The sequence below is a fragment of the Loxodonta africana genome, chromosome 8, assembly GCF_030014295.1.
Source record: "Loxodonta africana isolate mLoxAfr1 chromosome 8, mLoxAfr1.hap2, whole genome shotgun sequence".
In the NCBI taxonomy this organism is placed as follows: domain Eukaryota; kingdom Metazoa; phylum Chordata; class Mammalia; order Proboscidea; family Elephantidae; genus Loxodonta; species Loxodonta africana.
Window position 1 is genome coordinate 68,485,852 of NC_087349.1, and position 288,358 is coordinate 68,774,209.

At 40.0% G+C, this 288,358-nt stretch overlaps 1 protein-coding gene across 7 annotated transcripts; it reads right to left on the reverse strand.

Moving 5' to 3' along the window:
* Positions 1-1,393: 1,393 nt before the first annotated feature.
* ICA1 (islet cell autoantigen 1) lies at positions 1,394-145,901 on the reverse strand. 7 transcript variants are annotated; one of them, XM_064290012.1, is made up of 14 exons: positions 145,836-145,901; positions 127,294-127,395; positions 120,895-121,057; positions 116,131-116,203; positions 105,417-105,540; positions 101,438-101,636; positions 42,811-42,936; positions 42,382-42,480; positions 30,504-30,601; positions 27,292-27,344; positions 24,688-24,750; positions 24,547-24,588; positions 14,044-14,313; positions 1,394-2,220 (listed from the first exon to the last, which is right to left on the reverse strand). In XM_064290012.1, the coding sequence occupies exons 2-14, from the start codon at positions 127,308-127,310 to the stop codon at positions 2,099-2,101; spliced, it is 1,449 nt and encodes a 482-aa protein (XP_064146082.1). In that variant the 5' UTR covers positions 127,311-127,395; positions 145,836-145,901; the 3' UTR covers positions 1,394-2,098. The 7 variants fall into 7 exon arrangements, 6 of the variants coding, with proteins under 6 accessions (XP_064146082.1, XP_064146080.1, XP_064146081.1 ...); XM_064290010.1 differs by having other exon boundaries at positions 120,895-121,060; XM_064290011.1 differs by having other exon boundaries at positions 120,895-121,060; positions 127,294-127,336; positions 145,836-145,893.
* Positions 145,902-288,358: the final 142,457 nt, after the last annotated feature.

The window sequence follows — 288,358 nt, forward strand, 5'->3', positions numbered from 1 at the left end:
GCAACAGTGTAGAACTGCCTCATAGGCTTTTCTAGCTCTAACCTTTATGGGAACAGATCATCAGGTGGTGGATTCGAATCGCCAACTTTCAGTTAGCAGCTGAATGCTTAACTGTTGCACCACCAGGGCTCTTTCCTAGTGGTGGGGCAGATGCATAAAGCACTGACCTTACCACGCAGGGCAGGGCCGGCCACCATACATGCTGTTTCATTGAGTTGCTGGATGAGGGGCAAGGCGGGAGGGCAGGGACCAATGAATTCTTAGGGAGAAATGGGGTAGTTTGTCAATGGAAACTGGGGATGCACTTACAGAAGTTCTTGTGGAGGAGATGGGATCTAGTGAGGCTCCTGAGGGATGGGTGAGGTGTTAATGGTAGCTGGGGGTAAGGACGGGGGAGCACTCCCTGTGGAGCGCACAGCAAATGCACAAAGCCAGGGAGTGAGGGTGCATTAGTGGGTAGCACGCCACCCTGTGCACGGGCATGCGTGTGCGTGGAGTGAGCGAGGTGGAGTTGTATCTTGACATCCTCAAAGGCCATGAATGCCAGGCTGAGGAATCTGCTAGATAACTGAGATCATAACAAAGGAGGCTTCCTATGAAGCCTATGCTGAGCCCAGAGGTGAGCTATATGAAAGCTTCAGTACAGAAGGAGTCACCAGCCCATTTCACCTGCAGAATTCTTTCCTTGGCAGAGAATGAGGGGAACACCACCAACAGTGCCGGCCTCTAGTCCTCCAGGGTGTCTCGTAGAGGATGGTGCTTACTGTTGTGGCCAGGCCTTCCTTCAGGGCAGCACCGGAGAGGAGCTGCAGCAGCTCAGCAATCCTGTGGGTGTTTCTGACGTGGCTCTGGAAGCTGAGGCTGCAGGAGCCCACGAGGGACCTCCATTGCCCAGGTGTGCATTCAGAACCATCTTCAGGTGGACCCTCAATCACACCCCCACTCAGGGCTGCTTGCTCACCTAAAGAGGTGTGTGTATGGGCTCCAGTGGATGCACGTGGTCCTTCACTTAGTGCATCACCAGTGGACATGGGAGAGGGGAGAGAGATGCCAGCCTTGGGACCTCTAACTCAGACCTACTGCTGTGTCTGAGCCGCTTAAGTGCCAAATGCAAAACCTTTGCTCCTATTCCTGCCTGATCAAACCAAAGTCCCGTTTCCTCCCTCCCCCAGCCCCACTTCCTTTTATCTGAGGGATGCCTGTGGGGGAGGGGTGAAGGGAGGTGGCTCCTGAGGGGTAGGTAGGGTTGGGAGGGATACACAGGATCACCTCAGCAGCTTCAAGGCTACAGGTGGGACCCACCCTCCTCTTCTGTCCCACCCCAGAGCACCTCCCTCGCACAACAGTGAGTCCCCACAACAGACTCCATTAACTTGACTTTTCATGTCAAATATCTTATGTTTAATTAAAAAAAAAAAATCAGTTAATGTCACAAGGGGCTCCAGGAATGCATGCTTTTGAATTCCAGCCTTGGAGAGGACAAAAGGAGACACTGGTATTTGCAAATATGGCTGCTTTCCATAAAAGGCTTGTGCAGTGGAGAGAAGCCCAGCTCCTCCGCCCAAGTGAGAACACATGGCCCACTGGCCACTGGCTATGGGGACAGTGTCTTTGGTTGGCCAGAGCTTCATCCAGAGCTCTCTGGAAGATGACGTGGCAGGAGGAGGGGGCCGCCCTGCAGCCCCTCTAAGAGGGGCAGAGGCAGGGGGAGGCATTTAAGGTTAGCCTCCTGCTGCCTGAGACTGTATGGTTAGTCAGTTAAACCTGTAACAATGTAGGTTTATGATTTGAATTGGGCTCTCCCAGTAGCCCAGGGACACATTGGCAGCCATGATGGGAGCACTGGCCAGAGTGGCCTGCCTGGAAACCATTCTTAGACAATACTGTATTGTTTAGATCCACAAAGAGAATACATTAAAACCATTTATACCAAATAAGAGTAAATAATTATACCAATATAAAGAGGGCCTTTGACCCTTTCATTTTATTAAAATGGCACATAAATGTTAAAACAGTATACTGATCACATTATACTTGTGCTAAGCCCTGTGGTGTGGCTGAAGAGCGGCACGTGTATCTCCTCCCGAAGGCTGCAGACTCATGCATTGAGCAGTTCGTGTTCTTTATCAGTTTTCCCAACAGCGTCAGGATTTGATAAAGGGTCGAGGTCAGCAAAGAGGCTGAACCAAGCAGTCAGGTCTGAGGCAGCCCTGGCAGGCTCTGGGGAAAGAAGAGGAAACTTCAGCAAACTCACCTTCCAAATACCTACCTCTGCCATGCTGGATGTAGGCAGGTCAGGGGTCATCTTGAAAAGGAAAATTTCAATCAGAAAAATCTCGCCACTCTTTGTCTCCAAAAGCAGGGAATTTCATGTCCCTCTGTTGGTTGGATGGGTAATATCTCTAAACCATGAAGTGAAGCTCAGTGAAAAATCAGCTATTCTGCTAACTAACCCAGCCAACCTATACAAGTTCTTCTCTCCTGCCCTTCTGCGGCTCTCAGCCTCCAGCCCCACCCCAGCTGATGGCCACATTCCACAGAGTTGCTCAAAACCTCAGATTTTGCCACTTCACCACAACCAGGAAATATCACAGTTATTTCATAAAGCGGACTGAATGGCTGAAGAACAAGGTACCTTCCAGTGTCAACTACAGGAATCTTTTTCAAATCTGCTGGGTCTTTAGAAATACTGTGGCCATTCTTCTCACTGTCCAAACCAACAAGCTCAGAGGCGGGTGGCACGAGGCCTGGGCTTCTCTTCTATCAACTTCACTGACCCCATCCTCTCCCACCAAGGAAAGGAGGGCCTTGACACACCTCCTCGCAGTAGGCTCAAAATTGCCCCCACACCCCAATCACTCTTTAGGCACATTGGAATACTTCTTCCAGTTGCTTCTGCCCTGAGCCACCTGCCCTAACTTCCTGAATACCACGGTTATAGAGCCAAATCATTCTCCAGATGAAGAGAATATCTTCAAAAGAGCACCTGATGCAAGTGATTGCTTAATAAGTAGCGGGCTCTTTTTGTGTATAAATCATTCCACATGAGAATCACTGGCTTGCGTGACCCATTATTATTATTCTATTTCTTCAACAGGTGGGAGTGTTGGAAGTGTGAAGCAAATGGCTCTCTGACAGGTTATCTTTCTAGCTGAGAGCTGCTAGGAATGTGCCTCCCATCTGGCCAAAAAGTCTCAAAAAACACTGGTAAGACAAGTTGCTAAAAATGGTTATACTAGAGTGACTGGATTATGGTGGTATGATTTAGATCAATATAAACAAGGCCTTTGATGCTTTTATTTTATTAAAACAGCACTTAAATGTTAAAACAATATACCGATTACTTTACACTTCTTATACCTCTCCCTTTGTCTTTTTTTAATCTTTTGTAGATGTATTACTTTTATGATGAGATAATCAGTGTATCTTATTTAGAGAGAGAAAACTACTCCTAACAAGACTAGTTGGTAGTATGTGAGTTACTACTACTTAAAATCGATTGAATTCTATGTGCAGTTATCCCTCAAAACTCCTGGTTTATTTTGATATAACCTGAGACTTGAGACAGCTAAACATATCTTGGTTGAGGGAAGGGGAAAAAAAAAACTACTGAAAAAAGAGGGAGTAGCTTGTCTTTCTTTAGTCCTGTAAGAGTCACATAAGGAAACTGTATGGGGCAAGGCTGATTAGGTGGATACTCTATCTCTATACTTGACAGGGGATTTCAAGATATCTTAAAGATATTTCCAGTTAAAAAAAAATGCGACATGCTCACTTCCCCTTCCTTGTAGCCACCACAAAGGTCTTAGAAGGCCCTGAGACACAGAAGTAGTCTTGCTCAGAGGAGCCAGGTGATTGAGCCAGGTGACTGTACTTTGGGGCAACCCCCTCTTTCCCCAGAGCTCCACAGAGGGAGCAAAAAACCAGGTGCAACTCATTTGCAGAACCCTCAAAAGAGCAGCTATGAAAGCTTTTTGATGATAATGACAGAGACACTTCCTCTAACTTCCTGTGGTCAACAAAGGGAAAGTGGGTGCTGACCAGAGGAACAAAGACAGAGCTGCAGATATAGATGAGATCTCCTGTGGAGCAGATGTTGTCTTTGGGGGCCTGCCCAGATGAGAACAGATCTCATCATGAGCTTGAAAAGACCTCTTCTGACAACCAAGGAACCTGGCATTTTCTGAGGAGCACTAATTAAATGCCTTATTTAGTGGTGGGGAAGGCATTTTCAGCTAAAGATAGAAAACCTAAGTCGTCTTCCCACCTTGTTGTTTTTGCTTAATATCTTGGGAAGCAAGCACCTAATCGCAGGGAGACAGATATTTGATTTATGCTCATTAGATACAATTCGATAAAGGGGGTTACGAGTTAGAACATTAAGCCAAGAAAAAAAGTCAGAATGTAATTTCTATCATTCTTAAGTGCTCTCAATTTTTGACTCATAGTGACTCCATGTGACAGAGGGGAACTGCCCCGTAGGGGTTTTCTGGGTTAATCTTTACAGGGGAGCATATCTCCAGGTCTTTCTCCCACTGAGAGGCTGGGTAGATATGAACTGCCAACCTTTCAGTTAACAGCCGAGTGCTTAACTGTTGCGCCACCAGGGCTCCTTATGTAATATCTAGGAGAGTGAAAAGCTTTCCACACCACATGATTAATGTAATTGGTGTCCCTAAATTGTACACGTGAAAAATGGTGAATTGGCAAATGTGGTGTTATATATTTTTTACCACAATAAAACAAAAAGAAAAAACTCTCTACCCTGTAGCCCCTACTTTGAGCCTGAGGTGCTCAAATGGAAGTTAGTAAAGACATACAGAAAAGAGAATCAAGAAGGGAAGGCAGCTGACACGTCAGGGGGATGATGCACCGCGTTGCCTTTCATGGCACGGCTGCTGCCATTTGGACTGCTTGCCTTTGGTGCTGGCCATGGAGGAAGAGGAGGATTGGCATTGCTTTCTGACCGGCCTGATGTTCAAAGCCACAGGGCGTTAGATCTGGGATGAGCACTCATCTGGGCCCATCCGTTGCTAGGCACATGGTTCTCAACCATGGTTTGGAACAAACAACTCCCCAAAGGGAAGGGGATGGCATGCCAAGTCCCTTTCTCCATGTTCCCCATACCTGGAATACATTTTAGGAGATATCTGTTGTTGTTAGGTGCTGTAGAGTCGATTTTGACTCACAGTAACCCCATATGACAAGAGTAGAACTGTCCCATAGGGTTTTCTAGGCTGTACTTTTTATGGAAGCAGATTACCAGGTTGTGGGTTCAAACCGTTGACCTTTCAGTTAGCAGCCAAGAGCTTAACTGCTGAGCCACCAGGGAGTAGATATGTATAATTATGCCCAATTCAAAAATATGAAAAACTAAGAAAAAGATTCGATTTTGAAAAACAAGGAAAAAAATGGCTTAAACGTAAAGCATTTTTGCTTTTTCGGCTCTCTGCCCATTTTTCTTTCCATCTATTGTCATTTCACGATCACAGCAAAGATTAACAATAGTGTTTCAAGGAAATTAAGTGCCTGGCTGTTCTGTCACAAATGGGGAAAACTTTAAAAAGCACGCCCTGTTAAATGTAGTAATAGAACTAGTAAACTGCACATCCTTTCTGCTTCCCATATGATTTAGTCCATTTATTTTCTACTCAGCTAATTTACACTGAGAGGTTTAATTAATACAGATAAATACATGCTATTCCAATCCAAACATATGAGGAGGGAAGAAAGCCTCCCTATATTTCTGCTGTACCTGATAACGGTTTCTAGTTTGTAGAGCCCAAACATTTCCTTAAACTCCCTTGTGCCCTGCTCCTGAGTGACTCAGAGGCACTCACCACTGCTCCTCTGAGGAAAGCAGCCTGGCTTCCCACGGCATTCACTGTGCTGGATGCTTTGGCACAACTCATTGAATTTGGAGCTTTACCATATACTTTTTGCAACTCTTCTTTAATTCCTCAAGTATAACCCTGTCTTCCCAGTGAGACAGGACGTTTTCTCAGTGTGCTCCAAAATACCTAAAACAGTACTGGTAAATGTTTGTGGATTAAGTCTACTGCTGATTTGGACTGTGAAATGTAGACCATCAGATGATGCAGCACTGCTGGGTCCATCACATACCAGACTGCATCCTTTTACTGGGATGCTTGGGTCACAGTGTTTTCTGAAGAAAAGGTTTTGTCTCTGATGAGACCCTCAAGTGAGATCACGTTTAGATGGTGGAGTTCAGCTGGGGCAGGGGAGCCAATTTATAGTGCAAGAATGCCACTCAGTATACGCCACAAAGGAGTAAGACTTGATGCTGTTTGTTCACCCTGCCCTTCTCAGATTTATTTTCGAGTGGACTTAATTATAGAATCACACTATACTTATTAGTTTGCATTTCTGTCTCATCTTCTAGAGTCAAGGGCCCCTGGAAGCCAGGGGTCTTTAGAGCACTGGATACACACTAGATGCTATAATACCTCCTGGCTGAAGTATTTCATTTTAGGCAAGTGGCATTCACACTTATTTATGAAGACTAACCAATGACTAATAAAAAAGGTGGCCTGTGAGCTATTTATTAGCTCTCAAATAATGAAAAAATATAGAGGGTTTTAAAAGGTATTATTATTCATTGAAAAAGCATTATTATTCATTGGATCACAAAGTCTTCCTTCTAAGGTGCCTCTGGGTGAACCTGAACTTCTAACCTTTCAGTTAGTAGCCGAGTTCCTGAACCATCTGCACATCCCAGGTTAGCTGCATTTGAACATACAGTTAACAAAAGCACCAGGTTTCAAGGAACTTTCTGGGGTGATGGAGAGGCAGATTCAAAGCATTGTATTTTTCCGAGTATAAAATGGAACACATTCCCAAAGGAGGCAGAAATAAGTTCACATGTCAAAATGGAGCTCACCTCCCTTTATATCATGGGCATGTTCCCAAAAAGTTATAAAATTCCTCACAAAAGGACAAGTATTATGTGATTCCACTTATATGAAATATCTAGAATAGGCAAATACATAGAGACCAGAATTTATCAGTGGTTATCAGGGATGGGAGGGGGGAAGCGGAGTCACTGCTTAGGGATCACTGGGTTTCTGTCAATGGCGGTGGAATAAGTTGGAAACAGATACTGGTGATGGCTGCACAACATGATGAAAACAATCAATGTCAGTGAATTTACATGTAAAAAATGTTAAGTTGGCAAATGTTTTGTTATTTATATTTTTACCACAATAAAACAATAAATTTTTTAAATAAAAATATTCCTGTATATCAAGACATATTTTTAAAGTACCAGAAATAAAAATCATATTTTCAAGCAGTATTTAAAAGTTTATCATGGCAGATTCTTTTATAAAGGGAACAAATGTTTTCTAATTGAATTCTTTTATAATTACAGATTTTTGAAGAGTGCTCACGTAAACACTCATGACACTCAGGAGCCAATGACATCTAGACTCCCTGGGCTTCTCTTTAGCAGAGGTATGAAGGGGGATGATGCCTGAAGATATCCCCTCTTTGGGGCTAAGATTACGGGGACAGCAAACCTCAGAATTTCCACTAAGACATAGGGTATCATTATTTCCTCTCCCATGGTGTGAAGCTGAACCAGTGTGCCAAGTCACACTCTGTCCTCTGAACAGTTATTAAAGTTTGTCCCAGCACTTCGGCTCTATGCACAAGAAGGGATAAAATGGTGCGGCTGTTGACACCAGGAGTCCTAGTGGTACAGTGGTTAAGCACTCAGCTCTAACTGAAAGGTCAGCCATTCGAACCCACCCGCTGCTCCGAGGGAGAAAGGTGTGGCAGTCTGCTTCTATAAAGATTTACAGCCTTGGAAACACTATGGCCAGTTCTACTCTGTCCTATAGGGTCATTCTGAGCTGGAATCAACTCGACGGAAATAGGTTTAGTTTTGTTTTTTGGTTGACACCAGCTATAAAGAAATAAAAAATAAAAGACTATGCTCAGCTACATGACTCTGGGAATTGTTTAGGGAAGGGTACAATGAGGGAAATTACCAACGGAATGCCATGTCAAATTTCAAATGTCTTAGTTTCTGCCAAAAAAAAAGTTTTTTTAATAGACCTTATTACATATTAATATTCCTGTAATTGCCATCAACTCTTATCTAGTTTGTATTAGTTTGCTAAGGTGTTTTAAACATGAAGGTGTGGCTAGAAAGACGTCTACCCGTCTCAGAGTAATTCCATCAGGAGAGGGGCAGTGAAGGGTGGGGGCACAAAAGCACTGACAGATCTGTGAGCAAAGTGACTCCCCTAGCTCTCAGTACCCGTCGTATGGCAAATGTGCTACCAGTTTGCAGGAACACACAGTATACAATTTTATTAGGGCGACCCTACCCCTTTTACTTACATAAGGGAAAACATAAATCAGCCAGAAATAACACTGGCCAGCCAGAACAGCAAGAGAAGCCAAAATAACACCAACCAGAGCAGCACTGTACCATGAATGTAATTTCACTTTCTGGGAGAGCCCAGGCTGCCCTGATGATCAGGGCCTGGAGAGTTTTGGGGTGGGGTTGGCAGAGGAGGTGTAAGGGGACACCACAGCAATGGGGGCCAAGTACCATCGTGCTTTTCTTTTCACACTTCCTCTCTGCTGGTCCTCTGTGAGCCCCTGTCTCCATACTTGCGAAGGATGGACAAAAATTTCTACCTCATTTTAGGTTGTTGTATGGGATCTCGTATGTGAAACTAGCTAGTACAGTAGCTGGAGAGCAGGCCCTTAAAAAAGCTAAGCCGAATAGCTATGTTTGTATAGCTCGTCAGACATCAGGACTAACCTCAGGTTCACATCTTAGGGTTGTTCTCTTTTAACCTAGTAATTTGTCAGTTGCTTCCTCCTTCTTTCCCTTTCTCTACCCATCACCCACCCGCCCACGCACCCATCCAACAAGTATTTACTGAAAGTCTACTATATTCCAGGCACTAAGCTATGTTCTGGAAATACAGTAGTGAGCAACACAAACAGGCCCTGCCCATGACAATCCAGTGGGAGAGACAGAAAATTGAATCAATTTTACAGTAAGGTGAGATAAATGGAATGATGAAGTACAGGGTGTAGTGGGAGTGGAGAGCAGAAAGTCCTAACCCTGGGTGCTGGGGGGCATAGGGAGAGATGGGGAAGGCTTCCTATATAAAATGACATTAAAGCTGAGAATCTGAAGGATGAGAAGACGTTAACCAGATAAAAGCAAGCATCTGGGGTAGGAAGGCAGGTGTCATGCTCTAAGGGGAGGGGTGAGCATGTGCCAAGGCCCAGAGGTAGGGGGAGCAGGGCTCACTGAAGTCCTATATGGCTAGAGTCCAGTGTACTGACATAATATATGGTTCTCCAGCAGAACAACGGCAATGGCGTTAAGTCATGCTAACTAAAATTGTGGGCTTCAACGGGGCTGGAGTCAGGTCCTACAGGACCCTGTAAACCAAGCTGAGGAGTTTAGACCTGATATGAATTGGGGAGAAACTGCAACGACCTGGCAAGTCACAAAACCTTTCTGGGATTCCTTGATTTCTTCTGTAAAATGAGGGTGGAGTAGATGGTCATCAGGGTTCCTTCTATGGACTAAGGTAGGCACTTGAAACCTGTAGCTATCCAAGAGGTGCCTGCGGATGTTCCTCAGCAGGCTTACGGAGTGTTACTTCTTTGATGGAACAAACAATTCCATTGGGTCGTCTTGACAGTGCCTGCTCTGCCTTCAAACTATCTTTAAATATGCCCCATAGCCTTTTCCTTTGCATTATTCCTCTAAGTACAGGAAATTTCAGTAATGCAGAGCCAGGACAAACCAGGAATAGCAAAGTGAAAAGGTGAATTTAAGACAACCCAAAGTCTGGAGCGATGTTAGAATTAAATAGAAACCTGTACCCAGATGGCAATAAACCAAAAAACCAAACCCACTGCCACTGAGTCAATTTCTACTCATAGCAGCTCTACAGGACTGAGTAGAACTGCCCCATGGGGTTTCCAAGGAGTGACTCGTGGATTTGAGCAGCTGAGCTCTTAACCACTGAACCACCAGGGCTTCCAGAAAACCAAAAATCAGTCTTGTTCCATTCTTAGAGTCTTGTTCCATTCTATTCCATTCTAGGATGGCAACAGCATTGGGCAGAATAAAAGCATGCCCGAAGGAACACAGTTAGGGCTGTATATGGGAATGTGGAACAAGACTTCTGATTTTGGTTTGTAGAATCCTAAATTAAAGGTTGTCCTGGTACGTTTATTTTGTGAGCAGCTGGTATTCTTTTCAATATTGGAGTCTATTTCTAAATTAAATTTTGGATACTGGTAGAGAGTAGAGAAGAACGTTGAGTATGAGGCCTATCTCATGTTGAATATTATGGCAATGGCATCTCAGAATTGAGTAGAATAAAAGAAAGTCCTGAAAGAGCACAGTTAGGGCTGTATGTGGAATGTAGAAAAGCCTCCTGATTTTGGATTGTAGAATCCTAAATTAAAAGATGTCCTGGTACATTTATTTTGAGCAGCTGGTATTCTTTTCAGTACCTGAGTCTATCTCTAAATTAAATTTTGGTTATTGGTAAAGAATAGAGAAGAATGTTGAATATGAGGCCTATCTGCCTTGCCTAGTCTCTAACTCAGGCAGCCTTGCTGGCTGGCTCCCTCCCACTCACTTTACGAGGCCTCAGGAAGGTACAATTTTCTCATCATTGCATGACACAGGAAACCCCAGCCCCTATCACACTGATAACTTCAGGAACTCTTCAAAATCCCAGCTAAAATTAGCTCCTTCAAATTTTCAGCACAACTTGAACCTACATGTAAGTTCCTTTGTTTTGCTCTCTTTGAGCCTGAGGTAGCGAGGAAGGAAGATGTGACTGTTATCTTACTAAATCTCTCTCCGTTTCATTCCCCCAGAGCATCGAGGCACAGAGTGAGGAGAGGGGCCAAAGAAGAGAGGAAGGCAGGCAGAGCAGAATGGAAGAGAGGAGGACGGGAGAAGACCAGAGAAATGAGGGAGCAAGAGAGAGAAGAGGGGTGGAGAGGGGAAGGCAGGACGTGGGAGGCAGCTGAGGGAGTTATGGAGGTGGGCTGGAGCATTTGACTCTAAGTGTGTTTGCTCTGACACCAGGGAGGGTGCGCTCCACCTGCCCCTCATGGAGGTAGGACGATGGTGAGACTGAGCATGATTGTGCTAGAGTGCACACAAGCAATGAAGATTTCATAAAGCAATCTCAATTTCAAATATTCTATTTTGGAACACAGTTCAACTTCTGTCATGGCGAGGCACACCCGAGTGCCCCTGTCTCTGTCTATGACTAGGATGCCCAGGGCCAGGCTCATCATTACTGTTCCTCTTCTCAAAGGAGAAACCTTAAGGAATCTGTTGGAGAATCACTTTTGCTACCAGACACATCTCACTGAGAAGCAAGAGAACACAGTAAGGTTAAAGGCACAGGTTCCTGAGTGAGAGTATGCAGGTTCAGAATCCAGCCTGATCCTTACAGATGTGTAACCTTGGGCAAATTACTAAGCCTCTCTGTGCCTCAGTTTCCTGGGCTATAAAATGGAGATAATAATAGTATCTGCCTGGTAAGGTCATGGTGAGGATTAAGTACGTTGACACATGTAAAAAGTATATAGAACAGTGCCTTGCACATGATATGTGCCATATTGAGTGTGGGCTATTGTTTTACAACCTACAAATGGCAGATTCACAGAGTCACGCAATATTAGACCTCAACTTCTCTGAAGTGGGGTATAGCTCAGGGATAAGAAGATGGTACTCACTTGCAGAAGAGTGGAAGAAGCTGCTTTGGTTGATTTGGGGTTTGCCTGGTAGATTAGTGTGCCTTCTGCCTGATTTTGCAGATGAGAAAGTAAAGGCCCAGGGAGTTTAAGTGAGAAACACCTCTTTCATTAGACTCAAGTGTAGTTTTGTGCTTTCCCCTGGGACTTGGGGGAAGGCTGAAGTGCCAAGCCCCACGGCCACTGCTCTTATCTGTAGCTCTCTGGTATTGTTTCGGGGCCTCACTGTGGGCCCTGAGCTGAGGTCTTCACACGTGGCCTGCCCAGGAAGAGGGTGTGGGGCTCTGACTTCTCAGTTGTCAGTGTGGGGCACTCATACCAAGTGACACTCAGCCACCCGGTCAAGTGGGAACACTAGACCACACTCCCTGGTCTGCAGCAGCAACCCTGTGTCTCTAAACCTGGGGGGCCAGCCCAAGTGGGATTCATTCTGCAGCACAGCTGGAGGGTCTCCGGCAGGCCCGAGGTACCAGCTGTAGACACCAAACTCCCACCTTCCGACTCCTCACAATTTGTTAGCACCTCCAACACGGGGTAGGCGAGAGGGTGAAACTCAAGTCAGTTGGCAGCATTGCTCATCTGCTGCTCAAGTGAACGATATGGTGAAACTCAGGGTGGAGAAATATTTTTGGATTTCATTTACCCCTGCTATCTCTAAAATGAACAAATCTATCTTGGAAGAAGTACAGCTAGAATGCCCCTTAGAAAGGAGGATGGAGAAACTTATCTGACATACTTTGGAACTGTTATCAGGAGGGATCAGTCTCTGGAGAAGGACATCATAGTTGGTAAAATATTCAATGAGACGGATTGACACAGTGGCTACAACAGTAGGCTCAAACACAAAAATGACTGTGAGGTGGTGCAGGACCTGGCAGTGTTTCGTTCTGTTGTACACAGGGTCACTACCACCACCACAACAATCTCTAAACTCCATTACTACATAAATGAGTTGGCTACAAAACAGGCACAAAACAGGACTCACGAAGGCAGATAAAAGCAGTCATGTATTTCATAAAAAAAGAGGAAAGCCTTTTTTTTTTTGTCTTTCCCACCAACTTCTTGCTGAGTCCATGATCTCATCCCCGAAGACCTGGGTTTTTAACAGTCCATAATTACTTACTCAGGAACCCTGGTGGTGTAGTGGTTAAGTGCTACGGCTGCTAACCAAACGGTCGGCAGTTCGAATCCATGAGGCACTCCTTGGAAACTCTATGGGGCAGTTCTTCTCTGTCCTATAGGGTCGGTATGAGTTGGAATCGACTCGATGGCACTGGGTTTGGTTCTGGGTTTAATTACTTAATTATTCCAGCTCTGCCATTTGTTCTTGGCTTTGTGCCAGATAAACACATTGCGTATTAAGGAGATAGCCTAAATTTGCAGTAAAACCAAAATGACTTTAGAATTTAATAGTGATACCTGTCTTACCATTAAAGTGATAAGAAATGAGGAAAAAAAGAGTTGAAAAGAAATGCTAAAAAATGATTTCCTTCCTGAGGCCTGTTTGTTTAGAAAGGCAAACTTGAACATTTGAATTTAAATCCGGGTTTTGGTTTTTGCACTTTAAACCAATGTGCTCCCCGTGCCAACAATTCTCAACCAGTGCGCTAGCCTGCTGGGGAACCTCACGTACCCAGAACCCTTACCAATGCCGCCTACCCATTTTGGCTGAGGATGCCATCTGAATCGGGCAGAACAGCTGAGTGAGGGGATTCTCAGGGTAGGAGTGGGATGGGATGGTGGGAGAGCAGGAGTGAGTGTGAGATAAAACTTAGTGTGAGTAAGAGTTAAGAGGCCCAGCAGAAATAGAGTTTCCACCGTGTAATGTCAATCAGCAGCCACAAAGAAGGTGTGTTTATGATATGTCTCCTCCTGAGTAGATGGAGATCTCAGGGCAGTGGCCAGGCAGGAAGAGCCAAGCAAATAGGGCCATAACTGCAAAGGCAACTTAATCTTCTCAAGTAGGCCATGAAAGACACCTAAAATCCAAGACACACAGCAAGATTGATAACCACGCCTCCAGCCTCTGACTAACGGGAAGTGTTGACATAGGGAGAAAACGATGAGAATAGATTTTAAACCCTGCAACATATTTTAAAGTCAGAATGGGATACTGAGGCTTCCCCTAAAGGGTCACTGGATGTAAATTAAAAATACAGAAAGCAGAAAAGAGAAAAACAAGGAAGAAATACCGTTTGGGATGGAAAAAACAAAAGACAAAGAAAAAAACCCCATTTCAATCTCAAGGGCAGCACATACCTTGAAGCGAGGCCTGGAAGTCTTTCATATTTTGGTCTAAAAGCTGTGAAGGGAGGAATCCTGAGCCTGCCTGGGGTTTGGGGTCTGGCTCTCCTGGAGCCCCGGGCGGAGCTGGCTCTTTTAGTCGACTGTCTCCAAACACAGCAGCCCACTCTTTGCTGAACTCGCCCTCTTCTAGGGAGGAAGCATTGAAGATCTCATTCAGCAGCAGCAGGTCATCTTTGTCGGTACCTTCAGGTTCTGCGGCCCCTGCCATTGGGCCCAGGCAGGCTGATTAAAGTAACGGCACAAAACACACCATCACAGAGGCACCATGCCACCTGGGAACAAATGCTAAGGAGGGCTGGGAGGGGATGGGCTACATGATGGCTAGATTTAAGAAAAGGTGAATCAAAACATAAACTAATCCCTTTAGGGCCCTCTTTGAACAGATTACAGGATTAAATTTCTAGCCCCATTCTCACTCATCCCAAGCCCAGTTTCTGGGGGTCTTTAGAGTTACGTTTAAATATTTTCCACAAACACTCTATGGTTTTCGCTTTTTCTTAATACAAAGGAAAATTTACCAAAACATTTTTTCAGATATGAAACAGAACCAGGATTGAAAGCATGTTGGAGATCTTAGTTTCTTGTTCGTACAGCTTCCTGAATCTTCCCACACAACGTGCCCTCGATCCACACTGCCTGGGCGACAACCACCAACATACCGTGTGGCAGCCTGCCCTGCTGCCCAGGGGGAGCGGGAATGCTCACCACACCCTGACTGGCCCAAGGGAGCAAGGGAAGCAAAGGATGTTTGGAAACTGGCTTGACCAAGCAAGGCATCCTTGTTTCTTTCGCCTTTGCTGAAACACAGCTGCAGGAAGTGAAGGAAAGCTGGCCTGGTTTTCCTGAAGGCAGAAGGTGAGAGAGTAACAGGGGTACTGGGCAAATGAAGGAATGACCCAGAAGGCGAGTTTCATAGGCCAGAGACACAACTCTGGAGAATTGGAGCGAGCACCAGGTTGAGGGGAGAGTCATAGCGGCATCCCTTACTTGATCTATGACTTAAGCAGATCTTCACCCCTCTAAGCCAGGATAAAATACTGATAATGCCCACCTCAGAGAATTGTCAGGAACACACACACACACAAACACATCTAATACACCTTAAACCTCATTACCTATCTTAGAAAGACAATTTTAAAGAAGAGAACCATCCTTATAGTATCCACATTGATAAAACACTAAATATTGAATACAAGTAGAACGGAGCATTACCATCAGAAATCACACAAGAGCTTTCATTGAGTTTTCAACATATTTTGAGAATCAAGGACAGATTTAACTGTAGGTTGTTAAATCATCACTTGAGCACTACAAACTTTTTGTTGTAAGTGATGAAGAGAAGAGAAGGAAAATCACGATGTACACATTTTTTCTGAACAATATTGTAATTCTGACACTGTCATATTAAGTGAGATCCAAAGGTTTTCCTCAAATATACGATAATTGGTAAGTGAAGGCTTTTTTTTTTTTTTTTTAAACATAAAGCTTATCTCTGTCAGCTTTACTGGATCTATTTTCAACCACACTGTACATAAAGATCTAGAGATAAAGGGGGGTTTTGATGTGCTAAGCAGACTGGTTATAAATCAGGGAGCACTGGAGTCTAGTCACACCCATATCACTGTGGTTTAAAAATAGTGGCAAAACATTGCTTTAATTGGACAACTGTCTAATTTAAGTGCTCTCTTTGTTTTTGTTATCACAGAAATTTTTACTGAGACTTAGCCTGGAGGTGTAGGAGGTGAGAAGATGAGGAAATCGGCATTTGAAACAAGTTTCAGAGGCAGTTCTATGGAACCAGGGTGCACGGGAACCACCCAGAGCTGTGCATGGTGGTAAGACAGCTCCAAGTGGTGGGCAGGTGAGGCAAGACAGCCCACCTCTGTGAATGAAGGAGCTGAAGGACAGCCACCCTGTCTGTGTCAGGGTGTATCCATCAACACCTACATCTCAGCACCCTCTTCACTAGGTATCATCCTTTTTACACGAATTAACCTCACTAATCTCTGCACTTCCTACTTTTAGTTGGGACTTGAATGCCTAAAGTCCTTCTCACTGTTTCTGGTCTTCTGAAACCAGATGACTACTGAGCCAAACCTGTTTACTGAAAACAACTCAAGTCAATGAGTAGACCCTAGAAGAATAAACCAAAGAAAAAAAAAGAAAACCCAAACCTGTTGCTGTCAAGTTCATTCTGACTCATGGCAACCCTATAGGACAGAGTAGAACTGCCCCACAGGGTTTCCAAGGAGCGGCTGGTGGATTCGAATTGCTGACCTTTTGGTTAGTGGCATAGCTCCTAACCACTATGCCACCAGGAATAGATGACTTTAAATGAGTGCTGGAAATTATGTGTATTCTCCCAGCAGTCACTTTGTTCAACCCTCTGCTAAATCAAACGTTGGGGGAAGATGCACAGCTTTAATCTAGAAGTCAATCTAGGGAAGATCATAACTAACATGTGCACAACAACAAATAAATGTTGAACCTTTCAAAATAAAAAAACAGTCCAAAACAGCTTTGTCTTAGTTCTTACTGTTTAGGTTTTGTGCTATGGTATCTGTAGGGACTTCTGTTGTTTTTATCCAGTTCTTCAGTTTTCTTACTGGGGAGAAATCTCCTCCACGTGATCCTGGTGAGACTTAAGATGCCTTATCACACCCACCCAGGTGGATGTGTGACCCAGGCTGGCCAGAGTCTTCCATCTCTCAGACCATAGTGACTGGCTCAGGGATGGGCGCATGCCAGAAGCTTCCCTGAGTTTGGTATACGGAAATTAGAAGATGGTCGCTCTATCTTTGGGATCCCAAATTCTAAACATGCTGGTTTCAGGCTGCAGTGACAATGAAGCCAACACACTGAGGGAAACAGCATGAAGAGTTAGAGGGAGAAGTCTTGACAACACTGTCTAAACAAACCCCTGGATCCAGCCTTGCTTGAAGCCAGCTCACCATTGTGTGTTCCTAGTTATCTGGACCAATAAATTCTTTTTTTTTTGTTTGTTTATTCTTTTTAAACCTAAACTATTTGTTTGCAACAACAAACAAATTATTAATTAATACTGTCTCCTATCACACACAAACAGTGACAGAGATGAGAAAAGGACCTGCAGTGAGGATGATATCATCTAGAGTCAGTTCTGAATAGAGATTTTGCCTGTACTGAAGTCCACCATTGAATCTGGCCTATTGCTTACTGTCCTGATTATTTAACAGTTAAAGCATATTGCACACTGAATATTTCCTCTTTTCAGAGAAGTTAGTACTTAGTTAAAGCAATGAAACTGCCACTGACTTGAACCAGAAAACAGGGAAGCCTCCCAATTATTGCACTGATAATTAACATGCTTGAAATTACTACACAGACCTTGTAAGAAAAACGTAATTACAGGTAGAAAAGGACAGGCTTAGATCTGAAATCAGACAAGTCGAGACTTGAGAAATAACACTAGTCAGTTGGCTCTTACAAATCATGCTATCATTTTCTTTGAAAATAATTGAGCTCGACTGAGAGAACATGGGGACACACACAGAGATGTGTTAATCTCTTTGAAAGAAGCCCTGTTAGCAGATACATAACTAGAGGCATAGCTTCCACCCATATCTATAAATATCTATAAACAAGTATTATTACTGGGATTAGGGTGCCCCCCATCCTGCTTTTCTATTAAGGATGAACAGAGGCTGTGGAGCTCTCATCTCAAATCCACAGATGCTGCTCCAATCCCCCTTCACCCTCTTGCAGGCTCCCATGCCTTCATGTTTATTTTTATATCAGATAACCCAAGGTTTGATGCTACTTAAAATATAAAGGCCAACAGACATGACATTCTTAAATTCTTACCTCTCTGCCTCGAACTCTGACCCTTCATGCATCCCCTCTCCCTTCCTAATATTAGCTCCCTCTCTACCCTGCCCCTCCTTTCCTGCTATTATTTAGCCCTGACATCTTTAGTGTTTGACTCTTCAATGCTTCCTCCCCTGGCCTCAGAAGATGTGTGCACATCCCAGCAATAATCAAACCCTCATTTGATAGTGCTGCCTTCTTTTCAGGTTACTGTTCTAGTTGCTTTTTCCTTCCATAGCCACATACTATACTTCGTCACCATTCTTTTTCAGCTGTCTGTAATCAAGTTCTTGCCCCTACCCTATCCTGAAAGGGCTTTTTGGAAGGTTACTTGTGGGATCTTCACAGCCCAATCCAACTCTCTTTTCTCAGGCCTCCACCTCTATAGCATTTTGTGCTGCTGCCTTGTTTTGATATATTATCATCTCCTAGGAGTTCCCATGAGGTAGCTCACTTGGATGTTCCCCTATCTCCCCTCCCTATGTTCTTGATGGAAGATCTTATCTATTCTTATGGTTCCAATCTCAACATGGAAGAGTCTCAAACCTCTATCTCCAAGTTCCTTCTTGAACTCTGGTAACAAATTCCTGACTCAGGGGCCCTTTCGGGTTTGCCCATGGGTGAGGCTGCTGGCACCCTCCCACTGTGTACCTTTACCTCAGCCCAGCGATGAGATTATTACCGTCTTACTCAAAACCTTCAATGGGTTCCCCTGACTAGCGACTAAAGTAATACTCTTTCAGTAGCCTTCAGGACCTCTCTGGCCAAGCTCTAATGCACTCCTTTCAGCAACCCATCACCACTGCCTTCTGGGCAGCCTACAATTCAGCAAAACTCTTCTACTTGCTATTTTTCAAACACACTTATCTGTGTATGTCTGGGAACCTCCTATTTTTCTCTTGTGAGATGCCCTGGGGTAATGAAGCATAAGGATCCTAAGGTTAGGTGACTTGCCCAAGGTTGTATCATTTATCAGCGATAGATAATCTGGTTGGGGACCCCTGGCTCATAGGTCAAGGTGTTTTCTCATTGCAGCATACTGTTTTCACTTTAGAACCTCTTATGGGTTGACTTGTGCTCCCCGCCCCCCCCCCCAAAAAGATAGGATGAAGTCTTAACCATTATATCTGTGAATATGACCCTATTTGGAAACTGGGTCTTTGAGATGTTATCATATTAACATGAAGCCATACCAGAGTAGGGTATGTCCTAATCTCATTGAGTGGTGTCTTATAAAAAAGAACAGAACAGAGGGAAGAGGCCATGTGAAAATGCATTTACAAGCCAAAAAATGTCAAGGATTGCTGGGAGCCACCAGAAATTAGTAGACAGGGATGGAACTAATCTTCCCTCAGAGCCCTCAGAAAGAATCAACATGGCTGACACTCTGATGTGGAATTCTACCCTCTAGAACTGTGAGACATCAAATTTGTTCTTTAATGCCTCCCACACTTTGTGGTATTTTCTTTCAGCAGCCCTAGAAAACTAATAGAGAACCTTTTAAGAATCTCATGTATAAACTAATATTTAAGCTTTTGTAAAGTTCTGATGGTTGATTAAGGCCAGATGGCTCCACAGGCAGCCAGGCAAAGGTCTTGGTTGCAGGTACCGAGAAGGAGTGGCTGAGATGGTGGAACTACTTACGCTGCGAAGTGTTTAACAATTATTAAAAAGTTCTCATGTCCCTGAGAAAACATTCCCTAAGAGAACTGATCCTGAACCAATGAGCTCTAGCTTTGTGAAAATTGACATACAGCGGACGCTTCCTTAGGTTGAGACAGAGTGGGGGTAACAGGAAGCCAAAGTGTGAAACTGGTGACAGCCAGCTCAGGTAATATTTTTGAAATCATACTGAGTTTCATGACCTCAGCATAAATTAGAACACAGAAAATGGAAACAACTTCATAGACCAAAAATGAGAGCACAGAAAAACAAAAAGATAAATGTCATTTAGTTTACCTTCATCTGTATGTGAAACAGGAAGACTCCGTTTCTCTGGTTTTCTCCCTGGTACCCACTCTTGACATTATGACTAATCGCAAAGGTTGCGCACACTTGCAATACAGATGAAAAACCCCAAACACCAACACTATCCTCACATCACCCAAAAGAGGGTATGGGGAAAAGAATGGCAGGAAACCACCTTGCAGAAACATCTAACAAAAAAATACAGTCTTCATTACAAAAGACTCTGCTAAAAAAAAAAAAGTTGTGCTTATTTAGAATTCAAGAATACTGCTTTTAAAAACTCCCATCTGGTAAAAAAACGACATAGACTATAATAAGAAGAGATGGGGAGAAAAACCACCCTTACCCACTCTCCAAAAAAAAAAAGCCCAAAACAAAACAAACCAACAGTGCTTGACAATGAGTAGTCACTCCCAAAATACTTGCTGATGATCCCCAAGCCTGCTCCTCCATTTTAGTATTAGATCTTAACAACTAAGCAATCTTATCAAAAAATCATAAGACCTGGAGTTGAGGTAAATTCTTTTCTATACAGAACACTACTGACTACATGGTGATCATGTAACAAAAGTATGTGATTTGAAAAGGGTGGTAACGTTTTACGAGAGGACCAAGGCCAGCAGTCCATCCCAGGATAATGAAGAAGACAGGGAGAGGGAAAGTTGATGACAAAAGATAAGGAGCATTGTATTTATCATATTGCATTTGAGGAAGCATAACAGCCCTAAAAACCAGTTGTCAGACAGTCCATTTTGACTCATAGTGACCCCATGTATCTCAGAGTAGAATGGTGCAACATGGCTTTTTAGTGGCTGATTATTCGGTAGTTGGTCGACAGGCTTTTCTCCCAAGGTGCATCTGGGTGGACTTGAACCTTCAACCTTTCAGTTAGTAGCCAAGTGCATTAACCATTTGCACCATCCAGGGACTCCACAAGATCCCTAGTCAATACACAGATAACCACATGAGACAAGTTTGGACAAAGAGAAATAAACAGGTATTATCACCATGGGCTACAGCCCTGGTGGCGCCATGGTTAAGCATTTGGCTGCTAACCAAAAGGCTGGCAGTTTGAATCCACCAGCCGCTCCTTGGAAACCCTATAGGGCAGTTCTACTACATCATATAGGGTCACTATGAGTGGAAATCGACTTGAGGGCAACAAATTTTTTTTTTAAATAACCATGGGCTACATGCCCTCACCCAGACCTACTGTAGCTACTGATTGAGCTTTGAATCGTTCTGACGCGTAGCTGCAATTTGCAACTACAAGTCCAGAAGTAGGAACCAAGAGCGTAAAAGACAAAAAAATATAATTGCAGTACAGGTAATTACTTTCTTTTTCAATTGGCTCAATTAGTCTTGTCCTGGATAGGAGACTTTTGGGTAAGGCTAAGTCGTAAGATTTAGGTGAGCTGAAATTCGTCTAACTCTTCTCTGTTTTATTCCCCCACTTTTTGTTCAGTTATCTGTTGGTTGTTTTCTGTGGCCCAATTTTGAGGAACACAAAGACTTCTACGTATTATAATTCATGAATTGAGGTTGGGATCATCACGTGTGGTCAGCAGGTGATTTCGGAGCCACTTTCAAACACCTCAAAATGTTACTATGTTTCTTTTTTACTTACAACATTTTATAAACTGTCGTCAAATATTGCTTTTATATTTCATTATCTTCTTAGTTGGGGGAAATACATTTCATTATGATACTGAATTAGAGATTTTCTGGACAACGGCTCCTTGAGGATTGTTGCTGTTGTCATAACTGGTGGGCTTTTTGATAGCATTATACCACAGCTTAGCTATTACTCACCAAATAGAATTACTACTGGGAGTGAAAGGCCCCAAGCAGCAGGGTGCTAGAGCTTTATAGCCCCCAAGTCCTATAAAGTCAGCCATCCCTGGATTAAGATCTTTCTATTTCTTGGCTGTTTAACGTCTTGCATATTATAATCAGCATTTTAATTCAGGATTGGGCCTTCAGGCAGTTTTCCAAAGGGCTCATATTTTGAAGTCAACAACAAATTAACGAGTGTTCTTTTCTTCAGTCACCTCAAGTTCTCTGTCCACTGGGAAAGCAGTTTTATACTAGGGGCCATGTTAATACTTTTAAGCTGGCCTATGGACTGCAACACAGAAGAGGCAGCAGATAGTGGGGAAGGATTGCTTAGGCCTAAAGAAGAGCTTTGGGGCTTGGCAGTGATAAAAAGAAAGGAGAAATTATATGACATTGCATTTAACTAAGCAAGTCTGTAAATCAATTTTTCTGCCTGAGAACAAGTACCCATTTTAGGGGAAAGTGCATTCACATCTCTAAAGAGAGTGCTCAAAAAAAAAGGGGTATGAGCAGCTAGTCCATGAAACTAATGAAGACTGTAACTATAAACCAATGAGGTATAAATGTTGTTTTAAATAAGCTGAAAGATACCAATCTTCTTCTAAGTATCATGGCATATGCTTTCAAGGAAGCTTCTAAAAGTGAGCATGTATCTCAGGCAGTGGCATTTCTGATGTACTTCTGTGAAGACATGCATGGCTGTGGCTTAGTGTTACACCATTTCTACCAAGTTAAAAGAATCACAATCCAAAACCAAGAATCTTTTTTGGAAGAAGAAGGAGAACATGAGAACATAGATTCATATTTGGTGAGTCTATATAAAGAAATAAGGAAGGATACAATGGGGTTTGGGAGACCTGGAATAGGGAGGGGGCTGGCAACAGTGAGGGAAGTGAGAGTTGTGTTACTGTACACCTTTTTATTATCATTTTGCTTTTTGTACCAATAGAGACAAATCACCTATTCCAAAAATTAAGTTTCTTAAAAATGATAAAATAAATAGGGTGATAATGAAAGCAAAGAGAAAACTTATATAAATGAAATGTTGGGCATAGGAGGAAAAAAAAACTTCCTATCAAAACAAAGTCAAGAATATGTATGATAATGAATACATCTGTCAAATGCCAAGTCAGGCAAAAACTGGGTGGTGGGTACCTAAAACAAACAAAAAACTAAACTTGCCACCATGGAGTCAATTCCAACTCATGGCGACCCCATGTGTTACAGAGTAGAACTGAGCTCCATTGGGTTTTCTTGGGTGTAATCTTTACAGAAGCAGATCACCAGGCCTTACTTCTGTAGTACTGCTGGGTGGGTTCGAACCACCAATCTTTTGGTTAGCAGCCTAGTGCAAATCGTTTGTGCCACCAAGGGACCATTGGGTACCGAGTACTTGTTATATTGTTATCTTTATGTCACTTTTGTGAGATTGAAATACTCCCCCTCTAAAAATTATTCCATCAAAACATTTTATACTTAAGCCAAAGGGGAAAATTTTTATGAAAATTGAAGCCATGCATGGCAATCGGCATTAATTGCTTGCTTATTATTTTTTTGATATGGTTTCAATATTTACAAATGAGTATTCACTCTGATAAAATACACATAGGCGTTGATGAAATATTGCAAAGTGTGCTGTTTAGAGTAAGAAATGAATAAGGAAGGCAAGTTTCTGCCCTCAAGTTTATATTCCTAAGCCCTGTAAACTTAATGCCATAGTTGTGGTGCCTTTCCATTTTTGAAAAAAACTTTAAACAGTGTCCTCTGTTTTCCAGAGACTTTCTTCTTCTCACATTCTGGAAATTAAATCCAAATCAAGCTCACAGTGGGTTGAGACAGTCCTTGGTCCTCTTTCACTGGGGCCCACAGGATGTCCTCAGCTGACTTCTAGTCCCATAGTAACCTGTAAGACCAGGGCCAACTGTGCCCCGGCCACCAGGGCAAGGGATGCTCTAGAGTTTGATTTGGAACCTGAAGGGTATTTTGGACTCAGGGTAAATCAGTGGAAGGAAATCCTTTGTCGGAGGGAGGGTGCAGCCTATGATCAGATTGAACAGACTCAATTCCTTGGGATTGTTTAGGACTATACAGTCTTATCCAAATCCACGGTTCTGGATTCTCTTTTGGGGAGTCATTTAGTAAGTGAGTTTAGGTCCAATGAATTTAGCTGAGGGATCTAGCCAGGCAAACTTTCCCCTGCATTTTAACAAAGGTTCAATGGTGGTGGAGCATAGTATACCACCAGCACAATACTCCTAGTTCTATAATCTCAAATGGTTACCACTTAAAAGAGTTTCTCCGTGTTAGACCATGAAAAGCCCTTTACATACACAATCTTCAGTTCCGACAGTAACCCACCGAGACTTGTTACTGGCTCCATTTTATAAATGAGAACAACTGAGGGTTAGACGATTTAAATGCAAAGTAAATTACTTAAAGCCACACAGGTTGTTGATGGCAGAACTAGGATTCAAACCCAGGTTTGTGTGACTCAGGAGGCCATGATTTTTAGACTACAGCATGTGGCCTTTAACATAATGACCTTTTAGCCTTAGTCTGGCTCTGGTTTAGCTTTTAGTTTTAGCATTATAAAACTAATTATACTAAAGATGACAGATCCACATATACTAATTTATACCTGGGCTTATTTTAGATTATTTATAAAGACAGATGGTAGTAACCTAAAAGCAATTTGGTTGGAAACGCAAAACTCTTCAAAAGATTACCAATATATTTTCCTACACGTAAAAAATGAACTAAAAAATGTAACCAAATTATAACCCCAAAGAAATGCATAAATCTTACCACCTTCCTCAGGTTTCATGTCTAACAGTTCATCTATAGATCCTTTTGTGGGGTAGGAGAGAAAACAAAATTGAGTCAGTTCTTTATAAGGAATTTGATTCAAATGATTAAAATTGAGTAGTTTTCCTTTATCTAGATTACCTGAGCATGCATTATGTGTAGCGCTTTTGTCTAAGGCAGATAAAATACTTTCTCCATCTTCAGCTGTAAATACAACATGTGCAACTGGTTATGCCAATTCGGAATGGTGTGCGTGTTCATACACTACTGCAGTGTAAGGTAAGTGCCCAGCTTCAGGGGGCGATGGCACCCACAAATTCACTCATGCAGAAGCAGGGGTCCTCAGGTCACATTTTACTCCAGCTCTTGGCTCTCAGTGAATTTTTGCTGAACTGAACAGCCCTGAATCTTTGATTTGTTTTGTAGATAACCCCGAAAACGGTATGACACCGATCTAACAATCCTTGTGTGGCCAAATGTACGACTTAGGTAAATGAATATTCCTTGGTGGTGCTAATGAACTTTAGCCATATGGGCCTGGCTAGAATAAACAGGCAAAAAACAGCCTTAAAACTTGGTTCATTCATATGTACATTAGACTTTCTGCAGGCGACAGAATAAAAGACAGATGATACTTCATTACATTCTGTGTATATATAAAACAAGGTGATCGACACTTACAATCTCAAAATAGCATGCAGACCCACAAGCGACTATATTGCATAAGGAAAAAGAAAATTCGATCCCCCTGTTCTGTTACAAATTGTATAAATACATAATTTATATAGATATGTAACTTGAATACGAATGTAACAAACTGGAGTTTACATTTTCCCACAGAATTAAGATTTTTCTGTTCCATTACACTGATTCCTATCACATCAGTGATTCATACTATCGGTATTACAGCTCTGACAGGGACACCAAGGCCTGGAGGGCTTGGATCAACATAGAGAACTCACACGTGGCCAATGAGATCTGGCCCTGCCTGCCTCTCTGCCTTCTTTTCCTGCTACTTGCTTCCTCCCTCACATTCTCAAACACTGTTTTTCTGACCTTCTCCTGGCCTTCTTGGTTCATAGGCCTTGCCTACCACCACCACCACTACCATCAGTTGTGGTCAATTCAATTCTGACTCACGGTGACTACATATGTGTCAGAGTAGAACTGTGTTCCACAGAGTTTTCAATGTCTGATTTTTCAGAAGTAGATCACCAGGCCTTTCTCCTGAGGCATCTCTGGGTGGATTCGAAACGCCAACCTGTCAGTTAGCAGGTGAGTGTGTTAACTGTTTGTACCACCCAGGGACTCCAAACAGTTGCCGTTGAGACTGTTTCTTTTTGTTTTGACAGGTCTTACACTAGTACTTCACTTAGCTAGTTCCCTGATAAGCTCAAGCAGATGAGGTCTCCCTGTCATTCCTGTTCCTAGCCCTGTACTTCTCCCTTGTAGTTCTTGGCCAAGTTGGAGTTGTCTAATTACTTGTTAATTATTAGATTAACACCTGCTTCCTCTTCAGACTATAACCCCAACATGGAAGGGTCTGAGTATTTCTGCTGTACCAATGTATAAGAACCCTGTGCTGGGCCTGGCACAGGAGTGGCTCACAATGAACATCTGCTGAACAAATGAACAAATATAGGAATCAATGAAAGCATATATGCATAAACAGACGACACGAAGTCAAGGCATAGAGGCAAAAAAGTTTGGGTTTTTCTGTCAAAAGGCGAAAGAAAAGCAAATGAAGGAGAAAAGAAGAAAGTAGGTGAAGCGAGTGGTCTGAAAAGCGGCAAGGAAGACCAGGAAGAGACGGCGAAGGAGAAGGATGGAGCAGAAGGGAAGTTCCAGGATCTGTGTTGCCACCCTGTCTCCCTAAAAGGTTGCCATAGCAAAGGTTGAAGCAGGACAGAGGCAGAAACGTTCTCGGGAGGACCAGGGTGGGCAGAGAGTTGACGTAATTTTAGTTCTCTTCGTAACACCTTGAAATTTTTTTCTTGAGTCCCCAAGAATTTTGAGTCCCAGTGTGAGGCTCAGCATTACATCACAGTTTAACCACACTTTTCCGCATACCTTTCCGTCCCTTTATAAGAAGAGGGACCAATGAGAAAACTAGCAGGAGACAGAAATCATTGATAAGGCCTTCACAGCACACTGTGTTATCCACCAGTGCTCTAATCCCATTCCCTAATACAACAGGTTCAATCAACCTGAGGAATCTGGTACCATTCATTACCACTGCAGGCCAAGGTGTCACCTGGCAGAGCAGTGTCTGAGCTTAGCTCTCCCCATTTATTCCCAGGAAGAGGCCAATACTCAACCAACCCCACAAATCACCTAAAATCACACCTACCCTATGTAATAATGCATCTTTACTAAATCTATCTCTACTGCCCAAAATGGTTAGAGCTAAAATGGTAATAGCAGAATTTTTATCATTTCTTGTGAAATGAACCAGCTTTCTGCCAGGTCTCAACTGTAGTGCTCCTTTGAAGGAATGCTGCTGAAGTGACTAATCATGGTGACTTCTGGTTCAAAACATACACCCTTTCTGAATAACACTAAAGGGTCGGCACTGATCACATTTGAAAATTAAAAATTGCAATTATAGGAAGCAAAGGCATATAGCCCTTTCTCGACTAGAAAAGAAGACAAGACCTAGAAGGAGCACCCCAAAAAAGAAAATGAGTTGGTTGTTGAGTATTAAGTAGTATTTCAGAAACAATTCTAAATAAAATCAAAACTTACTCTTAAAACTAGAGGATTCCTTGCTCTGGCTTTCATCGGCTAATGAAATTAACCTTAAAATAAAATTAAGAAATAGTTTAGTAATCGAGTTCTGCAAATGGTATATTTATGATACACCAGACTTTCAGTATAATATCTACTTCACATATAACAACATCACCACCCACCCACCCACACACACCCACAGACGAAAGGGCAATAAATAGTTATTTACATGCTATACACTTTCTGAAAAAGAAATAAGGTAGCTGTCTTTCTCCTGTCCCAAGGCTGGTTAGTGGCATTTTAATATACGAATTTGGTTTTATCATAAGGTAAATATTCTTTAAATATCTTGGTAGGCAGTTAGGTATTAACTAAGATCGATAGTTATCTCTTTTAAAAACATGGTAACTACTTGATCAGGTGGTTACCCCGGTTCCTGGTATTAACAGGAGAAGACACCCAGGAGGTCAGTTAAACTACCCAAGGCTGAAGGCAGGTTCACTCTCAAACCTAGACGGACTGTTGCCTACTTGACTCTTACCATACAGTCATGGACTGAATTATGTGCCCCCAAAATGTCTGTCAGCTTGGCTAGGTCATGATTCCCTTGTATGATTATCTACTATTTTGTCTTCTGATGTGATTTTCCTAGGTGTTGTAAATCCTTGTATGATTATCTACTATTTTGTCTTCTGATGTGATTTTCCTAGGTGTTGTAAATCCTATCACTATGATGTAATAAGATGGATTAGTGGCAGTTACGTTGATGAGGTCTACGGGAATAGGTAGTATCTTGGGCCAATCTCTTTGAGATGTAGAAGAGAGAGGTGATTGGAGAGACATGGGGACCTCATACGACCAAGAAAGCAGGGCCAGGGGCACAGCATGTCCTTTGGACCTGGGGTTCCTACGCTGAGATGCTCCCAGACCAAGGGAAAACTGATGACCAGGATCTTCCTCCAGAGCCAAAAGAGAGACAAAGGCTTCCCCTGGAGCTGGCACCCTGAATTCGGACTTCTGGTCTACTGGACAGTGAGAGAATAAACTTCTTTTTGTTAAAGCCGTACACTTGTGGTATTTCTGTTACAGCAGCACTAGATAACTAAGACATATACCTTTACAGACAGAGACATACTCTGAGGCTCATTAGTGCCGCCTCACCCTTACCTATTGCTTCTGGACAGTATTCTTATTAAATTTTCATGGTCATTTTAGTTACTTGATTACACTTTTTGAGCTTTTAAAAATGAAGTACTAAAATATTTGAGAAATCTGAAATTAATTAAGATTAGTCAAAAGATATCCTCGGTAGCTCTCTTCTGAGTAAAGGCTAATGCTTTATTTTGACTGTATTATATGGTGAAAAGGTTTCAGGACTCACTCTGGGCTCTCTTACTAGACAAGGGATTGTGGGCAGTTCTTTCACCTCTCTGAGCCTCACTTCCATCATTTACAAACATATATACAATAATACCTATATTGACTACATTGAATTGAGGGTTATCATGAGAATAAGTTGAGATAAATAAAGCACTTAGCATTGTTCCTAGCACATGGTAGGTGCTCAAAAAATGGTAGCTAGCATTGTTGCCATTGCCAGGAATAGGTTACACTGGTTCTCCCTAAACTAGTCAATTGTCCTGGATTCAGATCACACTCTATAGTTTTTCCTGCTGTGAAAACTTGTCTTTGTTCTGCACTAAAGAAATTTTCTAGTAACTGCTTTAAAATTAAAAATGGGCCAATACTGGCAACAAATATTTTTGTGGAACAAAAAGTACATTTGAAACTTTATTTAGAAACATGGAAAACAATAAGCCTGGTTTACCATAAGATTATCATTTAAGCTTTTTTGTGTGTGGAAAAGGACTCAACGAATGTAAAATAATCTAGCTGCTTTCCTAGGTCAGCCAGTTCAAAGATTGACTCCTGCAGGCTCAACAGAAAATGACATAGATTCACATTTAGGCCTTCTTGCTGTATGAGATTAGGAACTGTTACAGATTAAACTGTGTCCCCCCAGAATACGTGTGGTTATATATGCCTCTATGCCTGCAGTTATAATCTCATTTGGGAATGGGTTGTCTTTATTATGTTAATGAGGCAGGATTAGGGTAGGGCTATCTTAAGTCAATCTCTTTTGAGATATAAAAGAGATTAAACTCATGCTAGCGGAGATGGGGGAAGATCAACGCCAAGCCACACGGAGATCTCCAAGGAACGGGGAAACAAGCTGAAGGGACAAGGATCTCTCTCCAGAGTTGAGAGAGACAAAAAGCCTTCCCTTAGAGCCAGCGCCCTGGATTTAGACTTCTAGCCTCCTAAACTGTGAGAAAATAAAATTCTGTTTGTTAAAACCGTCCACTTGTGGTAATTATGTTATATCAGCACTAGATAACTAACACAGGAGCCATGTGCTATATATGTTAAAAAGCTCATCTCAGTATTTAGAACTGGGGGTACCTTCTTTGTAAAGAGGCATGATACAAAGATGGTGCAGTCACTTCCTGCACTCAAACCTGCTCTCTATCTCACAGAGGAGAAAACAGAAATAGTCTGAATGGTAGAAAACAAAATGTCAAAATCCACCCCCCCAAATGTGGTCCATGTCACTGAATTATACATACAAAAAATGTTGACATGGCAAAAGTTGTGTTACATATATACTTGCCACAATAATAATAAACCCAGCTCCCACCATTTTTGTGTAATAATGCCTTAGTACTTTATGTTACAAGGTGATTTTACAGGTTATCGCCTTCTATGAGAGAAAAGCCAGGGGATTTCCTGTCTAGGACATCACCATGTAGGTGACAGCAAAAAAAGAGCCAGATAGAATCCAGAAGTCTGAGAGAGTAGGAAGCTGGGACTGAGGCCATAAGGCAGAGAGCCAGGGAGGGCTAGGCACATTTGCCCTTTCTTCCCCCAGTCAACTCCCCACAAATGTGCCCTTCATACATGCCCCAGAAATGGGTCTTTTATTGGGATGAGTAAGTCACAGTTCAACAGGAATATGTGCTGAGGAGCTTAGGACTCAATTTGAATATATCTACCCTGAGAGGTGAGGGGGTAAGCCAACTGCCCTGTGTCTGAGGCTCTCGCTAGACTTGGTTGGTGAGCACTGTGTTATCCTTACCTATGGGAAGAAGGGTAGACTTGGTTAGTGAGCACTGTGTTCTCCTTACCTATGGGAATAAAGACTTTGCCAGAAGTAGCATCCAACTTACTGATTTGGCTCCTCTGCTCCTTCTTCTGTACTTTCCTGCTGGGTGATCTTTTTCCTTTCTTCTTTCTCAACTAGTTTTTTCATAGGGTCTTGCAAACTCTTAATCACAAACCATAGATAAAGGAAAAATAAAGAAAAGAAAGATAAGTGAATAAAAAATTCAACTGCTGCTGATTCCAGAAACCAAATCTTGAATTAAGTGGCATTCGGAGGGTACCTTGAACCAATCATGTGGACACAAATGAGATTTTATATAGTGAAGCAACAATGTTTTCATATTCACCCAAGAAATATTAGACTATAAAAAAGAGTGGCTTTGCCACTAGATTTACGTTTTCCCTTTTCTAAGAAGTTACTCACAAGAAGGCCTCTGGCTATTACTAACTTTATTTTCCATCCCCAACACACAGCTAAGATAAACATTCTGTTCAGCTTGCAGCCCACGCGCTGACAATGTAGAAGCTTCCCCCCTCCCACGAAGATGAGACAATTTCATTTTATTTTTAATTTTCTTTGCTATTTTTCAATCTAAAAACAGCTCCTAGAAAACAAACCTTTTTTTAAAAAAAAAAACCAAAAATAGTGGTTTTAACATATTCCAACAACTTAACTCCCACGAGTGGACAGAGCAGGTGTATCCAAAGCTGGTGGGAATCTTTTGGTTTTTTTTTTTTTTTGGCACTTGATTTCTTGGAGTTACTGTTTTCAAAACTTATTAAATATTTAAGAAAGGATCTTTTTCCAGTACCTAGAAAATGCATACCAGTGACAAAGACTCAGTAAGAAAATGCTAAATATTTCCATAACAACTTAATAATGAATTATATAAAAAAAAGATCTTTATTTCTGAACCTAATTAAAACCAAAAAAAAAAACCCACAACAAACCTGTTGCCATCGAGTCGATTCCAACTCCCAGTGACCCTACAGGACAGAGTAGAACTGCCCCATAGAGTATCCAAGGAGCGCCTGGAGGTTTTAAACTGCTGAACCTTTGGTTAGCAGCCGCAGCACTTAACCACTATGCCACCAGGGTTTCCCCTAATTAAAACATAGACTTACAAATCAAAAAGCAACATCTCAAGATACTTATCCTTTTTATGTTCCAAGAACTATTTAAAATCCTGGTCCTTCTTTTTGGTCCTTCACCTTTCTGGTCCTCTTTCCCATCTCTCACTTCTCTAATATGGCACACATACAGAAGAAGGCAATTAAATTTCATCCTCCAAACCGGATTGACCAGAAATGCCTGACTGGAAGGCTGGATGAAGATGGTGCTAAGGCTATCTTCGCAGAACAGAGCCATGATTGATTTTGGTGTCTGCCATGGACACCAGATGGACAGTGATATCTACCTTTTAACTGCCAGCTCTGTTTCACACCCTGCACAGAATGGTTTTCCTAAAACACTCATGCCATCATGTTTCCCCTATTCTCAAGAAATGCTTTCTTACTTTTTCCTCTTCTAGCCTAAATCTCTTTATAAAGGTCTTCTAAATTTTGATTCCATCTTATTCTCCCACCTTGATTCCCACTGTTCCCCAGGCAGGAGCATTCCATTCAATTAGGCCTGTCTCCTCAATAGCCTCTGTGCTAGCTGTTGCTTCCCTATCTTTGTCCATCTCCTTCTTCAATCTAAAAAAGCCCTCTACCTACCTATCTGTCCACGCTTAAAAGCCCTATCAGTCTTTTCAAAGCCCAGACCAATTACCACTATTCCCCTAAAACTTCAGTAAAAAAAAACTTCAGTAGGCATGCCAAATTCAAGAAACTTCATCTCCAAACTATATTCACAATTTTATTAATACTTTGTTATAGCTATCCTGTATTATGTTTTTTCAATTAAAAGTTTTTAAACTAGAAAAATTATAGAACCGCATGTAGAAAATCTGAAAGATAAAAAAAGGAAAGATTACTCCTAATTCCATTTCTCTAAAAGAATGAGTTGTTATTTTTGTATATTTCTTTTGTTTTATTTTCCTCCTCATACTACTTATACAATTTAAATCATTGTATCTATGTGTTTTTATTGACATTAGCTATTCTCTTAGCCAATATAATCTGTGTAGGGTATTTCACAGTTAATCAAAAAAGTTTATTAGGAGGGAGAACATAACAAAGGTTTGATATAACCTTGAACACTGAATACTGACTTTAAATAAATAAATGTGCATTCATCTACCAATATTCTGATATAGGGCCAAGGTATTCTCTTTGAGTATATGCCCCGTTTGACGTTTTGCCTCATTTTCTTGTACAAACCACATCCATAGACACTGTTATCATTTTTAATGCCTCCCTATTTCTGGACATTTGGATCAGTTTATCCATTCAACAAATGGTTGTGAGCACTTACCAAGTGCCAGGTGTTATTTTGGGTGCTGGGAATAAGACAAACAAAACAAATTAACAGCTAGTGATGGGTCTAGGCAAAGAATTAAAACAGGAAGATAGAAAGTGATTGGGTCATTACTTCAGTTCGCAAGGATGTTCTCTCTTTGGAAGTGACATTTCAGCTGAGAACTAAAGGACAAGAAGGATCCAGTCATATGCAGCTCAAGAGCAAAGGTGCAAAGGTGGGAATAACTTGGCTTGTTTGAGGAACAAGACAAAAGTCCCCCTGGCTACAGTGTAGTACTCAAGAGTACGCGTCTTATGAGGATAACGAAGTCACCAGGGGTCACACAAGTAGAACACAGTATGATGATGTGAAGTTATTAGAGGGGTTTTAAAAGTTCTTATTTTCAAGTAATTTGAAGCATATAGAAAAATGGCAAGAATACCACAAACAACTCCCCTACACCCTTTACCCAGATTCACCAATATTTCACATTCTGCACCAATTGTTTCATCATATTTTTCCTCTCTTTGTCTTTCTAATGCATGGCAACTAAATGAAATACATGATCCTTGACTAGATTGTGCACTGAAGGGAAAATGGTACAAAGGACATTATTGGGACAAATGAGACAACTGGAATATGAGCTGTAGTCTAGATTTTCCTTGATGGCTATATACATTATGATTTTTTATATACCCCAAAGCATCTGGTAAAGGCTGGGCACGTGTGTGTGTGTGTGTGCGCGTGTGCGCGTATTTTAGAAATGTGCAACCATGAAGAGTTCATCAGATGTCACAGACTTATTCTTTTCAATAGACCTGCCTATCACAGAATTTTCTTTCCCTCCCCTCCCCTCTGTTTCTCTCTTTCTCTCACTCTCTGCCCCCTGCCTCCCCACCTCCCTGCCACACACACACACACACACACACACACACACACACACACACACACACACACACCTTCCAGCAGTTATATTCCCCACAGAGTAGCCCAACTCTGGTTAGAGTGAAGCAGGGCTATTTTCAGCCAAATGACTCCAAGGCTCAGTTTTAGAGTCTGTGACACCTGCCCAGGCCTCCGGGTTTACTCAATTATCTTCTCATTGCATTCCCTTTTTATCAACTGGTGTGAGGCAGGGCCTGGACAAGTCTGCTCTCTGCAGTGTCTTGTTGCCACAACGCTTGCCTAAGCCCCCAAGATGCCCCTGACAGCTCCATGGTTATCATCCCTCTGTCTCCAGGCTGACCTCCCCTCAGAACCACAGAGCAGCTCTCAGAGAATCCCTTTGTAATGTAAACCACTCATTCCTTCTTTTCAACTCCTTTCCCCTGTTGGGCCATTAGCAGGGACTGAATTGTAGGCTCCCTGTCACCACAATCACAGTAAACAGTCTCTATTGTGTTTCAGCAACAGAACGGCTGCAATTTCAATTGCTACTTTATTATTAATAATTCCTTTGACAACTGATCTTCTTTACCTACTATTACCATTGCCCCATAACAGTCCGGCTGTTGTGGCTTATGAGAGGTGCTAAATATATACTTGTTGGTTGATTAATGAATGTACGTAAGGTTAAACTAAAATTCTACACCTCTTTAGACAGGAAATTCAAAGGCTCAGGAGAATACATAACAAAAGGTTTATGAAACCGCAAGCAAGATTAATACTGAGCATGGGCTTCTTTAATATGTATTAGGATTTTGAACCAAGGGCCAACAGCCATATCCATTTATCATCTATCTTTATCGAGATATAATTCACGTATCATAGACTTCACTCATTTAAAGCATGCAAGTCAATGGTTTTTAGTATATTCACAGGTTTGTGCAACCATTACCCCAACCAATTTTAGAACATTTTCAAGGGGCATCTCTTGAAGGAAGAAGGAAGGTGTTTTAGACAAAATTTAACTAAAAACTCCTCTATACAGAAGGGGGAGGGGAACACATATGGAACCCGTTTCCTACAAAAGATGGTAACATTTGAAAATCAGGACTAGAGAAACATTGAAACTTACATTATGGAGGACAAATCATGTCCCTTCTCATCCCCCAAACTAATTCCTGGGTGCGACTGTCCGAGGCATCGTATTCTTCGTGGCAGACCACTGCTCTCCCCAAGCTTTGATGACAAAGGCTCAACTGGGGGCAGGGGGTAGAGGTGAATTCTTTAGATTATTTTAAAGTCAGCTTTTTTTTTAAATAAACTCAGGTGCAAATCCTTAACCCTACAGCATCCCTCCACGTCAGCGGTGGCAGCATTTTCGGTGTGACGTGCTCAAGCACCGTGAGTCTACAAGACCTGCCTGCTTTTGTACAGTCAGGTGGAACTATTTCCAATCACAGGCTGATGGAAGCCACATTCAAATCCAGGGCCCAGAAGTGAACTCTGAAGTATTTTGTTTCTAAATCCTCAGCCCACTGGGCCCTTCATTAGGGTTTCTTGTGAAAATCCGCAGTACAGTACCACATAAGACTGCAAGGTTCTTTCTCTCTCTGTTAGAAGCTGCACTGACATACTAATAGTTTCCACCAACACTTAAATGGTTTCAGGAAGCACATACACAATATATACGATCAGCATGGCAAAGGAAACGTGCAGACCATGCTCACGAAAGTGTCTTAGAAAGGAAACAGAATAATATCATAATGGGAGTTACTACTTCCTGTATTAGGAAAATAAAAGGAACAGCAACATCTATCTGAATGAAAGAAAACTACTCAGCAAAACAAATGGCACAGACAAAAGGCGAGCAGCCAGCCTTAATACAACATCCCAAGGTTAATGTTTAACTCTGACAACTGGGTAACATTTTCTTCAATCCTTTAATTATGACATTTAATTTCCTTATGCTTCTTTCCATTAATTATACTCTATGTATATGAAAGTGCTAAATAAATAATTGTGTATAAAAGGAGATAAAAGTGCTCACAGTAATGGGGCATGCTTAGAAGATGCTGAACTCAGTTTGGTGTGTGCATATGTGTGTGTTTGTATAGTTAGTGGCACATGAATAATAAAAAGCAGAGGGCGTGATGATCAGCCACACAATTATGGGCGTTTAGCACACATCCCTTTCCACCATGCACTTATACATTTTTAAGGACACTATAGAAAGAACACTATTAATCTAGCATCAGAGGTACTCTTTAATGGTCCTGCAGAACAAAAAGTAAAATAGTGAGCTTAAAGAAAAATAAACACAATCATAAACAAGATACACAACCTAGTTCTTTAAAATAAGGTGGAAAATTAGTAATGAGGAAGCATAGTAGTGTCCTGGAAAGAGGCGTCCTTTGGAAATAGACCAAGTAGTGCAGTGACAGGGACAAGCATCTTCACCTCTTGGGGGCCTCTGTGGGATAATGGAGGTGATGACAGGTATTACTTTCTTGGAATGCTGTGAGAATTAACTAAGATAACGTTTCTGCACAGACCAGGCTGGTAGTAAGCACTCAGAATGTGCTTTCTTCTCAGTGACTTTTAAAGATCTAAAGAGAATTAAATATCCTAAGTGCTCACCCTGTGCTAGGCACTGCACATCTCATTGTTTAATCCTCACAAAACACTTCCTGGTAAACACTGTATTCCTGATCCCCTGATATAGAAATTGTAGCTCGGAGGGTGAAATAACTTGCTTAAGGTAGTTCAACTACTAACTGGTGGAATCAATACTGAATCTAGCTCTTTAAAATTCTACAACCAGTTAAGAAATATTATTGAATAGCCAATTTAAGAACATTTACAGAACACCTCCTTCACGTGAAATGCCATGGAGATGGAAAGAACGTTTTTCCAAATTCTAAAGGAAGGGTTCTATGTTTCCAAGTATCTGAGGGGCGACATATAAATTGTGCTTTTTGCATACAAGCAAACGCCTCCCAGGTGTTACTTTTAATCGAACTTTAACAGCTGTGCTTTTCAAAGGTTGACAGTTGTGCTTTCTCCTGCCTTCCTGCCTTATGGCCAGAGGGCAGCAGTCAAAGACAAGGGTCCCGTGGGAGGCAGTGCAAACAGCAATGGGCTTCCCCAGTTCCAGGTCTACCACATAGTAGGCACGTGGCCTTGGGAAAATTACCACACCATTCTCAGCTTCAGTTTCTTCACCTGAGTCATGGGAGCAAGTATACTCTACTTCCCAAAGTTATTGTGAGGATTAACTAGACCATACCTACTTTCTACATGGTGATATTGAACTTAACAGTATTATTAATTAGAGTCACGTATGTTGTATGACAATCTCCCCTAGACATTTCACCTACCTCATAGCAGAGTGCCTAGCACATAGTAACTACCCACAGAATGATATGTTTTCTTTGTCCTCCAAGAAGGAGTAGAGAATGAAAATAGATGTGGAATAGAGAAGGACCTCACTACTGTGAGGAGAGCCTGAGCTCCAGCTCCCTGGGCAAACAGATAGCAGTTACCCTACAGGATGGATGGGCTGACGAAAATGCCACACTCTGGCTTGTGCACCTCAGATTCAGTGGTGACTGTGGCCAGCCCTTCTATTCCCTCCTTGCCCAGTGACCTGCATGCATCCCAACTTGCTCTTCCAATGATCTGTCCTGGAGCTGCTTGGGAAAAAAAACAGCTTCGTTAAATCCCTTGTAAAGTAATGACACTGAGAGAAAACTTGAAAGTCTAAGAGGGTATTCTGGATGCTCGCCATTGAGTAATTGCCATGTTGGGACTGTGAACGAGGATAGCGTTGCAGGGATATTTACCCAATTTTCATAAAAACTATTATGGCTTTATTTTCAAAGCAAGTAACTACAGAGCCATGTGGCCTGTCAGTAAATGTTCAAGTGATTAACTGAGAAATGTGGAGGTGGGTGGAATAAGGGTGCTAGGCGTATGGATTTGAGAAAAACACAATTTAGAAAAGGATGTTTTTTGAGTTTTGAAAGCTAAAAATATTTTGGTCTCCAGAATGATGCTCCATATAATCGTGCTAAGTCCTAGACCCTAGGAGGAAAGGGGGGAACATTGGCACATCTGTTTCGACAGTTATTTTTGAACATAGTTATGTTTTCAAATTCAGGTTTCCTCAGAGTTAAAATCTTGGCACAGATCAAAAGCCAGTTACAAAGCCACGCTGCCATGTTTTTGAATTAGTCCTATTGCAGGGCTGGGAAGACTTTCACCTTTCTCACCTGCATGCCTGCCCAGCCCTCTCCTATTCCTGGTGGGAATTACATGAATTCAGACAAGGGCCTGCAGGGCTGAAGGACAGGTTTGGGAATGGAGCTGCCAGAGTGACTGTGGAAGCCAGGGAGGGTGTGGACGTCTGGTGAGGCTTCCTATTCCACTGTCATTCCCAGCCTTGCCTATGAAACTCACTGCAAAACTAACCATCTAGAATGAAAACGGAGAATAAGAAAGTAACTCAAGCTTGCAACCTCAACAAACCCTCTTGTCCCCATGTTCTCAATGGCTCTCTTCAGGATCCATACCAGAGTTCTTGATAAAGCCACCCCCATTGCCATAGCCATGGTGCTACTGGTGCCACCATTACTACTACCATCACTGCAACTACTACCACCAGCACACCACCACCGCTGCCACAATTACCATCTCAACCGTCATCGCAAGTGCTGTCACACCACCCTCATCACCACTGGCATCGTCACCACCCCACTACCACTACCCTTCACCTCCATCACACAGCTGGAAAGCGGTAGAACCAGACTTAAAGCCAGATCTCGCTGATTCCAGAGCTTATGTTCTTATACACTTTGCTTTCTCATATAACTGGAGAACACGAAGAGCAAAGCAAAAAACCTGGCTTTCCTTCCAAAAGCACTGGGGTGGGGCATGTCACAGGAATACACTTTGCTACTGGACAGGTACTCTGATCCCCTTAAAAATGCAAATGCAGGAGGACATGCCTTCCCCTCAACCAGCCCCAGGACAAGCTAGTCCACTGCTGCCAGGGGCTCACACTCACTTCTCTTGAAATACATCCAAGCTCTACCCACATGCCACATGGACAAGGGGAAGCCATCAATACAGAATCCTAGGCTTTCCAGGGAAGAGCCACTTGACTCCCAAGGGCTTACATTTTTTTGTTTTGTTTTTGTTTGTTTTCCTAGATCTGTATGGTACTTTGTAAGTGAATGATGTTTGGGAAGAATGAAGGGAACGTGACCACATCAGAGGCTTGATCATTTAAGACAGGGTACTGCTTTCCTAACAAGCAGAATCTCATTTAGTGACAGTGCTTTCAAGACATGGCTAGTAACATTCCATTCCTGTCTCTATTGCATGGACATTTCTACCATGTGAAAGATATTCCCGGATGATATGGAGTGAGTATAAACTTAACACATTAATGATAGTTCATGCAAAAGATATGTTTAGTAACATTTTAATAAATCTACAAATGCTTAGCATTTGAAAATACAAAGGAATTGTTTCTTTTATTAGAAATCACTTAGTAGGTAATAGTCACTCTGCTTTAGATTTGAGTTCCTTTATAATGATTAGATTAAGACTGTTTTTGTAATATTAAATTTTGAGGGTGAGTTTCCCATAATGTTATAATGCTATAATCTATTTTTTATAAAATTAAAATGATAAAGAAATACGTCAATAAAAGTAGAATCAATATAATCATATCAGGCCTGGGTAAAAAAGCAATAGCTGTTGCCACATATAACATTATTACATAGTACAATATATTTATAAATGTCAAAAGAGTCATTCAGATATTTTTCAAGTCATATGAGATACTCAATTCATTTTTATAATAAAATTATTTTGGGAAAGAACTCCTACACATTTTCTAAGGAAAGGTTCATAAAATTAAACTTTGAACTTCTGGGGCATCAGTTATACCCCTGTAATTCTGTAGCAAAAGACTCTGCCCTTCAAACAGGATGAACCAAGTGTTTAACACATTAATTATCATCCTTCATCAAGCATAAAACTAACAGTCAGGAAATACAGCTGCAATGGCACAATTACTAACACACTTAGAATACACCCTGAAGCAAAGAAAACAAATGGGTTGCTTTTCATTAACAGAGCTTGGCAAACCTCTCCAAAAACAATGTTTTCTTTCCAGTCAGAGTCCCAAAAGGCATTTAAGGGGCTATTTGCTTAGGTAAACCCAGAAAACAAATAAATAGTGATAATATTTATTTAAAATTTAAAGTATCCATTGTTAATATACGGTGCCTCTTCAGAAGAAAATCATACATACTGGAAAATGACTTGATCAAATCAAAATCTTATAAATACAAAGTATGGGTTTTTAAAAAATGTTGGTTGGTGTAAGAAGGTTGGAGATCAAGCAGCAACCTCACGCTTGATCATGATACATAAGGTGTTAATGATTTTCCTTGTCATGTTTCACGGATACAACCTGATACGCAATGTCCTTATATCTATGTAATGATGAGCTATGTCATAACAGGATTCTATTACATAAGATTCGAGTCCACAGAAAGAAACAAACTAGCTATTAGCATGAAATTCTAATATAACAAGTCATAGCTGAAAGCCTACTGGAATAGCATTCTACAGAGGCAATAAAACATAGTTTCTTTGGTTGGTATGTGGACACTTAACATTCTTAATATTACTATAAGCTATTAGATCTTAACAGATGTATTACTCCTACTAAGTTTATATTACGATTAAACCATAGTTTAAAGAAGACTAAAAAAAAAAAAAAATTTTTTTTTTTCTAGGGATGTAAAAGCCAATGGATAGTCATCTGCCTAAAATATTTATAATTATGTCCTGAATGATTGTCATCAAACCATCACTAAAGTCTCTGCCCAGAAATCCCGAACATAATCAGCTTGATCCTCTCTGCATGACACATATCATGGCAAACATTAAGGAGCCATATTTCCCTCAGCACAGGAGGCCAGAGATACATGCGAGGATTCTTCCATGCTTGTGGCACAATTTCAACTTCAAGATTTTACATTTATTTTTAATACGCAGTTAACTTGAACCTGAAGTTCTTTTAAATTGTATTTGGTGCAGGCATCGTTTCGTCTTCCTCCTACCTGATTTATGTTATATATATAGTTGTCTTCCAAAAGACAGCAGGTAACCCTTAAAACTGTATTTATTGTAAAATAAAATCGGATGCACATTCATGCCCTAAAGCCTAGAGCTCTCTGCCTTATCAAAGTGTAATCCACGGGATTCTGCTCAGGCCCACGTAAGAATTTTGAGTAGTGTGAGCTGTAGTCATTTTAGCCAGTCTGCCTTGCTCAGGATGGCTGCTTCTGAAGGTGCTGAAAGCAGCAGTAAATCACAGGGAGGAATGTGGTCTCTAGCAACAACAACACAGCCAGGGTGAAGAGGAAGGCTGAGAACTCACTGTGTGCCGAACATTTGGCTGGACAAGGAGGGTATATAAGAAGAAAGAGAATTCCTCACCTCGAGGGCTTATAGTCAAGTTGCTGGAGCAAAAAAGTGCACAGTTTGCATGTGTTCACCACGCGGAATGTTAGGGAACACCAACAAACGGGCTGGTGACCAGCTGAGAGAGGGATTATGAGGAGGGAGCCCCATGGCCAGGTGTCCTGCCTGGAGTCAAGTCAGATATATCACAAAGTGAGTGGGCTGTTTGGGGTTTTTCTTGGGATCTTCACTTAAAGGACAAGGTCTAAAAGGGTTTCTATCTTAGTACTTTTGTAGAGGCAGTGGTATTCAAAACATCTCAAAATCAGAGAAGCATTTGAGGCAAAAAAAAAAAAAAAGTTTAAAGACTCATAAAAAAAACAAGGGGGTGAGACACTTGCAAATTATCTGAAAAATCAGAAGCAAGGTGATTTCAGGATGAACTCTAACTAGTTCTCGCCTGGTCCCTTTCTTTCAAAGATATGTCCTGGCAACTAAAACCCACTATTCTCTCAATTCTCAAAATCCTTTTGGAACCCAAATCACTTCCTTATCTTGATATGCATTCACCTGCAGGAGCCATTAGAGAGGAAAACAATCCCACCTTCAGTTGCAATACTGAGAATCAGGCATCGTACATCCAACACTTTTGAATTAAGAAATCACTGAATTTAAAGTTGCTTTTCAAATCGAAAATATTACTAGAGTCCTATGGAAAAATCCAACCCTATGTTGGATGGTACTCTCACAGTAGAACAATACTTGTCAGAAGTAACTAAGGGAGGAAAGAAAATAGCTTTTCAAGCGAGAATATTTGGATTTAATAACTAAAAAGTAACCGAATATGCTGGACTTATGCGATCTTCTCTTTCGCAATGCCAAACGAGTATTTTAAAGGGGCAGGACCAATCATTAAGCTTGCATCCACGACAACAATACATCTCTCAGTAAAACCTATCCCAAGGTTTGACTTGTTATTTTTTTTGGATCATAGTGAGTTATCATTGTATTGAATACTGATGCAGTAAAAAAGGCTCTACCAGGGGCATACTCTCTCTCTGATATTTGGAGTCTGTTGGAATGATGACGCTTGCTGCCATGGACGCTGCTTGTGATATAAACAAAACTTCACTTCTCAGAAGATTTTCTAACGGCCTCTATAGGTTTCATACCTTTAACGTAGTGAATTCATATGGTTGATAACCTTTGAAGCTCTCGTGGATGGCTGCCATGGTGTGAGATGTTTTCTCCCAAAAATGAAGCAGAGTGGTCTGTAAAGAAAGACAGTACAGCTATGACGTTGTGAATGCCCAGTTCTAGTCATGAGCCCCAGAGAATGTACCCACTGGTGGCTTTCAAGGTCCTCCAAAATAGGACCCAACTCATCTCTGTGGCCTTATTTCCAGTATGCCCCTATTTCAGCCAAACTAAATGCTCTCTGTTCCCCATAACACTGCCTCCCATCGCTTATGCTGCTCCCACGACCTGGGACGCTCTCCCTCCTCTGTCTACCTGTCCTGTCTGATCCTTCAGATGCTATTTTTATGTTATCTAAGGCTCGGGACACTCTAGGTGCATTGTAACCAACATCATTTTGTTACCTGATATGTTGCTAACATATGAGACAAGAGATTGCATCTACTTGCTCCGAGAAGATCCACTTTTTGACACACATCCATCTTCAATTTGTCAAAGTTTTTTTTTGCAAGGCGTACTTGTGTTTGTACCTATAAATTAAAAGAGAATCTCTAAATCAAACTCTTAAGTAGTTGAAAGTTGCAGGTGACAAGGGATTAATAATGGACTTTTCTCTTTCGTGTAAGAAAAACACCCTTGAATATTTGAGGCAAGTGAGAAGATTCTTTGATATCTACTCTTTAACTCCAGAGGACCAAAACGAGAGCATTGCGTATCATGATTCTGCAGCACACTTCACCATTGGAATTTAATTTTTTTAGTCTAGTGCTAAAATTGAAGTTCTTGGGTGATGCAAACAGTTAAAGGGCTTGGCTGCTAATTGTAAATTTGGAGGTTTGAGTTTACCCAGAGGCAACTCAAAAGAAAGGTCTGGTGACCTATTTTGAAAAAATCACTCTTTTAAAACTCTATGGAGCACAGTTCTATCCTGACACATATGGGCTTGCCATGTGTCGGAACTGACTCAGTGGCAACTGTTTTTTTTTTTTTTTAATGTTAAAGTTATTCTTTTCTCAAGGCATTGGCAAACTGAACGTAATGGGGAAAAGTCTGGAAACACACAGGATGTCAAGGAAATAATATCTTTGCCCCATTGTTTTCCTAGTTTTTTGAAGGTGAGTTTCTATATACTCTTTACTCAGCTTTCCCTAATGTGAACATCTTACATAATCATAGCACATTTATCAAAGCTAAGAAATTACCATTACCACAATCCTATTAACTATACTCTAGGATTTATCTGAATTTCATCAGTTTTTCCCCTAATCCTTTTTTTTTGTTTTGTTCCAGGATCCAATCCACGATACCACATGAAGATATTCTGACATAGTTTAAGAAACACTCATAAACTTTCAACTTTTTATGACTAACATACATTAGCAACCCTCAATCCATGCTGAACCATATACTCATCTAGGGATGGAGTGTAAGTCAGGGAAAGATTCCGAAATGTCTATTCTACACATTATTTGATAATAAAATAGAAGGTTTTAAATTTAATATAGCTTCATTAAAAAGGGTGAAGTCATTATTTTGCCCTCGTCCAATTCAAAGCATGACCACATCTTATTTTGGTCAGGAAGAACCAGGCAAGTATTAATTTATCATGCCATTAAACTATGCTGGAGGTAGCGTGAGACATGCTTGGGCTAGCCTGAGAACATGTCTGGGCTGGCCAGCTAGAGGGGTGTGAGACACATGTTGTGCATGCAAGAGACATGTGGAGGCAAGCCCAGTTGTCCCAACAGATCATCCCAGATAGCCTTTGGTCAGCTGACCCCTAGACATGTGAGGGAGCCTGCCATGATCAGCAGAGCCCCTCCCTGACCCACAACTGACTACAGACGCACAAGTGAGTGCAGCAGAGACTAGAATTGCCCTGTCAACCCACAGACTTGGGAGCACTAAGAATTGCTTATTGTTTTAAGCCACTGAGTGTTATGATTGCTTATTTTACAGCATTATTATAGCGATTATTGATCCAAGTGGTAAGGATGTAGGCAGTGAAGGCTTCTGGGATGAGGTGATACCTGAGGTGGGTTTTAAAACATGACTAGGAATACACAGTAAATATATGGTGTTTGCAAGACTGTCTTGTTTACAGGGAAATTCTAGATTTTCAAATTAAAATTTTTTGTGGGGGTGTGAATTTCGCTTTTTTCCTTTACATTAAATATAATCAGTTACTCATAGATATGCTTCTATTCAAGGAGATAAGTTATTTCATTTGTTACGACACAAAGCTCATGAGTTAACATAGTCTGAAATGTGCCCTAATTTAATTTTGTTTGAATGTTGTGAAGTTAATTTTAGAAACCCAGAAGAAGCTTCACACTTGATCGGTAAGTTCTGAAAGGCCATATGCCTTGTGTGTCAACAATGATTATTAAAATACTTAATGCACTGCTGAGTTTCCAAATGCTGACACTTTCCCTGCCAAACAAGGAGGATGCCTCACTATCGGGCATTATGAATACAGTGAAATTCAGTTAGTATTTTGTGCAAATGTCTGCTCCGTAAAACACGTTTCCAACCTCAGTCCAAATACAAAACACCAAGGACACAGTCAAGCATAGGATGCCATAAAGAGTCTAATTTCATACGGCTCATGATATACTTATGTGAAAAATGCTTTGATTATCATTACTTTCAACTCCAGATAAATTATATTCAATTACATAAACATCTTGAGGAGCTCCTGTGGTTTTTGAGGCTCTTTTAAAAAAAACTTCACTCAAATAAATGTATTCTTTATTTATTAACGTGATTTCTGTCGCTCCACCCTTCTCCTCTTATTCTCCAAGCTCTAGGAATGACTATGCATATTCAACCCTCTTTAGTGGAGGTCCCGCCTTCCTAGGCCACAGAAATTCAATTTACTAGAGAAACGATCAATGTCATAACTGCTAAAACTACAGGGCACTTCTCTGTATTTACTCCTCTTCACCTGAAATTCTACCTCTCAGCCCCAACCTAAACTACAGATGGTGAAGCCAAAGCTATTCATCCTCTCAATTCAATCTGGGAAAATTCTTTATATTATTCCACACAAATCTGAGAATAATTTTGTATTTTTTTGTTAAGTATTTTCTTTAACAACAAGCAAAACAATTCTACATATATGTATATATTTATACATAAATACACACACACACATCTGTAATTGATTTCTAGTTTAACTCTGCTATAGTCAGACACTTTATATAATGTCAATTTTTAAAAAGTTTATTCAGAACTGCTTTATGACCCCAAATACGGCTATGGTGGTGATTGTTCCATGTGCACTTGAAAAGAATATGTATTCTGATGTTGTTGGATGGAGTGGTGTATAAATATTAGCTAACAGTAGTTGATAGTGTTATTTAAGTTTTCTATAGCCTTTTTTTTATAGCCTTACTTTTTCTATCAATTACTGAATGAACACTGTTGAAATCTCCCAACTATATTTGTAGTTTTGTCTGTTTCTCCTATAAGTTTTGTAAGTTTTTGCTTCACGTACTTTGATGCTCTATTATCAGGGGCATACACAATTCAGCAAATAATTTTGATGAAGCCAACCTTTTATCATTAGTATCTCTCTTTATCCCTGGTATTAATCCTTGTTCTGAAATCTATTTTGTCTGATATTAATAGAGCACTTCAGATTTCTTTTGATTAGGGTTTGTAATGTATACATTAATCCATCCTTTTAACTTGTGTCTTTATATTTAAAGTGGGTTCTTATATAGACCACTATAGAATTGGATCTTATTTTTTAACCTAGTCTCTAACTCACTTTCTTCATTTCATCTAACAGAATACTATGAGCCTTACAAAATATTATCAACGAGAGAAAATGGGGTTAGTTTGGTGTTTCAGATTTAAAGTAAACCCAATCTGTTTCAGAATAACCACATTTATTTCTAAGTTCTTTACAAACCAACTATACAGTAATCAGTCTAGAATTTGGTTATGACTCAAAGTCTAATTTACTATATTGAATTTTTCAGTTTTATCTTTTTATTCTCTTTTAAAAATAGGACAATATTTGCCTGTTATTTTATTTCTGGCATCTCTTTGATTTCTCAGACTCACTGGGAGTATTTTTGTGCTTGCAGACATGTGTTCTTTCTGGGACATAATTCATCTAAGTCTGGTGACTAACTGTATTTAAATACAACTAGTACACACTACCTCCTTTCATAGACAAGCTTTAACTTTTTCTTAAGAGTTCACTTTCTAACCTTTACAGTTTTAATACCACTTTCCTTGATAGAGATGAAGGTAAAATAGCTTAGTAGCTCTGCTTTCTTCAATTTCATGACTAAGATTAAATCATTTTAAAATGAGTTTTCTAGTTCTGTCCACTGTAAGGGTCTAGAAATAATGGCTAACTCAAAAGTGGTGAGCTCCCCTTAGCACCAGATCACAGCCTCTAAATAGCATGTCCTTCTTAAAGGAAGCAGTGTTCCTTGGTAAAACAGGGAATCCCTAGGCAGTAAAAATAGGTGACACACTTGCCTGCTAACCAAGAGACTGGAGGTTCAAATCCACCTAGAGGTACCTTGGAAGAAAGGCCTGGTGATCTACTTCTAAAAAATCAGCCATTGAAAACTCTACGGAGCACAGTTCTACTTTGAAACATGGGGGGCCACCATGAGTCAGAATCAACTTGAAGGCAGCCAGTACCAAGGGTGTAATAAGTGTCCCAGTCCCAGGGCTGGGACAGAAATGTGTATGATGAGTCTGAAATATTTTGTTGTACTTGAAAACAAGGACATGACTACTGGGGCCATGTCAAAAGGACTCGAGAGTCACTTTAAAGAGCTTCTACTAACAAAAGAAGGGGCAACTTGAGCATCAATAAAGTTAGTATCAATAGTTAAAACATATCGAATACATTAAAATCTATGAGTTCATAATGATACATAAAACAAACAAATGAATAAACAGAAAACAAAAAAAGTCTCATTGGGCACCTGTAGAGACTGCCAGTGCACCAACTCAATATTTTAACAAAGAACCAAATATTTCTCCTGCCTTTCCTACCAAACTGTACTGTACTTCAGAGTAACTTGATAGTTGATAAGAAAAACTCACTCATTACTGAAGCATTCAGACTAATAGATGAAGACCGTATACAAAAGATATTAAGCCGTCTGTTCCCAATGGAGGGCTTGTCCTTTCAAGTAGTTACTTTACGGTCACAACAGTTTAGTTGTTATTAGAATTCTTCACAAACTTCAGAGGTCATTCCCAGTGCTAGCTTTTCTGACACCATTTTTACTTCCAAAGTTCCCCTTTCCCTCTCTGTCCTCATTCCAAGAAATATTATTGAGCACCTACAGTTCCAAGTGCCGGGCTATAAAATTATAGCAGAGAATAAAGCAAAGTCTCTGATTTCAGGTTACAATCTAGTAGGTAAAACTGAACAAGAAAAAACGAAAGTAAATATGTTTGTTAGATGGTGAAAATAAAAGCAGTGTAAGAAAGATATGAGTACAGGGTTGGGAAGGGGTGGTAGAGGACGCTGTTTTATATGAAATAGTCAGGGAAAGGCTTCCTGAGAAGGTGACATCAGAGTAGAGACCTGGAGGAAGTGAGGAAGCAAACCATGCAGGTATCAGGAGGAAAGAGCACTCTGAGCATACAAAACAGGGAATGCAAAGGCCCTGAGGCAGGAGCGTGTTTGGCTTGTTCAAGACCCTGTGGTAGTTCTCTTTAGTTTGTGCCTTTAGTTACATGCCTTATTAAAAAGTGAGCTCGATAACAAATGGATAACGTCATCCTCGTAATCTAACTTGTGATTTTAAAAACTTTTGTATTTTGAAGATCAGCATGACAATAATTTTAATAACATATTTCCACAGGAAACTAATTTGTATTTCCATTTTTTCTTTATTCCTGTGTAATGAATCTAGTCCATGGGAACTAAATGATGATTATGCATACAAAGTTCTCCCACCTATCTTAGTTTCTTATTGCTGCTGTAACAGAAATATCACAAGTGGGTGGCTTTAATGAACAGACACTTATTTTCTCACAGTTTAGGAGGCTAGAAGTCTGAATTCAGGGTGTTGGCTCTAGGGGATGGCACTCTCTGTCAGTTCTGGAGGAAAGTCCCTGTTTCTTCAGCTTCTGTTCCTAGGTTCCTTGGTGATCTTCATGTGGCCTGGCATCTGTCTCCCCCACCCCCCATCTGTACTTCCTTTCTTCTGTGCCTGATCTGTTCTTTTATATCTCAAAAGGGATGGGTTTAAGACACACTTTACACTGACATGGCCTCATTAACATAACAAAGAAAACTCTATTCCCAAATGGGACTGCATCCATGTGTATAGGGGTTAGGATTCCAATGCATTTTTTTTTTGGGGGGGGTGACAATTCAACCCATAACACCACCCATATTGTAAGTTTGGGACTTTCCCCCAATTTGGAAAGAAAAATGAGACAACTCATACTCCATGTACAGAAAAAAAGTAAAAACATCAACTCTTAGCAGCATGATTCTAGAATTCCAGTTAAGAGAATAATACCTTAATACTGGGAGAGAGATACCAAAGAATAAGAATGAGAGGGGTTTTAGAACAAGGCCAGAGAGTGCTCCATGTTCCACTGATACAAGAAAGTAGAGAAATGGCATGATGAACATGACATTGGAGAAAATATTTCCACCGTTTGGAAGACAAAAGGGAGACGGGACCAAATCATGGACCAGATTTGGCACCTCAGCTAATGAAAACGAGTTAGGCAGGGTCAAAGACTGAGAGTGTGGGTCATGGTGGGCAGACTGGAGAGGGGGACAGAATAGAGAGGCAGGTGGATTTGAGGGAGAGGGAAGTTGAAATCAAACAGGGAAAAAAAGAAGCAAAACATAGAGGAAAAAGGGAAAGAATTTGTACATGCTTAGTGCTGTGGTTATGATGGTTAATAACCAGTATTTTTCTCAAAACAAGGAAGATGTGGTTGTCATTTTGCTTCATTTCCTCCTAAGCATGCATTTTGAACCTTAGCAGTTCAGCAATAATAAATAAGCGGTGATAATTTTAGTTTTTTTTTTTTTTTTTAGCTATACTGTTGCTGAATTTTTAGGAGATTAAATTGATTCTTTCAGCTAGCATCCACTACACACGAAAGAAGAACTGTTTATTCAAGACAAGGGTTTTGTAACCACCTGTGTAATCCGGACAAGGAACACATGAAGCCTACTTCATCCCAACTCATTTATAAGAACATGACATGTAACCTTCTTTCAGATGCTTGTTTTCAAATACAAACGAAAAAAAAAAACTAAACTGTGAAATTTCTTCCTTACTCAGCTCTTCGTAAGTTTTTACAACACATTCTGATCACAAAACAAAAACTGAAACGGCATCACATGGGTACAAAAGCCAGCTGAGAGTGGAGTACACCAATGCTTCCGGGTAATTTTCTAGGAATACATAAAATATTGTACTGGACCAACACCCTAACCAAACAATCATCTCAATGATAACCGAGGAGAAGTGGGGCCCAGACCACAATCTATCCACTTGTACAAGTTTCCAGGGAAGAGAGTTGTATCTCTCCTTTGTTTATTCCATCAAATCATTTGTTCCAAGATGGGCCAAGGAGAGGGGAATGAGTGAACACTTATGGAGGGTCTACTGCTGTACGATTTTTTCATACCAAAATTCTTCAAGGTAGGTATAATTATCCTCATTCTTTAGAGGAGAAAAGCCAGGTACAAAATAATTTGCCTAGAAACAACCAATAAGTAGAAGAACCAAGATAGCCCAGGTTGGATTATGTCTCCTCTTGTATGAAATACAAACTCCACAACCATACCTCCCTGTCTGTCTTTGGCCCAAAGGCCTCCTCTCCCACATCGTGCCCCGCCACCCCCCCCGCCCCCGCCCGCAAGCCCTGCAAACTCTGGGCATCCTGAGCTGCCATGTGCCAACCACACTATGCCAAACCTACCTACCTCCAGGCTTTTGCATAGTTCCTCTGCCTTCTTGTCCACGTGGTAACTCTTACTCACCTTTCAAGTTTCTGTTGAAAGAACGCTGAGAACCCTTTTCCTGTAAGGCTCCCCAGCAAAGTTAGCAGCTTCTTCCTCTCCGCTGTCAGAGCCCTTTGCAAACACTCTTATGACACAAAACTATGGTAAGTGTAACTGTTTCCATCTATACTCAGTTACCTTCTGGATTATAAATTTTATAAGGGTGGAAAGCTAGGGCTAAATGCCTCGCAGGTAGCTGGTGCCCAAAACGTAGAATGAATGAATAAAGGATACCAGAATGAATGAGCAGGCCTTGCTTTTCTCACTACCTAACGTTGTTCTTTCAGAGTATTCACATGCTGTTTGCTGAGTTACTGTTAGGCTTACCCAGACACCATTCCTCTTCTTCATTACTATCACCATTCACTGATTAGGTATACACATACCTGCCTATATTCTCACCACACTCCTACAGAATACTTTTGTTATTATTTCTATTTCACAGAGCGGGAAACCGGGTTTTAGAACAACTAGGTAACTTGCTCAAGCTTACCGTATTCAGCTAGTCAGTTAAAAAAAAACAAAAACAAAAACAAACCCATTGCCCTCAAGTTAATTCTGATTCATAGAGATCCTACAGGAGAGAGTAGAACTGCCCCATAGAGTTTCCAAGGAGCGCCTGGTGGATCTGAACTGCCAACCTTTTGGTTAGTAGCCATACCACTTAACCACTACACCACCAGGTACTAGTCAGTACCTACTAGTCAATAAAAAAAGTCCAGTCTCATTTCACTGAATCACTTTGCCTCCCCAATTGTACAGAACAGAACCTTGGACCAGTGAGATGAACTGCATATTACCCAGAACGAGATTTTCAGCACTTCACCTAGCATTCTTTTCCTTGCCACTTTGCCAACATAAAATATTCTAGTAAAAATATATTATTAATTATATTTTTATATATTATATTATTAAAATATAAAAATATTCTAATATTTTAAGAGTATGTGATTCTGGCTTCTTGTTTTAAAATACAAACTATTACAATGCAATTAAATCCACAGACGTGGGAACAAAGAGCAAAAGGTCTTTTATTTTCAAGCCTTGGCAAGTTGAAATAAATACAGTTAAAATCGTTCACAACCATGTAGTTCTGAATAGAATATGCAGATATATTTCAGATAAATTTTGCCAGCTATCACACTGTCCCCAAGATTCTTGGTGTTGTTCAGCTGGTGAATTTTTTTTCCTGGTTTCTGTTTTTAACTTAAGAAACCAATTCTGTCATCAGAAAATTCAACGAACTGGGTTCACTTCCTCTTTCATGTCGTTAGTAAAAGTATTAACTTGGGTCACAAGACTGAGCCCTGGGCACCCGATTTATTACCACCCTCTAATCTGACATTAGGAGCTTGGCTGCTAACTAAAAGGTCGCAGTTCGAATCCACCAGCTGCTCCTTGGAAATCCGATGGGTCAGTTCTACTCTGTCTTACAGGGTCGCTATGAGTTGCAATTGACTTGATAGCGGCAGGGTTGGTTTTTTAAAATCTGACATTAGAATGGGCTCAGACAATGGGCTCAAACATAGCAATGATTGTGAGGATGGTGCAGGACTGGGCAGTGTTTTGTTCTGTTGTACACAGGGTGGCTATGAGCACTTCACAACAACAACAGATCCAAGATGTGCACATTTCAGGAGACAGTAAAAAAGGCTACGATAGTGTTTACTTATTTAATTTTTTTATCCTACTGTTATTTCTTGTACTTTATATGATTTTTCAAAATAGGTCACTGTTTCTTTTATTTGTATTACTTTGTTTTGATCATTTATTTGTGTCTAAGTGTCATATGAAAGACTGGAGACTTTCAACTTGCTGTATCCCTTGGCTGCCCAAGCTAAGCTTGCTTGTACTTGACATTTTATAAATATATAATTTATATTTATATATACACAGACACACATATGTATTTATTATGCTGTAAATAACCATAACTCTCACAAACAAATCATCAACCAATAAATAAATAGGTGAACTGATCTGCGAAAAATTATCCTCTTTTGGAAATAGTGTTTATTTACTCTATTCTAGTTATTGTCAGGTTGATTCTGACTCATGGCGACCCCATGTGTGTCAGAATAGAACTGTGCTCCATAGGGTTTACAATGGCTATTATACCGGATGTAGGTCACCAGGCCTTTGTCCTGTGGTGCTTTGGAAAGTGAATGGGGAAACAGATTAGGCTGTGCCCTTTTTTGCTCCATTTTGAGGTCCTAGCGTTCCAAAATGTGGTTGATCTGGGTGCTCAGGAGCATCTGAAAAGACTGATTCACAGACAATGCCATTATTGGTTAGCTAGAACACTGAGGAGAAATCCAGACTCTGCAGTCTGCACACAAGCCCTTCATGATATGGCCCTGGTCCACCTTCCTACCTTCACCTTTGGTTGTTCCTTCTTATATTTTTTCCTCCAGCAAAACTAAACTACATACAATCTCCCATCTCATAAAGGGGTTGTTCCCCCATTGTTGTCATATTTTTTCTCCTTCATTGGCCCTTCAAAATTCAGCCTGTACTATTTCTTCTAGGAAGCCCACCTCAATCTCTAAGTTTGACTTCAGGTGCTCCACTTTTGAGATCCTACAGAACCTGGTTATATACCTCTACTACCTAATGTGACACTACATTATCTGATTACTGTTACTTTTATTATTTGTCTTCTTCTATATGGAGCCCTGGTGGCACAGCGGTTAAGAGCTTGGTGGCTAACCAAAAGGTCAGCATTTCAAATCCACCAGCCATGCTTTGGGAACCCTATGGGGCAGCTCTACTGTGTTCTGTAGGGTTGTTGTGAGTCGGAATCGACTTGATGGCAACAGGTATATGCTCTAGGGAGTCTGAGGTAGGTCCATATTTGATTTTGTTACACCAGTATTGATTGTTGTTGTTGTTGCTCTTAGGTGCCCTCGAGTTGGTTCCAACTCATAGCAACTCTACGTACCACAGAGCGAGGGGAGAATGCAACATTGTCCACTTCTGTGCCATCCTCATAATCGTTATTATTGATAGTAGGTGCTAAAAATGCTTTTCAAAAGAATGGTTTTTAAGCTGGTGCACATCATCTATCTTGGGGCTGTACCTTCTGTTTTTAGTCTGATGACTAGCATTCTGTCACCTATTGTGGTCTTTTTTTTTTTTTTTTAAAGAAGACACTGTTGCAGCAACTGTATGCCAAGAAGGAAGCTGTTGCAGCTCCTTCAACTTCCCGGTAGTCTAAATCTTCAAAATATTTTCTATGTCGATGTTCAATACACTTCTGCAGCATTTCTTTGTTTCTTCTTGTTGGAGATCCCCTCACTCCAATTTGCTCTACTATCACCTGTTCTGGAAACATGGGCTGTGTTCTTTGTATCCACCTGATCCATTAAAATTCTGCCAGTGATGACTCCTTTTGTCATCCTAGGCCTGATAACATTCTAGACGTTCAGTATTGATGAGCAAGTGTCTTTATGTCTGAGGCTGCTAGCCATCCATCAAAATCCATTCACCCTTCTATATTTTCCAGACTCCCCCGAAAATACATGTGGCCATGGGACAAAGTATTTTCCAAGGTAATGTAAACAAGAGCAACAAGCACCATTTCCAAGCTTGCCCATAAAACCTTCCCACACATGCTCCTGGCTGCTCTTTTCCTTTTCTGGTTGACTGGGATGGCCACACCCAGGGAACATTGGAAGACATGTGTTGAGGGGGTTGAAGCTGCTGTCAGCCTGGGTCTTTAAATGAATTCTTAGAGAAGAGCTACCTCATCAGTCTGGACACCTGCCCAGGACTATTTGATGAGCAAAAAGAAAAGCTTCTGTTGGGTTAAATCATGCTGTTTTGGGTGTCTCTTTGTACTGTAGCTTAGCTTGCCCTACTTACAACAGGGAAGGCTTCAAGAAGGGCTAATTAAATGACCTAAGATACTAGACATAATGTTGCAGGTAGGTTAAAGTCTAACAATCCTACTGACAGCTGACAGTCAAAGATTTGTCATTTGCATTATTGACTTGATCATCAATAAGAATGTCATCAAAAGTATCGGGTGATTACTGAAGAGTTCAAAAACTCTCAAAGTTCATTATAGTGCCACTACATTCTTAAAGAATGCTGAATAGCAAGTATTTTGGTAGGGAGAGGCACTGAGTGAAAGGGGGGTGAAGCTGAAGATAGTGAGACTATTAGAAAATTCTTCAGTGTTTGCTCTTGGCTACTAATCGAAAGGTTGGTGATTCTAACCCACCTAGCCAGCACCTCAGAAGAAAAGGTCTGTAGATCTGCTTCCATAAAGATTACAAACAAGAAAACCTTATGCAGCTCAGTTCTACTCTTTAACTCAGGAGTTGCCATAAGTGGAATTGACTTGACAGAAAAAGGTTTGGTTTGGTTTTCTTAAGATGTTTACTTCGCTGATAAAATAAAAGGAGCTAGTTATTTTGCTGGCTTTCTCTGCATTCAGAATCAAAGGGCTTTTAACTTCTATTAGCAAGGTCACAGTCGTGCATTCCAAACTGGTAAATGTGGTCCAGTCTCAAAGAGCAAAGTGCTCAGGTGCACTCTGAAGAGCTTTCATTTCCTATGGACCATATGTGTCTCTGTCAGTTTCTGGTGAAGTAACATGGAGCCTTAACTTACATACATCAAAGCCTGGGGCATTCCAGGCTCTAAGAGAACTAGAGAGAGGGCAAGCACACTGCTTTCTGCTCCAGCTGTACTTTTTATCAATAGGATGCAACACGCTCAGCCATGAAAGGGCTCTGCTCTTTACTTTGAAGTAATAGCTGAATTCATATCATGGATCATTTTGTTGAGAAGTGGAACAGTGCAAAAAAAAAAAAAAAAAGGAAATTCCTTGGGGAATATATCACAAAATAAAAAATCACAAGATCGCTTTCTCTCTTCCTACGTCACTTAAAAAATAATTCCTTTAAATACATTTAGGTTTGGAGAAGTAATTCATACTTTAAATAACACCTAATGACCTATTGTTTATTAAAAACCTATTGTGTGTTCCTGAGGAATACAGAGAAGACAAAGTTGGTTAACTTCTCAGTGACCTTGCAGGGAGATGGGCAAGATTTGCAAATCATCCTTAACACTGTTTTGGAAAAACCGTTTTTAAATATGAAAGTTAAAAAAAAAAGGGGGGGGGGGAAGAGAATAGGAAAAGAGATAAATGAAAAGAGTTCTATACTTCCTTTGGTTATAAAGCCGAATAAGTCAGTTCAAATAGTTATTCAAATCTAAATAACACTAAGAGTTAAAACTGATTCAAAATAAAACTGAAATTTAGCCCTGATCTTTTAAGAATTATAATCGAACTTATGAATGTGCCTAATGTATAAAGTGCAGAGCAGACATATGGAGTTTTAAATACAATGATAAGTTTAACTATATTCATGTATCTGTCCATTGACTGATTGATGAATGCTTATTATGAACCTCTTCCAGGCTTGGTGCGATGGTTCTCAAGGTGTGGTCTCCAGGCCAGCAACATCACCTGAGAACTTGTTAGAAATGCAATTCTCAGGCCCCACCCCAGACCTGTTGAACCAGAAATGGGGAGGGGGCCCAGCAAACTGTTAAAGCAAGCCCTCGGGTGATTCTGTTGTATGCTAAAGTTTAAGAACCACTGGCCTAGAGGGAAAAGGCTAAGAAATGGTCTTTGAAGTCTGGGAAACTGGGGTTCAAAGGATTAAATTTATATTTATTGCCTCTGTGACCTGGAATAAGTCATTTAATCCAAGCCTTAACTTCCAAATAAGTAAACACAGTACCTTTCAGGGCTGTTAGGATAAAATGAGGAAATGTATACAGACGGTATCTATAATATATATACATCATATACAGAGGCTGGCAGAACAGTTACACGAACACAAAAAAAAACCAGGGAACAAAGTAGAAAGTGTTAGGTGGCATATAAAATCTTAGGTGATAACATGAAATACTCTGGGAGATTGGAAAAGTGGAGAAAGTAACATTTGAATGGGTCTTTAAAAAGGTGGGGGAAGATTTTGGGCAAGGGCAGATGAAGGGAAACCAGCAGGAGGAGGCAGGGAATCATGGGATAAATAGTTTAGTTAATGAGACAACAGTAGGGTAACCACATAATTTATTGTCCAAATAGGGACACATTTGTGAGTGAAAGAAGGCATCATTAATAGTTAAACTGTGACAACACCGTCCCAGGCACACCAATCATACTTGTGAGTGAAAGAAGGCATCATTAATAGTTAAACTGTGACAACACTGTCCCAGGAACACCAATCATATGGTCTCCCTGGAGAACAGGCTGCTGGGAATATGTGTACTGAAAACAGGGTCAAAGAGTGGGCTGTATTCATATAGTGAGGGGCCCCTATTGACAGGCTAAGGCTTCATTTTTTAAGCAACAGGGAGCTACAGGAAACCCCGGTGGTGCAGTAGTTAAGAGCTACAGCTGCTTACCAAAAGGCTGGCAGTCCGAATTCACCAGGTGCTCCTTGGAAACCCTATGGGACCGTTCTACTCTGTCTTATAGGGTCACTAGGAGTCAAAATCAACTTGATGGCAAAGAGTTTGGTTTTGGGGAGCTACTGAAGGTTCTGAGCAGGGAAACTACCACAGTAGTTTTTTTGGAAGATTACTTTGGCAGCTCTTACTAGAATGCCATGAGAATGGAAAGGAGGAAATAGATGAGAGAGAGTGAGTTCAGCGTAGAAATGATGAGACTGAGAAAGTAGATAAATGAGTCGCAAAGTAAATGGAAAAAAATGAACCTGAAGCAAAGATTTCAAACCCAAGTCAACAAAAACAAGGAGGTCAAGAGAAGAGGCAGGTCAGGGAGGAAGTATCAAGAATTCACAATCAGATATAACATATTCAGTGTGATGGGATCTACCACATACAACTTGTGACTAGCTCCCAAGATGCCACTGAGATGGGGGAGTACAATGACTAGTTGGAGACACATTTTTATTTCAGTGTTTATTTCAGTTCTCTCCATCTCTCAAAAGACAGGCCACTAAATAACTTGATATGTTACACAGGTTATTGCTATAGATTAAATTGTGTCTCCCCAAAATATGTTTTGGAATCCTAACCCCTATACCATGATGTAATCCCATTTGCAACAGAGTTTTCTTTGTTATGTCAATGAGACCATATCAGCATATGTTAAAAAAAAAAAAAAACGTTGCAGTGGATTCCAACTCATAGCAACCCTATAGGACAGAGCAGAATTGCCCCACAGGGTTTCCAAGGAGCAGCTGGTGGATTCAAACTGCCAACGTTTTGGTTAGCGGCCGAGCTCCTAACTAACTACTGTGCCACCAGGGCTCTAGTATACAGTGTGTCCTAAACTTAATCACTTCTGAGTTCTAAAAAGAGGAAATCAGACACAGACGGGACCACACACAGGGGAAGACAGATGTCATGAGAAGATCACCAAAGAACTGAGGAACGCCAGGGTTACAGACGGTGATTGAGACAAGTATCTTCCCCCATAGTGGGCAAAGAGAGAGAGCCTTCCCTCAGACCTGGTGCCCTGAATTAGATCTTCCAGCTTCCAGAACTGTGAAAAAATACATTTCTGTTCTTTAAACCACCCACTTGTATTACTGTTTCAGCAGTACTAGGTAACGAAGATGCTTATTTATTTTTTATATTTATTTTATTTAATGGCGGTACGGTGGTTAAGCATTCGGCTGCTGGCCAAAAGTTTGGCAGGTGGAACCTACCAGTCACTCTGCAGGAGAAAGATGTGGCAGTCTGCTTTGGTAAGATTTACAGTCTTGGAAACCCTATGGGGCAGTTCTACTCTGTCCTATAGGGTCGCTATGAGTCAGCATCAACTCTATGGCAACAGGTTTTAACAAACACTTAAACTAAGCAATAATGAGTGCTTATTTTGGGCTTAATAGAAGCCAGACTCTGTTCTGAGTGCTTTACAAATATGAACAGATTTAATCCTCTTAGAAACCTTATGAGGTAGATATGATGAATACTGTTATTCCCATTTTTCAGTGACGTGACAGAGGCACAGAGAAGAGACCTGCCCAAGGCTACACTGCTCTCCAGGGGTGGCGCACAATTTGAACCTAGGAGAGTCTGTTGTGAAGTATGTTCTCACCACAAAGCTAGACTGCTTCTCATAACAAAGACATTCGATGGAACTGGGATTGGAAACTGTCTCGAGGTGTTTACCATGGTCACTTCCTTGCTCAGGAACCTTCATAATGACATAATTTCATAATGTCAGCTACCAAGTGACGGAGTCAGGATTCAGACCTTAACCACTATGTTGTATCACTTTCCATATAAAAGATGATCTTTTCAAAGCAGTTTTAGTGTTGCTCTTTTTAATAGTGCATGTGAGGTACGGGTGGGAACCTGGCAGGAACTTTTGGTAGGAGAAATTCAGGGACTGTAAATTTAGGAGCAGGAAGCAGCTGAGCCTCTAGAAACATACTTGGAGTAAAGAATTTTTTTTAACCCTGGGAGTGTCACTGCTGCTGGTGATCCAGGAGGGGTCAGGGCAGGGAAGGCCCAAGGAAAGGCAGAGCGAGCCTTTAGGCTGTGGCTCACCAGGGCGGGGAAGGAGGCACGTCAGGGCAGCACTCTGCAGGGAGCATCCCCTGCATGGAGAGGAAGCCACACTGGCAGAAGGGCAGATGCAGATGCTTCCCAGTGAACTAGCCTGAACAACCGGGGAGAAGAGATCTCTAAGACAGGAACCAGGGCAAAAGTGAGCCAGGGAAGCAGCCCCTCTTTGAGGATGTTTTCATGTGATTTAGATACCGCTTTTTTTAAGGAGCCCTGGGGAGCCCTGGTGGTTCAGTGGTTAAGAGCTCGGCTGCTAATCAAAAGATCTGAAGTTCGGATCCACCTTGGAAACCCGATAGGGCAGTTCTACTCCATCCTATAGGGTCACTATGAGTAGGAATCCACTCAATGGCCACAGTTTTTTTTTTTTTTTTGTAAGGAGCCCTGGAGGAGCCTTGCTGGCACAGTGGTTAAAGCGCTTGGCTGCTAACTGAAAAGTCAGTGGTTCAAACCCACCAGCTATTCCGCGGGAAAAAGACGCAGCAGTCTGCTTTCTTAAAGATCTATTGTCTTGGAAACAATGTGAGGTAGTTCTACTCTGTTTACAGGGTTGGTATGAGTCAGAATCGACTTGACAACAATAGGTTTGGTTTGGTTTGGTGAAGGAGCCCTGGTGGCACAATGGTTAAGTGCTCGGCTGCTAACTGAAAGGTCAGGGATTCAAACCCATAGAGCATCTCCACGGGGGAAAATACCTGGCGATCTGCTCCTGTGTAAGTCAGAATCAACTGGATGGCACACAACGACAATACTGTGCTTTTACAAATCTACATTTTTTAAGTTAAATTAAAAATTTTGTCTTTCCCCACTAAACACTGAGTTCCTTGAGAGCTGGGACCTGAATTATTTGGCTGTATTCCTGACACTTAACCCAGAGCCTGGTACAAAACATGTCTAAAATGCCTGTGAGTAAACGAATGGATAGATGAATAAATGAATGAAATGAGGGTAGAGCTTTGAGAAACTGCAGCCATTATACTAGGAGGAAGCTTGTAACTCATTTAGTCTAATCCTGTGGTATTACAGATGTCGTGAGGCCCGGAGGGGTTAAAGGGCTTGCTGAGGTGTGGTGGTGAGTCTAGCACTAGAGCTGGAACTGAACCCAGAACATGCAGGCCAATCCTTTCTCCTCCTTGCCTCCTACCAGCATGAAGACAGCTCCCACAGCCATTACAGGGTTCCTCAGCTGGCTATTGGGAATGCAGAACACATTTTCCCATGGAGACAGGTTTTTTTCTTCTTCTTCTTTTTTTTTTAAATAGTGGTTCGGTTCCCAGGCTAGGCCACAAAAGCCTATTTACCCCATAGCTGAGCTCAACTATAAAACCAGCGGTAGTTCTGAGGCCTCGCTGAACCCCCAGCTCCTAGCCCGCAGTCCAGGGGGCAGGTGGGCAGCTGGCTCTGCAGGAGGGGGAGGGCAGAGCTCCCAGGAGCAGCCCAGGAGCGAGGGGTGGAGGCTGAGTAGGGGGGCTGGGCAGGGGGCCCGGGGCGGCAGCTGCAGGAGGCTACTGCAGCCTCTGAATGCCCTGGTGGTTCTTAAGTGGATTGTTTGTAAGTTGGGAACTGTCTGTGCTTAGAAAGGCAGATTTCAAGAGGTAGGGGATCCTATTTCACTTGAAGGCCCACAGTAATGAGGGCTCTTTATTTGTAATGAAGTAGCCACTGATTGGAGGGACTGGCTCCGGAGGCCTGTTGGAATTTTGCACTCCTGGACCAGAACTGAGTAATATTATGCAGTAGCCTGGCAACCCCTTACTTCTGCATAAAATTCATGTAAAAATCTACCATGAAGTGCCTGTCTGACATTCACTGTGTTTATTATTAATAATGATAATAACAGGGTGGCTTATACACAGCATTAAGCTGGGAGAGTGAATTGAATTCTCAGTATCCTCAAGTTTTTTTCTTTTTTTCCAGCCATATTAGGAACATTTGGAAAATCCTTGCTCTTGGAGTGGGCTGAAAGCTTTCACATTTAACCAGAGGAGACATGGCTCCAGTTTCTAAGGGCTCATCCAAGAGATGATCTCTTTCCTTCCTCCGCCTCCTCGGAGAAGCAGAAACATTCCATAAACTCACAAATGTTGTAAAAGCAAATGTACAAAAAAAAAAAAAAAACCCATAATGATGTTAATGGAAATGAAAAAGTTACAGTAGAGAAATCAATCATAATAAGGTAATACAGTTAGCCTTTCTGGATTTAATGAAATGTGGTCAACTACTCTGGAATGTTCTGGTGCCCCCTGGAGGATTCTAAAACCTAACAGAACCAGTTATTTAGTACCTTTCTTTGGACATCTTAGAAAATCCTACAGAGGCAATGTGTTTCTTCTCCCAGGCTCAAATCAACTTAACCTGGCTCAGTTGCAAGCAGAGGGGCTGAGCAGGAGCTCAATCTAACATTTAAGATGTTTTACCCACCATAAGTTGGTCGTTAGAATGTAGCTTCTTAGATCAACCAGAGACTCTATTTTTGGTTTGTGTTTATAAAAGGTTGGTTTATAAATCCAACAGTGCAAAGTTCACAGTTACATGTGCAATCGCTCCATTTTTCTGGGCTGTGTGTGTTTAGTGAACAAGGAAATTTGCTTCTGTCAGCCTTGCATTGTCTTACGCAGACACTCTGGAAAGTTAAACATTTAGTTTCTAAAATTTTACTGCCCCGGGGTTCCTCAGGGACAGGACTCCAGTATGATGATGACTAAATGGCTATCAGAGTTGTTTATTCCACAGACACAGAACAGTCAGCAGATGTGAGAAGACACTGTCTGACTCCAGTAAGACTTTAGGATTACGGCTACCTCCCTCCCGCCCCGGCCCCCATGACTGAAATCAGGAGCTTGGTGCATAATGTGACTGAAATTATCCAGTCCTAAATCATTATTCTACATCTGAAAGACACAGACCAGGTTTCACTAGATTTGGAAAGACTAATGCTGATGTATTATTATAATCATATTGCAACATAACTATAATACTTACAACATGAATACAATATTATAAGTAGAATTAATATAAAGCTCTACTACTGTCACTTTTTTTTGGTGCCGTTAACGTCACTTCTATTCTTTCATATTGTTGTTATTGGCTGCCATTGAGTCTGCCCCCCAACTCATGGCCACCCCGTGTGCAATGGGATCAGACACTTGGGATCCATAAGGTTTTCACTGACTGATTTTTGGAAGTAGATCATGAGACCTTTCTTCCTAGACTGTCTTAGTCTGGAAGCTCTGCTGAAACCTGTTCAGCATCATAGCAACATGTAAGCCTCCACCGATAGGATGGGTGATGACCGTGCTTGACGTGCATTAGGCAGGAACTAAACCTGAGTCTCCTGCATAGAAGGTGAGAATTCTACCACTGAACCAGGACTGCCCATTCCTTCACATGCTGAATGCTGAGTTTGTTAACTTGATGTTACTGTAAAGGACTGTATTAAAGTTCCATCCCTAAAGTCACTAAACACAATTTCAGATTTCCAGAAAAGTTTCAAGAATACTTGTAAGAATTATCTGTATTCCTGAACACCCTTCACTTGGATATCCCAAACGTTACCATTTCACTACATTTGTTTCCTTTCCTTTCTCTTTTTCTAAATACATACCGGCACAACACACACACACACACACACACACACACACACACTTTTTTTTGAGCCATTTAAGAGTCAGCTGCAGATACGATGTCCTCTTATCCTTACTTAATTCAACATGTATTTCCTAAAGGTAAGAAGTTCTCTTACATAAACACAGCACAATGATTAAAATCAGGAAATTAACAGTGAAATATTATTATCTAACCTACAGACCTTATTGAGAGTTTATCAGTTCTCTCAAGCAATAATGTCCTGGCTGGTGCAATTGGCTAAGCGCTCGACTACTAGCCGAACACACCCAGGAGTGCCTCGGGAGACAGGCCTGATCTGCTTCCAAAAGAACACAGCCTTAAAAATCCTATGGAGCAGTTCTATTCTACACACATGGAGTTACTATGAGTCGGAACTGACTAGATAGCAACTAACTAACACATGGCAAAAGAAAATCCAAGACCATGCATTGCACTCAGTTGTTTCTTTAGTCTCTTAATCTGGGACAGTTCCTGGGTCTGTCTTTGTACAGGCCAGATATTTTGTAGACTGTTACATATTTTGGGTTGTCTGATGTCTCCTCGTGATTGGATTCAGGATATGCACCTCTGGCAGCAAACCACAAAAGTGATGCTGGCTTTTTCTCAGTGTACCATATCAGGAGGTATGTTAAGTAAGTCTCATTACCGGCAATGTTAATTTGGTTCATTTGATTAAGGTGGTGTCTGCCAGTCTGTCCACTGTAGAGTTACTATTTTACCCTTTGTAATTAAAAAGTATATTACAGAGATGTATTTTGAGATGCTATAAATATTCTATTATCAAACTTTCATCCATTAGTTTCAGCATTCACTACTGATTCTTGCCTGAATCAATTATGATGATGATGGCTGGCAAAAGGTGATTTTCTAATTCCATCATTACTTCTACATTATTGGTGGACTTTCTACTGTAGCTTTCCCTTCCCCCTCATTTATTAAATATATCAGTGTAGCTCATGCACTTTATTTTATTCAATAGTATTCTATTTATTATTAACACTTATTCACATTAGCTAACCCTGGTGTAGTGGTTAAGAGGTCGGCTGCTAACCCAAAGGTCGGCAGTTCGAATCTGCCCGGCGCTCCTTGGAAACCCTATGGAGCAGTTCTACTCTGTCACCGTGAGTTGGAATCGACTCGACGGCAACAGGTTTGGGTTTTTTTGGTATTCACACTAGCATTTTATTTTAATGCTTAAAATGTCACAAATTTGGCCAGTGGGAGCCCCTGTGAGCTGCTCATGTGTCACTTTGACATGTCCTCAACATTCGTTAATCACTTCCTTACATTGTGGCACAAGACGTTCCAGGCTCATCTTGTTCTTTCTGTTTCCACTTTGAGTTCAGCTATCTCTCCAGGGAGCCCTGGTTCCTTTTAGTGGTGAATGGTACATAAAAAACAGCATCTGGGTCCTAACTGTGCTCACTGCTACGGGGGTAAAATTGCTTCAAGGCCCTCTCAGAGGACACGGCTGGGGAATGTTTATAAATACACATGCACAAATACGTGCATATACACATGCATACGTGTACACAGTCACATATCATATCCATGCACATCTACTTCCATATAACCATACAGTCATCTATATACCTGTTAGAACCCATGAGCTCACACACACCAATATCTCTAACGTCAATTCAATACTGCAGGGCTTATTCTGCCTTCCTCTTTTATCATAATTCTGACTTCCTTCTATCAAAGTGCAAAACCTGACCCCCATTATCCTCAACTTATTTGCTTAGTCCTAGAATAAGCAAAAGTTGGTTTCAGAATTGCTATGTCTCCACAAAATAAGAGATCTACCAGTTAGAGTTCAATATTTGTTTAGAGTTATTGTTTTTAGCCTGAGAGCGTAAGAGCATACAGTCCTAATACTGTGATCAAAAATTACACAGGTTAGTACTCTCACTTCCTTTTCAGTGTGGTTATATTATTTATTTGAAATGCTGTTTGTTGCATTTGTTTCTATGTGTATCTAATTTTATGGTTCCCCCACCTTCTTTGTGAGTTTTTAAAATATATGTATCCATCTGTCCAATTTTCTGAGTATGTGAAACATTAACACGATTCCACAAGGCAGGTCTGTACGAAAAGGTAGATTCAGAAAAGTGCTATCTCTTCCTCATGTCCCCTCTCCTTCCCACCCAATTGCTACCCATACCTTACAGGTAACCGATTTCATTAGTTTTTGATTTTTCATTCCTGTGTTTCTTTTTCTTCAAAGTAGGAAGTAAAGATTTATTTTCTTATTTCTCCTTCTTTCTTACACAAAAGATAACATACCATAGATGCTGTTTTGTACTTAGTTTTTTTCATCTTATATATCCTGGAAATCACTCCACATCAGTTCACAGGCATCTTCTATTCATTTTAACAGGTGTACAGTACTCCAGTGGGTGTACGTTCCATGGTTTATTTGACTACTCTTCTCTGTATGGATATCCAGGTTGCTTCCAATATTTTGATATTACAAACAATGCTGCAATACATAATCTTGTGTGTGCATAAGTATTTGTATATCTAGGGGGTTATGTCTTCAAGGTGGAAACCCTGCTGGCACAGTAGTTAAGGGTTCAGCTGCTAACCAAAAGGCTGGTGGTTCAAATGCACCAGGTGCTCCTTGGAAACCCTATGGGGCACTTCTACTCTGTCCTATGAAGGTCACTATGATCCTCAAGGTAAATTCCTAGAAGTGGGATTGCTGGATCAATAGGTAAACATGTATGTAATTTTATTAGTGCTGTACTAATATGTATTCCTACTAGCTATGTATGAGAGTTCCAGTTTCCTTAGAGCCTTGCCTACAGAATATGTGTTGTATTTTTTTAATTTGCTAGTTGTATAGGTGTACAGCCCCTCATTTAAGGTACAAACACGCATATCTTGGTGGTGATGTCTCTATAACCCCTCACTCTGGCACCACTGGTTTGGTGAGTAAGGAAAGAATCTTACACACTGTGCTGGGTCATTTTGGAGACATTCAGTCATCATGTTTAGATCTAAAACTCCCTCAGCCAAGCAAATAAAGCTCAGTTGTTTAGTCTCCATACCTCCAAAGTAAGGGATATCAAGATCAAAAGGTTGCAGGGGACTAGGCAAGGCACCAAATTAAAGGTGTCAATATATTCATCTCTTAAATTAGTCCTCTCACCACAACCAGTGAGAAAATTGTGTTCGAAAAGGCACTCTATCCTTTAAATCCTTCCCGATGTGGTTTCCACTAATGGATGATGTCCTACTGAAGACAGAGTTTTAGACAAGCATGAGAAGAATGAACTGATTTTTATTCATCCATTTATGTATTCATTAAATGATACCTTACCTGCTTTTCAAAACAAATTTGAAGATACTTTATAATAATAACATATATAAACAGGAGAGTTAAAGAGAGAAATTAAAAACGATATAGAAAAAAGGGGAAATGATTTTATGTGGAATAAGTGATGGCCTAAGAAGGTCACAGGAAGGGAGGGAGTGAAGAGTATATGATCGGTGGAGCTTCTGTGTTTATCCAAGAGGTAGGAAGAATTCAAAACAGTGACCAAAAAGGAACCACAGAATTTAAGGATATAAACAGGGCTAAATTCATATAAAACTAAGGAAGCTTGGGCTTCAAAGCTCAAGTGGAAATTACAGTGAAGATCCTGCACCTAATTTTGTATTCTTTTTCCAGAGAGGTGTCCAAGGTCCCTGGGTTTGCACTTGGCTGGTAACCAAAAGGCTGGTGGTTTGAGCCCACCCAGTGGCACTATGGAAAAAAACAGGCCTGCCGATTTGCATCTGTAAAGATTACAGCCAAGAAGACCTTATGGAGCAGATCTACTCTATCTATAACACATGCGGTCTCCTAAGTCATAAATCAACAACAAAAACAAAATCAATAACAAGAGGGGTACTAATACCACATAAGCTCAGACCTGAAAACCTGGATCTTCCCCTGAATGAAAGACTCCTAGAAATTATGAAAATTATGTCTGATTTTACAGATGAAGAAACGGAGGCCTAGAAAGGACAACTTGCTGAGGTCAAAATGTGGATGTCAGTCATTCATTAAAAGTCAACCTTCCCTTGTGCTCCCTGTGGGAAAGACTGCATTGTACTACACCCACCCCTCACTTACTGACATTAAGTTCCATTAAGCTAATTAAGTAACATTAAGTTCCAAAATGGGGGATGACCACAACAGATCACAAAATGGAAGAAGACTACATCATTACACAACTGCCAAATTACATCATTATATAATGGCCAAATTACCTCACTACATAAATTGTCAAATTACATCATTACTACAAAACTGCCAAACCTCTGAGAACCATGGCCTAGTCAAGTTGACACACAACTTCAACCATTACAGCCAGTATTACTCTTGCCTTGTACCTCGACATTCGCTACTGCTAGATGCAACGTCATTAATGTGCAAAACAGCTGGATAGTAGATTTTTTTCTATTGTTGCAAATGCAAAATATCGTATAAGGTCATAGTCCATAAGTGAGGAGTAGATGCACTTGACCACACGGCAATAATTTTCCTGACCATGTTCACAGGCTCCTTCTAAGGCAAACTTTCCCACCCAAAGCCTCAGCTTAGGGAGCAGCCCTATTTGATCCTTTGAGGAGAGGCTTTGTGGTTTACCATGTGACCTTGTCCCTCACCCCCACCTCCATTCTGTCAACACAGCAGATTAGACCAGGGGTTGTCATCTGACCCAAGGGGTTCATTCCTGCTGGGTCAGTGACCTGTGAGGTCAGCTGGTATAAAAAGCTTTGCTAAAACGCAGTGATGAGCTAGCCCAATCAAATTCTCTCTCCAGGGGGATATGGAAAAAATCAGGCAATTAGTAGTGGAAAACTAAACGGACAGATCCAGAGAGAAACAGACCTGGTGAGGGGCTGACAACTCAAATAGGAATCCATGAGTTGTATGTGCTGAGGGAGAGGTAGGTGCAGTAAGTCAGTTTTCTGACATAAGGGATCCTCTAGTTCTAGTCCTTGAGGTCTAGTTGCACTGTTCTTCCTGAAGAGCCTGGCATGGTGGCTCTAAGTGCTGTTTTATTTCCGAGCGTCTCCATATAAGCACTGGGTTCTTGTATAACATGCTATTCCAGCAAAAATGCAACTCCTTGTTTTTGAAAACCATGACAGCAAAAAGCAGGGATAAACTACCTTCAAGGTAAGGTTTGAGTTCATCTTTGAGGAGAAATTGCAACTATTGCTTTTGGAAAAAAAATTTTTTTAATAGTTCTTTGATTATAAAAAAAAAAAGAAAAATTTTTTTTTTTTTTGATTATAGAGAGTTTAAGTGAAGAATATGTTTGTGGAATAGAGGTGGAAATTAGAGAGCTAAAGAGCTCTGCATTACAAAGCCAGTGCTAATCTTCCTAGTGGGCACACCGCATCTCACATTCTGGAAAACTGTTTCCCTTTAGTACACTTAAGACATTACTCTCCTTTGAGGAGGCAAGACAGGGTCAATGGCATGCCAGGTGGGAGAGTGAGGTGACTCCTGAGACATGGGGACAGGCTAGATGTGGAGGAGAAAAGCATCCTCCAGAAGTGGGCTCTGTGGAGCACTTGGTGGATGACTTCTAGCAAGAATGAAGTCTGCATTTTGATTCCCTTCCATTACAGGATGGCAAGGGGGTGACCTACAGCAGAGTAGAGTGGAGGGCTAGAATGTGACAGCTGACCGAGGAGACAAGTGACAGGGCAAGAGAAATGAGGAACACATAGCATTCCGTTGGGGTTCCTGAGATTGCCTGGGCAGGGACCCCTGGAAACATAGGAAGAGAGCCTGGAGCATCATTACTTGGCTGTTAAGGGAAATGAATGGGACATCTGGGTTTCACTTGCTTTCAAAAGAACCTCACTAACACATAACACAGTCAGAGATTGTAATCACCATCTTTACAAACAACTTTTAGGTGTAAATAAATGCAAGCATATATAAAGAATATGTATCAATTTTTATTATTTTTAAACAAGTAGCAGAGAACTGACTCAAACAGCATTAAATAACAAGGAAACACAATAATTCACATTAACATTCCAGAGTTGGCTAATTCCATGGCTCTGTGAAATTCTAAAGGACTCGAGTTCTTCCCATCGTCCTGCTTTGCCATTCTGAGCATGCTAGCTTTGCCCTGACTTGACACCCTTCTTGGTCCCCTTATGGCTGAAGCAGTTCCAGGTATCACAGGTATCACATCCAGATAAACTCAGAAGTGATCTTTTTCTGAGTATCCTTCTTAGAAGCAAGGATGCTTTTCCCAAGATTTCCCAGTCCCCTAACCAACTTCCTCTCACCTATCACTAGTCAGAATTGAGGCAGTGGGTAAGTGCTTGGCTGCTAACTGAAAGGCTGGCAGTTTGAGTTCACACAGCAGCTCTGGAGGAGAAAGGCCTGGCAATCTGCTCCCATAAAGATTACAGCTTAGAAAACGCACATAGGATCACAAGGAGTTGAAAATCGACTCAACAGCACCTAACAACACAACAACAATATGTATTCTTAAACCAGCCAGTGGCAAAGAAGATGGTATTATCAAGATTGTCTTAGACCAGTGGCTCTTGAGTGTGTGTGCGTCAGAATCATTTGGAGGGTCTCTTTAAAACACAAATTGCTGGGCCCCACTCCCAAAGTTTCTGATTCAATAGAAATGAGGACCCAAGACTATGTAATTCTGACAAGTTCCCAGGTGATGGTGGTGGTCTGGAAGCCTCACTTTGAGAACTACTATCTTAGATGAACCATTTGATGTAGAATGGATGTTGGACAATCAACCAAAAATGTCTGCAGTAGGAGAAACTTTATAGAGAATGGTATTGTATATATTCTGGAATAACTTCTTTTTCTCAATTTTGTTTTTGAAAATTAAAGTTTCTGTAAGTTATGCATGTGACAAACAATACTGATTCTAGTACACCACACACCAAAATATGGGAGTAGAATATAAGCTAATGGCCTATGGCAGAAAATGTGGCTTGAGTAAATGTCACCCATTGTCACACACACCCACCCATCCTGTTCTGCACACTAAGCTACCCCACATCCCTCCCCTTACACAATTCTATTCTCTTTCTCAAGGATGCGGCAGTATCAACCTTATAGCTGCTGAGGTAATGTCAACCTCAACCTGTCTCCTGGCAGAAGACACAATACGAGCAAAGAAGCAAGAGTAAGAAGCAGCTTGTTGTATGCAGGAAACTAAGCAGCTTGATGGTTTTGCAGCATGAAGTATGAGGCTGGAAGTGGTGAAAGGTAAGACCCTAGATAGGACAAGTGCAAAGCCACAGAGAACCTTGTGGGATGTTGAGGCACTTAACCTTGATCCTGTGACCCAGCAGCCACTGAAGAGGGACGTGATGTGGTTGGATTTGGTTTTCATTTAGATCACACTGGGTTATGTGGAAGGTAGATTTGAAGCAGTGAGGCAAGGTTGAAGCTGGTAGTCCAGGCAAGAGCCCCAAGGGCCTGAACTAGATCCAAGATGGTATGCTTATGAAAGACACAGATTTGGAAAATATTTAGAAGGTAAACAAGCTTTAGTATCTCCCATCAGGATAAATCACTCTCAGGCTCCTGCTCTCCCTCTACATGCTACTTAACCACCCAAGCTTCTCGAAAGAGTTATCCACATACCTGTATCTCCTTTTCCTCATGTCTCCTCATTCTTCCTTCCACATATACACAATTACTCAATACTTCTACAAAATGTCACTTGTCTGATGCTAAATCCAGCAGTGCTGCTCATTTTTTTATCATACTTGACATAACACCTGCGTAATTCAGAGTTTACAAGTTCTTCTTTTGAAAGCAAGAGGTAATTTGGTTTGTTTTGGTTGCCATGGCACCAAATAATCTCGCTTTGTCCTTACCACTTTGGCTACTCTTCCACTTGACCCATAAATCCTGGAATTCCACGACCCTTTTCTTTTTGTGATGCATATCCCTCCTAAGGGATCTCATCATTTCTCACGAGTATTTCTTAATCCCAGATACCAATAACTCCTAAATGTGGATACCCCACCCAGATCTCTTTTTAGAGATCCAAACCTAGATATCCAGCTGCCTACTCGACAATTCCACTTGGCCATATTCATAGGCATCGCCAACATAACACATTCATCACCTGAATTATTGCTCTGATGCCCCAAACCTGCCTCTCCTCCTGTTTTCCATAGGTTAGTAGGTTAGCTCTATCCACTGTATCAGATACTCAGGGCCCATCTTTGACCCTCTTTCTCCATAGTCAACCTGTCACCAAATTCTGTTTGCACTACCCCCCAAAAAAAGCAGTCTGCAAATGCCTCAGTTTTCCTGGGTACTGAATACTGCTATACTTGTCCAAGCCACTATCGCTGTCAACTTTACATTACTGCTCTCCTTCAACCTATTCTTGCTCTCTACTCCCTCCCTCAGCCATTTCTCAATATACTTTCAAATACGCAGCAATGTGACTATTTAAAAACACAAACCTGATCATTTCCTTCTCTTGTTTATAGCCCTCCAATGGCTTCTTAGCGTACTTACATTCCAAACCCTTATTCATTCTACAAAGCCCTGCATGACCTGGCTCCTGCCCTCACTGACTACATTCCAGCAACCCTTTTCCCAGCCCTTTCCCCAACGCTGCATTCACACATGCAGTTATCTCCATATGGAACTCACCCTTGCAACTCTCCTCCTGGCTGTTGCCAACACATCCTCGAGCTTTTACCTAAAATTAGTGACCCCACTCAGAGAAGCCTGCTCTCACCATCCTGTCTAAATAAAGGTCCCCGTCACACACTCACATAGCATATTACAGTTTTCTTTCACAGCATATGTCACGATTTTTAATGAGGTATTTTCTTGATGAAATATTTGTTGAGTGCCTCTCTCCCTATTAGCTCCACAATTGCCAGCACTGTATCCCCAGTGCTGTGCACAGTTATTCATTACCCATTGCCACTGAGTTGATTCCAACTCATGACAATTCCATGTGTTTCAGAGTAGAATTGCTTCAAAGGATTTTCTTGGCTATAATCTTTATGGGAGCAGATCACCAGGCCTTTTTTCTGCAGCACCTCTGGGTGGGTTGAAACTGATAACCTTTAGATTAGCGGTTGAGCACAAAACCATCTGTGTCACCCAGGGGCTTTGTTCACATAGTAAGGGCTCAAACTATTTGTTCCATCAATGAGTAAATGCTGAGGTGCAATGGATCACTTTTGTGTGGTCTGTCTAGCCATGGTCTTGTAACTCTCACCCAAGTGACTGGGCAGGACTGTGGGATAGGGTAACCAGCCCACCAAACGTATTGGTCAGTTTTGCCATCCTGCTGGGTTTGAAATGAGCCACCCCACAGGTGGGAAAGAGAGGATCTGACCACCACCAATGAAGAAAAGCCAGGAGCGGAGAGCACATCCTTTGGACCCAGGATCCCTGTGCTGAGAAGCTCTTGGAGCGAGGAGACCGAGGCAGAGTGAACTGTAACCCTGAAGATGGCCAGAAGTGGTGGCAGGAGAGATTGGCAGAAGACCACACAGTGGTGTTCCCAGCCCATGGAGAGAGAAAGCTGAGCGCCTTTGGGCAGAGGCCGAGGGCCAAGGAGGCATGCCTGCAAGCACTGTTGGGAAGAGGCTGCCTGATGCAAGAACTCTATCCTGAGTGTTCCTGAGCCTGAATTGTAACTATTACTTCCCTAATAAACTGCATAATCATGAGTATGGTCTGTGAGTTCTGTGTGGCCACTGCAGTGAATTACTGAACCCAGCAGAGAGTGCTGTGGGAGAGACAGCTGGTGTCAGAATTGGTAAAGATGGTGGAGAGAAGAGGCATGTCCGACCTCCGCTTCATAGGAATTAGCCTTGGGCTGCCGATCTTGATTCTCCTTCCCCCTTGTAAAGTTAGAGGAGGTCAGTTACTGGCCCCACGCCATTTTTACAAATCCTAACACCAAATGCTGTTGTTTTTGTTAGGTGTCCTCAAGTCAGTTCTGACTCATAGTGACCCTATGTGCGACAGAATGAAACACTGCCTGGTTCTGTGCCATCCTCATAATCATTGCTATGGTTGAGTCCATCGTTGCAGCCACTGTGTCAATCCATCTCATTGAGGGTCTCCTCTCTTTGGCTGACCCTCTACTTTACCAAGCATGATGTCCTTCTCTAGGGACTGGTCCCTCCTGATAACATGTACCAGGTATGTGAGATGAAGTCTCGCCATCTTTGCTTCTAAGGAGTGTTCTGGCTGTACTTCTTCCAAGACAGGCTTGTTCATTCTTCGGGAAGTCCATGGTATATTCGATATCCTTTGGCAACAACATAACTCAAAGCAATCAATTCTTCTTCAGTCTTTGCCCAGCTTTCACCTGCATATGAGGCAATTGAAAACACCATGACTTGGGTCAGGTGCACCTTAGTCCTTAAAGTGACATCTTCACTTTTAATACTTGAAAAGGTCTTTTGTAGTAGATTTGCCCAATGCAATACATTTTTTGATTTCCTTACTGCTGCTTCCATGGGCGATGGTTGTGGATCCAAGTAAAATGAAATCCTTGACAACTTCAATCTTTTTTCCACTTATCATGATGTTGGTTATTGGTCCAGTTGTGCAGATTTTTCTTTTCTTTATGTTGAAGTGTAATTCATACTGAAGGCTGTGGTCTTTGATCTTCATCAGTAAATGCTTCAAGTCTTCTTCATTTTCAGCAAGCAAGGTTGTGTTATCTGTTAATGAGTTTTCCTTCAATCCTGATGCAGTGTTCTTCTTCCTATAGTCCAGCTTCTCAGATTATTTGCTCAGCATACAGACTGAATAAGTACGGTGAAAGGATACAACCCTACTACACATCTTTCCTGATTTTAAACCAGGCAGTACCCCCTTGCTCTGCTGGAACGACTGCCTCTTGGTCTATGTACAGGTTCCTCATGAGTACAATAAAGTGTTCTGAAATCCTCATTCTTTGCAATGTTATCCATAATTTGTTATGATCAACACAGCCGAATGCCTTTGCATAGTCAATAAAACACAGGTAAGCATTCTTCTGGTAGTCTCTGCTTTCAGCCAAGATCTATTTGACATCAGCAATGATATCCATTGTTCCATGTCTTCTTCCAAAACTGGTTCCCTGTCGATGTACTACTGCAGCCGCTTTTGAATTACCTTCAGCAAAATTTTACTTATGTGTGATATTAATGACATTGTTTGAAAATTTCCACATTCTGGGTCACCTATCTTTTTATCTCTCCTAGTCAGTTGGCTACCGTTAGCCAGGTAGCTGTCTTCCAAATTTCTTGGCATCCTCTAGTGGCTTGCATGTTGCTGTGATGCTGGAAGCTATGCCACCAGTATTTCAAGTGTCAGCAGGGTCACCCCTGGTAGATGGGTTTCAGCAGAGCACCCAGACTAAGACAGGCTAGGAAGAAGGACCTGGTGGTTTACTCATGAAAATATTGGCTGGTGAAAACCTTATGAATAGCAGCAGACCACTGTTTGACATGGTGCCGGAAGACAAGGCCCTCAGGTTGGAAGGCACTTAAAATATGACTTAGGAAGAGCTGCCTCTTCAAACTAGAGTAGGCCTTAATGAGTTGGAGTGGAGTTTTTGGGACTTTCATTTGCTGATGTGACACAACTCAAAATGAAAAGAAACAGCTGTCAACCTTCATTAATAACCAGAACATGGAATCAGAACATGGAGTGTGCAAAAGTACAAATCAAGGAAAATTGGAAGTTGTCAAAAATCAAATGGAACACTTGAAGACAGATATCCTAGGCATTAGTCAGCTGAAATGGACTGGTATTGGCTATGTTGAATTGGACAATCATATGGTCTACTATGCCAGCAATGACAAATTGAAGAGGAATGACGTTGCATTCATTGTCAAAAAATAACAACAAATAGCACCTGTGAATTGAAGTGCCTCTTTTCTCCTTACAATATTACAATATGGAGTTACAATTTTAATGTGGGCTTGTTAAGAATAAGTTAAGCAGACTGCCCAATTTCTATAAAATAATATTAGGTAATGAGATGGTCAGATATCCAGGAAACACCTTGAGGGAACCATATCTACTTATGTCACTTACATTAATCTATGATTTTTTTTTTCTTTATATTGCTGTCTCCTCTTAAGCCTTGTGCCTCTCAGGGTTAGTCAACTGAACTTTGCCTAACACCATGTGCAATAAATGAGAGGAACCTGATAGATGTTTGGAGAATGAGTTATACCAAGTCAAGAATGGAAACTTCCTAAGCACCAGAGCAGAGCACAAAGCAACCCCAGGATTATTTTAGAACAATGAAGGAGATGTAGGAAGCAGGCCAAAGGCCATGGAATGTAGAGGCACTGATTTGTGAGAGCTGCCAGATTAAAGTATCCTGCAGAAGCACAGAGCTAACGTAGCTCCTTGTTTCCAACTGAGGTTTAATCACATAAAGACCGGCAAGAAAAATACTTGAAACAGCCACACTGGCCCCTCTGAGCATACGTGTGTGCACGTGCACACACTTGTGTACTCATCTTTTCAAAACCTGGCTGTAGTGCTAGGTTTACCATGTAAGGGTAGTTACCATGATACTTGTTTTTCATTGTTATCCTCCCTAAAAATAAGCATAACCTTAGTATCCAGCACTTAACTCCTTCAAGCCTATTTCCTGCTATTTCCCAGGCAGAAAGCTTGGCTGGTATGGCCAGTTTTGCAACCATCCCTCCACCAAGTCATGCTCAGACTGAAAGGGGCACTAGATCTGGACTTGGCCAGGAAAGTGGGTCTATTCTCAGTTCCCTCAGGCTCACTAATATGGCCACATGTAAATCATTAAACTCTGGGAATCATCCTTACGATGTCTCTCTCTTGGAGCTACTATATTAAAAAATGGAAGATGAAAGTGCTTTGAGTTTGAGTAGTTATTGCTAGAGATTGCTCTTCATCTGGCTCATGAATTTTAATTTTAATAAAAATATGTATAGTTCAGAGTAACGCAGTAAGTTGTCCCAATTTAAACTGGACTTCCTGTTGCCCTGTGAAGTTCTACCAAACCCAACCAAACCCACTGCTATCAAGTCAATTCTGACTCATAAAAGTTCTAGAGGGATAGAAATCCTGGGAAATGCCACACATCTGAATATCAAGCATGTATTCTCTCTGTCTCATGAGCATATGTCTTATATCTTCAACTAAACTGTAAAACTGAAAAGGGGACTGTCTTACATATCTGCTGTATCTCCCCCAGTATCTTAAATACAACAGGAACACTCAATCTTGGCTACTAAAATGACTGAAGGAAAATCAAAGAATGGAAAGTAAGCCTAGAGTTGCTGCTGGCATATGGTCAACTGCTTTGTCTTTGATGTGTGTGCTCTCTTTGCAAATGTAACTTTTTGCTTCAGAATCAAAGCAAAATGGCAAAAAACACAAATATTGCCACAGAGAAGGGAAACATCTAGACACTCATGCTGTGACGAATCTTAAAACATTTCCTTGGAAAAACCCAATTCTTTCCTAGCTCAACATTCCCAGTACCATACCATTACTTTTCTAGTTACTGTTCTTAATTGGAGCATGATTAGCCTGTCCCCTGGGAACTTCTTTCCATGGGGCTGGGGGAGGCGCCACTGCCTCAAATAAAAACTCTGCCTTTAGAAGGGGGTACAAAATAAGATGTGGAAAGGACGAGGCAGGTCTTGCTGGCCTCATTCACAGGAAGATGATAAGGAACAGCCAATGGAAAGGCTGTAATGTGCTTTTAAAAACAAGCAATAGTCTTGAAATGACAAGGAATTCTCAAACAGGTATATAAAAACGCTTCACTGAATAAATAAAAAGGAACAAGACTTTTGACTGAAGCAGAAGAACAAAAAAAGAAGATAATAGAGCACCAACTGGAGCCACAAAGCATAGTCTCTTTTAATTCAAGTTCCTTGTAGAGCATAATTTATTATAAAAGATGAGAAAGGACATTATATGTTGATAAAAGAGACAATCCATTAAGAAAATGTTGTGTGCCACTGAGTCAATTCTGACTGACAGCAACTGTATATGATAGAGTAGAACTGCTCCATAGTTTCCTAGGTTGTAATCTTTACAGTAATCTTTCTCTTGCAGAACTGCTGGTGGGTTCGAACCACCAACCTTTCAGCTAGCAGCCAAGCGCTTAACCATTGTACCAGCACTGCTCCTTTAAGAAAATATGACAATCATAAATATATATGCACCCAGCATCAATGCACCAAAATATATAAAGCAAATGCTGACAGAACTGAACAGAGCGAGAGACACCTCTACAATAATAGTAGAAGACTTCATTCAATACACCATAGTCTACTAATAAACAGAACTTCCAGAAAGATCAGTAAGAAAATAGAGGACTTGAACTTACTATAAACAAATTAGATCTAATAGATATAGATGGACTATTTCATTAGTAAGACAGCCAGGGAAGGTTGACAGAGTAAGTACTTCTTTGATTTGTGGTCCAATAAATGCGAAAGGCTTTCCAGGCCTCTTTACTTAAAAAAAAAAAAAAAAAAACCAACCACTATGTGGAGAAATACACACTTAGATCTAAAGGGGACACAAAAAGATAACCCATTGGTTCTTACATCTAAAACAAATCCACCACTCACCGCTTTAAAATCTACAGAAAATGGAGAACGTTTTTCAACTCCCTTAGGGTTATCCCAACATTATCAATTAATTTCTTTTGGATTCTCTAACACTAAGTAGTACTGAAACACTTACTGATGAAGGTAAAAGACCACTGCATAGCCTTCAGTATGGATTACACCTAAATGTGAAGGAAACAAAAATCCTCACAACTGGGCCCATAAACAACATAATAAATGGTGAAGAAATTAAAGTTGTCAAGGATTTCATTATACTTAGATCAGAAGTCAATGGCCATGGAAGCAGCAGTCAAGAAATCAAATAACATGTTGCATGGGGCAAATCTGTGGCAAAAAATCTCTTTAAAATCTTAAAAAGCAAAGATGTCACTATGATGACTAAGGTGAGCCTGAGCCAAGCCATGGTATTTTTAACTGCCTCATATGCATGTGAAAGCTGGACAAGGAAAAAAGATCAAAGTAGAACTGATGTAGTCAACTTATGGTATTGGTGAAGAATACTGAATATCCTATGGCCTTCCAGAAGAATAAACAAATCAGTTTTGGAGGAATTACAGACAGAATGTTCCTTAGAAGTAAGGATGGTGAGGCTTCATCTCACTTACTGTGGACACATCATCAGGAGGGACCAATTAAAGGAGAAGGACATCATGCTTGGTGAAGCAGAAGGTCAGTGAAAAAGAGACCTTCAATGAAATGGATCGACACAGTGGCTGCAATAATGGGCTCAAGCATAGAAACAATTGTGAGGATGGCACAGTACCAGGCAATGTTTTGTTCTGTTGTGCATAAGGTTGCTATGAGTCAGCTATCTTGATGGGACCCAACAACAGCAAAAACAGAGATGTAACCTCGTCTGACTCTAGAATGAGAGGAGCCTCCATTTCACTACAAGGAGGTGCGTGCCACCACTGGATGGATAAGGTGGGCAAAGTGATGAGAAATGTTGAAAGCTGGGGATTAACAGATAAGCACCCAGATCTTTCAGCAGAGATAGAGTGTGATAAAACCACCAGTGGGAGAAGGTATAATTCAGGATCAGGGTATGTGTGAGAGAAAGAGAGGAGGGAGGAAAGGTGTACGGAAGTGGAAGGTGAGAGAAAGGGACTCAGCCCTGTCAGGAGGACTTTCATTTAGCCCCCAGGTGATGTAATACAAGGCTGTGGTAGCTGCAGTGAGAAGCAGGAAAAAAGGCCCAATGCAAGAGGGCATTTTCATGGAAATCCCAGCAGGACATGACGCTGTCTGGATCAAGAAGACAAACAGGAAGAACGAGTCAGGTTTTGAATTTGGGTGATTAGGAGAATGATGGGGCCATCAACCAAGAGGTAAGTTGAGAAGAAGCCTTGTCTGGGAGGAGATTGGAAATGGAGAAGGGAAAAGTTGGGTTCAGTTTGAACACTGGACTGTGAACTGTGAAGAGACTTTAATACTTCCTAGAAATTCTCGATTGTCTTAAGTGAAAACACAGACTTAAACGGAGCGATTCGGTGGTGAAATACGGAGAATGTGGTGTTGAAGTTGTGATTAGGTTGCTTTCAGAGAATGTGAGGAGAACGAAGAATGAGGATTTGGTAAAATAATCTGTTATGGAGATTTCAAGGAAGGCTGTTAGCTGGAGACATAAAGAGCACCAGTTAGTGAAAATAGAGGAGAGAAGGAAATGTTGTGGAAGAAGCAGACTGATGAAATGCTGAGGAATTAATCATTTCTTCTCTATTTCTGGACTTTGTGTGTAGCTCTCTGTACTACGGTAATTCATTCACGTGTCTGCCTCTCTTCCAGGCTGTCTGCAAGCCTATTGTGATTAGGGACCCTGCACTCCTGGCGTATACTTTCAGTGTGTATCTGATACACCTTCCTGATGAAAACCCAGCTGTCAGACAAGCCAAGTGTCCAGGGGCACAGGTAGAAGCGTGGCTGCCTACATAACACTGTGCATCTTCCATGTGCTCAGTTACCTGGCGACAAGAAAGCAAACAGTGGTGGAGCTGTCACTTCAGATTTAAAAGCCCAGCTCAGGGCTTCCTCTCACCTGACCTAATCTCCTCCCACCTTACTCCTTTACCAACCTTTCCGCCCTGCCCTCTGCTATCCTGGTCAAAGGAAAAGGAGCTCCCATATCTCCTTAGTTCTTTACTTAATGACTTAATAGGAGGTACACAAGAACATCCCACTACAGATTTAGGCTGTATCCCACCCAAAAAGGTAAATGTGGATTTTAGTACTAGCTGGCTAATAGAATTGTTTGCAGCCTAATAAAGTAATTCAGGCATATTCCTTGGCTCCACGCCTGGCCCAAAGGAAGCACTCAGTGTTAGCCATCACTTCTGTGGACACCAACGCCACTGCACATATTGCATGCCTAGTGCCTAGCACGTTTCCTGGCACATAGCTGTTGCTCAAAAATGTATGGATGATTTAAGCCCAATTACATACAGAATTTTCTGGCCTCTTCAATAGAAGCCTTCATCCCCCACACAAGCCTCTCAATTGTATGTCTAAGTGATTATGAAATATGTATACACATTCAACAAAGCACCTTCTAACTATAGATTTCTCTTTTATAAAGAAAATGTATACTTTTATTTGTAGTCTGAAACAGATATTTTGGTGTTCTGACAAAGTGAAACATTAGGAAACTGGAATGGGGTAGAAGTAATGATAGAAATTTTAAAATGTAACCTGACCCTCTACATACACACACACACACACATACACATGTGTGCACAGACAATAAATTAAGAAAGCAGGTCAAATTAAAAGCATTTACTAAATCCTTATTGAGATAAGACAGGGTCATGTGTTTGGAGGGTGAAGTAGAAGTAACTAAGGCCTCAAAGTCTTTAAGAACCCTCAGTACAGCTGATGGAAACAAAAATATATTAGAACAATTACAAAACAGTACATTAGAACAACTACAAAGCAGTATATAAAAAATGAATTCCGAGAAGTTCTAGGTTTAAGCCAGGCTTTTAGTGGTTCAAGTCCACCTATAGGACCCTCAGAAGAAAGGCTTGGCAATCTACTTTTGAAAGATCACAGCTATTGAAAACACAGTTCTACCCTGAAACACATGGGGTCATCATGATTTGGAATTAACTTGATGGCAACTGGTTTGGTTTTTTGGGGAAGTAGTGGTCATAAATTGACAAGAAGGATATAAAGGAAGAAACTCTCGCGGGGGGGGGGGGGGGGATGTTGTGACTAGGAAAGGTCCGGAAGTAGAAGTCTCCATGAGCCATGTGAAGGTGTGGACACATATGGAAGGGGTTTTGTTGGGAAACAACGAGATGAAACTGATGGGATATAGGAGAAAACGAGCTGGAAGAACATTTGACTCTAACAAATTAGACTCAATACAGTTGACTGTTTAAAAAAAAAAAGCCACTTTAAATTCTTGAATATAATGAAACAGTTTCATGAAGATTTAAGCCACTGTTATCCGTATCAGTTGAGTTTTAAGCTGGTGAGTCTGACCCTCTCTACTCAACGTCCAGCCACCCACTACACTTTCACGGTTTGTCATTCTTTTCTTTCTCACTGTCAATTGTTAATTCTCAGAACATCTGCTTTCGGCTTTGGCTTCCACTTTTGTAACCGAAGCAACGAAGCTATATTCTGGACTGAAATAATGTTTCTGTATATTATGTTTGTTCTATTTTTATTATTGCTTCTTTCCATCAATGCAAAAAAGAAAAAACAAATTTGATTCAGTCTACACGGTCAGGGGAGTATGGCGAATGAAAGCACAGGCTCTGGAGTCACAGTGCTTGTGTCGCAGTCATGGGGAATTGGGGTAATATTTTTCAGAAATATTATGTGCTTTTCTGTTTGCAGGTCCATGCAAATTACCTTCTCCATTGTCAGTGTGGGATGTGTAGGAGGCTGTGGATTTGATTGTTGTGGGAAATAATACTAAGAGAAAGAAAGTGGTACTCTCCAGCTTCTGACAACCCAAAATGGGGTTTTCAAGTCTGCAGTAAGACAAGAGGCCTGAGGATAAAGGATGACACAAAACCTTTATTTTTCTAGTAGGCGGACTTAATTATAGGCCTTTTTATGGTGGTGGTGGTGGCACTGGTGGGATTACTGACCAGAGAGGGCAAGGGAAAAAGGCCCCTTCTCTTCCAGTAAGGGAAAGCATGAGAGAACAGCCAAAAGCAGGAAGGTCTCTGTTCTACTACCTGTTTGGAAGTTTATATGAGGGTTGCTTCTTTGACCTGTCTCTGTTTACAAGAGACAACAAGGTCTCGGCTACAAGGCGGGAGAAGAAGAAATCCAGAGGATCTCACATACTTTATAGAGGGAAGATGAAAGTGGCTGAGGGTGCTGCCACATAAGCTTGCCATGGAGGGGTACTGCTGTGGGAGCAAAATGGCCCAGAGTCAAGGTTTCTAGAGGCACCTCTGAGCTGGGGGTCAAATTGGAATCGCAAGTAGTCTGAGTTGCCGTAGGGGGAGGAGCAGGGTTTCCTCAAAGGAAGGTGGCTGAGACTGGAGCATTGTTAGAGCTGAGAAAAGAGATAAGCATTACCACAGCCACAGCATCAATCGCACACCAGGACACCCAAGAGCCTGACCAAATGATCACCTGTCCAAGGAGCCTACGTAAGCCCAGACTGGCCATGCTGCACCAAAAACTAGCAAGGAACTGGGCAACAGAGAGTAGTTTCGAGGACATCTCCCCTGCCCAACTCCAGGATACAGTAAGCCCTATGCCCTCCAAAACCCACTGCCATCGAGTTGATTCCAACTGATAGCAAACCTATAGGACACAGTAGAACTGCCCTGCCCCGGAGGTATTCCAAGGAGCAGCTGGTATAATCGAACCGCCAACTTTTTGGTTAGTAGCCGTAGCTCTTAACCATTGTGCCACCAGGGCTCCAGGGAGGAGAAGGTGGGTGAAATTCTGAAAAGGGCATCCAAAAAGGGTTTATCTAAGCCAGAGCTAATAGTAGCTGAATTTTGAATAGATTCAACATTTAAACTGCAATGAGGGACTGTAGATGAATAAAATAAGGGCCTGTGGTACACAAGCCTCTAGGCCCTCAGGCTTAAAGTAAACATGCACGACGAGTACCAGAAAGCATAGTAATGCTTTATATAGTAGGATCCCTGAGGAATCAAGTGGTTTAATTTCACTAGTTTTTCCATGTAACTTAAGTTTATTTAAAAACATTTAAAAAACAGGAAAACTGCATATATTAGTCACTTGTCTTCTTGAACACCTGTGTCCTAAATAGAGAAAAATTACCTTTTTTGAAGGACCAGTTGTCATTGTGAGCATCAGAGTCTCCACGGTGGTGCTCTGTGACCATGTGTCTCAGGTGTGGTCCATGGACATCAGTAATGGAATCACCTGGGAGCTTGTTAAAAATCAGATCCCTGGGCCCTACCCTAAGCCTCCTGAATCAGAATCCCTAGATGGGACCTAGTATTCTAGAAGCCCAACTCACTTCTTAGAGGATTCTTATACTAACTCAGGCCAGAGAGGCCCTAATGCAGGGTTAGCTAAGTGTTTAGGAAGATGTCCTTTACCAGAAATGTTCTCAGGTGGCCGGTTACCTTTTTGTGTCTATTTGCTCTAGGGCCTCTGTACCTTACTTATTCTTACAAGTAAAAACCTCTCAAAAGCATACTGGTTTTAAACCTGTGGGTCAATTTTGCAAGGGATCCTTCACTGAAATGGTGGACTTCGTAATGCCTATTTTCCAACCACAAGCCTTCTATCTTCCATCCATGAGCCTTCTAGCATCTTTTCAGGTTTGGGGTTCTGAGAGTGAACGGCTCTGCTGTGGGATTCAGGCACCTGACCCCAAGAACCCATGCTCTAGACCGTCATTCCACCTCAAAGGGCACACATGGGACAAGGTGGAACAGGAAAAGTGCAACATGCTGAACATAGAGAAGTGCCTAGATGTCCACAGGATGGAGAGACTGATAAACTGGCGTAGTGAAAAAGAAAAAAAAAAGTCCCAAATATTTCTTAAGTCTTTGTGGTCACTGAAAATGAGTACAGAGGATGTGGAGTATGTTGGAAGATGTAGGCAGTTCTTTAACATGTAGCTGTGTGTCTTCTACCACAAAAGTATTTTCTCTCACAGGGACTGAGTACCACACATGAATCCACTTATTGAATGATGAGGAACCTGAGGCAAAAGCGGTGAAAAGACGAATGACTTCAGAGTCAAAGGCCTTGGATTTGAATCCTGGTTCATATGTGCCGCAGTGGACAAGCCAGTCAAGACTCACGGAGCCTCAGTGGCCTTAGCTGTAAGATGGTATGAAGAATTCATACTCTCACTGAACTGTTGTGAGGCTTTAAGGAGTGATGAATATTTAACAGCTTTGTAAACTGAAGAGCATTTTACAAATATTTAATCAGAAAGATTCTGCACTATGTACATATTTAAATATGGCTACATCTATCTATAAGGCAGAATGCTATGAAAAACCCTAGGCTGGGAAAAAATTCAAGTATGTTAATTATCTTGCATAAATAAACTATATCATATTGTTCATTGTAGAGTTTAAATATCTGCTGCGCTTTTCTACTATAAAAAAGATCTTTAAACAAAAAATGAGCAGTATTTTGACTTTTACACAACTCATGTTTAACATTCTCTTAAGTATGTTGCTCTCATTTTCTAGACAGAATTATAAATAAAAAAGTTGATCAAATCATCATTTTATTTTCAAAACACTCCCTCCTTACAACAATTTCTTAATGTCAACTTCACTTGCATGATTTATTAGCTGGAATTGGAGACTGGTGGAGGAGAATGGAGATGTGTCAGGGACAGAAGAGGGACAAGCAGGTCCATAAGGAATCCAAGGGGTTTTGCCCCAAATCTAAAATAGTAATACTAAGGATAGGAAACAGTCTAATTTTTGAAACCTAACCATTGTCTGGCTTCACAAGACCACGTTTAGCTATCACTTTTTATTTTAAAATGGAAGACATGTTATTTAAAAAAAAAAAGTTGAAGCTAATTTATTCAACAAAGAATTAAAATTAAAAGCAGACAGAGCTCTGGATAATAAGTAGCAATAAAAGCTTTAGCTGACATAGCTTCAATTTTCAAATCCCTGGCTTCTCCTGGCAGGGCCTGGGGAAGGAAGGTGAACAAGCATTGCATGCACAGCCTGGATAGGGAAGATATGGAAACCTCTCAAATTCAACATGGTTTCAACATTTTATTTTAAAACACTTGATTTGTAGTGACCATGATAAAATACAGGGAAACCTGAGTCCATTATGTATTCTCTGGAAACTTGAGAAGGAACTACGTCCCTCTGCCTCCCAGTTGTATCTTATTTTAACATGTACACTTTGTACATGTTAAAATAAGATAAGCAGAAGCCCAATCCAAAGTGTGTGCACAAAAAGAGACGTGGTTTAGAATCTTCATGTATTTTAATTTCTTTTTAAATCTGAGCATTAAGATACCCTATGCAAATACTAGAGAGTAAACTAGCAATAAACAAACACCATAAAGCCAAACGGATGTTGTCTGATTTACAGCAATTGATATTACTTCTTAGGAAATTTTAGTGACAAAATTAGGACTCATCGGCACGCATCTACTCTTGGTATGGTTCGTAAAACCTGGAAGACTACCAAGAAAAAGGACTGATGAAATGGCTAGATTTAGAAAAGAGAGTTGACAGAGACTGGGGGGAAAGATTTTGTCCGAGCATATTAAACAGCATATGGGAGAATCAGGAAGTAGACAATGAACACAGAACAACTTATTAATATTGGCCAGCAGAAAGCCTCCAGGTTAAGAGACCAAATGTCAGCTTAGAGGTCAAACTCATCACAAAGGCTGTAAAGCTGGATGGAAAACGTGGAAGCTAAAACCAAACCAAACTCATTGCCGTTGAGTGGATTCTGACTCATAGCAACACTATAGGACAGAGTTGAACTGCCTCATAAGGTTTCCAAGGAGCAGCTGGTAGATTAGAACTGCCAATTTTTTGGTTAGCAGCCGAGCTCTTAAGTCAAGCTCTTAACCACTGCGCCACCAGGGGCCCAATCCCTCTGAAATAGCTGCCCTCCTCCTCTTTGATTGTTTTGGGAATAGAATTTCTCTACATCGTCACTGGTGCAAAACACAAAACATGTTCTTTCTAGGACATAATTAAGGATGCATGGGAAAAGTTCTCTTTTCCCTTTCTCACCTTTTCCCCCCTTCAGGATAAGCATAACTCCGCTCGGTCCAGTTCTCCTAGAACAGTGAAGGCTTTTAAAAGAAAACATTCTCATCTTCTTTCCTAATTTTGGTGGGTTTCCCTCAGGCGTTGTTTTTGATCCTTTTAACCCTCAGTGATTTAACCTCCTCACGTGGCTCTCCCTGTGACGGCTTTTGACCATGACTTCATCCTCTTACCTCCTCCATCAGCTCCCCATATGATACCACTTTTGGAACTCAGCTTCTCCTATTTGTCCCTAAAGACTTCATTCTCTCTTCTCCTTGTTATTATTACTACGAATCTCTAATTTTGGACAATTTAAAAGTTTTGTCATTTTCCCCTTTCTATCAAATCTTATCTTACTTAAATCTCATTGTTTTTAATACGAATTATTTAAAACACGTACACAGCACAAAATGTAAGAGATACAAAAGGCATATGTTGAAACCTAAACCTCATTCTCATCTTATGTCATCCCCCAAAACAGTTCCCTGCCCTGGAGGCAACTGCTGGAGGCAGGGTCCCCTGTAACTTTTACCCTCTAATTTCTAAGATGAAAACCTGAAAGGGAAAAAGATCCTAAATATAACGTGTCTTACTCTAGTAGGTTCTTTTTAGCTTTCTTGTCTATTTGAGAAATTGCTTCATTTATTTCATACTCAATCTGTAAACTTCTCATTTACAGATTATCAATCCCTCATATGTGGATAACTTTTTCAAGTCTCTTTGTCTGGACCTCTCTCAGAACACTAATATCCATGAACTCTTTTTGCTTCTAAGAACTGCAGAGTCCACCTTTAGAGGCCTAGGAAAGAAACTATTAAAAAGAACAAGCCAGAAAAAAAAACTCCATCTCTCAACCTGCTTATATAATTAATCTATCTTGAGAAGTATTCCTTATTTCAATGTCTGCAGTCTCCAGAAGAACCACAGTAAGGAACTGGCATCTAAATGACAATGGCTGTCTCAGAATCACAGCTGGGTAGTGAATTTAAATAGATGGATGGACGGATAGATGGGTGGTTGGATAGAAAGAGCCAATCAACTGTGAAGTGTTACCAAGCCCTAAAATCATATTTCATTTGATGGTAACAACGGAAGCCTGATTAATGCATGTGAGAATTTCATTTCAATGAGCTCTTAGGGCCTGCTTCTTTTTAGGGCTCCTCGAGTCCGTGTAAAATTGGCTAGTTTAACATTTTAGGGTTCGGATATACGTGTTTCATTTATCTTATTTAATGATTAAGTGGGATAACTGCTGAGTAAGAAACATTTTTTTCCCCTGGGATGATTGTATTATATCCAGAAACATCCTAAAAATTTTATGCTGGAAGGGTAGCAGACACATTTTAAATCTACTTTCTATTTGGGGTTTTATTTTTACCAAGAACTCATTAAGATGGCAAAGTGAAGGCACTCTTTGAGGGAAGAGTTGAAAGTGGCCAAGAATGGTGCACGTTTTTAGTAAACAAAGTCACTACTGATGAGGGCATAAACTGGATAACATGTGGGCCTCCACTTCCTAATTTCCCTGTTAAAGTAGGATTTTACTGGTTCTCTGGAGACTAAGAAATCATCCAAACATTTTTTTTTTCAATAACAGAACTGTAAATGGAAAATACGAGTTGTCTATTAATTCATTCTTCTGATAGTTCAAACATTAAAGTATGGATGGATTTACGACTTGGTATGTAAGGGGATTCTGAGATTCACTGAGAGACAGAGAAACCTGTGAAGCCCCTGACAGTCTATGGCTCTATTACAGGGTCAACACTGCCTGGATAAACCTTGTTAGAAAAGTTTTGTTGAGGGTTAACAAAAATAATTCAATCATCTAAAAAAGTGCTATTCAAAACTTTTCGATATTCCGTGATGATAAACACAGGCTTTTCCTAAAGCAATTGTAATTTATAGCTTTCTTTCTAGGGTCAGCAGTGTGAACCCACCAGCTGCTCTATGAGAGAAAAAGTGGCAGTCTGCTTCCCTAAGGATTACAGACTTGAAAACCCCATGGGGCAGTTCTACTCTGTCCTATAGGGTCGCTATGAGTCAGAATTGACTCAACGCAATGGGTTCGGTTTGGTTTATAGCCAATTTAGAAATTCAATTTGATATAAAAACGACAATATAGACAAGCATCAAACCACTGTTTTTACTGTCACTAAAAAGTCTGGTTGCAAAGAACACTAAATTAAAAAAAAAATTCTTTTGGACTCTAGTAAAAACAACATATAGTACTACAAAGCTATTGGTATCTGGGGAATGTAGACATATTGCTTCTGTTTGAAATTAAATAAAATCCACATTCTTTTGCATATCTAAGTAAATCACTTTTTTTTTTTTTAAATAACAGCATAGTGGGATAGATCCCTAAAGCATAAAAATGTAAAATCAATAGTGCTGGGCTAACCCACCAGCATGCAATTATCTGCCTTTAAACTGCAATCTAGAAGATGATAAAAACTGCAACTAATTTAGCATAAAAGAATAAGAGAACTATCTGGGAAAGATGACATTTGAGCTGTTAACCAAAACGAAGAGGGCAATCTAGAGGGATATGTAGATATGACAGACTTGGAGCCTGAAACTAGAGAGCTCAGGGACAGTAACTAGTAAATCATACTACTTGAACACAGTAATTTTCCATTTAACCATAATCGAAGGCGACACCTTCTTAAGGAGCTACAAAAAGGAGACAGAGACAGATGCAATAGTCTGTGGTTGGGGCTGGGTGTCATGTGTACCAGCCACACCTCTGACCCTGGAGCCACAAAGCACATGTGATGAACTTAGATATACTGAATCCATCCAAGAGCTTCTAGTTGCTGTGGCACTGAGATGCTTGTGTTATGACATGGGTCACTCTATGGCAGCAGTATGACATGGAACATGATGGCCTCAAGTGTTCAGTAGCCATTCAGTGAAATCCGTATGTTTCACATGTGTGGAAAGATGCAATGCAGAAATTATCTAACAACATCATTAATATCACATGCAAGTAAAATTTTCCTGAAAACGAATTCAAAAGTGGTTGCAGCAGTATATCAACAGAGAATTGTCAGAAATTCAAGCTGGATTCAGAAGAGGACATGGAACAAGCGATATCATTGCTGATGTCAGATGGATCCTGGCTGAAAGCAGAGAATGCCAGAAAGATGTTTACCTGTGTTTTATTGACTATGCAAAAACATTCAACTATGTGGATCATAACAAATTACGGATAACATTGAAAAGAATGGAAATTCCAGAACATTTAATTGTGCTCACAAGTAGGTCATTTGAACAGAATAAGGAGATACTGCGTGTCAAGAAAGCTGTGCATCAGGGTTGTATCCTTTTACCATACTTATTCAATCTGTATGCTGAGCAAATAATCCCAGAAGCTGGACTATATGAAGAAGAACACAGCATCAGGATTGGAGGAAGACTCATTAACAACCTGTGATATGCAGATGACACAACCTTCCTTGCTAAAAAATGAAGAAGACTTGAAGCACTTACTGATGAAAATCAAAGACGACAGCCTTCAGTGTGGATTACACCTCAACATAAAGAAAACAAAAATCCTCACAACTGGACCAATAAGCAACAATATGATAAATGGACAAAAGATTGACGTTGTTAAGGATTTCATTTTACTTGGACCCACAATCAACAACCTGTGATATGCAGATGACACAACATGCAAGTAGCAGTCCAGAAATCTAATGACACACTGCACTGGGCAAATCTGCTGGTAAAAACTTCTTTCAAGTGTTAAAAGTGAAGATGTCACTTTAAGGACTAAGGTGCGCCTGACCCAAGCCATGGTGTTTTCAATCGCCTCACACGCATGCAAAAGCTGGACAGTGAATAAAGAGGACTGAAGAATTGGTGTCTTTGAATTATACGCTGGTGAAGAATATCGAATATATCATGGACTGCTAGAAGAAGGAACAAATCTCTTTTGGAAGAAGTACAGCCAGAATACTCATTCGAAGCAAGGAGAAGAGGCTTCATCTCACATACTTTGGACATGTTATAAGGAGGGACGAGTCTCTGGAAAAGAACATCATGCCTGGTAAAGTAGAGGGTCAATGAAAAAGAGGAAGACCCTCAACAAGATGGATTGATGCAGTAGTTTGCACAGTGGGCTCAAGAATAACAACGATTTTGAGGATGACACAGGACTGGACAGTGTTTTGTTCTGTTGTACATAGGGTCGCTTTGAGTCAGAACTGACTCGATGGCACCTAACCACAACCTAAAAATAACAACCTTTACGAAAGCAGATCACCAGGTATTTCTCCCGTGGGGCTGCTGGGTGGGTTCAAACCGCCAGCCTTTCAGTTAGCAGCTAAGAGTTTAACTGTTTCAGCCAGCAGAGCTCCTTTATACAAATCAGGTAGTGGAAATTATGAATTAGGATGTGTATGTGATCGCTCCTAGGATGTTAAGGCAAAATGACTGTACGGTCTGAGTCTCATTTTATTCATGGCGGGATTAAATTTTATTCACGGATACAAATCTATAAAATGATTATTACGTGTGTTTATTAAGGGGTTCAGAGCGTAAACATTTTCACACAATAAAGTTTTTTTCAAGGAAACTACAAGCTTGTTTATTTACTTATTCACTCATTTGATGAATACATTTTAATCAAATACCTACTATGCACAGGTGAAGATGTATGTAAAAGTGCCATGGGAGCACTAAAAAGGGGTAATGGCCAGCAAAGGCTCCAAGGGTGAGTAGCACAGAAGAAGGGAGAGGGGAATTTCAGGTGGGATAGGCAGGGGTTGTGAAGGGCAGGGTACGCGACACTGAGGTACAGCAAGTATATCTTTCAAAGTGTCTGGCATACACAGAAAATAACGCATGTTGGCAAGGCTGTGGGGAGACTGGAACTTTTATGCACTGCTAGTGGGAATACAAAATGGTACAACCATTTTGGAAACTGATATGGTGCTTCCTCAGAAAGCTAGAAATAGAATACCATATGATCTAGCAATCCCACTCCTAGGAATATATCCTTGAGAAATAAGAGCAGTCACAGGAATAGACATATGCACACCTATGTTCATTGCAGCACTGTTCACAATAGCAAAAAGATGTAAACAACACAGGTACCCATCAACAGATGAATGGATAAACAAACTATGGTACAAACATACAATGGAGTATTACACAACAATAAAGAACAATGATGAATCTGTGAAGCATCTCACAACATAGATGAATCTGGAGGGCATTATGCTGAGTGAAATAGATCAATCACAAAAGGGCAAATACCGTATGAGACCACTACTATAAAAACTCATGAGAAGGTTTACACACAAAAATAAACAATCTTTGATGGTTACTAGGGAGGGGAGGGGTGGGGATGGAAAAACACTAAATAGACAATAGATAATGGGTAATTCTGGTGAAGGGTAAGACAGTACACAATACTGGGAAGCCAGCATAACAAAGTCGTGGAAGCTCCACAGACACATCCAAACTCCCTGAGGGACTAAATTACTGGGCTGAGGGCTGTGCGGACCATGGTTTTGGGGGAACATCTAGCTCAACTGGCATAACACAGCTTATAAAGAAAATGTTCTACATTCTACTTTGGTGAGTAGCGTCTGGGGTCTTAAAAGCTTGTGAGCAGCCATTTAAGATACTCCACTGGTCTCACCCCTTCGGGAGCAAGGGAGAATGAAGAAAACCAAAGACATGAGGGAAAGATTAGCTCAAAGGACTAATGGACCACAACTGCCAAAGCCTCTACCAGACTGAGTCCGGTACATCTAGGTGGTGCCCGGCTACCACCACTGTCTGCTCTGACAGGGATCACAATAGAGGGTCCCAGACAGAGCTGGAGAAAAATGTAGAACAAAATTCTAACTCACGAAAAAAGACCAAACTCACTGACCTGACAGAGACTGGAGAAAACCCCAAGGGTATGACCCCCAGACACACTTTTAGCTCAGTAATGAAGTCACTCCTGAGTCTCACCCTTCAGCCAAAGATAAGACAGGCCCATAAAACAAAATGAGACTAAAGGCACATATCAGCCCAGAGGCAAGGACTAGAAGGCAGGAGGGAACAGGAAAGCCGGTGACTGGGAACCCAGGGTCAAGAAGGGAGAGTGTCAACATGTCCTGGAGTTGGTAGTCAATGTCACAAAACAATATGTGTACTAACTGTTTAATGAGAAGCTAGTTTGTTTTGTAAACCTTCAACTAAATACAAAAAAAAAAAGTTAGATTAAAAAAAAAGTGCCCAGCATACAGAGTGTGGCTGTGTGTATGGTGGCAAGGGAAGACAGAGGAGGGAAGGGGGTTTTTTGAGAGGGAAGGTTGGGGAAGTATGTTAGAGCCAGCTTGTGAGGACCTGGAAGGCCATGTTAAGTTTGGATTTGTCAGTTGGCCAAATGGGGCCACAGAAAATTATCGGCCAAGAGAATGACAAGATCGCTTTATGTTACAGAATTAGGACTAGCATTAGCATGGTGGATGGCAGAAAGACCAGCTGGGAGCCAAGTGCAATCTTCTAAATTGAGGAAGATTCCAGTTTGGTTAGTAGGAGTGGGGATGAGAGGAGGGAACTGATTCCAGAGATCCTTCAGAAGTATAATCATTGGAAACTAGAGGCCTCCTGAGTGTGGAAAAGGAATAATGACAGTAGCCAAGGATAAACCTCTAGTTTAGGAAGCAGAATAGGACATGACAGAAATGTGCTTAAATTCCCTTATTATTTTGAGGGACCTATGGAAACACACTTGTTTATTTTGCACAGAATATCCTAAAATCTTTCAGGATATAAATATGCTAAGACCATTCTATGTGCTTAAATTTAAATACTTCTTATCAAAAAAGCCCAACTAAACATCAGAAATAATACAAAAGATATGATGGTGTATCAAATAGGAAAGGTACAAATTAAGAGACTACTATATAGTACCCTGGCCCATTCATTTATAAATACAAAATTAAGCTAAGTAATTTTTTTTCCCTAAAGACTTCATCCACTGAAAGCAAATTACAGAAAAGCAACAACAACAAAAAAGTCCTACGAAAGGGTGGGTTATCTAACCACATTATAACCCAGGGCAATTTCAAAGTGAAATGGACAAGGTACCCCTGCAGCTCCCAGCAGAGACAGGGACAGGCAGTGAGGGTATCTTAGACTAGAGGGTTGGAGGGAGCTGGACTTCTGGAGTCATGTGGACTGTGGCACTTGGGTTGGAGGGAAGCAGCTATAGGTTGTGATGACTCTTACAGGAAGAAGCCAGTGGTGGCCTGTCATGCCTAGAGAGTCTGTCCAATTCTGTCTGATGACCCAGTATAACTAACACCTTTTCTCTGGCCCACTTTGTGGGGGCAATCCAAGGCTGAGGCCACCCTCCCAAAGAGACTCCCCCCAAGGATTAACACATATGTTTTGTTGCATCTTCATTTTTCCCCCTAAGAGGTTAAGGAATAAATGGTAGTTATAAATACTCACCATTATCTGAGAGCTTGCCATGTGCCATGCCCTGTGTCAGGCACCTCCCATACATCACGCCATTTAACCCTTGCTGCCACCCTGTGAAGGGAGCAGCTTCTTCCTCTCCATTCTGCAGAGAAGGCTTAGCATGTTTAATGGGTTAGGTAGCTTGCTCAGCATTATGCCCTGAGAAAATGGATCTTCTGGTTTGTGATTTAGGAACTATTCTACTCTGATGATCATGGGTGCAGCGTTCCTTAAGAGGAGGTTTGGAGATTGGGCTCTGGAATTGAACTGTCTAGGACTACAGTCAAGTTCTTAACCCCCTGAGCCTTGATGTTTCTTCATCTGTAAAAATGGGGATGGACTCTGTTTTGCCTACAAAGTGAAGACGTGAACCGTGGCAATGCATGGCAGCATAAGAGGTAGTGCAGTGTGGTGATTAAGAGCAGGTATGCTGGGGCCCATGTGCTGGGTTCTGATGCAAGCTGTGGGTCTTGGGCAAGTTCCTTACCCTCCATGCCTGTTTCCTTATCTGCAAAGCAGGGAAAAAATCTCTACCCACTTGACAGGGTTGTTAGGAGGATTAAATGAACTCATACTAGTAAAGAGCTTGGAACAACGCAAGGCACAGAGACTGCACCATGTAAATGTTTGTTTAAAAAAAAAACAAACCTATGGTTGGTATTGTGCCATAATAAAGGCTATGAAGTTTTCAGTCAGATAGCTAAGCAGTGTGAATGAACACCACTTTCCAATCTCTATTTCAGCACAAATCTAGCTCTCTGCAAGTCTGTCCCATGGAAGATGACCTTTGTCTTCCTGTGAAGCCTTCCACAGTGCCTTCTATTAAGTCATGACCCACAACAGGCAATTCCACGAAGGTTCAGCAAAATCAAAGAGTAAGATTTGGAATCTCCTTCCTGCCTCCAATATCTACTGCAGTGTTTCTTAACCAAGAAAGTTTTAAAAGATACACATGCCTGAACCTCATGCTGACTTTGGAAAAAGCTTCCCATGATTCGAGTGAATCTGACATGCTTTTTCTAACTACTGATCTACAGTAAAAAAAAAAAAAAAAAAAAACCACTGCTGTCAAATGGTTCCGACTCATAGCAACTCTATAACAAACTGTAGAGCAAGTGCCCAATAAATATGTACATACTGAATTAACATCTAATTTATTTATTTGTCCTTTTTTTGGAGGTAGAGTGAGGGAACAATAAGCAGAGTTGTTTTTATTCCCCATTTGGTGCTAGTTTTCTCCACATTCCCCAGTATCCTTAAGGACCTGGACATAGAGGTGGTCTCTCTGTTTTCTCTGGATTTTGGTTGTGTGGAGGGTACGAAAGATGTACTACAGTATGATTAAGGGAGAAGTATTCTAATTACTTTTTTCCTGACAGCCCCATATATCCCCATTTTCTTCTTCTTTCTTTTTTTTTTAAGCATGAAACACCGTCAATTTAAGGAGAACTTAAAGGGGTAAACGCTCCATTCTGTTCTACATTTCAGATTTAAGAATCACATACATCTCTGTATTTGTATGAATGTACTTGTTTTGGGGACTTGGGTATAATGCATAGGGGCGATCTGGAAGGATGCCAACTTCTTAATACAAAGCTTTTTCACCTCAAAGTGCACTAGAGGTGCCTATAAAGCAGGGGTCAGCAAACTTGCTCTGTAATGAGGCAGAAAGTAAATATTTTTGCCCTCTCAGGCCATACGGTTTCTGCTGTAACTATTCAACTCTGCCAAGCAGCCACAGACAGTAAGTAAACGAATGGGTGCAGTTGTATTCTAACAAAACTTTATTTACAAAAATAGTGGCTGGCATGTGGGCCACCGTTTGATGACCCCTGAAAAAGTATTAATATCTAAACAAGAATCAGTTTGTAAACACCAAAGACCTCTTTATCCAAAAATTACGAGTAAAATGCTGTTCTTTTCCAGAGTCTAGGATTAGAGCAACTTGACTCAGTAAAACTAACGCTCACTTGAAGGAAGAAGAAACTCTATGCTGGTCAAAGTACATGTCGGCCCTACTTCAGTGTCTATACTTATCCACAGATGAGCTTAATGATTTTAGACAAATGTTATGGCTAGAAGAGAGCTTGGAGATCACCTACTACCTCTTGCTCCTTTAGTGAATGAGAAAATTGTGATAGATTTACTAGGCCTATCCAAGCTGTGCAGGCAGAGCTGGGAACAGAGAGGACGGCCATACCAACTCTGAGGTTCTGCTCTTTCCCCCTCTCTTATTCCCAAGCAGGAGCAGCAGCCAGCCAGCCACCAGCTCTGGGAGGGTTATCTGTGTCAGGCATGTTCCTCTAAATGGTCTTGGCTCAACTTTGAAATTAATTTTTGTCATTTACCAAGGTGACTGGGGGAAATCAATAAAGACAAACAAAGCCCAAAGGCCTCATTTCATCAAATTCAGAATTGAAAGCATGGGTGTAATTATTTGTTCCTTTCTGAGTTGTGCCATGTGAAAATGACACGCTTTCCTATGGCATTTAGGTACTTTAAAGAAAAAGCAGACCAAGGGTGAGGTTGGCAGCTAGTTTCAGTCTACTTGGGGACCACAAAAAGCAGGTGCCCTAGTTAAAAAACCAAACCAAAACAAACAACAAGCACACACCAAAAACCAGTGAATGAAAACAAAGAGTTATGTACAAGACAGATGCATTCAAGAGAGTGTTAGCTTTACACAGGAATTTTCATCTCATAAAAGAAAATCCAGTGCATAGAACTATAGACCCAGAAGAGGCAGAGGAGATAAAGTATGTGTCTTTTATGTATGAATTAGGCAAATCTCTGGAGGTTTAGGTGCAAGTTTCATACAACTTACCTGGAAGTCAGGCACTGACTAAACAGACTTAATTTTGGTCCATTGTACAGACCCAGACTAGTAATACTTTACACTTACTCAGCCTAACGAAATGGGATCCCAGTCCTACCCCTGGTACTAAACTGAAGCAGAATGCAGGTTTAGGCCAGAGAGCTATATGACCCTGGCAAAAACGAAAGGCCTTCGTCACAGAGCAGAGCAGAGATGGTTGATGTTCCTCCATTACTTGGCCTCTCAGGCTCCCACGGGACCTGCCCTCAATTGCTAAAAGAGCCTGACCCCTGACAAAGACCAATGATTTGGGGGGTAATTAATGATATTGTCAAATTAATTAACCCAAGTCTTTGTTCCCAGCAAAAAAAAAAAAAAAAAATCTAACGTCAATACTGCTGCTTACCAGCCTTGCCTAAGCTCTGTAGACCCAAACCCTCACTGTAGGGACACAGGGACACTACTACTGACTGATTGCCCCAATACAGCTCTACGTACTAAGCCACCAACAGGAGTTTATAAACTGACTCACAGCAACATATCCTTTGATAATATGACTTGAGTGAATTAACAGCTCTCCAAAACCCAGCACCAGATCATCCTAAGTATTTTAAATAGATAACAGATACAGGCCTGAGAAAACCAGTGTGTACCATTGACATTCCTACAATACCTTCTAGATATCCTTTTGAATTATGGTGATGAAACACTAGACAAATGCTGTAGGATTTCATTAAGCCATTAAATAAATGGACCTCATTAAAACGTTGGTTCCCTTGTCCTTGTCTATAGGGACTCTGACTCGTACAAATACCCACACATACATTTCCAGTTTCTCTTTAGATGATTCACAACTATTTTCTTACACCAAACACAGCTTTTATTCCATTTAGAATTGCTATCCTCCAGCCCATTTCTGACTTTAAAGAAAAACAAGATACTTAATTGACCACAGGAGGACTCTCTCAAGGGCATTGGGCTGTGAAAGCTCTGCTGTGAGCTCACAACTTAAGCTGATGTAATCTGCTACAAGAAGCCGACTTCTATTTTTAAACTGCACCCTTTTACTCTGCCTTCAAAGGGCACATATATCACAGGTGGTAGCTTTGCTCGTAAAATACCTTGTGGCGTGGGCTCCCGTCCACTTCCCTCCCAGGATGAATCATGCTGTCAGGAGGGGCTTCCAACTGCACAGAACCACCCAGCCCTGCCCATGTAAATTCATTCACTATTGCCTATTATTTGGTCTTCAGGAGAAGAGCTACAGATGGCCACCCTCTCCAGGTGTCTGGTTCATCGCAGTAATTTTGACAAGGAGCAGATGACTAGCAGGGCCCTTCTTGAGGGCTGGGATCAAGCTTTTCACCTCTTTGTATGTCCAGCCCCTGATACAGGCACTTAATAAGTGCTTATTAATGCTGTGCTGAGAGCTCTGTCATCAGGCCTCTATGCTTTAAACAGGCCAGAAGGAAACAGATGATTTGCTTTGTTTAATTTTAAGTTTACCATTTGTCATTTTGGTCATACTTGCTCTATGCTATTTAGCAGGTTTAGCATTTTGCAAACACTATGAAAAAAACCTTAGTTGGTGGTGAAAGTACACTTGATCTTGCTATTTATTTATTTATACTTATTCTACATGCAGTCCTGGTGGCACAGTGGTTAAAAGCTCAGCTGCTAACCAAAAAGGTTGGCAGTCGAATCCACTAGCTGCTCCTCGGAAACCCTATGGGGCTGTTCTACTCTGTCCTATAGGGCTGCTATGAGTCGGAATCGACTCAATGAGATGGGTTTGGTTTTTGGTTTATTCTGCTTATTTCTAAAAAGAATGAAGAGCTCTGTAATTAAAGTGGTGCTACTATGAAGTCTGGGAGAAGGCAGAACACTACATTTCCCCGTGGTCTACTTCCCTCTTCCTTCCAGTTGCCCCATCTCTCCCTCTAGGTCTGCACAGAAGCCTCCTAGTGGCTCTCCCTGACTCAAGGCCTGGCCTTTTCAAATCCCTTCTCTTATTAAAACCCGAGAGAGCTATGGAGAATCCAAATTTGATCATGTCCCTTCTCAACATCTATTCCCCCTTGTCCTCAGGGAGATGGCCCATCTGGTCTGGACCGCTACCTTTCCAGCCTGCTGGCACCCCTGTCCCCACACCCACCTTGCTTCCCATGACCTGGTCATATGGATCTCTCAGGTCCTTAAAAGTGCCCTGTTTGCTTTCAACTAAAGGCCTTTGTCTAAGTTGTTTATTCAGTCTGGACTCTGCTCTGCTGTCTCCACCACCTCCACCCAGCTCATTCCTTCTCAGCATTCAAATCTTCCTCCAGGAAGCCTCTCTAAAGTGTTCCTGTGGCACCATGTGCTACCTTGAACAGCCATTTATCATGCTGCATCATGTTCACTTGCTCTATTCCCAAATTGGAGTCCCTGGGTCGTAGAAATGGTTAAGCACTAGCTGAAAGGTTGGCAGTCTGAACTCACCCAGAGGCTCCTGGGGACACAGCCCTGGAGATCTGCTTCCAAAAGGCTATAGCCTTGAAAACCCTATGGAGCACCATTCTACTCTGCACATACGGGGTCAACATGAGTCAGAATCGACCCAACAGCAACTAAAAACAAACTAAACCAAAACCAAATTCACTGCATCAAGTCGATTCGAACTCATAGAGACCCTACAGGACAGAGGATAACTGCCCCGTAGGGTTTCCAAGGCTGTAATCTTCATGAAAGCAGACTGCCACATCTTTCTACCACAGAACAGCTGGTGAGTTCTAACTGCCTATCTTTCAGTTAGCAGCTGAATGCTTAACCACTGCGCCATGAGGACTCTTTAACTAACAAGAACAATCTCCAAATTTACAGCAAGAATTAGGAGGGCAGCCATTATATCTACAGGTTCACTTACTATATCCCTCTGCAGGTTACTTGACATGTGGCTGTGGTTCAATGTTATTTACTGAAGGAATGAATAAATGAATGAATATGTACTGAAGATTCCAACCAAGGGGATCATACTAGTGAGGCAGAATTTATCATTTTGTCTCCTCCAAAAAGTGTGAATTCAAAGAACAGAATTTATAGCAAAATACTACTTCAGTTCAGGATTCATCTTGCAACGTGAAGGCGGCAGCTAGCTCTGAGGAGACTGAGATCCCCTCCTCCCACAGTGACTCCTGAGAAGTCGCCCACAGCTGGACCCATCTTTCTCATGACTCAGAAACACGTTTCAGCAACATGTTCTTGAAAGATAAATGGAGTCTCTGTTTAAAATGGAATTCCACTGGGACAAAACCCTAAAGCTCTCTCAAAGCCGAATTTCATGCTATAAACCCCAAGTGAACAGCCAACTACACAATTTAAATTAATTCCAAAAAAGGGCTGCCAGCCACAAATTATGCTACTTCTTACCTGCAAAACCACACTGTCAATTTCCTGAACAGAATGAGATCAGCCCCGTATCTTGGAAATGCCCTAGAGGTTTGAGAAAACATGGGTCTGGCAAACCCATTGGCTGGCATGTGTCCACTGGCTATGCGAGTAGTAACTTGGAATCAAGCACTGGCCCAGCCCTGGAGTTACAGCAGTGAAGAGAACACAGTAACTCCACCCTGCCCTCATGGAGATTCCAGTCTGATCAAACAACCACTAGAAGATGGACTTCTTTAAAAAATATCCTTTTGCTAAATTCTAAGTACAACATGTCCAGGTATTAAATTAAATCCAGCACACATGGGATTGGGGAATAAGGCATCATTTCAGCTGCTTCTGCACGTCAAAGGAATTGCTTTTTAAACTATATTTTCCAAAATCAACAGTCTGATGACACTAAAGAGTGGGTAATGTTTCAGCATTCAACCCAAATGACGAAGGGCTTGGTTTTTATTACATCCTTATATGGCTAGTAACCACTCCCCAAAACGAAACCAAATAAGGACAGTCTTGCACGAAATTCTTCTGCCTTCAAGAATACTTGTGTGCTTACTTTTATAACCTGGCTCATATTTTTTTTTTTTTCATAAGAGGTGTTCGATAAGTGTTTGTTGAATAAAAAAAACCCACAGGAAAGGAAATACTATAAAAATGCTTTTGTCAATTTTAAGTATGTTCAACTTCCTTTTTTCCTCTCTTAGGGAAAAATATGCCTATTTTCTAGGATTCTGATTTTCATCTTCTTGTCTGAGCTTGGGTGGGCAAGTAGCTTAACTTGGGGATCATTTTCCTCATGTATAAAATAAAACCTGTGTCTTGGTCACTGTGAGGCTTAAAGGAGGCAGTAGATCTTAAGCGACCAGACTGCCCTGCTGACGATTTTTATCCTTTTCCTTTTTTTACTCTGTCTATCCCATCCTCCTCCACCCCGCAAATAAAGACAGTGCCAAAGACAAATCAAATCCTGAATAGAAAATCAGGAATCTTCTGATGTAGCCTAGGTTCACCACCATCTAGCTATCGATCCTTGAAAATTTTTATTTACTCTTTTGGGACCTTGGTTTTCTCACTTACAGGACAGTGAGTTTCACCAGACCATCCCTAAGGAACTTTTCCATTCTGATTTTCCACGCGTTCAGAAGCTCACTTACGTGCTTCTAACGCGACTTCTATGATCAGAAATAAAATGGACCTGATTTCCTTCCCAAGGGAGGGATTCTAAATTACAACCTGAGGGAAAAACTTGACTTTTAAAAGAATTTGTATCAATCCACTATCTAGGCCAAGCATGGTGACCACCCTCTTAAGCAACAGAAGGTCCCCCTCTCACTGGCCCCCACATCTAACCCCTAGGGCACCAGGGAGACTATCCATTCAGAGCTTCACAACGATGCACTTGAAATCTAGGGATTTTAAGCAGTATCATGAAATACAAATTGATCATCTGAAATAAGACAGTTGACACAATATTACATCAAGTCTATCATCTGGCCGATTTTTTTTTTTTCTTTTACACACTGAAATACACCCAGTCAACCAAACAAAGAACTACCAAGACTGTACACAACAAAAATTTCTACATTTTCATAAATACCCAATGTACGGCTACCACCTAGTGGTGGAATGTATGATAAAACATGCAAAAAGCTAAACTTAAAGCAAGATAATTAGCTTAAAACAAACAAAAAAACAACTGAAGATGGTTCCTCTGCCGCTCACCATTTACTTCAGGGACGTTTAAGAACATGCCCATCTCCTCATCTATTTTCCTTAGAGAAATTTCTGAAGAGGTTTATTGCAGATAGGGTCAATACCACATTATTCAATCCTACAACGAAACCTTGCTGCTACTGAATACTTCACAAAAACAAAGCAGTGTTATTATTTCTATTAATTTTAGTATGTATTAGCAATTAAGAAAGATTTCCCCAAAAGTCTCTTCTCATTTTCATTTCATTTGACCTAATCCTGATGTTTAGTTATGCATGAAAAGGCATTTGAAAGTGACAACCTTACAAAAAGTGCACATTACATGAAGAATCTGACTTCAATTAGAAGCAGTTACTAAATCCCAGCAATTTCCAGCTGTCTCGTCTATCTTATCCTTGGAGAATTATGTATCACATTAATTGCTATTCTGTCACATAAAAAGATACCAGTGATGATTAATTGCATCCTCGGTGCTTTTGAGTTATGTCTTCTTCACCAGAGGGATTCGAATCACACTTCATTACCTTCCAGCAGGTACCCCTTTTGGTAACGCTCATAAAGCCTCCTACCTTCCTGAACTTCTCCATTTGCTTGTAGAGGTCTGGATCAAGCTCCTGTGACACATCCTTCATCCATAATAACGCTCCTCTGTATTCAGTCCGGCATTGCTCCATGCGGTTCACCGTCAGCCAAGTGTCTGAGATGGCCCGATGCCGAAAAGTCTCCACTTCTTGGTGAAATCGACATAAAGGGTTTCTCAAGGTCAATCTAGACAAGAGGATAAAGCCACAATCTTGAAACTAAGCTGGCCAGCAATTTAAATCCTTGAGAGTTTACCAATCTTAAAGTTACGAGCCTTGAACAGTGCCAGGGACACAGAAGATGCTCAATTATAATCGAAGTGAGTGTGAACTGATAAGTCAGCCAGATACAATTACCCATCTACTGATCCCTTGGCTTACTGCGACATAGTGGGACCATTAAGAAGGACCTCCGTCACTGTTGCTGGGGTGGTCTCTTGCCAAAGTGGTCATTTGAAACTAGAACCAATCCTGTGTTAATGGAGGAAGATCATGGCATGAACATTTCCTATTTCTGCTGTTGGTCACTCCCTGCCTCCTACTCTTCTGAAGTCTGGTCCTTTGTGGAGAGATGAAAGTATGTTTGACTACTGTCTCCTTGAAGAGGCCATTCTGGATTATTCTCTACAGGCCAGGGTATCTGCTGCCTGCTCCAGTAGCCAAAGCAGAAGGAACCATGAACAGAAGCATTCCGAAAAGGTCTAGGAAGGGGAAAAGCACATCTACTGAGATTCTACTGTGCGGTGGCACTTTCAGATATGATTTAATTCTCATTAAAAAAATTAAAGAATATTACACCTGAAAGGGCTATACATGGCACAATGAAGTAGGTATAAAATAATTACAATACTGGCTACATGCAACACACGCTCGTATTCAGCAAATTGTTTTAGGCATATCAAACTTTGCATAAAATATTTATTTCTTGGTGAGAGGTGGTTGCTATTTTTTTTTTCAATCCTCCTACCCAAAATGAGCAGTGTCAGATTAAAATATACTGTTCTCTACTAAGTTTCAAGGCATAGGTTCAAAACATAAAATTAAGATGAATATTTGAATTTCAATTTAAATGCAAACTTATTTAGCTGAAGGGAGCGTGAGTGCTAGTGAGCTGAAGTCAGCTTTTGGCAGTTCCATCAATGTCTGAGATGCCTTACATGGGTGTAGCACTGTAGGATTATAGATAGTACAGTAAACTTAAAGAAAAAAATACCGTTTACCATTTTCCCTAGTTTTCCTCGTCTGTAAAGCTTTGTTTTCTTTTGTTTTTGATATTCAGCACTTCCATAAAAATAGCTTGCTAACACTGTTCTACCTAGATGTTGCAAGTTATTTTCATAGACCTTATGCAGGCATATGTTTACCCCGGTTGGCTTAAATTTAATACAGTTCACCAAATTGAATAAGCAGTTTTAGCAATGACTACTAAAAAAAAAAAAAAGTCAGTAAAACAAACGCTACTGTGAAAGTTTATATAATCGGAGACTTCTATTTAAAGAGAAAAAGACTTTTCAACTGTCTCCCTAAGGATCCAATTCATTTCTGGACTTCTTAAACTTCCCCCCGGATTTTGCCAATTTTCCTAAACTGACTGAAAAGAGAGTCTCGTGAAAAAAGAATTCCTGATTTCTTCGTTTTAAAGCTGAAGATGGGATAACATGATGGTAGATGTTAAGATCTTGAAGGAAACAAAAGGCATAAAATCACTTCATCTTTGCTGTAATTTGCTTCATATAAAACCAGAAAGGTAAAAACCCATTCATTTGTAGCATCAGAGGCTGAATCTAGACCAGAAAAACTCAGTAATTATAAATATCAAGCTTCAGTGAAAGTTGACTCACATCTTCAATCATGAGACTCTACCCAATGGGAATAATTAATAAAGTGTGTAAAGGTCTACTCCAAGGACATTTATCCTTTAGAAGAAAAAAGTGGAGGACCCAGGCAGTAAACAGAGGGGCTCAAGTTAAATGAATCATGGCATGTCCAGCTAATGGAATACTATGCTGTAGATTTTCTAAAACGTATATTAAAATAAAAAAGGTGTTTGGGATACTTGCTAGGGCACGATACAATGCTATTTATATTAAAAACACATTCAGGCATATCCCAAATCATGTCCAGTTAGGTTTGGGAATTCAACTCTGAGAGTTTTACGTAATTCACCTACTTTCTTACATTTAGGAGGACTGGTCGGGATTTCATGTGCCTCAGGAGCACCTGTGTGCCATTAAACCAGAGCCATCATGCATGTGGCTACCTTCCAAACTGCAAAGCTGGCCACACACTGCATTAAATTAGTATGCTGGTTTATATTAGTGATGATTTCATGTATCATTTGCACTGTTTTGATTTCTTTTACTATTTTTGTTTGTATCGAAGGCTGAATTCCATAAACTTTAGGTACCATATGTGTGCTCTGTAAGACAGCCTGACCCATAACTATGGAAGGGTGTAACTGGATAGCCATATTATAATTAATACCATGATCAGTAATGGTAACTCTCACAGTGATTGTGTCTAGGGATTTGTCTTTGTTTCTCATAAGTGAATGGTAATTTTGGTACACAGGCATGCATAAAAATTTTTCCTGTTGAAATTCATAATTACATGGTTAATATATGAGAATCTGCTCTCTGAAGGATTTTTCAGGAATCAATTATCCATGTAAGGCTGGGGAAGTCTATATATGCATAGAAAGTATTATCAACAGCTGAAAAGTGGGTCATCCCTATTAGTAAAATTTGAGTTGTTTTTTCTTTTCTCCTGCTGATTTTCTCCAGATGAAAAACAATAGTAAATCACTGAGATAAGAAGATGCAATTCAAGGCTACACAAACACGCTTCTTGGAAGAACTGAGGTAGAGAACAATTTAAAATGGTTTCATTCAACTATGAAGATGACATTGGCCACAAAGACAGGGCTAAAAAGGTCATTAAAAAGAACCCAAATGCCCTGGAGTGGGACTATGGAAAAACGGACACAGTCTGTTTCATTTTTTCGACTCCACCTTTCTTGAATTTTCATAGGAACACCTGTATAACTCCTGGGTATGGATCACAGGCAGATGTCTTGCTCTTGGACCACCAGAAGGCAAAGCAGTAGAAGTTAACACGAAGAAAAAAAATGTTGGATAATTTGAATAAGTCAAATTTCTATAGCCTGTATATTTTTAGAAACTACTTATAAGCCTTATTTAGGTATAAACCTGCCTAACATTTTTTTTTTTTTAACATTAGTGGGTGACATTTTGGGGGACTTGTTAGTTACTGGAAGAGGGCAAGAGGAGAAGAGTGTCACCTTTCTCAGGCACAGAGAACACCTGTATGGTTATTCAACACCAATCAAGAAAATGAGTCATGCTTGAGTTAAAAAATTTTTGACAGAGCTTATCAAACTTGAATGTGCGTAGGAATCATCTGTAGAGCTTATTAAAATACAGGTTCAAATAAGCAGGTCAGGGTAGGGCCTAGATTCTGTATTTTTAACAAGCTCCTAGGTGATGATGCTGATACTCCAGGGACCACTCTGAGCACTGTGGTTCAGGGCATCTTGAACTTCTTCTCTCTGAAGTTAATTGGCCCCTGGAGAGCAGAGAAGGAACCCTTCAATGGGGTCTCATTAGGCTCCTGCTTTAATCAGCTGCTGGAAGGGGACCAGACTGATTGCTATGAGCAACGCTGAGGGTCGAATATGAGCCTAGGACAGCACTCACATTGACTGGCATATGTCATCTCTTCTATAGATGAGAAGAAATACGAAAAAAATAAATTAGCAGGAGAAAATGATATACATTACCTTAATCAGAGCATTAAGTGGGAAGAGAATAACAACTGAGTACAGGATAGCTTCTTAGTCTCTGGCATGAGCTTTCTAAAGAACCTTGTGGAATTCCCCTTCCTGTGTGGGTGGGTCCCAGAGTCTCTCCAGACCCCCCAAAATAAAGCTCCAAAGAAGTTCACACACCTTTGCTGGGAAGAAAAGCAGAGGGCCTTTCCTGTCGCTTGCATCATTTTTCCTGCTCTGGTTTTATCTTGGAAGCCTTGAGATCGAAGAAATTTTCCCAGTTCATTTTCTTCTTGAGACAAGACTGATGAAGAAAAGACCAAATGGAACCATGAGCAATGAGTATTTTTGTGACAGAGAGGAGAAAAATCACAAAGTCCATTCTCTTCCAGAGGCAAAGATGACATGAAATTAAATCCAAATGGCAGGCTACAAGGTAAGCTCTCCCTGCCATTTAACTCCCATGCCATCCTTCCATTTACAAAACAAGAGATCAAATTCACTTGAATACATCTGTCCGTGAGTTTGAGGCACTGTAATCAGAGCCAGAAAATGACCTCTGCACTGAAAAGCAAGCCAATAATGTGCTGCTTCAAGCTGAAACAAAGGAATTGGGTTTGCTGAGTACGACTGCGGGAATCTCGTGGCTGCCTATAATGTAGTGCCAGCTTCCTCCTCCTCTTATTCTCTCCGGCCGACTTTCTGGTCTCTGTGTTCTGAGCTACATCCTACTTGATTGTAAAGCAATTCAAACACCTTATCCATGACACAGGTTTCTGATTTGAGGGGTGGGGCTGGGGATTGAAGGTGGGTGGGTCATCAGGTTGATGACTTGTTTGATTTTTAAAATACAGAGCTGGAACTGAATCTGAATTGGCTATATCTAATCTTGGCTTGATTTTTAAAGACAAACTCAGACGGCACTAGTGGTGAAAGATTTCTATGGGCTGATGTGGCAATGAATATAAAAAGTCACAGAATTGTGTCTGTCTTTTGATATTGCACTTCCAGTGCCAGAACCACATCTTAAGAAGTAGAAAAATGGACACAAAGATATAGATGCACACACACACATACATACATACGTGTGTATACACACACACATATATGTATACACAAAGATAATCATGGTATCATTATTTGTAATTGCAGCAACTTTCTTTCCCTACACTGAGGACTGATTTAAAAAAATGCAGCACACCTATACAATGGGATGGTGGAATGTCATGCAGCCACTAACGGTCATATTACAGAAGGACTTTCAGTAACAAAGAAAGGGGACCATGCCCATCGCATGAAAAAGCAAGTTATAAATAGTAGCTACAGAAATCTATTTTTGCTCAAAAATCTCATCAATGTATATTTTTATATTTATGCTAATAGAAAAATGCAAAAAAATTCTAGCAGTGGCAATCTCTTGAGCAATTATCTTTTTCTTATTTGTAAATGTAATTTTCTACGATAAATGTGTAAGAATTTTGAAAAACAGCACTTCTATTATTATACTCAGATTTACAAGACTATAATTTCACATTTAGATTTAAAGGATCTTCAAAGACACTAACTGAAAATGAGCCACTACTACATGAACCTACCATAAAAAACGCAAGGGTAGTACAGGTACGGTACATTTTTATAGTGTTAAAGTAGCTGAATATGAACTATTAACTTAATAAATATTAACAAAGTTATGCTACTGACATTTTTATGTCCTCTGATAGCAGTTATAAAACTTCGAATTCTTAAATTCACAGTGTTCAAGAATCACAAGATATATTTGTAAATTTTCTGTTACAAGACACTATCTTCCCAGATAACTCTGTGTGGATCAGAAAAACAGATTAATTCCCCACGACATCCCCTAACAGACACAGTAACTCACTAGAACAGTATGCTCCTATGTGGACAGTAATTAAGGGCCTGTTTCAAAAGTGGTTCTTACAGACTTTAAGGCTTATGGTAAAAAAATGTTCTAGTCATATTTTAGGAGATGAATCAACAAGTGGTAAGAAAAGAACCTAAAACTTGTACTTGAGAAGAAAAAGGGAAAATATCATTTTGAAAAAGTGAATTTAAATAAAATAAGGCTTAAAAGTGGTATTAAAGGTTAGTTGAGAAAAAGGTAGTTTCTGAAGAGGCTGTCACATTGCTCATGTAGATTGGATCCCAAGAGAGAGAAATAAAATTCCAAGTAATTTTGTTTAAGGAAAAATCCCCAAATACTATGTATCTGTACACTTACTCAAATGAACGTGTTCTATGGTAGCATAACTTGAAGAAAAATTTTCCCTGGCTTTATGAAGATTCAAACCACGCAAACAAGAAAAACAGTAAAACATCAGCATTGTAAGAAAATCCAGACAGGCAGCTCCACATTTCCAAACACTTCACATTGAGAGCTGGGAATGGTCCAGTTCCCAAACGCTGCCTTCCTAGACTAATGGGCTCCACTGGTCCCCAACACACACCCACCAACAGCTGAATCGCTCCCTGACAGGAGACTGAACTTTCTAGAATTTTTTTCACCCCTAAACATCACACTTACTATCCACATGCTCTGAGCGCTACTCTTATCCCACATTTCTGTACTTACACATTTACACAGTTTGTACCTCCCATGTGTCTCTAAAACCGCTTTCCAGATGCTGCTAGAATTCTTGTCCATTTTCATGAACAATCCAGGTATCTTTCAAAATGCACCCCTTTCCTGACACAACCTCTCCAACAACAGCTGTAGAACTTGGCCAGGAACTTCAGGTTCAAAGGTGAAGGGTAAGCTTGCTACTCTTCCATGTTAATTTATAAATGCAGTACACGCTAAACGTTCCATTGGGAGGGTCCAGAAGAGACTTTTAGAATCCATTTTTTTCTGTGAGATCGATGATTATCCTCCTTCCTCTTCTGTCTCTCAAAAATCAAGTTCATCTGTCAAAGCCCAGCTCAAACACCACTTACTCTGTGAAGTAACTAGGAACCATTTGCTGTCGAGTCAACTCTAACTCATGGTGACCCCATGTGTCAGAGTATAATGAGCTCCACAGGGTTTTCCAATGGCTCATTTTTTTGGAAGTAGATAGCCAGGCCTTTCTTCTGAGGCATCTCTGGGTGGACTTGAACATCCAATCTTTCAGTCAGTAGCCAGGCCTGTTAATTGTTTGTACTATCCAGGGACTCACCTCTGTGAAACAGCTGATTCTATTTGTCTACAATAGCAGCGTCCTCTTGGAATCTACTTTACCACTTAACCACAGTAGGGGTGGTATCAGAGGTAAGCGTATGCATGTGTGTGTGCACGGGTATGTGTCCAATTCCCATTAGACCCAAGCTTTCTAAGACAGGGACTTCATCCAAACTTGTGTTCTCCAGGATAAGCAAAAAGCCTTATTTGTGGCACTAATTAAATGCTTGTGTAAGTGAATTAACTATCATTTTTGCCTTGTCATCCCCTTTTTTATCCCCAAATACTTTATTTCACTTTAAATACTTATTTGATATTTATGCCATGGTTGTATATAGCTTAAAAAATAGTATCTATTGTTATAAGGTTCTTTGCTTTTTAATTCTTTCCATTCCTTCTCCTCTCTACTTACTAGTACAGTGAAACCTGTTGAGAGCTGGAACTTGACAGGACAGCCTTGTTTTTCTGGGTCTCGAAAATTTTCCGGATTTGACAGGGTATAGTCTTACCACTTTTTTTTCTCTATTAGTAGGAAATATCTGAGTTTTCCTTCTCTGACAAGTTTTTAGCTTTACACAGGTTCCAGCTTTTGCAGGTTTTACTGTATATAATTCACTCAATTCCATAACAAATCTCTCCCTATAGAGAGGAATTTCAAATTTTACTCATAATAGCATGAGGCTACCGTCACCTTTTTTACGTCAAAGCCCCAAGTCACATACAAATGAATACATTTAGCTTAAGGCTAGGGAAGAAACCAATTCCAGATACCTGGAGGATTATTTCGTGGTGAAATGTATTTCTACCTAAATACACCAAAGTAGGCTGAAGTGGTTACAAAATCATTTTTGGTCATTTTATGCACTGGAGGATTAAACCAGGGATGGCAAACACATGTCATCTTAAGCACCAACTCTGATTAACTGGCAGTGCTGCCCAGAGGGCTGTGGAAAGAACTGTGAGCTCCATCAGGCTGGAGGCTGAATCACTTAGTGATGGCCAACGCTTTCTGATTGGTCATTCCTTATTTTAAAGTATTTAAATACTGAAATTAATTTATAGAGGTTTAAAATTCAGGTACAATATATGTATCAGATAACACAAAGTTTGTACTTAAAAGGTTTCATTTAACTAGGACTTAGGATTTCAGAGACAAAAACCTCTTCATACTTAGTTGCTGATGAGATTTTAGATGTGCCCCTAAAAAAGCAACTAGAGAACTATGAAAGCAATTAGGTTGGAGCAATCATTCATTTAGCACATATTTATGGATGATCTAATATATACCAGACACTCTTCATGCCACTGGGAATTTAGAGATGAACAAGGCACATAAAATCCCTGCTCTTATAGAACTTAGGTTCAAGTAGCAGGATACAGAAAACAAAAAACACAATCACAAACACAAAGCACAACAATATCAGATAGAACAATGGCGGGGTGGGGGGGGGATAAGAGAGAGTGGCTGGTAGCTGCCTGGGATTGGCGGTCAGGAAAGGTGCCTCTGAGCAGGTGACCATTAAGCTAAGCTCTAAATGACAAGAAGGGGCCACCTGTGAGACTATTAGGACATGGACATACCAACAGAGGGAACAGTGCAAAAGGCCTCAGGCAGCCTTTTGCAAGTGGTGGGCAAGAAAAAAAGAGCATAAAAGGCTGGAAAACTGAGCTGGGCCAGATCTTATAGGAATCTATAAGCCACGGTATGGGAATCTGAATTTTACTTACAGATGTTTTTAAGGAGCCCTTGGTGGCACAGTGGTTAAGTGCTTGGCTGCTAACCAAGAGGTTGGTGGTTCGAACCCACCAGCTATTCTGAGGGAGAAAGATATAGCAATCTGTTTCCATAAAAAATTTACAGCTTTGGAAACTCTTGGGGCAGTTCTACTCTACTGGCTTGCTGTGAGTTGTAATAAACTCTATGGCAATGGGTTTTAGAGGCTTTTAAGCAGGGAGAAATATGATCCAAACTACATTTTAGAAACCTTTTTATTTTAACATAATTTTAGACTTATAGTAAAATTGAAAACAGAGTACACAGTTCCCATACCTCCTTCCCTAAACACCTCTAAAAAAACCACTGAGTTGATTCCAACTCATAGTGTGGCCCTATAGGACAGAGTAGAACTGCCTGTAGGGTTTCTAAGGAGTGGCTGGTGGATTCAAATTGCCAATTTTTGGTTAGCAGCCAAGGTCTTAACCACTGCACCACCAGGGCTAGGTTCCTTTAATGTTAACATCTTACATAATCACTGTACAATTATCAAAACTAGGAAATTAACATTGGTATAATACTATTAATTAAACTACAGACCTTACTGGAATTTTAACAAATTTTCCATTAATCTCCTGTTTCTGTTCCAGGATCCCATCCAGGATCCCACACTGCACCGAGTTGTCATGGCTCCTTAGCCTCCTTCAATCTGTGATAATCCCTCAGTTTTTCTTGTTTTTCATGACTTCCATACATTTTAAGAGTATTGGTCTAGTATTTTACAGAATGTCTCTCAATTTGGGTTTCTCTGATGTTGTGATGATTAGAGATTTTGGGAAGGGTACCACAGGGTGAAGTGGCCTTCTCAGCACATGGTATCAGGGTCTATATGTATCAACATGCATTATCACTGGTGATGTTAACCTTGATCACCTGGTTAACAGATTGGGTTGTGTCCCAAAAAAATATCTGTCTCCACTTGGCTAGGTCATGATTCCCAGTAGTGTATAACTGTCTACCGTTTTGTCATCTGATGTGATTTCTGTGTTGTAAATTCTATCACTATGATGTAATGAGATGATGTAATGAGATGGATTAGCAGCAGTTAAATCAATGAAATCTACAAGATTAGACAGTGTATTAGGTCAATCTCTTTTGAGATAGAAAAGAGAAAAGTGAGCACAGAGACCTGGGAACCTTGTACCACCAAGAGAGCAGTGCCAGGAGCAGAGTGTGTACTTTGGACCTAGGGTCTCTGCACTGAGAAGCTCCTGGACCAGGGGAAGATTGATGACAAGGACCTTCGTCTAGAGCTGACTGAGAGGGACAGCTTTCTCCTGGAGCTGATGCCCTGCATCTGGACTTGTTGCCTACTCGTCTGTGAGAGAATAAATTTCTCTTTGATAAAGCCAACCACTTATGGTATTTCTGTTACAGCAGCACGAGATGACTAATACAGGTGGTGTCTACTGGGTTGCTCTGCTGTAAACTTACATTTTTTTTTCCTTTTTTAATCATTAAAAATACTGAGGGGAAATACGTGACTATGGAAATACCCTTCTCCTCAAACTTTTGCTTACTAATTGTAGCATCCTTCAGTGAATCTTGCCTGGCAGAATTCTCACTGTGGTATTTTCCTAAATGTGATTTTGTGGTTCCTTCATTCTTCCTATATTTATTAATTAGAATTATTTCATAAAGAAGGGCTACCCCTTCTTATCCATCCATTCATCCATCCTTCCATCAATTTATCTCCACATAGACTTAACAGATATTTACTTTATTCTATGGATTATAATTCAAAACTCTCATTGGTTATTTTGTTGCTCAAATTGTTTGACCATTAGGATCTTCTTTAGGTGTGCTGTTGTGTCCTTTCAACACACACCCATCCTTTTCAAGCACTTCCTTATATTCTGGTACTACAAGGTATTCCAGGCTTATCTCGAATTTTCCTTGCCCCAGCTTTGAAATCAACCATTTCTCCAAGGACTAGTCCTTTCATGTGTAATGTTAAAGGTATTTAGAAACAAAGATCTGGGCACTAGGCGTGCTTATTGATATGGAATGTTAGTATTTTCAGGCCCTCTCAGCTGACAGACCTAGGCAATATATGAATGTATGACTCAAGAAGACAAAGCATTATAATGACATGTGCAAAGAGCTGAAGATAGAAAAACAAAGGGAAAGAACATGCTCGGCATTTCTCAGGCTGCGAGAACTGAGGAAAAAATTCAAGCCTCAAGTTGCGGCAGTGAAAGATTCTATGTGGAAAATATTAAATGACACAGGAAGCACCAAAAGAAGATGGAAGGAATACACAGAGTCATTATACCAAAAAGAATTAGTTGACGTTCAGCCATTTCAAGAGGTACCATATGATCAGGAACTGATGGTACTAAAGGAAGAAGTCCAAGCTGCTCTGAAGGCGTTGGTGAAAAACAAGGCTCCAGGAATTGACAGAATATCAATTGAGATGTTTCAACAAATGGGTGCAGCACTGGAGGTGATCACTCGTCTATGCCAAGAAATATGGAAGACAGCTTCCTGGCCAACTGACTGGAAGACATCCATATATATGCCTATTCCCAAGAAAGGTGATCCAACTGAATGCAGAAATTATAGAACAATATCATTAATACCACACGCAAGCAAAATTTTGCTGAAGATCATTCAGAATGGCTGCAGCAGTATATCGACAGGGAACTACCAGAAATTCAGGCTGGTTTCAGAAGAGGACGTGGAACCAGGGATATCATTGCTGATGTCGGATAGATCTTGGCTGAAAGCAGAGAATACCAAAAGGATGTTTACCTGTGTTTTACTGACTACACAAAAACATTCGACTGTGTGGACCGTAACAAATTATGGATAACGTTGCAAAAAATGGGAATTCCAGAACACTTGATTGTGCTCATGAGGAACCTTTACACAGATCAAGAGGCAGTTGTTCGGACAGAACAAGGGGATGCTGATTAGTTTAAAGTCAGGAAAGGTATATGTCAGGGTTGTATCCTTTCACCACACCTATTCAATCTGTACGCTGAGCAAATAATCTGAGAAGCTGGACTACATGAAGAAGAACAGGGCATCAGGATTGGAGGAAGACTCATTAACAACCTGCGTTATGCAGATGACACAACCTGGCTTGCTGAAAGTGAAGAGGACTTGAAGCACTTACTAATGAAGATCAAAGACCACAGCCTTCAGTATGGATTGTACCTCAACATAAAGAAAACAAAAGTCCTCACAATGGGACCAATGAGCAACATCATGATAAATGGAGATAAGATTGAAGTTGTCAAGGATTTCATTTTATTTGGATCCACAATCAACAGCCATGGAAGCAGCAGTCGAGAAATCAAAAGCTGCTTTGCACTGGGTAAATCTGCAACAAAGGGCCTCTTTAAAGTGTTGAAAAGCAAAGACGTCACCTTGAAGACTAAGGTGCGCCTGACCCAAGTCATGGTATTCTCAATCACATCATATGCATGTGGAAGCTGGACAATGAATAAGGAAGACCAAAGAAGAATTAATGCCTTTGAATTGTGGTGTTGGGGAAGAATACTGAGTATACCATGGACTGCCAAAAGAGCGAACAAATCTGTCTTGGAAGAAGTGCAACAAGAATGGTCCTTAGAAGCAAGGATGGCGAGACTGCGTCTTACATACTTTGGCTATGTTGTCAGGAGGGATCAGTTCCTGGAGAAGGACATCATGCTTGGGAGAGTACAGGGTCAGCGGAAAAGAGGAAGGCCCTCAATGAAGTGTGCTGACACAGTGGCTGCAACAATGAGCTCAAGCATAACAATGACAGTAAGGATGGCACAGGACCGGGCAGTGCTTCGTTCTGTTGTGCATAGGGTCGCTATGAGTCAGAACTGACTCGACGGCACCTAAAAACAACAACATACTAATCGATGCATACCCAATCATCTAAATTTATTTCTTTCTCTGTGTATACACTAAAAACCACAAGTTCCTACTGATGCCTCTGATTCTAATGCAGCAGCGTTCATTCTAGTATTCCCAGTTCCCTCATTTGTAATTTGTTTCTATTACTGGCAGTGAGAAATTTGGCGCTCATTATTTACAATACATTTTCTTATTTTCCAACCCGAGTATACACATGGAAACCCTAGTGATGTAGTGGTTAAGAGCTACAGCTGTTAACCAAAAGGTTGGCAGTTCAAACCCAAAGGCGTTTCTTGGAAACGCTGTGGGATGGTTCTACTCTGTCCTACAGTGTCGATATGAGGTGGAATCCACTCAACGGCAACAGGTTATGGGTAGTATACACATAAAGTAGGTTCAGAATTGCTAACTCATACCCCTGCAAGGAAAAAAATAAATTACTAAAAACTGTACTCTAAAAAAAAATTTTTTTTTTTAGAGTACAGTTTTTGTGTACAGTTCTTTTTGCCTTTAGCCTTAGTGTCCTAAGTATTGTTTTTCAAAATCACTTAAGTTAATTCTTTTCTTCCCCACTTTAATCAGTGCAGTTATGTTATTCATTTATACATTATGTTCATTTGTTACTCTTTGCATTCCATTTTTGACTCTTCCACATCCTGGTTGGTTTTAAGTATCCATTTTTTGAGCATGTGAAATATAACTCTGGTTCCAAGAGTCAAAACTATACAAAGGTATCCCTACAGCACATCTCTGTCCTTATTCCTTCTACCCCAGTCCCATTTCCCCCTTCTTTCCAACCATTTCCTACCCACTTCCAGCTGGTAACCTCTTTAGTTTCTGGTTTATCTCTCCTAATTTTTTTTTTTTTTTTGGCATAATGAGCAGAATACACATATATTTGCTTATACATATATCCTATTCTTTCTTAACATATATATTTCCTTATTATACCCCTTTCTTTCTTACATGACGGGTTGCATACTTTTGTACTTTTCCTGTTCCACTTAATACATACTCAAAATAACTCCATATCAGTTCATAGAGATTTTCATCTTTTTTAACAGCTCTAAGAAGTGATCCTCTGAACAGAAATGATGTGCACATCCACATTAATCTTTCTAATAGAAAATACAGGAAACCTGGAAAGAATGCATGTGGATACCCATGACTTTCCAGGATCTTGAACTTCCAGTGGAGAATATCGTGCACCACGTGTCTTGGCTTCCTCATAGCTTAAGACCCTAGAGTTATAGCCCAGTAGAAGTCTTAGCTCAAACACTTAGTAAATGTTAATACAGATAGTTTTTAAAATTCTACCTCTAAGTCCTATGATTTTGGACTTCCCAAAACAGTCTTTTTAATAGAAGTTTACTACTGAAGGAAAATAAACAATTGCTAATTCATGCACATCAGAAAGAGGTTCACCCACAGTCAGAAATAGAGAGACTTCTCATATTCTGGTCTCAGGAATATAGAAATCACATTATTAAAATGATCTATAAATGGAAACTTAAAAACAGTAACATATGACTTGGCATTTAGCATTTCAGAGATAACTTTGTTGGTAATGATTTTCAGACAAGATGGCGCTGAAAAATTGCATTCCCCAATTACACAGCATCCAGCATAAGAAATGTTCACCAGGATGCACTGTCAGCAAAATGTTTCAGCGAATTGACTATAAGCACCTTCTGTATTTGATGAATTTAAAAGGAACAGAATTGGGCATGAGAGAATCAGGGCAGTAAAATAAAATTCTAAAATTAAAAAGCACAAGATATAAACTGAGAAAACTTTTTATAATTGAGGAAAAAAATGGCATGTTTATATCCATGGGTGATCCAATACAAAATTCTTCGATTATGGTACTTTCATTGAAACAATCTATTTAAAAGTTTTCTGATAAAATTATTAGAGACCCTCCTCCCTACCCCTTAAAGAGTAAAGACAAACACCAGTAAGTAACAGTTTCCTTGTCTTGCTTCCTAAACATACTGACTGGTATATTAAGGCAAATTACCATGCTAACTATTTCTTGCTGTCTATTTATTTGATTAATTTTCCCAATGGCCCGATGGCATACTTACAACATATCCTCTTTTGATAAAGTACAATTGCTTTAGACAAGTCCAAACAGGTTCTCTGGATCGAGTGAAACAGCTGTAATAAATGCACAAACACAATGCTAAATAATACAGATAGCAGTGAAATAAAAATTATAACCAACATAATCCTAGTGTTTGCCTTGTCCGTTAAAAACAAAACCACATGCCTAAGTTGCTCTTGGTGTTACATGATGTTCTGTACAGAGATCATGACCCAAGCCTTTAATATGTTTCTATTATTCTATATTTATCAGAATTCATCATGTCTGTGATAGATCTAAATTAAGATCTGCCAAACAATGATTTCCTCCAGACTACTGAAATAACTGAAAAACAGAAATACTAAGTGAAGGGCCCAATTACACTCATAATCCAATTTTGTTTCTTTTACCACTTGCTGCCTTTTCTAAAAAATGGAGGCTCTGTCCATTAAACGTCATATTTAGAAGGTGATATTAACATATTTTATGATCATAATGTATTTTATGGCTTGCTTATATAACTCAATAAAAAGCAAACAAAAATCAATCAGCTGAATGCTCTGTTTAGAAGACATCTCGTGAAATGGAGTTTAGCTAGCAGCCCCCATCACTCATTATTTCCCCAATGATTTCATAAAAGACAAAGACAGACAACCTAATACACAATACTTGGCAAGAATAGAGGAAATTGAGAGCCAGGTGCAGCTGTACTGAGAAGACTCTAACTAGGCTTTAACTTACGACGGTCTCAGTTTTTGCTTCAGAACTAAGAAAGCTCAAGAAAAAGTAAAACGGTTACTTCACACCTTCTCCTCCCTCTGGCCACCAACTCAGAGGCTACAGCTGGTATTGATTAGAAAACCTGCCTACAAATGTTCTGCCTCTGAGGAGCCACTAAATGAGGCAGGGTAGGTCTCCCCTCTTCCTGTCTTCCCGTGTCCTAGCTTATGAGCCACAGTGATGTAGCAATTGTGTCCTAGATCCATAAAGCCCTTCAATATTTGGGTAAAAACAGATGATCTGCTTCATAATAAATATGACCAAATTATCTAATAAAAATGGATACATGCATACATACTTAGAAGATTAGAAATCATTCCTAGGAAGCTTAATATGGTGCAACTTGGTCACAAAGAATATAAATGTACTAATTCCATTTCATTAAACCGTATCCTCCTCCAGTTAGGAAAAAAAAAAAAAAAAAACACTCTTCCCTGTAAAACAAAACAGAACACCAGCAGTCTGAGTCTGTTCCTTAGCAAATGTTTGGTACCAGTATTCTTGGTCACAAATCACTAAGATGTAATAACTGATGTAGGAGCAAGGCGGTTTAAAAGTATGCTCAGAAGCTGTTCAGTCACATTGTTTACTTTTAAAAAATTGAGAGATACAATAAATGCAATAAAATGCACAGGTCTGAGGCGTTCAGTTCTGTGAGTTTTGGCAACCGTATCCACTTACGTAACCACATCCAAAACAAGATGTGAAACATTTCCATCACCCTGTCAGTCCCCTCTGCCATGAAAATTATTTACGGACTTCTGTTACCATAGGTGGGTTTTGTCTGTTCTCGTACTTAGGTGCTATTTTTTAAGAATATGATTTCATTAACATGAAATTTTGATAAATATTTAAATTTAGTGTAACATTACTGCATTGATTTCCCAACAAATTGTAATAAAATCTGCTTGCAATGGTTAATTTCATGTGTCAGCTTGGCTAAGCTATGTTGCCTTGTTGCTCAGTCAAATGCTAGCCTAGATTTTGCTGTGAGGCCATTTTGTTGATGTGATTAACATTTATAATCAGTTGACTCTAAGCAAAGGAGATTACCCTCTATATGTGGGAGGCCTCATCCAATCAGTGGAAGGCCTTAAGAGAAAAAGCTGCGGTTTCCTGAAGAGAAAGAATTCTGCTTCAAGGCTGTAACACAGATACCCTGCTAGAGTTTCCAGCCTGCTACCTGACTTAAAATTTCAGACTTGTCAGCCTCCACAATTACGTGAGCCAATTCCTTAAATCAATCAATTCAATCTCTCTCTCCTCTCTCCCTTTACACACACACACACACACACACAAAATATATGGAATACATATATGTGTATATACAGAAAGAGAGTATATAAACTCTGAGTATATATACGCTCTCTCTCCCTATATATATATGAATATATATTCTCTCTCCCTATATATATACACACACACACATACACACAAGGAATATATATACTGACCGTTATTATAATTTGGCACACACGCTTTCTGTACCAGCCAAATAAAATTCTTGGCTTATAAGCTAGCCTTGTATGGGTAATTCTGCGTCAGAATACATCAAAATGGTTTGTATACTGTTTTCACGTTTCATTGATGGAACCCATTCTTCCTATAAACTTCAACATCAGTATTAACATTTCTGTACCAGAAACCTCTATTATGTATAAAATTATTAGTCACAGATAAGTACTTTGGCTACTATGTGCCTAGAACAGCAGCTATTTTGATTACAGCACACTAGGTTCAGTTTAAAGTGCCCTTGCAAGAGCTAAATATAGATATAAAACTACTCTATTGTTTTTAATATACTAGCATTTTAACATATGAAATTACTTTTAGAATAATGCTTCTATTTACTAGGCTGCTAAGAAGAAAAAAGTAAAGCTATGAGATGTGAAAAGCATATGTAATTTACAAACATTTTAACTAAAACCAGAACAGATACCTCCCGGTTCTATTTTTCTGCATTGCAGGAATCTCCTCGAACATCCCTGTCAAATCCAGCTTCTATTTGAACACTTCCAATGGCAGGGGAAAGAAGGAGCTGGGAGCTAACATTAATTGCACTAACATGTACACTTACTTAGTCAACAGTTATTGACTATGCACTCCATGTCTGGCTGGGGATACTGCAGTGAATAAGGCTGTCACAGAAATGACCTCATAGTGGAGGGAAGACAAACAAATCAACACTTGAGATAATTCCAGGGATGATGAATACTATGCACAAAGTTAAACAAAGTCATATGCTAAATAGTCAACAGGAGTGGTGTACGTAGGGGTTAGAGGTGGACTGGCAGAGACTTAAACAGCATATTCAGGAAAAGCTTTTCCAAGATGAGGTGTAGGCTGGACCTGAATTTTGAGAAGTCAGTGAAAGGACAATCTGGGGAAAGACTGTGCAGGCAGAGAACAGAGGAAATGCTTTGATGGGAGTGAACTTGTCTTGCTGCGGACTGAGAATGGAGAAAGGCCATCATGGCTGAGGGTGGTGCCTGCAGTGTAAGTGGTGTGGGAGGGAGAAAACTCAGGATAGGGGGCAGGAGCCAGACGAGTCAGGAGCTGGGCTAGGTACTAGAGATGACGTGTGGAAGGCACTTTGAATGGTCCCTGGGACATAATAAAAAAAAAAAAACATAATAAGCACTCAATAAATGCTAGCCATCGCTCTAATTATGGTCGAATTTGATCTTCACAATAGCCAAAATAAGTAAGCACTTACACCTTCATTTTATACATTAAGAAATGAGGATAAGAGAAATTGGGTAATCCTCCCAAGGTCACTACAGCCAGTAAGTGGCAGACTTGGAATAGTCTCCCAGTCCATCTAACAGGGCACTCAGAGTTTCACAAGCCAGCCCATGCTTTCACTGGACAACATAAAAAGTTCTTCCTGTGTCTGGTTCTATTCTCAGAGGAATGGAATGAATCGAATCCCTTTTCCACATGGACCTTCCTATAAAATTGACAACATGTCTCCCCTTAACTCTCTCTGTTCCAGGATAACCATGGTTTCCACTAATCTGGTGACCATTCTCTGAAAGTATTTTGATGTTTTAAGCTTTTTATATTATTCCCATTCAACGTTCATTAACTTTTAGCTTACCTATTAAATTTAGAGATCATTCTGAATCCTTATTAGACCATCTAATATATTCTTCCTCTCAGTGCCCTGTCATTAACAGAGTGGATAAGTGTGCTTTTTAAATCTGAATCCAAGCTATTGACAGAAATATCCAGCAAGACAGGGAGTTAGTATGCCTTCCACCAGTTCTATTAATACTCTAGATTAATCAGATATGAATACAACTTACTGCATAATTAACTAGTCTAACTGAATATCTGCTTAGTCAATTCATTCTAAAGATGTTCAGGGTTCAATACCAAGCCTATTAGACTTTACTTTTCAGGATCTTTTAGTCTCATTCTTTTTTCTTTTTTAAATATAAACATTTGCTTGAGGCTAGGTGGTGCAAATGGTTAAGTGCTTGACTACTAACTGAAAAGTTGGCAGTTCAAACCCACGCACGGGTGCCTCAGAAGATGGCCCAATGATCTGCTTCCTTGAAAACCTTATGGAGCAGTTCTACTCTGCACACATGGGTCACTGTGAGTCAGAACTGACTCAACAGCAACTAAAAACAGCAACACCAACGGTCTTCAGAAACCTCTCCGATTCTGATTCTCCAGATATCACTAGCAGCGGCTCTTTGATTGCATTAAATTTTTCAACATTTATTGAGAATCTACCACATGCTGTGCAATCCAACTAAGTGCCTGAAAAACAAACTGAGGCATCCATCAGTGCTTACGTGATCATTTGTATGTTCTCAAAAATATGCTGGGATGCAACTTACCTGATCCCAGATTCTTTTCAGATTTGCAATATATTTTCAAAGAAAACCACACCTAAGATTGTCCAGTTAGTAAATGCCCAGACCCTGATCCCAGCAAGGTGGCCTACTGGTTCTGAGAGAGAGAAAGCACTCACCTCTAGTTTGGCATCCAGGTCTGCATCAGAGGCAACAACGTGTTCATCTTCTTTCTTTCCTGTGGCTTTAATAAATGCCTGTTTTGTTTCCCAATACTTCTGTTGCATTTTATTTACAACTGACTTATCTTGAGCATATCGATCATTTAAGTCCCAGGGATAACTGCTAAAAAAAAAAAAAAAAAATTGTTTTATTTGTGACTTTCCTCAAGACCAAGACATTTTAGTCTGAAAAGAACCTATCTGAACATTCTTTCCACCACTTGGCAGTCAGTTTGTTACACTGTGGTGGCTTGCATGTTCCAGTGATACTAGAAGCTAAGCCACCAGTATTTCAAATACCAGCAGGGTCTCCCACAGTGGATAGGTTTCATGGAGCTTCCAGACTAAGACAGGCCAGGAAGAAGGACCTGGCAGTCTACTTCTGAAAAAACTGGCCAGTGAAAATTTATGAATAGCAGTAGAACACTGTCTAATCTAGTGCGGGAAGATGAGCCCCTCAGGTTGGAAGGCACTCAAAATATGACTGAGGAAGAGATGCCTCCTCAAAGTAGAGTCGACCTTAATGATGTGGATGGAGTCATACTTTTGGAACCTTCATTTGTTGATGTGGCATGACTCAAAATGAGAAGAAACAGCTGTAAACCTCCACTAATAATTAGAACGTGGAATGTAAGAAGTATGAACCTAGGTAAATTGGAAGTTGTCAAAAATGAAAGGCAGCATATAAAGATCAATATCCTAGGCATTAATGAGCTGAAATACACTGGTACTGACCATTTTGAATTGGACAATCATATGGGTACTCTGCCGAGAATGACAAATTGAAGAGTAATGACATCACACTCATTGTCAAAAAGAACATTTCAAGATCTATCCTGAAGTACAACGCTGTCAGTGATAGAATAGTATCCATATGCCTACAAGGAAGATTAGTTAATATGGCTATTATTCAAATTCATGCACCAAATACTAAGGCCAAAGATGAAGAAATTAAAGATTTTTACCAAATTCTGCAGTCTGAAATTGATCAAACATGCAATCAAATTGCACTGATAATTACTGGTAATTGGAATGCAAAAGTTGGAAATAAAGAAGTAGCAATAGTTGGAAGACACAGCCTTGGTGATAGAAATGATGCCAGAGATCACATGACAGAATTTCGCAAGACCAATGACTTTGTCACTGCAAATACCTTTTTTCACCAACATAAATAGTGACTACACACATGGACCATGCCAGATGGCATACACACAGGAATCAAATTGACTACATCTGTGGATGTGAGACGATGGAGAAACTCAGTATCATCAGTCAGAACAAGAACAGGGACCCACTGTGGAACAGACCATCAACTGCTCATATGGCAGTTCAAGCTGAAGCTGAAGAAAATTAGAAATCCATGACAGACAAGGTATGACCCTGAGTATATTCCACCTGAATTCAGAGATCATCCCAAGAACAGATTTGATGCACTGAACATCAGTGACCGAAGACCAGATGAGTTGTGCAATGACATCAAGGACATCATACATGAAAAAAGCAAGAAGTCATTAAAAAGATAGGAAAGAAATAAAAGACCAAAATGGCTGCCAAAATAGGCTCTCAAAGTTGCTCTTGAATGTGCAGTAGCTAAAGCTAAAAGAAGAAATGTTGAAGTAAAAGAAATGAACAGAAAATCTCAAATGGTGTCTTGAGAAGACAAGGTAAAGTATTGTAACGACATGTGCGAAGACCTAGAGTTAGAAAACCAAAAGGGAAGAACACAGTCAGCAATTCTCGAGCTGAAAGAACTGAAGAAAAAATTCAAGCCTCAAGTTACAATATTGAAGGATTCAACAGGAAAAATATTAAACAATGCAGGAAGCATCAAAAGATGGAAGGAATACACAGTCAGTGAACCAAAAAGAATTGGTCGATATTCAACCATCTCAGGTGCATATGATCAAGAACTGACGGTACTGAAGGAAGAAGTCCAAGCTGCACTGAAGGCACTGGCAAAAAACAAGGCTCCAGGAACTGACCGGAATACCAACTGAGATGTTTCAACAAATGGATGCAGTGCTGGAGGTGTTCACTCGTCTACGCCTAGAAATTTGGAAGACAGCTATCTAGCCAACTGACTGGAAGAAATCCGTATTTGTGCCCATTCCAAAGAAAGCTGATCCAATAGAATGCAGAAATTATCAAACCCTATCACTAGTATTACCCACGAGTAAAATTTTACTGAATATCATCAAAAGCAGTTGCAGAAGAACATCGATAGGGACCTGCCAGAAATTCGAGCCAGATTCAGAAGAGGATGTGGAACAAGGGCTATCATTGCTGATGTCAGATGAATCCTGGCTGAAAGCAGAGGATACCAGAAAGATTTTTACCTGTGTTTTACTGACTATGCAAAGGCATTCCACTGTGTGGATAACAAATTACGGATAACATTGCAAAGAATGGGAATTCCAGAACACTTAATTGTGCTCATGTGGAACCTGTACATAGACTAAGAGGTAGTTGTTCAAACAGAATGAGGGGATACCATGTGGTTTAAAATCAGGAAAGGTGTGCATCAGGGTTTTATTCTTTCACCATACTTGTTCAGTCTATGTGCTGAGTAAATAATGAGAGAAGCTGGACTATACGAAGAATAATGCAACATCAGGATTAGAGGAAGGCTCATTAACAACCTGTAATATGTACATGACACAATCTTGCTCATTGAAAGTGAAGGGAACTTGAAGCACTTACTGATAAAGATCAAAGGCCACAGCCTTCAGTATGGATCACACCTCACATAAAGAAAACAAAAGTCCTTACAATTGGAACAATAAGCAACATCATGATAAACAGAGAACAGACTGAAGTTGTCAAGGGTTTCATTTTACTTGGATCCAAAATCAATGCCCATGGAAGCAACTGTCAAGAAATCAAACGATGCATGTGTTGGGCAAATCTGCTGCAAAAGACCTCTTTAAAGCATTGAAAAATAAAGATGCCACTTTGAGGATTAGGGTGCACCTCACCAAGTCATGGTATTTTCAGTCGTTTCATATGCATGCAAAAGCTGGACAACGAATAAGGAAGAGAGAAGAAGAATTGATGCCTTTGAACTATGGTGCTGGCGAAGAATACTGAATATACCATGGACTGCAAGAAGTGTGAATGAATCTATCTTGGAAGAAGTACAGTCAGAATGCTCCTTAGAAGTGAGGTTGGTGAGGCTTCATCTCATGTACTTTGGACATGTTATCAAGAGGGATTAGTCCTTGGAGAAGGACATCATGCTTGGTAAAGTAGAGGGTCAGTGAAAAAGAGGAAGACCCTCATGAGATGGACTGACGCAGTGGCTGCAACAATGGGGGTCAAACATAGCAATGATTGTGAGGATGGTGCATGACCGAGCAGTGTTTCATTCTATAGAACATAGGGTCGTTATAAATCGGAATCAACTTGACAGCACCTAACAACAAAACATTCTTCAGGAAGTACTTTCTTATGTGATTATGCAAAGGGGGCTAATTAACTCTTTCTAATTTTGTCCAAAACCACAAAATGTAGAATGAGGAAACTTAGAAACTTTATCAGAAAGCTGAGAAACTAAACCCTAAAGAGGTGTTGGTTCAAGGCACGTCAGTGGGTCAGAGACAAAGCCAGACACAAATGCTGTCTCCACTCTACCATTTTGGTCAACACTTAAGTGATTGCAGAAGTAGAGATAAGAGGCTGAAAAATACCATGCTTAAAATTTGTTACAGTGTTTTGGTGTTAGCAATTTTAAATTCTTAAGTATAAATGCTTAAAATAAACAGCAGCAAGCCATTCCTCAGGAAAAGCACACAAAAAAATCAAATAAAAAAGTATATAAAAGATAAATGTCAAAGAATTGAGAATTAAATGGAATTTTGTAAAAGTTACCAGATACTCCAAATATTGACAGCAAGTTTATCACTGGTACTCCCTGCTTCCCCCTGCTTTGTCTACAACTTCTTTCCATCTGAAGTTTCTATTCCAAAAGCCGACACAGGACCTTTGCACTCCACTCCATCGCCGTTTAAAATGTGCCAGACTTGTGCCCTAAAACATTAGTTTCCTATACTAACAAAACCAAACCAAACCAGGTGCCATAGAGTTGATTCCGGCTCATGGCAATTCCATGTGTATTGGAGAAGACTGTGTGCCACAAGGTTTTCAATGGCTAATTTTTCATTTAGTATACTGCCAGGCCTTTCTTCCGAGGCATCTCTGGGTGGATTTGAACTACCAACCTTTTAGTTAACAGCCTAGCATGTTAACCATTTGCACCATCCAAGGACTCCTGCTCTGTATTATTATGTAAAAAATATCAATGTCTCAAAACTTGATGAGTCATATTCTCCTTCCAGATAACATTTACAATATTCATATCACGCATTTATTCTAAAATGAGTCAGAAAGGGTGTTAGATGACTTCCTTAACTCTGGTTATCTTTGGAGTAAGATTATAGGGGACTTTGACATTCTACTTTACATCTTTCTGCATTATTTAAAAGTTTTATTATGAGTTTACATCAGAAAGTATGTTATACAAAATACATATAATATCTATGTAAATATACTCTCTCTACATACCCAGCACCCCGTCGAGTCGATTCCGACTCATAGCGACCCTATAGGACAGAGTAGAACTGCCCCACAGAGTTTCCAAGGAGCGCCTGGCGGATGTGAACCGCTGAGCCTTTGGTTAGCAGCTGTAGCACTTAACCACTACGCCACCAGGGTTTCCCTCTCTACATAATACGTACATTAAAAGTCAGGAAGAATATATCCCAACATATTGACTGTGGTTATTTCAGAAGGATGGGACTTCCAAGAGTGGAGAATGGGACAGACTTCTTTGCATTGTATCTTTTTTTTTTTTTTAATGGACTAACAGCAAAAAAAAAAAAAAAAAAAAAATTCCATTTCGAAAAAAAGAAAGTGGAGAAACTTTGGAGATCTAATGCAATGTGGAATCTTAGGTTTCAAAAGGTTAAGAATCTTGCCCAAAGCCACAAAGAATTAAAATCTAGGTCTCTAAGCCCGAGTCCAAGGATCTCTGGTGGTACGATGGTTAGGCGCTCAGCTGCTAACCCAAAGGTTGGCAGTTTAAAGCCCTCAATGGCTCTGTGGGAGAAAAGACCTGGTGCTCTGCTCTCTTAGAGATTATTGCCTAGGGAACATGATGGGACAGTTCTACCCTGTTTTACTTATACGGTCGGTGGGAATCGACTCGATGACACAGACAACAACAACGAAATCCCAGTCCAGTGCTCATTTCAATGTATCATGCAGCTCCTGCGTTTTAGCAAGTTCTGAAAAGGCAGGTCAAATAAGAGAGAGAGAAGGGCACACTTCTTGGGGCACTCCATTCTTTCAGGTGAGTGACTACCTTCTTGCTTGGACCTGCTGCCTGGATGTGACAATCATTATGCAGGTCATAGGATGAAACCATCCCATTGTCACGATGCAAGAAGGAAAAATTAAAAAGCCTGGCAACTCTTAAAGAACCGTCAAATGGGATACTCAGGGAAATTAAATTCCTTAGCAATTTATTAATTACCTTTAAAAACTCCTTACATTTTAACACATGCAAAAATCCTTTTGAAGTCTGGCATTTGATATTATAGAAGACATGGGCCTGGTTGGGTGTAGAGGGATTAAAAAGGGCATTCCTTATTTTAATTAATTGTATATTTGAAAAATGAAAACATGCACCACATTTTTTTCATAATACAAATTAAAGAAAGTAAAAATTCTTTGATGAGTCAGGGGTTTATGAAACAGATCTGGAATTTATAAGAGGCTTAACATGTTGCTTAGCTGTGTTGCAGGCATATAACTTATAGAGCTGACAAAGCCATAGGATTACCACATTGATTTTACCCAGAATTTTTTTTTTTCATATATGTCCAACAGTGATTGGCTCCTGAGTGTTCATGAGGGTTTAATGTCATGACTATAAAATCATGAGTCTGAGTCGTGTGTTTGTAAAATTATTTGTTATTGTACAGCTGTCCTGCATAAAATTCCCTTAACTTTACAGCTAATGTTAGAAGCTGTAAATAAAATACTGATAAAAATATATCAGTTCATTAAAAAAATGGTAGTTAAGAAAAAACCAGACTTTCCAAGAGAAAGTTTTACATAAATGCATTTATTACACAGAAAACATATTCGGTAAGAATCTGTACCATTTTTGGTACATAGTTTTTACATTTAATAGTGATCTTGAGCTTGATTATATTCAACATTGGATAGGGGCTGACAGGTTATTTTACTGCTAATGTGTCTCTCGATTTTCCATTCAATGGACATTTACTGAGCGAACAGTATGTTCCTTCGTCTTTTAATAGACTCTCATTTAAAAAAAGACTACAAATTACTTACCATCTGTGTCTTGACATGTTTTTTCCTTCTTCTTTTTCTACTGCTGATGATTTGGGGAGAAGGGACAGGGAAAAAGCATGAGAAGATAAGTTATATTACAACCTGAAATAAAACAAATGTGTAATAGTTAGATACTATATTTAAAAAAATATTATAGTTATACATTAATTTGACACTTTTATAAAACTTTCAATCTAAGCCACTTCCAGTTGTATTTTAGGGGCCAAATGATATTACACAACAACACTGCACAGAGGTGTCGAGAATAGCTGAGCCAGTTAACACTGGAAGGAAAATCTCCACTGAACTGTCAGTGAGCAGGCAGAGTGTGGATGAGAAAAGCAGGCTGCAGAAGACTACAGAAAATACACCTTTTACATAAAGTTTATAAAATGCAAGATCAGTACTATACATTGTTGAGGAATACAAATGTTACACAGTCAAGGTATAAAGAATTGCTTAGGGATGATGAACACTAAATTCTGGATAGTGGTCACCACTGCAGGGGAGAGCTGGGCCTTCAACTGTACACGTAAAGTTCTCTTTGTTAAGGTAGGTGGTTTAAGTCTATTATATTCATATGCCTCTTTATAGATTTGAAATATTTCATAATAAATCTTTTCACAAATGGAACCAGGGCACAGCAAAAACAAGGCAAAATAACAGCAACAACAACAACAACAACAAAAAGCAAAATAAGTTGATAGGCTATCATGGGATACCAAGGGAGGAAAAAAAATGATTATTTTAGCTATTACTGGCCTAGAATTACATTTTCATTTCATTTGTAAATAATGCAGTCAATTAATGCCTTTGTCCTTCATTCTGTTTGCCCCACTCACAGCAGCTAGCTAACTCCACAGGCAGAGTCAACCTGCCCAGCTACATCAGCCTACACTTGCCCACCAGTTACCTTACCGGAGAGAGTGGGGAACTCAAAACCGTAGGCTGCAGAGTGAGTATGCAGCACATGAGTAGTTCTGACTGCTTTACAAAATCAGTCCTCCTCCCTCGGCCTCAGAAAGGGTCCATCCAGTACCCTTAAAACAATTAGAGTTTTGCTAGGCTTCTAAAAATGTTTGAAGGGAACAAAGTTAAGGTGTTGAAATTTCAGGCATCAGGAGAGGGGAAAAAGGGAATTTGCTTTGGCAACCATCTCGTTGTCAATATCGCCGAGTGCACCGAGGCATTTGGACAAGTTGCTTTGGGAGTGATGTTCATGATGAGTAAGCTCTGTCCTTCACTCAGTACAACTGTAAAGAGGCCACAAACTTCCAGTCCTCTCGCCACCCACACAGCTTCACTGCCAAGTGCGCTCTCACTTCACTGAGCTTGAACCAAAATTTCACATAGAAAGAGGTGCAAAGGAAACAAAATCATTATACTCTTCACCTCAGTTAGATTTCCCCATGAACTATAGGATAGTTAGTATTCCTCGATTACTTTTTGATGATTAAAATACCTAACATCTCAAGCTCCTTACAGTGTAATAGCTAATAGCCACTGAGCAAACAGATCCTTCTATCTAGATTTTAGGCTATTCCCAGATTATGATGCTGTATGGAGCCCTGGTGGCACAGTGGTTGAGTGGTCGGCTGTTAACTGAAAGGGTGGCAGTTCAAATGCACCAGCCATTCTACGGAGCAGTTCTACTGTGTCCTGTGGGTCACCAGGGGTCAGAATCAATTAGACAGCAAAGGGTTTGGTTTGGTTTTCCATACTATGATGCTATAGGCTGATGTATGTTTGCCTGTGATTATGATCAAGGTATTGTTTACAGACCACTTGAACTAGAATCTTCTGGGGTGCTAATATGCAGATTTCTGGCCCCATCCCTTATCTACTCAGCAAGAATCTATGAGAGTGGGCTTGGGAATCTGCATTTGCAACAGGCTTTGCAAGTAATTCTTAAGGACATTAAAGTCTGAGAATCACAGCTAAATGGTCCATAGGAAAATCTTTTCTGGAAATGGGTCTTGAACAAACTGCTGGATTATATGGCATGAGAGAAAAGGAGTCATGAATGGCCCAAATCAGGTCACCTCTACGGGGCTTTACTGAATGTCTGATGACAAGGCAGCTGTAGCTTAGGCTCATGTCTCTTCTATACGTTTCTGGCACACACACTAGGGACAATAATAAACACCTAAAGGTTTCCTGACATGATCCATCTCATCTTGTTCTATCACTTTCCAAACTCAGTGTCAAAATCACTACTTCAAAAAAAATCTTCACAATCCTTATCCATTTATTCATTTCAGCTCAATAGTTTAGTTTATTGAAAATACACTGAACATCTAATTAATATGTGCCAGGCTATAAGTTCCTATCAAGGAATTTATAGACTACACTAACACTGCTCAATATAAATACACTGTGAGTCACTACGTAATTTTAAATTTTCTAATAGCCACATTAAAAAGTAAAAAGAAACAGTGAAATTAATTTTAATAATTTTACTTAATCCAATATATCAAAAATATAATTTCAACATGTAATCAGAATAAAATTATTAACAATATAGTTTACATTATTTATGTACTAAGTCTCCAAAATTACACTTAAAGCTTATTTCGATTCATACTACCCACATTTTAAATGCTCAATAGCTAAATGTGGTTAGTGGCTATAGTATTGGCCAGTGCAGATCTAGAGGGAAAGACAGACATACAGATATAATTTCCAGGTACAACTGACCCTTGACATTTGCAAGGGACATATAAAAAGACCTTCATGAACCCCCAAATTTCTAACATCTGCTAGAAAATATAATTTTCTCCTGAAAAATGCAGTAAAGTCTATGATTAGCTAATAATTAAGTTAGTGATTCTACAAAAGAAGCTATTGCTCTACTTCTAACACAAGGCACTAATGAAAAGAGTCCAGAATCCACAGGGTTGTGTCTTGAGTGTTCTAATGGTACAAGGGCTTTCTGAAGTTCTGCTTGTGACCATCTTGCCCTGGGAGTATCAAAGTTGCTTATTAATTCTGAATACCATGGTGACAAAGGCAAAAGCACGAACCTTGTTACTGTAAGCAAAACTTGACATGAATGTGTTTCACTCAATTTTGTCTTCCCGAGGAAGACAAAGCAGATGAGCCAATAATCCTTAGGATCTGCTCAAAGAAGTAGGGGCCTGAGTTAATAGGTCAACGAAAAGCAAGTAATTTTGCTATAACTGCCAAGGGGAAGAGGAGTCAGTGAGGAGCAGACTCTTTATCTAAGACACAAATGAAGAAGGGTGTCTCCCTTCTCAGTGGTAGGACTGCTGCTGAGGTTAGCATCTAATTCTCAGATAACACTCGGAGCACCCACCTAATCCCCTTCAACTTTCCCAGGCTAGACCTTCATGAGGTTGCAGTGTGGTCACCACATGATCCAAGACCAGGCATTAAAACCATAACTGCTGTCAGCCACACCCATCTGGCTAAGAGAGACTATCTTGCCCTGTGGCCAAAACTGGGACAACAGGGGAAGAAGAATACTTTAGTCAGATTTTTTCTGAAGAGTTGTTAGAGTCCCTGGGTAACTCAGTTAAGACTTGGCTACTAATTGCCTAAAAGCTTGATGGCTTGAATCCACCCAGCAGTGCCTTGAAAGAAAGTCCTGCTGATCTACTTCGAAAAGATCAGAGCCACTGAAAACCCTGTGGAGTAGAATTCTACTCTGACACGCACGGGATTGCCATGAGCTGGAATCAACTCCACAGCGATGAGTTTGGATTTTCTCGTGTGCAATAACAACTAGGCTCATTCTTCTTCTTCACATATGTTTACTGTACTGAGTCAATTTTATCCACTGATATTGGGAGGTAAAAGACTAGAACAAGCTGTTCTACTTGTCTTTACTCCCTACGGCCATTTAAAAGACAATTTTGAACAAATTGGACAGCCAATATATGATCAAAAGTTTCTTCCTAATACCCTCAGGTTCACAGAATGATAAAGCAAGCCTGGTATAAACTTACAAGTTTGACACATGGCTACAAAGTAGCTGAGTCAGTCCTTGACTGCCTTAAACCCTTATTCTGGATTCTTCTCCTTGGAAATACAGTATGGGAAGGCATTTTCATTCCATACAGGCTGGCTTTGACTGCACTGATCATTTGTTCTGCTATGAGCTTCTCAGAGGCAGTAGAGTTAGCTGGTAGCACTTTACATTTGAATTATGCAAAAATTCTTGAGCTAACCCTTACTCAGAGTCAAAATAAGATTAGTAGTCATTTCACCATAATGGTATACTCAACTCCATTATTACTCCACAAAAAATATTTCAACAGGCAACTGGCTTCCCCTTGGATCACATTCATGAGAGCTGTGTTTCCTGTGCAGTTTCATGTCTCAATCACCTTTCCAACTTTGGCAGTAGAATTCTCTCTTTTATTCAGTGCACATTTTTTATTATTGTTACTATTAGTTGGAATACTAGCTGAAACTGAGTCCAGAATTGCTTTTTCTTGTATCTGTGCTGAGCATATGGTAGATGATGCAGATGTGAGCCATGGCCAAATTTGTTATTTTCCTAATTTATTCAAAATTCCTATTTTCTAGCTCTATGTTAGAGCTCTTCAGTCGGTATGCAGACTGACATTTAGCTTTCTTTGGAAAGTGGGCCATTTTTCCCCCACAAGAAATACACTTTTCAGGAGAAGAGTCTTGCAACAATGTGGATGCAAAATGATGTGTTAGGATCACCCCCCTAGTAAAACCAACTCACTCCCAAACACCAGCTTCACAGCATTCTAGATCACTGAATCTAAGGCGCAACTCTGTTCACATTTCAACATTACTGAGACTGCCATGTATCTTACAATCCATATAGCTTGATAACAGTTTAATTGGCTGTCATTTTTCTTTCTTAACGGAACATAAAATAATGGTAGGATCTTACAACTAACAGCTTCTTATGTTTGAGGAAATACAGAACGATTCTTTAAAACCACACCTCAGTAAAATTACACATCATCCCATGCCACAGACTTTTGGGGACTAACTGCATATGACTGAAAAGGAGAATCTGCAGTCAGGGGATGCTAACCATGAGTGCCATGGAAGGCACCAAGGGTGAGAGGAACAAAGAGCAGGGGGCATAAAGCTGGTTCCAGCATGGCCTCTACAGTGAGGCTCTAAGAATCAGCAGTTGCTGGCCAAGCAAAGGTTAAGAGTGTACGTGAGAGATCTTATTCCAGGTGGATGGGAAGCAATGAACAAATGCTTCCACAGAAGAACGGCATGGTGTGTGTGGAAGCGTGCACAGCATCCATAAGCAGTTGTACATTACTACAACTTAAAGAGACAGGAGACGTGACTGGGGAGGCAGAGGCGCCAGTCTTTGAGAACACTGCGTGCTGCTTTCAGCATTTAGATTTACTCTGTAGCCACTGAAGGGCTGGCATTCCATGGAGTTTATTTCACACTTAGTGAGCACCTTCTATGCCCTGTCTTTGTTAGGCAGCTAGTCTTTTGACCGCCCATCACAAATGCTGGAAACTTGTGGCACGTGCCTTGCACTTAGCTTCCAATCACACCGTACTAGCTCTGATAACCTTCTCCTTACTCCATCTTCCCATTTTTTTTTAGAGATCAACTTCATCTGGAAATATTTGGTAATATTTTGTTATTTTCAACATTTTGTTCTTTCACTCACTCAAATTCAGGTGTTATGCAATAATGTTATAAATAAATTTTCAGAGAAGTGGAAACGTATGCTTTTGTGCTTTTTCCTAGTCTATTAGGCCTTTCAAATGATCCGAGGCAATGCAGGTCTTTGGGGTTATTTCTCTGGTACATAATCTCAGAACTACACAAGTCATATAACTTAGAGCATAAAGGGAGTGGAGAAACAACTGAATGAAGTCTCTTCCTTTTAAAATGGATGCCTGTAACAGGCCTGTGACCACAGAGCCAACTAGCATCAGAACCGGGGTGTCCATGCAGGCTCCTGATGACTTGTCTAATGAACAGAAGAAATACAAATGTGTCAGAGGTGCTAGGTACTGAGTTAAAAAATAATTTAATGTTCATACATTTCTTTTGTACAAAGTATTCTTCCATTTTTTTCCTAGATGTTTATCTCTAGTCACTTTCTTTTGTGTTAATGATTTTCTAATTTCCTGTGAAGAGAAAGCAAGGGTGCTCTGTGTATATTAAAATAATTTCAGTAGAATTAGTGAAAAAATGGCATAATTAACTATTAATTATTATTTTAAGAATCTCGATTAACCAAATCATGCCCCTACACAGCTGAGAAAGGGAGATGTCTATGGAGGGTGAAAAGTTGAATTAAACTCCTACCCTTTCAAAAGCTAAGCATTAATTAAAGTAATATGGTTTGGCTAGTTTTTAATGGGCATTTTTCCTCTCTCTCAGATTATCACACAGCCTGAACTTTTAGATTTTGATAAGGTTATGATTATTCAAGCATTCTATATAATTTTAAATGGATTCTGTGTCTAGGTGAGTTTTGTGTCACCTGCAAATGACTGTTACCATTTCATAGATTGACAAGTAAATGTGAAACAGGGTCATGCTTTAATTTTGTGAGTCAGCAAATCTTACAAAAGAATTCTAAGGAAGCAAAAAGATGGATGAGTTTTTATTTAAACCCTACAGCTGCAAGTCACTGCTAAAATCTGCATTTTCTGTCAATGAAATAGAGTCAGAGGATATTTTAAAATGATCACTTCATTTACATTTCAAAACAGCTCAAGTATTATACGTTGTTGTTAGGTGCCCTTGAGGCGGTTCTGATTCATAGTGACCCTACAGGAAGAGTAGAACTACCCCATAGGGTTTCCAAGGAGCAGCTGGTGGATTTGAACTGCTGACCTTTTGGTTAGCAGCTGAGCTTTTAACCACTCTACCACCAGGGCTCCATCAAGTATTAAACACAGAGATTAAGCTTAATAACTCCCTAAAACTATCAAAATTATATTCTAAGGTAAATATTTTTATTGCCAATATAATTCATCTCCCAACATGCTACTCAATATAAAATAAAAGCCGGTAAATCTGTGAATATGCCACAAACTTGTGCCTCCATCAAGTCACTTTGGCTATCTGGCCTTACTTTGCTCTCCTGTAAAACGGACTAGGCTAGCTGACGTCTAGATGCCCTCAGTCTTGAAAGCTAAGAAACTAATTTTAGTTACTTTCAGAGACATTTATATCTTTAGGGGAAGCTTAAAGATAAGGAACACAACATCTTCATTATTAAAGATGACGAAATTAGAATTTTAAAAATGGAGACTCATCCAACATCAGGTTAAAGGTCAAGTTCACAGGGAGGAATTCTGGGATTGAAACTCTTAAAAGCAAATTCACAACCTCATGCACATTTCAGCCATCACGATCTATTCCAAGAGACGTTTCTCAGAGGAAAATATCAATATAATGTTTTATCTACTAAGAAATTAAAAAAATAGCCAAGATATTCTCTAATATGCTATGATCGCAAACATTAATATTTAAAAATACTAAAACCCAAACCAACCCCATTGCCATGGACTCGATTCCAACTCATAGTGACTACATCCTCACAAAACAAAGCATAAAAGTCAAACTGGTCACAAGGGTGAGGTCTCAGGTAATGCTGCTCTTTTTCTTGCTTAAAGTCCCCTTTTCAAGGATGACTGATGGTGCATTTTGTGCTATAACAAAAATCATGGCAGCAATAACAAAGTGAGAAAAACAAACCCAAGAGAAATTCGTAAGAGCAAAAAAGATAATATGGACTAGACGACTGAAAACAGAAAAAGAACCAACGGTTGCCTTTGAGAAAGAAAAGTGTAGTTTAAAAGATAAACAAGCAACAAAACAAGATCTGCTGTATAAGTTATATTCACCTTTGATTTTATTTCAACTGGTTTATATGACTCTCAAACACCAACTCAGATTTAGCATACAGATTTTAATCTCTAATATTTATGGTGGGCTTTTCTCTAAAAGCTTAACCTCAAAAGGCGAAGTATGAAGGAACACCTAGTTAAAGGTCTCAATCAACTTCCATAACGAAATACTATACTCTTCAACTGTCAGCACAGAATATTAAATGAAAGGGCTAAATGTTAACCATAAATCACATTTTAAATGGCATTTTATGGTTGAAGTCCAATTATAAAACCTAGAGCCCATTGCTGTTGAGTCAATTTTGACTCAGGACCCCATGTGACAGAGTAGAACTGCCCCATAGGGTTTCCAAGGCTGTCATCTTTATGGAAGCAGACTGCTACATTTTTCTCCCACTTAAAAGGCTCTTTCAAATATTTATGACACTAACTTTAATTTCTTTTATGGACAAATAATCTGAGATAAGACTGTGCTGTACAATACGGCAACCACTAGACACATGAGACCACGGAACATTTGAAATATGGTTAATTTTAATTAAGATGTGCTGTGGTGGCACGGGAGCCCTGGTGGTGCAGTGGTTAAGAGGTGTGGCAAGCTACAGCTGTTAACCAAAAGGTTGGCAGTTAGCATCCACCAGTTGCTCCTAGAAACCCTATGGAGCAGTTCTACTCTGTTCTATGTGGAGCTATCAGTCAGAATTGATTCAACAGCAACGGGTTTAGTTTGTTGGCTTTGGTAAGTATAAAACACACACTGGATTTCGACAGTCTTGTACAAAACAACGTAAAATGTCTCATTCTTACTTTACATTTACATTTCATATTTATAAAAATTACATATTTTATATTTATAGTATATGTCTTAAGGAGCCCTGGTGGTACAGTGGATTGTTTGACTGCTAACCAAAAGGTCTACGGTTCAAATCCATCAGCTGCTCCTTGGAAACCCTGCGAAGCAGTTCTACCCTGTCCTATAGGGTGGCCATGAGTCGGAATCGACTTGAAGGCAATGTATTATATGTCTTATATAACTATTTACATATTATATGTATATACATGTGTATTTACACATTCTATTTTATATTTAATTATTTTTACATACTTCTTTACATTTTATAATTCTGCTTTGTATATTTAATATTATATTTTATGTTGAAATAATATTTTGGATTAAATAAAATATATTATTAAAATTAATTTCACGTGTTTCTTTTAATGTTTAAAAAATCTGTCTAGTAAAAATTTTAAAATTACGTATGTGGCTACTATTATATTTTTATTGGACAGGTCTAAGGCATTAGCAAATCAACGGAAGACCTAGGAATTAATTTCATGATTTGGTGTCCCAATTTTCTGCCCTACCTACAAAAAGCTTAAAACAGCTCTTTATTCCCAGAATCTCTGGCAATTATTCAGTCAGAAATGTTATTATAATGATAAAAATCATATAGGTACATATGTACATAGCCTATTTTTAAATGATTGCTAAAATGGCCACACTCTACATTTCCGTAAGTTGTATTTTAAAAGGTCCAAATACATGTGTAAAAGGTACTATTTGTTTCAAATCAGATTCATGAGAATCTGTGAATGGACTACTATAAGATCATCAAAAATGAGGACAATCAATAAATATAAACATATATGTAGAAATAAATTATATTACATATAATTCATATACAAATATAGAGAAAGCTATCAATTGTTAATAACATAAATACAATGGTGAAGAAAAAACAGAAACTGTGAATGTAGAGACTACAACTACATGGAATTGTACATAAATATAATGTTAACAATCAGAATGGGAGGCACTAATGTTCACAAGGTTCTCTTTAAGGTTGTTTACATGCATAATTTAAAGCCATTTAAAGAGATGATCAAGTAACTTCTTATGCCTGCACAGGACTAATAAATTCATTTAGTCCAACCTCCTCCTTCCATCAATGAGGGAACTGAGGCCCAGCACTGAAGAAATTTTCCTGAGGCAGAGTGAGCCCTGTTTCATTAAAGTCCTGAATTACTGAAACACACAGACATCTAGATGTGGTCCATAAAACATCTATACTGCACATAGAATTCTGTAAACACACTACCACACCTCCTTTCTCCAGAAACGGCCCATATTTGAGGACTTCCCTTAGTTAAGTTGTAGCAGTTAAATCATGTTTTGAGTTGGGGCTGGTTTACGAGCAAGGAATGAAGGCAGTCCAGGCAGGTGAGGGAGCAGGTAGAAGAGGACCTTAAGAGTCAGCTGCAAAGTGAAGCATACTGAAAGCGAGAACTCTATACCTTCATGTCCTTCCTACTCACAGAGTCAGCCTTGCTTATACTTCATCATCTAACTGGTGCTCTTTAAGAATTAATAAAAGATTTCTTTTCCAGCTTTTTTCTGCTTTCCCAGGAAAGAAATTTATGGGGATTATACAGCAGCAAAGCCCTGCGCTAGTAAGGCACAAGACTGGTTGCTTTATGATGGAGATCAGGAAAGACAGGGCCATGGGGCTTATGCCTGGTTGGGTAGGCCTAGGCAGAGTAACCAGGAAGTTGCAGAAGCACTGGGCTCCAGGTCAGCAGTATGGTGACAGGAAAAGCAGGAAGTGAATGAGGAGTGGTCTGGTACCCAATACAAACATTACATACTTCACAATGACGCTAGTGCTGCCCATAGCAACACTAAGGAAATGGCATTAGGTACAGGAACATTCAACTTTTGGCCTTCAGGAAGGAGAAGGGGGGGAGTGTGTCATGGTCCTTGAAACTAGGAATGGGCAGAAAATCCCCCTGGCTGGTGATGCAGTCTCCCTCTTCGTCCTCTGTGGCAAACGATGGCCTTGGCATTGCTCTGGGTACCTTCTTTCTTAGCTTCCATATTCTATGCATCACTGCTCATTTATAAGGAACAATGCGACACCATGACTGTAACCACTGCCGTTCCCTTCTTCTGCTTTGTAAGGGATAAACCCAAACGAAACCCATTGCCATCAAGTCGATTCTGACTCATACCGACCCTACAGAACAGAGTAGAACTGCCTCATAGAGTTTTCAAGGAGCACCTGGTGGATTCGAACTGCTGACCTTTTGGTTAGCAACTGTAGCACTTAATCACTACACCACCAGGGTTCAGAAGGGATAGGTCCGTGAATATCTCCTCCCGTAACTCTTGTCTCTGCTCCTTGCCCTCCCCACCTTGTTGTTAGTTGTGGTAGAGTTGGCTCTGTGTCTTGGTGATCTTACGTAAAACAGAATGAAACAATGCCTGGTCTTGTACCATCTTCATGATTGTTGATATGTTTGAGTCCATTTTTTGTGGCTGCCGTGTCAATCCATCTCATTGAGGGTTTCCTTCATTTTCATTGGCCCTCTACTTTATCAAACATGGTGTCCTTTTCCCCATTTTCCTATCTCAGTCCATCTATTATCCCTTCCCTTTAATGGTAATCAGCTTCCCTTGTTTTCTGTCCTTAATCCACCTCTCTCCCTCTCTAGTTACCATTCTCCCTCCTTCTAGAGTCTCTGGGTGGTGCAAATAGTTAAGCATTCCACTACTAACCAAAAGGCTTGTGGTTCAAACTCACCCAGAGGTGCCTTGGAAGAAAGCTAGGAGATCTGCTTCCAAAAGGTCACAGCCATGAAAACACTACTCTGCAACACATGGGATCACTGAGTCCGAATTGACTTGAAAACTTTTTTTTTTTTCCTCCTCCTTTTCACAGTCAGAGTTCTTCTAAGCCCACACAGGCTGGTTCCTTTCTCCACCATACCACAGAAAGTCTTTCATTATGGGTCTATCTCAAGTCTTATCTCACTTGGCCTTTGACCATGTTCCCCCCACGCCCCCCCCACCCCTTTTCTTGAAATGCTTTGCTTCCTTGATTTCTGGGGAAACATTCTCTACACTTCTGATCCTTTTCCTTTTTTTTTTTTTTTTCAGCTCCTCTTCCTTCGTCCACATAGCATACATTAGTGATCCATAAGGCTCCAAACTCAGCCATCTTCTGTTACATTTTACTTGGTCTCTCAGTGATTTAATCCACTCTCATGGTTTCAACCACCAGTGTTGTGTCATAAGACTTCGAAAACTAAACACCCTTCCAGAGCACCAGACCCACATTTCCTTCTCCCTAGTGTATCTTCGCCAGGATGCCTCGTGGGCACTTCAAATCCAACACACCTAAAATCAAACTTCTCTCTTTCCATCTCCACCCCCATATAGTTCTTCTTCCTGAGGTCTCTACATTGTTTTGTTGTTGCTATGTGTATTGATTACCAGCACTAAATCCACTGACTCAACTTGGAAATGTATTTTCTCATCTTTTGCAGCCAATATCTAAGCTCTTTTTGTTCTAACTCCTAAAAAACTATTAAACAGATCTTGTCCTTTCTATCTCAAAAGCCAGAATGTAGTCTAGGCTTTCAGAAGCAACTTATTCCTGTATCTGTCCACTCCAATCCAAACCCCTTCCCATGGCACATAAGTAGGGTGACCATACATCTGTTTGCCTATTGCAGTCTCAGTTTATATTTATTGTCCTGGCATTCTTTCATGTTTAGTGTCTTACTCTCTCAAAAGTATCAGATATCTTTGTGGTCACTCTACATATAGGGCAACTGTGAGCTAATTACAGATGGCCTCACTAACTGCTTCTCTTGAGGCTCCTACACATGCATATCAGGTTCCAGACATCAGGAAAATTGGCCAGTATTTTCTCCCTTACCTCTGGAGCCTTGTGTATGTGGGCACTTTTGTTGGGAATGCTTTCCCTGCTTCCAACCCTTTTTTACCTGCCAAATTCCTATTGGCCCTTTAAGACTCAACTCAAGGGTCACCTCTTTCATAAAGCTTTTCAGGTTCTCTTCCTTCCATCTGAGTGGGGTACCTGTGCCTTGGGCTTCATTACCCCCCATGCCTCCCTGCTTTTGCTGAAATGTAACTGTCAGCTGACTCGTCTATCTTCCTTACCAGGTTGTTGGTTCCTTGAGGGCAAGGAAGGGTCTGGGTCTTAAGATTCCCCGTACTTAGCACAGTGAATGGCACATGGCATATACTCAACAAATGTTTGATGGCATCTGGCTTCGCAGGAAAGACTGAGGAGTCTCATCATGAGCAATACGGCCATCTTCCCTAGCCTTTCATGAATTCATTCTCTCTCACTACATTTGGAGCCCTGGATGGTGCAAATGGCTAATAGACTCAGCCACTAACTGAAAGGTTAGAGGTTCAAGTCGACCCAGAGGTGACTAGGAAGGCCTGACAATCTACTTCTAAAAAATCAGCCATCGAAAACAGTTGGAAAATGAGTGTAGAAGTAGTGTCAGAACCTGTCTAACTTTAGGGGGAACAATGCCAATCAAGATCAGCCCAAGGCTGATCCCTATGAGATGGAGGTCGGATATAGCTCCACTCTCCAGAATTTTTACCAATTCTGACACCAAACGTACCTCCTGCGGCACTCTCTATTTCTCTTCTGAGTTTGATAATCTGTTGCGATGGCCACATAGCACTCACAGACCATACTTACAGTTAAGTGGTTTATTAAGGAAGTAACAGAGTACAATTCTGAATCCGAATCAACAGGCTACAACTGACAATCAGGAACAGGAAGCATGTAGGCAAAGTCTCCCATCTTCAGTGCAGGACAGTTCTCTCAGCTCCTCTTGGTCCCCTAAGAGAAGGCTTTTCTCCAGCCCCTGAGGACAGGCTCCTCTTGGCCCCCTCGGGACAGGCTGCTCTTGACCCTGCTGTCACCACTGTCTTTGCCACAGGGCCCCTTCCAAGCCTGTTGCTGTCAGCTCTGCCACCAGGCCACTTCTGGGGCTCTTGCTGTCTTCAGTGTTACAGTCCTTGACCCGTGTTACAGCTCTTTTAGGAAGTTCCTTGCCTCCTCTCTCTTTTTTCTTCCTTCTGCTTCATTCTGTTTGCGGCTTCTCTTCCTGCTTCTTTCTGTCTGAAAAACCTCTGTGGGGTTGGCTGCTTGTTAATTCGAAGGCATGGCCCCATCTAGTGAGGGGGGCACAAACTAACCAATCCACAGACACTTCATTTGCATAGTAGGCTACAGACACCTCATTTGCACAGTCTATTGACCAATCCAGCAAGGTACATACCAATCACAGGGCAGGCTGCAACCCAGGTCAGACAAAAAGTATCAAACCATCAAGTTGTTTACAATTTACCCTGGAAATCTCAACTGACCTGGAAAAAAGTAACAAACCCTCTGAGATAGAAAAACTAGGGCAGAGGTAAATCCTCAGGGCTTAGGGGAAAAATCTCTCAAGCCGTTTTTCTAAAGAACCAAGGCAAAAGGCCACATAAAGGAACTCATTTACCACAACAGTTCTACTCCAACACACATGGGGTTGGAATCAACTCGATGGCAACTGGTTTCACTTACATTGGGGCCAAGTAGCTACTTTTAATGGAAGAGCTACCACTTCTCAGACACTGAGATATGTGTGATCCACACATATCACTGCTGATCCTCACAACACTGCCAAGGAGATGTCATCTCCATTTTATGGCTGGAGAAACATAAGCTTAAAAACAGTTACCTGAAGTAACTGGCCCACAGTCACACAGAAGGAAGATTTCATTTTAAAAACATGTACAAAATACTACATATAGTCATTCCTGTCCTGGTCCATTTATTAGTATTTGTGCAAATCATTTATATACATTTTGGATGCTGAAGTAATCAAAGCATGGTTAACTAGGGTTTATAGAGGTTCCAAACCAGATCTACCACATGTATTATCTAGGGTGAACTGTGATGCAGTCTTAATTTTCATATTAGACTGATGGGGATTATAATAACAATTTACCTCACAGGAGATGAATATCAAATAAGATCATGTTTGCCAAAGTGCTTTGTCAAGGAAGAAGCCCATTTTAAAGCACTGTGCTGGATAAAGTTTGGGCACTGTTTCTCAAAGAGTGGTGGAAAGCCACCCAAGGTGTTGATTAACAGCAGGTGTGGTGAGGGGGCTAGGCCAGGGATCCATATTTACAAACCCCAGAGTGATTCTTTTGGACACTAGATCTTGAGAAATACCAGGGTAGAGCAATGCTTCTCAAACTTTAATGTATACTTGAATAGCCTGGGGATCTTGTTAAAATGTAGATTCAAAATCAGCAGGTCTGGGAGGGCCAGGGCTAAGATTCTGCATTTCTAACAAGTTTCCAGGGAAGCCAATGCCACTGGTCCATTGACCGCTTTTGAGTGGCAGGGGCTTGGAAGATCAACCCCCACTAAAACAAATTAGCTTTGTTTTGTTCCTGAACTACAGACTACGTTCCCCAACTTCAGGGAGTATTTTCTCAAAAGCCTGCTTTCAGTATTGGTATAAAATCACTTCAATCACTCAAAACGAAATTGGAACAGGTACCCTGTCACAGGTAAGCCAGTGGTATCCTTTCCAGATACAAACAGCACATGTATTTAGCACGTGAAAGAATAAATGCATCTACTACTTGAGCCCTATTCATTGTGCCAAGCATTTACATATATTATCTCTAATCCCCACTACAACCCCACAGGTGGATCTTCCTGCCCTTGTGGCGCAACAGTTAAGCACTTGGCTGCTAACCGAAACGTTGGCTGTTTCAACCCACCCAGCAAATTGCAGCCTAGAAAATGCTATGGGGCATTTTACTCTGTCGCATGGGGTTGTATGATTGGGAACAGACTCCACATACCCAACAACATCATAGATAAGGAAATGATGACTTCAGGAGTTTAAGTAACTTGCCCATAGTCCTGTGGCTAGTTAAGTGTTGAAGCTGGGGTTCCAGTGCTGGTCCATCAGAATCTAAAGCCTGTGTGACCTCTGCACTTCCTCTGAGGTGCTAGATGTGACTGTGTATAGGACATAACAGTTTGAGAGTCAAGAAAATTTTTTTCTCCACTATCAGTCTTAGAATTTAATGGTAGGCTGAGGCAAATTCAGGATGGGGGAGAGTAAAAATAAAGTTAATCAATTTGTGTTCTATGTTGCCTCACAAAGATGCGCAGATAGCATCCTTCTCCACGGTTCCCATAAATCTGGTATTGCAGATGGAATAAAAAGGACAGTAGCTACAAGTGCACTGATCATAAACATGGTCACCTACCCTTAAGCTTCTAGCTGCCTAGCTTGACTAACACAGAGGAAAAATTCTTCCTGACCTTTCCCCACACCCTCCTGTATGAGGTTTCTCCAACTTTAAAGTTCACAGCAATGTAAATTTACTGTAGTATGCCATATCACAGTTGCCACACCCCCCTCTGATACAACTGTCTGCACCTGAAAATAAAAAGGTAGTTTCATCAAATACCTTGAAAAGGTAGCAGTGAAGGTTTTCTTCTGAGTAACAAAATTTTCGGCACTTCTCATAAGGTTGAAGTGGAAAGATATGCATGGCAATAAAGATGCTCAGAAAAGTCAGACAAATACTCAGGTGTATGGCTATAAACTAAATTGTCCAGGGAAATGCCACTGAGTGGCTGTAAGCATTCCACGATCCATGGCTAAAGTATCCAGGGTCAGTATTTTAACCTCAGTTCTCTTCACTATTACAAGTACCACTAACTGTAGCATAAGTCTGCATAACTTATATTTACTAAAGATTCACTGATGTAAGGTCCCTGGGTGGCGCAAATAGTTTGCATTCGATTTCTAACCTACAGGTTAGCAGTTCGAACCCACTCAGTGGCACCAGGGAAGAAAGGCCTGTTGACCTGATTGTGTAGAGATTACAGCCAAGAAAACCCTATGGAGTTCTACTTTGTAATACGTAGACTGGGCCACCGTAAGTCGGAATGCACTCAACAACCATCTTTGTTTGTTTTTTGGTTAAGAGCTACAGCTGCTAACCAAAAGGCCTGCAGTTTGAATTCACCAAATGCTCTTTGGAAACTATGGGGCAGTTCCACTCTGTCCTATAGGGTTGCTGTAAGTTGGAATCGACTGGACAACAATGATTCTTTTTTATGTAATACAAAAAGGCACAGCTTGAAAGCTACATGTCCTAAAAACCCAGTACCCATGTCCTACAAATTATAAATATATATCTCTTTTTTTTTTTTTTTTTAACCAAACAGTGATATTCGAGCTTTTAAGGATTATAAGGAGCCCCTAGGTGGCACAAACGGTGAAGCACTTGATACTACCCCAAAGCTCGGCAATTCAAACACACCCGGAGGCGCTTCAGAAGACAAGCACGGCTGGCCGTTTCTGAAACGCCACAGCCTGGAAAACCCTTTGGAGCAGTCCGACTCTGCACTTACTGGCTTGCCATGAGGTGGAATCGACTGGACTAACAACAAGGATTATCAATTGATTTTGCCCCCATGGTATTCTCTACACAAGATGTTATTTGAAAAATAAAGCCTGAAACCTAAAAAGATCTTTGGTTTGAAAATCCACTGACAAGCATTTTTAGAATACGTGTGTCTGTGTTTTAAATAGAAGGTAAGAATATGGGGCATTGATTCAAATTAATATTTACTTCACCCCTCAAGACCAATTTTAGATTTTTCTGGAGAGATTACTGAAACGTTTGGACGGGAACATGTTTGCAATGAGTCATAATTTACATGGATTTAATGGCCAAGGCCTTATGTACCTTCCTTCCTACTTTCAACATCATTTCGAAACCAATTGGTGATATATTCCAGGCCTTGATAATTTTTCTAAAGTTATCAGACCTCAGATATTAAGGTTGCCACCCACGTTCACGGGCAAAATTCTTATTCCTTCTGACTTTTTATACTATCTAGCAGAAGAGAACACTATTACCTGAGCTATACCTCTTCTCAACCAGGCAGTTAATGCCTTTTGGCTTTTGTATTTTCAAGACCGCGAAGAAAATCTAAGGGGCTTTAAGTCACTCCAAGTAAAATCAGAGTGAGAAAGGTTAATAGGGGCCGCTTTGGGCAAAGGCAGACACAATAACAGGATGTATTCGTCTCCGGAGGAAGCAGGAGCTCCAACAGCCCTGGGCAGGAAAGGCGGACTAGGCAGCACCCAAAGGAAACCGGAGCGCCAAGGTTTGCAGGGACCTGGCCTGCTTAGGGATTCTTGCAGGAATCCCCAAACATCCAAAACTAGTGAGCACCTCGCCCGCGGGGAACCAAGCTCAGGCCTCCTAGCATTGGCGGTTATAAAAAGGTCCCCATCTGCTCCCTGCCGCCCTCGGCACAGACCGGCATTAGGGCGAAGAGGAAAAGCAAACGTCAGGCGCCGTGGCAGGTGGACTTGTCAACAAGTCAGCCCTGGATGCAAGTTCCTGGTCAGAAGAGACCTCGGGGTCTTATGCCCGGAGCTGCCGGGAAGGCGAGGCACAGCATGGGTGGGGTAGGGTGGGGTCCGGTGGCGTGGGTGGGGGTACTCCCTGCGTGGGGGCCAAAGATAGGGCCGGCGGCCAGAACTCTTCCTTCCGCTCCCAGGGGGCTGACGCACGCTCTCCTGGCGTGCGCATCCTCCAGACCTTTCCAGGCCCGAGGGAGGAGGCGGGGGAGGGGAAGGGGCTGCTGCGGTTCCCTCCCGGGGCTCAGGGGCAGGAGTGACGGCCCTCCTGTCACCCACCGCCCGCAAAGGGCAGGGGAGTAAGCCCCGGGCTGGAGCCCCCGACTGCCCCGGCTGCCGGGTGCCTCCCGCTGCAGCATGCAGCCCGCCCGGCGCGCCCCCGCCCCGGCCCCGGAGGGCAGGTACCTCGGAGCCCCGGCCCCCAGGAGCCTCCCGGCCGCGGTCGGAACGTCCCTCCAGGTCCCTCGTCCGACGTCAGCGTCAGCAGAAGGCGAGGAAAGGGGGCGGAGGGAGCTCAGGAGCCGGCCCTTCCTGCGGCGGCAGCTGCAAGCCGGAATAGCAGCCCGCCGAGCCCGTGCGCGCCGCAGCGCAGCGCAGCGCGGCGGCCCGGGGGGAGCGGGCGCCTTCTGCCTCTCGGCGAACGCGTGGGGCCTGGGAGCTGCTGCCGACTCCCCGCCCCTGCCCGAAACGCCCGACGGGGCGCTCCTCCCTGCAGGACCCCGGGACCCGGGGAAGCTAGGAAGGCAGTGATGGCCTCACCTTCTTTGGGGCGGGGCGGGACAGGGGTCGGGGGAGTGCGTCTCCCTCTCTCTGCTCCCTGGCGTCTTTCCTTGACCCCCATCTCCTGGGGTATCCCCTGCTCGGATCTGCGTCCCAGGGTGACCCCGCCCCTGCTCTCCTGCAGGTGTTCCACGTGTCCCTAGCGTTTGCGTCACAATGACCTGGCCGACAGGTGGGAGCCATAACGAATGCCCCAGGGTTCCATCTGTGCTGTGCGTAGTGCGTGCTGCTTGCTTCCAGGTTAGATTTCTGTGGCTTTAGGGGACAAGAGACTTAATGATTTCAATGTCAAGAAAAATTACAGAAGCCTATTACTGGAAGGAGCCCTGGTGGCTCAATGGTTAAAAGCTACTAGCCAAAAGGTTGGCAGTTCAAATCCACCAGCCTGTCCTTGGAAACCCTATGGGGGCAGTTCTGCTCTGTCCTGTAGGATCGCTTTGAGTTGGGATCATCTCGATGGCGACGGGTTTGGTTGCTTTTAAACCTGGAAACCAAGTTTGGCTTAAATGAAAAAGGCTGTGTTGAAAAGCAGCTATGTATATGTAAAAAATAGACACTTTTTATTTCCATATATTCTGTATTTTATAATATATAAAAGATAAGTTTTGTATTTGTATTTCAATTGTTGATGCTTACAGCAGTTTCATCTTCTCTTATTCGTTGACACCAGGAAAGAAATAAACCCCTGTGTCTGGTATACCTTGCAGTGTACAGATCATGGGAAGAAAAAATGTTGGAATAGGGCTTCCTAAAATTATTTATGCTGAAATACAATCCCAATGTGCTATAACTCCATTCTTGATTATATTAGATATTTATAAATAGGGTGATTTGGTAGCCACCAGTTGAAACCGTTTACAGGGCAGGATGAAAGGTGGCTACTGAGTAATGATGCAGAAGAATTTGAAATCCATAGCTAACATGAATGAGGTGCTTGCTATGTGCCAAGCATATGCAGTCTTGACATTTAACCCCTACAGCAACCCAGTAAAACAAACCAAACCCATTGGTGTTGACTTAATTCCAGTTTATAGCGACCCCATAGGGTTTCCCAAGACAGTAGGTAAAATTATTATCACTATTTTACAGATGAAGACAATGCTGAAAGAGCTTTACTAAGTGCTATAAAAGTATTCAATAGGATATTGACCAAAGGTGTGACTCCAGGCTTATCTGAACCTAGAGATGTCAGTTAATCTGAAAATACAAAGGTGCCTGGTCAGGATGAATAGAGAAAAAATATAGCAGGAGAAGATGTTGACATTTTAATAGAAAGGTAATAAGATGCCACAGCTCCAGAAATTTACATAACCTATACAGTTGACATTATTCTTTGGATATATTCTTTGGGGATACTCTGTCATAGATGGATATGAGGCTGTCTCAGAATGGCACAACACGTGGAGCTGAGCAAACATCAAAAACAAGCCAAACCCATTCTCGTCGAGTCAGTTCTGACGCATGGCGACCCTATAGGACCGAGTAGAACTGCCTCATAGGGTTTCCAAGGAGCACCTGGCAGATTTGAACTGCTGACCCTTTGGTGAGCAGCTGTAACACTTAACTACTATGCCACCAGGGTGCGTCAGAATCGACTCAACCACAACAGAGCAAACATCAGTTCTTTAATAAATACTAATGAATAAATAAATGCCTGAATGAATATGGTCAACAAAATAACAAATTTTTGAAAAACTAAGATTTAGAAGAAATTTGGGGAAGAAAAAAAATGTTCCTCAATCTCTAGCTTTTATAAAATGCCTTCAAACTAATTAACATCACAAATCAAAAGGTTTTGCTGTTTGTAAGAATGGAAAAAAAAAAAAGACTTTAAAAAATGAAAACAGAGAGCTAGTAGAATGGCAGTTTACTTATGTGTTCCAAGTGTTGCCTCAAAATTCAGATAATTGGAAAACGGGCCGCCTTGAAGAGGTAAGATGATTAAGATTTTTTTTTTTATTGCTTGATGCCAATAACCAATAGCTTATATGTAAAACCCCATTATTGCGAGTTAAAAAGAGATACTATTTTTTAACAGAAAAATGAAATGCTATTCCTAAGTAAACTGGTTGCCATCGAGTTGATTCTAACTCAGCAACCCTTTAGGACAGAGTAGAGCTGCCTCATAAGGTTTCCAAGTGGCTGGTGGGTTCAAAATACTGACCCTTTGGTTGGCAGCTGAGCTCTTAACCACTGCACCACCAGGTCTCCTATTTCTAAGTAGGTACTCGGTAATTGTATGCTGAATGTACCAATTAATTGAAGCATTGAGAGAGAAACATCACAAAATTTCCCAACTCCATAATGTTCTCCTTTCCACCAGTAGTGATTCACTGGTTACTGAAAAGGTGTTAGACATCCCATTTATCAAAGGCTGACTTTGCAGCAGATATTTACATTTGTTACAAGAGAGCTGGTAGAATGGCAGATTGCTTGTGTGTTCAGAGTATTCCCTCAAAATTCAGAAAATTGGAGCAAAAGTGTTGGGGGAAGTTAGGGAGAAAGCTCATTTATATAATTACCTGGGTCTTGTTACTTTTCCAAAGGCCACGTTGGAAATCTTGGCTGTGAGTTTAACAGCCTGTCACAGAGGCTAAAAGTGGCTTCAAGGACAGTATCTAAAAATGAGTAAGTATGTGTTACAAGCTCTATCTAGTCAACAGGACACTGAAATTCCATGGGCAGCCAGAGAGCTTAAGATAAAACTTAAAATGACTTTTTATCATTCATAAGCTTGTGTTAACACTTAGGATATTATCTGGGGAAAGAAAGAACAAATACATAGTAATTCTGCATCACCACTATGAGAACTTTTCCTCCAATTGTTACAATAACTGTAACAATTCCATTCCTTTCTGGAAGTTGTTTCAACTCTTGCAGAGCACCAAGAAGGTGCTCCTGAGAACCTGAAATAGTTTCTGAGAATGGCTATTGAACAGGGAGATCTGAAATTAGGAAATCAGTAAGGTGCATTTTTCTAGAATGCACACAGAAACTTTTCCAAATAATAAAATCCTGCATATTAAATTTGATGAATTTTTTTGAGAGCTTCCCAGGTTCAAGGTGTAGTAATAGGGACTGCATGAATTAGGTATTGTGTTAGGCTGCCATTAACAGAGACCCAGGATAGCGATGGATTAAATAAGACAGAGGTTTATTTTCTTTCACATTAAAGAAATCAGAGAGTAATGTGGTCTGGGTCTGGTATGGTCTCCACCATGCCATCGAGGTGTCACCCTCCTCTCCTTCTGTTTCATTGTTAGCAAAACAATAGTGTTTAAAAATAAATCTAGGATTGGAGAAATTGGAACCCTTACATGTTACTGTTGAGAATGTAAATGATGCAACCATTCTGGAAAACAGGTAGTTCCTCAGGTGATGAAACACAGAGTTACCATATGACCCAGCATTTGTACTCATAGGTATATACCCAAGAGAAATGAAAATATATTGTACACTTGGACACAAATGTTTATAGCAGCAGTATTCATAATATCCTTCAATGGATCAATGGACAAAGATAATGTGGTGTATCTGTACAATGGATTGTTATTTAGCCATGAAAAGGAATGAAGTACTGATACGTGCTACAACTTGGATGAACCTTGGAAATACGCTAACTGGAAGAATTTAGTCATAAAAGTTCATATATTATTCCATTCACATGAAAGTCCAGAATGGGAAAATCCATGGAAACTGAAAGTAGGTTAGTGGTTGCTTCAGGTGGAAGGGGATAGCGGGATAAGAGGGTGATAGCTAAAGGGCACAGGGTTTCTTTTTGAGGTGATAAAAATGCTCTGAGACTGTGGTGATAGTTGCATATATCTGTGAATATACTAAAAATCATTGAATCATACACTTTAAATGGGTAAATTGTATGGTATGTGAATTAGATCTCAATAAAGTGGCTTTTAAAAAAGTAAAATATGTTAGTGTTCATAAATATTTATTGGAACATGCACAAACATGTAAATCCAATAACTTTGCCATGAGTAATTACAGAGTAAGAATAAAAAGAAACCCAAATATGTGAATTATCCTCCAATTTCTGGATGTTGTATGAATTACATTGACACCAAGAAACTAAATATATGAGGAAACAAGACAGTAAAAGCTTTTATGGAATAAAGGAATATCTCAGGTCTATACCTTGGATACCTTTTTTTTTCTTCATTTGAGTTTATTTTCTGGTTAGGTAAATAGTTCAATTTCTGTTAGATTTAGAGCTAGATGAATTTCTTACAACCTCACCATTGACAAGATTTCTTTATAAACCATGCTGTGTTGTTTCTTTCATTCTTTGTTTTTTTTATTATTAACTTTTATTGAGCTTCAGGTGAACGTTTACAAATCAAGTCAGACTGTCACATATAAGTTTATATACACCTTACTCCGTACTACATTGGATACCTTTTGATGGTAAAAAGAAAGTTCCTCTTGCACAAATATTTTGCAAGTTTCCTCTAGTTTATAACATCTTAACCTTAACAAACATCCATATCTTCGTGAAATAAGATGCAAACTGTTTACCTATCAAAACAATCCTTTTAGATTGACACAAACACAGACAATAATGAGTCATAAGGAATTGAGACTTAATGACAACAGAGGAGTGGAATGAAGGTTTGTCCTGAGCAACTAATATTAATGGAGGATGTCACTGAAGGGAAAACAATCAAGCTCCCTCCAAATCTGAACCTTCGGTAAAAACCAAAAATATAAAAGAGTTAGGTATTGTGGTCCCAACTTTCTAACAGAATTCTTTAAAAAAAAACACTAATTTCTGAGACATTCTGAAATTTATTTTTAGTGTGCAATTTACTTACAGGAATAATCCGTATAGAAAATAACTTTCAGGAGAGAACATTTGTGATCTCTTAAGGGACTCTTTTGAGGATAGTTCTAAGATCTCAGTGTTTACTAAGTTACTTTTTTCTCTCTCCTAGTCTGAAATGAATTAGATGATTGCCGTGTAGTTCATCTAATGTGACTGGAGCAGTGTCATGTTCCTAATACACCAGCCAAGAACCAAACCCCTTGTCAAGCTGATTCTGGCTCGTGGCGACCCCATGTGACATAGTAGGACTCCTCCATAGGGTTTTCTTGGCTGTAATCTTTATGGAAGCTGATTGCCAGGCCTTACTTCCACAATGCCTCTGGATTTGTTTGAACTGCCAACCTGTAGATAAGTGGCCAATTCCAAACTGCTTGTGCCACCCAGAGAAATATGTGTGTGTGTGTAATCCCTACTACATAACAGCTGCGTACAATCTACGTATATCTACATGTAATGCAATCCACTTTAGTGGTATTACACACTTAGCCAAAACCGAGCAAATGAGGCGAAATGCCCTTCTTCCTCTTGGCGAATGGGCTCCATAATGCAAATGTGTGCTCTACAGTTCATTCTAGACAGGTATTTATAGTCCCCTACAGCTCTGAAATCCTTTCATTTCCTGACTCATCTTTGGCAGCGTCACATGTACTCATTGTACCTGCCTCATAGTAAGATGCTAAGATAGAGTTTAAGCTATAATTATTATCATTGTATGTAATAAAAGCCATACATACAAAGCTCTCCAAAGCTCAGTTCATTAATAAGAAAAAAACTTCCTTTTAGAGTTGGCTGAGAGATGAAAATGAGATAATCTGTAAGAATGAACTTTGAAAATTTTGATGTTTTAGAAATTATTACTGGTTTTGTTAGTGTTAAAAACTTAAAGGTTAAGCTAAATTTTATTAGCAAAAATAGTCATTTATCCCCTCTATTTTTTTTTTTTTTTATTGCCTACTTACGGAGAGATTGCATGTACATAAGAACTTGGGCTAAGTATCTTGGCCAATTTTGGTTTAATTCGTGTGGTCATGTGTGTTTTCTGTAGCAAAACAAAGCCTTTTGTTATATTCTTAGCAGAGCTAGTTATATATTTAAGCCAACTTGTGTGTGTGCGTGTGTGAAAACAGAGCAAATGTTTAATTAGTTGCATTGACTTTTGTTAATTAAAACTCCCATTCCCTTCAAAATTAAGGCTATTATGAGAAGAGGAGGCTTATTTTACACTGAGGAGAAAGGTGATTATTTTCATTGTTAAACCAGCGTAGATTTCCATGCAAATAATGTAGCTCCCTACCCTTTCACCCCCAGTATTCTTTGGAACTTCTTCAAGAAAAATGGTGGTGATGGCATCAAAATGGGACATCTTAGTCACTGCAGGTGGAGGTTTTTGTCTGTCATATATCATTGCATATAATCCTGTTCTGACTAGGAACAGTGCCAGAGCTTGGGAAAGCCTTGGCCCACAGTTCATAGCTGTGCCCTGGCCTTAGCAGACATATGGCTGATGAGCCCTCAAAGAGTCATACATTGTTTAGTAAAGAACAGAATTTAACTGGAAAATTAGGATGGAACTCTCTAGGTCTTTGATAATCTCTTTGTCTTTCTTCACAGGGACAGTTTAGAAGAGTTACTGAGAACTCATGCTCAGATAGTAAAGCTAATTGTGTGAAACGTGGGCCAAATATTTGGTTTGCTCATGTAATAAGAAGGTTGAATTAAGACTACAGCCCATGTCTCCGATCTCCCAATCTGATGTGCGTCTCTTATAGTTTTAAGTCTGTCACTAACTTGCTTCAGCAGAGGCAGCCAGTCAATTCCCCAATGTTCATTTTTCCCTGTTCCTATAAGTTTCAGCTGAGCCCATGGTTGTCTAGGTAAAGGCTACATTTTTCTAGCTTTCCTGGCTTCAAGATATGGCCACGTGACTAGGTTTTAGCCAATAGGTTGTGGCTGGAAGAGATGTGTGTAATTTTGGGTCATATTCTTGAAAGAAATTCACCACACCTTTTCTTCCCCCCTTTCCCACTGGCTGGAACAACGACCAGCTTTTACCATGTAGGCGAGGACAACATGTTGGGGTTGCCAAGGAGCCTGGATCCCTGAATCCCTGAGCTTTCATAATGCCCTGGTTCTCTTGCCTGGATTGTTTTATGAAAGGGAAATAAAGTTCAATATTTTTTAAACTGCTACAATTTTGGATAGTATTGCAGCTCAGTTTTTAACTTAACTGATCCATTTGCCCCACGATGTTGGGTTAGATCTTCATTTCTCATGAAGTTTATATTCTAAAGCAATGATTCTCAATCTGGGTTCTAGAACTCCAAGGGACTTTAGTGGTTAATACAAAGGATATTAGGATTCAAATCCCTAAAAAGCAATGTTTACAGACAAAACAACCTGCTTGACAAAGACTGCAATTTTTGAAATATATATGATGTAATTACAAAAATAAATTATTTAAAGTCATTGATAAATTTTCTGAAGTTCAGTTCTGTTGGTCAGGAATTGCTCTCCATGGTTTCTGGGCTTTGTACATATAGTTTGCCCTGCCCAGAAGACGCTCTTCCATTTGCTCCTTGATCTGGATGGCTCCTACATGTTCTCTAGACCTCAACTTAAATATCACTTCCTTTGGATAAGTCTTCCCTGGTGCCCAATAGCACAGCATCCTCTGGTTAGTCCTGTCTTAGAATTTGTCAGGTTATAGTGAAGTTTATGTCTACTTATTTATTTACCCCACTAGACTACAAGCCCTTTGATGGCTTGTTGACTGGGTCTTGCAGTAGATGGTAAATACGTGTAGTAGAAATAAATGAAGGGAGGCATCTCTTGGATGTGCTCGAAATCAATTTGTATTAAAACTGCTTGAAAAAGACTTGAGAATATAAATATTAATTTACTTCTAATTTTTGTGAAAGAGAGTTGACAAGTGATTTATTAAAAATTACTGATAGACATTTGCATTTAAAAAATGTTTGCTTTTATGGCTCCAAAAGGAGGCAAGAATGATTTCCCACTTAAATCAAAAAACCCACTGCCTGTTGAGTCCGTTCTGACTCATAATGACCCTACAGGATAGAGTAGAACTGCCCCATAGGGTTTCCAAGGCTGTAAATCTTTGGGAAGCAGCCTGCCATATCTTTCTTTCTCCCTCCGAGCAGCTGGGGGATTCAAACAGCCGACCTTCTGTTAGCAGCCGAACGCTGTAACCACCGTGCCGCCAGGGCTCCTTTTCCCACCTATGTAGGGCAATATTGATTTTATTTAGTTCACACCAGAGCTAAAACTTCTATGAGTTTTTGAATGATCCTTAAATAGTTTTCAAAATGGACAGATACCCACATATGGATTCATAACATAGAAACTGAATGGTGCTAAGTCATTAATTTACTTGAACTTTATTAGATGTTATGTTACTCTGTGGTCTTTTGGTGGTGCTGTGGTTAAGATTTGGCTGCTAACCAAAAGGTCGGCAATTTGAATCCACCAGTCGTTTCCTGGAAACCTATAGGACAGTTCTACTATGTCCTATAGCATTGTTAGGAGCCAAAATTTACTCCGTGGCAGTGGGTTTGGTTTGGATCTTACTCTATAATTTTTTTCTACCATTTTATTAGGAAAAAGCAAAAATATGACAGGACAAGGTACTTCCAATCCTTTTTGTTAAGAAGGTGGAGTTTAAATAAGAATGAATGAATGGATGAAGTGAAGCGGGACAAAAATAATCACCAAATTTGATTAAGGTAACATAGCAGTATTTGAAATGTTAGCAATTTAAAGTAAGTCATTGAGTTTGTAATTTGTATGAGATAATGAATCATTTGCTCACAACTTTTTAAAGAGAATCTACCAGGCGCAGTGTTTGGGGGCCTCATTGAATTTTGGTGGCACAGAGGTTAAGAGCTGACTGCTCCAACTCTACAGACAGGGATTGGACTGGATTATAAGATAGACAATGATACTGGTGAGGAATGAGCTTCTTGGCCCAAGTAGACACTTGAGACTGTGTGGGCAACTCCTGTCTGGTGGTGAGATGAGAAGGAAGAGGGGAACAGGAGCTGGTTGAATGGACACGGGAATACAGGGTAGAGAGGAGAAGTGTGCTGTCTCATTAGGTGGAGAGCAGCTAGGAGTACATAGCAAGGTGTGTTTATAACTTTTTGTATGAGAGACTGACTTGATTTGTAAACTTTCATCTAAAGCACAATAAATACATAAATAAAAGAGCTGGCTGCCAACCAAAACGTCAGCTGCTGGAATCCACCAGCCACTCCTTGGGAATCCTATGGGACAGTTCTACTCTGTCCTATAGGGTTGCTGTGAGTCGAAATCCCCTTGATGGCAATGGGTTTGGTTTGGGTTTTTTTTTTGTTTGTTTAGTGCCACTTTTAAAGGGAACCCTGGTGGTACAGTGGTTAAGCACTCAGCTGCTAACCAATAGGTTGGCAGTTCAAACCCACCAGATGCTCTGCAGGAGAAAGATATGGCAGTGGCAGTCTGCTTCTGTAAAGGTTACAGCTTTGGCAACTCCATGGGGCAGTTCTATTGTGTTCTATAGGGTCAGTTTGAGTTGGAATTTACTCGATGGCAAGAGGCTGGTTTTTTTTTTTTTTTTTAATTGCCACTTTTGGGTGTCATGCTCTGCTCTTTTTCCTGAATGATCCCAAAAAAGCTGCCAGTTTTGAGTGGGGCCCAAATGGAGAGGGGTCTCTCCAGATGATCCAGGCTGAAGATCAAGCAACTCTGCCCCTTGACCCTTATGAGCTAGTGGATCCAGTGCTGCTAGATCAAACTGTGGCCCATTAGAGCGCCATATGGTGCCCAGGACAAGTCCCAAGAAGACCATCACAGAGGAGATACCTGGTGTCTTAGAAACACAAAGGCCCCTCAGCAGATGATCCTTTATTTTGAGAACTGACTCATGGCTTAGACTGAATCACCCAGCCACCTGGCATAAGATGGTCACATTACCTTGATGCTCGATGTGAACTGAGTGTTGTCTCATGTACTTAGCCATAAAACTGGGCATCCCAACAGTGTTCCAGAGAAGTGCAAGAGCAACTTATGGGGCCAGGCTGGTGAGTAAGCCTGAAGACAAAGGTAAATTGTATGAGCAGGCAGTAGCACTCCTGCTACCTTATTCTTTCTTCCTTACACCTCATGGGGAGTTTCCCACAACTAGTGGACTAGGGATAAAGAAACTTGAACCTGGTGTACAGATGGCTTTGAATGATATGCTGGCACCAGTCAGATGTGAGCAGGAGCTGCTGTTCTTCAGGGTGGCCCTGAAGTACAATTGAGAATTAAAAGCACAGTGGTTAAAATTTGGGCAGAAATTTTAGTGTTTACCTGAGGTCAAGGTCTGCATTAATTCCTGAGCTGATAATCTGGCTCAGAAGCGATGTTCAAGATATTTAACAAGTAAGGCAAGGACACTGATCAACTGTAATATAGCACCCAAGCAGGGTCCTGAAGACCCCTGTTGTGCCAGACATTAACACTTTGGTTGCTGGATTGTGGGGAGGTCAGAAGTGTCTCTGAGAAGGGACTAGAGTGTCTTCGACACTGAGGGGGATATACTCAGGCAGGGGGCTTGGGACAGCGGAAGCATTTTAGAGATGGTTAAGGCTGAATGAGTGCGTACTGGGTGATTTTTAGTCCTGGTCTGATTAGATTGTCAGGGACTTAGAATGATCAAGGTCAAAGAATTGATGACAAGGCGGTTTTAGGACAAGATAGACAGACCATTAAGAATGGGCCCAGACTATGAGAATACCTGTGTGCATGTGAATGCTCACCAATAGCTCATCATTGCAGAAGAGGTTTAATAACCAGGAGAACAAAATGATTCCTTCAAGGGGGGTCAATCATCTTCCTTCCCCAGCTGGTCCACAGGTCCACAGGTTCATGGACACAATAGCTATGGTAGCCAGAATGGAGGTGAATCTTGGCTCAATGCCATAAATTTTCTTTCAAGTCTGATTCATATACTGTTACCAGCACTGTACTTTTAGGGGACCCAGTCCACTACCCTGTAACTGGTGAATTATTTTGAGTTGAGAATGCCCCGAATCATGTGGTTATTGTCATTGGAATAGTCTTTCTGGATTTGTATGTGCTTTCCTTTCTTATATACCTCTAAAACACCACCAGGCTTCCATATTTGGCTTCTGACCAATGAACTCACTGCATGGCTAAACTGGTCTTATCATATAAATACACAATCATCCTGATGAAACTAAGCTTCACTGGAATGACCTATTAAAGACTTAGTCACAAGGCCATCTGAGAAGTAGCACCAGTGACATTGGGGTGCTAAGTTGTAGGATGTAGAATTTGGGTGGAACCAGTGGCCAATACATTTGATATTGCTTTCCCCAACCAGAATCTGGGAACCTATGAGTGAAGGAACCTTTTATAATCAAACCTACTGCCTCAGTCTCAGAATTTTTGCTTCTCATTCCTTTAAATTTTTAGCCTACAGAATTTAGTACCCAAGGGAGAAACTCCATCCAAAGATTAAAAATAAGTTGATTCCATTGAATTGGGAGCTGAGACTGTCACCTGAGCATTTAGAGTTCTTTAAGCAATCAGGGCAAAGAGTCTTGGCAAGCTGAGGGGCTGGCAGAAAGCCAAGAGAACTTGGAACAAGTAGAGAAGGGGTACATCTTACATATCAGCAGCAGTCTTATGATTTCTTGCAGAATGGAGGACTGTAGCTTGTACCGGTATTTCTTTGTTTGCTGCTAAGCATACTATTTAGCTCACATTTCCTTTTTAAATAAGAACTACAATAATTAAAAAAAAATTTTATTTTATTTTCCTCTTTTTTTCTTCCATATATAATGTTATCTAGGTGTGTTCTGGAAACCCTAGTGGCATAGTGGGTAAGAGCTATAGCTGCTAACCAAACTGTCAGCAGTTCGAATCCATCAGGCATTCCCCGGAAACTCTATGGGGCAGTTCTACTCTGTCGTATAGGGTCGCAATGAGTTGTAATCCACTCGACGGCAACGGGTTTTTTTTTGTTTGGTTTAGGTGTGTTCTGGGAAACTAGAGGGCGGATTGTAGCAGATGGCTATAGGGGTAACTGTATGGCTAACTATGATTTCTTTTTTCTTGGGGGGCTTATTCCTTTGTACACAGACATAAGCCTCTAAGGAGATCACATGTGTGCTGTGTGATTCTGTCCACTGGGCCATAAATACTTGTCTGGAGGTTGCCATCTATGGCCTGTGTCCCAGTGATTAATATTTGTAATGGAAAGATAGAACATGGGAAGCCATTGAATCCAAGTCACATTAGCAGCAAATTCTAGAGAAAGATCTGTAAACTCTTGCTGAAGTCTTGGAGCTTCCCCATTTCTCATCTTTTTGAGCCTTTGTCCTTCACTCCTACCTTGGATTTTCTAAGATGCTCTAGAATCCTTTTGATAAGCTTCCCTTTTTGCCTAAGCTACCAGGCTTATTTTCTGTTCCTTGTAACCAAAGAACATTAACTAAATAATATGGAAACTAAAGACTACCTATGCAGACTAGGATCCTAGATGAGGTTGCTCGATTTTAACTACAAATCACGGAGTATTTGTGAAGAAGAAAAGAAGTCTTCCAAGCTAATATTTTCAGTCATGGGGTTATACTGCTCTCCCCTTTCCCTTAGTTCTTTGGTGGGACAAATCAGCACTACTGGAACAATTATATATCTTTCTAAGCTTAAACTGTGGGTCTGCAGAGGAGATGGCATGGGAGGAAGTCATCTGGAGTGATCAGTTTTCTCCAGGTAGCCTAGAGCAGCTAACCTAGTGAGACAGCCGGGTCAGGTGGACAGAAGTGCAGATGTGTAGGGTCAAAACACACATGTAAATACAGAAGCTGGATGAAGCCCCTCCGTGCTAGCTCTCTAGTGTCAGTACCATTTTCCTCATCTTGTTGCCCTTGGAAACAATGAGAGTTGTTCTGGCGGCAGTGGACACAGGCCACAGAGAAACCCGCCAAATAAGCAAAATTAAATGTCCATGGCTTTAGGGATATTATTCCATGACATTTCCTTTTCCTGTGTCCCTTCATTTATTGACCTTTCTAGCTTTCTTCCCACTGAAACCTAATATCCTCTATTATATTTCAATGAAGTGGCTCTCAATCTTTAGTATTCACAACACTTGCCCGTAGGATGCTTGTTAAATGCATATTCCTGGACTGCTCCTTAGAGGTCCTAATTTATTAGGTTCAAGGTAGGACCCAGGGATCTCTACATTTAATAAGAATCAGGAGTTTTAAATGCATCTAGTCATTGTACGACTCACCATATAAATTATTTTCCAAACCAGGACACTTGAGTATAAATTGGATTGCTACAGCTGCTAATAATTACTCTGGACCAATAGGTACAAACCAGCAATGTCCCAGGCAAACTGTGACCTAAGGTCACCCACCACCAGTCATTGACCAATTTGAGAAATACTGTTAAATGAAATTAAACTTGTCATAGAAACTCAGACTATTTACATTTCAAATTGTTCCACTGATTTTGGTATAAAAGGTTTTGCTATATATTAAAGAAATTTTAGGTAGGCCTCAAGAAAAAAAAAATTTCTGGAAGCCCATTTTTTCAGATATGGTCAGCACTTTTAAAACACAAAAATTCATCTCTCCCTTCATCCTTTCTTTTTCTTCCTTCCTTTATTTTCTTCCTTCTTTCTATCCTCCCTCCATCTCTCCCGTTCTTCCTTTTTTCCCCACTTATTCATTTATCAAATAATTACTGAGTAATGGAGATAGTGAAAAAGTCAGAAGGCTGGGAAACCACCAACCCTCATTCTCTTAGTACTTGTAAAATGCGGAGGTCTATATGATTTGTAACATTTTAGAGAGATGTTTGGTATAAACCCAGTGCCGTCGAGTCGATTCCAACTCATAGCAACCCTATAGGACAGAGTAGAAACGCCCCACAGATGTTTGGTACAACATCACTAAAAATAAAGCAGAATAAAAAAGAGACCATGTGTTGGCTTCAATGCTAGTTTAACTATTCAACCAGAAACACCTTAACCTTGAATTTTTAAAGAGCTAGTTACTTCAAAGTATTTTTAAATGATAGTTCAACTAAGTATGAAATCATATCTCTTTCGTATGGCATGGTTGCCAGCCACTATGTTTAAAGTCATTCTTGTGGGTGAAGATAAGGTTTAACTTTGTTCTTTTCAAGTTAATTTTGAGTTTGCATTGTAAGGAACAGATCAAGTGTGTAGAAAAGTAGGCATCTGCCAGGGAGGATAGAGGCATTAAATGTATCAGGCCACTCATGAGAAATGGTATTTGCTTCTGAAGTAAATTAGCAAATTACAATTATGGTGATATGGAAGAATTAATGTTCATTTAAAAATGCCTGATTTTTGAATTATTTGCCTCATAGAAAATTATTCTTTTTCCACATTTTTTAAAGTTAAGAGTTCTAGTGAGCTCGGAATAGCTTTATGATGTTTTCTTTTTATCTCCGTTATCAAACAGAAAAGGGATTTACTTGGGGATACAGGGCAGTTTGAATCTACCAGCTGCTCCTTGGAAACCTTACAGGGCGGTTCTCCTCTGTCCGATAGGGCTGCTATGAGTCGGAAGTGACTCGACAGCAACAGGTTGGGGGGATGGTATCATCATTTTTTTGTTTATTGTTGATGCTGTGTCATTTTAGAGATGTTTTTAAAGACTTAGAACAACTTGAAACACTTAGATAAAAACCAAAACCCACTGCCATCTATTCTGACTCATAGTGGCCCTGTAGGACAGAGTAGGGGTTCCAAGGCTGTCATCTTATCTTTCTCCAGAGTAGCAGCTCGTGGGTTCCAACCACTGACCTTTAGGTTAGCAGCCGAGCACTTTAACCACTGTGCCACCAGGGCTCCTCAAGCACTTTGATAGATATATTTTTGGAAATAAGTTATTATCTTTTTCTTTGACCTTTCATCTTTTATATACTTCTTGCTATAAATACAATTTAAAGATTATTAAAAAAAAAAAAATTAGTTGAAATTCTTAATTTATATTTAGCTCCCCTCAAGGGATTCAACGAGAAGGAAATGTCGAATCTAAACAGGCCTTTCTTATGCACAGGCCATACGCTGGTGGGTATCTTTTCTGTAAAATAAATGTCACTTTCAGCTTCTGTTAACCCACATTATGCCAGGAAATTTCCCAATGGTTCTTTTAGATATTTTCTCTATCTGTAAACCTATTACTGTGAAGCTGGTTCCCCCCTGACTTCCTCTTATGTTTCTCTGCTACTGCATTATTAGTATTTATTGTGTTGGAAAAATCTGTCTTTATAAAATAATTTTTCCTTTTCTGATTTTTTTCAATGCTGTTGATTTTTTCTACTTATACTTTTTTTATTATTAATTTCTTCCAAAGAGGCATTCATACTTAAATAAGATTTATTGTTTGCAAATTTAATTAAAATCCCCTCCTTCCTTGATACATTAAACCTGCACTTTGCTTACGTTTTAGTCTTTCCTTTTTGTTCAAATCAATAACAGAGAATGAAAACATTTGTACATTGATTTAAATGATTTTCCTTTACTTTTCTACCTTTGGAGCAGCTAATTGATGTTATTCATCTGTCATCTTTGGAATCCCTTGAATATAATACATGTTCTTCTATCTCTCATGCATAAAAAACGTTATTTTATATATATATATATATATATATATATATATATATATATGTATGTATGAATGTGTCTTGTCTTTCCTGTTCAGCCAGATAATTAGAGTGCCTGTCATGGGTTGGGCACTGTGTTAGGTTATGCTTATTTGTTACTGCTTCTTTCCAATGATATTTTAAAAATTGTATTTCTAATGCTGCTCACAAAAAGTAAGCTTTAAATGAACTCTCTTACTCTGATTTGAATCGTATTCTCTTACATAGTTTATTGAACTGTAGAGTGTTTATGCGCAAATAGTTAAGCTCTTGGTTGCTAACAGAAAAGCTGGAGGTTCGTGTCCACACGAAGATGCCTTGGAAGAAAGGCCTGGTGATATACTTCCAAAAAAATAGCCATCGAAAACCCTATGAAGCACAGTTCTAGTCTGACACATATAGGGACACCATGAGTTGGAATCGACTTGATAGCAACTGTTTTTAAAAATTTTTTGCTGGTGTTTATGAAGGGAAGAGACATGAATATGAATAAATATACCAGCAGCTCTGATAATTATAAAATTACCAAGTGAAATCATCTCTGTCTGCATCTTTGTGCATACTTCACCGAGATCTGGAAAAATGACAGGAAAACATGACCACCCTTCATTTTGTTTAAAATAACAAAACAAATACAAGTGGAATATGTGCTGCACCTTAACAGCATTTAGCTCTTCACCGACTTAGCCAAATCAGTAATTTCATCTAAAAGCTAGCTAAAAGAAAGCTAAAAAAATGAAAAATTCCTGATAGTAATGTTAAAATTATTCTGTTCACTGATAATTGACTCTTTTCAAATAAAGTCTGTTTTTTCATCTTTGTAGATTATTCTATGAAAAAAGAATCAAGAGAATCAGGAAACACATTATAAATAAAAATTTGCTTAGACAATTTAATTAGATAGAAGTCATTGCTATCAACCAGTTCTGTTAGACTAGGATTGGTAGAGCAGAAGGTACTTGTCATGGATTGAATTATGTCCCCCCAAAAGTGTGTGTGTCAATTTGGCTGGGACATGATTCCCAGTATAGTGTGGTTGTCCTTCATTTTATGATTGTAATTTTATGTTAAAGATGATTAGGGTGGTATTGTAACACCCTTACCAGGTCACATCCCTGACTCAATGTAAAGGGAGTTTTCCTGGGTTGTAGCCTGCATCACCTTTTATCTCTCAAGAGAGAAAAGGAAAGGGAAGCTAGCAGAGAGGGGGTACCCCATACCAGCAAGAAAGAGGCACCAGGAGCAGAGAGCATCCTTTGGGGCTGGGGTCCCTGTGCTTGAGAAGCTCCTTGACCAAGGGAAGGTTGAAGACAAGGACCTTCCTCCAGACCTAACAAAGAGAAAGCCTTCTGCTGGAGCTGACACCCAGAATTTGGACTTTTAACCTATTTTACTGTGAGAAAATAAATTTCTCTTTGTTAAAGCCATCCATTTGTGGTATTTCTGTTACAGCAGCACTAGATGACTAAGACAGTACTATATAGAGCAGCTAAATGCACTAGGCATCCTGGCAGCTGATAGAGGAGTTCTTACCTGTGGCCTCTGCTGCCCTCAGTGTCCACATTTTTGCCCACTGATCGGACCAGTCCTGGCCAGTGGTTTATGCCTCATATGTTTAAAAGCCTCATTTATAGGACCCCTGAGAGGTTAGTATATGCAGGAACAGGATTATTTCTCTCTAGAGACCTAAAGATGAGCTAACTGGTCTGATGAGGTATGAACTAAATGTCACAGAGAAGAGTTGTCAGTTGATGGTGGATGCTGGACCTAAAAGGTCATATGGACTTGGGAGCTGAGCTATCCATTTAGGCTCTTTGCAAATTGGTGCTTGGCGTTAGGCCAAACTCTGTGACTAAGCAGAGGGAGCCAACTAAGATAGGAAGGCGGAAGATAGAGAAGGGAGCAGATTAGCAAGTGAGTAAGGGAGGGTCTGAGAGAGAGAGAAAATATGCTTAGCTTCTGAGAACTAACTTGGCTTTTGTCCTTCTTGAGAACTTGCTATTTAGCTTTTCTCGAGAACCTTCCCTTTTTTCCCTACTTTGATTTGAGTGAACTCCATCCCATGAATCCAGGAAACCCTGACTAGAATGTCTAGATAGAAACTTGATCAATAGCTATGACACTACATAAAGGGAAATTTAGTCTCTCCTTCCCTCATGTGGAAGCCTCTGGCAACAAATGTAAAGATTCTGGCCTTTTCTCTCCATATCCTTAACCACATCCTTAGCTTTCTGTCTCTAGGGACAATGGCTAATCTGATTGGTTAGAATCTCACATTAATCATCACTCTTTTTTTTTTTTTTTTTGGTAAATATATGTTACAAATTATATGACATTTCACCAATCTTCACATGTACAGTTCAGTGACATTAATTACATTCATCATGTTGCTCAGCCATCATCTTTATTGGTTCCCCAATTTTCCCTTCACCATTAACAGAAACTTAGTGTCCCCAAAGCATTGAATTTTTGCTCTTCTTCCCACCCGACCCTGGTAAGCACTAAAAACTTTGGTCTCTACACATTTGCTTATTCTAGATATTTTATATAAATGAAATCAAACAATACTTGTCCTTTTGACTTATTTCAATTAGCATAAGGTTCATCCAGGTTGTAGCATGCATGTATCAGGCCTTCACTTCTCCTTATGGTTGAGTAAAATTCCATTGTATGTACCTACTACATTTTGTTTATCCACTCATCTGTTGGTGGGCATTTAGGCTCTTTCCACTTCTTGGATATTGTGAATAGTGCTACAATGAGCGTTGAGTCATATTTTCCCTCCTGGGCAGGGTCATGATGTTAAAAGCAGTAGTTCATGTTTGGTGTATGTTCTTTTCTCTTTCTTGGTCTGTGCTCTGCCATGGTAAGAGAGGCAGAACCTTTTTCCCTGGGTAGAAAGTGGCCCTGCCATCTTCCCTCTGAGTTTTCCTGACTTTGGCTGCTGGCACAGAGGCTAATGAGGAATGAGGCAGATTTGCACAGACAAGCAGACAAATGTGTTCTACCTTGTCTGTCTCCTTCCTTTTCCTCGCTACTGAGAAGGGGTTTGGACTGGTCTCTTACTGCATGGCGATGATTAAGAGCACAGTGGTGCAGTGTTTTAGAGCTTGGCCACTAACCAAAGAGCAGGCAGCTTAAATCCACCAGCTGCTCCTTGGAAACCCTATGGAGCAGTTCTACTCTGTCCTATAGGGTCGTTATGAGTCAGAATTGACTGGTCAGCAATGGATTTGGTTTTTCTAGTTCTCACTGCAGTGGCAATGGCACACCCTGTGATTCGAGTGGTAAAGCAACACCTTAGGGTGGAGAAAACCGGAGGAATTACTCAGGTCTCCTGGCCTAAACTGTGTTCTCCAACCTGGCTTCCGTAAGAGCTGTATTGGAGAGTATCGGCTACTTGTCCAGATTTACCGAGATGTACTTTATTTCCTCTCTGTACTTGTACATTTACTCTCTGGGTAAGAAATACTAGAGAAAGAGGGAGATGAGTGGCACCTGGTGTCTTAGTTATCTATCCATTTGCTGTTGAGTTGATTCCAACTTGTAGCGACCCTATAGTCAGAGTAGAGCTGTCCCATAGAGTTTCTAAGGGGCAACTGGTGGATTCAAACTGCTGACCTTTTGATTAGCAGCCACAGCTCTTAATCACTGCACCACCAGGGTTTCCTTTAGTTCTCTAGTGCTGCTATAACAGAAAAACCACAAATGGATAGCCTTAACAAAGAGAAATGTATTTTCTCACAGCCTAGGAAGTTAGAAATCTGAATTCAGGATGCCAGCTCCAGGGGAAGGCTTTCTCTCTCTGTTGGCTCTGGGGGAAGGTCTTTGTCATCAAGTTTTTCATTGCAGGGACCCAGGGTCCAAAGGACATGCTATTCTCCTGGCTTTTGTTTCTTGTGGTATCAGGTCCCCCTGTCTCTCTGCTGGCTTCTCTCTTTTATATTTCAAAAGAGATCGACTTAAGACATAACCTAATTTTGTAGATTGAGTTCTGCCTCATTAACATAACTGCCTCTAATCCTGCCTCATTAACGTCATAGAGGCAGGATTTACAACACACAGGAATATCACATCAGATGACAAAATGGTGGACAATCACACAACACTGAGAATCATGGCATAGCCAAGTTGACAGATACTTTTGGGGGACACGATTCAATCCATGACACTCGGGTACCACAGTTAGCTTTTCATTTTATTACTTCAAATACAATTTAAACTGAAATAAATTTTTTAGTTTCATTTATACATTGGATCTTCTGTTTTAATAATGTGAAAAACTACTACTAATTTTAATGGAACCCTTTTTATAAAATAAAGACAATTTTATTAGTTTTCTTTCTATTAGAGGAACACACACATACACGATCTGAAAGATAACTTTTTTATCTTTCAGATCATGTATGTGTGTGTTCCTCTAATAGAAAGAAAACTAATAAAATTGTCTTTATTTTATAAAAAGGGTTCCATTAAATCCTGGGATAAGAATAAGCCTAAACAAAATTCTGTTTCAGCCCAGTCTCATTCATTGAGTAAATATTTACAGAACACCTGGTCTGTGCCGGGCAGAATGCTGGGGAGGGCAGGTGACTCATCTGAATCATGAGCAAGAACACTGCCTTACTTCATGCTAGATTTGAGGTTGGGGTGCCCTGTGGAAGTACTTTGAAAAACTCTATTGCCTGATAAATAGGATGAAGTACCATTCCACAGCATTGTTTAAACACTCTGGTTGCTGTTAGTTGCTAGTTGCCGTAGAGTCAATTTGGAGTCACGACAACTCCATGTGTGCAGAGTAGAACTGCTCCATAGAGTTTTCAAGGCTGTGAACTTTCGGAAGCAGATTGCCAGACCTGTCTTTCAAGGTGCCCGTGGGTGGGTTAGAACTGCCAATATTTTGGCTAGTAGTTGAACACTTAATGGTTTGCACCACCCAGGGATTCCCACAAAGCATTGCTTAAACTTTTGTGGACTCTCTTCATCCGATCTCTTTGGAATATTCTCTTTTATTTGCTAAAACTCAGAGATGCAGCACAATCCAAAGGCAGCATGAAGCTCTCCTCCTGCATTCTGTGTAAGGATCCCCTCACCTTTCTGCTCAGTCCAATCCCTTGCTAATGGCTCTTCTAATCAGAAGTTCTGTCTCTCTTTGCTATCTACAGCTGCTGCCTAAACTGGGTTTTTTCACCTTCATGGTCACCAGACTTAGTATTTCATCCTCGAAAGTGTACCTTCTTTCTCAGGTTTGTTTTTCAGTTCCATTTTCTACCTTTGTGGTTGAAAGTGTCTATAAGATTTAGAGGTTAGGTTTTTTTAGTTAGTTGTTTTCCCACCCCAGAAGATAGATGTTATAGTCACTTACAACCAAAACTAAATCATTTTTACTAATCCAATTCCTAAAATAGTGTACTGTCCTCGCATGGTGCAAACAGTTAACACCTTAGCTGCCAACCAAAAGGTTGAAGGTTTGAGTCCACTCAGAGGTTCCTTGAAAGAAAGGCCTGGTGATGTTCTTTAAAAAAAATCAGCCATTGGAAACCCTATGGGGCACAGTTCTACTGTGACACATATGGGGTTTTTATGAGTTGAAGCTAACTTGAGGGCAACCTGTGGTGGTGGAAAATACTGTTCTAGCTCCCTATAGACTGTTGGTATTTGGTTCCTTTCTTAGTTCAAGTATATGCCTTTGTTTAGGTAGAATCTGAAGTATGCATAGATGTATTAGTACCTATTGCAAACAACTCATTGTTGAGCAGGATTATACTAAGTGTCCTGAGTGAGGTTGCCAGTGTGGTATTTGATGGTCTTTCCCAGGAGGAATCATGACATCTGTAGTTTAACCTCATGGAGAATTCAGATTACAATTAGAAAATGCCTCTTCTCACCAAATGAAGTTTAAAAAAGGGTTGATGGGTGTCCCGTTTTGAATCAAAGAGTCCAACATTTGAGCTTTCTTTCTAGGGAAGAAAACGAGAAAATACTGGACATAAATATGACCTAATGTATATATCTGGCATTTTCAACTCAAATATGTTTTATTAGGATTCTTTTATGAAGAGACATGTACATGAGTATTTTTATTCAATATCAAGTCCTGAGATATTTAATATTGATCTATTTGTTTTGGTATACAAGTGGATAAACTTCCAGGCACATGATCCTTGATGTAGAGCAGAAGCAGCAGCAAGCATTTTGACTTGTAGTACCCATTGTAGAATTCTCTCTTAATGAAGTTTATTTCTACTTGGATACATTGGGATTGTGTGTAATGCTTACTAAGTGCTCAATAGGTAACTTTTGAATGGATGTATGAATGAATAAACAAGTAACATTAAAAGTAGAAAAATAAAGCTACTTTTACGCCTTGTCTTTAATAATGATTTATAAAAGTAGACAATTTAAATTATCCTGAGAATTTTCAAGTTATCCTTGAATCTAGTAAGGAAAGCATAAGGTTCAAGCAAAGCCAGAGGAACAATTTAGGTTGGGGTGAAGTCATGAAAAATGTACAGTGAGTTATTGAGGAATTTCTATGTACCACCCCCTATGCTAGAAACCCTGGTAGCTTAGTGGTTAAGAGCTACTACTGCTAACTAAAAGGTCAGCAGTTCAAATCCACCAGGTGCTCCCAGTAAACTCTATGGGGCAGTTCTACTCTGCCTATAGGGTCGCTATGAGTGGGAATTGACTCGATGGTAATGGTTTTTTTTTGTTGTTTTTACCCACTATGCTACAAACTTCCATAGATGTCCACCCACTTAAATCACATACTAACCCTACAGAGAAGGCATCGCTAGTCTTGTTTTACAAGGGAGGATATAGAGCCTCCAAAAGTCAGGTGACTGTCCAAGATTATACGGCCTAAAAGTAATAGAACCCAGAGTTAAATATCCAGGCCTATATCTTGTGGATTTCATTATCGTTCTGATGAAATACAATGGAATACCCACAGTTACTAGGTGAGTTCAATCATGAGAAGGAATAAAAAAAATTTCATATAGATTTCATTCATCAGGGAAATATAGGGATTTAGGAAAGGAAACTGGCCTTAAGGGTATGAATTCTAGACCAGTTCATTTCAATTGTTCATTTATGACTTATTTACTCATTCAACAAATATTGATTTGGTGCCCGCCATGCACCAGGCTGCTCACACCTGGCATGGGCCTTGGTAGACTCCCTGGTACAGTTGCAATTCATTTGGCTTTCCAAAGTGAAACTTATGTTTATAAGTTCCATCCTCAAATCCACTCACTGAAGTTGAGGTGGTGATTTGCCTCTTGATTTGAAGCCAGGGACTTCCCAGTCAGTGAGAGAGGCTGATATAAGGGAGAGTAAAGAACCAAAGCAAGTAATTTGTCTCCATTTCTGCTGATGAGACCACCCAAGCAAGTTTTCCTGAGACTATGGTAATCTGTGAGGCTGTCTCTTACTTAGTATCCACAGAATCTGGGATCCCTGTGGCCATATTGGAAAGATGAGCTACTAAATGTATATTACCCAAGGAGCCCTGATGACAGTGGTTAAGATTTATTACCTGATCACAGGCACTAAACCATCTAAGCGTCCTTTGGTACTGGAAGGTAGCCTGGCATCACCAGGTATTAGAGACCGGATTTCTTGTTATTTGTCCAACCAGTTGCATGTGCACTAACTGTATGAGATAATACGTGAAATAACTAAATCAGATTGAAAGTTATCCATAAGCGTACTGTGAGTATAACAGAGATAAAATGAGATCATAAAGTGCTTTGTAAGTTCAAAAAATGCTATAACATATTCGTTGCTATATAAGTCCCTCATGATGTCAGTGTTAATGGGCTGGTTGTGTCATGTTGCTGTTGTTGTTACAGGCCGTAGAGTGAATTCTGACTCATAGCGGCCCTATGTAACATAGAACAAAACATTGCCTAGTCCTGCTCCAACCTTAAAATCGTTGCTATGCTTGAGCTCATTGTGGTTCTGATTAAATGCAATGGAATACCCACAGTTACTAGGTGAGTTCAATCAGGAGAAGGAGTGAAAAAAATATTTCATATAGATTTCATTCATCAGGGAAATATAGGGATTTAGGAAAGGCAACCGGCCTTAAGGGTCAATCCATATTTTTGAGGGTCTTACTCTTTTGCGCTGACCCTTTACCGAGCATGACGTGCTTCTCCAGGGACTGGTCCCTCCTGATAACATGTCCAAAGTACATGAGACAAAGTCTCATCATCCTTGCCTCCAAGGAGCATTCTGGTTGTACTTCTTCCAAGACAGTTCTGTTCCTTCTTCTGGCAGTCCATGGTATATTTAATATTCTTCACCAACACCATAATTCAAAGGCATCAATTTTTCTTAGGTCTTCCTTATTCATTGTTCAGTTTTCACATATGAGTAAGGCAACTGAAAATACCATGGCCTGCATCAGGCGCACATTAGTCCTCAAAGTAATATCTTTGCTTTTTAACACTTCAAAGAGGTCTTTTGCAACTGATTTGCCCAATGCAACGTGTCATTTGATTTCTTGACTGCTGCTTCCATGGGCGTTGATTGTGGATTCAAGTAAAATGAAATCTTCGACAACTTCAATCTCTTCTCTGTTTATCACGATGTTGCTTATGGGTCCAGTTGTGAGGATTTAAGTTCTCTTTATGTTGAGGTGTAATCCATACTGAAGGCTGTGGTCTTTGATCTTCATCAGTAAGTGTTTCAAATCCTCTTCACTTTCAGCAAGAAGGTTGTGCCACCTGCATATTGCAGGTCGTTAATGAGTCTTGCTCCAATCCTGATGCTGTGTTTTTCTTCACAGAGTCCAGCTTCTAGGATTATTTGCTCAGCATCCAGATTGAATAAATCTGGTGAAAGAATACAACCTTGATGCACATATTCTCTGATTTTAAACCATGCAATATCCCCTTGTTCTGTTTGAACGACTGCCTCTTGGTCAATGTACAGGTTCCACATAAGCACAATTAAGTGTTCTGGAATTCCCATTCTTTGAAATGTTATCCATAATCTGTTATGATCTACTCAGTCGAATGCCTTTGCACAGTCAATAAAACACAGGTAAACATCTTTCTGGTATTCTCTGCTTTCAGTCAGGATCAGTCTAACATTAGCACTGGTATCCCTTATTCCACATCCTCTTCTGAACCCAGCTTGAAGTTCTGGCAGACTTATTAAAAAGTGAAAAAAGAAAGAAGTGAAAATATTTTTCATAATGTGGCAATGTACTGCTGCAGCAGTTTTTAAATTATCTTCAGCAAAATTTTACTGACATGTAGTAATAATGATATTGTCCAATAATTTTCACACTGTTTTGAATCACCTTTCTTTCGAATGGGCACAAATATGAATCTCATCCACAGTTGGCCAGGTAGCTGTCTTCTATCTGTTGAAACATCTCGATTGGTATTCTACTGATTCCTGGAGTCTTGTTTTTCGCCAATGCTTTCAGTGCAGCTTGGTCTTCTTTCTTTAATACCATCGGTTCTTGATCATATGCAACCTCTTGAAATGGTTGAATGTCAACCAATTCTTTTTGGTACAGTGACTCAGTGTATCCTTTTCATCTTCCTTTGATGCTTCCTGTGTTGTTCAATATTTTGCCCATATGTCATAATTAAAAAACAAACAGACTCATTACTGTTGAGTTGTTTCCAATTTATAGTAACCCTGAGGGACAGAGTAGAACTGCCCCATAGGGATTCCAAGTCTATAATCTTTACAGAAGCAGACTGCCACATCTTTCTCCTGGTTGGTTCGAACTGCTGACCTTTCAGGTAGCAGCCATGTGCTTAATCACTGTGCCACCAGGGCTCTTTCTTGTCATAATTATAAAGTACTAAAATCTCACATTTGGAGATTGCTAGTTCAGTGGTAGAATTTTTGCCTTCCATGTGGGAACTGCTCAGCCACCACTCATCTGGCCATCGCCAATCTGTCGTGTTGCTATGATGCTGAATAGGTTTCAGCAGAGCTTCCAGACTAAGATGGGCTAGGAAGAAAGGACTGGTGATTGGTCAATGAAAAATCTACGGATCACTATGGTAACATCCACAACAGATGATGGGGATGGTGTGGAATCTAGCAGCATCTGTTCTGTTGTGCATGGGGTCGCCATGGTTTGGGGGCTGACTTGAGGGCAGCTAATAACAACAACAAAATCTCACAAAGACTTTCTTATGGACAGTTTGGTGGTATAAGGTATTATTTCTGTAACTTGAATGTTCATGTGAACCACTTGGGAATCTTGCCAGACTGTAATTTGATTCCGGAGGTTGAAGGTAGAGCCTGAGATTCTACGTTTCTAAAAAGCTCCCAGGTAATGTTGATGTGTTGGTTTGTGGATCACACTTTAAGTGATAAGGATGTAAAATTGAGGATATGTAATTATCATCCCTAAATTTGTAGAAGTTGGTAAAATATCCTCCCTAAAATTATAACCTATTATGTCTCTGGAGTGTTAACCTCAGAACTCATGGTTTGTCATAAAAATCAACTTTATTTCTGTCTTTCCTGGCTCTTTAAAATTTGCTCAGAGATCATTGGGTGCCTCTGGGTGAAAATTTCATCATAACTGCCAAACCACTGAGGATCATGGCCCAGCCAGGTTCACATACAACCTTAATGATCACACTCATCTTGGAATTTTTGGATTAAAGCTGATTCTGTTTCTTGTGGGCCACTTTTGTGAAGTCTTTGTGATTCTTCTTGCCGGGGACTTCCCTCCTGTGGTTCCCTTGATGCTGGCAGACCCATCTGCTGCTCTCTAGGATCCCCCACTGGACCAGACCCCATGCTGGCCCTCTGTTGCTCTCCATCCAAGTCTGGTCCACAGGAAACATTCTTGTGTCCTTTGCCCTGAAAAATTCTGGTAACAGATGGATCTGTCACCAGAGCAGTTATTTAACCCACCCCTGATCATTTTTTTTTTTTTTTGATCCTCCAGATTTCCTGGGCTGGAGGCAGATCCCAGTCCTGAGGCCTCTAAAGTGCAGGGACACATCACTTGTGATGGCCAAGCAGACTCATCAGAGCCCCTCTCGATAGACCCCAAAGTAGGGTGGTGGAGACTGATAAGAGGACAATGGCTGTCTCTAAAGTGCTCTCTTCACAAATATTCCTTCTTTCTTCTATTAACCCTTTCATTTTCTCCAACTGTTTTCGAGGACTTAGAAGTCATGGGATAGAGTCTCAGGGATTTCCTTTGAATTCTTCATTTGGCAGTTTGACATCTCATTTTGAAACGTCATCTTAACATTCGGTTACAATAATATTAACAATGGCCAAAGTTTAGCAAGCACAATGCCATGAGATAAGAATGATACAGCTTCCATTTTGCAGATGAGGAATCTGAAGCACAGAAAGATTAAGTAAAAAAGCTGAATGTGAACCCAAGGATTCTTGCTCTTGAGCTTGTACTCTTATCCACTACACTGTACCTCTGGTAGAAAACTTCCAAATATTCAAAGGGGCTATAAAGATATATTCAGAAGAGAATGTTAAAAGCCAGGTGGTACGTTGAATGTGCAGAGCTGTCTTTGGCTGAAAACTGAACATTTTGGTTCCAGGTCTGAATTATTATTGCTTTAAAAGATGTATTCTTAAATTGCATTTTCCAAGGTGTATTTCATGGAACTTTAAATTAGGGTTTCAAACCAGAATGAACCGGTTTGAATGAACCCAGTTGAACCCCTGCTGAGAATTTGCATTTCCACCCCAGATATACTGAATCAGAGTCTGCATTTTAACAGGATCCCCAGGCCGAGCTTTAGACCCATGGTTCCTTCAATCATTCAACAAATATTTACTGCATGCCGCATAGGGAATTCTGCCCTCCTTGAGATTTGCAATCTATTAACCCTATAGACCCTGAGAAATCCTGTAGAAAAGTGTGTTTACCCCCAAGTGATTTGATATTGGGTTTTTTTTTTCTTTTTTTTTGTATCACCAATAGCATTCTTGGGAAGTCCCATAGAATCAGTTCATGGGGGGTTTGTAATAAACTATTAGTTATTCAGAGAAGATGAGTAAAGATGCAGCTACTAATTTTCATGTTTTCTTTCTCTGTTGTCTGTGAAGAATGCTTAGTTTGCAATCATCTTTTGCAGTAATTTGCATGATTTTTACAAGCACCTTTAAAACCTAACTTGAAACTAAACCTCATTTTAAATATCACTATAAATAAGATTATGTTAACATCTGTTTGTGGGATATGTGATGTTTGGTGCCATGGTTCTCCACCTTGCCTGCACATTAGAATCACCTGGGGATCTCTTAAACACCTAGATTCCAGGCCAGTGAAATCACCATTGGTGGGGGTAGAACCCAGGTATCTGAATCCAGGGCTCTGATCTGAGCCTGCCACAACCCATGGTGGTAAATAGCTTAGATGATTAGCTGAATTCAAACTACTGAACTGTTCTAAAAAGGAGATCAAATTATCTACTACCAACATATGTAGTCTGCCAAAATAAAATGGTTAAAATGTGTAAGATTTTTTCTCTCCCCTTCTTTTCTTTTTAAATGAAATGGATACTACTTAATGTTCTTATATCATGGCCGTCACCAAGGATATTCCTTAACAAAGCTTTATAATTTATGACATTTTGTGTAAACCCCCTCTCCTCCTATGGCTCTCATTTGTAGTTTTATATTTCCAAACTCCACTCTACTGAAAATAATAAAATTAGATTAATATAGTTATGTTAATGGTGTAATAACAGGCTCATTTGAAAGAGAATGGCGATACACATTTTCATAAGTTCTACATTATTCAACTCATTGACCAGAAACGTGCTAATGATATAATGCTGGCATTTTGAATGTCTGAGAGGTCCCTTGATGGCACCTTGGAGATAAGAAGCTACTCAACGTGCACGAAACTGGAATGAGTGTACTGAATATATTTAAATTGCCTCTAATGTTCTGTTTTTAGCAGCAAATTTTAGTCAAACTCTTTGACTATTATTCCTAGCACTTAAATAAATCAACTATGTATTTTTGTTCATCTCAGCTCACACAATTACTTGTCATTTTGTTCGAATAATGAGCATAATTCAGTTGTCAAATGAAAAAAATAAACAAACAAAATTATGGGTCTAGGAAAAACATAACACCAGAATCATGTGATTTAATCGGAATGAGCCAGGAGGAAATTCTACTTGGTATTTTCTTCCTTTGAATCTTGATAGCACACCCTTCCTTGCTTTCTCCCTTGATGTTTGTCTTTCTTTGGCCCTTGCCCTTGTCAGTATTGTTTCTTTTTTTTTTGTTGTTGTTGTTGATACACAGCAAAACATACACCAATTCAACAATTTCTACATGTACAATTCAGTGACACTGGTTACGTTCTTCAAGTTGTGCCACCATTCTCACCCTCCTATTCTGAATTGTTCTTGCCCCATAGGCGCAGAATCACTGTCCCCTAAGCTTCCTATCTAACCTTTCTAGTTGCTGGTGTCAATTTGATCTACTTGCTGGTGTCAATTTGATCCCGTATAGACAGGTCTTTAAAAAAGCATATTGCTCAAGGCAGACATTCTTTACTAATTAACTTAACCTATTGTTTGGCTTAAAGAAGACTTCAGAGGGCATTTTTGGTTTAAGGTTTAAAGATTATCTAAGGGCTATAGGAGGAGTGCCTGGCGGATTTGAACTGCCAACTGTTTGGCTAGCAGCTGTAGCACTTAACCACTACGCCACCAGGGCTTCCAGGGGCAATAGTTTCAGGGGTTCATCTAGTCTTAATGGTTCTCAATGATTCGATGATAATTTGAAATTAGGACCTGCATTCTCTCCCCCTTTTGATCAGGATTCTTTTATGAAATCTTAGGTCAAAACATTCAGTAATAGAAAGCTGGGCACCATCCAGCATGTATTTTTTCTTCATTTGAGATTTCAATTATAGGGAGAAAACAATACTGTGGGTTTCTAAGTAATGAAGAACTTCCAAGATATCTGCAGTAGCCTTACGAAATAGAAATCTCATACATATTTTCTCCCTGCAAAGACAGTAGAAGTTCTGAGAATCGGAGGAGGAGATAGGAATTCAAGAGTTTTTTATAGGACTGTTTGAGTGGAGATGAAGATGTAGAATAAATCTTGTTGGAGAGGAAATGAATTAGTGTAAACGGAAGACTACTTATTATTCTATGGGAGGAAACCAAAGGAGTAGCAACATTTAATCTTCTTCTTTATACTAATCAAAAAATAGAGAAACCAATGAATAGGGTGACCCCGGGTACACCAGTACAATGAAAAAGTCATCTGTAAATTTCAGAAACGTGAACTGCCTTCTAGCGACGACTGTCTAAATGTCATCTGCCTAAAAAGAATACGTTTTAATTGGATGTTGATTGGCAAGCTCTTCACTCTTTCCTTTTCCTTTTTGAAGACCTGTTTCATCTGGCAATACCCAAGAGGGCAACTTTTTAAAAATGGAAGAGTCGAGCAAACAGTATTATCTGCTCTGAGCCCTATGATGCAGGCAGTTGCTTTAATAAAATTATTCTTTCTGGTTGCATCTTACTAGCCTAAAGAGCATCATCGATCTGGTTTAGTCAATATAATAATAATAATACATGGAACATGGAAAGCATTAGAAAGGGACTTTGAAGACCTTAGGCCAAATCCTAATTTCTCAGAAAATAGCTGAAGTGATCAGAGAGGAAACCACGAAGTAACTGGAGCCTCAGTTTCATCAACTATCCAGAGGAGGTGCCCTCCAAGGTCTCTTTTAGATCCAAAAGTATATAAATTTGCCCTAAGCCAGATACGGCATATTTGCTTAAAACAATAGTGACATCTGGTGGCTGAATATGCTAATGACGGATTTAGATGCCTTCAAGCTTTCCCTAGGACTTGGTGAACCCAGTTTTTAAAAAGGGGCTCATTACCAAGGGTCAGCTGGAAGTCTTATTGTTCGATTTGGTCTCTCTAATTTATTGTTTATATCATTTTTTAAAAAAATTGCATAGGTGAATGAGCAAGAAGTTATTCAGAGAATGACAATTTGTTAGCCCTTTTTTAAATTTTATTTTATTTATTTATTTTTTTGTTTTAGATCCAATACTGTAACAAAGCTCCAAATTCCTATAGCTCTACAGCTGCCTTCCTGAAGCAGGTTCTCTGCATGCGAGTTGCTTGGATCATTGCAGGCTTAGACTTAAAAATAAATTATCACCTTGTTTATTCTCACACTTATTCAACTCCTACCTTTGTGTTAACCTATGTCTGAATAGCAAGACTCAGACAAAAAAGCACACCCCCTAAACTCGTTTAGAACTCGTGGAACTAGTAATACGCTGGCCTGGGTTTGAGCTCACCTTTTGTAAAGACAGCCTGACTCAGAGGAAGTTTTGATTTTTGTTTTCTTTGTCATTATTTCCTGGCTTGCCTTTCATCCTGACTGGGGTCTGTGGTAGTAAGTGAAGTCCTCACCTCTGCCTTCTGCTTCCCAACTTGCCTCCTCTCGGACAACTCTTAGTTCTGTCCTTGAGCAGGTGATGAATGAGCAAGCATGCTTTTTTGTTTTTTTTTCAATTTTAATTGTGCTTTAAGTGAGAGCTTACGAATCAAGTCAGTCTCTCTTACAAAAATTATACACACCTTGCTATGTACTCCTAATTGCTCTGCCCCTAATGAAACAGCACATTCCTTCCCTCCACTCTATATTTTCGTGTCCATTCGGCCAGCTTTTGATGCCCTCTGCCCTCTCATCTCCCCTCCAGATAGGACGTGCCAACATAGTTTCATGTGTCTACTTGATCCAAGAAGCTCATTCTTCACCAGCATCATTTTCTATCCCATTGTTCAGTCCAATCCCTGTCTGGAGAGTTGGTTTGGGAGTGGTTTGTCTTAGGCTAACAGAAGGTCTGGGGACCATGACCATCGGAGTCCTTCTAGGCTCAGTCAGGCCATTAAGTCTGGTCTTTTTATGAGAATTTGGGGTCTGCATCCCACTGCACTCCTGCTCCCTCAGGGGTTCTCTGTTGTGTTCCCTGTCAGTGCAGTCATCGGTCGTAGCCGAGCACCATCTAGTTCTTCTGATCTCAGACTGATGTAGTCTCTGGTTTATGTGGCCCTTTCTGTCTCTTGGGCTCATAATTACCTTGTGTTTTTGGTGTTCTTCTTTCTGCTTTGCTCCAGGTAAGTTGAGACCAATTGATGCATCTTAGATGGCCACTTGCTAGCATTTAAGACACCAGATGCCATTCTCCAAAGTGGAATGCAGAATATTTTCTTAATAGATTTTATTATGCCAGTTGACTCAGATGTCCCCTGAAACCATGGTTCCCAAATCCCCAACCCTGCTATGCTGGCCTTCAAAGTGTTCAGTTTACTCAGGAAACTTCCTTGCTTTTGGTTTAGTCCAGTTGTGCTGACTTTCCCTGTATTGTGTGCTGTCCTTCCCTTCACCTAAAATAATTCTTGCCTACTATCTAGTTAGTGAATACCTCTCTCCCTCCCTCCCCACAGTCGTAACCATTGAAGAATGTTTTCTTCTGTGTGTAAACCTTTTCCTGAGTTCTTGTAATAGTGGTCTCATACAATATTTGTCCTTTTGCAACTGACTAATTTCACTCAGCATAAGGCCTTCCAGATTCCTCCATGTTATGAGACGTTTCATGGATTTATCATTGTTCCTTATTGTTACGTAGTATTCCATTGTGTGAATATGTCGTAATTTATCCATTCATCCGTTGATGTGCACCTTGGTTGCTTCCATCTTTTTGCTATTGTAAACTGTGCTGCAATGAACATGGGTGTGCATATATCTGTTCGTGTAAAGGCTCTTCTTTCTCTAGGATATATTCCAAGTAGTGGGACTCCTGGATCTTATGGTAGTTCTATTTCTAGCTTTTTAAGGAAGAGTGAAATCGATTTTCAAAGTGGTTGTACCATTTTACATACCCACCAGCACTGTATAAATGCTCCAGACTCTGAACAACCTCTCCAACGTTTACTAGTTTGTGTTTTCTGGATTAATGCCAGCCTTGCTGGAGTGAGATGGAATCTCATTGTAGTTTTGATTTGCATTTCTCTAATGGCTAATGATCGTGAGCATTTCCTCATGTATTTGTTAGCTACCTGAACGTCTTCTTTAGTGAAGTGCCTGTTCATATCTTTTGCCCATTTTTTAATTGGGTTGTTTGTCTTTTTGTAGTTGAGTTTTTGCAGTATCATGTAGATTTTAGAGATCAGGCTCTGATTGGAAATGTCACAGCTAAAAACTTTTTCCCAGTCTGTAGGCAATCTTTTTGCTCTTTTGGTGAAGTCTTTGGATGAGCATAGGTGTTTGATTTTTAGGAGCTCCCAGTTATCTGGAAACCCTGGTGGTGTAGCTGTTAAGTGCTACAGCTGCTAAGCAAAAGGTTGGCAGTTTGAATCCACCAGGTGCTCCTTGGAAACTCTACAGGGCAGTTCTATTCTGTGCTATAGGATCATTACAAGTTAGAATCGACTCGATGGCAGTGCATTGTTTTTTCATTGCTCAGTTATCTAGTTTCTATTCTGCATTGTTGGTAATGTTTCATATACTGTTTATGCCATGTATTAGGGCTCCTAACATTGTCCCTATTTTTTCTTCCATGACCTTTATCATTTTAGATTTTATATTTAGGTCTTTGATCCATTTTGAGTTCATTTTTGTGCATGGTATGAGGTATGGGTCTTGTTTCATTTTTTTGCAGATGGATATCCAGTTATGCCAGCACCATTTGTTAAAAAGACTGTCTTTCCCCCATTTAACTGACTTTGGGCCTTTGTCAAATATCAACTGTGCATATGTGGATGGATTTATGTCTGGATTCTCAATTTTGTTCCGTTGGTCTATGTATCTGTTGTACCAATACCAGGCTGTTTTGACTACTGTGGCGGTATCATAGGTTCTAAAATCAGGTAGAGTGAGACCTCCCTCTTTGTTCTTCTTTTTTGGTAAAGCTTTACTTATCCAGGGCCTCTTTCCTTTCCGTATGAAGTTGGCAATTTGTTTCTCCATCTCATCAAAAAAAGTCATTGGAATTGCATCGGAATTGCATTGTATGTATAGATGGCTTTTGGTAGAATAGACATTTTTACAATGTTAAGTCTTCCTATTCATGAGCAAGGTATGTTTTTGCACTTATGTAGGTCTCTTTTGGTTTCTTGTAGTTTTCTTATAGGTCTTTTACATCTCTGATAAGATTTATTCCTAATTATTTTATCTTCTTGGAGGCTACTATAAATGGTATTGATTTGGTGATTTCCTCTTCGATGTTCTTTTTGCTGGTGTAGAGGAATCAAACTGATTTTTGTATGTTTATCTTGTATCCCGAAACTCTGCTGAACTTTTCTATTAGTTTCAGTAGTTTTCTTGTGAATTCTTTAGGATGTTCTGTGTATAAGATCATGTCATCTGCAAATAGAGATAATTTCTACTTCTTCCTTGCCAATCTGGTTGCCCTTTATTTCTTTATCTAGGCTAATTGCTCTGGCTAGGACCTCCAGCACAATGTTGAATATGAGTGGTGATGATGGACATCCTTGTCTGGTTCCCGATCTCAAGGGGAATGCTTTCAGGCTCTCTCCATTTAGGATGATGTTGGCTATTGGATTTTACAAATGCCCTTTATTATGTTGAGGAATTTTCCTTTTATTCCTATATTACTGAGAGTTTTTGCCATGAATAGGTGTTGAACTTTGTCAAATGCCTTTTCTGTATCAATTGATAAAATCATGTGATTCTTGTCTTTTGTTTTATGTATATGATTGTTTTTCTAATGTCGAACTATCCCTGCGTACCTGGTATGAATCCCACTTGGTCATGGTGAATTATTTTTTTGATATGTTGTTAAATTCTATTGGCTAGAATTCTGTTGAGGATTTTTGCATCTAAGTTCATGAGGGATATAGGTCTATAATTTTCTTTTCTTGTGGTGTCTTTACCTGGTTTTGGTATCAGGGATATGGTGGCTTCATAGAAGGAGTTTGGTAGTATTCTGTCCTTTTCTATGCTCTGAAATACCTTTAGTAGTAGTGGTGTTAATTCTTCTCTGAAAGTTCGGTGAACTCTGCAGTGAAGCCATCCGGGCCATGGTTTTTTTTGTTGGGAGTTTTTTGATGACCTTTTCAATCTCTTCTTTTATTATGGGTCTGTTTAGTTATTCTACCTCTGTTTGTGTTAGTTCAGGTAGGCAGTGTGTTTCTAGAAATTCATCAATTTCTTCTAGATTTTCAAATTTGTTTGAGTACAATTTTTCATAGTGATCTGATATGATTCTTTTAATTTCAGTTGGGTCTGTTGTAATACTGCCCATCTCATTTCTTATGTGGATTATTTGCTTCCTCTCCTGTTTTTCTTTTGTCAGTTTGGCCAGTGGTTTCTCAATTTTGTTGGTTTTTTTCAAAGAACCAACTTTCGGTCTTGTTAATTCTTTCAATTGTGTTTCTGTTTCATTTAGTTCTGCTCTAATTTTTATTATTTGTTTTCTTCTGGTGCCTGAGGGTTTCTTTTGTTGCTCTCTTTCTATTTGGTCAAGTTGTAGGGGTAACTCTTTGATTTAGGCCCTTTCTTCTTTTTGTATGTGTGCATTTACTGATATAAATTGACCTCTGAGCGTTGCTTTTGCTGTGTCCCAAAGGTCCTGATAGGAAGTGTTTTCATTCTCATTGGATTCAATTTCTTTATTCCTTCCTTAATGTCTTCTATAACCCAGTCTTTTTTTGAGCAGGATATTGTTCAGTTTCCAAGTGTTTGATTTCTTTTCCCTGCTTTTTATGTTATTGATTTCTACTTTTATGGCATTATGGTCAGAGAAGATGGAGCAAGCATACTTTTATGGAATTCCATCCCTTCCTTCCCCATTTAATACTGATACCATGTGAATGCAGAATCTTAATATTTCCTTGAGTGCAGAAGTGAGCAGCCCTACCAATTGTCCATTCTCAGCCATTTTGACCCCACCATTCCAAGTTTCCACAACAGTGCTCTATTTTAGCTTTTTTCATAGCATTTAAAGGTATCAGAAATTTTCATAGATATTAATTTGTTTCTGGGTTCATTGCAGTTCTTTCACTACAATGTAAGATGAGAAACTTGAGACTCAGAACATATAAACAATTTCCCTGAGACTCTAGGAAGGAGCAAAGTGAGGGACTAAATCCAAGTCTGAAGACTCTGTAGCCTTTTAGCGACACACCTGAAGTGCCTAAATGTGTGGAAGGATGAGACTTCATATCTAACTCTTCCTCTTCAGCATCTCCTTCCCTAACTACTGTCTATGGTTTCTGAGATGTTCGAGGACAAGAAAATGGACGCAAAAAGAGAGAATGTAGAGAGCTCCTCTCTTGCCTTTGTATCCTTGTCCCTGTGGCTTTTGAAATATGGAGAGTGACAGGCGAATATATTCAGTTTATTTTCCTTGGGAATACAGACAGGTGGTTCAAACAGAAATTTGAATTATTTATAAATGACTGTAGGAAAATATTTACTCTGGGAACTGTAACCATTTCATGCTTAAATCATTTATACTCTCTATATTATTTAGCACTGCACTTGGCCTTACTATCATTTATTTATTTGTATATTGAGTCCAAAAAAAACCAAACCAAACCCATTGCTGTACAGTCGATTCCAACTCATAGCGACCCTATAGTATAGAGTAGAACTGCCCCACAGGGTTTCCAAGGAGATAAATACACAGATACACTTTACTGGTTTTGCTTTTCTAGGGAACCCAGCCTAAGATACTATTAGACATCCAAATAAAGGAGGTGAGTAGGCAGTTGAATGCTAAACAAGAGTCTGGAGTTCAGGCAAGATGCCCTGCTAGAGATATAGATTTTGGAGTCATCAGCTTATATCAAAGTAAATAGGATGTGAAGCACGAAGCCTCCAGTCTTGATGAGCTTTGGGCGCAAGGCAGGTACTGACTTCTTTTAAAGGCTCCTTCCCTGGATTGTTCTCTTAGAGGTAAAGTGATGGATGTGCTACCCAAAGCATGGAGGGTGAGGGAAAGGTCTTGCCAAAATAAAAGGTAACTTCACTGAATCTGTTAAACACTTGGAATTCTTCTGGATCATTTTGTTTGTTTGTTTCCCATAAGTAAAATTTAAATATGTGTCTATTATATGGTGAGTACTGGTTGCAATAAATAATCCATACTTTGAAAGTAAAGTGCAATGATATTTCTCAGGTATCGACCAGCCTAGAAACTTGCAATTGTCCTCTAATAAATAGTTCCATACCTACTTTCACTCTTGGTCTGACAAAACACAGTCTGGTTTAAGTTGGCCTATACACAAGTGATTTTGCCTTCATATCAAATTAGAAAGCACTTCTCCAAGAAAGCTTCCAGGACCACTCAACCCTGTAGGGTCCTTCTGGAATACATAGCATACTGGGCTCTTACCTATATTCTACCTACATGGCCATTGCCTACTTATTTGCTTGTCTTTCCCAGTAGGGGTAGAAGCTCTTTGAGAGCAAGGACCCCATTTTATTAATTACTGAATCCCAAGTGCCTATTATTGTTGTACCTGGCACCTACTAGGTGCTCAATAAACATTTAATGAAGGAAGATATTAATATAGCACTAATGCTTTTGTTTCTACAAAATAAAGCTTATAATAGCAGAGAAATAATCTATAAAACATCACTGGTTGTATATCATTGTGTCGATTATGACTAATAGCAACCCTGGAGGACAGAGTAGAACTCCCATAGGGTTTGCAAGTCTATAATCTTTATTAAGGATGCGGACTGCCACATCTTTCTCCTGCACAGCAGCTCATGGTTTTGAAACACCAACCTTTTGCTTAGCAAGTGAGTGCTTAATCACAGTACCACCAGGGCTCCTTACTATAAAATAAACTTTAAAAAACCAAACCAATTGTCTTTAAGTAGATTGTGACTTATAGATAACAACAACAAAAAAAATTCATTGCCATCGAGTGTATTCCAACTTATAGTGACCCTATAGGACAGAGTATAACTGACCCTTTTGGTCAGCAACTGAGCTCTTAACTGACACACCACCAGAGCTGTTATAGATAAAATAGAAAACCATAATTATGTGAACCACAGACTAAAAAGCAATTTTTAAAAAACCTGCTACAAATAGTCTTCTGAGGTTTATAGTGAAGAGAAAAAATTCTGTTTACCTTCATATTCTCTCCAGCCATTTGAAAAAGGCAATTTCACTCACAGCTCCTCAATGCATTGCTCTGCCCCTGTATTGCCACTGTATTATGTTTAATAAAGGTGGGCACTGGGCTTGCTGCTTGGAGTAAACAGAAAAAAATTTAACCATACTAAATATTAAATAAATGAAAATTTGTAGTAAATGCTAAGAAGCTAACAAACAAGGGACCAAGATGAGGAATAGTAGGGAAATCATCTTCAATAAGGTCAGGAAAGGCCTCTCTGAGAACATAACTTTTAAACTGGAACCTGATGGAGGACAGAGGAAACAATATTCAGGTAGAAGTAAAAATATGTGAAAAAGTCCTTGGACAGGATAGACTTTGAAAAGACCAAGTGGATACGGCACCTCAAGTGAAGTTGGAATGGTAAGCAGCCTTGAATGTCAAGTTTGAAGTTTGGCCTTTATGAAATGCACAATGGGAGATCCTTGGAGGATTTTAAGCAGAAGGATAAACCAAAAAAACAAAAACAAAAACAAAAAAACCCTCAAAAACAAACAAACAAAAAAACCTGTTGCCGACTCATAGCAGCCCTGTAGGACAGAGTAGAGGTGTCCCACAGAGTTTCCAAGGAGCACCTGGTTAGCAGCCATAGCATTTAGCCATTATGCCAAGCGGAAGGATGGCATCATTATATTCATTCAGTCAGTCAGTTAACAACTGCACAGTGAACATCTCCTAGTGGACAGACACCATCGAGTGCTAGGCATTGCATACCCTAAGGGTTGGGGAGGAGATCTGTTGTTGTTAGGTGCTGTGGAGTGGGTTCCGACTCTTAGGAACACTGTGTACAACAGAACGGAACACTGCCTGGTCCTGCACCACCCTCACAATTGTTGATATACTTGAGCCCATTGTTACAACCACTGTGTCTGTCAATTCATCTCGCTGAGGGTCTTCCTCTTTTTGGCTGACTTTACTTTACCAAACATGATGTCCTTCTCCAGGAACTGATCCCTCCTGATAACATGTCCAAAGTATATGAGACCAAGCCTCACCATCCTTCCTTCTGAGGAGCACTCTGGCTGTACTTCCTTCAAGACAGATTTGTTCATTCTTTTGGCAGTCCATGGTATATTCAATATTCTTTGTCAACACCACAATTCAAAGATGTCAATTCTTCAGTTTTCCTTATTCATTGTCCAGGTTTCACATGTGTATGAGGTGATTGAAAATACCATGCCTGGGTCAGGTGCACCTTAGTGTTTAAGGTGACATCATTGCTTTTTAATATTTTAAAGAGGTCTTTTGCAGCAAATTTTCCCAATGCAATATGTCATCTGATTTCTCGACTGCTGCTTCCATGGGCATTGATTGTGGATGCAAGTAAGACGAAATCCTTGACAACTTCAATATTTTCTCCATTTGTCATGATGCTGCTTATTGGTCCAGTTGTGAGGATTTTTGTCTTCTTGAGGTGTAAAACATACTGAAGGCTATGGTCTTTGATTTTCGTCAGTAAGTGTTTCAAGTCTTTCTCTATTTTATGGGTATATAAAAAAAAAAAAAGTTTTTTTTTTTTTTTTTAATAGATTTAAATCAAGGAAATCGCTCAAGTGATTATAGCAGCTGGAATGTCCCAAGTCATTGGGTCGGGATAGAGGCTTCTCCTGATTCACATAGCTTCAGGGGCTAGCGAACCCAAGATCAGCAGGTCAGACAGCAGGACTCTTGCTCACAGGCTGCAAAGATCCATGAATCCCAAGATTGGCAGGCAAGACAGTATGTAAGCTACTAGCTCAAGTCTCAAGAACCAGAGATTAGATGACCAGGAGCCACCTGCAGGGTCCAGAGCAAGCAAAAGCCCAGGAGCCTTGCCAGAAAAGCCCACTTATATTCATTGCAGGCCATACCCTCAATGAAACTGTGCTACAACTGATCGGCTACTCACAGCAGATCCCATTATGGAGGTGACCACATTATACCAACTCTTATCATGGAAGTGTTCACATTGTCGTACCACTGCCCAACTACATCATAATTGTCAAACCACTGAGAAACATGGTCCAGTCAAGTTGGCACACAACCTTAACAGCCACAAACAGGTACCTCAATTATAATACTGCCTAACTCTCAATTCCCACCCCTACTTCTACCCACTATGACCTATTCTCCCCATGTCTTCCCTTTCTCAGTTTATGACAGAGTCACTTACCTGGATCGTGGGGACAAATATTTAGGAGAGATCCTTGATTCTTCTGTTTTCTTTGCACTGCCCATTTAAACTCTCAGCAAATCTTTTTAACTTTACTTTGTAAATATATACTGAACCCAACCATACTCACATCTTCTACTGTCGTTTCTAGGTATAAGCTACCATACTCTCTGGTCTGGAGTGTTCTTATTTATTTATTTTATTGTGCTTTAAGTGAAAGTTTACAATTCAAGTCAGTTTCTCATACGAAAACTTATGCACACATTGTTATGTGACCCTAGTTGCTCTCCCTACAATGTAAAAGCACACCCCTTCTCTCCATCCTGTATTTTCTGTGTCCACTCAAACAGCTTCTGTCCCTTTCTACTTTCTCATCTCACCTCAGGATGGGAGCTGTCCATTTGGTCTCATGTATCTACTTGAGCTAAGAAGCACACTCTTCACAAGTATCATTTTCTGTCTTATAGTCCAGTCTAATCTTTGTCTGAAGAGTTGTCTTCCAGAATGGCTTTAGTTTTGGGCTAACAGAGAGTCCGGAGGGCATGTCTTCTAGGGTCCCTCCAGTCTCAGTCAGACCATTAAGTTTGGTCTTTTTACTAGAATTTGAATTCTGCACCCCACTTTTCTCCTGCTCCATCAGGAACTCTCTGTTGTGTTCCCTGTCAAGGTGGTCATTGGTGATAGCTGAGTACCATCTAGTTCTTCTCGTCTCAGGCTGATGGAGTCTCTGGTTTATGTGGTCTTTTCTGCTTCTTGGGCTCATATTTTCCTTGTGTCTGTGGTGTTCCTCTTTCTCCTTTGTTCCAGGTGGGTTGAGGCAAATTGATGCATCTTAGGTGCCTGCTTGCTAGCTTTTAAGACCCCAGATGCCACTCACCAAAGTGGGATGCAGAACGTTTTCTTAATACTCTTTGTTATGTCAATCGTCCCCTGAAACTATGGTCCCCAGACCTCCACCCCTGCTACTCTGTCCCTTGAAGTGTTCGGTTTTATTCAGGAAACTTCTAAGCTTTTGGTTTAGTACAGTTGTGCTGACTTCCTCTGTATTGTGTGTTGTCCTTCCCTTCACCTAAAATAATTCTTGTCTACTATCTAATTAGTGAATACCTCTCTCCCTCGCTCCCCACAGTTGTAACCATTGAAGAATGTTTTCTTCTGTGTGTAAACCTTTTCTTGAGTTCTTATAATAGTGGTCTCATACAATATTTGTCCTTTTGCGACTGACTAATTTCACTCAGCATAATGCTATCCAGATTCCTCCATGTTATGAGATGTTTCGTGGATTTATCATTGTTCTTTATCATTGTGTAGTATTCCATTGTGTGAATATATCATAATTTGTTCATCCATCCATGGATAGGCACCTTGGTTGTTTCCATCTTTTTGCTATTGTAAACAGTGCTGCAATGAACATGGGTGTGCATATATATATTTGTGTGAGGGCTCTTATTTCTCTAGGATATATTCTAAGGAATGAGATTGCTGGATCGTATGGTAGTTCCATTTCTAGTTTTTTAAAAAAGTGCCAAATTAATTTCCAAGGTGGTTGTACCATTTTACACTCCCACCAGCAGTGCATAAGTGTTCTAGTCTCTCCACAATCTCTCAAACATTTATTATTTTGTGTTCTTTGGATTAATGCCAGCCTTGTTGGGGTAAGATTGTACCTCATTGTAGTTTTGATTTGCATTTCTTTAATGGCTAATGATAGTGAGCATTTCCTTGTGTATCTGTTAGCTGCCTGAATGTCTACTTTGGTGAAGTGCCTATTCATATACTTTGTCCATTTTTTAGTCGGGTTATTTGTCTTTTTCTTGTTGATTTTTTGCGTATCTTGTAGATTTTAGAGATTAGACGGTGGTCGGATTTGTTGTAGCCAAAAATTTTTTTTCCCAGCCTGTAGGTTGTATTTTTACTCTTTTGGTAAAGTCTTTGGATGAGCATAAATATTTGATTTTTAGGAGCTCCCAGTTTTCTAGTTTTTCTTCTGGTGTTTATATGTTGTTCGTAATGTTTTGTATACTGTTTATGCCATTTTTAGGGCTCCTAACATTGTCACTATTTTTTCTTCTATGATCTTTATCATTTTAGATTTTATATTTAGGTCTTTGATCCATTTTGAGTTAGTTTGTGTGCATGGTGTGAGGCATGGGTCTTGCTTCATTTTTTTGCAGATGGATACCTAGTCATGCCAGCACTGTTTATTAAAGAGACTGACTTTTCCCCATTTAATGGACTTTGGGCCTTTGTCAAATATCAGCTGCTCATAAAAAAACCTGTTGCCATTGAGTAGATTCCAACTCCTAGCAACCCTATAGGACAGAGTAGAACTACCCCATGGAGTTTCCAAGGAGCACCTGGTGGATTTGAACTGCCAACCTTTTGGTTAGCAGCAGTAACTATTAACTACTATACCACCAGGGGTTCCCAGCTGCTCATAGGTGGATGAATTTATGCCTGGATTCTCAATTCTGTTCCGTTAGTCTATGTATCTGTTCTTGTACCAGTATCGTCTGAACTATTCTTGCTCTCCTGCATTTTACCCTTCAGGTCACATCCAGAAACATTTTTAAAAGTAAACAAACTAGATAGTCTACCTTGGTTCCAGTGCTGGTGCTGCTACATACAAGCTGTGTGATCATATGTTATGAAATCTCTCTAGGCCTCAATTTCCTCATCTGTAAAATGGAGGTAAAGATAGTACCTACCTCATAGGCTTGTTTCGAGGATTAAATGATTTCACATTTGTAAAGCACTTAGGGTAGTCCATAGTATATAATCAGCACCTTATTAGAGGTTTTAAATATAATATCTAAAACTCCAATTGCTTCTCGTTACACTTAAAACAAAATCCAGACCTCTCTTTACCATAAGCTTCTAATAATCTACACTAACTTGTTCCCTGTCTCTTCAAACTCGCTGCTTACCACTCTCTTCCTTGCTCATTATTCAGCCACACTAGCCTTCCTTCCAGCCTTCCAGTGTTGAAACCTGAACTCTTGCGTAGAACACTCTCCCTCCAAGTCTTGCTTTAATTCACACCTTCTCATCAATTCAGGTCTCTGCTAAAAATGTTACCTCCTCAGAGAAGCCATTTCAGATCACCTGATCTAAAATCACCCCCTTTTAGTCATGCTTATTCCCATATTTCTACTGTTTTTTTAAATAGTTGTCATAGTATGTAATTATCTTATCTAATGATTTATTCATTTATTTCGTATCTCTCACATTTCCATGATAGCTCCAGGAAATCAAGCCCTCAGTCTTTCTTGTTTACCTGTGTACTCCTGCCATATAGAATGATACCTGGCATGTAGTAAGTGCATCGTGAATATTTGTTGAATGAATTGAAAAACAGTTTTGTAAGTGCACTTCACTATATGGTGGAATTATTGCTATTTCATTCTTCTTGGCTAATGCGTAAGGTCTGTCTTAGTCATCTAGTGCTGCTATAACGGAAATACCTCAAGTGGATGGCTCTAACAAAGAAAAGTTTATTCTCTCACAGTCCGGTAGGCTAGAAGTCCGAATTCAGGACTCTGGCTCCGGGGGAAGGCTTTTTCTCTCTTTTGGCTCTGGAAGAAGGTCCTTGTGATGCACCAGTCTTACCTGGGTCTGGGAGCATCTCAGCGCAGGAACCTCAGGTCCGACGGATACTCTCTACTCCTGTCACTGCTTTCTTGGTGGTATGAGGTCTCCACTTCTCTCTGCTTGCTTTTCTATTTTATATCTCAAAAGAGATTGGCTTAAGACACTATCTGATCTTGTAGATCTCATCAATATAACTGCCACTAATCCGTCTCATTACATTGTAGTGATAGGATTTAAAGCACTAGGGAAATCACATCCGATAACAAAATGGTAGACAATCATACAATACTGGGAATCATGACCTAGCCAAGTTAACAGATATTTTGAGGAAACACAATTCAATCCATGACAAAGTCTATGGTCTAACTGAATCTTCTTAAATTAACTGTAAGCATTTAACTGGGATTAAGCAAATTCCAAATTTACACAATTGCAATAAAGGGATTATATTGACCTCTCGTGGTTACTTGTTTCCCAGCAGGGATTTTTGTCTTTTCAGGGCCCTGAGTTATTTAACAGGCTTGGCAGTGTAGTTTTTTCCAGTGTCTACTACTTTTATCCAATCATTATGTAAAAATAGTGTCTTCGGTCTTCCATGATAGATGCAATTTAAATTCTTCAAAATAGTTTAGAAAGATAAAAAATAAAGAAAGAAGGTAATAAAGCTAGTGTATTCTGTATGAAATTATAGTCCAAAACACTTTGAGGAGTGCATATTCTGATTCATAGCATGTTTTACCACTTTGCCAAAAATGGAATGTAGTGATGGAACCACTACAATGTTACAAAGTTGTAAAGGAACATGGGAATTAGCTGTGTAGCTTTTACATACTGAACAGAGATTTGCCCCCAACCATTTATACTCTCCCTGGTAAGAGGGAGGTACAGAGGAGAGGAGGGAAGAGGAGGGAGAGAGGGGAGGAAGGCCACAGCTCTCAGGGCACTGAGGAGAATCCCCTCCTCTCTTCTCTTGAGCAATGCTAAGTGCAAAGGAGAAAAACCCTTGCAGGCTATTCTCTAGACTGAAATTACATGTGTCTAAGACATGCAAATGAGCAAACATATGCTTCCTTCCTAAAAGTTATTGATGGGAACCTAACTACCTTGGTAGGGAGGGCTTAGGAATCCCTGGATGGGGACAAAAATGCTGGAGGGAAATGTGTTTAAAGGAGATGTAAATAGGAAGTGAAACAGAAGAGGAAGAGTTGGGGAAAGAAGGTGGCGTATTTGCAAGGCTGGGAGAAATCAAGTCTTCTTTCTCCCTGTTCAACACAGCCCACGCCCTCCCACACCTCCATCAAAATGGAGGAATGGCCTCTTGTGTGAAATCCCTGATTCTCTTCTTTCACTTCCAACCTCTCTGCATGTTTCTCTCCAATACAAGTTGGTCATTATTACCCCTTCAGGAAAGAATTGCTCTAAGTTTGCCTGTGTCTGCAACTTATTGTGGCCAACTGTGCGTGTGAGGGCAACTGCTCACAGACCAAGCCTGGTTAGAGAAATTCTCCAGTGTACTTCTCTCTACACCTGATAGTTAGATCCCAACTCTTTATGTCTTTTAAAAGGAGCATTCACACAGGTTTCAGGTGTAATCGAGAGCCTTAAGAAAACCGTTAGAAATCCAACTGAGGATTTCCTGTGAGGTAGAAACTGAGTATGGAAAAAATGCTCAGCCCCAGAAACCCTGTCTCCCCTTCCTCATCTTTGGAGTCTGATATAAACCTAATCAAAAGAGGCTGGCCTAGCAAGAATGCTTTGCAAAAAGGCAGAAGGAGTCTATCCTGTCGAGCTCAAGGTAGAACTTCCATTATTAAAGGAAATTAAATAAAAACCAATAATTATTCAGCATGTAATCTTTGAAAATAGAGGTGACCATTCAGAGAATGACAGAAATTCCACTTAGAACCACTGACGTCCCTTTCTAAGACAGGCAAATGTGCAAACATATGCTTCCTTAAGCATGGACCCCCATCTTCAGTCTATCCCTGAGTCCACTTCATCTTTGTCCTCAGTCCCTTGAACCTCAGAAATGGAATGAGGCCCATTACTTGGTAGAAGACAAAAAGGTGCAGTCTAATGGATTGTTTTTAGGCAGTATCACCATGTTCCTGCTTCAAAATGGTTCCCTCCATTTGGCCTCATTATATTGTCCTTGGCTACATCAAAGCAAGCTTCACCGATAGATCATACACTCAAAATAGAAAACAGGCACAGCATTACCTCAACAGAAGAGTAGCTATTATACTATCTGCCCTAGTGAATGCGCATTCCTAATATCCATGCTAATTAAATCAAGTTGATTAGATCTCAGCCAAACCTAATCCCATGCCTTGCAAATCAACAGCTGTTTGTTTATATCCTTTATCAGAACAGGGCAACCAAGCTGTAGAAGTAATTTAGGTAGCACTTTCTAAACAGTAGATCAATTTAAGGTGGATTCACAGCCGTAAGTAACTCATGGTAGAATAATTAGATCAAACCTATAATAATAAATAATATCTATAAATGGAAGAGAACATGACAATGGTTAAAAAAATGTAATGAAGCTATTACGACACTTCAGATGAATTAATTTAGTTAGCAATTTTTTTTGGACTGCCTACTATATGCTGGACGTTGGGGGTCAGCAAGGAACAAAATGGACAAAAATCCTTATCTTCATGTAGCTTTCATTTATGGGCGAGGGACAATAAAAACATTAAAAGTTAAACACGTAGTATGTTAGAAGATAGCAATGCGCTGGGGAAGAATAATGCAAGAAAGGGGAACGTTCCACATCTAATCTGTCAGCAAATTCTGATGTCTTTCCTTTCAAAATATAGCCAGAGTCTAAACACTTTCACCACCTCCATTACTCGGGCCAAGCCACCAGGGCAGAAAATACAGTAGCCTCATAATTGGCCTCTTCACTTTGCCTTTGACCCCTTCAGTTTATTCTCAACACAGTGGCCAAAGTCATCCTGTTAAAAAGAAATTAGATAATTTCATTTGTTTTCTCCAAACCATGCTGAGTGTTTACCATGTCACTTAGCATAAAAGCTCAAGTCTTTATAATGGCCTTCAAGATCCTATATTATCTGGTCCTGGTTTTCTCTTTGATTTCACCTCTTATTAATCTTCTGCCTGCTCCAGCTCCACTGGCCTGCTTGCTATTCCTTGGGTGCCAGGTAACCCCTGCCTCAGGGCACTTGCTCTTGCCATCCCCTCTGCCTAAAGATTACCTCCTTTATTCTTTTTCCCTTGGATGTCACCAGCTCTAAAATCCCCTCTGGTATCTGCATAGGACTCTAACCCTGGTATCTGGTATCCTTCACAAAGCAAATGAGCAAGGGGTTGGCTGGCACTGTTTTGGTCCCATTTATCACCTTTAACAGTTATGCCTGCCACATTATCAAGCACCATGTAACACATTAAAAAGGTTACATCCTGTCTTGATCTGTTCATCACTGTCCCATCCAGGTGATTTCCTACTAGTTTTCTCATTTGACTCTCATCTTATGGGTAGGACCTATGTTGTTGCCTTTTTGATTATGCCTTTGGCTCTCCTGAACCTGCCCATTCTGGTGATGTATTCTCGAACTGCGTTAGGAATACACCTTCCTTCTGACTAAGGTCCAGGGAGTGCTTCTAACTGAAGGGTTTCACAAGTTCACCTATACCTCAGTGGCAGAATTTGAACATCACTAGCTTGAGAATGTAACTTCTTTGTTATATTAGTAATAAATAGGGAAATGGGTTCTAACACAAAATTTTATCACAGAGCCAGTAAGGGTCTTCAGGATGGATTGGAGGTTCTTCGCTCAGCTCCTTCTTCTAGGAAAAGCTTCCATTTTCTCATACCCTCCTCACTTTGGAAGAGGAGAAAAATGCTATTTTGATTGGCTGTTTAGGTTATTAATTGGGTTATTAATGGGTGGGGTTATTAATATGCATGGCTATCTGAAGAGATCTGCACTTTTCTTGTCTATCTCTTGTCCTGTATTGCAGCAGCATTAAATCCCTTTATCTTTCACTGTCTTTGGCTCTTTCATGTTGCTGGACTTTGGGTGCTAAGATTGACAATTGAGGTTCTGGCTTAGAGGAGGAAGAGGACATGGTCCAACCCAGCTTTCCAGAGCCTTCTGCATTAAGGTTGAGATTAGCTAACAGATGAAGTCTCATATCTACATCTACATCTGCATTTACATCATCTGTATCTACATCTGGAGCTCTGGCTGCACAATAAGAGCTGAGGCTCCTAACCAAATGGTCGGTAGTTTGAATCTACCAGCTGCTCCTTGGAAACCCTGTGGGGCAGTTCTACTCTGCCCTAAGGGTTACTATGAGTTGGAATCCACTTGACAACAGTGGGTTACATCTACACCTATAATGGTTTGGGACAATTTGTCTATTCCTAGATTCCCAGTGTTATGGATTGAAATGTGTTCTCCCCTAAAAAATGTGTATGTCAACTTGGCTAGTCCATGATTCCCAGTATTGTGTGATTGTCCACAATTTCATCATCTGATGTGATTTTCCTATGTGTTGTAAACTCTACCTCTATGACGTTAATAAGGTGGGATTAACAGCAGTTTTGTTAATGAGGCAGGGTTCAATCTACAAGATTAGGTTGTGTTTTAAATCAATCTCTTTTGAGATATAAAAGAGAGAAGTGAGCAGAGAGACATGGGACCTCATTACGACCAAGCAAGAAGATCCAGGAGGGTGCATCCTTTGGACCTGGGGTGCCTGCACTGAAAAGCTCCTAGACCAGGGGAAGATTGATGACAAGGATGTTCCTCCAGAACCAACTCAGAGAGAAAGACTTCCCCTGGAGCTGGCACCCTGAATTCAAACTTCTAGCTTCCTAAACTGTAAGAGAATAAATTTCTCTTTGTTAAAGCCATCCACTTATGGTATTTCTGTAATAGCAGCACTAGATAACCAAGATAGCTAACTACATATCATAGCACTCTAATTCCTCCTTTATTTCTCACAGTCAGTGTTTTAGTTATCTATTACTGTATAACAAATCACTCAAAACCTTAGTATCATAAAACAAAAAGACACCTTTTTATGTACACGAATTCTGTTGGTTAGGAGTTTAGACAGAGCACAGCAGGATTAGTTTACCTCTGTTCTGTGATGTCTGGGACCTCAGCCAAGAAGAATTGAAGGGCTAGGGATAACTGAATGGCTGGGGTCTGGAATCTTCTGGAAGCTTCTATCTTTACATGTTTGATGCCTGGGTTGAGATGAACTTGAATGGCTGAGCTCAGTTGGGGCTGTGTCCTCTTCATGTGGCTTGAGCTTCCTTATAGCATGACAGAATCAGGGTGGTCAGACTTTTTACACGGTGGCTCAGGGCTGCGAGAATGAGTGTTCCAGCAAGTAGGATGGAAGCTGCACAATCTTTTATGACCTAGTCTTAGAAGTCATATGGTGTCACGTTCTATCATCCTTTATTGTTTAGAACAGTCATCCACTGGCCAGATTCAAGGGAAGGAAATATAAACCCCACTTCTCAAAGGAACATGGCTTAAGGAATTTGCAGCATGTGTTAAAACCACCACCATTAGCTTTTGCACTTTGCTCTAGACCTGTTATTTCTTAGAGGCATCCTTATAATGGGAGAAGTGGGAAGGAACTGAAATGGTATTACATTGATCTCTGAGTCTTCTCTGTATATTAACCATGAAGTGTTAAAAGATAGAATATGAATCTCCAAAGTGTAGGATATCTCATCTCTCTGCTTCAATTAAAGGAGTAAATATAAGAGGGAAGAGGAGCTCATATATATATATATAGGGGTTTCCAAGGAGCAGCTGGTGGATATGAACTGCCAACCTTTTTGTTAGCAGCCACTTAACCACTACGCCACAAGGGCTCCTTGTTTTTCTGGGTCTTCAAAGTTTTCTTCTTTTGAAAGGGTGCATTGCTCGTTTTAGTGAAAAATATTTTAGTTTACCTTCTCTGACAGGTATTCAACTTATACAGATTCTGGCTTTTGCAGGTTTTACTGTATACACACACACATACACGCACATAGAGTTTAACTGAAGTACTGGTTTTTGGGCTGGGTACTAGTATATTTATGCGACTTTCATTAAAATGTAGAGATGAATGCACCTCACGTTACCGGCCTATAGCAGATTATAAGCAGCTAATTAAACAGGGGAAGCTGGTTGCTACAGGTAGGTGTACCAATAGGGCAGTAACTGTCAGATTTGTATTGGGGCTGCAGATTCATTTTTAATCAATTAGAGGAGGTATATAATTCATCATCACAACTCCAAAAGAACAACAGTGTGGACTATTGAGTGTAAGGATCAGTAGCAATCAACACAATTTATTAGCCCTTCAATAGGAGGGGACCTATTTTATGTATTTGTTAAGGGCACAGGTTTTGAAGTAAGACACTCTTGTGTTTATATTCCTGTTTCTGCTACTTACCAGCTGTGCTCCTTCGGCTTTGAAAATGGATTTATCATGGCTATCTCATAGTTTTTTTTTTTTTTTTTTTGAGGGGGGATTAAGTGAAGCACAGTGTGGATGGTAAGAGCTGATGAAAAATCATACAATCTCTGAGTGCCCTGCTGATTACCCTGAATCATCATGTTGTTAGGTGCCGAGAAGTCTGTTTCTACTCATAGCAACCCTATGTACAACAGAATGAAACACTGCCTGGTCCTGCGCCATCCTCACAATCGTTGTTATGCTTCAGCCCATTGCTGCAGTCACTGTGACAATCCATCTCTTTGACGGTCTTCTCTTTTTCACTGACCCTCTACTTTACAAGCATGATGTCCGTGTCCAGAGACTGGTCACTTCTGATAACAAGTCCAAAGTACGTGAGATGAAGTCTCACCATCCTCACTTCTAATGAGCATTCTGGTTGTACTTCTTCCAAGACAGATTTGTTCATTCTTCTGGCAGTCCGAGGTACATTCAATACTCTTTGCCAAACACCATAATTCAAAGGCATCAATTCTTCAGTCTTCCTTATTCATTGTCCAGCTTTCACATCCATATGAGGCAATTCAGAACACCATGGCTTGGGTCAGGTGCACATTAGTCCTTAAAGTGGCATCTTTGCTTTTTAACACCTTAAAGAGATCTTTCACAGCAGATTTGCCCAATGGAATGCGTTGTTTGATTTCTTGACTGCTGGTTCCATGGGTGTTGATTGTGGATCCAAGTAAAATGAAATCCTTGACAACTTCAATCTTTTCTCTGTTTATCATGATATTGCTTATTGGTCCAGTTGTGAGGATTTTTGTTTTCTTTATGTTGAGGTGTAATCCATGCTGAAGGCTGTGGTCTTTGACCTTCATCAGTAAGTGCTTCCAGTCCTCTTCACTTTCAGCAAGCAAGGTTGTGTTGTTTGCATATTGCAATTGTTAATGAGTCTTCCTCCAATCTTGATGCCCCATTCTAGACTATATGATGACGTGTTATTGTATAGTGTAGCTTCTTGGATTATTTGCTCAGTATACCTGTTGAATGAGTATGGTGAAATGATACAAACTCCGATGCACACCTTTCCTATCTTTAAACCTCGAGTTGCACTATTTTTTTTTTTTTATGGGGAAAATACTAAATGATGCAAGATATAGACAGATGATGATTCTCTGTCTTCCTCCTGAAGTTAGAGGATTTCAGGAGCTACTACCCCTTTATACTTGTAAACACTTAGCATTGTCAGACTTTTTAATTTAGCCATTCCAATGGGAGTTTAGTCATATCTCATTGTGAATTTAAATATGCATTTCCGTGGTTATAAGACGAGATACAGATTTTTTTCTGTATTTATTGTTGTTGATTTGTGTTTCCTCTTCTGTGATGTGCCTGTTTAAATTTTTTTTAAAAAAAGTTGGTTTGTCTCCCTTTTTTCCTTTATAAATTCTTTTAATCTATAATGGATATGAGCCCTAAATTGTTACCACTAGTCAGGTAAAAAAAATAAAATATTACCCATACCCTAGAAGCTATACTCATGGCCTTTCCAGCCAGGATCACTTCTCCCCAAAGGTAATCACTATTCTGACTTCTATCACCACTGATTAGTTTTACATATTTTTTAATTTTATGTAAACAGAAGAATGCAGTATACATTCTTTTGTATTTGGCTTTGCCTTAACAATATACTCTTGAGATTCATGCATGTGTTTGTATGTAGCAATAAGTTGTTCATTTTCATTGTTTGTAGTACAGATTGGAGCCCTCGTGGTGTAGTGGTTAAAGAGCTCAGCAGCTAACCAAAAGGTCAGCTCTAATCCACCAGCCGCTTCTTGAAAACCCTTATGGGGCAATTCTACTCTGTCCTGTAGGGTTGCTATGGGTCAGAATTGATTCAACCACAGCAAGTCTGGTTTTGGTTATAGTACAGGTTACCTTACTTAATGACTATTCAGTTAACAACTCTTCACCATAATCACTCTACAAAATTTATATAGGTCTTTAGGAGTGATTCCTTTTTATATAGTATAATGAGTTTTTTCCCTCGAAAACATCTTAAATCAATATGCTGTAGGAAGTGATATTTTAACACTATAATTTCATGCAGACACATTCATGAATATTCTTGACACAATTGTTCCTAGTCAAAGGTTATTATACGGAACAAATTAGAATTATGCACCGTGTCTAGATGAACCTAAAATGTGTTGGGTTGCATTTACACACCAAGAGAGAGGGATGGAGAAGTGGTGTCTTCTATGGCTCCTCAGTCTGTTGAGTGAATGTTGTATTTTCACTTGTTTCAGGGGAATCTTACGTTTAGTCTTTATTTTGCCCTCTAATTTGTTTTTCTGTGCTATTCCTTTATAGCACAGTTGGAGTGCAAGAAACCGTGAACCCCTAACAGGTTGAAAGTTGTTATAGAAAATGGTACAGAAAGAAGAAAAATGAATGACTATAATAAAACTTTATTAAAGCACATTTTACATGTAAATTACTTTAAAAATATTCCTTATACAAACTGTTTTCATTATCGGATTGATATATTTTCTATCTGTGAATCGTACTTGAGTATATATGATTGGAAAAATGCATTAATTTTTCCCATTACAATTAATAAAAATATTTTTCTTTTGATGTTTTTGATTTAGTGGCAGAGTTTTCAGGAATGAATTAAAGTCATTGAGCAAAAAAAAAAAAAAAAAAAACCAAACCCGTTCCTGTCTTTATCGATTCTGACTCATAGCGACCTTATAGGACACAGTAGAATTGTCCCACAGAATTTCCAAGGAGCGCCTGGTGGATTTGAAATGCCACTGTTTTGGTTAGCAGCCGTAGTACTTAAGCACTACGCCACCAGGGTTTCCTAAAGATCAGTATATTCCACTGCATGAATAAAGCACAACCTACCTACCAAAAAAAAAAAAATTTTTTTTTTTTTTTCTACCCATTCTATTGTTGATGGAGATTTTGGTTGTTTACCTACTTCTGACAATTAAGAATATTGCTGTTCTAAATACACTTTACAAGTCTTTCGATGTACATATGAGCACATTTCTGTTGGATATAACTTAATAGCTGTATTTCCGGGTCACACGCATATGTGCGACTTTAATAGATGATGCCAGAGTTCAAAAACGCTTTCACCAAATTACTTTCCCACAGTGTATGAAAGTTATAGTTACTCTAATCTTCACAAACACTAGGTGTGGTCAGTACCTTTAATTTCATCTATTCTGGTGGCTGTGTAGTGGTATTCCATTGTGGTTTTAACTTGCATTTCCCTGATTTTTAAAAAGATTGAGCATCTTTTTTTATGGTATTGGTCATTTGCATATTCTCTTTTGTGAAGTGTCTATTTGAATCTACTGCCCACTTGTCTGGTTTATTGCTACTGATTTGTAGGCTTTCTTTATACATTCTGGATACTTCTCCTTTGTCTTTGTCTGCTCTCTTACTATGGGGCTTTCCTTTTCACTCTATTAATGGTGTCTTTTGATAAACAGAAATTCTTAATGTTATTGAAGTCCAGTGTATCAATTCTTCCTTTATGGTTGGTGTTTTTTGTGTTGTTAAATAAAATCTTTGTCTACCCCAAGGTCACAAAGTTGTTTTCTCATGTTGTCTTTGGGACACTTTATGGTTTCGCCTTTCACATTTAGATCTACAGTCCACCTGGAATTGCTTTTTTTGTATGATGTGAAGTAAGTGTTAAATTATTGTTTTCCATATGGATATCTAATTGGCTCAACACCATTTTTTGAAAATATGGTCTTTTTCCCACTACTCTACAGTGTACTTTTGTCATAAATCAAGTGACTATGTACGCATGGGTCTGTTTGGGGCTCTCTTTCTTCCCCTCTGTGGATTCATTTGTCTATCATTGTATCAGTACCACACTTTCTTAATTCCTATAACTTTATAATACCAAAAACCAAACCCACTGCCATCGAGTCAATTCCAAACCCCTGATAATTAATAAACTAAACCCTTAAATGGCGTCTTCTTTATGTTTTTCTTGGCTATTCTTAGTCTGTGCACCTCATAAAAACTTGAGTGTCAGGTTGTCAATTTATACACACATGTACACACAGCTGAAATTGAATCTACTATTTAATTTGGGGATAATTGACATGGCATATACTTTCACTCATCCAGGTCTTTAATTTCATGTGTAGACGTCTTGTACATGTTTTGTTAGATTTATTTCTATGTATTTTATCATTTTCTGTATAAAGTCTTGTACATATTTTATTAGATTTGCTTCTATGTATTTGACTTGTTGATGCTACTGTAGATGCTCTTGTAGATGACAGTGTTTTAAAACTTCATTTTCTAGTCGTTTGATGCTGGTGTATGGAAACACAACTAACTTTGGCCTTGTATCCAGCGACCTTGCTAAATTCACTTATTAATTCTAATAACTTATTTGTAGATTCTTTTAAATTTTCTACATTCTCAATTATGTTGTCTGTGAACAATGATGGCTTTTTTTCTTCCGGTTTCTCCTTATTCCAAGGGTGGGGACTTTTGAGGTTCAAGCCTAAAGCAGGGTGTGGACTCTTACTTTTGTCCGCCTATCTGTTCATGATGTCAATTGTGTGTAGCTTAGCCTCTGAGCTGCCTCTTCCATATAGACAAACACTCATAGGCCAAAGTAGGCCACCATATCTAGGTTCTCTACCCCTTCTGATCTTGTCCTATTTGTTCCTCACTCTCGTTAGCTCTTTGATGCTTTTAAGAAGCTGTTTTAGAAATATTTCATCTAGCTTTTTTCTATTTGTCTTCAATGGGAAGATGGGTAGTAATGACCTACTCTGCTATTACCAAAAACAGAAGTTCATTAGATGTTTTTCCAAAGCACACTTGGGAGAGAAAGGACACTGAGCCTCCAGACTAAATTTGTATGTCTGTTTGGGAGGAGAGAGATGAGTCATGGGAGAAGGGGGTTGACACAGCCAGGTCAGAAATACCTGCTGGGTTTGCTGTGCTCTGGAATTGCACTGATCACGGACAGAACTAAAACTGTAGAACTCTGTGTACTTGGGAAGGGTGTAAAGGATACTCCTGGGTACATATGGAGAATTCTTTCTTATCTATGCTAAACACAGTTGATTGGTGTTTACCCAAAGCTATACCCTTTTTTTTTTTTGTTTTTGTCTCTGGGACTACAGTAGTACACGAGAGTCAGTTCAAGGAAGTAAAATTGAATTCTAAATTAAATAGTTCAGACAAGTAGAGAAGGTCTTTTACATGTTCAGGGACTTCAGACAGTATTTGTTGAGTAGGGTTTTTTTGTTTGAGAGCATGTGTTAAGTCGGATCTACTAATAGTTGGCACACAGAAATAAATCTGTTCTATTGATACCTTACTTGAAATGATATTTATTGCCATGGTGTTTTAGCTACAGTAATTCTGGGCTGAATTTTTCATGTATAATACATATTCTGGTACAGCTCCAATTTGAAAAATGATATAAAACCTTGTGCTAAGGAGCCTGCCTTAGCAGAGAACTGAACCTGATTATATACTGCTACTGAGCCTTCTTGAAATGTTGCCCCTTCTCTGTTTGAAACTATGCCTTTCTCTGCTTGAAAAGTATTCTGTAAAGAAGTATTACCTCTTTAAAAATATTTCCTACAAAAAACAAAATGCAAAATCCATCCTTTGCAGCTCACAGAGCTGAAGTATCAGCAATCAATTTCCATTTTCACATGAAAACGTTTGAAGGCCTTTGGGAGTCTCTGGTTCCAACATTCTTCCAGTGTTAGTTGATTCAGGTACTTTTTTTTTTTATTAACTTTTATCGAGCTTCAAGTGAACGTTTACAAACCAAGTCAGACTGTCACATATAAGTTTATATACACCTTACTCCGTACTCCCACTTGCTCTCCCCCTAATGAGTCAGCCCTTCCAGTCTCTCCTTTCGTGACAATTTTGCCAGCTTCCAACTCTCTCTATCCTCCCATCCCCCCTACAGACAGGAGATGCCAACACAGTCTCAAGTGTCCACCTGATATAATTAGCTCACTCTTCATCAGCATCTCTCTCCTACCCACTGTCCAGTCCCTTTCATGTGTGATGAGTTGTCTTCGGGAATGGTTCCTGTCCTGGGCCAACAGAAGGTTTGGGGACCATGACTGCCGGGATTCCTCTAGTCTCAGTCAGACCATTAAGTATGGTCTTTTTGTGAGAATTTGGGATCTGCATCCCACTGATCTCCTGCTCCCTCAGGGATTCTCTGTTGTGCTCCCTGCCAGGGCAGTCATCGATTGTGGCCGGGCACCAACTAGTTCTTCTGGTCTCAGGATGATGTAGGTCTCTGGTTCATGCGGCTCTTTCTGTCTCTTGGGCTCTTAGTTATTGTGTGACCTTGGTGTTCTTCATTCTCCTTTGCTCCAGGTGGGTTGAGACCAATTGATGCATCTTAGATGGCCGCTTGTTAGCATTTAAGACCCCAGACACCACATTTCAAAGTGTGATGCAGAATGTTTTCGTAATAGAATTACTTTGTCAATTGACTTAGAAGTCCCCTTAAACCATGGTCCCCAAACCCCCGCCCTTGCTCCGCTGACCTTTGAAGCACTCAGTTTATCCTGGAAACTTCTTTGCTTTTTGTCCAGTCCAGTTGAGCTGACCTTCCATGTATTGAGTATTGTCCTTCCCTTCACCTAAAGCAGTTCTTATCTACTAATTAATCAGTAAAAAACCCTCTCCCCCCCCCCGCTCCCTCCCTGCGTCGTAACCACAAAAGTATGTGTTCTTCTCAGTTTATACTATTTCTCAAGATCTTATAATAGCGGTCTTATACAATATTTGTCCTTTTGCCTCTGACTAATTTCGCTCAGTATAATGCCTTCCAGGTTGCTCCATATTATGAAATGTTTCACAGATTCGTCACTGTTCTTTATCGATGTGTAGTATTCCATTGTGTGAATATACCACAATTTATTTACCCATTCATCCGTTGATGGACACCTTGGTTGCTTCCAGCTTTTTGCTATTGTAAACAGAGCTGCAATAAACATGGGTGTGCATATATCTGTTTGTGTGAAGGCTCCTATTTCTCTAGGGTATATTCCGAGGAGTGGGATTTCTGGGTTGTATGGTAGTTCTATTTCTAACTGTTTAAGATAACGCCAGATAGATTTCCAAAGTGGTTGTACCCTTTTACATTCCCACCAGCAGTGTATAAGAGTTCCAATCTCTCCGCAGCCTCTCCAACATTTATTATTTTGTGTTTTTTGGATTAATGCCAGCCTTGTTGGAGTGAGATGGAATCTCATCGTAGTTTTAATTTGCATTTCTCTAATGGCTAATGATCGAGAGTATTTTCTCATGTATCTGTTAGCTGCCTGAATATCTTCTTTAGCGAAGTGTGTGTTCATATCCTTTGCCCACTTCTTGATTGGGTTGTTTGTCTTTTTGTGGTTGAGTTTTGACAGAATCATATAGATTTTAGAGATCAGGCGCTGGTCGGAGATGTCGTAGCTGAAAATTCTTTCCCAGTCTGTAGGTGGTCTTTTTACTCTTTTGGTGAAGTCTTTGATAAGTTTTGACAGAATCATATAGATTTTAGAGATCAGGCGCTGGTCGGAGATGTCATAGCTGAAAATTCTTTCCCAGTCTGTAGGTGGTCTTTTTACTCTTTTGGTGAAGTCTTTGATTTAAAAAAAAAAAAAAAAATTTTTTTTTTTAGATGAGCATAGGTGTTTGATTTTTTGGAGCTCCCAGTTATCTGGTTTCTCTTCGTCATTTTTGGTAATGTTTTGTATTCTGTTTATGCCTTGTATTAGGGCTCCTAAGGTTGTCCCTATTTTTTCTTCCATGATCTTTATCATTTTAGTCTTTATGTTTAGGTCTTTGATCCACTTGGAGCTAGTTTTTGTGCATGGTGTGAGGTATGGGTCCTGTTTCATTTTTTTGCAAGTGGATATCCAGTTATGCCAGCACCATTTGTGAAAAAGACTATCTTTTCCCCAATTAACTGACACTGGGCCTTTGTCAAATATCAGCTGCTCATATGTGGATGGATTTATATCTGGGTTCTCAATTCTGTTCCACTGGTCTATGTGTCTGTTGTTGTACCAGTACCAGGCTGTTTTGAGTACTGTGGCTGTATAATAGGTTCTGAAATCAGGTAGAGTGAGGCCTCCCACTTTCTTCTTCTTTTTCAGTAATGCTTTGCTTATCCGAGGCTTCTTTCCCTTCCATATGAAGTTGGTGATTTGTTTCTCTATCACATTAAAAAATGACATTGGAATTTGGATCAGAAGTGCATTGTATGTATAGATGGCTTTTGGTAGAATACACATTTTTACTATGTTAAGTCTTCCTATCCATGAGCAAGGCATGTTTTTCCATTTAAGTGTGTCCTTTTTAATTTCTTGTAGTAGTGCTCTGTAGTTTTCCTTGTATAGGTCTTTTACATCTTTGGTAAGATTTATTCCTAAGTATTTTATCTTCTTGGGGGCTACTGTGAATGGTATTGATTTGGTGATTTCCTCTTCGATGTTCTTTTTGTTGATGTAGAGGAATCCAAGTGATTTTTGTATGTTTATCTTATAACCTGAGACTCTGCCAAACTCTTCTATTAGTTTCAGTAGTTTTCTGGAGGATTCCTTAGGGTTTTCTGTGTATAAGATCATGTCATCTGCAAATAGAGATAATTTTACTTCCTCCTTGCCAATCCGGATGCCCTTTATTTCTTTGTCTAGCCTAATTGCTCTGGCTAGGACTTCTAGCACAATGTTGAATAAGAGCGGTGATAAAGGGCATCCTTTTCTGGTTCCCATTCTCAAGGGCAATGCTTTCAGGCTCTCTCCATTTAGAGTGATGTTGGCTGTTGGCCTTGTATAGATACCTTTTATTATGTTGAGGAATTTTCCTTCAATTCCTATTTTGGTGAGAGTTTTTATCATAAATGGGTGTTGAACTTTGTCAAATGCCTTTTCTGCATCAATTGATAAGATCATGTGGTTTTTGTCTTTTGTTTTATTTATATGGTGGATTACATTAATGGTTTTTCTAATACTAAACCAGCCTTGCATACCTGGTATAAATCCCACTTGATCGTGGTGAATTATTTTTTTGATATGTTGTTGAATTCTGTTGGCTAGAATTTTGTTGAGGATTTTTGCATCTATGTTCATGAGGGCTATAGGTCTATAATTTTGTGATGTCTTTACCTGGTTTTGGTATCAGGGAGATGGTGGCTTCATAGAATGAGTTAGGTAGTATTCCGTCATTTTCTATGCTTTGAAATACCTTCAGAAGTAGTGGTGTTAACTCTTCTCTGAAAGTTTGGTAGAACTCTGCAGTATAGCCATCCAGGCCAGGGCTTTTTTTTGTTGGGAGTTTTTTGATGACCTTTTCAATCTCTTTTTTTTGTTATGGGTCTATTTAGTTGTTCTACTTCTGATTGTGTTAGTTTAGGTAGGTAGTGTTTTTCCAGGAATTCATCCATTTCTTCTAAGTTTGCAAATTTGTTAGAGTATAGTTTTTCGTAATAATCTGATATGATTCTTTTAATTTCAGTTGGGTCTGTTATGATGTGGCCCTTCTCGTTTCTTATTTGGGTTATTTGTTTCCTTTCCTGTATTTCTTTAGTCAGTCTAGCCAATGGTTTATCAATTTTGTTAATTTTTTCAAAGAACCAGCTTTTGGCTTTGTTAATTCTTTCAATCGTTTTTCTGTTCTCTAATTCATTTAGTTCAGCTCTAATTTTTATTATTTGTTTTCTTCTGGTGCCTGATGGATTCTTTTGTTGCTCACTTTCTATTTGTTCAAGTTGTAGGGACAGTTCTCTGATTTTGGCTCTTTCTTCTTTTTGTATGTGTGCATTTATCAATATAAATTGGCCTTTGAGCACTGCTTTTGCTGTGTCCCAGAGGTTTTGATAGGAAGTATTTTCATTCTTGTTGCATTCTATGAATTTCCTTATTCCCTCCTTAATGTCTTCTATAACCCAGTCTTTTTTCAGGAGGGTATTGTTCAATTTCCAAGTATTTGATTCCTTTTCCCTAATTTTTCTGTTATTGATTTCCACTTTTATGGCCTTGTGGTCTGAAGATGCTTTGTAATATTTCGATGCTTTGGATTCTGCAAAGGTTTGTTTTATGACCTAATATGTGGTCTATTCTAGAGAATGTTCCATGTGCGCTAGAAAAAAAAGTATACTTTGCAGCAGTTGGGTGGAGAGTTCTGTATAAGTCAATGAGGTCAAGTTGGTTGATTGTTGTAATTAGGTCTTCCGTGTCTCTATTGAGCTTCTTACTGGATGTCCTGTCCTTCTCCAAAAGTGGTGTGTTGAAGTCTCCTACTATAATTGTGGAGGTGTCTATCTCACTTTTCAGTTCTGTTAAAATTTGATTTATGTATCTTGCAGCCCTGTCATTGAGTGCATAAATATTTAATATGGTTATATCTTCCTGGTCAATTGTCCCTTTTATCATTATGTAGTGTCCTTCTTTATCCTTTGTGGTGGATTTAAGTTTAAAGTCTATTTTGTCAGAAATTAATATTGCTACTCCTCTTCTTTTTTGCTTTTTGTTTGCTTGATATATTTTTTTTCCATCCTTTGAGTTTTAGTTTGTTTGTGTCTCTAAGTCTAAGGTGTGTCTCTTGTAGGCAGCATATAGACGGATCGTGTTTCTTTATCCAGTCTGAGACTCTCTGTCTCTTTATTGGTGCATTTAGTCCATTTACATTCAGCATAATTATAGATAAGTGAGTGTTTAGTGTTGTCATTTTGATGCCTTTTTGTGTGTGTTGTTGACAATTTCATTTTTCCACTTACTTTTTTGTGCTGAGATGTTTTTCTTTGTAAATTGTGAGATCCTCATTTTCATAGTATTTGACTTTATGTATGCTGAGTCATTACATTTTTCTTGGTTTTTATTTTGAGTTATGGAGTTGTTATACCTCTTTGTGGTTACCTTAATATTTACCCCTATTTTTCTAAGTAAAAACCTAACTTGTATTGTCCTATATCACCTTGTATCCCTCTCCACATGGCAGTTCTGTGCCACCTGTATTTAGTCCCTCTTTTTGATTATTGTGGTCTTTTACATATTGACTTCAATGATTCCCTGTTTTGAGCATTTTTTTTTTTAATTAATCTTAATTTGTTTTTGTGATTTCCCTATTTGAGTTGATATCAGGATGTTCTGTTCTGCGACCTTGTGTTGTGCTGGTATCTGAAATTATTGGTTTTCTGACCAAACAATTTCCTTTAGTATTTCTTGTAGCTTTGGTTTGGTTTTTGCAAATTCTCTAAGCTTGTGTTTATCTGTAAATATCTTAATTTCGCCTTCATATTTCGGAGAGAGTTTTGCTGGATATGTGATCCTTGGTTGGCAGTTTTTCTCCTTCAGTGTTCTGTATATGTCATCCCATTGCCTTCTTGCCTGCATGGTTTCTGCTGAGTAGTCTGAACTTATTCTTATTGATTCTCCCTTGAAGGAGACCTTTCTTTTCTCCCTGGCTGCTTTTAAAATTTTCTCTTTATCTTTGGTTTTGGCAAGTTTGATGATAATATGTCTTGGTGTTTTTCTTTTTGTATCAATCTTAAATGGGGTTCGATGAGCATCTTGGATAGATATCCTTTCGTCTTTCATGATGTCAGGGAAATTTTCTGTCAGCAGATCTTCAACTATTCTCTCTGTGTTTTCTGTCCTCCCTCCCTGTTTTGGGACTCCAATCACACGCAAGTTATCCTTCTTGATAGAGTCCCACATGATTCTTAGGGTTTCTTCATTTTTTTAAATTCTTTTATCTGATTTTTTTTTCAGCTATGTTGGTGTTAATTCCGTGGTCCTCCAGATTTCCCACTCTGCATTCTAATTGCTCAAGTCTGCTCCTCTGACTTCCTATTGCATTGTCTAATTCTGTAATTTCATTGTTAATCTTTTGGATTTCGACATGCTGTCTCTCTATGGATTCTTGAAACTTATTAATTTTTCCACTATGTTCTTGAATAATCGTTTTGAGTTCTTCAACAGTTTTATCAGTGTGTTCCTTGGCTTTTTCTGCAGTTTGCCTTATTTCATTTCTGAGGTCATCCCTGATGTCTTGAAGCATTCTGTAAATTAGTTTTTTATATTCTGTATCTGATAATTCCAGGATTGTATCTTCATATGGGAAAGATTTTGATTCTTTTGTTTGGGGGGTTGTTGAAGCTGTCATGGTCTGCTTCTTTATGTGGTTTGATATCGACTGCTGTCTCCAAGCCATCTCTAAGATATTGTAGTGATTTATTCTATATTTACTCACTGAGTCTTATCTTGTTTTGTTTTCTTTCAATATACGTGGATGGGCTACTAGATTGTGCTGTCTTGATTGCTGTAGCCCTTGACTTACTTATGACCTATTACCAGCTGGTTTTGGCTGTTGCCAGATATATATGCCTGAGTCTATTCATTATGCTTGAGTAGAATCTGATTTTGGGTCATCAAGTGTGTGCTGCACCCTAACACCTATCCACCTTGAGAAGTAGTGGTGATAGTTGTGTGCACCAGATTCTATTAGCAGCTGGGGTTCACACTCCAGGGGGGGCAGGATGCTGACAGGCTTCCCCCAAGTGTCAGTGAGGTAGGAGTGTCTCTATTCCTATAGCACCTTGGTGGGAGGGCTCTGCAGCTGTACCTTAGGCCCCCAATGCAAGTACCTCTACAGATTGGTAGGTGTCATCCTCCTTAGACCCCTAAGGCAAGAGACTAGGTGTTCTGGGGGGAGCTTCAGCCCTCCGTTCCCTGTTGTGGGTCAGTTAGGGCTCTGTTGAATAAGCAGAGGTATCAGACCTGGGAAACTTGTTTTTCCAGTAAATCCGCTAAAAAAAAAATGCAGTCAGATCCCTACCAGAAATGCCTTTGCATTGTAATAGCCACCTTGTTCCCTGTAGTGATGAAAGCCCGAGATATGGATCACATATGCTTGGCTGTAGCTGGTTCTGTGTTTTTAGTCCAATTAGGGAAGGATTTTTGGTCCCTGGGTTTTTTGTGGTTGCTTCTCTCAGGCTGGAAGAATGGGTTAGGAAAAGATCAAAAAGAAAAAAAAAAAGGGAAAAGAAAAGTCACAGAGCTGGAGCCGTTCTCCCTCTGGCTCAGGAAATTCCAATGTTAATGAAGCCGCCTGGGAAGGGGAGGGGAGGGTTCAGGAAAACTGGAGGGAGTAGCACCCCGGAATATAGCCAAAGTTGCTTATCTTGCTTGGGATGACTATTTTATCTGAGATTTCCGAGGGGCGTGTCGCCTATGTGTGCTGGCTAGGTAGAGATTGCCCCCGAGGGTCTGGCCCACAGAAGCCGTGGTCAGTTCCTTCGCTGCCAGTCCAAAGCCCAGCGTCAAGGTTCCCCAGCTGGGACGCTGCACTCCCGGCTCCAAAACCAGTCGCTGCCTCCGGGGGACTTCTCCTCCCGCCAGCGGCATCGCCGCGCTGCCGGCGTGGACTGGCTGGGCCCCCTCCCGGGGTCAGTTCAGGGGTGTAGGGCTGTGCCCCGTGTTTCCGCCGTGACAGGATGCCGTGCTCAGCTCCCCTGTGCCCAGTCCAAAGCCCAGCGCCAAGATTCCCTGGCTGGGATGCTGCATTCACGGCTCCAAAACCAGTCACTGCCTCCTGGGGACTTCTCTTCCCACCAGCCGCATCATTGCACTGCCCATGCAGACTGGCTGGGCCCCCTCCCGAGGTCAGTTCAGGGGGGTAGGGCTGCGCCCCGTGTTTGTGCCGTCACTGGATGTTGCGTTCAGCTCCCCTGTGCCGAGTCCTAAGCCCGGCGCCAAGGTTACCTGACTAGGACGCTGGCTCCTGGCTCCGAAAACAGTCGCTGCTTCCCCGTAGTTGTTCTCCGTCTCTGTCACTCAGGTCAACTCTTTAAATCTGTGTTTGTTGTTCAGGGTTCGTAGATTGTCATGTATCTGATCGATTCACTTGTTTTTCAGAGTCTTTGTTGCAAGAGGGATCTGAGGTAGAGTCTACCTATTCAGGCATCTTGGCCCCCTTCCTCTTGATTCAGGTACTTTTGAGCACGAACCAGTCAGCTCTTCTCTTTTTCTCTTTAAGGTTCCATGTCTGTACATTCTCTGTTAGCTGTAAAGGCAGCATAGTTTTTAACTACTTATGCATTTCCCACTAAGCAGTGTTTCGCAGTGTTATTAGAGACAACATTTTCAGGAAAATGAGTATTTTCAATAATACCTGCTATAAAGTTAGAAACAGTCTGGCTTAGGTTATAACTAATCCCACAGAACAAAAATATCTATTTGAACTGTCATAGCTAATACTTTTCTAGTGAGATCTAAGATAAAGACTATCCAATTGATTTGACTAAAACATACCCTTTTCACTCAAATATTGTAAATGAACTTTTAATAATAGTTATCAATACAATATATAATAGACAATAGTGTAAAACCAAAAAACCGAACCTGTTGTCATTGAGTCAATTCTGAGTCATAGCGACCCTATAAACAATATACATTAATTTTCTATACAAGATACAATAGTATATCAGAATGAATAAAAAAAAATTCAGGTTATAAGAGCAATTTTAACGAAACGCAACTCTCAGATACATGAGGGAATAAGTAACAATAACAACAACAACAAAAGCTTCAGACAAACAAATCACTCACACTTGTGAATGTATATACCCCTCTCCTCACCCAGAAATTTAATTTTAATGAAGTGGCAAAATCTTGAATGAAACCGATCTTGCACACCGTGCTCTACTGTTTCAGAAAATCCCGTCTGTTTTATGTGGTGGTGAATCCAGGTGAATAACAATAGGGAGGGTGTCAGAGGAAAAGAGAATTACATTTATATTTCTAATTGGTTTAAAAGAATTTACAAATTTTGTGTATTTAAAAAATAATCTAAATGTTTCGTATCTACATTTTATGCTATTAGTTTGATACTTCAATAAAAATTGAATGCACCTGAATATACGTTTTGCTTGCTATTACTCCTCGCAGAACATTCCCTAATTAAGATTTTCAGTGACGAAGACTGAACTGATATCATCAGAAGAGGCAGAGACATGACTTTTAGATTGAAAGTGCCTGAAATGGTAATGAAAAAATTAAAAAAGCTTGATATAGGACCCTAAGATTCAAGCACCAAAGTAATGCGCATAAGGTACAAAGTGGTGGTATGAAATCCCCAATTGTAGTTTCTCTGGGATAACACTGTGTGCAGTGTCAACATATGACAGATATTACTGTCATGCTATGCTGAGTTACCTGGAGGCAATATATTGGGATAGCATTCATTTTAATCGAAACCAGATTTTCAAGGTTTATAGCTCCTATAACGTATAGAAACATACTGGTCCAACACATGATTAAATCAGCTCCATTTGGAGGTAGAGGAAAGGGAAGAAGAAAAGGGATGGGCAGTCAGGAGCTGATATAAAAGGGTACTAACAGCTGTCCTGTAAGGAAAACAGAGAACCAAACAACAATCCCAAGACTCACAAAAGTACCAGTGATTTTAGTATTATAAATCTTTAACCCAGAGACTCAAACAACTAACTAGTAGCTCTGCTACTTCACACTGTCTTCTGTTTCTTGGCTAGTGCTGGGCAAAGTAAAATTGAACACTCAAATAATCTTTATTTCACCACTAAATCCACTACAAACTTTACTGAAGGAAACCTTAATATATATGATTAGAAGAAAGGAAAAAAGTGGGAGGGATAACTATGGCCTATGATGATACTGCAGTCACTGGAGATACAAAGGTGACCGAGCACTTATCTTTCAAGGCTCTGTGACTAGTTGGGAAGCCAAATATGTTAGCAAATAATGGTAAGCACGCTGTGCTGAGCAATACAAAAGAGGTTTGTACAAAACAAGGACACAGGGGACGGGGAGGGGAGTAGGGTACAGGGAGGTTTGGGAAGGCATAAGGAGAGCAGGAAGAGGTCTCTATTAAGGGAAATCTCTAAGGATGGTTAGGTGTTTGTCAAGCAGAGAGGAGAGAAAAGGAATTCTGAGTGGTGAGTATGTTCAAAGACCTGGAGATGTTTAACAGATCAAAGCAGCACATATAGCACGTGACATAATACTGAGACTTGTGAGGGAGCTGGAGAAAATGCAAAGGACTTAAAAGGTGAAGATGACAGGCCCATAATTTGGATGTTGCCCTACAGGCCAGGGGAAGCATATAAGGGCTCTGAATAGGAGTATAAAGTGATTCTGTTTACTCTTTAGAAAGATCATTCTCTCTACCCTGTGGAGAGTTGATAGGAAGAAGCAAGTCTAGTGGAAGAAAAATTAGTTGGAGGCCATTGTCAGAAACCAAGACTTGAACCAGGATAGAGGTGTGGTAGAGAAAGGTGTCAAGATAATGATCAGATTTCAGATTTGGGGTGCTGGAGGTTTAATTCACCAGGACAGGAAACTCAGAAGGAGGAACAAGTTTGGAAAGGAAGATATTTAGTGTGGTTTTGGACATGGTATGTTTGAGGAGCTAGGTGATAGCCAGGTTGATAGATGATAGTGCAGAGGTTGGGTAGACAGTGGCATGGCTTGGCATTTACATCAAAGGAAGAGAGGAAAATTCACACAGGCAGGTTGGAAAACTGGAAGACCTTCATCTCCTACATAGGAAGCATAGGCGCATGAGCAGATTTCTCCTCTCCACCCGCTTTCCTCAGCACTGCACTGGATGTGGATTTCAAATAAAAAATATCTCTTTGAAGTTTAATGCAACTGTCAGTCTTTCTCAGCCTTGTGTTAAGTTATTAATAATTAGCTAAGCTGATACCAGATTTGGAGGAAGTGGGAAGAACTAGTTCTGGGATATGGAGAAATGGCAATTACTGAGTGGTGGCAACTGAGCCACTGAGGATACATGATACCACCCGAATCAGGGGGTTAGGTGAAGGGATGCCAGAGGTCAGGAGGAAAAAAATCAAGATAGAAAGGTGGGACAGCCCCAAGCATAACAACTTGGAATTTTGTTTATAGGGTTTTGCTCACTCTACTGTTAACTATTCCTAACAATTAGAGTATAAGAAGGAATATAACATTTATGTCCCAAGTGTTTTTTTAAATTTAAGTTAAGTGTGACCATATTTGTGAGTCCACTTCATAGATGAAAAGTCCAAGACTCAGAGAGTTGAATAACTTGCTAAGTGGCAGAGTCAGATTTCTCTGCTTACAAAGCCAAGAATACCCTTTCTACTGTATCATCTTGGATCCTGAGAGAAGAGAGGAAAGAAAATTAAGAGGATGAGAACAGGTGTTAAAGTGGAAAGAATGGATAAAATTATTTAAATGTGGTTGGATGGCTATAGGTCCTCAGAAAAAATGACCTTATGACTTCTCGCTGGAGTGGTTGTGTTCAAGCCTTTTTCCAGATCCTGAAATCTCTCACCAGGGGCCTGAGAGTTGCATATGAAATAAACCAAATCTTAAAAAAATAATTTTACTTCCTTAAGATATCAAGTAATCACTGGTTATAAGCTTTGTATATAGTAGTCTTTCTTTCCAAATTTATCTAACATGGTGGGAAGATATTTACAGTGCTATGTTTTGAGAATATATAGACTAACCAACCAACCAGTTGCCACTGAGTTGATGCCAACTCATGGTGACCCCATGTGTTACAGAGTACAACTGCTCCATAGGGTGTTCAAAGCTGTGACCTTTCAGAAGCAGGTCATCAGACCTGTTTTCTGAGCGCCTCTGGTGGGTTAGAATTGCCAGCCTCTCTGATAGTAGTGGAGCACTTAACCAATTGCACCACCCAAGGACTCCTATATATAGACTAAAAAAAAAAGAGGTTTATAATTTTCAGTGTGCTTAAATTTCATGATCTCATTTAGCCTTCACATCAATCCTGTAAGAAGATAGCATTTTCCTAATTTCAGAATTGAGGAAATGGAAGGTCAGAAGGGTTAAGTGACTTCTTCAGACGTGCACAGCTGGTAAGAGTCGGTACTAGACCTAGGAACACAAGTCTTTTAGCGATTCTTTCCACATAGACAATGGAAGGATGGGGGAGGGGTGGAGAGAAGTAAGAAGAGAGAGACAGAGAAAACAACAAAGGAACACAAAGAAAATTCAACAAAAGTCCAAGGAATAGAATACTAACGACTTCCTTGTTGTCTGATGCATCGTTTTTGTCTTTTAGACATCCAACCCCCTTGTTTTGCCCAACATTTTTCAAAGGTCTTTAAAAATTTCAATGAAAAGACACTCACTGTAGCCACACAGGCTATCACTGAAGAGTCCAAGAGGCCAGGGGGTTGATGTAGCCCAGAAGCCCACTGCAGATAGGTCACACTTAGCGCCAGAGCTACAGTCTCCGTCCTGGTGATAAGGTACACTTATTGTCTAAAACATATGGTGTGATGCTACTTGATGCAAATGACAGCAACCATGAACAGCATATACAAAAGGCTGATGCTGGGCCTGAGATCAACTGTGGCACAAACATTAAGGATCAGGGACCTGTCATGTCAGTGGGTACCAGTGGAGGCACCTGACTTTTCAAAGGGCAGTGTGGAATCTTTTCCAAATAACACAGCCATCAGACCTGCCAAAACTTTCCTGAAACACTTCTGCGCTTCTCAGGAAATGTTTATTTCTGCCGCTTAAGCATTGTTAAACAAGGATTAACCTCTTGTTCTGGATTTTTTTCTCCCTCTGAGTTGCCTCTCTGGAGAGGGAGCAGTGATGGCACCCACGCGTACCTACAATGTTCAATTACTCCTTTTTCCTGGTTGTCTTGCCACTGCTGTTGAAGGCAGGCTAATTAGTTTCCTTCAGAAATATCCATCTAGAGCTATACTAGCCACTTTAAAATGTCTCCATAATACAGCTTTCAGGGTGCAAAGAGAAGGTTGATCCTAATGTCTGTTTCCCCTGAATACCATGATTTAAAAAAAAAAAATTTTTTTTCAGTCAAATATATACGGAATCTATTTGAGAGCCCATCAAAGTATCAAATACATCGGCAATAGCAAAATAGTTAAAACTCTGCATTGCAGCAGACTCAGGGTCATTGCTTCTGATGAATATTTCCTTTCCAAAAGGCATAGCTTATATAGGTAAGCAGACCAAAGGGGATATTTAAAATATATCCATATATTGTCTTTCGTTAAGATCTTTAACCCTGGAAATCCGTGTCCGTAATCATAGCTCATTATCTTAATTAGATCTGTCCTACATTATCTCTCAATTTATTTTCATTACTTTGTAGTTGATCGGCCTTTCGAAAAGAATGTGAACAGGGTTTGCTGATTTTTATTGTGATAGTGTCTGTCTTCTCTTTCCAACTCTATTTAGATCTTCGGAATGTAATAATGATGATGCTGTATTTAATTAAAAATTGCATTAAGAAGATACTAATATTCATTCTGATGAATGAACACAGGATTAACTCAAGATTTAAAATTTGTATAATGGCTAACAAAGTGAACTATGCTGGGATATCCATAAAAATAGAGATGAATCATAAAATGGCTGAAATCTGAAGTTTTTCTTCCCATTGTCAAGCTCTGTATACAGAAAACAGGTTTCTTCCGTAACAAGTCCCTTCAACATATGCTTACCTCTGAGAGTGATGGTACCTGATGTTCTCAACCCACAGCCTTATGCTCAGATTCCAGCGTTTTAGATCAAGATTATGACATCAGAAAGCTACACCATCTCTCTTCCTCTATCCTTCTCACTCAGGTTAAAAACATGAGGAGTAGCTGTGTTTCTAAGCGTTTGCTGGTTAAAATCGGCTTGTAATTTTTTGAGGTAGAAAATAAGGGCACATTTTCAGTTTTCTGGTTCATAACACAAGTTTTGGAAAAAAAATCATGGTTGAAGAAGGCAGAATCCTAACTATTAATAATTAATAAAACATAGGAAAGGAAAAATTAAAATCAACATTATCAGCAACTGTGGGGGCAGTTCCTTCACAAGAATAAAATGCTGAGGCAAATGTTGACACATTTAGGCAAATACCACGGACTGTCTCTGCCAGGCAGATTTTGTAGGGAGGGACCGCCTTGCTAGAGGCAGATACCTAGGATTATAGAAGTTCCTCGTGGGACAGGGCTTATGCAGCATACTTCAGGGTAGAGGGCAGGGCAGAGCAGAGCAGGGCAGGGCCTCAGTGAAGGCACCATGGGAGAGAGGGCAATGGTCTTGGTTGGCTACTGGTTGTGAGTTTCTAGGTAATCATTTCTTAGCAAATACGATGAGCAACAAAAACAGTGAACACAATCAAATTTTGTTCTGTCCTAAAAGTGTCCTAGGTAAAAGATAGTGCTGTGTGGTAAAAACACATGAATATTTGGTAGGCACTTACAGTGTCTACCAGTGCCTTCTTTTCCAGTCACCAAATTTCGAATTTCCCTGCTGTATTCTTCACACACATAGGATATCTGAACCCAGCCTCAGGGAAGACAGCCCAATGTTCAATGTCCAATCCAGCCACTACATCAAACTCTCTGTCAGGTCTGCATGAGGCTCTGCTTGATCAGGTGACCGTGAACTAGAAAGAAAATTATATGTACAGGTAGTCCCCAACTTACAACCTATTCAAGTTATGATGAGCTGCACTTACACCATCAGGTTTTTTTTTTTTTTTTTAATATCTTATCATTAGTAATACTTAATACATACAGTGTTAAAATATATCTGTAAATTTATGTGTAATGTTTCCAAACCCTAAAGACAAATGAAGATCGGATTTATAAAGATATTGATAATAAAAGGCAATAGTAATGAAAAAAAAGTGAGATGTTTTACTTAGGTCAAAACCCACTTACAATGGGGTCACCGGAATGGGACCATATGTAAATCTGATTATACCTTTCCCTTCCGCTAGATATACATCGGCAGAAAAAGGCAGATAATCATTACGTATGCTCTTATTTAGAAAGGTAAAGATTGGGGGCACACCAATGATGAATCCCACTGGACAAATACGGTGAAGCCCTCCTCTCCTGAGGGTGGTGAACATTCCTTGATTAGGAACATGGTTAGTAGAACATGGATATGGCATGTTTCTGATTCCTGAAAGAAGTTCTTTTACCCATTGTGCTCCATGGCTCTGAACTGTGCCCTCTGAGATGTTCTTTCTTTTCCATTATTCTCTTTGGTCACCTTTAAGTAGGAGTCGGGCAATATGACCTCCTTGGGGTTGCACATTTTTTGCATGGAAGGCTGGGGGTCCAAGAGTTGTAAGTCTCAAAATGTCAGACTTTTTTTTAGTCCTGTCTCATGGCAATACAATTTCCTCAAAAACATAGTAGGATGCTGATCTACTTGCTTCCAATAAATTCCATGTGCTAGTAACCACACCTAATTTTTTGCTAGACATAGTTCTAAATATGCTTTGTTTTTTTGCTAAATTTTAACTTCCCTGCATTTCTCTCTCAACTCAGTGGTGGCTACATTGAAGTTGTCTGGATAATAGGTGGGAAGTTCACACTCTAAATCCCATCGTTGTCCTAAATCTTTTCATTCATACGGGTTTTTTTTTTTTTTTTGCTTAAGTCTTACTGTTGAGGTCTAGAAGTAATCACTTTCCAATTCACAAGCCCCCAAATTTCTGAATTATTTACCTTCCCTATTATTTCTGCTTGCAAACCAGCTAGGATTTTCCTGAGTTTATTTCTTTCTTGTCATCTTTTGTCAAACACAGTCAACACCCACTTTCAACATTTTTCATATGAACTAATGGGCTCAGAAACACATGGTCTGTCTCCTAAACTACCACTGGAAATAACTTTACCAATTGCCTTCCCACTGCACAAAATGAATTGCCATTTTCCCAGCCTCCAATATTGGATTCCTTTGCCTAATTGCTAAGCCATTGTCACACATTTTAGGTTTCTTTGTTATGGCCCCTTTTCACTGGTCCCGTTCCTGAATTTGTCAGGGTAGACTAGAATATCACCATCCCAATCCAGTGGCTGAACACAGTGAAGTTTTATTTCTTGCTCATGCAAAATCTCCAATATTCTATCTGATTTCACTTTAGGCCATGTTTATGAGCTATTGTGAGACCAGAGGGATATAAATTGTGGGGGAAATGGAACAGGAAGTTCAAGATGACATTTTGCTTAGCAAACTTGGACTGAATGTCAATATTATTGTTGAACTGTATTTATTTGTATATTTATTCACTGTGATTGGCTAATGCCATGAAGAAAGCTATAGTGTATGAATCATTGGTTTCCCTCCAGTGAGAAGAGTAATGGGTAAGAACAATGTGTTGCCATTGAGTCGACTCTGATTCACGGCAACTCCCTGCGTTACAGACTAGAACTGAGCTCCATAGGGTTTTTTTTTTTTTTTGGCTGTAATCTTTGTAGAAGATGATCTTCAGAACTTTCTTCTGTAGTGCCACGGGGTGGGTTCAAACAGCCAACCTTTTGATTAGTGGTCGAGCACCCCACCCAGAGATCTAGAATAGAGATAAACCAAAAACCAAATCCGCTGCAGTCTCGTCGATTCCGACTCATAGAAACCCCATAGGGCAGAGTAGAACTGCCCCATAGAGTGTCCAAGGAGCGCCCAGCGGATTCGAACTGCTGACCTTTTGGTTAGCAGCCATAGCACTTAGCCACTATGCCACCAGGGTTTCCGGAGTAGAGAGATAGGAAGGTATTTTATCAAACATACCAGAAACAAAATTAGCAAAAATTTGTACTAGTGGATACATAAAACCAAATCTCCGTTAAGTTACAATCATGTTTACTATTTTTGTATAGGTGACTTAAGGGATATCCTACTTTCTTCTGGCAGCTCCTGGGTGGAAATAAACACAGACGTTTTTATGCATTTTGTAGTTTGTAGCAGTACTTTCAGAAGGAGCATTTCATCTGATGCTCACTGCAACCTTGAGAAATAGATAGGGCTGGTGTAATTACTATCTTCATTTTAATGATGTAGAAACAGAGGTGCCCACCACAGTTCCTGGAATACTAAAGCTCTTAAATAAATTTTGTTGAATGAATGAACAAGAGGACACAAAATTGAATGAGTGAATGAATGAGGTTAAATGACTAGTTCTCGATTGGTTGGTAATGGCATCAAAACAAAAAAGAACCCAACCTAACCAAATTTTCGACCATGTTCCACTAATCTGGCTGCCTGTAAGCAGCTTTGGCATGCAGGCTTCTACTTCTGCTATAAATATTTTCTTTAGAGTTTTGCTGATGAATTGAAGTTTCATAACAAGAAGAAAGCAGGTGGCTTTTGGGAGGGGCTTACACTTGCTCTTTGAACTGTGTTCTGTTTTGCTTATTTATGCAGAGTGTGCACGAAGGTTGCCAGAGCCTTAATTTCAAACTGCATCATTTAATAAAATACAATAAGGAGAATTAAGAAGAAAGGCTGCAAGGGGAGCTTCCTGCTTATTATCTATGTAATGAGAAGACTATTTTTTCTCCCATCAGTTGCCAATGATGGGGTTTTTTGTTTTCTCTCATCTGGGCACAATTGTGATATTCAAGGAGAAGAGTGTGAAGTGCCACTTTAAAGACAAACATTCAATTCCTCCTAATTCACAAGGGAGAGAAGGATCAAGTTGTGCAGCTGGGAGGTGATGTTTCTTCCCAGCAGCTGTCATTGAAGAGACATGTGCAAACCATAGAAGTCATTTGTCACAAGAGCCTCATCCAGATTTTGCTATGTGTGTCTCTCTTGCTACCGTGACATGAAATAGTGAAGCTTTCAAAATCGAGTACGGAGACTTCATTGTGTTGACACAGGCAAAATGAAATGGAGAGCTGAGGCAATTATGTGGATAAATCAGGCCAAAAATATCCAGCCATTGCAAGGAAAAGTTCCCGTGGCTCAAATTATTTGGAGTGGCTGTCCATGTTCATCAATTTGTCAGGATAATGAATTTTATCCTACACTTTATCACTATAGATACATCTTTAGTCTATGAATTTGAATGGCTTTGTGATATTTTATTTCACTGGAAATTATAATACAAGTCAAATGAACAAGCACAATATTAAAAGATTGCTACCACAGCTATGGTAATAGCCCAAAAGAATTTAAACTTCATTATTCAACAGCTAGCAGAAATAGCTATTGGAATGAGGGTAGAGAAAGAGGTGTGGAATCTGTTGAGTATCAAAAGCTTGTAGCTAATCTGTCTCTCTCATTTAGCATCCTATTATCCTAAAATATCTTGGTCTGTAGCTCCGGGCTAGTTTTCTGGTCATTTGAAAACTGGTTAAATGAGCCTGAAAATTTCATCAGGTTTCGTATAAAGAGTAATAAATTATAGTTAAACACGCACACGAGTATGTCTTTTTGAGTATTTTTAATAGCTCTTATTTTATATGCAAGGAGATAAATGTTTCAAAGACATAAAGGATAAGCAAGGTCAGTCTTCCATGTACCGACATTGAACCTGCTGCTTGGGACCCTCCATGTGCTCCTCCCCTTTAGCCTCGTTCCTGTTTCTTCATGATCCCAGAAGCACCAGACACACCGTCAGAAGGCCCAGGGTTTCCCAGGGGGATGAGGAAGAACCTCTGAGCGACTAGCCACACTACCTCAGGTGGTTTGGTCCCTACAGAGTTCCTGAACATCAGGGACAACTTGCCGCTCAGAAGTTACGAATTATGAACCTGTTCACTGAAGCAGTAGAATACTGTAGAAGAGGTGAATGCTATTACTGACAATTTTTTTTTTTTTTATCTTTATCATAAAACTAAAAAATGATGAAGAACCCTGAAAAATGATTCTAGTGCTTCTGGTCACAAAAATATTGTAAGCTTTTCTTTTGTAGAATGGAAATGTGTGTGTGTGTGTGTATTCTCTGAAAAATGAATACATCGCATTAGAAAAAGGAAAATATAAAGAAAATGAAAACAGCCTACAATTTCTTCACCCAGAGATACCCAAAAAACCCAGTGCCGTCGAGTCAATTCTGACTCAAAGAGACCCTATAGGACAGAGTAGAACTGCCCCATAGAGTTTCCAAGGAGTGCCTGGTGGATTCAAACTGCTGACCCTTTGGTTAACAGCCATAGCACTTAACCACTACGCCACCAGGGTTTCCAGAGATAGAGACTGTTAATACTTTGGTACATACCCTTCTAAAATAAAAAAATATATGTATATACTTATGTATATTCATACATACAGATAGATATGGCACTATATCCAACGGTTTAGATTAGAATTGTCCAGTAGAAATATGATGTGAGTCACTTACATAATTTTAAGTTTCCTAGTAGGTACATTGTTGTTAGGTGCCATGGAGTCCATTCTGACTCATAGCACCTCCATGTACAACAGAATGAAACACTCCTTGGTCCTACGCCATCATCATAATCATTGTTATGCTTGAACCCATCATTGCAGCCACTGTGTCAGTCCATCTTGTTGAGGGTCTTTCTCTTTTTCTCTGACACTTTGCTTTACCAAGCATGATGTCTTTCTGCAGGGACTGGTCTCTCCTGATAACATGTTCAAAGTTTGTGAGACAAAGTCTCGCCATCCTTGTTTCTAAGGAGCATTCTGGCTGTACTTCTTCCAAGACATATTTGTTAATTCTTCTGGCAGTCCATGGTGTATTCAATATTCTTTGCCCACACCGTAATTCAAAGGCATCAATTCCTCTTCGGTCGTTCTTATTCATTGCTCAACTTTCGTATGCATGTGAGGTGATTGAAAATATCATGGCTTGGACCAGGCGTGCCTTACTACTCAAAGTGACATCTTCTCCTTTCAACTCTTTAAGGAGATCTTTTGCAGCAGATTTGCCCAATTCAATTTACATCTTTTAATTTCTTGACTGCTGCTTCCATGAGCATTGATTGTGGATCCAAGTAAATGAAATCCTTGACAACTTCAACCTTTTCTTCGTTTGTCATGATGTTGCTTCTTGGTCCAGTTGCTTTCTTTATGTTGAGGTGTAATTCATACTGAAGGCTATGGTCTTTGATCTTCATCAGTAAGTACTTCAAGTCCTCTTCACTTTCAGCAAGCAAGGTTGTGTTATCTGCATAACGCAGGTTGTTAATGAGTTTTCCTCCAATCCTGATGCCCCATTCTTCATATAGTCTGGTTTCTTGGATTATTTGCTCAGCATACAGGTTGAATAAGTATGATAAAAGGATACTACCCTGATGCACAACACCTTTCCCAATTTTAAACCATGTAGTGTCCTCTCATTCTGTTTAAATGACTGCCTCTTGATCTCTATACAGGTTGCACATTAGCACAATTAAGTGTTTTGGGATTCCCCTTCTTTGCAATGTTATGTATAATCTGTCATCATCCACACAGCTGAATGTCTTTGCATAGTTAATAAAACACAGGTAAACATCTTTCTGGTATTCTTCGCTTTCAGCCAAAACCCATCTGACATCAGCAACATATCCCTCATTCCACATCCTCTTCTGAACCTAGCTTGAAGTTCTAGCAGACTCATTAAAAAGTAAAAAAAGAAAGAAGTGAAAATATTTTTCATAATATATTTTATATAATGCAATATATCTAGAGTATTGTTATTTTAACACGATCAGTTTAAAAGTTATCTGTAAGATATCTTATTATTATTATTTTGTTCTAAGTTTTTGAAATTTTAGCATGTTGCATGCCCTGGTGGCATAATAGTTAAGAACTCAGCTGCTAACCAAAAAGGCAGCAGTTTGAATCCACCAGCTGCTCCTTGGAAACCGTATGGGGCAGCTCTACTCTGTCATATAGGGTTGCTATGAGTCGGAATCGACTCAATGGCAATAGGTTTATAGTACATCTCGGTTTGGACTGACCACATTTCAAATGCTGAATAGACACAAGTGGCTAGTTGCCACCCTATTGGACAGAGCAGGTTTAGATGAAGGAATTTAGGTCCTAGGTCTCTGCACCTCATTTGCCAAATGATCTTGGGCAAATTAACCCTTTAAGTCCTGAATTCCTTGTGTTTAAAATGGAGTTAATAGAAATACCTGCTTCAAAGGGTTGTTGTGATGTGATGCTTAAATGATACATATAAAGCACGTACACCTCATGGTACATAGCACTCAATCAATGCTGGCTAAAGTTATATTTGTATTCAGAGAATATAAATCCTTATTTTATAATAAATGCCTATTTGTATATTTCAATCAATTTTTCCCGATTTTTTAAAGAATTTTTTTTCTACAAATCTAAATTTAAAGACACCGTATTAGAAAGTGAAAGGTATTATCATTTGTTATGAATTGAATTATGTCCCCCCAAAAATGTGTGCATCAACTTGGTTAAACCATGATTCCCAGCATTGTATGGTTGTCTTCCATTTTGTGATTGTAATTTTATGTCGAAAGGATTAGGGTGGGATTGTAACACCACCCTTACTCAGGTCACCTCCCTGATCCAAGGTAAAGGGAGTTTCCCTGGGGGTGTAGCCTTGTACCACCTTTTATCTCTCAAGAAATAAAAAGAAAGGGAAGCAAGCAGAGAGTTGGGGACTTCATATCACCAAGAAAGCAGCACCAGGAGCAGAGAGTATCCTTTGGACCTGGGGTCCCTGTGCCTGAGAAGCTCCTTGACCAGGGGAAGACTAAGGACAAGAACCTTTCTCCAGAGCCAAGAGAGAGAGAAAGCCTTTCCCTGGAGCCAACACCCTGAATTTGGAGCTATAATCTACTAGGCTGTGAGAGAATAAATTTCTCTTTGTTAAAGCCATCCACTTGTGGTATTTCTATTATAGCAGTACTAGGTGACTAAGAGAGAATTTGGTACTGAGTGTGGGGTGCTGCCCTAACAGATACCTAAAATGTGGAAGCTGTTTTCAAACTGTGAATAGATAGAGTTGCCACAGTGGCAGAGGACCAGCACAGCACAGAATCTGCAGCGGCAGAGAAGCACCAACAGCAGAGAACCAGCAGCAACAGAACCAGGAGATCAACACCAGACAGGGCTGCACTTGACCTAGAGAGAGAGAGAGCTGAGCGCCTGTGCGCAGGAGGCTTCCTGGCGGAGTGGGGTGCCTCCAGGCACTTATCGGTGGGCTATAGAGCTTTGGAACACATGTCCTGGCAGGGCAGATGTGGGTGTGAGGACCGAGGAGCCAAGAGGCCAAGAAACAGGGAAATAAGCTGAAGAGACAAAGGAACACAAGAAGCTGAGCTGCTTCAGTCTCAAAAGGTATGGCCATGACCTCAGGGATTTCTAAGGATGGAGCCATGGCCTCTGGGGTTTCTAAGGGTGGAGTTGCCACTCAGATGGACTAGAAAAATGGTGCACCTAAAGCTGAGGGAGCAAAGTTGCTGTCCCAGTAGGCCTGGAAGGTGGAGTTGAAGCCCAGGGCTGAGGGGCCTCCACTCAAAATCCGGAGAGTGTGGCCAATACCTACAGGCTGGAGAGCAGTGTTATTGTGTAAATTGTCTCAGAGAACAGGGAATTATTTTCAAAGCTTTGAGGGCTAATGTAATGTGTTCTGCTGACTTGTTTGGTGCCTGTTATGCCTGCTTTTCCTCCCAGTTTTTCTCATTTGTAATGGAAGTGTCTAGCTTGTGCGTGTTCTGCCATTGTACCCTTGGAAGCAGATAACTTGTATTCTAGATTTGACAGATGAAGAGGAATTTTTGGATTTTGGACTTGGAATTGATTTAAGACTTTGTTATGATATGATGGGGTGAATGTGTCTTACATGTACAAAACATGAATTTTGGGGGCCAAAGTATGGAGTGTAATGGACTGAATCGTGTCCCCCAAAAATATGTGTCAACTTGGTTAGGCCATGTGTGGTTATTCTCCATTTTGTGATTTTCCTGTGTGTTATAAATCATAATCTGTGTATGTGGTTAGAAGGATTAGGGTGGGATGTAACACTCTTGCTCAGGCCATATCTCTGATCCAAAGTAAAGGGATTTGCCCTGGGGTGTGGCCTACACCGCCTTTCATCTCTTAAGAGATAAAAGGAAAAGGAAGCAAGCAGAGAGCTGGGGACCTCATACCACCAAGAAAGCAGCATCAGGAGCAGAGCGTGTCCTTTGGACATGGGGTCCCTGCACCTGAGAAGCTCCATGACCAGGGGAAGATTGAGGACAAGGACATTCCTCCAGAGCCGACAGAGACTGAAAGCCTTCCCCTGGAGCTGACACCCTGAAATTGGAGCTGTAACTACAGACTGTGAGAAAATAAATTTCTCTTTGTTAAAGCCATCCACTTGTGGTATCTCTGTTATGGGAGCACTAGATGATTAAGACATCATCAAAGACTATGATGTCTCACTGCAATGTAGCAGGGTGTGCACATGTGTGCCCACATTTGTGCGCATGTGTGTTTCTGCCCACACTTTGGGAGGAGTATACAGATGAGAACGTGCTATAACAAAAACGCTTCCCGGACACCATCCAGGGCTGAGATGCACCTTTATTGAACTGAAGTCTCAGTTATAATGAGTTGCCTTTTGTTGAGAGCTTGGGCAAGTATTTGTGATGGTGGTGCAAGATGAAGCTTCTTTCAATTTCTTAGTTGACACATGCATTGAATTACCCTGACTCTTGTCAAATTAAGTAACCATTTCATTTATTGACAGTCTCAGCAAAAAGGCTAGGAGGAATCAATTCCGAACATGAATTATGACATTTCTTTGAGTACCAACCACTTCTGTTGCTAAAATCTCCACCGCAGTCTCCTCTGTTTCTGAGTGGTAGATTATTAATGAATTCCAGCAGCACATTTTCCTGGGCTTTTTATAATTTTGTCAGAAAGATAATAGCAGTTCCTGGCACAATAACCTTTCTAACACTCTGCAACTTGATCTGCTGACAGTTTGAACCCTCAGTTCTTATAACTGGAGGGGAAGAGGTGAAGTGGAAGGGTCGATCAAGGCACAGAGATTATCAAAAAAGTTTAAATAACTAAATCATTAAAATGCTGATATCCTCCCACATGACAAAGATATTAACAAGAAGAGGAAATAGTATAATATGAAAGCATTTTCGAGAAATGAATATAATGCGGTTAGAGAAAGGAAATTATACCAACCTACTTGTATTCATTATAGCCTGAATATTGGCCTTTCATGTTCATCTTTATATATTCTATTTCCTGCTGTAATTCTCTGGTAAGAATACCAAATCACTCTGGCATTTTTGAGGTCCCAAACTGGCCTGCAAACCATTTTAAAAATAAAAGCATCATATCACTCCTTTTAAAATGCATCCAATGGAATCTAAATGCCACAACAATTTGATAGCCACCACTATCAGTTTAAAAATACAAGAACAAGCTGTTCCTGAACAGTCATTTTGCATTGTTCCTTTTTCTCACTTACCCCACAGAATTTTTTCCCAATGAAATACGTGTATTTTTGGCTTGACCATCTTTTATTGATCTCCTATCGTATGCCTCTGCTACCAGAGTGTGTTCATAACTGAAAGTTTTTTCCCCTAATTTCGTAAGGCTGAGTGCTAACATGTTTTTTCTATTAAGTTACAAAATCTTTATTAGTGAATGATTTATAAAATACAAAGCAAATATTTTTTGAATACATCTCAAGTATAAAAGAAAAAATAATTTAAAACCTATTTCCTAATGAGATGAATTGTGTCTCTGTGTATTTCTGACGGTGAGCCAGACCTTATTGTTCTGTGATGAGAGAATGCTTCTTAGACAGCAATACATCACATTACTCCTGACAGAACCCACCATAGGGAGATAAGGTATGACCTTCTTTTAAAAAATGGGCAAAGGATAACTGTGAAATGGAGGGTGAGGCTGGGAAAGGAAACCCTGCAGTAGATTTAGCTGTGGGTGCATGCTCAGGCAGATCACTTCTAGGAACACATTTTATGTGCAATATACTCTATAAAGTCTGAATATACTTTATATGGAGGATCTGGAAATTGAGTCTCTTAAATATTCTGTGTCCATATCTTCCTTTGGAAAAATTTTCTTGTACCTCCAGGGGTCAGCAAACCACAGTAAGAAGACCTAGGTCATAGCTCTCCCGTATGCCATGGTAGAACAGTGATGAGTGGAAAGGGTTTGAAAAAGAAAACCACTTTCAAGCTCTCCAACATTTTCTAGGTGCAGGGGCTGCGTCTAACAAACAGCAAGCTCAGCTGGGCTTTGGGGACTGGCTTTGATTCTTGATCTTGTATTAACGAACTGCCAGTTTTGTAATCAGTGAACTGAGGATAATCTATAAATAGATGTCACAGAGTTACTGTAGAGATTAAATGAAATAACATATATAAAGCATCTGGATCATAAACACATAGTAGGAGCTCAAAAAACAGTTTAAAAAAAAAAGAATGTATACATACGCAGCATTTACTTCGGGCAAAATTCTTCAGAGAAGGATGGATTCAAAATTGTTCAAAAATCGGTCTCAGATCCACTCAGAGCGGTATCCAGGTTATTCATCTGCTGACTCAAAGCTTATCTCACTCAGTTTCTCTTTTGCAAGAAAGGAGGAAGAAACGACAACCCACTACTCTCCTAAACTCTGCTTGGCAACCTGGCATTGTAGGAATTTTCTCAGCCATCTGCAAGCGCAAGATGATGTATGCAAAAGCCACTCAGAGAGAAGGCCTCTTATTCTAGACTCTTATCAGCTGAATACAATGCCCAGCAAATAGCTAGAAGGTTTCATTTCACCGGAGAAGGACGAGTTCCTGCTTTGAAATGTTTTCAAAGTTTCCATGACAAAATATTCTTTCACGGTGTCTGCATCAGTGAGCTGCTTTGTATTTCTAGTGCAGCTAAGCAATTAAAAGAAGATGAATAGATGTATTCCGGCATGTGTGATAACAAATGGCATACTTAAGGTGACAAGGTTCTCTGTGTTAGCTGGCTTTGCAGTCACTTGTAAGTTTTTGAAAAATATTCTCTTTTATTGGAAGTTTTTCCCTGCTTAATCTCAGCTAAAAGTCTATTTTTTCTCAAAGCAAATTGGAGGACTTTTCAAGTCATCTTTGATGGGACAAAATACATGTACATATTCTCTGTGCACAAAGAAACTGCTGCTTATTTTTATGATAGCTCAAAATTGACTGAAGTTTTAAGCATCGGGCTGTTCACCATTACAAAAGATGTTCGTTTTGGCTGTGAATGACAAGAGATTTCTGTAGAAACTGAAGTGGTCCAGTTACATCGTGGCTCTATGGCACATGCTTTGCAGTGAAGTCGGTGCAAATGAAATTTACCAGTTGGGATCTCCCTATTTATTTGAATTTAGGTCTAGTAAATCTGAGAATTTGATTCATAGAGGCTACTGACTTCCAACTTGCCTCATGAAGTGTCTTGTAGCTTCAGGAAACAGGCAATTTGATGTAAGGTAATATATGGTTCTACTCTGTCCTGTAGGGTTGCTATGAGTTGGAACCAACTCAGCAGCAACTGGTTTGGTTTTTGGTTTTTAGAGAAAAACAAACCTGGACTCGAATTCTGACTCTAACACTTCTGGCTATATGAATTTAGGCAAGGCACCTGACCTGGTTTAGTTACTAATTCCAATAAAGCTATGGGACCACATTCTCTGAGGGTGGTACTAACATGGCCCATTGGTTAAGAACCTGACTTTGTAGTCAGATCTGGATTGGAGTTCTGCCTCTTTTAAGTCATACCTGTGAAATCTCGGGAACTGTGTCTAATATTTCTAGGCTCATTTCATTATCTAAAAAATAACTTAAAAATTTAAATGCTAGTAACCACCTTATAATGTTGTTATGAGGATTAAGAGACAATACATGTGCTTAATAAAGAGTGGTTCATGTTAGCTGAGATTCTTTACCCTAAAAAAAAAAAAAAAAAAAGGAAGTATCATCCTAAGGTCCTTAGTGAAGACTCAAATCATGGAAGATTGGAATAGACTCAGATTATCTAATCTAAATTAATAAATTTACAGATAAAAAAACAAAAAAACTTAAACCTGATGAAGAATAAGTATCTTGCTGCAAATTCCATACCTGACTTTGATTTCCAAACACTAACTGCATGTGGCAAATTCAACAAACACACTGTTCACTGCAAGAAATTCCAAATATATTATTTCACCTAAAGTCAGTGACCTCACCAAACATGTTTTCCTTGTGGGAGAAAAAGAGATCTTTATGATCACTGTATTCTCCTTCCTGTGTAAATAGCAAAATTTTTATGAGTAAGCAAAGAAATAGTTGAATAAAATAGAGAGCTCAACCTTCTGCAGAAGAGTTAAGACATTCATCAAGTCAAAGGCCTTTGTCTAGTGACACTCCTTCTGCATCTTTCAGTAAGTGAAAAAATAGCCCTAGACTACTCGTAAGAGTTGTGGTGAAGTTTTTACATTGAATACTTACATTTCGTATTTCAGTTCTCATCCTCACAATACAAGGTGTTTTCCACCGTCTCTAACCATAATTCATTTAAGAATTATTTTTATTGTCTTTTCACAGAGACATTTTGACCCTCAGTTCCATTTTAAACATTTCACTTCATCTGGCTGAAGCTAACTAGGTTTCCCAATAGGAGAAAACAGAAAATGTGAAAATTAAACCATAAAACAAATACATATTCTGTGACCTGCACTTCGTGAAGTTACCTTGCTGTATCTCTGGCTAAATGGTGCCCTTAGACGTAATGAATCTTACTATCTGATAGACTGCTGGAAGAGGTTAGAGCACTTCCCAGCTATTTAAAATCCTAAAGTGGTCACAGTAAATGACAGAAGACGTTCCAGTATTGTTATGATCTGCATGGTAAACACATATTGCCATTTCACAGTTCTGGGCATGGTGCCTTTTAAAGACATCCTCTTAGTCTTTTCCCCTCACTCTCCACCCTTTTCTTCCACAGTGGGAAAGAACCTTAGGCAGTCATAGAGAACAAATTCTGTAGTGGATTTATCTACAAAGCATGTTGAGACTGGAGCTGTAATGTTTACCCATATTCTCCAATCTCCATCTGAATAAATAAAGTGGGCATCGTAGGATTGGATGCTACACAGATAACGAATTTTAAACTCATTCACCCTGAGAAGTTTCAACTGATATAGTTTGCCTATCAAATGGATTTAAAATTGTATTGTCACTGCGCTGCTTTCCGTGGTGATTGCTTCTGCACTGTGATTCCATGCCTCAATAGACTGTTTGATTGTATATATCTGCTGCTTTGTTCATACAATTCTGTTTGTAATGGTCTGTAATGTACAACCCTGCTATCCAGTAATAAAGCTGAACATAACCCCTTCAGTGATTTGAACTAAGGAGTTTAACTCTTTCTAGTGCTGTCTTTTTTTCTGAGAGTAAATGAAGATACTCTTTTTGCTGATAACTGTCTTTCCTTCTTCTTTTCTCCCTCCCTCCTTTTCTTCCTTCCTTCCTTCCTCCCCCTTCCTTCATTTCTTCCTTATTCCTCCCTTTCTCCATCCCTCTCTGCTTCCCTTCCATTCTCCCCTCCCTTTCTTGCATTGGTGTGTCTTTCTTTCACAATTTAGATTTGATGAATATCTGTCTTTATTTTTTCTGGGTTCACATTCTTTTTGTGTGTGTGAAGAAAGGGTAAGTTATCAGCACATTTTCTCCTCTTTAGTGGCTTCAGTGGCCCGTAATTTATTATTCGAGCACTGGAGTGCTGTGTACCCTAAATAGACAGTAGAGGAGATGAGGCAGGCTTTAGCTTGGCTATCTGCCCCCCTAATGTCTGGGGAGAGTCTTGGATCTTTGATGGAATCAAGGACTGTCATTTGCCTCATACTTCATTGGTTACAGGAAGAAGGCCAGGATTATATTCTCCTAGAAGGAGAATCAGCTATATTTCCTTCAAATGACTAGATTTCATTCTCAGGCTCAATTATCTATAAAAAGAGCTTTTGCAGCCAAGAGATTTCACCACAGAGAAGTGATGCTAAGTCAAATGGAATATAAAGAAAACCATATTCCAAACTGTCTCTGATAGGTAATTTAATATTAACTGAAATTTGCAGTTACAGAATATAAAAAAGAAAAAAAACTCTGTTGGTTTCTCAAGGGAAAGCTTGCTAAGCTGCCTTGCCTTTCCACAGCATCACTCCCTTAAGAACCCTACCTGACTAAAATCCTTGAAACATCAATATCAGTGTTACACTTTTATTAAAGTTGACACTGACTCAAAATGACTAGGTGGAGAAGAACATCACTGAGTTTCAAACTGACCTTAACATGTGGAAGAAACGAGCAGCTCTAAACAGGTTGAACTGGTTCAATCTAGAGACAAGGTGAGGAAGAAAGACTATGTTCATGAACACCGGAGGGGAAGAACCACTGGTGCACAAATAGGGCAAAAACATGTTGGAAGACATATGAGCCACTTCCTTCCAGATTCTCCTTAAATGTCACTTCCTCAGAGATATCTTCTCTGACCATCCAATTTAATATAGGACACTTCATTACTTTCCATCCCCTTACCCAGCTTTATTTTTTATTAGATATACATATAAAAGAGTGGTGCAAACAGTTAAGTTCTGGACTACTAGCCAAAAGGTTGGTAGTTTGAAACCACCCAGTGGCCTCTCAGAAGACAGATCTGGTGATTTGCTTTGAAAAGTCACAGCCTTGAAAACCCTATAGAGCACAGTTCTACTCTGTACACATGGGGTATCATGAGTTGGCATTGACTCATTTAACTCAATGGCAACTAACAACAACAGCAGCAACAAGATACATACAAAATATATACTTATATTATTAAATATATAATATATATTAAATGTATTTTATAAATAAATATACTTAAAATATGTTTATTACCTGAATTCCCCATTAGAACACAAACTCAACGAAGACTTTTTTCTGGTTCACTTTTGTAGCCTTAGCACCTAGAATAGTGCCTGGCACTAAAAAAAATATTTCCTGTAAAAATAAATTTGAAAAATGGGAATTGGTTATGTTGTAGCAGAAAGATTTAATTAGGAACATTGACTGCTAGTAATTTCCAGTCACTGAACATTTTTTAGACCTTAAATTAAGAACCATGTTCCATTTGGTACAAAATAATGCAATGTGAGAAACTTAGCACAGGTCTTGTAAAGACAGATGAAAAATATGTACAGTCCAGCCTTTGCAAGATTTTCCTATGGACTCTCTTACATTTAGAGAAAAGATCGTGGATTATCTTTTTTAGGGAGGAAAATACAGTGTGAGTCTGAGATTAATAGTACATATTGAATATAACAAAAAACCCCATTGCCATTGAATTGATTTCAACTCATAGGGACTCTATAGGAAAGAGTAGAACTGCCCCATAGGGCTTGCTAGGCTGTAAATCTTTATGGAAGCAGGCTGTCACATTCTTCTCCCACGGAGCAGCTGGTGGGTTCGAACTCTCAACCTTTTGGTTAGCAGCCAAGCACTTAACCACTGCACCACCAGGGCTCCTATATATTGAATATAGGTAGAAATATCTGAACTTAGTAAATAATAGCTCACATTTTTATAGTCAGGCAATATTCTAAGCTCTAAGTATACTTTACCTTTATTGTCTCTCTTAATCCTCATAATGATGTTTGAGGTAAGTTTGGTAATTAGCCTCAGTTTACAGGTGAGGAAACTGAGGCATGGAGAGGTCAAGTAATTTGTCCAAAGTCTCACAGCTAGTAAGTGGAAGCATCACGGATTAAACCCAGGCTAGACGGCTACAAAATTTTCTGCTCTTAATCATTACACTGTTCTCTCTCTTAATCAAAGAATCCTTTTCAGATTTCAAGAAATGCAGGATGGGAATGAATCAGTGGGAATTTATCACCTGTTACTATACATGGTGCAGTTCCAAGTGTTATAAATTATTAAGCTAAAAAGACACAGTCTATGTCCAGGGAAGGTTTCCACTGAGCTCATATTGTATAAGAAGCATTGGGGTTTATTATTAGAAATACTCATTATCATGAAGAGCAGCGATACACTGGAAAGTATGACCTATGTCAGGTCCACCTACCCCTAGCCCCCAGAATTATGTATAGGTCTTCTGCTTGATGTCATCAGGGTAGACCATAGCAAATGAATTCATAAGACCTTTCTTGGTTTAGGCTCTACAATTTAATTGAACTGCTCTGAATTGCTGCCTAATCCAGAATTACAGTGAGACTCAGGATATTTCCATGGTTCAGAGAATAATCTCTGAGCTTCCTTTAGAACAATATGACTCTTCCAACTCTTGGAGAATTTAAGCCCAGAAGGTCTTGATTAAATGTGTCTGTCTTGTACCATCCCTTAGCCCTACCTTATGTGCAAAGTGAAATACACAAATATTTTGTTGAATTGAACAGGGGGTTTCTCTTGGAGGTCACTGAAGCAGCCAGGTGTCAAACTATTAGGGTTCAATCCTGGCTCCACAACTTGGGGTATATGACCTTAAACAAGTCAGTTAACTTACCTCTTTAACTCTATTCCTTCATCTATAAAATAGGGATAATAATAGTACATAGAAGTCCTTGGGTGGTACAAACATTTAACAAGCTCACCTGCTGGTAACTAAAAGGTTGGCAGTTCAAGCCCACTCAGAGGACCTTCAGAAGAAAGGCCTAGTGATCTACTTCAGAAAAATCAGCATTGAAAACCCTGTGGAGAGCAGTTCTACTCTGACACCTGGGGTTCCCGTGAATCGGGATCAACTCAACTACAGCTAATAAAAAACAACAGTACATAACCCGTAGGTAGGTTGTGAAGCTTTAATGAGATGCTTCCTATGAAGCACAGTGCCAGAACATAATAAAGGCTCACCACAAACTAACCGACATGAACTCCATGCCATTCCCACATGACACCAATATTTACAGCGTCCTAGGCTCTTCTTTAAACTGAGCAGACGATATGAAGTCACTTGTGGGTTCATGGCGATCTTCTCTCCAAAGAGTAAGTTTGTTGTCTTATTAGTTGAGATGCCCAAACCATGGAAATGAACAACATTTTCTCCAGGCCAGACTAGCGATGAGTATATGGAAGAACTAAACTGAGGATAATAGGTACAAAGTCTTAATAACCCCTCATGTGCTCTTCAGCCTTGAGATATTGGGGGCCACAGCATCCCAGATGTTTCGGTTCACCGACTCACACCCTTGATTTGCTGTGAGAATTGCTGTTTATTTGGTTCTCTAACTGTCTAGGAAGACCTACTATAGAATGCATGGCTTGTGCTCTGTTTATTGCTGTGGGTAATGTCTGAGTCCCTGGGTGGTGCAAATAGTTAAGCACTCTACTACTAGCCGAAGGGTTGGCAATTCGAACCCACTCAGAGGCACCTCAGAAGACAGGCTGCTTCTGAAAGGTCATAGCCTTGAAAACCCTATGGAGCAGTTCTACTCTGCATGCATAGGATTGCCATAGGTTGGAATGGACTTGATGGCAACTAACAGTAATACAATCTGAGTAAACTCAGGGTTTAAGGATTACACCAATTCAGACTCACTTCAGATTGTATCAATTCAAACCTCACTTCTCCCTTTTTTCATGCTTTGCCCTTACAAAATTTTATGAGACTGCCCACGGTGCTCAGTTGAAACCTTGATTAGGGCACACAGAAGGCAAATTGACTCATCACTTCAGAGTCTCCAAATGCCGATTGCCAAAGCCACTGCTACTTCAAATTAGACCTTAGACAGGGCTGGAATATTGAAATGTGGTGTCTTCTTGTCCTGAAAGTAACCTTCAGTCCTGTCTGTTGCAAACCGTGTAATGCTCTTATTCAGCCTCCAAGGTTGCAGCGCTTAACTCTCTCAGCCTCTCTCTTACTTTCTGACTTAGGATATGTCTATTTTTTAATGAGAAATGGTGGATTTTTTTTTTTTTTTTTTAATATGGAGGAGGTTGGTGTTAGGTAATGCTTGTGTTGGAATGATTTCTCTTTTATCCTCCACTAGATTTCAAGTTAAATGCCCAAGGCCTTAACCCTCATTGTGTCATGTGAGGCCTTCTGCCCCTTACAATCTTCACAAGTGACAGATGCTTAAATTGTTATCACTGGAAAATTGCCAGTGCCTTTGAATCAGGCAAGTTTCCTGCTAATGGGCACATATGTCTTGGGAGGTGGGGTAGGCTGAATAACAACCCCCAAAGAAGTCCACATCCTCATCCCAGGAGAATGTGAATATGTTACCTTACATGGCAAAAGGAATTTGTCAGAGGTATTTAGTTAATGATCTTGAGATAGGGAGATTATCCTGAAACATCTGAGTGGGCCCTAACTACAATGTATGATGTGACCAGAAAGCAAAGGGAGAAAAGGTGATATGACTTGGGGCCACGGGCCAAGGAAAGAGGACAGCCTCCAGAAGCTAGAAACAGCAGCACATAGATTTTCCCCTAGGACCTCCAGAAGGAATGCAGCTCCTGCAGTGCTGTGATTTTAGGACTTCTGATCTCCAGAACTGCAAGGTAGTAAATTTGTGTTGTGTTAAGCCACTAAGTTTGTGATCCTTTTTTTTTTAGCAGCGCTAAGACACTAACAAAGGAGGGTTAGCACACAAACCCTCATCATACAATAATGCCTGGGCATGAAATTAGATTTTAGGATTTTGTCCTCTGTGTGTGTGTATGTGTGTGTGTGCACGTGCACACACATGCATGTGTGTTTGTGTATGGTTAGGGCAATATGTTTGCACAAGTAGGAAGGAGAGAGATGTTTCAGTTGTTTAATACTGGCCTGGATGGGAAAATGAAAAGTATAGTTCAATCAACAAATATTTTTCGAGTGTCTCTTAGGTGTCAGGCACTAAGTTAAGTCCGGGGAATTTCCCGTCATTCAAAGGGTAGCACAGGAATACTTGACACAGGTGGATGATGCCAGGTAGAAGCATGAAAGGAGGTGCCTTGGAGGAGGAACAGAAAATGCCTGGTACAAACTTGGTTTTATTCACATTTTGCCTCAGCCTGGTCCCTAAATGTGTTCTCCTCAGGGCCTTGGAAGGACAGAAGGCCTAGAGTCAGTGTAGTTGAATAAGTAAATGGGTTGGCAATTTTGAACCTATGTTCTATCCACCCCTCAAACTTTTTTTTTTTTCTGTCACTATGGACCAGCGCAGTAGTCCCAAACTTAGTGAGTTTAATACAGAGATTTAATAGTAAGATTATGTAAAATGTACCTTCTGGAGTTCCACCTCCAAAGAATCTAATCAGCCAGTTTAGGGTATTGCTTAGGACTTTGCATTTTAAGCAGCATTTCCACACTGCAAGGAACAGTTTGAAGCCACACTTGGAGAAGATATCAGTAAATGCTGATGCTTCTTTAACTACTAATGGGAAATTTCACGGAAAGGACCCTTGAACATTTAAGCCTCTGGTAAAATTTTATAGCCAAATATATCCATATTTATGATGCTCAATTTTGATATAAGTATAAATGCCAACTGAGCATCAAAACTAAGAAATCATATACAGAACGGTCAACATTAGATGACTTGATTAATTCTTTGCATATAAACTACATACCCTAAAAGTTGCCTTTATTCCTGGAAGACACAGATTCTAGGCATGGTTTTAAGACAAGCTAATAACTTTTTTTTTTTTAATAACTTAGGTATCTCCCAATCACCTTAATTAATCCCATCAGTAGTGGAAGAGGGTCCCTTATTGTAAAAAATAATTTTTTCTGTGTTTACTTATAAATAGGATATTGAAGTAAGGATTAATAGTGCAAGCTGCCACTCCCTAGCTTCGTAGCCTTCGGCAATTTGTCTCTCTTTCTATCCCTCAATTTCCTAAAATGTAAAATGGAAATAATAGTAAACTTAACAGTTAAGCTTAAAAGAAATAATTTACGTAAAGTACTGAGAACGTTTGGGACAGTTTTTACTGAATAAATAACATTGTTATCATTATATTAAAAATGATAATTCACTAAAATTGAAGCAGAACTGGGAAGAGTAGAAAGATTATGTAGGCAATTTATGTTACATGGTTGTTATATAGAGAGATAAGCCCTTTTCCTTAGAATGAAACTTAATTCATAGTGTTGGAGTGTCTTCCTGTGCCCATGTCTCCCCAGGTAATCTTATTCAGTCTCATTTCTCCGGTACCATCATGTGCTGATGAGTTACGTACTTCTATCTCTGACTGCCCCCTTGACCTCCACATTTACATATACAAGTATCTTCTGCCGTCTCCACTTAGATGCCTAATAGATATCTCAAACTTAAACCAAAAACCCGTTGCCAGTGGGTTGATTCTGACTCACAGTAGAACTGCCCATAGGGTTTCCAAGGTGGTAAACCTTTACGGCAGCAGGCTGCCACATCTTTCTCCTGCTGAGCAGCGGGTGGGTTTGAACCACTGACCTTTTTGGTTAGCAGCTGAGCATTTAACCACTGCGCCACCAGGGCTCTTTTCTCAAGCTTAATATGACAGAAGATCTGCCCTCACCTAAATTCTTCTTCTTCCCAGTCTTGCTGTCTCAGCAAATGGCAACCCTACCCATCCAGTTGCTAAACCAAAACTTTAAGAGTTATCCTTGATTCTTCTTTTCCTGGCATTCGCTATCTAACCCTTTAGCAGATGTGGTGCTTCAAAACAGATCCACCTTTGCCCCTCCATTTCTCTCCACCTCCATTGTCATTACCTGGTCACAGTCAGCATCATATTTGGCCTGCACTACTGTAATACCTTCCTGGCTGGTCTCCCTCATTATGTTCTTGCTCTGTTGTTGTTAGGTGCGGTGGAGTCCGTTCCAACTCATAGCGACCCTGTGTATAGCAGGATGAAACACTTCCTGGTCCCGAGCCATCCTCACAGTCATTGCTATGCTTGAGCCCATGTTGCAGCCACTGTGTCAATCCATCTCATTGAGGGTCTTCTTCTTTTTCAATGACCCTCCACTTTACCAGGCATGATGTCCTTCTCCAGGGACTGCTCCTTCCTGATAACATGTCCGAAGTAGGTGAGACATAGTCTTGCCATCCTTGCTTCTAAGGAGCATTCAGTTGCACTTCTTCCAAAACAGATCTGTTCTTGCCCTATCATGCTTAAAATAAAATCCAAACTTCTTACCCCGTCTTATAAAAGCCTCCCTGATCTGGCCTATGCTTATGTATCTGAATTCAACTCACCTGACTTTTATTCACTGTGCTCTAGCCATACAGCTCCTGTTTCTCAAATGGACCAACTCATCTCACCTTAAGACTTTGCACTAGTTGTTCCCTCTGCTTAGACGCACTTCCTCCTGCTCTTGATGCATCCAGTTTAGTCTTGTTAATTAAACCTCAACTTTAGTGCCATTTCCACCAAGAGGTATTGTTCTGATCACCTGATTCAACTAGTCTTCCTGGTATTTACTCTCTGTCATATTAGCTTATTAAAATTCTTTGTAATGTACTCATCATTATCTGACATTTTCCTTCTTTATTTACCTATTTTCCTCACTAAAATATAAGCTCTGTGAGAATAGGGAACTTGTTTGCCTGATTCACCCTTGCTTTGCCAATGCCTTGAGCAGATCTCAACCTATAAGAGAAACTCAATAAATATTTGTTAAAGAAAAAACTCCTCCTGCCCCATGCAACACTGTGTAGAAAATGACTGACCCAGATTTTCAAGCCTAGAGCCTTTGGAGGCTTGAGAAAGTCAGTGAGAGGGGTATAAACAATGATCTATCATGCTCTTTTTTTCTTTGTAAGAGTCTTTTACACATTTTAGTTTCCTTTACTGAGTTTGTAGAGTTCTCTCTGCTGTTGATACATATTGAACACCTATCCCGTTGGGCTGATTATATGTCAAGAAAATATTACATTTTTCTTCCTCAGAAATATGTATGACAGTTGTAAAACCAAAAAACAAAACAAAAACTAAACCTTTGCTGAGTTGATTCTGACCCTATAGGACAGAGTACAACTGCCCTATAGAGTTTCCAAGGAGTGCCTGGTGAATTTGAACTGCTGACCCTTTTGGTTAGCAACTGTAGCACTTAACTACTATGCCACCAGGGTTTCCTGGCAGCTGTAAAGATGTTAGAATTTTGGATGGGGGCATAGTCTAAAATGAAAATGAAAGGAACCCTGATGACGCAGTGATTAAAGTCCTTGGCTGCTAACCAAAAGGTAGGTAGTTTGAACCCACCAGCAGTTCCATGGGAGAAAAGATATGGCAATCTACTCTTGCAAAGATTACCAAAACCAAACCCAACCCATCGTCATTGAGTCGATTCTGATTCACCCAGTGCCGTCGAGTCGATTCCGACTCATAGTGACCCTATAGGACAGGGTAGAACTGCCCCATAGAGTTTCCAAAGAGCTCCTGGCGGATTTGCACTGCCGTTCCTTTGGTTAGGAGTGGTAGTACTTAACCACTACGCCATCAGGGTTTCCTAGGAAATCCTATGGGGCAGTTCTATTCTGTTCTATAGGGTTGCTATAACTCAGAATCAACTTGATGGCACACAATAACAAGTCTAATATGAATGAGTAAACACACTGTTAAGTGGAGCTCTGGTGGTGCAGTGGTTAAGAGCTCAGCTGCTAGCCAAAAGGTGGACAGTTTGAATCCACCAGCCACTTCTTGGAAACCCTATGGGACAGTTCTACTTTGTCCTATAGGTTTGCTATGAGTCGAAATCGACTCCATGGCAACTTTTTTTTGTTTGTTTTTTTAAGTGGTCCATGTAAGCCACTGAGACCTATTGATGCATGCCTAATTTAATTACTTTAAAAGACTTACACACCCTGAGAGGAGCCCTGGTTGTAAAGTGCTTAAGTGCTTGGATGCTAAACAAAAGGTCTGTTGGAACCCACCATCCGCTCTGTGGAAGAAAGATGTGGCAGTCTACTTTACTAAAAATCATAGCCTTGGAGACCCTATGGAGCAGTTTTACTCAGTCCGTTTTTACAGAGTTGCTTTAAGTCGGAATTTGACTTGAGGGCAATGGGAATGGGACACATAGTGAAAATGCTTTTCATAGTTCACTGATATTTTAACAAATTTATATTATTGCAAAATAATGAAAAATAAATCAGAAAATTTCTGATAAGTAACTGACTTTTAAAGAAACACATATAATTGTCTTAATCCTTTCTTTTTAAAATATGAATTGCAATTCAATACCTACTTGACTCATATGCTTTCAGAAGCTGACTTTTAAGTTGATGTCACAATGCCTGATAAATTTAAGTAATATCCTAGCACAAAGTATCTTAATAGAAAACCACCTGTTTTTCTAGGGTCTGCTAGCTAAGCATTTTTTTACATTTTTAAAATTTAGAAACAAAATCAAAGAAAAAATATTTTGAGACACATGAAAATTATATGAAATTCAAATCTCAGTGTCCATAAATAAATTCATTTATGCTCTTCATTTGTCTACAGCTTGCTTATGGCCTCTTTTGCATTACAATGACAGAGTTGAGTAGTTGCAACAGAGGCCATATGGCCTAAAAAGCGTAGGTGTTTACTATCTGGTCTTATACAGAAAAGTTTGCTGACTCCTCTTGCTAACATATAAAAATATTTGAAGAATATTTTTACTTTTTTGTTTATCTTAACCATGTAGTTAGAGGGCAGAAAAGCACAATGTTCTGAAGTCAATATTTTCTTGGATCTAAGAACTGTTGCCATCCAGTACCGAACAGAAACATACTATGAAATGGAGCTACCCACATCAGCCATGATAGCATATATTTATAGAATCTACTAGTCAAAATGTTCTTCCCTAGAACATACTGGAGCAGGGGACTGTGCTTGTTATTATATTCAGTTCTTTCATACATGACATTCAATTAGACAAGTATTTAAAATCTCTGGTGCTGTGAAACAAAGATGAATGGAGACGTCCCTCCTAACAAAAAGTTCATCGTCAAGCAGGAAGTTCATATTTTCATTTAATCTCCACAGCAACAAAATGAGATACATATTATCTCTATTTTAGAGGCGAGACAACAGAAAGGCAGAGAGATCAAGCAAATTGCCCAAGAGCCCCTAAAACACTGGAATTCCCTGTATATATATATTTTTTTGGAGTCAGGTTAACATAAGAGTAAGATATATAGACACACTAGCCACAACAATGGACTCCAACATAGCACCGATCATGAAGATGGTATAGGACCAGGAATTTCATTCTGTTATACATAAGGTAACTATAAGTTGGCGTCAACTCAATGACAACTAACAACAACAACAAAGAGATATAGACAGATACAGTTTTACAAATAGCATAGTGCTGAGTAACTGGGCAGGGACAAGAACAATCCAAAGACAGCCAGACCCAGCAGGGGAACTCTGACGGGGCAGTTATGCCAGAATGAATTCCTGTGGTGTTGTTAGATTCTTTCAACATCCAACAAATTCCTGTATATGTTCTAGAGGTAACTTGTTTAAGGGTCAAGCATAGCGGACATAAGGAGTGAGAGGGCAACAGGCTGGAGTCTGTCCTTTAGAAAATATACTTCAATGGATCACAGATACCCTACCAACTTCCCCATTTTTAAAAATCTCAAAATAGACTCGGGGGAGCCCCTGTAAAGTGCAATCATATAAAGAACAGCTTGGGTGCTGAGAGAGACTCTGAAGTCTGACCTTTCTCACATGTGGATGTGGTGACCCACTTCCATTCCAGGCGAAGAATAAATTTAGGTAATGGTACACGTTGCTGTCCTGTGGAGACCACATGTGGCTTTACAAATGGACATGCTGCCAGAGCTCAGAGCAAGCAGGCTTATAGATGCACTCACAGCCACCTCTCTGGCTCTAACTGGGAAAAGTAATTCAGAAGAATGAAGGTCTAGACGGTGAACTTTGCTGATGTTAGAATGAAACGGCTCCTCCTTCTGGACTGATCTATTTCTATAACCTCAGAGCTTTAAGAGAAAATGTCTGGTATAATCAAAAGAACATAAACTCTTGCCCCACACCTCTCAAAACAGGCTGTTTCAGATCGCCACCCCTCTGACCACACATACAGACGGGGTTGTTTTCTCATTTATTCATTCAAGCTTTAACAAATATTTTTCTCTCATTCTCTGACCTCACCCACCGACCTACAATCAAGTTAGAGAAAATAGTCTCAAATAGAGTTAAACTTCACAGAAACAAAACAAGAACAGTACAATAAACACTGATAAACCCATTGCCTAGGCTCACTTACTAATATTTTGTCACTTTTGTTCTTGTGCTCTGTCTCTCTCCGAATATTTATATGCTCTATATCTATTTTCTATAGCTGGAGTCCCTGAGCGGTGCAAATGATTAAACACTCACTGCTTCCTGAAAGACTGGTGACTCGAGTCCACCCAGAGGCACTTCAGAAGAAAGGCCTGGTGATTTACTTCTGAAAATCAGCCATTGAAAACCCTGTGGAGCCAGCTCTACTCTGACACACAGGGGGTTGCTGTGAGTCAGAATTGACTCAACAGGAACTGTTGTTTTTTTTTTTTTTAATATCTATATAATATTTCTCTGCAAACTATTTGAGAGTTAGTGGCAGGCTTTATGAAACTTCCCCCTTCAGTATGTATCTCCTAGGAACTTGGAAATTCTCCATAACCAAACATTGTTTTCATACTCAGCAAAATTACCATTAACATCAGACTGTTATCAAAGTGTATTGTCCATATTCCAATTTCTGCACTTGTCCCAATAATGTCCTTTATAAATTCTTTTTAAAAATTAAAAAAAAAATCAAGGATTTAAGGAGCATGTATTGCATCTACTTGTTATGCTTCTCTAGGGTCCTTAAACCCAGGACAGTTCCCAAACTGTTTTGGCATTTTGAAGAGTCTGGGTCGGATGTTTTATAGATTGTCCTCCAGCTTAGATTTGTTTGATTGTTTTTTTATGATTCATTCAGGTTAAACATTTTGCAGGAATGCTACAGAGGTGATGTTGCCTATCTAATTAGGAAGCCCATTAGGTCCATTTCTACCATTTTTGGTGATGTTACATTTAATCATTTTATTAAGGCAGGGTACAAGAGATTTTCCTATTATCAAAGAACCTTTTCCCCTTTGCAGTTAAGAATAAGTTGGGTGATACTTTCAGATTGTGGGGATATCTGTTCTTCAACAACCTTTCACCCATGGTTTTGGCATTTATTGTTGATTCTTACCTGAATCAATTACCACTATGGTAGTTGAAAATGGGGTTTTCTAATTCTGTCATCCCTTCTACATTTATTATTCATAATTCTTCCACAATGAATAGCTTTTCCGTCTCCACTCCACTTAAAAATATTTATTTAGTGGCTACTAGCTGAAAAGTTGACGATTTGAACTCATCCAGTGGTGCCTTGCAAGACAGTCCTGGTGATCTGCTTCCGAAAAGTCACAGCCTTGAAAACCCTAAGGAGCAGCTCTACTCTGCACACTTGGGGTCACCATGAGTTGGAATGGATGTGATGGCAACTAACAACAACAACAATACATATTTATAAGCATCACATACATATACATTTTGTATCTGTATGGAATTATGAATTTTTAAAAATTCAATGTGTTAAAAGTCTGTTTAGCCGTTCTTCATTATAATACTCAATTTAATTCAGAATCAGAATCAATTTAATTTAAATCCACACTTAGTCCTGCTAATGGGGATCTGGGATTTTTGTGATTATGAATCCAACACAGAGCAGAGCCCTCCTGGGACATATCATCATAGGCTTTTAAGCATGGAAGAGATCTTAAGTGTTACTTTCACACGTACAGTGGGAATAATTGATATAATATCTTGTATCCATCTATGAAAAGTGTCCATAACCATTTTATTTGCTCTCTTCTCTGAAATGCCTATCTTCTTCCCAGTCAAAAGGTGCATCTAATTCCTCACACATCTTCTGCCATCTGGTGGTAGGTTACTGAACCTACAAGAGGAGGCCAGGATACAAAGCCCTTACAAATTTGGAGGTCACAGTAGAGCCTGTCCAGTCAGATACTGTCTACACATCAGATGACGGTGCCTAATTAGCTGGTCTTCTTTTCTTTCTTTTTTTTAGGCAGGGGTCTTCTATTTTAAATATATGTGAGTTTCAGGAGAGGAGAGAAGGTGGGAAACAAACATGTACTGGCTTTTGTGCTGGGGCCTGTCACAAATGCTATCGAAGCTAAACTTGAAGAAGTTTTGCAAGGTAGACACTTTTATCCCCATTTCACAGATTAAACAACAAACAGCTAAATATTTTGTCAAGACCATGCAGCATGTAAGTGGTGGAGCCAATATTTGAACCAAATTTAGCTGACTTTGAAGCCTGTGTTCTTTCCCTCCACTACAGTGACTCTGCAGTGTGCTCGTTCCTCTGTGTGTGTGTGTGTGAAACAGGGAGTGTTCTATTTACCATGCGAATTAATAGAGGCCTCACAAAATTTCAGATGGAAATTAATTGAGTTGTGACCAATTCAAAATATGTTAGAACTTAATATCGTATATTTTTTAGGTGAATGCTGTTCACTGGTAGTGGATTCCCTCATTTCCATCATAAATTTAAGGGAGGCAATAGAGTCAAGTATTTATAAGAGCCTGAACTTAGTAATCAGACCTAACTGAGTCCAAATTTGTTTATGCCACTTGGCTATAAGAGTTTGGGAAGGTCATTAAGCTTTATTTTTCTCATATTAATATAGTGGTAACATTTATATAATATTTGTGTCAAGGGGTTTTTGAATACAAAAATGAGATAATATATGTAACGTGCTTACTTCAGGGCCTGACAGAAAGTTTGTACCCATGAATGATGGTGAATGGCAACATTAATTATGAGAGGAGTGAGTGAAAATCCTTTCAGGCTAGTAAATATTTTTCAGTCTGCAGACTATTTTTGGTACATTTTCTCAGAGATACAGCAATGAGTTGTTCTTGCTTTTTCTCCTTGGCCCCACTTCACATTTAAATGACAGAAGTTCTTGGCCAAACAGCTCCACAGCTTCAATGCCTGTTAATCAGATAGGCATCTGTGACTGATATATGGAGACCCTTGGCTTTTTTCTCTCTCTCCTTGTTGCTGACCAGCATCCCCGGACACTGTCTAACTTGGCAAGAAAAATTGTACAAGGTCACCAGGACTCAACCTGTGATCATTTGTTATTACTATTATTTATTGAGATATATTTCACTGTGACAGTTTTAAATCATTGGAGAGTAAAGTTATTTTAGGTTGCATTTATGAGGCAGATTTTGATACATCTCAATAAAACTTAAAAAAAAAGAAAGACTTACTAGAAAACTACAGTAATCAAGACAGTGTAATATTGACAAAAGAAGAGACAAATAGATCAATGGAACAAAATAGAAAGCCCAGAAATAAACTCACACAAATGTAAAGTGTGAAGGGCTTACACATTTCTTGTAGTGCAGATCTGATGGTCATTTCTTTCATCATTTTTATTATTATGCTAGTAATAGCTGGTTTAAAGTCTTTATCTGATAATTGGTGGTGCAGTGGTTAAGAGCTATGGCTGCTGACTAAAAGGTCGGCAGTTTGAATCCACCAGGTACCGTTTGGAAACTCTATGGGACAGTTCTACTCCGTTTTATGAGGTCACTATGAGTTGGAATCGACTCAACAGCAATGGGTTTGATTTTTGGCTGAATCACCGTGGGGGCCTGTTTCTGTTGACTAGTTTTTTCTCTTGACTAGAGGGCACATTTTCTTGCCTATTTGCACGAATATTTGCCGGACAATGTGGACACCACATGATTGATGGAATATGATGTTTCTTTTAAAGAGTGTTTGCTGAGTTTTGTTCCTGTTATTGGTTAGTTTTTGGTGGATTACCTAGATCTGTAGAGCAATGGTTCTCAGACAGGGGTAATTTTGTCACCTACCTCTACCCCAGTGGATATTCAGCAATGTCTGAAGATGTTTTTTGGTTGTTGCAACTGGAAGGAGAGTGGCACCTAGTGGGTAGAGGCCAGGGATGCTGGTAAACATGTTACCAAAAGACAACCTCCCACATAGTCTGATATGTCAACAGTGCCAGGGTTGAGAAATCCTACTGTAGAAGTTTTTAAGTTTTGTTAGAAAGCATCTATTTCAGTTTTTTTTTCTGGTCCTATGGCGTGTCTTTTACTCTAGGGTGTGTCCATGTTCTTAAGGTGTGGTCTTTCTGAGATCTTACCCAAATGCCTGAGGTGCTAAGCAAGGTCTCTTCATTTCACTCTGATGGGCTGGAACTCCAAAGCCCCCCAGCACTATACAACCTCTGGAATCTCTGTTCACGAGTTACTTTCCAGTGGCCCCACAGGGTCTCGCCCTGCATATGTGCAGTCCAATGCTTGGTCAAGTTCCGGGGAAGAACCCCCTTGCAGAGCTCTTGGGATCTGGATTTTTGCATCTCTCCCCTTTCAAGTACCCTGCCCCATAAATTTCAGCATTCCCAGCCACCTTGAATTGCAAGCTTTGTCTCCTCTGCCCAGTGAGACTGCCACTTTCTGTGCTTTAGTTCAGAAATTGCCCTAAACAGAAATGGGGGTCAACATGAATCTCACCTTGCATATTTCTCTTCTCTTAAGTATCACAGCTCTGTGCCACCTATTGTCCAGCGCCTGAAAACAATTGCCTCATGTATTTTGTCCAGTTTTATACTTCATAATAGAGTGTAATTCATATACCAGTTATTCCGTACAGCCAGAGGTGGATATCTCAGAACTGAAATTTGAATTCTAACTCTAAATTCTAGGTTTTTCCATCATTCTTTGAGAGTAACAAGATGTTCTTTTAAACAGAAGTAATTCTTTGACAATAGATGAAGATAAAATTTCAGCTTCCTTCTCTAGGAAATGCTATAGAGGAACAATTCTGCCCGATCTACCTTCTCATCCCATTCTCAAGGGCCATTTCTATGCTCGCTAATAGCTCCCCAGAAATGCTGTCTTTTCTCTACGAAAAAGAAAATCTTCTATTGAATGCTTTCTATTGCCAGGAACTGTGCCAATATTTTTTACACACATTTGACTTGATTTAATGTTCACGACAGCCCTATTTTACTGTTTTACTTATAAGGAAACTAAAGCTCTAAGAGGTTCAGTTACTTGTCCAATTTTTCGGAGCTAGTTAAGGGACAGAGCTGAAACACAGACCCAAGTCTCTCTAATTCCACAGCCTCAAATGTGAATCAGAGTAAGCTAATTGCTATAACAGACAACTCCCAAATTTCAGTGGCTGAACATGCTAGCAGCTTACGAAAGTGCTCTTCTCGTTTATATCACACTCCGGTGTGAGTTGGTGGAAACATCTGATCCACGGAAGTCTTCCTTCTATTGGCCCCACCAACGGTTCTCTGGGACCTTGGAGTTCTCTGCTTGATCCACTTTATCAGCAGAAGAAAGAACAAAGTGTGGAGGTTCAACCTAAAATTCCAGTGATGGGTAAACATCACTTCTGCTCACATTCAATCAGAAACCCTCGTGGTGTAGTGGTTAAGAGCTATGGCTGCTAACCAAAAGGTTGGCAGTTTGAATCTGCCTGGAGCTCCTTGGAAACCCTATGCGGCAGTCCTACTCTGTTCTATAGGGTCACTATGAGTCAGAATTGACTCCATGGCAATGGGTTTAGTTTGTTTATTTGTTTTTTACTTAACCACAAGGGAGCTGAGAAAACATAGTCTGGCTTTGTACCCAGAAGGAGAGGAAATGGGATTTAATGAACAACTAGCTAGTCCCTGTTGTTGTCGTGTCAATTCTGACTCATAGCGACCCCACAGGACAGAGTAGAACTGCCCCATAGGGTTTCTGAGGCTGTAATCTTTATGTGAGCAGATTGCCAGGTCTTTTCTCCCACAGGGCCACTGGTGGGTTCAAACTTCCAAACTTTTAGTTAGCAGGCGGTTGCTTAACCACTGTACCACCAGGGCTCCTTAGTCCCTACTGCACCACGTTAAGCTGAATTGTATCCTAAGCACTCTTTGGGAAGTGTTTAGATGTTTCCCTAAACGCTGTTTCTCAGGCTAAGGACCTGATTTAATGCCGTTAATAGTCCTCTAGACTAGAGCGAATTAACACAAACCATACCCTGAGAGGATTCTGATCATGTATCACATTGTACCTCATATGGCCAACAATAATTCTCCTCATTATCATCATCATCCCCAATTTTTAAGCAATAAATTATTCTTCATAATTTTTAATGTTCTAATCTATGGGTGACATCTACATTAATTTAAAGCTCTGCACTGGTTTTTTCACTGTGCCCTCCCATCACACCCATTAGAACCAGGCCACTGTCACATCCACACCTTGTTTACTGGGCTTTATCTTGCTCTTGTGTCAGGTTCTCAGAATGGTATCTTCCAGTGAAATCTCTGAAGGTATAAAAACGAAATGAGTATCAGGAACTTTCTAACTGCCCTAGAAACAGTATCAATGCTAAATTAATAGTAAAAAAAAATAAATAAACACAAGTATGAGAAAGATATTTCCAAAAAGGGTTGGCTTAGGTTCCTTTGGGAAATGGTGGTAACACCTGGGAGACCAAAAGTTAGCTTCAGAAGAGGCGAAGCCGCAAAACGCTTTAGTCGGACTCCTTTGCTCAGCCCACCTGAGCCTCTTTTGATTGGAGTACAGTTCTCCCATCTGTTTGGCTGCAATGTTTGAACAAACTCCTTGAATTTCATTCCCAATGCACCTGCCTTAATCTAGGATCTCTTTTCCCTCCTTATGGTGACGCTTCCAAATTCTTCTCTGTCTTTAATACACTTCTTAATTCATCCCACAGAAGGCTGCCATTAGTTTGTGAACGTACAGTTCACATCAGGCTTTATTCTTGCTCAGAAATTTCCAATGGCACCTTTCTATCTCCAAATCATGGCCTTACCCTACATTTCTAGCTTTGCCTCCAAATTCTTCCCTCATGTACCCTGAGCTCCAGCCAGACTGGCCCCCCTTGTATTCCCAAAACTTGGTCCATGGCCTCCCACATCCAAACACTAACTCATGGAGTTCCCTTTACCTGGATATCTTCTCATTTTCATCTCTACTTAAAACCCTCCCAGTTTCCAGGGCCCAAATATAAAATTACCTCTTCCATAAAGCTTATTGCCATATTTCTGGCTAAATAAAGCCCTCTCTTCTTCGTGTTTGCGTAGCACTTTGTATTAATCACATCTGCTTCATGTTTCATCTTCCCTACTAGACCAAAAGCTCCTGGAGGGCAGGTGTCATGAGGACCTTCCTATCCATCTCCCATAGTGCCCAGCACCTCACCTCTTTCAGTGCAGAAACTTAGATTTGCTTATTGTGTAAATTAGAAGCTTGAGATGACCTCAACTGTACAAAGACCTTTCTCCTGAATTAAGCTGTAAACTAATAACAGATTTGACAATATGCTTGAGATAAACCAGCTTATATACAACCTAAAAGTGCACTTAAATGGCCTTTATTAAAAAAAAATTTTTTTTATTTGTTTTACAAAATATATATCAAAACTACCGTTTTAACTGCACAATTCAGTATCATTTATTGCATTCACAATGTTGGGCAACCATCACTGTATTTTCAAAACTTTTTCATCACCCAGCAGAAACTTTGTATCCATTAAGCAATAACTCCTCCTTCTCCCCTCTCTCCAGTCCCTGATAACCTCTAGTCTAGTTTCTGTCCCTATGAATTTATTCTATATATATAAGGTCGCTATGAGTCGGTATAGACTTGACCGCACTGGGTTTGGTTTTTTGGTTTTTATATATGGCTTAGTGGTTAAGTGCTACGGCTGCTAAGCAAAGGGTCGGCAGTTCGAATCTGCCAGGCACTCCTTGGAAACTCTATGGGGCAGTTCTACTCTGTCCTATTGGGTTGCTATGAGTTGGAATCGACTCAACGGAATTGGGTTTGGTTTTGGTATATATTTCATATAAGTGGAATTATATAATATTTATCTTTTTGTGTCTGGCTTATTTCACTTAGCATAATATTTTCAAGGTTCATCTGTGTTGTAGCATCTATTGGAATTTCATTCTTTTTTTATCACTGATCCACTTTTTTAAAGAAACAATTTCTTCAAAACATTAATTTTTAAACAGCTCTGTATTTTCTTTTGACAGAAAAATGCTTTTTCTTAAAGGTACTATATGTGCTAATTCAATGGGAAGAAAGGTTGGAATTATCCCCATAAAATGAGTTCCGATTTCCAGTTTCCCTAAAGACGCCTTAAAGGATAGGTATTGAGTGCACAAGTGGCTTCTGTAGCAATACTTTGGTCAAAATTTTGTAACTGGCTTGGCTTTGCCTAGAGAAGCACTGCCGGAGCAGCAGGGCGACGGGAAAGCGTTGTGTCTGAGCTCAATCCACCGAGTGAATGTATATCTTCATCAACATTCTAAGTGCATTGAAACTGTCACTCAAAGAGTTAACATATGTGAAGAGTAAAAAATGCAATGGAGAGGTTTGAGGCAAGCATGGGGAAGCTGATAAAAAGATCAGTGAATTAAATTCAGACAGATGGCTTTGGAAAGGGATGAAGTAAATGAATCTTATGGAGAGTATAACGATTCTCACTCTGACAGGGGCTTTGTCAACAGGGTAAGCCCCCTCTTTTTTAAAAAATCAATCCCCAAAAAAAGGAGAATCTGGATTTTAAAGTGGTTGGAAGTCTAATACATTTTTTCCCCATTCTTTTCTTTTTGCTAAGGCGTTGTTTAGTGCTTAAGGCAACAAAAACAACCATAAGCTTCTGAAACAACCCGAATAGCTATATACTCTGAAACGGCTGGTGTAGCGCACAGCTTGGTAGCAGGCGCATGCAGGCCTTGTGGGCACTGTGTCTCCTCACTGTTCTCAGATTGGCTGCCCACCTCAGCGGACCCTTGGGAGTTAAGATATTTGTGCAGAACAGAGGCCAATCGTTAGCTCTGCATACAACAGCAGGATAACAAGGAAAACTTTCAGTCATTAAAAACAAAAACTCAATGAAAAGACACAAACCAATCGTTTTCTACTTATTGAAAATTCCAGTTTTTGTAATTGTTTTTGGTTGCAATAAAAATAAATAGAGCTCCCAGAAAGATGAGTGGATACCGCCCTTCTAAATTTAGACAACAATGATGAGAAAATTGTCAATATGTTATTTCTTTCTCAGGATTTCTTTTCCCTTGTGTTTCTATTTGATCTTTCTTTATTTGACTACAGGGACCTCCTCTTTCAGGTGACAGACCCCAGCCCCCAGCACATTCACGCTTGAACGCCGATGGCCAGGCTGCTTCTTAGTGATGGCCTTCGCCTTTGTTCCAGGCCAGATGTTCTGTTTCTCCCTGGTAACCGTTTGCATTGTGGTACCTTATTATACAGCCCTCTCTGGAACTGGTGCCAGGGTAGCCTCTGAATCAGCCAAGAGCAGCGCTGAATCAATGAGACAGCTGGCGTCCTCCCTGGGGAGGGAACGTTTTTACCTTTTTGATTCATGCAGTCTCTGCTAGTTCAGATCCAGGATGCCATGAATGATTTTTCTTAGCGACAGGTGAGAACAAAAAAGCTTTGTAAACCTAATTCAATAGAAGCTGGAGACTCAGTGCGCTATTGATTCAGAGGAGAAGATGACAGAGAGGAAGTATCCACACAGAACAGTTGCATTTTCCCCATAATCGACTTCTGTGCTTCTGCCTGGGTTGGAGTTGTCAGGCTTGCCCGGAGGAAAAGCTTGAAAATCAAGAGTATTGTGTTTATTGACCTAGGATTAGGATTTTAGTGGTGCCTCTGAGATTGCATGTTATTTACAAAAACAAGAAGATTACTCCTTTTTCATTTTTTGGCTATAAAATTCACTGATCTATTGCTAACTTGGCTAAAAATTCAAGGTTACTTTAACAGACTTGTTCACGTCATCCCGAGTTTAATGTTTGAGATGCGTTTATTTATCAAGGCTATGGATTTGGGTGGAAGACATTTGTATTTGCACTCAAGCCAAAGGATTAGACTCAGTTTGGGTCCTCGCCCTAGGCCATACACGTTTCAGCACACTTTTTGAGTCAGCAAGATTTACCAGTCTTGCACCTCTCAGTCTCCCACTGCTCTGTGAAAGCAGGCTTGTTCTGGGGCCATTTTAATCAGAGAGTCACTAGGAGATGAGACGGAACAATATCTGGGAGCTCTAGATTTGGTGTGGTTGAGAGGCAAAAATGTGACAATAACAGAAATCAGGGACCCTCCAGCGCATCATCCCCATCAATCATGGCAGACATATTGGCAACATGATGGATGACACACAACCACTGACCTTGGTGGGTTAGCCTTTGTCACATAAGTAACAGAATAAGTGAAAGCAGTGGGTCTACCCACCATCAAAGAGAAGTGATAAGCTGTGACAGCAGCCGAGGAAAAATGAACATTAGTGGCCAATGTTGTCCATATTTCTGAGCTGGAGGAGCAGGTATTTTATTGTTCAACCAATAAGTGGGATGGGATATTTCAGGAAGGTAAAAAAAAAAAAAAAATCAATGTCATCAATGCTTGTTACAGTATGAATTTTTCTTTTAGCTGACTAGAAGGTAGTGGGCCTCTAGAGTAGACACACTCATAAGGTGAAAACTACTATAATGTAAGTTTCTTTTCTTTAAACCTGAGGAAAAAAAAAATTAATCTAACCAGTGACCAAATCCCATACACACTGACGTTTCAATTTCATTTTCAATTCATTGGCTCATACACATGCAGTTCAACATCCAGTTGGCGACAGATGGCTTGGTTTGGGATTAGAAATAATTTAGTCTGAGAATCGTGGTGATTTTGCCATGATAGTCCTAGAATTTGTCTCTTGAGCAATCGCCCAGAGTTTCACAGCTACAAATGACCTACCCCAAATCCCTTTTGTAGAGTTTAACTATCACTTGATTAGTCACAGAAAGCAAGAGAAACTCCCAACAAGGTTTTTCAATAAAGTGCAGCTAGGCATATTTTTTTTTTTTTTTTAGGCATATAGAAGGAGCCCTGGTGGTGCAATGGTTAAGTACTCAGCTGCTGTCTTAGTTATCTAGTGCTGCTATAACAGAAATACCACAAGTGGGTGGCTTTAATAAACAAAAGCTTATTTTCTCACAGTTTAGGGGGCTAGAAGTCCGAATTCAGGGTGCTGGCTCTAGAGAAAGACATTTCTCTCTGTCGGCTCTGGTGGAAGGTCCTTGTTTCTTTGAATTTCTGCTCCTGAATGATCTTCATGTGGCTTGGCATATCTCCTACTCCATGTCTGCTACCTCACTTGCTTGTTTAATCTCTTTTATATCTCGAAAGAGATTGACTCAAGATACACCCTACACTCATCCTGCCTCATTAACCTAACAAAGACAACACATTCTTAAATGGGATTATAACCACAGGCAGAGGTTAGGATTTACAACACATATTTGGGGGAACACAATTCAATCCGTAATATTACACCCTTTGGTCCCCCAAAATTCATGTTCTCACCATATGTAAAGTACATTTACCCCATCATATCATCCCAAAAGTCTTAGATCAACTCCAAGTCCAAAATCTCATTCTGAGACTTTAGGCACATTTCATCCTGGGCCAAAATTCCTCTTCACCTGTGAAACTATGAAGTGTAGACTACAAGTTATCTGTTTCCAAAATACATTGGTGGAGCAGACAAAAGGTAGACATTTCCATTACAAATGGGAGATATTAAGGGAAAGAAGAGTTAATGGACACCCAGGAAGTCCACAATTCAGCAGAACAATTTACATTAGCTCTCAAGGCTTGAAAATAACCCTCTGTTCTTTGGGACCTTCTTGGCAATGGCCCTGCCCTCCAAACTCTGGATGTTGGCCACACCCTCTGCATTCTTGGTGGAGGCTCCTCGGCCCTTGGCTTCAGCTCCACCTTCCATGCCTACTGCGATGGCAACTCTCTTCCCTTGGCTTTGGGCAGCCCCATTCTCCAGTTCATCTGAGTGGTAACCCCACCCCCTCAGCCCTGGCAGGCCCCGTTCTTCTGCCTTTTGGGCATGGCATCCCTATCCCTTCAGCTTTGGATGGCAGCCCCATCCCCCTGGTACACCTTAACGGCAGCCCCACACTCTGGAACTGAGTTGGCAAAGATCTGACTCTTTAAAACCTAGGAGGCTGTGGCCCCACCCTTTGAGATCCAGGAGATCATGGTCCCATCCTTTGTAACTGAGGAGGCCCTGTTTCCCATGCTCCTTCCAACAGCTCTGCTGATGTCTGAGCTGCTCCAAAACCCAAAAAAACCCATTGCCGTTGAGTCAATCCCAACTCACAGCAGAACCTATTGGGCAGAGTAGAACCGCCCCATATGGTTTCCAAGGAGCAGCTGGTATATTTGAACCGCAGACCTTTTGGTTAGCAGTCAAGCTCTTAACCACTGCACCACCAGGGCCCCTGACGGTCCTTTTCTTTTCTTGGAGGACAAGACAGGTAGCTCTTTTGGCCTGTTTCCTCCTGTAGAATTCCAAGAAGCAGACAGTTTTCTTCCCTTTCATCCTGTCTCTGCCCCCTTCAGTCTAAGCTGTTGGACCTTCTGCTGTGATAGTTGGTTAGATCCACTGGTCACAGGCTTAATCTCTTTAACAAAAGATTGTGTAGCCACATCCTTGGTGAAAATTCTAGGACAGGTGTCTTTAGTTTGTACAAAAGAATTTTCCAAATCTCGAAGTTCTGTTTTCATCTTGCACAGTTCATTTTTAAGTCTCTGTCTTTCCTCTCTCATTTTACTATAAGGAGCAAGGAGAAACCACACAGCCCCTTTAAGATCTTGCTTAGAAATATCATCAGTCAGATATCCAAGTTCATCATTTACAAATTCTACCTTCCACCAAACATTTAAACATAATTCAGACAGGTTTTTAAAAAAGCATCGCCCTCCTTCCATTGTCCAATCGCATGTTCATCATTTCCTTTTAAAGGCTCACCAGAAGCACATTTAACTTATGCATTTCTAACAACATTCTGTTGCTGGTGCCATATGTATTCTCTAAGCCAATACAGACTTTCTCTATAGCTCTCCTCACTTCCTTCAAATCCCTCATCAGAATCACCTTTGACATCCAAAATTCTACCAACAGTCTCTTAAAGGCAATCTAGTTTTTTTACTATTAGGCACCTTAAAACTATCCCAGCCTCTACCCATTACTCAATTCCAAAACTGGTTCTACGCTTTAGGTATCTGGTGGAGCAACACCCATTCCCAGTACCAAATTCTGTCTGATGTATCTAGTGCTGCTGTAACAGAAATACCACAAGTGAGTAACTTGAACAAACAAATTTATTTTCTCACAGTTTAGGAGGCTAGAAATCTGAATTCAGAGTGCCAGCTCTAGGGGAAGGTTTTTTCTCTCGTTCAGCTCTGGTGGAAGATCCTTGTCTCTTTGAGTTTCTACTCCTGAGTGATCTTCACATGGCTGGGTATCTATCCTCTCCCATGTCTGCTCCCTCAATTGCTTGTTTAATATCTTTTATATCTCAAAAGAGACTGACTCAAAACATACCAAAAACCAAACCAAACCCAGTGCCGTCAGTCTATTCTGACTCATAGCAACTCTATGGCAACTCTATAGAACAGAGTAGAACTGCCCCACAGAGTTTCCAAGGAGTGCCTGGTGGATTCGAACTGCTGACCCTTTAGTTAGTAGCCGTAGCACTTAATCACTGTGCCACCAGAGTTTCCAACATATCCTACACAAATTCTGCCTCATTAACATAACAAAGATGACCCATTCCCAAATGAGATCATAACCACAGGCATAGAGGTTAGGATTTACAACACATATTTTGGGGGGACACAATTCAACCCGTAACAGCTGCTAACCAAAAGACTGGCAGTTGGAACCCACCAGTGGCTCCTTGGGAGTAAAGACCTGGTGATCTGCTCAAACAAAGATTACAGCTTAGAAAACACAATGGGGCAGTTCTACTCTGTGCTATAGGGTTTCTATGAGTGGGAATGAACTCAACAGCAAACAGCAAAAGGCATGTGGAGGACTAGATGGCTACAGAAGATAAAAGAAATAGAGAAAGGCTTATGATCAACTTGCTTTTCATAGGAAATTGAGGTTCTAACAGACTTAAGCAAGATCTGTCCCCTTACTTTCCAAATGACTTTATGCATACGATAAAAAAATTCAGTCAGTTTTATCAATGAAAGAGTTACGTGGGTAGCCCCAACTGCTCTCTGCTATTGTTGCTGTTAGGTGCCTCAAGTCAGTCCTGACTCATAGTGACCCTGTGTACCGCAGAATGAAACACTGCCTGGTCCTGTGCCATGCTCACAATCGTTGTTATGTCTGAGCATAACTGTTGAGGCCACTGTATCAATACATCTTGTTGAGGGTTTTCCTTTTTTTCACTGACTCCATACTTTACCAAGCATGATGATCTTCTCCAGGGACTGATCCCCTTCTGACAACGTGGCCAAAGTATGTAAGATGTAGCCTCACCATTCTTGCTTCTAAGGGAGCATTCTGGTTGTACTTCTTCCAAGGGAGATTTGTTCGTTCTTTTGACAGTCCATTGTATATTCAATATTCTTCGCCAACACCACAATTCAAAGGCGTCAATTCTTCTTTGGTCTTCCTTATTCATTGTCCAGCTTTTGCATGCATATGATGAGAATGAAAATACCATGGCTTGAGTCAGCCGCACCTTAGTCTTCAAGGTGACATCTTTGTTTTTCAACACTTCACAGAGGTCTTTTGCTGCAGATTTGCCCAATGCAATGCATCTCTAAGTCAGTAGAATCAGTGAAATCCTGTCTCATTTCTTCTGGAATTAATATAAATATAATTTATATAAAAACAAAATAACAACAACAAGAGACTCAGATGTGATGTGTCTCCCCTTACATGCCCCGAAATTCAGGTTGGCACCCTGAGGTACTCAATCAATGCGAGCCAATCAGGTGGAACCTTCACACATTGGGGGTAGACCCTGCATATTTCCAATCCAGCCAACTCCAGTTGATATGTATTTTTTCCAAACATCTTTTGTGTGCTTACCCCTTTTGGAACTTCAAGAGTTGGGTGCTAGCCAAAAATGCAAATACAGTCAGAAAGGATTTAGGGGAAAAAAAGGTATTATATGCATAGTGGCTTTACCAAAGAAAGAAAAGCTAGGGGTGTCTCAGAGTCAACCTTTTCTTCTTTGAGATTGATATCAGGAAGCTGAACACATCCTCTCAGGGACGACCTGTCTGTCTCACCCAGCAGGACAGATGGGATGGGAGTAGAAACCGAGAAGCCAAAGCCTCTGGATGGACTGTGTTCCCTGTGTGGACCACTGTCTAGACAGGAAAGATTAGGCCAATGTGCAGCCCTGATGGCATTCTGGGTGCCTTTCTCTCCTTTCTGGATGAGAGCCTAGGAAGCCGCTGGACTGAAAACTGAATCACTTCTCTTTGTAACCTTTCCTATTTTCTTGAGTGCAGGATTTGTAGAACATTGCTCTTTGGGTCCAGGTATCATTTGGGGATCACATCATGATAACTCTGTGTGTGTGCCGGGAGGGCAAAGTTGCAAAGCAATTACTCAGCATTGCCGAGGAAAAAAGCAATTACCGGAACACATTTTAGCCTTGCTTCTCAGAGTGTGTTTCACTCGGGCACAAGGGAAGAATTAACTTGGGCAGTATCCCCTTTGGAGGATTAATTTAGTTTTTCTTCCCTTTAATCGTGCGATTTCAGTATTTTAGCTACAATCCCTAGGCTGTAAGAACCTTTAAACAATTCTGTGTTATGAAGCAGGGCATGCGTTTTTGAAGAAGAAACAGGAGCTGCATAATTTATGGGAAAACGGCATGATGGACTTTTTCTTCACAGAGAACATTGGGGTTACACTGGAACCTTTTAAATGAATAGTCAGTAATCAGCAGCAGCTACAGTAAGTGCCTGAATTTTCTCTTTTATGTGTTATGAGTCCATAAATTAAGCATTTGATTCTGATTGCTGTCATGGGTGCACATGCCTATTGCTTCCCCCCTATGGCTCCTATCTCCAGCATCAGCTCATGCTCAGTTTGGAGCATTATGACAACGGAGGGCAAGTCTCTTTTTAATAAGTTCAATTTCCATCCACTTTAAATGCCATAATGGGAAAAGAATATTGACAATACATTCCACTTTCCTTCTTGGACCTCGATCACAGTTCAGGTCTGAAGACAGCAGTATCATGTTACAGAATATAAGACACAGAGTTGATATCAAAAGCTATTAAAATAAACTGAAGTGCCAAGGTGTCTGTTTTTTTTTTTTTTTTTGCAGAGCTTTATCTTAATCGTAGGCTTCCAACTGCTTGCTCCTCCAAGATTTTGTACATGGTATTTTCATCACTTGGAATGTAGTCCCTTTTTTTTAATATGTCCCGCTTTTCAAGATTTCTGATTCTAACAACCAAAATGAAAGCCGTCAGGAAATCGTTCCTGTCGAATTTCTGCAGCCAGATTCTGTTCACTTCCCTACTCAACGGTTTCTTACTCTCCATCAAGTTAATGTGAGCATCTAGTTTATTAATTTACAACTAAGATGCTTTCTAAAAAATTATTTACGAGACTTTTCTAGAAATATCCTCATTGAAACAGTGCTCTATGTGGCAGTTACGGCTCCAGTCCAAGCCACGAAAGTCTACATAATCTGAAGTATGAGCTAAGTTTAAATATTTAAAATAAAAAAGCAACATGAGAAAATAATATTGCAATATTAGCATTAATAAACTATTAACAATTTTATGTATGTGAAACCAACCAAACCCATTGCTGTGGAGTTGATTCCAACTTATAGTGACCCTATAGGACAGAGTAGAACTGCCCCATAGAGTTTCCAAGGAGCAGCTGGTGGATTTGAACTACAGACTTTTTGGTTAGCAGTCAGAGTCTTAACCACTGTGTCGCCAGGGTTCCTAATATATACTGAGTGCTGCTTTAAATTCTTTGCAAGTATTAACTCATTTGTTTCTCACAATATTTCTGTAAGGTAGTTCTATTATTACCCTTATTTTACGGAGGAGGAAATTGAGGGACAAGAAGTTAAAGTAACTTCTCAAGTTTGCATACTCATTGCCATTGAGTTGATTCTGACTCATAGCAACCCTATAGGGACAAAGTAGAAATGTCCCATAGGTTTTCCAAAGCTGTAATCTTTATGGAAGCTCCCATGGAGTGGCTGGTGGATTCAAACTGCTGACCTTTCGGTTAGCAGCTGAGCACTTAATCACTGTACCACCAGGGCTCCTTTGAGTTTGCACAGCTAATAAATAATAGAACTGGAATTTGAGCCCAAGTGGTTTAACTCAAAATCCCATGCTTTTAATCACATGTTAATGGTATTTAATATTTCTTGGATTTTTGGTAGTTAAAGGATAGCAAAAAGAAGGTTAGAAGACAACCTTAGTAAATGTATTCAGAAGAGAAATTTGGGATATTGATAAGGGCTTTAGAATTTGACACAGAAAATTCTTCTATTGAAAGCTAGACGGTTGCTTTCTTCTTATCAAGTTTTTTGGTTTACAAAAGAAAGAGAGAAAAGGGTATAAAGAAGGGAGGGGAAAAGCAAGATACATTTTTTTCTGTATGAGTGTGGTAAGAATTCAAGACAGAGGAAAGGAGGAAGGAAATTAAAGAGAATTAATGAGAAAAAGATGTCCTAAAAGCTGAACAATGAGCATTGAAAGAGAAAAATATAGAATTGCAACATACCCTTAAGCTCCTCCGTAATTGATCCAAGGAGGAAGAACAAAAGACTTATGACAAATGTGAGATCCGATAGTTTCCAAAGGACCACTATGAGGCAGTGTTGTCTTGAGATAGCTTTGTGGCTAAAGCTACTTTGCCAGGGCCTCCACCAGTCTGTCAGTTTGTCATACTGTGGTGGCTTGCACGTTGCTATTATGCTAGAAGCTATGCTACCAGTATTTCAAATACCAGCAGGGTCACCCATGGTGGGCAGGTTTCAGCGTAGCTTCCAGACTAAGACAAACTAGAAAGAAAGATCTGGTGATGTACTTCTGAAAAGCAACCAGTGAAAACCCTATGGGTCACAGCTGAATATTACTTGATACAGTGCTAGAAGATGAGCCTCCCAGGCTGTACGGCACTCAAAATATATAACAATGGACAACATTCACAACAGTGGCCTTTCAGGCATACCAATGATTGTGAAGATGACACAGGACTGGGAAATGTTTCGTTCTGTTGTACATGGGGTTGCCAGGAGTTGGAGCCAACTCAGCAGCAACTAACAGCAACAACAACAGCAAAAACAACAACAGAGGAGTGAAGTACAAAATATGTATGGGTTGTTTATGAAGCAAGTGTAATAACTTGGAGTAAGTTAATGTTTATCACCTGTTGATAAGTTATCCTTAAATTTTAAGTTTTCTTTATATATATATATACATATATACATTTATTTATTTTTCTTTCTTTTACCTCAGTAAATTAAGAGGACAGAGGATACTGTATCTTTCCACAGCTCTTGCAGTAGAAAGTTGAGCTTCCCGTATTTGGAAAAATTTCAGAAATCATTCACAGAAAGTGCGACAGCTACACCTTGTCAAGGGAGAACCACCTTGTTCATGCAGTTATTTCTTCACTCAGGTAAATCTCTGACTGAATCTCAGGTAGTGATCTGAACATCATATTCACTAATTAATATTGTTGGATAAGTGTCATCCTTGCATTCTGAATATTGATTTTTATATAAGCACAATAATTTTGTAGTTTAAGCTTGAAAAGTATTTGTCGTGCCATTCAGCCAAGGACAGTTACTTTTGCTGCTTTCCTTTGTATTTTGCCGTTACTTGCCTGAGGAGGGGGCAACATGGAATGGAGGAGACCCAGCAGAAGATTTGGGTAGAATGTAAACATGTGGAGAAGTGAAGTGTTTAGCTTTGCATTAGGTAAGCAGAATTTCAGCAAGTCAAGATCAGCAAATTTGTGCGAAGTTCTGGTAAGCCACTTCTGCGGCCCACTCATTAATTTTCAGAAGCCTGACAGAATGGCTAAAAGGATGATCAATTTCAAGTGTCACTCCTTAGCCTTATGTAGAAGGACTTCCTAACAAGTAACCCTGTGTGTGCCCTGAAAATGTCTCTTATTATTAAATATTGGGGAAAAGCTGAAATAATGAAACTAGCTTTTTTTCTATCACTGGAATAGTTGGTTTAGATGATGAGATTAATGTCTATTACTGACTTTCAGGTGGGCTTGAGCACTCAAGCCAGCAAAACCTTGAGAGAAATGAACACATTTCAAGAGAACTTCTTTTCCTTAATTGATTCGTGTGAAGAAATGGGATATCTCTACTCATTTCCCAATGATTGCTAACGTTGTCACCTAGTAGGTGAAATCTTGACTTTTCCCTCCCTCTACTCTTTACCCATTTTTATTCTGATACGTTGTTTTAATTCTAGGGTAGATATCACCGCGGCCCTAAGCTGCCCCTGAGGGAGTTGTGGGTGGCACAGAAGGACTCTCTACCCAACTGCCTTTCCCTTCTTGATTTTTGCTTCTCCTCTTTTTCTTCTTTTTACTCATTCTTTTTCTTTCCTTCTCTCCTGGATGTTGCTTTTTTCCTCCCTCTTCCTTTCAATAATGTCTTTTTATCCTTAAATCTTTAGGTCAAATCTTGGGCAAGGTTTAGCCATTTTGTGGTCTACTGGCAGGAAAACATTTTCTGATCTTGGCCTCAATTTTTTTTATATCCTAAAATTTGTTCAACTTACTTTATCCCCAGGGTGCTTGGTGGGAAAAGGAGAGAAATTTATTGCAGAACTCAGTTTCGGAGCCTCTACTGCAAAGATGTGGAAAACTCTAAGAAAAATATGGCCCTAAGGTCAGACAAATATTGCGTGGCTCTGTGTGTAGACAGGTGATGGTGAATGTAGATACCTGCGCAGGGACCAGGCAGTTAACCAGGCAGTTAAAGTAAGTAAATGGCAGAGGCCTAACAAGGACTGAGAAGAACAGGAGAACATCTAGGCCTTTCAAAGGGAGCAGCTGCTGCTCAACTCCACTGCTTGTGCTCTTCAGAAATGTGTGATCTACATGAATTTGCTTGATTCGACATTAACTAATTAAAAAAAGTGATTGTCCTGGCAAAGAAGGAAAAAAAGAAGAGATGAAAAAAGAAAAGCTGTCAGCAGGCTTGGAGTACATAGGCAGCCTGTTTGTGACTTCTACCATAAACACTACAAAATTCTGGAGATAGTTGTAATTTTTTTATACCTGGGAATCTTAATGTTACCACAGTACTTCTGGCAGAAGTTTGATCATGAACACTTTTCTAGATGAATGTTCATCCACTCAATTACAATTATGTGACTGATCAGAACGTAAAATTCTGAACTAAGACTAGAACCAATAAACTGACTAATTAAACGACATCACATAGTGTTGAAATAAAAAGAACTATTAATTTACAGAGCTAATTGGATTGGAATTCAGCCAAATCCAAACAAGAGTTACATTCTGGTTGCTCTTTTACTTTAGAAAATATCAAAGACCACATTCTGACTGCTTTTACTTTAGAAAATATCAAAGGCCATGATATATTTTTTTTATACTTTAGATGAAGGTTTACAGAACAAACTAGTTTCTCATTAAACAGTTAATATGCATATTGTTTTATGGCATTGATTAACAACCCCACAACATGTCAACACTCTCCCTTCTTGACTTTGGGTTCCCTGTTACCAACTTTCCTGTCCCCTCCGGCCTTCTAGTCCTTTCCACTAGTCTGTTGTAACCCTTTAGTCTCATTTTGTCTCATGGGCCTGTCTAATCTTTGGCTGAAGGGTGAACCTTAGGAGTGACTTCATTACTGAGCTAAAGGGGTATCCAAGGGCCATACTTTTGGGCTTTCTCCAGTCTCTGTCAAGCCAGTAAGTCTGGTCTTTTGTTGTGAGTTAGAATTTTGTTTTACAATTTATGATGATAGTTTTTAACAACGATTCAGGTCCTAAATGGAAGCTTTTATTGAGATAGTGGTATTTAAAAGAATTAAGTGTGTAGTAGAGCTCAAAATCATGACTTCTGACCCCCAATATGTTAAAGAGCTAAAAATCACAAAGTCTGTTTAAAATTAAGAGCAAGGGAGTTCTTATTGAGGATAAAGAGCATCCGTGGCCGTAGAGCAGCCATAGCTAAGGGAAACACTAAGCAAGGTGCTAAATGCTCCCTCCTAAGTGCCCTCCAGGGGTAGGATTTTTACAGTGACTTTTATACAGGATTGGTTGACATTCTGAAAACAATTACAGGATATGATTGATGTTACAAAATAGTTACAAACTAATAATGAGTCCTGGTCACAAGACCTTTACATATGATTGCTTACAGGAACACGTTCCATATATGAACACACCTTCCTGGGAGTGGTCTTAGCATAAAAAATCTTAAGCAAGGCATGATCTTACATATGTACTTTCTGAAAACAAAACAATTTTAGGCAAAACATGGTTTCATCATGTACTTTCTTCTAAGAACAAAAATAATCTTAAGCAAAATGTATATTATCATATATTTCCTGCAACATTTTCTCCTGGCTTAAGCATAATCATATTCTTGCTACATCCCTTCTGTTACTTATGAAACCAATATAGACATTAATTTTAAACAAAGCAATACAAAGAGGAACAGAACTAAAACGAGTTTTGGTCTACTTCTTTGTGAACCCCTTCAGTAATGCCAAGCACCTTAAAACTTTAAGTGGTCTATCTCATTTCCTCCTTCTGATCTTGAATCTATCTGTAGAGATCCCTTGCCCACTATTTTAAGAGTTTTTTCTTCAGCATGGGCTTTTTGTTGTGTTGGTTTTAGATGGCCATTTGCAAGCTTTTAAGATCCCAGACATCCCTCACTAAAAAGTGGTAGCTAGGCACCATCTAGTTATCTAATCTTCACTGTGCCATAGCTAAAACGCTCTGCTTCTGTGATCTTCCTGCATGGGGTATGTAATGACTAAGGTCACATTAAGAGAAACAGCTGGGCATTCAAAAGGGGCTTATTCAAGGAATAAGGCTGATATCTTTTGACGATTGGGTTTTTTCTTCTTTTTTTAGAGTAAATAATCCTTTGATTACAAAATGTTAGAAACACAATCATATAAAATTTGATCAGTACAAAAATAATTCTTGCAATATTTCTTTTGTGACAAGTAAGGATGTTTAAATCATTTGACAAATGTGTTTTCTTTTTAAACACCAAAAGAAGTGGTTAAACACAGAAGAAAAAGGGCTAAAATGGCTTTGTATATTAAACAAAACTAGTAGAAAATAAGGTTACAGTTATACAATAAGACCATTAACATAAGAATAGCTACAATCACCAAGCAAAGTTCATGATTTTTAGCAACTTGAATGAGGTTTTGATTGGTGATCTTGTGACTAGTTGTTTACTTCTGCAGTATTCTGCTTCTGGTTATAAGGGCGTTTGAATTGTAGCTTAAGTCCTTTGGTAGTCTGAACAGTCCTGAAAGGTGCTTTGGTCTTCTTAAGTTGGGACAGATGGATTCAGAGTTTGGCTTCTTCTAATTTTGCTGCACAAGTTTTGGTAAGAAGAACTAAATAGAATCCCTTCCAGTGGGGTTTTAATGAGTCTTTTAACTGATGTCTTTTCCAATACACATATTTGCTGGGGACAATACTGTGTAAGTTTTTGGAGTCAGGCTCTTGGCCATCAAATGCTTTTTTTTTTTTTTTTTAAACCTGTCAAAGGTGTTTTCTAGGGTTATAATGGGGACAACAGGATAATAGGAGGCAGTATGTATGTCAACCTTTGGAAAAAAAATTTCTTTACTAATATTTCAACCATTTTATCTCATTCAAATGTAAGGCTAGCATCATATGAACAGGCAAAAAGTTAGGTAAAATTGTTTTCTTGTTCCTACAGTCTGACTAAGATGCTAAGGTATAAAAATTTATACAAAAGAGTAGCTTAACAGAATGATTTGTCATCCAGAGTCTGTAATGCATAAAGAATGTTTCTTTTAAGACGTGCAAGTATCAACAAGAAAGCTTAAACTATGTCTATATTTTGGCATAATACAATGGGACAGTGCATTAAATATATTTTAAATATATCATCTCTTACTTTCATGACTGTGGTTTTGTCTCTAGTAATCACATTGCTCATGGTCATTTTGAGTTTGTTATAAACAATCTGAAGCTGCTGTGGCAAAGTTAACTTATTAGCCTTTAATTTCATATCTTAGACATTTCTTCAATTTCCTGGGACAGAATTTGAGTCTTGATTTTTACATATCATTAAACCTTTTGATTTTAAACTATCCTTAGATTTGTAGTCTACTCTACTGGTTTCTGACTATGATCTTACTATTTTCGTGACCCTTAATTCTTTACTTATTTTAACTCTTTTTTAAAACTTTTGTTTTAGCTATATTTCATTTTTTATTTACTTAAACAGACCTTCAGCTGCTTATACAGACCTTCTACAACTTACAGAGACCTCCTACAACTTACATAGACCTTCTACAACTTTGTCTTAGGCTGGGGTCTCTAGAGAAGCAAAACCAGTAAAGCTCAAAAGTATATATAGAGAAAGAGATTTATATCAAGAAAACAGCTCATGCGATTGTAGAGGCTGAAATGTCCCAAGTCTGTGGATCAGGATAGAGGTTTCTCCTGATTCACGTAGCCACAGGGGCTGGCAAACCCATGATAGGCAGGTCGGAGAGCAGGGCTCTTGCTCAAAGGCTGCGAAGGTTGACGAATCCTAAGATCAGCAGGCAAGACCTCAAGGCTTCTCTTGGTTCACATAGTTGCAGGGGCTGGCAAACTCAAGACCGGTAGTTTGGAGAGCAGGACTTTTGCTCACGGGCTGTGAAGATCGACAAATCCCAAGATCAACAGGTAAGCTGCTAACTCAAATCCTAAGAACCAGAGGTCAGATGAACAAGAAGCAGCTGCAGGATCCAGAACAAGCCAAAAACCTTGGCAAGGTGAGCAGAAAGGAAGTAGATGGCAGAAGGTGGAGAGATGAAGGCTGAGGGGGCGGTGAGCCACCACAGGCCCCACCCCTGCTGGTACCATTCAGCAGATTCTGTCATGGGGGTGATCACATATCAAATTTCGACTGGGACGTCATCATAGCATTATGTAGCTGCCAAAACACTGAGAATCATGGACCAGACAAGTTGACACTCAATCTTAACCATCACAAACTTTAAATTTATCTTTCATATTCTGGCATAACCAGACATTCAATTTACAACAAAACTACTTTGTGTTTCTAAATCTTTTTCTCATGGAGTCTGTCTTCCTTAGTCTCTCTTCCTTAAGCCTCTCTCTTTCTTTTTCTTCCCTCAGTCTACCTCAAGCCTTGTACAACTTAATTATCAGTCATTTTTCCTTCTTTCTTACTTTCGAGATGAGAACAGGCTATAACTTTCAATTTAGTTCATAAGGTGGTTAAGCATTTTTAGTGAATCAGCAAAGTGGAACTTAAAAATGTCCATGGTCTGCAAAGGACAACTTAAAAATGTCCATGATCAACTTATAATAATTACTTGATGGGAATTATAAAATTAATGCAAAGCCAAATAATGTCAATTAAAAAGATGCTTTAAATAAAAAAATCTCTGAACATATTATGACATAATTCTCTTGATTTGAAGTTTTATGTAATTCATAGTATATTAAATAAACCTTTTCAGCATTTTTGTCCTCATAAAACAGAAATAAATCTTTTATTTTTTTTATGATGCTTTAAAGTTTTCAGGAATTTATTATAGGTCACCTAGAAATAATACTTGAGTTATTCAATTAAAAACTTTAAAGGTAAAAATTTTAGCTTTTTCAAAAGTCAAGCGGTTTGGTTTCTTAGTCAAGGGCACAAAAGTTTACATAAACTTAGGGACACAGAACTTTTGCTTTCTAAACAGATTACATAGAATAAACAGTAAACTAAGGAAATAAGACTATTAAGATTGAGCAAACTTTGTTAGGATTTTAATATATTTCATAGCTTTTTCTGACTCAGGGATTTATTTTGCTGAACTCTTGCTTTCACAGCAGATTTAAGCTAGTAATTAAAGAAAATTTTATTACCTTAAGAGTGAGAACCTTAATTCTTTGCTATTTTATAAAAAGAAGAAAAGAAGATAGTATTTGATATTTCTAAAACTCTCATAAATTAACTTATTAAACTTTTAGTTGTAGGACATAAGAACTCTGACTATATTAGTTTTTCTTTTTTAAATTTCTTGTCTTTGTTATATTTTAATTTTTTGTATATGAGCTTATTATTGATGTTTAAAATATCTTTCTAACGGTTTTCAGTACATTCTAGAGGGCTTCTCTTTTCTTTTCAAGGCTACCAGGTACAAGCCTGCCTTGAAGGGCTTTCTATTTCTTTTTTTTTTTTCCTCTGCTGTTTTAATTCTTGTTTTGCCCTGAGTATTACAGGGTGTTCTCAGTGCTGGGGACTTAAGAAGCTGTTATATGGGAGCCTAAATTTTCCCAGGCCTGTGTGCCTTCTATTTCTTGTCATTCTGGAATTAATAAAAATTACTTCTTTTCTTTAAATAAGACACAGTTGATATAGTATTTTAGCTTAAGTTACTTAGAAAGATTTTGCTTTTAAGGTTAACATAAACATAAAACTTTTGTCAGAATTAATTCGTTTTCATTAGTTCCTGAGAATATTACGACTATTCAGCTTAAGTGCTTGTTTATCATTAAACCAATCAGAGTAAATTGTATGAAGAACTATTGTAATCTTAATTTAATAATACCATCCAAAGGTAGGAAATTATTATGTTTTCATAATCTTGTCTTTGGCATGCTTTGTAGGTTTTTTTTTTTTTCCAGATAAGCAATTTGGAAGTAATTTATTCTCTTTAAAGCCTTGTTATACCAGTTAAAATAATAATTATCAGACAGAAACTGATCATTTCAAGACAGAAAAACCACATAAATTGCCAATCTGTGAGGCCAGCTCAAAAACCAAACTAATACAATACTACACAACACAAACAACCTAGTTTTTAAAAATATGTGTAACACTTCTTTAGTAAGATCAGTCTAATTTAACAGAAGAACAGGTTTTAGATACAATTTTATTAACTTGTTAGAGTTTCAGGTGGAAGGATGCTGCACAGAAAAACTAATTTAGACAAATTAAAAGAACTCGAAAGTGACCACATATTCTCTCTTGTAAGTTAAAGAACAAAATGTGTACATAGAAAAGAAAAAATGGCTGTGAGAAGTGTTATTTTTGGTTTCTCAAAGTAAATCCTGAATTGGGAACTGCCTCGGGATGGAGAGTATTTTGACTTTGCAGCTGATAGAGATTCCGAGATACCTTACAACAGCCACCACAATGTCAGCCTAGGTAAAAAGAGCCCCACAATAGCCATTGACTTTTTTTCTTTAATTACTCCTGGCAAGTATATGTTATAGATAAAATTGAATCAGGGCCATCATAAATGTTCACAAAAAGTAACATCTCCCCTTACCAGTAGATGGTGTGTGTATACTATCAAACCTTAAACTTGCACAAGAAGAGCCAACAACACTTTGCAACAGGCCTTAACCTGAACTTGCAAAGAAAAAATGTGAAAATAGAACTTATAGGCAGAAAAACAAAACAAAACTTTGACTTGAACTTGCAGGTGGAAAAAAGGTAAAAGTAGAAATAGATCATCAATAAAAGCTCAGAAGGTTCTAACACAATAAGGTGGAGCTCAAAGTCTGAGAGGCACTCACCCTAGGTGGCTCTCAAAAGGTCCATGAAAAAGGAGAGTCTAAGCTACTCAACTGGTTCCTGGATGGAGCCCATCGAGGAGAGCTGTCCTTCAGATTCCACCATTTTGACACCATTTATGTAGTAGAGATCAGAATCATGGCTTATGATACCAAATATGTCGAAGAGCTAAAAATCACAAAGTTCACTTCAAATTGAAAGCAAGAGAGTTTTTGTTGAGGATAAAGAGCAGCCATGGTCATAGAGCAGCCATAGATAAGGGAAACACTAAGCAAGGTACTAAATACTCCCTCCTCCAGGAGCTCCTTGGAAGCTCTATGGGGCAGTTCTACTCTGTCCTATAGGGTCGCTATGAGTTGGAATCGACTCGACAGCACTGGGTTTTTTAAATTTTAACTGCTCCCCAAGGGCAGGGTTTCTATGGTCACTATGAGTTGGAATTGATTTGAAGGCAATGTGTTTGGTTTTTGGTTTTTATACAGGATTGGCTGACATTTTGAAAACAATTACAGGGTATGGTTAATATTGTAAAATAGTTGCAGAATGATGACAAGTCCCAGTCATAAGATCTTTACACATGATTACTCACAGGAACATCGTCCATGTATAAACACATGTTTCTGAGAGTGGTCTTAGCACAAACAATCTTAAGCAAAACATGGTCTTACACATGTACTTTCTGAGAACAAAACAATTTTAAGCAAAACATGGTTTTATCATGTACTTTCTGAGAACAAAAACATTCTTAAGCAAAACATATATTATTATATATTTCCTGGAACATTTTCTCCTGGCTTAAGCATAATCATATTTTTGCTACCCTTCTTCTGTTACTTGTGAAACCAGTAGATGTTAATTTTAAGCAAAGAAATAAAAAAAGGAAAATAAATAAAATGGAGTTTTGGTCTACTCCTTTGTCAGTCCGTTCAGTAACGTCAAGAGCCTTAAAACTTTGAGTGCTCTGTCTCAAACGTAACAGAGCAAATTTATGGAACAGTCTCAGAGTGCATTAGATGAAAAAGAACTTGCAAAGGATTTTAAAAACATAGCCTAAATTCCATATATACAAATATATAATAATCTCATGTGTGTATGTGTTTTGTTTTTTTTCTGGAATGTTAGTTGGAAAATATATTTTACAAACAGTTGTTTTCAATTCTTTAAATCTGTTAAGAATTATTTCCTTTGTTTTAATAGAACTGTCAGGCTGTTTGTAGTCATCTTGGCTTTGATGTCTATCAAGAATAGACACACAAAGATAAGGTTGGGAGACCTCTTTTGACATGGTACTCCCCCATAGATGCAAAGCGACTGACTTAACCAAGTGGAAGAGCATGTAAAGGGCACACAGTTGTCCCGATTGAAGTTTGAGTGCTACAGAACTGTCTACACTTCTGTTCAGATATATTTCTCAGATATTTGCCTTCAAGGAGGGCCTCAGAGCTCAGGAGCTATTTCTTTCATTATCTCAGTTAAAACAATCTCAAACAGATCTGAAAGTAATTTTCCGTTTTCGTCATCAGTGAGTTTCTTCTAGCTTTTATTCAGTGCCTTGAAAATGTGCTGCTTGCTGAACTTTCTTGGGAGTCCGGAGTACGCACTTGCTTCCCTCTCCTCCCCTTGCCCCATTCCTCACAGTCCTGTCAGGAAGCATCAGCTACAGCTTAATCTTTAATACCAAGTATGAGAGTTAATTTTGTGTGTCATCTTGGCCAGGCTTTGGTGTTCAGTGGTTTGGTCAAACACTAGTCTGGATGTTGTTATAACATACTTACATGTGATTATATCAGTTGGCCTTAGTTAAGCAGATTACCTTCCATAATGTGAGTGGGCTTCATCTAATCAGTTGAAGGCTTTAGGAACAAAAAGGGAGATTTCCCAAGGGTGTATTCTCCCTCCAGACTATAAATAGCTATCTTGCCAGAATGCATCTTGCTTACCCACCACCTGACCTACCAAGTTTGGGACATAAAACTGCTAGAGTATCCAGCCTGTTGCCTGACCTACAGATTTTGGACTTGCCAGCCTCCACAATTGCATGAGCCAATTCCTTAAAAATCTCTCTCTCTCTCTATACGTGTGTGTGTGTGTTCTCTAGAGAACCCTGGTTAAGACACTGAGGATTATTGGAACAGTAATCCTCCCTCATCGCCCATTGTGGGGGGCCTCAGTAAATATTAAATAACATCCAGGAAGGGTGCTGAGTCCCTAAACAGGACTCCCAAGCCTGCGAGTATCAGAGTGTATCTGATGGGCAGCAGCTGCCCCTGCTGGCATGGGGAACACTGTGCCTGTCTATCTGCAGCAGCTCTTCAGGAGCCAAGCTGTGCAAGGAATCTCCACTTTCTCAGGCTCACCGCTGTTGCTGGCCGTGAGCACATCCTCTCAGAGTGAGCAACGTTCACCTTCTGGAGCTGTCAGTCACGCATTCCTGCCCAGTGACCTTTCCTTCATGTCTCTTTACTAGGTGCCCATTTGCTGGGTGCAAACAGTGTCTCATTATTGGTTATTCCTCGCTTTGTCCTTTACAAGTCTTGAGTCAGACTGCTGTCTGTCAGCAACTTGTCACCCTTGGTTCAAAACCAGCAATCTAGGTCATTGTTTTCCACACACATCTCCTCTCTGTCTGGCATTGGACGAAGACTCGGTGCCATGCTCAGAGTGCCACTGTGTAGCACAAACGAAGACAAGGTTAGGGAAGCTATTCAGTCACCTGTCAAAGATTATGTCTCAATGAGGCAATTTTAAATTAGGCTGTGTTATTTGGCTTCTCGTTCTTTCCTACCCTGCTCCCAACCTACTTAAGGCATATCCACATGTTCACAAGTGAGAACTGTGGCGAATATAAGACAGGATTTTAGCTTGAACAGCTTTATGACTTGAAAGTTGAAGGTCAGGGCCAGTACCAATGGAATGAATGGGAAGAAAAACAATTGCAATTTAATTGTCACCAATACACCTCTGTTGGGAAGGTGTTAAAGAAACAATGTGCATGGAGGAAACATTCATAAGGCTTCTTTAAGGTTTTGCACAAGAGAAGAAATAATCTATTCTCTTTCAGATACTGGTTTATTGTTTCTGAAGTAGAATGGTCTTGTCATATGACTACTCTTCCTATTCTTTGAATGCTTCATCTCTTGCTTTTTTCTCACCAGGTGTAGAAAGTACTTCTTACTTTAAGTACACTGAATGCAACCAAACTGTGTTTCCTTGACAGTAGAGAAACCATACAACTCAATCTTGTCTTTCTGTAAACATTGAGTTTGAACACACATACACACTATGCCATATTAACCTCTTTGTCATGTCTTTGCTAGGTATGTAAGGTCTTATGTAAATTAAGCCTCTAATTAATTTTTACAATATTAGCAACCTTCTGCAATCCTTTTCCTCATCACTGTTGCACAGAGAGTTAGCATAACATTAAATACTTTCTAACTTTTTTTTCCCTTAACCTACTAAACTATTTATAATCTGTGGTATTTAAAAATCTTTCCTTTTTCATATTTCTTTTGAAGTCTTTCTTTTCCTTCAACCAGAATTTTTATAATGAGGTACAGTGATAACATCAATAAAATTAAAAAAAGTACTTCTCAAGATTTTAACCCCTCATACTCTGCTTTTAGACAGCTACTTGAAAAGTGCCTGAGAATACACAGCCTGAGAATTTATGTTTAGACAGCACCTTTTTTCAATAATGAAGTCATAATCCATGTGTGAACAGAGATTACATAAAATTTTATAATAGTTCCAGTCTGTTCATATTTTTATCCTTGACTGCCAGCATCTGCTTCATTTTCTGACTATGTTTATAAAAATGTTCTCTAGAAACTGTATCAAAATTTAACCTTTCACTTTCAGAGGACATGGAAAAATGAGAGTCTAAAGGGGACTTTTTGTATCTTTCCATTTTCCAGTCAAAAAGGACTTTCTGCTTTATTTCATGATTCACACAGAGAATAAAAACACAATTTCATCCATATTGTCTCAGCCAGGGATATAAGCTGACAGATCTGTGCTTTATACACAGAGAGGAATCTTACCTCTGGTTGTAGACAAATTCTTTTTACAATTTCCTGGTAGCAGGATTTTTATTATTTTTTTTAGTCTAGAAACACAGGCATTTCTCTGGCTTCTTTGTTTATTTTACTTACTTATTTTTGTGTGAAGCCCAAGAAAGTCTTCAGGAATCAAAAGCCGTGTCTTTCCTTTGCTTTGTTATGGGTAAATTGTCCAGATTTCTTGTTACAAATTGTGCATTTGGCACCATCTCTTCACAAACCAACAGAGCTTTCCACTTAGTTATAAGATGTGTTTCTGAAGAGAAATTAAAACCTTTCTACTGAGAGCAGAGAGATTTTATTCCCAACTAGGAAAGGGCTAGTTAGCTTATGTTATTAACAGAATCCCCCACACTATGGCATAACTTTCTCTGTGCAACTTATGAAATCCAACTCACGTGATTGGGTGTCATCAGAAAGTAGGTGGTAGATCAAATAGCTCTCAACTATGTTGGGGTTAGCCTGAAACTGGATGCTTTAGAAAATAGGTGTAAGAAAGCCTAATATTTCAATTCTTTCAATTTAACAGTTTAACATGCCCTGACACTATTTTCCAGAATTTGATACTCTTCATATCAAAAGGAGCCTTGGTGGCCCAAATGGTTAAGTACTCAGCTACTAGCTGAAACCCACGCAGTGGCGCCATGTTACAAAGACTTGGCAATCTGCTTTGATAAATATAACAGCCAAGAAAACCCTATATGGCAGTTCTACTCTGCTACGTGGGGTTGCTATGAGTTAACAACCCCAGATCTATTAAATATTCTATGTTTAAATACACTGTCATTCCCCCCCCCGCCCATGTCTGTCAGTTCATTGTACTGTGGGGGCTTGCATGTTGCTGTGAGCCTGGAAGCTATGCCATTGCTATTCAAATACCAGCAGGGTACCCGTGGTGGACAGGTTTCAGCTGAGCTTCCAGACTAAGACAGACTAGGAAGAAGGACCTGGTGGGCTAGTTCTGAGAAAAAATTAGCCAGTGAAAATCTTATGAATAGCAGCGGAACACTGTCTGATATAGTGCTGGAAGATGAGCCCTCAGGTTGGAAGGCACTCAAAATACTATTTGGGAAAGATCTGCCTCCTCAAAGTAGAGTTGACCTTAACGACGTAGATGGAATAAGCTTCTGAGATTTTCGGTTGCTGATGTGGCATGACTTAACGTGAGAAGAAACAGCTGCAACCATCCATTAATAATAGGAAACTGGGAAGTACAAAGTACGAATCTAGGAAAATTGAAAATCATTGAAAATGAAAAGGAACACATAAAGATCAATATCCTAGGCATTAGTGAGCTGAGATGGACTGGTATTGGCCGTTTTGAATCAGACAATCATATGGACTACTACGCCGGGAATGACAAATTGAAGAGAAATGGCATCGTTTTAATCATCAAAAAGAGCATTTCAAGATATACATGTAAGTACAATGCTGTCAGTGATTGGATAATATCTATATGCCCACAAAAAAGACCCGTTGATATGACCATTATTCAAATTTTTGCACCAACCTCTAAGGGCAAAGATGAAGAAATGGAAGATTTTTATCAAATTCTGCAGTCTGAAATTAATCAAACATGCAGTCAAGATGCATTGATAATTATTGGAGACTGGAATGCAAAAGTCAGGAAAAAGAAGAAGGATTGGTAGCTGGAAAATATGGCCTTGGTGATATAAATGATGCCGGAGATTGCAAGATAGAATTTTGCAAGACCAACAACTTCTTCACTGAAAACACATTTTTCACACAAAATAATAAATGTTGGAGGCTGTGGAGAGACTGGAACACTTATACACCACTGGTGGGAATGTAAAATGGTACCACCACTTTGGAAATTGATTTCACTCTTCCTTAAAAAGCTAGAAATAGAACTACCATACAATCCAGCAATCTCACTCCTTGGAATAGATCCTAGAGAAATAAGAGCCTTTACACAAACAGATATATGCACATACATGTTCATTGCACCACTGTTTGCAATAGCAAAAAGATGGAAGCAACCAAGGTGCCCATCGTTAGATGAATAGATAAATAAATTATGGTATATTCATACAATGGAATACTATGCATTGATAAAGAACAGTGATGAATCAGTAAAACGTTTCATAACATGGAGGAATCTGGAAGGCATTATGCTCAGTGAAATTAGTCAGTTGCAAAAGGACAAACATTGTATGAGACCATTAAGAGAACTCAAGAAATAGTTTAAAAAGAGAAGAAAATATTTTCTGATGGTTACAAGACTGGGAAGGGAGGGAGGGAGGGAGGGAGAGAGGGAGAGGGGTATTCACTAATTAGATAGCAGACAAGAACTATTTTAGGAGAAAGGAAAGACAACACACAATACAGGAGAGGTCAGCACAACTGGATTAACCAAAAGCAAAGAAGTTTCCTGAATAAATTAAACCTTTTGAAGGCCAGCATAGCAGGGGTGCGGGTTTGGAGACCGTGGTTTCAGGGGACATCTGAGTCAATTGGCATAATAAAATCTATGAAGAAAACATTCTGCATCCCACTTTGCAGAGTGGTGTCTGGGGTCTTAAATGCTAGCAAGAGGCCATCTAAGATGCATCAATTGGCCTCAACCCACCTGGAGCAAAGAAGAATGAAGAACACCACAGACATGAGGTGATTAGGAGCCCAAGAGACAGAAAAGGCAGCATAAACCAGAGACTACATCAGCCTGAGACCAAAAGAACTAGATGGTGCCTGGCTACAATCGATGACTGCCCTGACAGGGAACACAACAGAGAGCCCCTGAGGGAGAAGGAGAGCAGTGGGATGCAGACCTCAAATTCTTGTAAAAAGACCAGACTTTAATGGTTAGACTGAGACTAGAAGGACCCAGAAGGTCATGGTCCCCAGACCTTTTGTTAGCCCAAGGCAGGAACCATTCCCAAAGCCAACTCTTCAGACAGGTATTGGACCGGACTATGGGATAGAAAATGATACTGGTGAGGGGTGAGCTTCTTGAATCAAGTAGACACATGAGACTATGTGGGCAGCTCCTGTATGGAGGGAAGACGAGAGGGCAGAGGGGCTCAGAGGCTGGCCAAATGGACATGAAAATAGAGAATGGAGAGAAGAAGTGTGCAGTCTCATTAGGGGGAGAGCAACTAAAAAAAAAAGAGTATATAGCAAGGTGTATATAAATTTTTGTATGAGAGACTGACTTGATTTGTAAACTTTCACTTAAAGCACAGTAAAAATTAAAATAAAAAAGGACAGGAAAGAAAGAAAAGACAAAAATGGATGTCAGAAGAGACTCTGAAACTCTTTCTTAAACTTAAAGTAGCAGAAATGAAAGGAAGAAATGATGAAGTAAAAGAGCTGAACCAAAGATTTCAAAAAGCAGCTTGAGAAGACAAAGTAAAGTATTATAATGACTTGTGCAAACATCTGGAGATAAAAAAAACCAAAAAGAAAGAACACGCTTGGCAATTCTCAAGCTAAAAGAACTGAAGAAAAAAATTCAAGCCCCTAGTTGCAATATTGAAGGATTCTATCAGGAAAATACTAAAAGAAGATGGAAAGAGTACACAGAGTCACAGTACCAAAAACACTGGCCCACATTCAACCATTTCAGAAGTTAGCATATGATCAAGAACCAATGGTACTGAACGAAGAGGTCCAAGCTGCACCAAAAGCGTTGGCAGAAAACAAGGTTCCAGGAGTTGACAGAATTCTAATTGAGATATTGGAATAAATGGATGTGCAGTGCTGGAAGTGCTCACTTTTCTATGCCAAGAAATTTGGAAGACAGATACCTGGCCAGATGACTGGAAGAGATCCACATTTGTACCCATTCCCAAGAAAGGTTATCCAAGAGAATGCAGAATTTATCGAACAACATAGCTAGTATCACATACAAGCAAAATTTGGCTGAAGATCATTCAAAAGCAATTGCAGCAGTACATAGACAGGGCACTGCCAGAAATTCATGCTGAATTCAGGAGAGGACATAGAACAAGGGATATCATTGCTAATATCAGATGGATCCTGGCTGAAAGCAGGGAATACCAGAAAGAGATTTACCTGTGTTTTATTGACTATGCAAAGACATTTGACTGTGTGGATCATCACAAATTATGGCTCACATTTCAAAGAATGGGAACTCAAGAACACTTTATTGTGCTCTTGCGGAACCTGTACTTAGACCAAGAGGCAGTCATTTGAATAGAACAAGGAAATACTGGGTGTTTTAAAATCGGAAAAGGTGTGCGTCAGGGTTATATCCTTTTACTATACTTATTCAGTCTGTATGTTGAGCAAACAATCTGAGAATCTGGACTATATGAAGAAGAATGGGGTATCGGGATCAGTTGTTGTTGTTAGGTGCTGTCGAGTCGGCTCTGACTCATAGCGACCCCATGCACAACAGAATGAAACACTGCCTGGTCCTGCGCCATCCTCACAATCGTTGTTATGCTTGAGCCCATTGTTGCAGTCACTGTGTCAATCCACCTCGTTGAGGGTCTTCCTCTTTTCTGCTGACCCTGTACTTTGCCAAGCATGACTTCCTTCTCCAGAGACTGATCCCTCCTGACAACATGTCCAAAGTATGTAAGATGCAGCCTCACCATCCTTGCTTCTAAGGAGCATTATGGTTGTACTCCTTCCAAGACAGATTTATTCGTTCTTCTGGGAGTCCATGGTATATTCAATATTCTTCACCAACACCACAATTCAAAGGGATCAATTATTCTTTGGTCTTCTTTATTCATTGTCCAGCTTTCTTATGCATATGATGTGATTGAAAATACCATGGCTTGGGTCAGGCGCACTCTAGTCTTCAAGGTGACATCTTTGTTCTTCAACACTTTAAAGAGGTCCTTTGTGGCAGATTTACCCAATGCAATGTGTCTTTTGATTTCTTGACTGCTGCTTCCATGGTTGTTGATTGTGGATCCAAGTAAAATGAAATCCTTGACAACTTCAATCTTATCTCAGTTTATCACGATATTGCTCATTGTTCTGGTCGTGAGGATTTTTGTTTTCTTTACATTGAGGTGCAATCCATACTGAAGGCTGTGGTCTTTGATCTTCATTAGTAAGTGCTTTAAGTCCTCTTCACTTTCAGCAAGCAAGTTTGTGTCATCTGCATAATGCAGGTTGTTAATGAGTCTTCCTCCAATCCTGATGCCCTGTTCTTCATATAGTCCAGCTTCTTGGATTATTTACTCAGCATACAGAATGAATAGGTATGGTGAAAGAATACAACCCTGACTTACACATTTCCTGACTTTAAACCAATCAGGATCCCCTTGTTCTGTCCCAACAATTGCCTCTTGATCTATGTAAAGGTTCCTCATGAACACAATTAAGTGTTCTGGAATTCCCATTCTTTGCAATGTTATCCATAATTTGTTACGATCCACACAGTCGAATGTTTTTGTGTAGTCAATAAAACACAGGTAAACATCCTTCTGGTATTCTCTGCTTTCACCCAGGATCCATCTGACATCAGCAATGATATCCCTGGTTCCATGTCTTCTGAAACCGGCCTGAGTTTCTGGCAGATCCCTGTTGATACACTCTTGCAGCTGTTTTTGAATGATCTTCAGCAAAATTTTGCTTGTGTGTGATATTAATGATATTGTTCTATAATTTCCACATTCAGTTGGATCATCTTTCTTGGGAATAGGCATAAATATGGATCTCTTCCAGTCAGTTGGCCAGGAAGCTGTCTTCCATATTTCTTGGCATAGATGAGTGAGCACCTCCAGCGCTGCATTTGTTTGTAGAAACATCTCAGTTGATATTCCATCAATTCCTGGAGTCTTGTTTTTCACCAATGGCTTCAGAGCAGCTTGGACTTCTTCCTTCAGTACCATCGGTTCCTGATCATATGATACCTCTCGAAATGGTTGAACATCGACTAATTCTTTTTGGTATAATGACTGTGTATTCCGTCCATCTTCTTCTGATGCTTCCTGTGTAGCTTAATATTTTCCCAATAGAATCCTTCACTACTGCTACTCCAGGCTTGAATATTTTCTTCAGTTCTTTCAGCCTGAGAAATGTCGAGTGTGTTCTTCCCATTTGGTTTTCCATCTCCAGCTCTTTGCACATGTCATTATAATACTTTACTTTTTCTTCTTGAGCCGCCCTTTGAAATTTTCTGTTCGGTTCTTTTACTTCAAGAATTTTTCCTTTTGCTTTAGCTGTTTGACGTTCAAGAGCAAGTGTCAGAGCCTCCTCCAACATGCATCTTGGCCTTTTCTTTCTTTCCTGTCTTTTCAATGACTTCTTGCTTTCTTCATGTATGAGTCCTTGACGTCATTCCACAACTTGTCTGGTCTTCAGTCACTAGTGTTCAATGCGTCAAATCTATTCTTGAGATGGTCTCTAAATTCAGGTGGGAAATACTCAAGGTTATATTTTGGCTCTCTTGGACTTGCTCTGATTTTCTTCAGTTTCAGCTTGAACTTGCATATGAGCAATTGATGGTCTGTTCCACAGTTGGCCCCTGGCCTTGCTCTGACTGATGATATTGAGCTTTTCCATCGTCTCTTTCCAGAGATGTAGTCGATTTGATTCCTGTGTGTTCCATCTGGTGAGGTCCATGTGTATTAGTCACCGTTTATGTTGGTGAAAGAAGGTATTTGCAATGAAGAAGTCGTTGGTCTTGCAAAATTCTCATTCGATCTCCAGTGTTGTTTCTATCACCAAGGCCGTATTTTCCAACTACTGATCCTTCTTCTTTGTTTCCAACTTTTGCATTAAAATCACCAGTAATTATCAATGCATCTTGATTGCCTGTTTGATCAATTTCAGACTGCAGCAGCTGATAAAAATCTTCTATTTCTTCATCTTTGGCCCTGGTGGTTGGCACGTAAATTTGAATAATAGTTGTATTAACTGGTCTTCCTTGTGGGTGTATCTCTCACTGACGGCGTAGTACTTCAGGATAGATCTTGAAATGTTCTTTTTTACAATGAATACAATGCCATTCCTCTGCAAGTTGTCATTCCCAGCATAGTAGACTATATGATTGTCTGATTCAAAATGGCCAATACCAGTCCATTTCAGCTCACTAATGCCTAGGATATTGATGTTTATGCGTTCTACTTCATTTTTGATGATTTCTAATTTTCCTAGATTCATACTTCGTACATTACAGGTTCTGATTATTAATGGATGTGTGCAGCTGTTTCTTCCCATTTTGAGTCATGCCACATCAGCAAATGAAGGTCCTGAAAGCTTTACTCCATCCACGTCATAAAGGTTGATTCTACTTTGAGGAGGCAGCTCTTTCCCAGTCATCTTTTGAGTGCCTTCCAACCTGGAGGGCTCATCTTCCAGCACTATATCAGACAATGTTCTGCTGCTATTCATAAGGTTTTCACTGGCTAGTGCCTTTCAGAAGTAGACAGTCGGGTCCTTCTTCCTAGTCTGTCTTAGTCTGGAAGCTCAGTTGAAACCTGTCCTCCATGGGTGACCCTGCTGGTATCTGAATACCGCTGGCATAGCTTCCAGCATCAGAGCAACACGCAAGCCCCCACAGTACAACAAACTGACAGACACGTGGGGGATCAGGATCAGAAGAAGACTCATTAATGACCTTCAATATGTAGATGACTCAGCTTTGCTTGCTGAAAGTGAAGAGGACTTGAAGCACTTACTGATGGAGATCAAAGACTACAGATTTCAGTATGGGTTACACCTCAACATAAAGAAAACAAAAGTCCTCACAACTGGACCGATAAGCAACATTATGATAAATGGGAAAAATATTGAATTTGTAAAGGATTTCATTTTACTTGGATCCAGACTTAACACCCATGGAAGCAGCAGGCAAGAAATCAAACGATAAATTGCATTGGGCAAATCTGGGGCGAAAGACCTCTTTAAAGTGTTAAAAAGCGAAGAAGTTTTAAGGACTAAGGTATGCCTGACCCAAGCCATGATATTTTCAATCACCTCATAGGCATGTGAAAGCTGGACAATGAATACCAAACCAAAACCAAACCCATTGCCATCAAGTCCATTCTGACTCATAGAGACCCTACAGGACAGAGTAGAACTGCCCCATAGGGCTTCCAAGGAGCACCTGGTAGATTCGAACTGCTGACCCTTTGGTTAGCAGCCAAGCTCTTAACCACTATGCTACCAGGGCTCCAAAGACATTGAATAAGGATGACCAAAGAAGAATTGAGCCCTTGAATTACGGTGTTGATTAAGAATATTGACTATATGATGGACTGCCAGAAGAATGAATAAATCTATCTTGGAAGAAGGACAACCAGAAGCGACAATGGTGAGACTTCCTCCCATGTACATTGGACATGTTATCAGGAGGGACCAGTCCCTGGAGAAGGATATCATGCTTGGTAGAATAGAGGGTCAGTGAAGAAGAAGACCTTCAAGGAGAAGGAATGACACAATGACTGTAACAATGGGCTCAAGCATAACAACGATTGTGAGGATGGTGCAGGGCCAGGTAGTGTTTTGTTCTGTTGTACAAGAGGTGTTTGTTAGTTGGAATGAACTCAAAGACACGTAACAACAACAACAAATATATCAAATCTTCAAAAGTGATCAGAAACTTTAGGTAAATATACACACTGATTCTTGGAAAAATAGCTTTGCTAATGCACCCACGGTGTGAGGTTAAAGCAAGGATAAATCAGAGGCAAAGACCCAACATGATCGTCCCCATAAGTGTCTTAGGTTGGGTGCTCCAGAGGCAGGCCTGAGATGAGGATTCATGTGTGAGTGACTTGTTAAAGAAATGTTCCCTTGGAGAAACAAAGGAGAATAGGAAACAAGGGGTAGATTTCAGTCTATATACTGCAGATTAGCTTAGGTCTGACTCCACAGGGAAGCACCGGAGTGTAATTTAAGCCTCATAGGTCACAGGCAAGGGAGCTGGGCTTTCTTGATTACATACTCCATCAGTCATTGGCTAAGGATGGTGGGAATGTGAAGCAAAGTGACTCCAGTAGCTTGCGGGCTATCTTCCACAAGAGTCACAAGTGCTATTTATTGGAGGTTGTTACGGATTGAACTGTGTCCTCCAAAAATGTGTGTCAACTTGGCTAGACCATGATTCCCAGTATTGTGTGATTGTGTACCATTTTGTCATCTGTTGTGATTTTCCTGTGTGTAGTAAATTCTACCTCTATGATGTTAATGACACAGGATTTAGCGGCAGGCAGTTATGTTAATGAGGCAGGACTCAATCTATCAGATTAGGTTGTGTCTTGATGTCTTGAGTCAACCTCTTTTAAGATAAAAAAGAGAGAAGCAAGCAGAGAGACAGGGGGACCTCATGCCACCAAGAATGAAGAGCCAGGATGGGAGAGCGTCTTTTGGACCCAGGGTCCCTGTGCTCCTAGACCAGGCAAAGACTGATGGCAAGGACCTTCCCCCAGAACCAATACAGAAAGAAAGCCCCCCTCTGGAGCTGGGACCCTGAGATCAGACTTCTGTCCTCCTAGACTGTGAGAGAAAAAATTTCTCTTTGTTAAAACCATCCACTTTTCTTATTTCTGTTATAGCAGCACTAGGTAACTAAGACAGAGGTTAAGACATATTGGAGCCAGAAGACAGGCACACAGAAATAGCAAAGGAGATCTGAGGGCATCTGGGTAGAGCACCATGTCTACTACATAACGTTGTTGTTGCTAGTTGCTGTTCAGTTGCCCCTGACTTGTGGAGACCCCATGCACGACAGAATGAAATACTACTTGCACCATGCCCATAATCAGTCGTGGATCAGAATTTTGTGATACATAGGGTTTCCATTAGCTGATTTTCTGAAGTAGATCACCAACCTTTCTTTCTAGTCCATTTTAATCTGGCAGCTCCACTGAAGCCCGTCCACTATGGGTGACCCTGCTGGTATTTGAAATACCAGTGGTGTAGCTTCCAGCAGCATAACAACACACAAGTCACCATGGTATGAAAAACAGAGAGTCTAGGTGATATTGAAATGTGCTTGGGTACTCCTAAATAAAATAGCAACTATTAGAAAATGATTTCTCCTTGCAAAGCAACTTCTTTGTATAAGGTTACCGGAGGGTCTTCAAATACATAGAGACAGCTTTATCAGACAAGAGCGGACAGGGGCTTGAAGTTTCAAGGTCCTACAAGTCTTCCCATATATCTCTAATCTAATTCCCAGAGTTCAATTTCTTCCTGATTAATGTCCTAATTTTCACATAAGACACTGGGTAAACCTATGAATTCAACTAATGTTTTAATTTAGTAATTTATAGGATCAACGTCTTCTAAGTTCATGGCTATCATGGCCTTGTGATGAGAAATAGCAGGGTATTTTAGCATGATCCAAGAAAGTCCTTGGGTTCCCATCTGTGCATTGTGCCATGAATGGATTCTGAACTTTTCATTCTTTTTCTGTAAGCTTCCCAGTGCTGGTAGAAGCACCCACCTCATCTCAAAATCCTTGAACTTCTCATGTCCTTAATTAGTTTTTAATAACAACAATTCTGTCTCTGAAGCAGTGACTTAAATGGGCACTTTATGTTGAATGACTGTCTTAGTTATCTAGTGCTGCTATAACAGAAACACCAAAAGTGGATGGATTTAACAAAGAGAAATTTATTCTGTCACAGTCTAGAAGGCTAGAAGTTTGAATTCAGGGTGCCAGCTCCAGGAGAAGGCTTTCTCTCTCTATTAGTTCTGGGGGAAAATCTTTGTTATCAATCCTCCCTTGGTCTAGGAGGTTCTCAGGTCAGGTGCCCAGTGTCCCTGGCTATTCTCCTGGCTCCTGTTTCTTGATGGTATGAGGTCCCTACTTCTCTCTGTTTGCTTCTCTATTTTATATCTCAAAAGAGATTGGTTTAAGACACAACCTAATCTTGTAGATTGAGTCCTGTCTCATAACATAACTGCCGCTAATCCCACCTTATTAGCATCATAAAAAAATGATTAGCATCATAGAGGTAGGATTTACAACACATGGGAAAATCACATCAGATGATAGAATGGTAGGCAATCACACAATACTGGGAATCATGGCCTAGCCAATTTAACATATGTTTTTTGGGAACACAATTCAATCCATGACAGTGACCATTTATGTAGTTAGTTGTTTCCAAAGCTAATGAAGTGTAAGTTTCAAGGCCCCTCATCTGCAAAGGCCCTTTCCAAAGCCCAGGAAGACACTTAGAAATTTTTGTATTTATAATTTTATGTGACTTTTCTTAAAGATTTTCCTCTCATCTTAGTTTTATGAGCTCCAGGCTTTACAAAACTTGATTCTGTCCTAGGCTTTTTCTTGCTCCACATGTGGACTACCCAAATTCTAATCATTAAAACTAATAGGATCTTTACTGCATTTAGCCATAGTTAGGTAAGATGAATAATCCCAGATTACGCCCATGTTCTGAAAACCTGAGCCTATAAATTACTTTGAGTAAGTAGTTTCTGTACCAGTCAGGAACGCCAGAAGTCCCCAGTTGACTTAAGCAAAAAAGATATTTATTAGAAGGATAACAGATAGCCAGCAAAGTTGACAAGAGGGCTGAGGGACCAGGCTCAGGAAATGAGGAGGCACAGGTAAGCCCACTCCATAGCTCCAGCCACAGTCCACTTAGGACACTGCTTCTGGCATGCTTGCTAAACATCTTTTTCCTTGCTGCTGCTGGACTGTCCTGCAGTTAATGTTAATTTCAGACTACTTCCTGCCTTTGTGTCATTCTGCCAATATTCAAAATGTCACATGTAAGTATCTGATTGGTTTAGCCTCTGTTGATTGGCGGGGAAATGGAGAAAGAATGTGCTCCACAGTCTTCCAAAGTACATTCTTCATTTCATGAATTTCCCCTAAATCAAACAGATGTTCAGGTACCAGGTTGCTAAAAAACAAAACAAAACAAAACAACTCAAAAAACATTGTTTACTATAAAAGCATTGAGATTTTTTTTTTCTGTAATTTTCCTGCTAGTTTAAATGACACTCTGATAGGTAGCAATATTTTCAGTTGTTTCCTAGGAGATATTCTCAGAAGTTTTCAAGTCAACTGTTTTATAAAAAAATTTAGGATGCATGATACATACTGTCAAACAGCTTTTCAAATTTTTTGTTCCAATGTATTCTCACACCAGCAATGTTTAGATGATCTATTTCATTGTGCCCTTGTTCCTGCTGACCTGACATGAGACATTTCCTTTTCTGTCAACAGCCTATTATTCTTTCTGGAAAACATCCACTTTTTATCTTTTAATGAAATTAGCATTTCCCCCAATTCCTTTCTTGATTTCTTTGCTTTTTTTTCAAGTCCTTCAAGCACGGTAGGAAGGGCACAATAACACTCCTGTGGTATTCCTGCCCAAAATACATATCTCCATTTGATATGAGAGAACATCAAATTCAACCTGGATATTCTACAAAGTAATTGGCCAGTGCCCTTCAAAAGGAGCCCTGGTGGTGCAGTGGTAAAGAACTCTACTGCTAACCAGAAGGTTGGCAGTTGGAATTCATCAGCCTTTCCTTGGAAACCCTATGGGGAAGTTCTATTCTGTCCTGTAGGGTTGCTATGAGTCGGAATTGACTTTGCAGTGAAGAATTTTTTTGTTGTTGTTGGTACTCTTCAGAAGGGTCAAGGTTATAAAAAGACGAAAGAAGGCTAAGGAACTGTTCCAGATTACAGGAGACTAAGGAGACAGGACAACTAAAGGTACAGTGGGATCCTGGAGCAGAAAAAAAAAGGATATTTAGTGGTCACATTTGAATAAGGTCTCTAGATTAGTTAATAGTATGTCAGTGCTCATTTCGTGCTTTTGATAATTGTACTATGGTTACATAAAATGTAAACATTAAGGAGAGCTGGGTGAAAGGCATATGGCATTTATCTATACTATTATTGTGATTTTTCTGTAAGTCTAAATGTATTATGAAATTAAAAAAAATTGAAAAATATGGTTTGTGGTGCTTTTATCCTGCGTTTTATTTATAAATATTCAAACATAAACAGTAAAAGTTAGTCCGGAGGCCCTGACCTTGTTCTTCTGCAACCTTCCAATCTATCCTTGTCCTATGAAGGATAGTAAAGAGATTGTATTCATGTGACAATCCCCCCACACATCACCCAGGGCAGACAGAGCTAACTGACTCCTATGAAGGGTAGTAAAGAGATTGTATTCATGTGACAATCCCCCCACACATCACCCAGGGCAGACAGAGCTAACTGACTTTGACTCTCTTTCTGGTAAAGCCTATTTTCTGCCATTTTTATGGCTTGGTTGGAATTGCTACACCAGTTCAAATGCATTTACCATCTCTGCATGATGGGAAACCTCACTTTATGTAATTCTTAATTTATTTTTGAGATCTGATTTAAATTCCTGTACTTGTACCACTTTACATTATAAAAACACATGCTGCATTTTGTTTAATGCTTTCTATAGAAAACTCCAGCAGCCTCCCTCCTTGTGTTTCTTAACCACATATTCTGAGGCGTTTCACCCGACTGTGCTTGCCATTGTTCCAGTTATTTGAAGAGCACAAAAGAATTGAAATACATGATTTCTACCTTCAAAGAACTTATAGTCCAAGTGAGGAAACAAAATATAAACACAAGAAAAAACTACATAATGAGTAAAAATCACCCATGTGTTAAATACAGTATAAAAACTGAATGGCTAAAATTTTTTTTTAAATAATTTTTATTGTGCTTTAAGTGAAAGTTTACAAATCAAGTCAGTCTCTCACACAAAAACCCATATACACCTTGCTACACACACCCAATTACTCTCCCCCTAAAAATTTTTTTTTTTTTTTAATGAGATAGCTGCTCTCTCCCTCCACTCTCTCTTTTCGTGTCCATTTCGCCAGCTTCTAACCCCCTCTACCCTGTCATCTCCCCCCCAGGCAGGAGATGCCAACATAGTCTCAAGTGTCCACCTGATCCAAGAAGCTCACTCCTCACCAGCATCCCTCTCCAACCCACTGTCCAGTCCAATCCATGCCTGAAGAGTTGGCTTTGGGAATGATTCCTGTCCTGGGGCAACAGAAGTTCTGGGGGCCATGACCACCGGGGTCCTTCTAGTCTCAGTCAGTCCATTAAGTCTGGTCTTATGAGAATTTGGGATCTGCATCCCACTGCTCTCCTGCTCCCTCAGGGGTTCTCAGTTGTGTTCCCTGTCAGGGCAGTCATCGGTTGTAGCCGGGCACCATGTAGTTCTTCTGGTCTCAGGATGATGTAGTCTCTGGTTCATGTGACCCTTTCTGTCTCTTGGGCTCGTAATCACCTTGTGTCCTTGGTGTTCTTCATTCTCCTTTGAATCCATGTGGGTTGAGACCAATCGATGCATCTTAGATGGCTGCTTGCTAGCTTTTAAGACCCCAGATGCCACTCTTCGAAGTGGGATGCAGAATGTTTTCTTAATAGATTTTATTATGCCAATTGACTTAGATGTCCCCTGAAACCATGGTCCCCAGACCCCTGCCCCTGCTACCCTGGCCTTTGAAGCATTTAGTTTATTCAGGAAACTTCTTTGCTTTTGGTTTAGTCCAATTGTGCTGACCTCCCCTGTATTATGCGATGTCTTTCCCTTTACCTAAAGTAGTTCTTAGCCACTATCTAATTAGTGAATGCCCCTCTCCCACCCTCCCTCCCTCCCCCCTCTCATAACCATGAAAGAATGTTTTCTTCTCAGTTTAAACTGTTTCTCAAGTTCTTGTAATAGTGGCCTTATACAATATTTCTCCTTTTGCAACTGACTAATTTCACTCAGCATAATGCCCTCCAGATTCCTCCATGTTATGAGATGTTTCATGGATTTATCTTTGTTCTTTATGGATGCATAGTATTCCATTGTGTGAATATACCATAATTTATTTATCCATTCATCCATTGATGGGCACCTTGATTGCTTCCATGTTTTTGCTATAGTAAACAGTGCTGCAATAAACACGGGTGTGCACATATCTGTTCGTGTAAGGCTCTTATCTCTCTAGGATATATTCCAAGGAGGGAGATTGCTGGATCGTATGGTAGTTCTATTTCTAGCTTTTTGAGGAAGTGCCAAATTGATTTCCAAAGTAGTTGTACCATTTTACATTCCCACCAGCAGTGTATAAGTGTTCCAATCTCTCCACAGACTCTCTAACATTTATTATTTTGTGTTTTTTGGATTAATGCCAGCCTTGTTGGAGTGAGATGAAATCTCATTGTAGTTTTGATCTGCATTTCTCTAACTGCTAATGATCGTGAACATTTCCTCATGTATCTATTAGCTACCTGAATGTCTTCTTTAGAGAAGTGTCTATTCATATCTTTTGCCCATTTTTTAATTGGGTTATTTGTCTTTTTGCAGTTGAGTTTTTGCAGTATCATGTAGATTTTAGAGATCAGGCGCTGATCAGAAATGTCATAGCTAAAACTTTTTCCCAGTCTGTAGGTAGTCTTTTTACTCTTTTGATAAAGTCTTTGGATGAGCATAGGTGTTTGATTTTTAGGAGCTTCCAGTTATCTAGCTTTTCTTCTACATTCTTTATAACGTTTTGTATACTGTTTATGTGAATGGCTAAATTTTTAAGGTATTAAAAATACACCGGGGATTTGAGGGTGTTGGGTTAGTGAGAGAAGATTTTCTGGAGAAGCTGAATTTTCTATATGTGTGCGATGCGAGCTTTCCTAGGCCTCACCAACTTAGGAATATAAATAGGATCATATTAATAGTGACAACACAAATAAACCTCACATACTCTTCAGAATCGACAACTCTTTCAGAACTCGAACTGTT

Coding starts and splice junctions, on each gene's coding strand:
- ICA1 (XM_064290010.1), bottom strand. Junction 27,345..30,503: donor GGAGCAGAGGAGCCAAATCA/GTAAGTTGGATG, acceptor TTTTATTTTAAG/GTTAATTTCATTAGCCGATG. Junction 24,589..24,687: donor TACACATAATGCATGCTCAG/GTAATCTAGATA, acceptor ACCCCACAAAAG/GATCTATAGATGAACTGTTA.